Consider the following 283,913-nt stretch of genomic DNA (forward strand, 5'->3'; position numbering starts at 1 on the left):
GGTAAGAGGGGCGATTTCTCTGAGGGCTTGCGGGCGAAACTAGGGCGAAGCTGGGCGATAGAGGAGAAAAAGGGAATTTTGCAGTCCTTCTTTTGAGGGGGGAAAATATTCGCAGATCTAAAACTTTGCGGCGCGAGATATTTGGGCGTTGGCGGGGAATTTTACCGCTCGATGAGATTAAATTTTGGCTACAGTAGGTAATAATAATAAAAAATAGTAGGCCCTACTAGTAGTACTGTAAGTCTGTTCAGGAATCCAAGGGGGTCGAGGTAGAGGAATCCATTATGTGAATCCACATTTCAAAGTGTCAAAAAATTCTAAACTAAAATTTTCCTGTAAAAAAGACAAATTTTGATGCTGTAACACGACTACGTACAGCACATTTTTTGCCTTTTCTGTACACACCACACAAAATGTTGTTTTTCCACAAAAACTTATGAACGAACATAGGATGTCACAATGTATACCAAAAAAATTATGTCAGATTTTTTTAACATTTATATAATTGTTTTTTTATTATTTTCAATAATGGGTGCATATGCACGCGTGTGCCAAAACGCCACCTCCAGGGGCTAGGAGTTTCTAAACTTCTTATGGCACATCAAATAAAATGTTGTTCAATCAATAATAATAATGTGCTTATAATTGTTACTCCCTTCCACCATTAATAAAGTCCACATCGGTTTCGTGTCAAACTTTGACTCGAGATTTAGGTACCCACATGATAGTGCTAGTATCATAGCTAGTATCATACACATTGGTCCCACAAAACTGCTGATGTGGCAGTTAATTAAGCAGGAGAGAGGAGATTAGTGTAACATAGGTAGATATTGTATCATAGCGCAAACAACGAGATACATGCTTAGGGTTAGGGGTAGATACATGATTTTTTTGGTTTGAATATGTCTAGACCTTATTTATCAACTTAATTGAATGCTTACTATATAACATAAGAAGACCTTGTTTTTTATTTTATTTTTTCATTTTTATACGGATTTGAATCTTGGTCAAATCCTAGGTTTCACCAAGATTTGAATAAGTTTAAAACATGAATATGAAAAAGTAAGCATGCATGTATGCTTCTTAATTAATCACTTCAAAATGAAGCTCTTGGGAGGGTTTTTGAAATTTCCATGTTTGAAACCAAAAACCACATATCATCATGCTTGACTTCATGAGACAGAGTTTAGGGTTAGGGGTAGATACATGATTTCTCTGGTTTGAATATGTCTAGACCTGGTTTATCAACTTAATTGAATGCTTACTATATAACATAAGAAGACTATGTGCCTTGGTTTTTCATTTTTTGTTTTTTTTAAATTATGCCCATTTGAATCTTGGTCAAATCCGAGGTTTGACCATGATTTAAACAAGTTTAAAACCTGAATATGAAAAAGTAAGCATGTATCCTTCGTAGTCACTCCAAAATGAAGCTCGATCTTGAGAGGGTTTTTGAAATTTCCATGTTTGAAACCAAAAAACCACGTACTTATCTTCATGCTTGACTTCATAAGACAGAGTTAGGGGTTAGGGGTAGCTTGATACATGATTTTTCTGGTTTGAATATGTCTAGACCTTGTTTATCAACTTAATTGAATGCTTACTATATGACATAAGAAGACCTTGGTTTTCATTTTTTATACCCATTTGAATCTTGGTCAAATCATAGGTTTAACCAAGATTTGAACAAGTTTAAAACATGAATATGAAAAAGTAAGCACGTAAGTATGCTTCTTAGTCACTCCAAAATGAAGCTCTTGGGAGGGTTTTTGAAATTTCCATGCTTGAAACCAAAAACCACTTCTCTTCATGCATGCTTGACTTCATATATAAGACAGAGTTTAGGGTTAGGGGGTAGATACATGATTTTCCTGGTTTGAATATGTGTAGACCTTGTTTATCAACTTAATTGAATGCTTACTATATAAGATAAGAATACCTTGTTTTTTTGAATTTTTATACCCATTTGAATCTTGGTCAAATCCTTGGTTCCACCAAGATTTGAATAAGTTAAAAACATGAATATGAAAAAGTAAGCATGTATGCTTCTTAGTCACTTCAAAATGAAGCTCTTGGGAGGGTTTTTGAATTTCCATATTCGAAACCAAAAACCACATATCTTCATGCTTGACTTCATGAAACAGAGTTTAGGGTTAGGGGGTAGATACATGCATGATTTTTCTTGTTTGAATATGTCTAGACCTTGTTTATCAACTTAATTGAATGCCTACTATATAACATAAGAAGACCTTTTTGTTTTTTTTTTTGAATTTTTATACCCATTTGAATCTTGGTCAAATCCTAGCTTTCACCAAGATTTGAATATGTTTAAAACATGAATATGAAAAAGTAAGCATGCATGTATGCTTCTTAATTAATCACTTCGAAATGAAGCTCTTGGGAGGGTTTTTGAAATTTCAATGTTTGAAACCAAAAACGACATATCTTCATGCATGCGCTTGACTTCATGAGATAGAGTTTAGGGTTAGGGGGTAGATACATGATTTCTCTGGTTTGAATATGTCTAGACCTTGTTTATCAACTTAATTGAATGCTTACTATATGACATAAGAAGACTATGTGGCTTGATTTTTCATTTTTTTCAATTTTTCCCATTTGAATCTTGGCCAAATCCTAGGTTTGACCATGATTTAAACAAGTTTAAAACATGAATATGAAAAATTAAGCATGTATCCTTCGTAGTCACTCCAAAATGAAGCTCTTGAGAGGGTTTTTTGAAATTTCCATGTTTGAAACCAAAAAACTGCGTACTTCTCTCCATGCTTGACTTCATAAGACAGAGTTTGGGGATAGGGGTAGCTTGATACATGAATTTTCTGGTTTGAATATGTCTAGACCTTGTTTATCAACTTAATTGAATGCTTACTAGATGACATAAGATGACTATGTGCATTGGTTTTTCATTTTATTGTTTTTTTTTATTTTTATGCCCATTTGAATCTTGGTCAAATCCTAGGTTTTACCATGATTTAAACAAGTTTAAAAAATGAATATGAAAAATTAAGCATGTATCCTTCGTAGTCACTCCAAAATGAAGCTCGATCTTGTGAGGGTTTTTGAAATTTCCATGTTTGAACCAAAAAAACCACGTACTTCTCTTCATGCTAGACTTCATAAGATAGAGTTTGGGGTTAGGGGTAGCTTGATACATAAATTTTCTGGTTTGAATATGTCTAGACATTGGTTTATCAACTTAATTGAATGCTTAATTACTAGATGACATAAGATGACTATGTGCATTGGTTTTTCTTTTTTTTTGAATTTTTATGCCCATTTGAATCTTGGTCAAATCCTAGGTTTGACCATGATTTAATCAAGTTTAAAACATGAATATGAAAAATTAAGCATCTATCCTTCTTAGTCACTCCAATATGTAGCTCTTGGGAGGGTTTTTGAAATTTCCATGTTTGAAACCAAAAAACACTTCTCTTCATGCTTGTCTTCATAAGACAGAGTTTGGGGTTAGGGGTAGCTTGTTGATACATGATTTTTCTGGTTTGAATATGTCTAGACCTTGTTTATCAACTTAATTGAATGCTTACTAGATGACATAAGATGACTATGTGCATTGGTTTTTCATTTTATTGTTTTTTCTGAATTTTTATGCCCATTTGAATCTCGGTCAAATCCTATGTTTGACCAAGATTTGAACAAGTTTAAATCATGAATATGAAAAATTAAGCATTTATCCTTCTTAGTCACTCCAAAATGTAGCTCTGGGGAGGGTTTTTGAAATTTCCATGTTTGAAACTCAAAACAACTTCTCTTCATGCTTGACTTCATAAGACAGAGTTTAGGGTTAGGGGTAGATACATGATTTGTCTGGTTTGAATACGTCTAGACCTTGTTTATCAACTTTAATGCTTACTATATGACATAAGAAGACGGTGTGCTTTGGTTTTTCATTTTTCTTATATAAATTGTTTTAAGTGCTAATTTGTGTAGGTTGCACTCGGTTAATAGCCGACCGATTAAATCAGTTAATCGTCTGAATTCCGATTAATCGCTACTCCCAAGCCGGCCGAGCAGTTAACGATTACCGATTTCGTTAACATGTCTGGATGTATACTATCGTACATGGCATGCATTTGCCTAAGGCTAGTCATAGTGCTAGTATCATAACTAGTATCATGCAGATTAGTCCCACAAAAATGCTGATGTGGCAGCTAATTAAAGAGGAGAGAGAAGATTAGAGTAACATAGGTAGATACCATATCATAGCGCAAATAACGAGAAAAGTTAATGCTAAACAAATCTTGTACACAAATTTGCATTGAGATTCTAAAAAACAATAAATATAACATGACTATGATACTACTCCATGATAGTACCCACTATAGAGATAGTATCATGTAGTAGTATCATATGCATGATACTTACCACTATGGCTAGCCTAATGAGCAGCATTGTATTGCTATTCTAGCCAACCTGATCGATCTGTCAAGCTTCATGCACGAGATGCCATGTTTAATTTACTCCCTCGCTCTGAACTTTAAACAGGACCAGGAGCATGAGGGCCACATTAACCCACGATCCTAAAAAACTGTTGGTCTATCCCGAGAAACGAGGAGGTTTAAGGAAACGAGGAGTCCAGCGCGTGCGGAAGGTGCTTTAATCGTGCGAGCATGCATGGGAAAAATGAGGAAACTAGCGATTACTTTCTCTCTGCCGGTCTTATACCTTAATAAATGGGCAACCGAGCACGTTGTAGCTAATCCTTTTATTAATTAAGCAGCTATATTAGTCAATAGGATTGCCTTATGTTTTTCCTCAGTTATCGCAAGCCCTTATTTGTAACCCGCAGAAGGAGCTCAGACGGGAGGATTCCCGTTTAGTTGACCGTTCCGTGCTGACGTGTGGGGCTAGTAGAAAGGGACCGCGTGGGACAGGACGAGACCGCGTTTGGTTGTACGTGAGCAGGAGCTGGGTTCTGTCTCTCTCGGCGCGAATTGGCATTTTTAAGAGCACCTTTTCCCCTCTCTCTCAAAAAAAGAGCACCTTTTCCCCCTATGTCTCTTTGTCTTTTTCAACCAAATTAGTATCAAATCTAGAGAAGCTTGCATTTCTGTCTTTCTTCAATTATTTGTGCCTTTTGGCCCTCGTTGTTTGCCCAATATGGCAGCAAATCTAGTACTCCCTCTGGTCCATATGTATGTAGTTAAATCTAGAAGCAAATCTCCAGGGTAATGTACGCCAAATTCACAGTCATAGTAAATCTAGAAAACATAGTAGGGCCAACAAAATATAGTAGGATAGGGATCCCTCCCTAGATAATAAGCCGCATACACAGCAGCCAACATAGTAACAGGTTCGAGGTTCTTCACAACACCATCATACTAACAACATAACAACAAGGGATCCCTAGCTAACAACAAAATAGAAGCTGCTTTGCAGCAGCAGCACACGTCCAGGACTCCGCCTACCCCATCTGCCTCTGCCTCCACTTGTTGCTCCCCTTGGGAGCCTTGGGCTTGAGTGGAGGCATGCGCCCGGCGGAGATCTCCACCCGCTGGACGCTGCGGAGGTGCATGCCGAGCGCCTTGTGCTTGGCGCGGAAGGAGTAGGGGTTCACCGACGCGCCGACCTTGGGGAAGATGTTGCCGATGTTCTCGGCATGCGTGAGGAGGCAGTTGAAGTCAGTGCCGCTGAGTCTCCTAGTGCAGAAGGGGCACCTGTAGACACCCTTGGCGACATCGAGGTAGGAGACGTACTGGCCGACCTGCAGCCTCCGCAGCACCTGGCGAGTCTTGGTGTGATGGTCCTCGTCGTCGCTGCCAGACACCTGATCCATATCAAACTGGAACTTGAGTGAAGGAGTTGCAACGATGTCTAACGTGCATGATAACAAAGTAAGGAAAAACAGAGCCAGCCTCAGTTAGAGTGGAGACGATTATATGTCTACAGGGATGGTGTTAGCGAACCAAAGCTCATGCACAACAGATTTGTACACAGCAATGGTTCGCTGAACCCACTCTGTAAAAATTTGTGCCCAACGATTCATCATAGGCAAAGAAACAGATTCCAGATTATTTGCAAAATTAAACGGTTGATATCTTTTGATTCGTGCATAAAATAACTGATTGAGATCCCATGATTACTTGCATAAATTAACTGATTGAGATCTCATTATTACTTGCATAAATTAACCGAACGGCCGAACTCCAAATCTTCGACGAAATCAAGAAGGGGTCAAAGCAAAATGGAATAAAATCGGCGAAAATATTAACCCAATACTCATCCATCTACAGATCGGCACTAATAGTTACTAGGGAACCAGCAAAAATAGGGTTCAAAGAGGAATGGGGAACAAAAAAAGGGAGCAAACCATAGTTACCTCGTTCCATGGGTCGTCCATGCAGGTGTCGTAGGGGTTCGGAGGTGGGATGTACGGCACCTCCTCATAGGGGTCCCATCCCGGCGGGATCCGACCGCCACCGGCGGCGGCGACGGCCGTTGAGGGGACGGCATCGAAGAGGGAGGCATCGAGCTTGGAGCCGACGGCGTCATGGACGATGGGATTCGCATTCTCCTTGCACATCATCTCGCCAGCAGAGAGGGAGAGGGTTTTTCTCTTTGGAGAAGATGATGATGGGACGTGAGAGGAGGCGTTGCATGAGCTAGTGAGAGAGACAGAGAGAGTGCGAGGAGGCGTCTATAAAGGCGAGGTGTGGTTAATGCAACCCGCGTCCTACGCGTCCACCATTGATCGTCTGCACGTCTTGGGCTTCTGCAACGCGACACGAGTCCACGATTGCACGTCTTCGACTTCTGCACCGCGACCCGCATCTACGCGTCAACAATTGCACGTCTTCCCCTTCTGCACCGCAACACGCATACTCGAGTCTAACCCTGGAAATTTAGCATTTTTTGTGTGCTCAGTTTTCCCCTTGAGTACTAATACTGGCTAGTGCAATATACTCCGTACTCAGTTTCACCTCAAGTGGATGGTCAACAGATAGTCAACAAATGGGATTAACTAGTTAAATGAGTCAACAAATGGGATTATCAAGCTTACTTATTCGTTTTCACGTGTTAAACTTGTCTAAATCTTGGTCAAACCTAGGATTTGATCAAGATTCAAATGGGCAGAAAATTCAAAAAAAAAACAGAAAAAATGAAAAACCAAAGCACATAGTCTTGTTATGTCATATAGTAAGCATTACAGTTGATAAACAAGGTCTAGACATATTCAAACCATACAAATAATGTATCTACCCTCTAACCCCTAAACTATGTCTTATGAAGTCAAGCATGAAGAGAAGTGGTTTTGGGTTTCAAACATGGAAATTTCAAAAACCTCCCAAAAACTTCATTTTAGAGTGACAAAGAAGGATACATGCTCCCCTTTTCATTTTCATGTTTTAAACTTGTACGTTTAAATCTTGGTCAATCCTAGGATTTGACCAAGATTCAAATGGGCATCAAAATTTAAAAAAATTAGAAAAATGAAAAACCAAGGCACATAATTTTCTTATGTCATATAGTAAGCATTCAAGTTGATAAACAAGGTCTATAAATATTCAACTAGACAAATCATGTATCTATACCCCTAACCCCTAAACTCTGTCTTATGAAGTCAAGCATGAAGAGAAGTGGTTTTGGGTTTCAAACATGGAAATATAAAAAAGCTTCATTTTAGAGTGACTAAGAAGGATCCATGCTTACCTTTGCATTTTCATATTTTAAACTTGTTTAAATCATTGTCAACCCTAGGATTTGTCCAAGATACAAATGGGCACAAATTTAAAAAAAATCAGAAAAATGAAAAACAAAAGCACATAGTCTTCTTGTGTCATATCGTAAGCATTCAAGTTGATAAACAAGGTCTAGATATATCCAAACCAGACAAATTATGTATCTACCCCCTGTCGATCTTATGAAGTCTAGCATGAAGAGAAGTCGTTTTCGGTTTCAAACATGGAAATTTCAAGAACATCCCAAAAGCTTCATTTTAGAGTGACTAAGAAGGATCAAGGCTTACGTTTTCATTTTCATGTTTTAAACTTGTTTAAATCCTGGTCAAATCTAGGATTTGACCAAGATTCAAATGGGCATAAAATAAAATAAACAGAAAAATAAAAAACCAAAGCACATAGTCTTCTTATGTCATATAGTAAACATTAACATTGATAAACAAGGTCTAGACATATTCAAACTAGACAAATCATGTATCTACCCCCTAACCCCTAAACTTTGTCTTATGAAGTCAAGCATGAAGAGAAGTGCATGGTTTTGGGTTTCAAACATGGAAATTTCAAAAAACTCCCAAAAACATCATTTTAGAGTGACTAAGAAGGATACATTCTTCCCTTTTCATTTTCATGTTTATACTTGTTTAAATCTTAGTCAAACCTAGGATTTTACAAGATTCAAATTTGCATCAAAATTCCAAAAAAATCAGAAAATTGAAAAACCAAAGCACATAGTTTTCTTATGTCATATAGTAAGCATTTAAGTTGATAAACAAGGCCTGGACATATTCAAACAAGAAAAATCATGTATCTACCCTTACCCCTAAACTCTGTCTTGTGTAGTTAAGCATGAAGAGAAGTGGTTTTGGGTTTCAAACATGGAAATTTCAAAAACCTCCCAAAAGTTCATAAACAAGGTCTAGACATATTTTTTATTTTATGCCCATTTGAATCTTGGTCAAATCCTAGGTTTGACCATGATTTAAACAAGTTTAAAACCTGAATATGAAAAAGTAAGCATGTATCCTTCGTAGTCACTCCAAAATGAAGCTCGATCTTGAGAGGGTTTTTGAAATTTCCATGTTTGAAACCAAAAAACCACGTACTTATCTTCATGCTTGACTTCATAAGACAGAGTTAGGGGTTAGGGGTAGCTTGATACATGATTTTTCTGGTTTGAATATGTCTAGACCTTGTTTATCAAGTTAATTGAATGCTTACTATATGACATAAGAAGACCTTGGTTTTCATTTTTTATACCCATTTGAATCTTGGTCAAATCATAGGTTTAACCAAGATTTGAACAAGTTTAAAACATGAATATGAAAAAGTAAGCACGTAAGTATGCTTCTTAGTCACTCCAAAATGAAGCTCTTGGGAGGGTTTTTGAAATTTCCATGCTTCAAACCAAAAACCACTTCTCTTCATCCATGCTTGACTTCATAAGACATAGTTTAGGGTTAGGGGGTAGATACATGATTTTCCTATTTTGAATATGTGTAGACCTTGTTTATCAACTTAATTGAATGCTTACTATATAAGATAAGAATACCTTGTTTTTTTTGAATTTTTATACCCATTTGAATCTTGGTCAAATCCTTGGTTCCACCAAGATTTGAATAAGTTAAAAACATGAATATGAAAAAGTAAGCATGTATCCTTCATAGTCACTCCAAAATGAAGCTCTTGAGAGGGTTTTTGAAATTTCCATGTTTGAAACCAAAAAACCACGTACTTCTCTTCATGCTTGACTTCATAAGACAGAGTTTGGGGTTAGGGGTAGCTTGATACATGATTTTTCTCGTTTGAATATGTCTAGACCTTGTTATCAACTTAATTGAATGCTTACTATATATATGACATAAGAAGACTATGTGCATTGGTTTTTCATTTTATATTTTTTTTTAATTTCATGCCCATTTGAATCTTGGTCAAATCCTAAGTTTGACCATGATTTAAACAAGTTGAAAACATGAATATGAAAAATTAAGCATATATCCTTCTTAGTCACTCCAAAATGAAGCTCTTGGGAGGGTTTTTGAAATTTCCATGTTTGAAACCGGCCAAAAACCACATATCTTCATGCTTGAATTCATGAGACAGAGTTTAGGGTTCGGGGGTGGATACATGATTTCTCTAGTTTGAATATGTCTAGACCTTGTTTATCAACTTAATTGAATGCTTACTATATGACATAAGAAGACCTTGGTTTTCATTTTTTATACCCATTTGAATCTTGGTCAAATCATAGGTTTAACCAAGATTTGAACAAGTTTAAAACATGACTATGAAAAAGTAAGCATGTATGCTTCTTAGTCACTTCAAAATGAAGCTCTTGGGAGGGTTTTTGAATTTCCATATTCGAAACCAAAAACCACATATCTTCATGCTTGACTTCATGAAACAGAGTTTAGGGTTAGGGGGTAGATACATGCATGATTTTTCTTGTTTGAATATGTCTAGACCTTGTTTATCAACTTAATTGAATGCCTACTATATAACATAAGAAGACCTTTTTTTTTGAATTTTTATACCCATTTGAATCTTGGTCAAATCCTAGGTTTCACCAAGATTTGAATATGTTTAAAACATGAATATGAAAAAGTAAGCATGCATGTATGCTTCTTAATTAATCACATCGAAATGAAGCTCTTGGGAGGGTTTTTGAAATTTCAATGTTTGAAACCAAAAACGACATATCTTCATGCATGCGCTTGACTTCATGAGATAGAGTTTAGGGTTAGGGGGTAGATACATGATTTCTCTGGTTTGAATATGTCTAGACCTTGTTTATCAACTTAATTGAATGCTTACTATATGACATAAGAAGAATATGTGCCTTGATTTTTCATTTTTTTTTCAATTTTCCCATTTGAATCTTGGCCAAATCCTAGGTTTGACCATGATTTAAACAAGTTCAAAACATGAATATGAAAAATTAAGCATGTATCCTTCGTAGTCACTCCAAAATGAAGCTCTTGAGAGGGTTTTTTAAATTTCCATGTTTGAAACCAAAAAACTGCGTACTTCTCTCCATGCTTGACTTCATAAGACAGAGTTTGGGGATAGGGGTAGCTTGATACATGAATTTTCTGGTTTAAATATGTCTAGACCTTGTTTATCAACTTCATTGAATGCTTACTAGATGACATAAGATGACTATGTGCATTGGTTTTTCATTTTATTGTTTTTTTTATTTTTATGCCCATTTGAATCTTGGTCAAATCCTAGGTTTGACCATGATTTAAACAAGTTTAAAAAATGAATATGAAAAATTAAGCATGTATCCTTCATAGTCACTCCAAAATGAAGCTCGATCTTGAGAGGGTTTTTGAAATTTCCATGTTTGAACCAAAAAAACACGTACTTCCCTTCATGCTAGACTTCATAAGATAGAGTTTGGGGTTAGGGGTAGCTTGATACATGAATTTTCTGGTTTGAATATGTCTAGACCTTGTTTATCAACTTAATTGAATGCTTACTAGATGACATAAGATGACTATGTGCATTGGTTTTTCATTTTATTGTTTTTTTTTAATTTTTAAGCCCATTTGAATCTTGGTCAAATCCTAGGTTTGACCATGATTTAAACAAGTTGAAAACATGAATATGAAAATTAAGCATATATCCTTCTTAGTCACTCCAAAATGAAGCTCTTGGGAGGGTTTTTGAAATTTCCATGTTTGAAACTGGCCAAAAACCACATATCTTAATGCTTGACTTCATGAGACAAAGTTTAGGGTTAGGGGGTAGACACATGATTTCTCTGGTTTGAATATATCTAGACCTTGTCTATCAACTTAATTGAATGCTTACTATGTGACATAAGAATACTATGTGCCTTGATTTTCCATTTTTTGTTTTTTCTGAATTTTTATGCCTATTTGAATCTTGGTCAAATCCTAGGTTTGGCCATGATTTAAACAAGTTTAAAACATGAATATGAAAAAATAAGCATATATCCTTCTTAGTCACTCCAAAATGTAGATCTTGGTAGGGTTTTTGAAATTTCCATGTTTGAAACCAAAAACCACTTCTCTTCATGCATGCTTGACTTCATAAGACAGAGTTTAGGGTTAGGGGTAGCTAGATACTTGATTTTTCTGGTTTGAATATGTCTAGACATTGTTTATCAACTTAATTGAATGCTTACTATATGACATAAGAAGACTATGTGCCTTGGTTTTTCATTTATTTTGATTTATTTTAAATTTTTATGCCCATTTGAATCTTGGTCAAATCCTAGGTTTGACCAAGATTTGAACAAGTTTAAAACATGAATATGAAAAATTAAGCATGTATCTTTCGTAGTCACTCCAAAATGAAGCTCGATCTTGAGAGGGTTTTTGAAATTTCCATGTTTGAAACCAAAAAACCGCGTACTTCTCTTCATGCTTCACTTCATAAGACAGAGTTTGGGGACAGGGGTAGCTTGATACATGAATTTTCTGGTTTGAATATGTCTAGACCTTGTTTATCAACTTAATTGAATGCTTTCTAGATGACATAAGATGACTATGTGCATTGGTTTTTCATTTTATTGTTTTTTCTCAATTTTTATGCCCATTTGAATCTTGGTCAAATCCTATGTTTGACCAAGATTTGAACAAGTTTAAATCATGAATATGAAAAATTAAGTATTTATCCTTCTTAGTCACTCCAAAATGTAGCTCTGGGGAGGGTTTTTGAAATTTCCATGTTTGAAACCAAAAAAACACTTCTCTTCATGCTTGTCTTCATAAGACAGAGTTTGGGGTTATGGGTAGCTTGTTGATACATGATTTTTCTGGTTTGAATATGTCTAGACCTTGTTTATCAACTTAATTGAATGCTTACTAGATGACATAAGATGACTATGTGCATTGGTTTTTCATTTTATTGTTTTTTCTGATTTTTTATGCCCATTTGAATCTTGGTCAAATCCTATGTTTGACCAAGATTTGAACAAGTTTAAATCATGAATATGAAAAATTAAGCATTTATCCTTCTTAGTCACTCCAAAATGTAGCTCTGGGGAGGGTTTTTGAAATTTCCATGTTTGAAACCCAAAACAACTTCTCTTCATGCTTGACTTCATAAGATAGAGTTTAGGGTTAGGGGTAGATACATGATTTGTCTGGTTTGAATAAATCTAGACCTTGTTTATCAACTTTAATGCTTACTATATGACATAAGAAGACTGTGTGCTTTGGTTTTTCATTTTTCTGATTTTTTTTTATTTTTGATGCCCATTTGAATCTTGGTCAGATCCTAGGTTTGACCAAGATTTAAACAAGTTTAAAACATGAAAATGAAAAGGGAAGCATTTATCCTTCTTAGTCACTCTTAATGAAGTTTTTGGGAGGTTTTTGAAATTTCCATGTTTGAAACCCAAAACCACTTCTCTTCATGCTTGACTTCATAAGACAGAGTTTAGGGTTAGGGGTAGATACATGATTTGTATGGTTTGAATATGTGTAGACCTTGTTTATCAACTTGAATGCTTACTATATGACATAAGAAAACTACGTATGTGCTTTGGTTTTTCATTTTTCTGTTTTTATTTTTGAATTTTTCGCCCATTTGAATCTCTGTCAAATCCTAGGTTTGACCAAGATTTAAACAAGTTTAACACGTGAAAACGAAAAGGTAAGCATGGATCCTTCTTAGTCACTCCAAAATGTACCAATTGATAGATGGGTTAACTTTTCTTCATGGAAAAAATAATGTCATGTAAATGAGTTAACTTGGATTTCCTACCCTTGAATCCATAGGAAACTTTGTTCTAATGCACTATAATAATCAACCGAGGTTTTTACACCAACAGGTATGTCACTTACGTGTGGTGCCCATGCGTGAGGTCCCACACTTCAGTGAGCACAAGTCACGTGCAATAGGTACGCAAACTCCCAGCCATTTTCTTTGTCAAGAGAAGACGCATCAGGATGCGTATTGGAAGTCTCTGGGTCCTTCAGGATCCTTCGGTTGTCCCTCTCACAAAAAAAAATCTCTCATTCTCGGCCTCGCTCGACTCGCTCGCTCGCTCGCACCTCCTGCTCACTGACAAACCCTGCACAACAGTCAACATCATCACCCGAAAAAGGGGAGACACCATAATGCTCTCCCTCCTTCTTCTCTCCTTCCGAGTTTCACTCGATGGGCAAACACATGTGTGCTGCATAGTAGAGTAATAATAAAAAGGTACGTAGAAAAATCGACCTACGAATCTATAATTAAATAGGTTAAACTAGGGTTTTGCCCAGTACTACAGATCAAGGTTCAAAAAAATCCAACTACGGGGTTCGAACAACCCCATTTCTAATCAAAGAATTTTTTCGACGTCATCCAAATGGCCTCAAACTATAGCATGGGCGGATCCAGACTATAGCCAAGGGGGGCAGCCGCCCCCACTCAATTTTTCTGAAACCTTGTTGACAAGGTATCAACTTGTCAATGCCTATGGATTGTAGGCTAGGGTTTAGTTAGAAGTAGAGGGCAAGTAGATCTCGAAGGTTTCAGCCGAAAAGTACTCGACGATTATGAAAACTAGGGTTTGTAACAATGATTCGATTGCCTCTTCGTCCCTCGACTCCCCCTTTATATAGGAGGCGGAGCCGAGGGTTTCGTTTTGTACAAGTTACAGAGTCCGGGACGGTTTCTAACTCATCCCGCCAGATTTACAAATAACACTTCCTATTACAACTCTAACTTTCCTTAATATATCTTGGGCTCCCGAATCTTCTTTATTCTTCGGGTATTGGGCCTTCAGTAAACCCCGGGTACTATCTTCGGCAGGCCCATTTGGGATGCCTATGTCAGTAGCCCCCGAGATTTTGCTTGAATCGTAGAGTCAGGGAAAATCTCCACTGTTTATTTTTACTCGAGAGCTTTAACTTTTTTATATTTCTTCACATAAAATTCTATATTGTACAGGGATACTGGTAGTTGGGGCTAGTTCATCTGACGGATCAGGTACTAGTTAACTGCTCTAGTGGCAATCCGCAAAAACCTACTTCGAGATCACGTCCCTGGACATGATTCCGGGATACTGGTGTAAACTTCGACAGGTGCCGCTTAAGGTCTTACCATTCTGTCGAGTCCCAGTCAAATTTATCGAGTACCTAACGCGTCCGTTAGGATTTTTCTTCGTATCTGTTGATACGGATAAAAGTAGCAGAGCGCAGTCTTCGGCGATGCCACGCCGGCAGAACGGATCTGGGGTCTTACCTTCGCAATTTTGCGGCATTCAGAAATTGATCGCAACTTTGGCGTTCTGAGAATATATTGTCGAGTGCTTTTCCGGCTGTTGGAATGGCACATTTTATCGAGTCAAATATGACTTATATTGCTCTCCCGATGGGAGTATATGTAGAGTTAATTATAACTCGAAATATACTCTCTTGCTTTTCTATCTTTTCTTTGTTAATTTCATCGGGCACGCGAACAGCGTTCCCGATGGGAGTAGCTTAGAGGCTACAACCAAAAACTTGTGCTTGGTTGTAGGCTCAACATTTTAGTCCACCTTGTCGCTATATTGTCATTATTTCCCAATATGATCTCTCTTCTTCTTTTTTTATCTCTCGGGTGCGCGAACAGTTGCTCCCAATGGGAGTAGCCCCGAGGCTACAGCCAAGGACTTGTGCTTGGTTGTAGGCTCCCGCAATTTCTATATTGCCATACTCGAAATTTTACTTTTTATCGAAGTAGCCCCCGAGCATTTGGGCAAAAACTTGTATTTGATCAAAGGCTCCCGAAGTATTTAATAACTTCTCCTGTCGCCAATCCTCTTTTATTTTTCTTGTCGGCATGCTTCCCTTAACCAAATTTACTTCATCTCTGTTAATAGTCGTGATTTTTCTGCCTTGTGGGTCCATTGTTTCCACCACGTTGACACGTCGTGCAAGTGGGGGACACACGTCCTCCGCTTTTTCTGGCGCACGTACAGTAACGCCTATCTCAGTAAAAATACCTTTTTACCCTTTTATCTAGAAGATCTTTTTTCACCACACGATTTCTTCATCCAACGGTGCATTGCTTCGCCCGATTCTTATATAAACCTTTCTTCAACCTCCGTTCACTCCTTCGCTTGCGCCGCACATCTGTTCCCCTTTGCAAAAACTTCCCCTGCGCCCAACTCTCTCTGATCTTCCGCACTCACGAACATTGCCTTTTCCATTGCCGTTGATGCCACCGCGCACGCGACTCACTCGCCACAAAGACTCCAGCAGTCCAAGATGGCCGCCGAAGATCTTGAGTGGGAGAGATCTAAAATCTCCAACCAGGACGTCAACACGCTGAAGAGGCTTGGCCTGATGAAGAAAGAAGACGCCATCCGCTTTCCCCGGCGAAGAAAGCTACCCCAACCCTCCAATGGAGTACCGGGTTAGTTTCGTTGATCACCTCATCCGCGGCCTTTCGGCCCCAATTCACGATTTCCTCCGCGGCCTTCTTTTTGTTTACGGGATTCAACTGCACCAGTTGACCCCTAATTCCATCCTCCACATTTCCATTTTTATCACACTGTGCGAATGCTTCCTTGGAATCCCTCCTAATTGGGCTCTGTGGAAACGCATTTTCTGCCTCCGCCGCAATGGCTCCCACAACGCCACCTATAACATAGGCGGCGTTGTTATCTGTGTCCGAACTGACGTTGATTATTTCGACGTCAAGTTTCCTGATTCTGTCCAAGGATGGCGCAAAAGATGGCTCTACATTCACGAAGAAAGTGCCAACTCTGTGGAACACAACATAATCCCTTTCGACGGAAGTGCCAAAATTCAGCGCCGCCGTTCCTGGGACGCTGAAGCTTCCGAAGAAGAGAAAAAGGCGACAGAAGCACTTATGTCTCGTATTCATCAGCTTCAAAATACTCGAGGCAAAGAACTATCTGGTGTTCAAATCACTGCCTACTTCCTTAGGATTAGAGTGCAGCCTCTTCAGGCTCGCAAAAATCCCCTTTGGACGTATTCCGGAGAAAACGACGCCAATAGAGTCTCCAGTGATCTTTCTGCAAAGGACTTGGAGAAGTTGATTCGAAGAGTTTCCCGCTTGGCCAAGAAGGATCCTATTCCCTCCTCTTGTCGCGTGGAACCATACAGCTCCGCCAATCCTCTCCCCGAGGTATTTTGTCTTCTCGAGTTTCTGTCTTGTTCCGAACTTTCCTTGCATCTCATTGTATTGATATCTCTCTAATTTTTTCTTTTGACGCTATTTTCTTGCAGAACCATCCTACTATGGCTTCCCTTCCTCCTCTTCCTGAGGATGGAGAAGTCGAAGAACAGGCTATCGTTGCCGAAGATACCCAAGGTTATTCTATTCCTGAAAGTGAAGTCGCGGGTTCTCACAAATCTGCGGCTTCCCATGAAAAAGAAGTTGAATCTGAAGCCAGCGAGTCGACGCAATCCCTTCCTCCTGCTGTTTCCCCAAGGAACAAAAGGAAAAGGAATGATGCCGAGGATTCTGGCACTTCTAAGGCTGAAAAAGTTGTTCCTTCTATTCGATTTGGTGGATCTCTCTGTCAATGATAGCATGATGGCATACAAGGAGGTGTACAACGAGCTCGAGAAGTTGTTCGATGGATGCGAAGTAAATCATATTAGTAGATTGAGCAACGACGAAGCCGACGTTCTTGCAAACATCGGGTCGCAATGCCTTGCAGTCCCGCCAGGTGTATTCTGGGAAGAGATAACAGAGAGATCCACCAAATCGACAAAATCAAAAAAGAAGGAGAAGAAACCCTCGGGGGCTATCAAGGAAAAGCAAGAGGAAGAAGAAGAAGATCAGGACCTGGTCATGGTGATACAGATACCATGGATGCAGACGTACATATCGTACATCCTCAGGAAAGAAATACCCGATGATCCAGTTGAGGCAAGGCGAGTAATTCTGAACAAGTAATCCAAGAGTTGATGTATGCTTCAGGTGGACATGCGGTGTTCTTGGGTGGCAATCTTGTCGCGTGGAACTCCAGGAAGCAACCCACCGTTTCGCACTCCAGTACGGAAGCCGAGTACAAATCAGTCGCTAATGCCACTGCAGAGGTCATATGGATCCAAGGTCTACTTCAAGAATTAGGCGTCTTCCTCAGCCGAGCGCCGACTCTATGGTGCGACAACTTGGGTGTGACGTACCTGTCCATCAACCCAGTTTTCCACGCTCGCACAAAGCATATTGAGGTCGATTACCACTTTGTTCGCGAGCGCGTCGCCCAGAAGGCTCTCGACATTCGATTCATCTCCACACATGATCAACTTGCTGATATTCTTACCAAGCCTCTCTCCACGCAGTTGTTTGTCAGATTTAGACACAACCTGAACATGGCATTGCCCTGTGCAGATTGAGGGGGGCTGTTAAGCGCATAGTTGTTAGTATCCTACCTGTGTATATGAGGATAGGTAGATAAGCTAAGGTTGTTAGCATCCGTAGCACATATGTAACAACCTGTATCTTTATCTCTGTACTTCTTGTACCGTACGGCAAGTCATGGCACTGCCTATATAAGGAGATGATCGGTGAACCTGTTGTTCACCGCAGCCTAAACCAATCTCTCCTATATTAGAGTTCTCACATGGTATCAGAGCAGCGATCTGTTTACCTCGATCCATAGCGTTGCTTGCGGTTGATGATGTCGAAGATATTGAACGTGCCATCGAGATCAGATCCTTACGCCTCTAGTTCCCACAGACGGCGCCAATTGACAAGGTATCAACTTGTCAATGCCTATGGATTGTAGGCTAGGGTTTAGTTAGAAGTAGAGGGCAAGTAGATCTCGAAGGTTTCAGCCGAAAAGTACTCGACGATTATGAAAACTAGGGTTTGTAACAATGATTCGATTGCCTCTTCGTCCCTCGACTCCCCCTTTATATAGGAGGCGGAGCCGAGGGTTTCGTTTTGTACAAGTTACAGAGTCCGGGACGGTTTCTAACTCATCCCGCCAGATTTACAAATAACACTTCCTATTACAACTCTAACTTTCCTTAATATATCTTGGGCTCCCGAATCTTCTTTATTCTTCGGGTATTGGGCCTTCAGTAAACCCCGGGTACTATCTTCGGCAGGCCCATTTGGGATGCCTATGTCACTTGTACTGTACTTAGAAATATGTTAAGCTAAAGGCTGGTTTGCCCGCAATTAGAAATGAAATTTCCATGTTTGAAACCAAAAACCACATCTCTTGATGCTTGACTTCATAAGTCAGAGTTTAGGGGTAGGGGGTAGATACATGATTTTTCTGGTTGAATATGTCTAAACCTTGTTTATCAACTTGAATGCTTACTATATGACATACGAAGACTATTTGCTAACGGAGGGAGTAAGCACTCTAGCTATGAAAAGTACCAAACGATGCATACCAAAATGATTTTTGCATCACTTATCATATGTTTGCCCATTTGAATCTTGTCAAATCCTAGATTTGGCCAAGATAATTTAAACAAGTTTAAAACATGAAAATGAAAAAAGGGAAGCCTGTATTCTTAGTCACTTTAAAATGAAGTTTGGGGAGGTTTTTGAAATTTCCATGTTTGAAACCCAAAACCACTTCTCTTCATGCTTGACTTCATAAGACAGAGTTTAGGGTTAGGGGGTAGATACATGATTTTTCTGGTTTGAATATGTCTAGACCTTATTTATCAACTTAATTGAATGCCTACTATATAACATAAGAAGACCTTTTTTTTGAATTTTTATAAACCATTTGAATCTTGGTCAAATCCTAGGTTTCACCAAGATTTGAATAAGTTTAAAACATGAATATGAAAAACTAAGCATGCATGTATGGTTCTTAATTAATCACTTTGAAATGAAGCTCTTGGGAGGGTTTTTGAAATTTCCATGTTTGAAACCAAAAACCACATATCTTCATGCGCTTGACTTCATGAGACAGAGTTTAGGGTTAGGGGGTAGATACATGATTTCTCTGGTTTGAATATGTCTAGACCTTGTTTATCAACTTAATTGAATGCTTACTATATGACATAAGAAGACTACGTGCCTTGATTTTTCATTTTTTTTAAATTTTGCCATTTGAATCTTGGTCAAATCCTAGGTTTGACCATGATTTAAACAAGTTTAAAACATGAATATGAAAAATTAAACATGTATCCTTCGTAGTCACTCCAAAATGAAGCTCTTGAGAGGGTTTTTGAAATTTCCATGTTTGAAACCAAAAAACCGCGTGCTTCTCTTCATGCTTGACTTCATAAGACAGAGTTTCGGGATAAGGGTAGCTTGATACATGAATTTTCTGGTTTGAATATGTCTAGACCTTGTTTATCAACTTAATTGAATGCTTACTAGATGACATAAGATGACTATGTGCATTGGTTTTTCATTTTATTGTTTTTTTTTAATTTTTAAGCCCATTTGAATCTTGGTCAAATCCTAGGTTTGACCATGATTTAAACAAGTTGAAAACATGAATATGAAAATTAAGCATATATCCTTCTTAGTCACTCCAAAATGAAGCTCTTGGGAGGGTTTTTGAAATTTCCATGTTTCAAACTGGCCAAAAACCACATATCTTAATGCTTGACTTCATGAGACAAAGTTTAGGGTTAGGGGGTAGACACATAATTTCTCTGGTTTGAATATATCTAGACCTTGTCTATCAACTTAATTGAATGCTAACTATGTGACATAAGAATACTATGTGCCTTGATTTTCCATTTTTTGTTTTTTCTGAATTTTTATGCCCATTTGAATCTTGGTCAAATCCTAGGTTTAGCCATGATTTAAACAAGTTTAAAACATGAATATGAAAAAATAAGCATATATCCGTCTTAGTCACTCCAAAATGTAGATCTTGGTAGGGTTTTTGAAATTTCCATGTTTGAAACCAAAAACCACTTCTCTTCATGCATGCATTGACTTCATAAGACCGAGTTTAGGGTTAGGGGTAGCTATATACTTGATTTTTCTGGTTTGAATATGTCTAGACATTGTTTATCAACTTAATTGAATGCTTACTATATGACATAAGAAGACTATGTGCCTTGGTTTTCATTTATTTTGATTTATTTTGAATTTTTATGCCCATTTGAATCTTGGTCAAATCCTAGGTTTGACCATGATTTAAACAAGTTTAAAACATGAATATGAAAAATTAAGCATGTATCATTCTTAGTCACTCCAAAATGTAGCTTTTGGGAGGGTTTTTGAAATTTCCATGTTTGAAACCAAAAAAACCGCGTACTTCTCTTCATGCTTGACTTCATAAGACAGAGTTTGGGGATAGGGGTAGCTTGATACATGAATTTTCTGGTTTAAATATGTCTAGACCTTGTTTATCAACTTAATTGAATGCTTACTAGATGACATAAGATGACTATGTGCATTGGTTTTTCATTTTATTGTTTTTTTTAATTTTTATGCCCATTTGAATCTTGGTCAAATCCTAGGTTTGACCATGATTTAAACAAGTTTAAAACATCAATATGAAAAATTAAGCATGTATCCTTCGTAGTCACTCCAAAATGAAGCTCGATCTTGAGAGGGTTTTTGAAATTTCCATGTTTGAAACCAAAAAACCACGTACTTCTCTTCATGCTAGACTTCATAAGATAGAGTTTGGGGTTAGGGGTAGCTTGATACATAAATTTTCTGGTTTGAATATGTCTAGACATTGTTTATCAACTTAATTGAATACTTAATTACTAGATGACATAAGATGACTATATGCATTGGTTTTTCATTTTTTTTTTGAATTTTTATGCCCATTTGAATCTTGGTCAAATCCTAGGCTTGACCATGATTTAATCAAGTTTAAAACATGAATATGAAAAATTAAGCATATATCCTTCTTAGTCACTCCAATATGTAGCTCTTGGGAGGGGTTTTGAAATTTCCATGCTTGAAAACCAAAAATCACTTCTCTTCATGCATGCTTGACTTCATAAGACATAGTTTAGGGTTAGGGGGTAGATACATGATTTTCCTGCTAGTTTGAATATGTCTAGACCTTGTTTATCAATCTAATTGAATGCTTACTATATATGACATGAGCAGACCTTGGTTTTAATTTTTTTATACCCATTTGATTCTTCGTCAAATCCTAGGTTTGTTGACCTAGATTTGAACAAGTTTAAAACATGAATATGAAAAAAAGTAAGCAGGTACGCTTCTTAATTAGTCACTCCAAAATGAAGCTCTTGGGAGGGTTTTTGAAATTTCCATGTTTGAAACCAAAAACCACTTCTTCTCTTCATGCTTGACTTCATAAGTCAGGGTTTACGGATATGTAGGGGGTAGATACATGATTTTTCTGGTTTGATATGTCTAGACCTTGTTTATCAACTTAATTGAATGCTTACTATATGACATAAAAGACTATGTGTCTTGATTTTTCATTTTTTTTAAATTATGCCCATTTGAATCTTGGTCAATTCCTAGGTTTGACCATGATTTAAACAAGTTTAAAACATGAATATGAAAATTAAGCATGTATCCTTCATAGTCACTCCAAAATGAAGCTCTTGAGAGGGTTTTTGAAATTTCCATGTTTGAAACCAAAAAACCACGTACTTCTCTTCATGCTTGACTTCATAAGACAGAGTTTGGGGTTAGGGGTAGCTTGATACATGATTTTTCTCGTTTGAATATGTCTAGACCTTGTTATCAACTTAATTGAATGCTTACTATATATATGACATAAGAAGACTATGTGCATTGGTTTTTCATTTTATTGTTTTTTTTTAATTTCATGCCCATTTGAATCTTGGTCAAATCCTAAGTTTGACCATGATTTAAACAAGTTGAAAACATGAATATGAAATATTAAGCATATATCCTTCTTAGTCACTCCAAAATGAAGCTCTTGGGAGGGTTTTTGAAATTTCCATGTTTGAAACCGGCCAAAAACCACATACTTCATGCTTGACTTCATGAGACAGAGTTTAGGGTTAGGGGGTAGATACATGATTTCTCTGGTTTGAATATGTCTAGACCTTGTTTATCAACTTAATTGAATGCTTACTATATGACATAAGAAGACCATGTGCCTTGATTTTTCATTTTTTTTAAATTATGCCCATTTGAATCTTGGTCAAATCCTAGGTTTGACCATGATTTAAACAAGTTTAAAACATGAATATGAAAATTAAGCGTGTATCCTTCGTAGTCACTACAAAATGAAGCTCTTGAGAGGGTTTTTGAAATTTCCATGTTTGAAACCAAAAAACCACGTACTTCTCTTCATGCTTGACTTCATAAGACAGAGTTTGGGGTTAGGGGTAGCTTGATACATGACTTTTCTCGTTTGAATATGTCTAGACCTTGTTATCAACTTAATTGAATGCTTACTATATATATGACATAAGAAGACTATGTGCATTGGTTTTTCATTTTATTGTTTTTTTAATTTTATGCCCATTTGAATCTTGGTCAAATCCTAGGCTTGACCATGATTTAAACAAGTTTAAAACATAAATATGAAAAATTAAGCATCTATCCTTCTTAGCCACTCCAAATTGTAGCTCTTGGGAGGGTTTTTGAAATTTCCATGTTTGAAACCAAAAACCACATCTCTTGATGCTTGACTTCATAAGTCTGAGTTTAGGGATAGGGGGTAGATACTTGATTTTTCTGGTTGAATATGTCTAAACCTTGTTTATCAACTTGAATGCTTACTATATGACATACGAAGACTATTTGCTAACGGAGGGAGTAAACACTCTAGCTATGAAAAGTACCAAACGATGCATACCAAAATGATTTTTTAGAGGAATACTAGTTCGGATTATATAATTTTATATTAGCAGGCTAAATCGAACCCCGTAGTTGGTTTTTCAGAAATTGATCCGTAGTACTGGGCAAAACCCTAGTTTAGCTTATTTAATAATAGATTCGTAGGTCGATTTTTTTACGTTATTATTATTATTACTAGGCAGCACATGTGTTTGCCCGTCCAGTGAAACTCTTTCATTTCATTTTTCTTTTCCGCAAGGTCGGGAGTCGGAGGAAGAGGGATCACACGGGAGGAGACGAAGGGAGAGCAGTCACGGGGCCCCACTTATTTATGGTGTCTATCCTTTTTCTGGTGATATTGACTGTTGTGCAGGGTTGTCAGTGCGCAGGGGGGTGCGACTCGTGCGAGCGAGCGAGAAAGGCCGAGAATGAGAGAGATTTTTTTTTAGAGGGACAACCGAACGATCCTGAAGGACCCAGATTTCCAATACGCATCAGAGCGCAGTTCTGACGGGACACAAAATTAACAGGAAATTACGTCTAAATCCCTAAGATTTACATGGTAGACCCCATGCTGAAAGCAAGAAATGCGATCGGGTCCTTAACAGCCACCGTTCGGATTGATCCTTGTCCCAGCCGGGGACGAACCACTTGGCGCGACCAAATCGCCATGGCTACAGAGCCTGCACACCATGGCCTACGAGCTGAGCTAGAAACGACCTGCCAAAACCGGCAGCCAACGGAGGTGGATAATTGGAGAGAGAGAGAGAGAGAGTGTGTGTGTTGATGCCTCTCTCTTGACAAAGAAGATGGCTGGGAGTTTGCCTACCTAGCGTACGTGACTTGTGCTCACTGAAGTGTGGGACCTTACGCACGTGACAGACTTGTTGCTCTAATAACTCGGGTGATCATTATACTGTATTAGTACATAGTTTCCTATGGATCCTTCTTAGTCACTCCAAAATGAAGCTCTTTGGGAGGGTTTTTGAAATTTCCATGTTTGAAACCAAAAACCACATATCTTCATGCGCTTGGCTTCATGAGACAGAGTTTAGGGTTAGGGGGTAGATACATGATTTCTCTGGTTTGAATATGTCTAGACCTTGTTTATCAACTTAATTGAATGCTTACTATATGACATAAGAAGACTATGTGCCTTGATTTTTCATTTTTTTAAATTTTGCCATTTGAATCTTGGTCAAATCCTAGGTTTGACCATGAATATGAAAAATTAAACATGTATCCTTCGAGTCACTCCAAAATGAAGCTCTTGAGAGGGTTTTTGAAATTTCCATGTTTGAAACCAAAAAACCGCGTACTTCTCTTCATGCTTGACTTCATAAGACAGAGTTTCGGGATAAGGGTAGCTTGATACATGAATTTTCTGGTTTGAATATGTCTAGACCTTGTTTATCAACTTAATTGAATGCTTACTAGATGACATAAGATGACTATGTGCATTGGTTTTTCATTTTATTGTTTTTTTTAATTTTTAAGCCCATTTGAATCTTGGTCAAATCCTAGGTTTGACCATGATTTAAACAAGTTGAAAACATGAATATGAAAATTAAGCATATATCCTTCTTAGTCACTCCAAAATGAAGCTCTTGGGAGGGTTTTTGAAATTTCCATGTTTGAAACCGGCCAAAAACCACATATCTTCATGCTTGACTTCATGAGACAGAGTTTAGGGTTAGGGGGTAGACACATGATTTCTCTGGTTTGAATATATCTAGACCTTGTCTATCAACTTAATTGAATGCTTACTATGTGACATAAGAATACTATGTGCCTTGATTTTCCATTTTTTGTTTTTTCTGAATTTTTATGCCCATTTGAATCTTGGTCAAATCCTAGGTTTGGCCATGATTTAAACAAGTTTAAAACATGAATATGAAAAAATAAGCATATATCCTTCTTAGTCACTCCAAAATGTAGATCTTGGTAGGGTTTTTGAAATTTCCATGTTTGAAACCAAAAACCACTTCTCTTCATGCATGCTTGACTTCATAAGACAGAGTTTAGGGTTAAGGGTAGCTAGATACTTGATTTTTCTGGTTTGAATATGTCTAGACATTGTTTATCAACTTAATTGAATGCTTACTATATGACCAAAGAAGACTATGTGCCTTGGTTTTTCATTTATTTTGATTTATTTTGAATTTTTATGCCCATTTGAATCTTGGTCAAATCCTAGGTTTGACCATGATTTAAACAAGTTTAAAACATGAATATGAAAAATTAAGCATGTATCATTCTTAGTCCCTCCAAAATGTAGCTTTTGGGAGGGTTTTTGAAATTTCCATGTTTGAAACCAAAAAACCGCGTACTTCTCTTCATGCTTGACTTCATAAGACAGAGTTTGGGGATAGGGGTAGCTTGATACATGAATTTTCTGGTTTGAATATGTCTAGACCTTGTTTATCAACTTAATTGAATGCTTACTAGATGACATAAGATGACTATGTGCATTGGTTTTTCATTTTATTGTTTTTTTAATTTTTATGCCCATTTGAATCTTGGTCAAATCCTAGGTTTGACCATGATTTAAACAAGTTTAAAACATGAATATGAAAAATTAAGCATGTATCCTTCGTAGTCACTCCAAAATGAAGCTCGATCTTGAGAGGGTTTTTGAAATTTCCATGTTTGAAACCAAAAAACCACGTACTTCTCTTCATGCTAGACTTCATAAGATAGAGTTTGGGGTTAGGGGTAGCTTGATACATAAATTTTCTGGTTTGAATATGTCTAGACATTGTTTATCAACTTAATTGAATACTTAATTACTAGATGACATAAGATGACTATGTGCATTGGTTTTTCATTTTTTTTGAATTTTTATGCCCATTTGAATCTTGGTCAAATTCTAGGTTTGACCATGATTTAATCAAGTTTAAAACATGAATATGAAAAATTAAGCATCTATCCTTCTTAGTCACTCCAATATGTAGCTTTTGGGAGGGGTTTTGAAATTTCCATGCTCTTGAAAACCAAAAACCACTTCTCTTCATGCATGCTTGACTTCATAATACATAGTTTAGGGTTAGGGGGTATGTAGATACATGATTTTCCTGCTAGTTTTAATATGTCTAGACCTTGTTTATCAATTTAATTGAATGCTCACTATATGACATGAGCAGACCTTGGTTTTAATTTTTTTATACCCATTTGATTCTTCGTCAACAAATCCTAGGTTTGTTGATCTAGATTTGAACAAGTTTAAAACATGAATATGAAAAGGTAAGCATGTATGCTTCTTAATTAGTCACTCCAAAATGAAGCTCTTGGGAGGGTTTTTGAAATTTCCATGATTGAAACCAAAAACCACTTCTCTTCATGCTTGACTTCATAAGTCAGGGTTTAGGGATATATAGGGGGTAGATACATGATTTTTCTGGTTTGAATATGTCTAGAGCTTGTTTATCAACTTAATTGAATGCTTACTATATGACATAAGAAGACTATGTGCCTTGATTTTCCATTTTTTTAAATTATGCCCATTTGAATCTTGGTCAAATCCTAGGTTTGACCAAGATTTAAACAAGATTAAAACATGAAAATGAAAAATTAAGTCTTGATCCTTCTTATTCACTCCAAAATGAAGCTTTTGGGAGGGTTTTTGAAATATCCAGGTTTGAAACCCAAAACCACTTCTCTTCGTGCATAGTTTAGGGTTAGGGGTAGATACATGAATTTTTGGTTTATAGTAAGCATTCAAGTTGATAAACAAGATCTAGACATATTCAAACCAGAAAAATCATGTATCTACCCCCTAAGGCTAAACTCTGTCATATGAAGTCAAGCATATAAGAGGAATGGTTTTGGGTTTCAAACATGGAAAATTCAAAAACCCTCCCAAAAGCTTCATTTTTGGAGACAAGAAGGATCCAGGCTTACTTTTTCATTTTCATGTTACTGATTTGTTTAATTCTTGGTTAAACCTAGGATTTGACCAAGATTCAAATGGGCATAAAAATTCAATAAAGAATTCAAAAAATGAAAAACCAAAACACATAAGCTTCTTAAGTTATAGTAAGCATTCTTGTTGATCAACGGAGTCTAGACATATTTAAACAATAAAAATCATGTATATACCCCAAACCCTAAACTCTGTCTAATGAAGTCAAGCACGAAGAGAAGTGGTTTTCGGTTTAATTTTTTATTTTTTTTTAAATTTTTATTCCCATTTGAATCTTGGTCAAATCCTAGCAGGTTTGACCAATATTTAAACAAGTTTAAAACATGAAAATGAAAAGTAAGTATGGATCCTTCTTATTCACTCCAAAAAGAAGCTTTTGGGAGGGTTTTTTAATTTTCCATGTCCGAAACCCAAAATGACATCTCTTCGTGCTTTACTTCATAAGACAAAGTTTAGGGGTAGGTGGTAGATACATGATTTTTCTGGTTTGAATATGTCTAGACCTTGTTTATCAACTTGAACGCTTATTATATGACATCAAAAGACTATGTTTTTTTTGAATTTGTTATGCCCATCTGAATCTTGGTCAAATCCTAGGTTTGACCAAGATTTAAACCAGTTTAAAACATGAAAATGAAAAGTAAGCCTGGATTCTTCTTAGTCACTCCAAAATGAAGCTTTTGGGAGGTTTTTTAAATTTCCATGTTTGAAACCCAAAACCACTTCTCTTAATGCTTGACTTCATAAGACAGAGTTTAGGGTTAGGGGCCAAGTATATACATGATTTTTCTTGTTTAAATATGTCTAGACTTTGTTTATCAACTTGAATGCTTACTATATGACATCAAAAGACTATGTGTTTTGGTTTTGATTTTTTTGAATTTGTTATGTCCATTTGAATCTTGGTCAAATCCTAGGTTTGACCAAGATTTAAACCAGTTTAAAACATGAAAATGAAAAGGTAAGCCTGGATTCTTCTTAGTCACTCCAAAATGAAGCTTTTGGGAGTTTTTTAATTTCCAATGTTTGAAACCCAAAACCACTTTTCTTCATGCTTGACTTCATAAGACAGAGTTTAGGGTTAGGGGGTATATACATGATTTTTCTGGTTTGAATATGTCTAGACTTCGTTGATCAACTGTAATGCTTACTAGATGACATAAGAAGCTTATGTGATTTTTTTTTATTTTTTTTTTGAATTTTTATGCCCATTTGAATCCTGGTCAAATCCTTTGTTTGACTGAGATTTAAACAAGTTAAAACATGAAAATGAAAAAGTAAGCCTGGCTCCTTCTTAGTCATGAAAATGAGTTAACTTGGCTTTCCAACCCTTGAATCCATAGGAAACTTTGTACTAATGCAGTATAATAATCACCCGAGTTTTTACACCAACAGGTCTGTCACTTACGTGTGGTGCCCATGCATGAGGTCCCAAACTTCAGTGAGCACAAGTCACATGCGGTAGGCAGGCAAAATCCCCGATCAATCCGGGCGGTGGCTGTTAAGGACCCGATCGCATTTCTTGCTTTCAGACTGGGGTCTACCATGTAAAAGTTTGTTCCTTTTGGATGCATCACTCGTATTTGCAAGTTTTTTGGGGGTCCCGCAAATTCAGGGTAGCATCATGCCCCCTTCCCACGCCAACACAAACAGAGTTCAACACAACCTAATTAAGCAAGGTTCAACACAGACATATATAGTTCAACAACCCCTAATTAAGCTAATAGGTTCACCACAAACGCTGCCGAGCAAAGAACATAAACAGAGTTCAACAAAAGATCTTGCTTTTGAAGCAAAGAGGAGAGACAAACATGCACAGCAGTTACGGAGTATATTTACCATCTTCTTCCTATCGCCTCCTCCCGGTCCCGCTTCTTCTGCTTCTTGCTGCCCATACCTTTAATCTTTGGTGGCTTGGGCTTGGGAGGAGGCACACGACCGGTCTCGATAGCTTGGTTCAATTTCTTCCTTAGGAATAGCCCATAGGCCATGTGGTTGGCTATGAAGCCGGATCGGTTAACCGTTTCCCCAACTTTGAGACAGCCGGACCCACCAGCTTCGGCATGCTGCAGGACGCTTTGAAAGTCAACCTTTATGCTCTTTGTGCAGATGGGGCAGCTGTTCCTGGCACCAGTCCAGGGTTCACTCCAATACTTGTCGAACTTCCCCGCCTTAAGCTTGTTGAGAGTGGCCCTGGCCTTCCTATGACGCGACTCGACATCGCTGTCAACCTCATCAGTAGCAACCTGATACATGCCAAATAAGCAGGTGAAGCAAATATGTAGCAGTTGCAACTAATAATGAATATGAATCTAAAAAGATTCTGACGCTAATTCAAAACCCTATAGCGCAAAAAAGAGAGGGAGAGACCATAGAGCAAATCGATACAGGGCTATGTTGAATAAGGGAGAGAGGTGAATCGGATGTGAAGCAAATATGTAGCAGTTGCAACTACTGAATATGAATCTAAAAAGATTCTGACGCTAATTCAAAACGCTATAGCGCAAAAAAAGAGGGAGAGACCATAGCGCAAATCGATACAGGGCTATGTTGAATAAGGGAGAGAGGTGAATCGGAACATACTTCCTCCCCCTCGTCAATGATATTCTCGTCGAAGGTCGGCGGCGGTGGTTCAAAGATGAGTTCAACCTCGTCCTCGTCATCTAGGGGATGCTTCCCAAGAGAGTGGACCCATCTACCAACAGCATCAGATGCCGATGAGCGACCGATGGCCCGACCTTCGGCAATGGCCTCCGCTTCGTCTTTCGCATCCGCTGCGGCGATGATCGCCGCCGTTGCGGCCATGCGTGCTGCGGTCGCGGCTCTGGACGCCTCCTCTGCGGCTAAGGCCAGCCGCGCGGCTTTCGCTTTCGCTGCGTTGACGGCGTCGGTTGGGCTCTCCATCGGTGGAATGGGAAGGGGAAGCGAAGAGAGGGTTTTTTCCTAGTCCGTGGAGAGAGGGAGAAGTGTGGACGTGAAATGGATAACTGACGATATTTAAAGATTTGGGAGACATAGCACGAACGGGCAGATGACAGCGCGTGGGTGCATTACCTCATACTGCCTCTGTCCTAGAAAGAGCGTACGTGTGGGTTTTCAAGGCATATTAAGGATTTTATTATTACATTGGGAAACTGTCATCGACCATCACTTTCCTCTTCAACTTTTTCACCTCCAATGAGCTAAATGCATGTAGTAAATAAGAAAACCATATTATGCTAAATACTACTACCTCCATCCCAAAGCGTAAGACTTATATTATTTTTAGAAGCTCAAACTATGTCAAGGTAAACTAAGATTTTACCAAAAATCATTATCATGCAAAATACAAAATTAATATCAATACATAGACAATGAATTTTTTTTGGTATGGCATCTACAAAATATTATATTAGTTGATAGATTGTTCTAAATTTTCGTCAACCTTTACTTGCTTTGACTCTTAAAAAAAGACTTAGGGCTCCTTTGATTTAAAGGATAGGAAAAGCATAGGAATAGGAAAGGTTTAGGATTGGAATGGCATGTCTAATTGAATCCTATAGGAAGATGAAGTTTGTTTGATTGTAGCAAAGGAATTTTTCCATGAGGCATGAGCTAATGCTTTTTTCCTATAGGAATTACACTACAAGATTCCTATAGGATTTTTCCTATAGGATATGTTCCTATGAATCAAACAACATGTATAGGAAATTTTCCCATAGGAACCAAATCCTACACAATTCCTATGCAAATCATTTGAATCAAAGGAACCCTTAAGCTTTGTGATGGAGGTAGTACGTACTAGTCGTGAAGAAACTATATCCCTCGTGATGAGAAAGAAATATTGTTTACTAGGAGTACCACTCTTTTGTGGACAAATTTTGAAGTGCATTGCAAAACGAGAAGTACACTCTTTTATGGACAAATTTTAACTCTACACCCATTATTTCAGGATGGAGGGAGTATAGCCCAACTTGTTTTTTTTCTTCTGGGCACTACACCGCTTTTTCCCCTGTGCAATGCTTGGTTCTACCCTTTTTCTCATTGTAATGGTCACTTTAAGTCAATTTTTCCCACACATATTTATTTTGTACTTCTCTACAGTGTTGACCGTGCTACTACTATTTGTGTTAGTGCGCCAAAAACAAAATGTTATTTTCTAAGTGCCAAATTAATCTAGGGCGTTGGTTGTGAACCGGTGAACAAAAAAGATAGCCCAAAAGAGGAACACACCAAGGTACAAAAACTAGCATATATGCATGTTTCTATGTACATATATATGACCCTGGGTTTGTAGATAAAAAAACATTCATATATGCGCTTACTATTAATATACATAAGTTTATGCTGATTCTCTTGGTTTAGGTATATATATGGTTAGGCATCACTACTAATTCAGAAAAACAAAAATGTAACCCTTCAAGTGAAGTCATTTTAAGTGACCTAACAACTAAAATTCATATATAGGATTTGTATAGGAATTATGTAGGATTTAGATCACATGTGAATTTTCCCCACACTAGTTGTTTGATTCATAGGAACATATCCTACAGGAATCTTGTAGTGCAAATCCTATAAGAATAAAACATTAGGTCATACCTCATGGAAAATTTCCTTTGGCACAATCAAACACAACTCATCTTCCTATATGATTCAACTAGCCATTAAATCTCAATCCTATGTTTTTCATATTTCTATGGTTTTCCCATCCTATGAATCAAAGGAGCCTTAGGGCTTATATCTTTTTTTAGAAAGGCAAACTATGTTAAGATTGGCCAAGTTTTACGAAAAACCTTTAACATGCAAAATACAAAGTTGAGTCATTTCGTTTGAATCGGAGGGAGTACATTTGACGTTATGGTACTATTTGACAGCTGCTTGGCACTGTATTTTTTTTCGAACCAAACTTCCCCCTTCATGAAGCTTTTATTTTGGGATAGAGCTTCAGTGACTTGATACATCCATATATATCTAGACAAAGTTGAGTCAATTCATTTGAATCAGAGGGAGTACATTTGACTATATGGGTACTGTTTGACAACTGCTTGGCATTGTCTTCTTTTTTGAACCAAACTGCCCCCTTCACGAAGCTTTTATTTTGGGATAGAGCTTCACTGACTTGATACTTCCAAGTCTCACAGTGACTTGGTGCCACCATCCAGCATCCTCAGATCCAATGTATGCGATCGACTTAGAATTTAAACTAAATAATTATTATAATTGCTCAGAAATATTTCAAGAACTTCCAGTTAATCGTGCATATTTCGATTTATATTTTGGTGAAGTTTTATTCGATTTGAATCAAAGGTTTGTGAGCAAATATATACTCCCTCCGGTTCATATTAATTGACTCTAATATGGATGTACTAGACACATTTTAGTTCTAGATACATCCATATTGAAGTCAATTAATATGAATCAGAGGGAGTATTTAGTTTAAACTAGTGCTCGTATACGTAAAAAGCTCTTTAATCACAAGCTAGTCGTCCGAGTGGGATGAAATATTCACAGATTTTATAACAAGGCATCCACATTTTACTGGATTTTTTTTCATAATTTTCTGAATAATTTTTGTTTTTAGGTTCGAAATAAGAGATAGTTTGGAACGTTGGATCTCAAATGGTTGGTAGATGGTGGCACCAAGTCACAATGAGATTTGGAGACTTCAAGTCACTGCAGCTCTATCCTTTTATTTTGACAAACTGTAGAGCCGCTGGTGCATCTATGGTTGCGTACGGCCGACGCCGATTCTTAGCAAGGAAGTTCTTCCTATAAGTAGTAGTATCCATACTCCACTCCAAGGCATGTATAAAAAAAAGAACCCATCTCGTTCTCGTTTTCCCGATCACTCTTCTCTGAAGATGGAGGAGGACCTCTTCTTGTGGCCCCTCTGCCTGCTGCCCTTCAAACCCCCCATATCCAAGGTCGCTCCCTTCCGATTTCATTCTTAGGTTCACCTGTGAGAAATTTTAATGACAACTAATGCCACGTACGTTGTTCCGTGCAGTGCAAGGGCGGTCATATAGGCTGTCGGCGCTGCGTCGGTGAGCTTGCGCCGAACCCGTGCAAGAAGTGCGAGCAGCCAGCGAGGTTGCCGCCGTCGAATCGATCTGGGGCAAGATTGCCGCCGTCGAATCGATCAGGGGCAATGGTCAAGTGCGTCGGCTGCCAGAGCTTGGTCACCTCCACGGAGTCCTACAAGCACTATATCGCGTGCCCGCATGGTCCGTGCGGCTGCACAGAGGCTATCAATACCGGCTGCAGCTTCACCGGCCCGCCGCGGGAGCTCCTGGTACACCTCCAAGCATCCCACTCCATCCCAGTGTTTACGTTCCAGTATGGCATACCCGCCTGGTGCATAGTTTGTGTTCCGGTACAACCGCAGGGACACCTGTTCATCGGCAGTGGGGAAGAAGACGGTAGCGTGTTCGCCATCACCGTTGGCGCGCTCGGCCCGACCACCATTGTGTCTGTGTGTGCATCAGGTCGGCCGCGTGCTTGTTTCCGATGTACAAGGCGCATTGCTGGTGATTGGTCCATTGGCGCCGGCGCCGGCTGGGACCGATGACCTCTCGACGGACACCTTGATGGCGGTAATCGAGCCGACGAGCTCCCCGACGCCTAGCTCGATCATGTTGCAGCAGCTCACTTCTTTCTGGCGGTGCCGCCCGTTCTGTGGCAGAATGGAGGGCAGCGTGTGTTGCCTATCTGCGTTTGCATCAACAAGAAGGTTATATAATAATCTTCGTTTAGTTACTCGAAGATCGGAGGGAGTAGTTTAGTTCGAAATAGGGTTCGTTCGGATGTATTTTGGACTTGTATAGTAGTACTACTACTCCAGAACTATTAGCTAGCTAGTTGGAGTGGTAGAATGCAGCTCGGATTATTAGTATTTTGGTAGTACTATATATATGTGACTGCAAGTTCAAACTAAAATGGAGTATTTCTTGCTAATGTTGTTCTCTTGGAGTCATCATTTTTTTCTGAACGTGTTAACTATGCTATTGTCTAAGGATTCGTTTAGATTTCTTTGGTTGAATTCATATTTCGTCTCTTCCTAATTTGGCAAAACTGCACTGTCATGGGCATTCTTACAAGGTCGTTGAAGTTTCGATGTTTCTTAATGTATATTGCGTAGGGTGTACCCCCTTAACATGGATCTGTTGCATTTTTTGGTTGTATTTTTTTTGGCAATTTTCAGGACCATAAAATAGCACGCCTTCAGTTGAAATTTGAATTACTTTTCGAAAAGTGGCCGATACTAGCATGGAGTAGTAAAGTTTTTTTGTACTCCCTCGGTCCCACCAAAAGTGTCTCACCTTTGTTAAAATTTAGATGGATAGATGTATTTTTTTTTACAAAGTTGAGACAACTTTGGTGGGACGGAGCCACGGAGTCCTAGTTGATGGCGAGAAGGTTGATGCCTTGCTAGGTTGGCGTACTCCATGTTGCAAAAAGAACAAGGTTGGTGTGTATTTGTTTTATTTGTTCACCATAATACTGACATGGCCATCGATTTGATTAGACAACACAAGCCTGAGACGTTTCACTTATTTATTGTAGGGAGCACGATTAATGGACTGTAATGACGGGGCTACTCCTATAGTCCGTCTGCTCCTACTCGGGTGTCAGGTCACAGTCACACTCTCCTCTTTTTTTTGAACACATTCACACTCTCCTCTTTTTTTGAACACATTCACACTCTCCTCTTTTTTTGAACACATTCACACTCTCCTCGAAACTGCAGTAGGCAGTATATATGCATAAGAGGAGGAGCGTCTCGGTTCACCTCCACCGTCTATCCCCACTCCGCCCAGCTTCCATAGCACGCGCCTGCGTCTCCGCCATGGCGCTTTCGCATCCTATCCAGCAGTGCCCAGTTTGAGAGCCTCTGTTCTCCAACTCAAACCCCCACCTGCCGCCATTGATCGCCATCTCTCTCCCAAAGTTCGAATCAGTAAATCTCCCAAGAAAATACCAACCCCATTGTACCACCTGCCTCATTGCGATGGTGAAATCGAGCAGGGTCTGTGGATCTGGGCTGTTTCACAAGGTGTTTACGGAAGGCCCCCTTGAAGTGCTCATCATCCAGTGCGACGCCATCACCGCCGCGTCCCTAGTCGGTTCCTCCAAAAGTATTCTTCAGTCAGCCAAATACAGTACCACTCTGCCTGCTTCTCAGCCATTTGGCCTTCCATGTGTTCTCTGTTGTGACCCGGCGGATAAACCATGGGAGTTCAAGGAGGATTTGCCGGTGCACAGCAAGTGCAAACTAGTGCCGCTGGACAGGTTCTCCTATGATTGCCTAATGCCACACGGTAAGGATGAGGAGCGGGCAGGCGCCAATGGAGATTGGATCGCCATGGTTGGCCCCAAAGGCAAGTGGAACCTCCTCAATGTCTACACTCATCGCAAGATTAAGCTTCCATCTTTGACGAAGAAGTTTGAAACCACACGCAATCCACTTATATTGGAGTATCAAGGTGATGCTATTCAACTGCAGAAGATAGCTATTTGCCAAGTTCCTACAGCTGCTAGGGGGTATAAAGATTTCTCCCTTGTCGCAATCTTCGACTTTGCAATTGCCTACCTCCATGGCGAATATCCTCGTACATGGATATTTCTTGAAAACCAGTTTCAGTACGGCGCCATATACTGCGATGCAATTATACATAACGGACATGTGTTCGCCGTTACTGGGCTTGGAAATGTTTATGCATGGGATCCTAATCAATTTGGTAACATTTCCTCCCTATCTTTTTTTATACGTAACTTATATAGTATTTCACCTCTTATTTGTTGAACTGTCTTGGCATCTTTTGGCTTAAAGGAATTCCATAGGCGCACACCATAACCCTCTTGTGGTATGGACATATATAGAATTTAACATCTATAGTAATTTTAGTATGGTCTAATGTGCATGTTGTTCCGTAGGAAAAAGGCCCCCTAGTAATTAAGTTTCTTTATTATTACTCCCTGGAAAATTTAAGGTAGAGTAGAAATAGAATCAATAAAGGTGCCATGCAATATTGATAAAGACTTTCATTTGTTTATATTCCCCCGGTTCTAGAGAATAAGGAGTACTATATTCAAACCATCTAAAATTTGGACCAATATTTTGGGGAACATGTTTTAAATCCATATGAAGTTTTACCAAGATGTTCGAAATATATTTCAAACCATCTTATGTTCGACCATGATTTTATAAAGTACTAGTATTGGCATCTACAATATCAAATCAATATCACTAGTAGATAAATCATGAAATATATTTTCATGTGACGTGTTCTTTCCTTTTTCAAGGTCCTATAGTGCTCCCTGCTATTCATTCCGTCGATGGCTGGATTTGATGACGATGATGATTTTGACTCTAATAGTCTTACGTGGTGGCTGGCAAGATCTCAAGATCATTCTAGACTTCTCCTGGTCTATGCACGTGGCGTAATGGATTTTGACGCTGACGGTGCTCCAACTTATTATGATAGTACCCCTTCTGTCCATTGCGGTCGCGCTGTTCACAGCTATTCGGGGTATACCTGCTTTGTATTCTCGAATGACACTAGTCGGTTACTTCCAGCCAACCCGTGGGAAAGGGTTACTAATCTTGGAGACTATTCTATGTTCCTTGGGTTGAACTATCCGATTTTCATGCCAGTGGGTGGTGCAACATTTCCCCCAGGATATTTGACAAGAAGAAACTGCATCTACACCACGCCTCAGGCCATTGGCTCTAAGTTTGACACATCACATCAAGAAATTTTTCGCTTCAGTCTAAATGGCGAAGACCACCAAAGCATCTCTTTCTCAAGCAGCGGTCCAGCGGCCAACTGGCATACGGGGTTTTGGTTCATCCCAAGCTACACCAACGCGCTGGACTGGAACAAAGACAATCAGAGTTTTGGTTCATCCCAAGCTACACCAACGCTCAGTTGGTCTTGACTCCTATTTAACTATTTATAGCTAATGTACTTAGGTGATAAATTGATGCTATTTGCATGAACCCAGGTGCTTCTTGTAATTTGATCAAATACGGTCTATACACATGCATGGTTGTTTGGCTGTTTCAGTGTCCCTAGAGGCATACATATATACTGTTATTTAGCAATCTTTATTACAGTACAAAGGTCTTAACCACATGGTTCACAGAAAGTATAAACGTAGATCAGCCATCTAAACATAGAAGACATTCTAGTGTATGATTATTACATATACACATCAACATCCTATCAGAAAATCTTAATGTGAATTGTACTGGCTGTACAAACCCGTGCATCATTCTCTAGCCGGTTGCACCCAAAAACCAAATCGTGGTACTTCATAGTTGACTGTATGTAGGACAACATACGGATTTAATGCGAAACCATGGGTATCACCTGCATGACAGAACAATATTTCACATGGTTGGAGGTACTCCATATGGCATTTAAAATCATTCCTTGTCCTTCATATGGCCCTAAAAATAGTACAGTTGGATTTGTGGGTTTTAATTTTTTATTAACACACTCAATTAATTGCCCAAACATTGATTAATAATATTATTAAGGGGTGTGATGTTGAAAGCCATAAGAACAATGTGCCAAACAATCTTTGCTAGCGGATGGTAAATGTATACCCATCAGAAATATTAGTACTACTAGTAGTACTATCAAAATAATCAGCAGACGTGCATGTTTCTTTGGTCAGAATAACTGCTGCACCATCTTAAAAGTAAATGGCATGACCATTTATTTGATTTGATAGCGTGCAACTAGATGGCATACATTACTATCTCTACTTCCTTGGGTCGCCCAAATCTGGAGTACTAAAAGCAAATCCTGGTGATTCATTTGACAAGACAACACAGATGCGTCCAAATTTCTCCGCCCATATTATATTATAGTAATATACGAAATCTGGAGTGCGTTGCCTCGTTGCTTTCCAAGAGAAGCTGCATTCCTTGCCAAAAAAGAGAGAGAGAGGCTGTATTTATAACTACCTCACCGGCCGCCACTAGTACAAACCATCACTCCATCTCCACATCCACCTCCACCTCTTCCCTAGTAGCTCCACCTCCATATCGGCGACGGACCACAATCTCGCGGCTTCGACTTCCTCTTCGACGGCGGCGGCGACAGAGGCGTGAGGCACCTTCTCCGCGGCGCATCACTCATCCTCGTCCCGCGGCAACAATGGCTGTATGTGAAATCACCATACCCTTGTGTATGGTAGAGATGATGATGTGCGGATAAAATTTTATTGGCGGTTGCTCATCCTTGTTTGAATATTTGGTGTAGATTCACAACTATGGCAGGGTGTCAAGCAGGGTGGGTAGCGGGCTAGCTAGTTTCGGTGCGAGTGCTTTAAATCTGCTCTAATCTCAACCACTATTTGCTCTAATTTTCTGCTCTGTGGGACGATTCGCGGACGCCGCTTGCAACCCTAATCTAGGGTATTGATCCTAGTTTAGTAGACTACTAGGATTTACATGCCAATTTGTTTTTAGACTAGATCCAGATATTTGTCAATACTACTACGTACTTCTTCCGTTCGTATTTAATTGACTCTAGTTGAAAGCATCGACAGTTCATTTTCTTCTCTCCCTCGCGTCGACTAATTAAAACCGAACAGAGGGAGTATTAGGAATCCATGTGCATTCGTACTACCAGTAAGGTATTGCGTTGTTGCAGAGGCCCAGTGTAATCAATATCTTTCGATATTAATATACTCACTTTATCAGAAAATAAATTAGTAATCCATGTTCAAACTTGCTAGTTTGATCGACGTTTGATGATGATTTGTGAGGCCATGTATGGGCCTAGTTTGTTTTGTCTGGTGGTCAGTAGGCTGATGATTTTTTTTTTGCTTGGTCGATCTGTGGTCGTTCCATGGCCACTGCTGATTAAGCATTACTAGAATCAACAATTTTTTGCTTGTCTGGTGATTGGAAGTGTATGCGCTCTTCTGAAGAGCACCACCGCATGATGATTAGTCTTAATGGAGATGCAGATGTCGATCAAGAGGGAGAAACATATCTTGATCATGCATTTCTCACGAGATTACTTGGTGATTGGAAGTAGAATCCACAATTTGTTGTGCAAACTTCTCAACATATGCATATATTCAATGAATTAGCTTTATGTGATCAATAGTACTTCTTACTGCAGATGGATGGAGGGGAAAGAGCGAAAAAACCGATACTTAGTGAGATGACTTCTCATTACGTGACTTCGATATCCCAGGATGACAAGGTAAATATATAGAACGACGATTCGTAGGTGATAAAAGCAGAATCCACAATTTGCCGTGCAAACTTCTCAACATATGCATATATTTGATTAATTAGTTTTATGTGATCAATAGTATTACTTATTCCAGATGGACGTAGGGGAAGGAACGAAAAAGCGGATGCTATGTGAAATGACTTCTAAATCTGTGTGTTACGATATCCCAGATGACAAGGTAAACATATGGACCGACGCTTGTTTTGCCGCTGCCTGTTAGATGGCTAGATGCTCTGGTCTAATTTCTGTTCATGTGCTTATTATTGCAGAAACATAGAGTTGAAGAAAACTCTATATTGTCGATGACAAAGGTGAAATGGCATGCCGATCTTTTAAACCTCCGATGCCACCTTGTTTCTTGTCTATGGAGACGATGCGGCTGGACACAGTGCGATGATCCTATACCTGGCATCATCGTGCCACATGAAGAAGGTTGTGGATTGGGTTTACCCCCTGCTGTAGAAAGCGGTGGTGCGGTGGAGCTGCTAGTGTAGAGCCTCTAGTGAACGGTGTCGTGCCACGGGAATTCTACGAATCGGAGCAAGACGGTTTACCTATTGTCAAGACCGATGTAGCGGTGCTGATGCTGGAGTTGCTGCGATGATCCTGCACCCGAAGTTGCCACGCCACCCGAAGGAGGTTTTGTTGTGGTCGAACCCGTCATGGCTATGCCCACGATCTTGGCGGTGGTGGACCTGGAGCTGGTAGGGTAGAGCCTCTAGCGAAAGGTGTCGTGCCACGAGAATCCTCTGAAGTGGATATTGGTGGTTTACCCTCTCTAGAGACTGGTGGTCTACCTGGAGCTGGTATTGTAGAGATTTCAGCAAACGGTGCTGTCCCACCCAACTCCTATGAACTGGAGTATGTACACGATGTGCCTTCGTAGAACCCGATGCACATGTAAGTAGTGGTGATGATTCCGCTGAATCTGATCAAGAAGGATCTGCATCTCGAGGACAAGATGTCATTGTCATTCACAGAACCCGAGCTGGAGTCGACAACGGTAGCTTATATGGCACGGACAGTCCTTCAAGCTCTAAAGATCCGATTGGGTGGTTCACGGGACCAGCTACTCCAAGCCATTGTCACTACAAAAGACCAGCCAGCATGCTTCGTCATCTCCTGCATACTGTTTGACAAGCTGAAGCACTGCAACTGGCGCATTGTTCAATCCCATCAGCATGGAGAGAGGAGATATGTTTATGTCAAGATGATTCATGCTGATTTGGTAAGGTTCCATGATAAGATGAATGGGTGGGGTGAGGCAAGAGCCACATTTTGCAGCATTCACACAGTCTTTGCTCTTGAGCGGACCCCATGGATGCTTACCCGGTGGTGCAAATGTCCCGACTTGATATATGTTTTATGATCGGTATCTTTATTGTCGTGGAACTGTGATGTGGAGCTACCTTTCTTATGGTTTCTAGGCTTTTGGTTTCAACATGTATTATGGAGCTTACCTTAGGACTTTCGCATGTGTTTGGCTGTTGACCTGTAATGTTTGTGGTTGGTTGTCTAATCTACTTGGCACAATCACATTGCAAAGGCAAATGTTCCTTTTCTCTTTAATTGTTATTATGATTTATGTGTTATAACCAGGCAAGAATATGCAATCTTGGTTCTCTGACCGATATATATTTACATACAACTTTTGTTCACATAATAACACTTACACGGGAAAAGAGTAGCTTTCTCTGTTGGACAAACACCAAACCACAAAAGGGTAACAACACAATATCCAAACTAGGTACGGCACCTGTTGAGCATACATGACTTTTGGCGTAAAATCACGTTAACCAACACTAGCATCATCTTGTTCTTTGCAAGGTGCTATGCTTATCAGTCTAATCCCAATACACCACCTACTTCAGGTGGCACGATGATGTCAAGTGCAGGCTCACCAGTACCAACTCTCTTGCATCAGTCTCCATTGAAGGTACGCCACTGCTGCAGTAGACACCATTAGCAATGCAAGCTGAAGGTGTTCTTATCCTCATATTAGGATCACATAATACAGGTGTCAAGCTACATGCACTAGCCAACACAATCAAAAGTCCGAACTAGGATCGCTAGGAAAAAAATCATGAAGATCTTTTTTTCGAATCCCACGCTGAACATCTTTTTCACTAATTTGGTAAGCTCCTGCTGACAAAAATATTACAGCAACTCCAGCAGTGGCTCTATATTTTGGTGCTGTGGGCTGATGCTGCGCATGGAGCCGGCAATAGCTTCACCGGAAGCTGCAAACTGTGGCGGCCAAATGCAGGGCTGAAACAGCGTATTTTCAGAGGCGCTATAAATGCAGTGCCAAAAACAGAATATAATGAAAAATAGAGTGCAGTAAAACAGAAGATCAAACAAAGACTAGAAATAGACATAAAATAGGATAAAATTAGCTTGATAGATACTCCGTAGTTCATATTTTTACAAAGTAGTGCGATAAAACTAAACTAAAACTCGACATCTGACGAGTCCGGTGTCGTGCCCGACACCGGATCCGACGAGAAGAGGTCAATCCAACGGGGGTCGTCCTCGCCAATGGTGGTCGGCCCGGCGAGCTGCGCTTCGATGAAGGCCCGCTTCGTCGCCTTCTCCGCCCTCCGTCGTGCGCGGTCCTCCTTCTTCGCAGCCCGCCTCGTCGCCTTCTCCGCCCTCCGTATGCGGAAGTGCTCGTTCTCGGCGGCAACGTCCTCGGGGAAGCGGGCCGCCCACTCGCGCGCCGCGCGCTCGTCCCGCTCGGCGATGCGCAAACGGCGCTCCGTCTCGCGGTGGCGGCGCTGTTCCTCCTGTCTAACGATGTATGGCGGCGGCGCGAGATCCTCGGCCTGCTGGCGCGTCCACACGTCATGGAAATTCATCGACGATCGCGGGCGCCCGAGCCGCCACGCCACGGCGTCGTACGCGCGCGCGGCCTCGTGCGCAGTCTCGTAGGTGCCGAGGCCGATGCGCTCGCCGCCGTCACGTATCTCCACGTAATACGTACCTTTGGGGCGCGCACGGACGCCGCGGTACCCCGTGCCCGAGACGCGGCAGTACCGCGAGCTCGACGCGAGACGAGGCATGGCTGCGGCGGCGGAAGCGGAGCCGCGGCGGCGATATTAGGCGCAGATGGGCAAATTTCAGTAACCCGTGTCCATCTTTGTTTTGGCAGGATTACGCCATGTACCACCATCCAATTAGAAAATAGTATTGTTCAGTCTTCCCCTGTTGGGCCTAATATTTCACTTTGGGTTGCCAACGGCCATCTACATGGTAATTGCTATCGGCCTACTTGCTCCGGCTGTCGAAGCCCAATAACTACAAATGGGCCTTTCTGCTCATGCAATTTCGGCCCTTTTCTAATGAAACACAGATCCTATGAATGGCAAAAAAAAAACCGCAGAGATTATACATAAAAGTTGTTTTTATTTATTTTGAATTATTGGGTTCCAATTTTTGAAACTGCTCATGCCCAATATGAAAATCCTTGATCGCTCCATACCCACATGGATAACGGTATTTTTAATAATTCATAAAGTGGATTTGAAATTTAAAACATATCCTAATAATTCTATGATTTAATCTATCAACTTGCAAGATCTTGGAGAGAAAAAGCTTGTATTAGTCTGCAGAATCCTCAACGTTTCAAAGAAGGCAGTGGATCAAAAGAAAAAAGGAAGTAGCCAGAAATTAGGGGTAAAAAATAACTCCAAGAAATGAAACTTTTATTGTTCGTAGAGGATGACATGCGGGACCCATGAGCCAGTAGCTTACTCAACGTTTCAAAGGCGGCATGAGATCGAAAGAAAAAGGCAAGTGGCTAAATATCAGGAGCCAAAAATAATCCAAGAAATGAAACTTATTGTACATAGAGGATGACATGCGGGTCCCATTTTGCAGCAGCGGTTTCAGCGTTTCAAATGCGGTTTGAGATCAAAAGAAAAAGAAAGTAGCCAGAAATTAGGGGGTAAAAAAACTCCAAAAAAAGAAAGTTGATTGTACATAGAGGATGACATGCGGGTCCCATGAGTCAGCAGCTTACTCAATGTTTCTAAGGCGGCAGGGGATCAAAAGAAAAAGGAAATAGCCAAAAATCAGAGGGTGAAAAAAAACCAAGAAAAGAAATTTTATAGTACATAGAGGATGACATGCGGGTCCCATGAGCCAGCAGGTTCCTCAATGTTTTCAAAGGTCATTGGGATCAAAAGAAAAAGGCAAATAGCCAGAAATTAGGGGTAAACAATAAATCCAACAAAGGAAAGGTTTATTGTTCATAGATCTTGACATGTGGGACCCATGAGCCGGCGGCGTCAAGGCAAGTGACCAAAAATCAGGTGTAAAAATCCAAGAAAAGAAACTTTATTGTACATAAAGGATGACATGTGGGTCCCATGAGCCAGCACCTTACTCAACGTTTCAGAGGCGGCTTGAGATCGAAAGAAAAAGGAAAGTGACCAAATATCAGGAGCTAAAAATAATCCAAGAAATAAAACTTTTATTGTACATAGAGGTTGACATATGGGTCCCACTAATACAAGCTCTTTCGCTCGAAGATCTTGCAAGTTGATTGTACATAGAGGATGACATGCGGGCCCCATGTGTCAGCAGCTAACTCAATGTTTCCAAGGCGGCAGTGGATCAAAATAAAAGGAAATAGCCAAAATCAGAGGGTGAAAAATAAATCCAACAAAGGAGAGGTTTATTGTCCATGGAGGCTGACATCTGGGACCCACGAGCCAGCAGCCTCCTCTACGTTTAGAAGGCGACTGGGGATCGAAAGAAAAAAAGGCAAATAGCCAGAAATTAGGGGTACAAAATAACTCCAAGAAAGGAAATGTTTATTGTTCATAGAGGCTGACATGTGGGACCCATGATCCAGCAAAGTCTTCAACATTTCAAAGGCGGCAGGGGATCAAAAGAAAAAGGAAGTAGCCAGAAATTAGGGGTAAAAAATAACTCCAAGAAAGGAAACTTTTATTGTTCATAGAGGATGACATGCGGGACCCATGCTCCAGCAGCTTCCTCAACGTTTCAAAGGCGGCATGAGATCGAAAGAAAAAGGCAAGTGACCAAATATCAGGACCCGAAAATAATCGAAGAAAGAAATTTTATTGTACATAGAGGATGACATGCGGGACCCATTTAGCAGCAGCGGCCTCAACGTTTCCAAGGCAGCAAGGGATCAAAAGAAAAAGGAAGTAGCCAGAAATCAGGGGGTCAAACCAAAATCCAAGAAAAGATATTTTTCAATTGGGCTGCATCTTGCCATCTGGGCCTTCGAACTATCGTGCTGGACGCCTTTTGACTCGTACAATTTCAGCCCACTACAAAACATGAAAGTCCTATGTTTCACAAAAACAAAAAACAAGGAGATTCAACATATAAGTTTGTTTATGTAAAAATAAAGATTTAATTTATCCGTTTGCAAAGCTCAGAGCAAAATAATCAAGATATCACATGTTTCTTGTACGGGGAGGCTGACATCGGAGACCCATGAGCCAGCAGCGTCGTCAACGTTTTAAAGGCGGCAGGGGATGGAAAGAAAAAATAAACCAAAAATCAGTTGGTCAAAAATCCAAGAAAATAAACATTTATCGTTCTGAGAGGATGACATGCGGGACCCATGAGGCAGGCGGCATCCTCAACGATTCCAAGGCGACGAGGGGATCAAAAGAAAAAAAGGAAATATCCAGAAATTAATTAGGGGTTCAAAATAAATCCATCAAAGGAAAGTTTTATTGTTCATAGAGGATGACATGTGGGACCGACCTACCAACAGCGTTCTCATCGTTTCAAAGGGGGCAGGAGATCAAAAGAAAAAGGCAAGTAGCCAGAAATTAGGGGTAAAAAATAACTCCAAGAAAGGAAACTTTTATTGTTCGTAGAGGATGACATGCGGGACCCATGAGCCAGCAGCTTACTTAAAGTTTCAAAGGCGGCATGAGATCGAAAGAAAAAGGCAAGTGACAAAATATCAGGAGCCAAAGATAATCCAAGAAAAGAAACTTTATTTACATAGAGGATGACATGCGGGTCCCATTTTGCGGCGGTCCCAACGTTTCAAATGCGGCTTGAGATCAAAACAAAAAGAAAGTAGCCAGAAATTAGGGGGTCAAAAAAATCCAAGAAAATAAAGTTGATGGACATAGAGGATGACATGCGGGTCCCATGAGCTAGCAGCTTACTCAACGTTTCCAAGGCGGCAGGGGATCAAAAGAAAAAGAAAATAGCCAAAAATCAGAGGGTGAAAAAAAACAAAGAAAATGAACTTTTATAGTACATAGAGGATGACATACGGGTCCCATGAGCCAGCAGGTTCCTCAACGTTTCAAACGTGGCATGAGATCGAAAGAAAAAGGCAAGTGACCAAATATGAGGAGCCAAAAATAATTCAAGAAAAGAAAGTTTTATAGTACATAGAGGATGCCATGCGGGTCCCATGATCCTGCAGGTTCCTCAATGTTTCAAACGTGGCATGAGATCGAAAGAAAAAGGCAAGTGACCAAATATCAGGAGCCAAAAATAATTCAAGAAAAGAAACTTGATTGTACATAGAGGATGACATGCGGGTCCCATTTAGCAGCAGCGGTCTCACCGTTTGAGAGGCTGCGCGGGATCGAAAGAAAAAGGCAAGTGACCAAATATCAGGAGCCAAAAATAATCCAAGAAAAGAAATTTTATTGTACGTAGAGGATGACATGCGGGTCCCATTTTGCAGTAGCGGTCTCAACGTTTCCAAGGCGGCACAGAACCAAAAGAAAAATGAAGTAGCCAGAAATTAGGGGGTGAAAAAAATCCAAGAAGAAAGATTTCAATTGGGCTACATCTGGACATCTGGGCCTTCGAACTATCCTGCTTGGTCTTTTGACTCGTACAATTTCAGCCCACTCCAAAACAGGAAAGTTTCGAATTTTCTAAAAAAAACAGGAAAGTCATATGCTTCGCAAAGACAAAAAAACAAGGAGATTCAACATACAAGTTTTTTTATGTAAAAATAAAGATTTAATTATCCGTTTGATATAGCTCAGAGCGCAATACACTATTTATTGTCTGCAAAATAATCAAGATATCATATGTTTCTTGTACGGGGAGGCTGACATCGGGGACCCATGAGCCAGCAGCGTCGTCAACGTTTTAAAGGCGGCAGGGGATGGAAAGAAAAAATAAACCAAAAATATGTTGGTACAAAATCCAAGAAAATAAACATTTTCGTTCTAAGAGGATGACATGCGGGACCCATGAGGCAGCAGCATCCTCAGCGTTTATTGTTCATAGAGGCTGACATGTGGGACCCGTGAGCCAGCAGCGTCCTCAACGTTTTAAAGGCGGCAGGAGATCGAAAGAAAAAATTAGCCAAAAATCATTTGGTAAACAAAATCCAAGAAAAGAAACATTTACCGTTCTGAGAGGATGATATGCGGGACCCATGAGGCAGCAGCATCCTCAACGATTCCAAGGCGGCAGGGGATCAAAGGAAAAAAAAGGAAATATCCCGAAATTAATTAGGGGTTCAAAATAAATCCATCAAAGGAAACTTTTATTGTTCACAGAGGATGACATGTGGGACCGACCTGCCAACAGCGTCCTCATCGTTTCAAAGGGGGCAGGAGATCAAAAGAAAAAGGCAAATAGCCAGAAATTAGGGGTCAAAAATAACTCCAAGAAAGGAAACTTTTATTGTTCGTAGAGGATGACATGCGGGACCCATGAGCCAGCAGCTTACTCGACGTTTCAAAGGCGGCATGAGATCGAAAGAAAAAGGCAAAATATCAGGAGCCAAAGATAATCCAAGAAAAGAAACTTTATTGTACATAGAGGATGACATGCGGGTCCCAATTAGCAGCAGCGGTCTCAACGTTTCAAATGCGGCTTGAGATCAAAAGAAAAAGAAAGTTGATTGTACATAGAGGATGACATGCGGGTCCCATGAGTCAAGACTTACTCAATGTTTCCAAGGCGGCAGGGGATCAAAAGAAAAAGGAAATAGCCAAAAATCAGAGGGTGAAAAAAAACCCAAGAAAATAAACTTTTATAGCACATAGAGGATGACATGCGGGTCCCATGAGCCAGCAGGTTCCTCAACGTTTCAAACGTGGCATGAGATCGAAAGAAAAAGGCAAGTGACCAAATATCTGCAGCCTAAAATTAAATAAAAGAAACTTGAGTGTACATAGAGGATGACATGCGGGTCCCATTTAGCAGCAGCGGTATCACCGTTTGAGAGGCTGCACGGGATCGAAAGAAAAATGCAAGTGACCAAATATCAGGAGCCAAAAATAATTCAAGAAAAGAAATTTTATTGTACATAGAGGATGACATGCGGGTCCCATTTAGCAGCAGCGGTATCACCGTTTGAGAGGCTGCAGGGGATCGAAAGAAAAAGGTAAGTGACCAAATATGAGGTTCCAAAAAAAATCCAAGAAAAGAAAGTTTTATAGTACATAGAGGATGACATGCGGGTCCCATTTAGCAGCAGCGGTCTCACCGTTTTAGAGGCGGCAGGGGATCGAAAGAAAAAGGTAAGTGACCAAATATGAGGTGCCAAAAAAAAAATCCAAGAAAAGAAAGTTTTATAGTACATAGAGGATGACATGCGGGTCCCATTTAGCAGCAGCGGTATCACCGTTTGAGAGGCGGCAGGGGATCGAAAGAAAAAGGCAAGTGACCAAATTTGAGGTGCCAAAAAAATCCAAGAAAAGAAAGTTGATTGCACATAGAGGATGACATGCGGGTCCCATTTAGCAGCAGCGGTCTCAACGTTTCCAAGGCGGCAAGGGATCAAAAGAAAAAGGAAGTAGCCAGAAATCAGGGTGTCAAAAAAAATCCAAGAATAGAAAGAATTTTGGTTCATAGAGGATGACATGCGGGACCCATGATCCTGCATCGTAAACGGCTCGATCGGAGAGCGTTGAACGAGATGGCGCGATCGAGAAAAAAAACAATGCCAGAGAGGCTGCCATCTGGGCCCTACATCCCTCGGCGGTGCGGATTTGCGTTGACTCGGCCGGCGAACCCGAGAATTCGAGATGCACCACGTCCCGGGCCACCATACGCAACGTTTTGGCCGGTTTCGTCGGGCTAGGTGGCCTCAAAAACGAGAAAAAAAACGTTTTGACATACACAACGGACAGACCCAAAATCGTCGGCCATGGTACACCAGCAACCACGACGCGACTTCAACTTCGTCGGCCATGGCAACTTTTCTTGTAGTGGGTAGGGATTGGATGAGATTGGTCATGTAATAGCATAAGATTGTTAGGGCATAGTGTCTAGTGTCCGTAATAGGTACTTTGATGATATTGTTGCAACTTGTTATGCTTAATGCTTTTCACTAGGGCCCGAGTGCCATGATCTCAGATCTGAACATGTTATTGTTTCATGATGATATGCATTGTTTTATGATCTTACCTGCAAGTTATATACACATGTCGCTGTCCGGAACCCGAGGCCCCAAAGTGACAGAAATTGGGACAACCGGAGGGGAAGGAAGTGATGTGAGGATCACATGTGTTCACGGAGTGTTAATGCTTTGCTCCGGTGCTCTATTAAAAGGAGTACCTTAATTTCCAGTAGATTCCCTAGAGGCCCGGCTGCCACCGGCTAGTAGGACAAAAGATGTTGTGCAAGTTTCTCATTGCGAGCACGTACGACTATATACGGAACACATGCCTATGGATTGCTTAGTACTTGGACACCGTTTTATTATTATCTGCAAATGCCCTGCTTTAATTGTTACATGAGTTTCTCTCATCCATGCAACGCCCGTTCATCCATCCCTGTGCCTAGAGTATTTTAATCCTGCTATTTACTATAATCACTACTGCTGTCTTTATTCCACTACTGATGTTATTTCACTACTGCTACTGCTATAAAACTATAACTACTGATAAACTCTTGCGAGCAAGTCTGTTTCCAGGTGCAGCTGAATTGATAACTCCGCTGTTAAGGCTTTAAAGTATTCTTTGTCTCCCCTTGTGTCGAATCAATAAATTGGGTTTTACTTCCCGCGAAGACTGTTGCGATCCCCTATACTTGTGGGTTATCACTCCACAAGAGGACCACTACATGTTCATAATAGTAGGTACAAAGACCCAAGAGTGTAGAGCAATGAACAAAGAGTACATATGTAAGAGTCTTGACAAGGTAGGACTTGATCACCACCTTGTCAAGGCTCCAATACCTTTAAGCTTGCTTGTGTCGTCGTCATGAGAGAGATAGATATAAGGACTTGATGACGACAACGAATTCCTTGCTTCCGGACATAATACTTGTGGCTTCAAGACTAACCACCCAATAAGCATCTCCGAAAGCAAGGCCCTTCATAGATCAAGAGTTGGAAATAGGAGCCCATTTTTCAATGGGCCCTATCTTCATATTCTTTGCTTCATTGATCCTTCTTCCTCTCTCAATCTTCTTTGGCATAATTGCCACTTCTCCTTCATTGCATAAGTCCTCGTGGGCTTCAATGACTCCTTCCAATAATTGGATTTGGATTTGGAGACTCTCAATCTCGGACCTCAAGTTGTTAGCTTCATCTTCTCGATCCACTAGAGCTTCCTCAATAAGGGAATTCCTTCTCAAGAGTGAATGCATGTGTCTCTCTAAAGTGGCAATGTCGTCCTCATGATTACGACAAATGTAATCCTTGCTTGAGCGTTTATATTCTTCTATGGCTTCATCTTGCATAAGCTTGATCACCATAAGTTTGTCCTTGCTTCTCTTAAGATAAGCAATTTCATCCTCATGGTTACAACAAGTGACTTTTTCTTTGCTCAAACGGATCCACTCCAACAAGGATTCATTTTGCCTCTCATTCACTTCGACTAGCTTGGCCTTGTGTTTCTTTAGAGTGGCAATCTCTTCTTCATGATCACAACATTGCACCTTCTCTTTACTCAAACGATAGTATTCATCTAAGGCCTCCTCTTGAGTTGAGATGACATCCAAGAGTTTTGCATTGTGTTTTCTCAAGAAGCATACTTCGTCAAGGAGCTTGTCACAACATGAATTAGGACCTTCATCTTCTTTATTCTTGGCAAAGGTTGCAACATCCTCAATTGACCATTCATGATCTTCTTCAAGATAATCCTTCTTTGTCTTGAGCTTGTCCAACCAACCAAGAGCATAATCTCGGTCCTTGATGAGTTGGGAGATGAGAGAATTGTTGAAGTCTTCAAGAATAAGAACACTAGCTTCAAGAGTCATACGCATGCACACTTCTTCCTCATAAACTTGGGTGAGAGAGATAAGCTCCAATTCCTTCTTCTTTTCAAGCCCTTCATTTTCCACCATATGGTCTTCATCTCCAAGCATGTTAGTTCTAGGCTTCTCGGTGGAGGAGATCTTGGTGACGTCGTTGTTGGGGGGTAGCTTGGAGAGCCCTTTGGGAAGAGGTCTAAACTTGCTCTTACGAATGAGGTATCCACCATTTAAGTCCCTTCTCTTGTAGAGACAATCCGCAACGAAGTGACTTTTGTCGCGACAATTGTAGCAAGAGTTTCGTTTCTTGTTTCCACTCAAAGGAAGGAGAGCATTGTAGAACTTTTTCTCGATCCAAAGGTCATCCACAAAAGTCGCTCCAAGATCTTGCATTTGTATGGTGAGAGCAATACGGCGCTGGTACATCTCTTCGGGCGATTCTCCCTCTATCGTGACAAAGTCGTTGGCCATCACTTCACTAAAATGAGAGCCTTGGATACTCCCATTTCCAAGGAAGAGCTTGTCAAGTTCGTCCCAAGCTTCCTTGGCGGTCTTGAGCGAGTGAATATGAGCGCGGTCCTTGGGAGTAATGGCCAAGTGAATCATGTCGATGGCGATGGCGTTGAGTTGATGGTCCACCACTTCCCTTCTTGTCAAGTTCATTGGGTCTTGTGGTGAATATCCTTCTTCAATGATACGCCAAAGCTCGGTAGAGGTGCTGCGCACATGAGAACGCATTAAGAGTTTCCAATCACCAAAGCTATTAGATTCAAGTAATGGTGGTGGACCATGAGTCAAGATGCAAGGCATGGGTATTGGAACATTTACGGCATAATCACTTGGTGGAGATACATCCTTCCCTTTTGATGAGGTGTCAACATCCTCAAGATCCTTTTCCCGATGTGAATTTGTTGATTGCTCAACAATCTCAACACAAGGAAAAGGGTTAACTTGTGATGGGGAAACATTGACACCTCTCTTAGTATCTATGATGGGGTTTGGTTTTGGAGTAATCAACTCCATCATCATAGCCTTCAATTGAGATACAATGGATGACTCCAATTTCTTGAGGTCATTCAAAGTAGCCGGAGTATTATCGGCACTTGATGATGGAGATGATTGCTCACGGGGAAGGACTCCATTCACAACCACCTCTTGTTCGGCCATTTCTTAGGCGGTAAAGCCCGAGCAAGAAAACCTTGCTCTGATACCACTTGAATGGATCGTAGCGAACAAGAGGGGGGGTGAATGGCGCTACGACAAGTTTTAAGCTTTTTCAATTTTAGCGCAACGGAAGGTAAAGGTGATAACTTTAGCAATAGTGGTGTTCCTACAATGATGCTAGGACATGTGCAACAAGTAAAAGAATCAACAAGATAGTAAGAGTAAGGAGCGAGACAACCGGAGGGCGCGGAGGCGAGGCGAGGTTTGTTTACCGCAGTTCCTTCCACAATAGGAAGTACGTCTGCGTTGAGGAGGTGCTAGTCTCACACAAGAGACTACACGAAGGAAGGCCTCACCTTCTTCCTCGAGAGAGCTCCACGGAGGTGCTCTCCCTCTTCCACTAAGGCACCGGTCGAGGCGGTGATTCCTTCACAAGGTTGGGGCGAGCTCCACACACAAGGATGCTCCCAACACCCTATGGAGTTAGTACATCACCAAGCTAGACTCCATAGCTGCACATCTCCAATGCTCCACCATAGGAACCCTTCTCCAATGCTTCACCAAAGGAACCCTTCCAATGCTCCACCAAAGGAACCCTTCCAATGCTCCACCAAAGGAACCCTACCACCAAGATCCACTAAGGAGTACCACGAATTGGTGAACTTTCTCTCGGTAGAATGATAGATCGGGGTGTCCTCCACCACCTCTCAAAGTATGAGCAAGATTGGTTGGGTGGATGAGGAGATCCCCTCAATTTTGAGCTCAGCAACAATGGAGGAGAGAGAGAGAGAAGAGCTAAGTCGGGCTGGAGAAGAAGGGGCCTTTATATAGGTCCCTCCAAATCCAACCGTTGGATGTTGTTTTTGCCTAAGCGGTACTACCGCTTCTGGGAAGCGGTACTACCGCTCTGAGTTCAAATCCCCACTGAACTTGTCCACGTGGACACATCGCGGTACTACCGCTTGCGGTACCGCTCGAGGTACCGCAACAGGGTCCAGACCTTACTGGACTCGAAGCGGTACCGAAGCGGTACCACACCGGTACGACCGTAACGTCCGTAATGCGTTACGGTACTTGAGCGGTACCGTGGGTGGTACTACCGCTCTCAAGCGGTACTACCGCTCAAGGTACCGTAAAGGTACCGTAACCTGTTCTGTGGGACATTTTCGCGTGCAATCCTCAGAGCGGTATCTCGGGCGGTACCAGTAGGGGTAGCGGTACTACCGCTCCTGGTACCGGTAGTACCGCTATGGCTAAAACAGTTTTTTCCTCTTTTCCTCTCCTACCATGTTACCTCGCGACACACACACAAAACCAGAAAGCCTAAGAACTACGCTTCGGTCTTCTGATCATAATGTGTTCGGCGAGGGTACCGTGCATCTTGCAAACCTATCAATGACAAACTTTGTGCACGGTTAGAATTGTTCGAGTGTTGTTATCAAACACACAAAACACGGGATATGGATCTTGCTCTTACACGGTGGAGTAAGATGGACGATGTTTCGGCGAGACACAGGTTTCTCCAAGGGTGAACTTGTAGTTTTACTTCTTGTGAGTTTTCTTGTGCAAAGTTGCTTGATGCAAATGTTTGTCTTGTGTGGTGACCATAATCTCTATAAACAGATTGTCTAATGATATATATGGTTACATAAAAAAAAAAGCATCATCACGGTCTATAAAAAACTTTAGGTCGTACCACTAGAAGAAAAAAGACCACCAGCCCGTTTAGAGAGACTTTGGGGGCCGAATGGAGATGCTCCTAGCTGCGCACGAGAAAAATGCGCCCAATTCCCCACTCCAAGAGGAGCCATCAGCCACGGGCTGGATAAACCAACGGCTCCTGAGGCCGCCTCCCCAATCCCGACGGCCCCGCCGCTTCATCATCAGTCCTCTCCCCTCCCTCGAGCCAAATGCAACGTGCCAGCAGCGGCGCCAGTACGGTGGTGGTGCCCCGCCCCGTTTGTCGCCGTGCGGGCCGGTGATGGTGGATCGCACCGTGTGGCACTCGCACCACCGCCGCGCGCGGATATTTCCTGCCGCCTACTTCTACTCTACTTGAGGCTGCTCTGCTCTCTCTGCGCTCCCAGCCACTACGCTTGCTCTGCCTGGCGGCTGCCATCAACGCCTAGCTGAAAGGTACGCCGATTTCCTCCCGCGGTCTTCGGACCAAAACGCAATTAGTTTGGGCAGTTTGATTTTGAATCTCTGGCGTGCCATTGTCGTAGAGGTAGCGGGCCATTCCATGGGGGCAGGGCAGGGGATTTTTCTGTCAAGGGGCTGTGATCTGTGTGCATAGGGACTCAACCCGACAGTTCGTTTCTGAATTTCCCTCGCTCTTTGAAAACCTAACTGGCATGTGTTCCAATCTCTTTCGGCCGACATTCTCACGGCCTCAGTTTCTGATAGTGCTCTGAAAATGCACTAGGTGTTATTGTTAGGGTGTTTATTTAGTAGACTCCATTTCACCTCAGCTTCACCCCACTTCGTTGTACCATTGTTTGGGTGTTCTACAAGGGAAGGCACTGGCGTTATTGTTAGGGTGTTTATTTAGGAGACCCCATTTCACCTCAGCTTCACCCCACCTATGGACTCGTTTTTATTTTGCTCTTCACGTGATCCTTCTTGGTCCTTGGCTATTACTAGTACGGTACATTACATGCCAGGATGTATGCCTGCGATGATATGGAAAAACTCAGGTGTAGGAACATTTTTCATTTACCAAGATTTTTTATGTATATGCATGCATACAAATGACCAATTTCTGAAATGGAGCTAGTGCATGACAACCTCTTCCTAAGTAAATAGTGTTGATGAGCATGAAATAATCACAAATGTTTGGTATATCTGGAATTATGGACAACTAGATGTGTTTTCCAGTGATATATTGATTTGGAGGTCTTTTTTTCCATAGCACGGGGGTACAGCTCCATGAATTTATTGACAATTGCTTTTGCTGAAACGATTAAAATGCAAATAACTAATGCCTGTATTATTTCCACAAACCTTGTTATATCCCTCTGAAGCTTTATACCATAATAGACACGCTTGAATTAATGATAATAGACCTGTTCAGCGTATGCTAGCAGTTAGCACAATCATTGTACCAACTCGTACTGGTTTCTTATTTGAGACGATGCGATGTATATTTTGCGGCAATGTAAATATTTATTACCACCATATTAGTTTTAGTTATCGTTAAGAATATTGGTTTAAATGTGTATTTCCATGTTTCTCTGAAGCAGAATAACTCCATTGTGACTCTTTTCCCATCATATAACATTCTGATAGGTCGCTGTTGAGTCGCCGCAACAATGGGTTCAGTTTCTACTTACTGTGCTTACCAAATAAACAGTGTTGGTGCATTGAAGCTATCACGTCACATGCAATTCCAACAATCTAGTAACAATGGAGTTATGTTTCTGAATAACGAACACCCATCGGTGAGGAATAAGACACAGCTGGCCAAAAGAAAATCCACAATTAATGGAAGTCAGCCTAACCCTATTAGGTCTCGAGCACCTATCTTATGTTCAACTGGAATGCCCATAATTTTTGTCGCAACTGAAGTGCACCCATGGTGCAAAACTGGAGGCCTTGGTGATGTTGTAGGAGGATTACCCCCAGCTCTGGCTGTAAGTATTCTTCTGCACGTAGTGTTAATTTAAAATCACTCATTTTTAACTGAAACCGCACTGCAATTCTCTATTGTATTATCTTTGGTGTGATGCACAACTTATTTCTTCATAGGCAATGGGGCACCGGGTTATGACGGTAGTTCCACGCTATGATCAGTACAAGGACACATGGGATACAAATGTTCTTGTTAAGGTATATTTTTTAATTGATTTTTCGCTCTTTGCATATTATCTTGCAGTTGACTTATACACGTTATCGCCATTATAGATGCTAAAAACAGTTTTGCTTTTAAGGTAAATGTTGGCGACAGGACAGAAACAGTGCGCTTTTTCCACTGCTACAAAAGGGGAGTTGATCGTGTTTTTGTTGATCATCCTATGTTTCTTGAGAAGGTTTTGTTGTACTTATAACCGCCTGCCGTTCAACAATCTACACATTTACTGTAACCTTCCAATATTCCATTTGAACCATAATATGTAATTCTTTTAGGTATGGGGCAAAACTGGATCAAAATTGTATGGTCCTACCACTGGAACTGACTTCCAAGATAACCAGTTACGGTTCTGCCTTTTGTGCCTTGTAAGTATGCAATCTAGATAAAACTTCATATGACTAACATACTCACATATTTAATTTATGAACCATTCCAATGCTGTGGCCTGTGGCATAAGCTATCTTTATCCCTTCGAATCAGAAACGTAATAGCCCTAGTTTTAGCTGAATTGCCATTATTTGTTCTTCACAGGATAAACTGTTTCTTTATATTAGGGGGGGCATATATATTGATTTAATTTACACCCACACATTAGTAGCAATATTTTTGGAAAATGTTTGAATTATGTATGTTGCTAATGATATAGATGGTATTGTGAACGTTTGCTATCCAATAAATTGGGGCCTTATGTACCATTACATGTAATGCTATTCAAAAGATGTAAATTAGTTATATTTTCCAGTTTTCATTCTACCGACCATGTTGCCCTTCTCTTATTACCTCCAGCAAGCTATCAACAACATAAATTAGAGAATTACAATCCCTATCCCTGAATTATGTGAAGTTTTTTTTTTTTTTTGAGCTTTACTTAGTATTTTCATTTGCTGCTAAACTAGCATGGGGGTTGCTTATTGCAACCACCGCCTGCAGGGATATGACTACTTTGGCTTACTTGTGGTTTACCTTTTATATTTCTATGATGCATCCATGCTGACGGGCTTAATTTGTTGTTAAGTGGCTAGTTCTTTCTGTTGGAATAGCAACTAGTATTCACAGAGGGCCATAGGCCAGTACATGTACATGTGTGATAATGTGCAGATAAGCCCCTCATACACCGGGGAATAACAGAAAAGGGACTATACAACTCTAACACCCCCCCCCCCCCCCCCTCAAACTCATGGTGGGTCAACAACACTGAGTTTGGAGAGAAAGAAACCATGCTGTGCTCTAGTCTGGGCCTTCGTGAAGAAGTCAGCAAGCTGCTGAAGGCACATAATGAAGAGCCATAACCTGATGCTGCACAGCATGACGCACATAGAAGGCATCAACACCGATGTGTTTGGTGAGCTCGTGCTTCACCGGATCACGCGCAATGCTGATGGCACCAGTACTGTTCGATAAGAGCGGAGTCGGAGCGTCAGCAGAAACACCAAAGTCCGCAAGTAACCAGCGTAACCAAGTCACCTCAGCCGTCAAGAGAGCCATCGCTCTCAACTCAGCCTCAACACTCGAATGAGAGACTGCAACCTGCTTCTTGGTCTTCCAAGCAATGAGAGAGCCACCAAGAAAGACACAGTAGGCAGAGAGAGACTTGCGATCCTCTGGATCACTAGCCCAGGTAGCATCTGAGTAGGTCTGGAGCTGTAAGGAGCTGGAGCGAGGAAAGAAAAGCCGACGGGAGATAGTGCCACGAAGATAGCGAAGGACACGAAGAAGATGACTATAGTGGAAACTAGTGGGAGCAGACATGAACTGACTCAGAATGTGGACTGGGTAGGAGATGTCAGGACGTGTGACAGCAAGGTAGACAAGACTCCCAACCAAGTGACGATAGCGAGTCGGGTCCGGAAGAGGATCACCATCAGTGGAACGGAGGCGGACATTGAGCTCCATAGGAGTCTCGACAATGCGCTCATCACCAAGAGCGGCACGAGTGAGAAGGTCCTGAATATACTTCTCCTGGGAGATATAGAAGCCATCGGCGGTAGAGGAAACCTCAAGCCCAAGAAAGTAGCGGAGAGGACCAAGATCAGTCATGAGAAACTGATCGCGAAGACGGGCCTTGACAAAGGCAATGTACTCAGGGTCGTCGCCTGTGATGATCATATCATCAACATAAAGAAGAAGCAGAGACCGACCACGAGAGGATGTGTGGACAAAGAGCGCATGGTCATGTGCGCTAGGAACGAAACCAGCAGCGGTGACCACAGAGGCACGCTGAAACCAGGCGCGAGGGGCTTGCTTAAGGCCATAGAGAGAGCGCCGGAGACGACAGACCATGTCATCGGGAACAGAGTAGCCAGGAGGTGGCTGCATGTATACCTCCTCGATCAACTCACCGTTAAGAAATGCATTCTGCACATCAAGCTGACAGACGGACCAGTGACGAACAGAAGCAACGACAAGAAGAGTACGAACAGTGGTCATGTGAGCCACTGGAGCAAAGGTCTCGTCATAGTCACGGCCATGCTCCTGCTGAAAGCCGCGAGCGACAAGTCGAGCCTTGTAGCGCTCAAGAGAACCATCGGAGCGAGTCTTGATCTTGTAGACCCACTTGCAGGTGATGGGACGAACAGAGGAAGGAGGAGTGACAACATCCCAAGTACCAGTACGCTCAAGAGCAGCAATCTCCTGAGCCATCGCTAGCTGCCATTCGGGATGAGCAAGGGCATCCCGATAAGAGGCCGGCTCAAGGGCAACAGAAAGACCGTAGTGAGTGGGAGAATAGCGATCAGGAGGAGGACGAGGACGAGCACGAAGATGATGAGTCGGCTCGGACGGAGAGGGCATCGCATCAGAGGTAGAGGGCATGTCAGGAGAAGCAGCATCATCCTCACAGGGACGACGGGAGTAGTGAAAAGGGTAGGGAGGGACGACCGTAGTCGAGGAAGGTGACATGGGAGAGGAAGGTGTGGAGGGTGGGGACGGTGGTGAGGGAGGAGAGGGAGGTCTGGCGGGTGGAGAAGGTGGTGAGAGACTCGGCGGAGCAGGGACCGGAGGCACAGGAGGAGGTGAGTCAGGGAACACGAGAAAAGAGATATCATCCACCGAGAAGGAAGAGGAGGAGGGACGCGGGTAGAAAGGACGGGACTCATCAAAGGTGACATCCCGAGATATGCGCATACGATGAGCAACCGGATCCCAACACTTATATCCCTTATGCTCAGGGATGTAGCCAAGGAAGACACACTCAACAGATTGAGCAGTCAGCTTGGTATGTTCGCGTGGAGCAAGAAGAATATAGCAAACGCAACAAAAAAGACGAAGGGTCAAGTAATCAGGAGTGTGACCAGTAAGACGCTCAAGAGGAATACCACCCTGCAAGGCTGTGGAGGGCTGAAGGTTGATGAGATAGGTGGAAATAGACATAGCCTGAGCCCAGAAGTGAGGAGGAAGAGAGGCAGCGATCATCATCGCACGGACCGTCTCAAGCAGGTGGCGATGCTTGCGCTCAGCCACGCCATTTTGGGCATGGGCGCCAGGGCAGGAAAACTGGGCAAGAGTACCCTTCTCAGCAAGAAAACCACGCAACAGCTGTGAGATATACTCACCGGCAAAATCAGCCCGAAAGACACGTATAGGTGTGGAAAACTGAGTATGGACCATGGCAGCAAAACGCTTATATATCGAGAGAACCTCGCCGCGAGAAGTCATAAAATAAATCCAAGTCTGGCGAGAGAAGACATCGATAAAAAGAACATAGTAGCGGTGGCCCCCATTGGAAGCAAAAGGAGCCGGACCCCATACATCAGAATGGACCAAATCAAACGGACGCTGAGATACAGACGCACTAGTAGGATAAGGTAATTGATTCTGTTTACCAAGTCTACAACCCTGACAACCCTGAAGCGAGACATCTCCTGAGACAGGCCACAGAAGACCTCGACGAAGTAAAGATGACAAGCGAGAACCACAAAGATGAAAAAGACGATGGTGCCACTGCTGAAAGGAGGCGGTGGTGGAAGCAGCAAGCACACATGGAGCGGTCGATGAAGTGGGGGAAGAAGGAACATGAAGCCAGTCAAGCTCCCAAAGTCCCTGGGAGTCACGGCACCGAGGGCCAGCCCCAACCAGGGCCCGAGTGTGAGTGTCCTAAACAGAACAAGAATCTACATCAAGAATGACCCGACAACCAGAATCAGTGAGTTGAGCAGCGGAAACCAAATTCATGGTAAGACGGGGAACATGAGAAACATCAGGAACGGAGAAGGAGGAGGTAGAAAGAGTGCCACGACTAGCAACAGGGAGAGAAGCACCATCGGCAGTAAGAACACTAACAGGAAGAGGAAGAGGTCGAAGAGAAGAAAGAGAGGAAGAATCAGGAGACATGTGAAAAGAAGCTCCAGAATCCAGAACCCATGAAGATGTACTCGATCAGGAGAGGGAACAGCGTGAGGCGCAGCTTCCGTTAAAGCAGAGTCGGAGGAGGCAAGGAGACGCTGAAGTCTCACTATATCCTGCTCAGTGAAGCCGGTGGTGACAGACGCTGAAGGTGGAGCACGAGGAGGCACACCCCGTTGTTTCTGGTAGCAGTCAGACTCAAGGTGACCAGACCTCCGACAGTGAGTGCAGAACCGAGGAGGGCGAGAGCGACCCCCACCGCGAGAAGAGCGGGCTCCTCCAGAAGCAGCAAGCACTGGTGTAGGAAGAAGTGGCGGTGCAGGAGCAGTGGGAACTCGAGCAGCAAGAACAGAGGGTGTCCCAAGCAGTCCAGCACCACGCAGACGAGTCTCCTCAGCACGAAGCTCAGTCAGCACTTCTGAGATAGGAACACGGCCTCGAGCAAACAACTGAGCACGACGAGGCTCAAACTCTGGGCGAAGTCTAGACAAAAACTCATGGATCCTCTGGAAGTCCATATCTGAACGCACTGTCCGGCAACACTGGCAAGTACCACAGACAGTGTGCGAAGTGAGGCAAGCTGGTGCCAGATCGCCGCACTCTGGGTGTAGAACTCATCAATAGTAGAGTCACCCTGCTGAAGATCATGCTCCTGACGCAACACAGACAAGTACAGAGAATCCCCAGAAGGTTGATAGCACTGGTGAAGGTGAGACCACATCTCGGCAACAGTGGCGAGGCCCATAAACTCAGAAGCAAACTGTGGCTGAACACTCTGAGAAAGAACGGCAGCAGCCCTGGCATCCCATCACACCACTGAGTAAAGGTAGCCAAACTGTCACGGTAAGATCCAAGAGCCTTTGAATAAGTAAGTACCTGCTCCTCATATGCCTCATCAGCAGCAGCCTCGGCAGACTTGGCTGCATCCCGATCAGCCTGAGTAGCATCCTCAGCAAGGGCCGGCGGCACGGACGGCGGAGTAGGAGGCACAGGAGCAGTGGGGTGCGGCGGACAAGAGACCTCGCCAGTAAGAACACCCCACAACCGAAGACCACGCATATGAATGCGCATAAAGGCTGCAAACTCTCCATAGTTGGTACAATCAAAGATCACTGGGCACCGAGGAATATATCCACAGGAGGACGACGCCATTTTTTTTAAAGATCTAGATCTCAGCCGGATCAGAACCAGCCCTGGCCGAGCTGGCCAAGAGCAGGGCAGGGCCGACCGGGGGAAGGCCGGCCGGAGGTTGAGGCGGCCTGGGCGTCGCCGGCCGGACTCGGGCAGGATCGGGCCGGGCTACACGCGGGAGCAGCCTCGCGAGGCCAGCCGGGGAAGGATCGGCTGGCTGCAGGGGCAACCTGCGGCGGGGCCGGCCGGGACGGAGCTGGCCGGCGGCGGGGGCGGCCGGAGCAGGGCTGGCCGGCGGCGGGAGCGGCCGGAGCAGGGCTGGCCGGCGGCGGGAGCGGCCAGAACCCCGCAGATTTGAGCTTGATTGGAAGACGAAAAAGGCCAAATTTCTTGGAAAAACAAGCTCAATCCCGACGAGAACGGGAGAGAAGAAAGAGTGGAGCAGCAGCGGCCGGAAGAATCATCGGCGGCGGCGCGGATCGAGCACGGAGTTGCAACGTGCAAAGAGCTAAACCTAGTATTCACAGAGGGCCATAGGCCAGTACATGTACATGTGTGACAATGTGCAGATAAGCCCCTCATACTAACAGAAAAGGGACTATACAACTCTAACACTTTCCACATAGAATATCGATTCTTCACTAAGTTGTGTCATTTTTTATAACCCTGTTGGGGCAGCCTTACCGCACTGGAAAGGTGGCTCCCATAGTGCATGGCATTTGCTCTTTAAAAAAATCATTTTATCTAATGGCTATTTTTGTAAGGCATTTATGGTGGCAAGTTTCCTGCTGCTGTAATTTACTGCACCATTTTGGGCCTTAACTAAACTAGGTTCCAACTTATAATGCTCGATCACATAGCTTCCGTGGAACTTCTTCTAATTTTAGGCTGCACTGGAGGCTCCAAGGGTTCTTCATCTCAACAATTCTGTGTATTTCTCAGGACCATATGGTAGGTTTCTGTATTAGATCAACTATTATGGTTAATAATTGTTATCTCTAACTAACTAACATTCACATTCTTTGAACAGGAGAAAATGTTGTCTTTGTTGCAAATGACTGGCACACTGCAGTTTTGCCATGCTATTTGAAGAGCATCTATAAGCAAAATGGAATTTATGAGAATGCCAAGGTACACCATTTCCTTCCATTTGTTGGGAAGTGTGTTCATTTTAGTTTGTATGCTTCACAGATTTTCTATTCTTGTTTTGATTGGTAAGTAGTTGTCCTGTAGGTTGCTTTCTGCATTCACAACATTGCCTATCAAGGAAGATTTCCCAGAGCAGATTTCGAACTTCTTAATTTACCTGAAAGTTTCATGCCTTCATTTGATTTTGTTGATGGGTATGGGCCTCATGTCCTGTTGCCTCATTACTGATTTAGTTTGGTCTACTAGTTTATTAAAATTGGATGTGTACAGGCATGTTCGGCCAGTAGTAGGGAGAAAGATCAACTGGATGAAGGCAGGAATTACTGAGTGTGATGTGGCCCTTACAGTGAGTCCTCATTATGTCAAAGAACTGACATCTGGCCCAGATAAAGGTGTCGAGTTGGATGTTGTCCTTCGTGCAAAGCCCCTTGAGGTTGGAATTGTAAATGGAATGGATGTTTATGATTGGAATCCAGCAACAGATAGTTATGTCAGTGTCAAATATAATGCAACAACGGTAAGGTTTCGCGTCTTTTACTACTTATCACATATGGATAAGTCAGTACTTAAAGAGGACCTTTTTCAGGTAGCAGAAGCAAGGGCTCTCAATAAAGAAATGCTGCAAGCTGAAGTTGGATTGCCTGTTGACTCTAGCATACCTGTTATAATTTTCATTGGACGTCTTGAAGAACAAAAAGGGTCAGACATACTAATTGCAGCCATTCCAGAGTTCGTTGAAGAGAATGTTCAGATAATTGTTCTTGTATGTTTATTTGGGAGAGAATTCTAATGCACTGATATGATATGAGAGAAGATGATTGTTGCTTATCCGAAAAAGATTGTATTCTTCAGGGTACGGGGAAGAAGAAAATGGAGGAGGAACTGATGCTGCTAGAAGTGAAGTACCCACAGAATGCTAGAGGTGTAGCAAAATTCAATGTTCCACTGGCACACATGATGTTCGCCGGGGCAGATTTCATAATTGTTCCAAGTAGGTTCGAGCCATGTGGGCTCATTCAATTGCAAGGGATGAGATATGGAGTGGTAAGTGTTCAGACTTGATCATTGTTTTTTACAAGGTTCTGACTTGATAAATTACACGCTAAATTTGATAACACAAGTAGTGCCAGACTGCCAGTTGACATGGTCTTATGAGAGAGAGATTAAGTCAGTTAAATTTGATTACACGCTAAATTTGATTATACAAGTTTATTTTACAGATTCCTATCTGTTCATCTACTGGAGGACTCGTTGACACAGTGAAGGAGGGTGTCACCGGATTCCACATGGGTTCATTCAGCGCTGAGGTAAAGAACAATAGGCTTAGTCTGAGTGATTGCTTGCAGATGTCGACATATTGATGACAGCCTTGATGTGTCCTCTTGTAGTTTGAAACAGTCGATCCAGCAGATGTCACAGCAGTTGCTTCAAATGTAACACGAGCTTTGAAACTGTACAAAACACCCACGTTCCATGCAATGGTTCAGAATTGCATGGCGCAAGACCTATCTTGGAAGGTGGGCCGAACTGTGAATTAAGTGTTCATTTAACCGCAACATGAAATTCTTGTATGTGATGATGACACTGATAACATAAAAAACTTTCTTCTGATCCAGGGACCGGCGAAGAAGTGGGAGGAGGCCCTTCTTGGCCTGGGAGTTCAGGGTAGTCAGCCAGGCACTGAGGGCGAGGAGATTGCACCACTTGCAAAACAAAATGTGGCCACCCCCTGAAACCTCCGAATGTTTCCGTGGCATGCTAGCAGGATAAAATAAATGTATTAGCGTTCGAGGACATAGGTCGATATAAAGCTAATATTTGTTTTCCTCTAGGCCTTTTCATGCGACCCTACTACTCTGTGTGTAATATAATTCCTCAATTTTAGTGTGGTGTCTTGCTTGATGTACACATTGGTCGCATGCTATGAAAACATATATTCTCTGAACAGATTTTGCCCTGCATTGTATCCGGTGCTACAATGAAGTGCCGTATTCCTGTCAAAAAAAAAAAAAATCCATGGTGCTATCATATACAAACAGCGCAGAAAGCTTTGCTGTAAATCAGGCTTGTGAACTCAACGTCTCGGATCTCTCATGTCATCGGCTTAGGTAAAAAACGAAAGTTGGAGATGCGGGGTATCGATCCCCGTGCCTCTCGCATGCTAAGCGAGCGCTCTACCATCTGAGCTACATCCCCGTTCTGTTTATTTCCTTGTGTGGGACTAGTAATAGTCAGTAACAATGCGTTACGTTAGGCCTTTTTATATGTGTTACTTCAATCAGCCACATCTGCAATTTGTTCCGACTATGGCAGCCTGTTGCCACTACTGATGAAAAACGACATTGCTCAACGAAGCTAAGCTTTTGAGTCGTCTAGTTGCCTTCCAATCGTAGTTCACAGGGTCGCCAGAAAGCCAAAAAAAAAAAAAAAAAAAAGAACTTGGCTATTAAAAATGATGAGACAATGGAACTTAGAACTGGTATATATACTTGACGATGACCATACTAATCACTTCGGAAGTAGAAGCATTTGTTCAGTTGCAGATCTTTTGTCAAATAGATCAACAGGGTAGGTCTCGGTCGTTTACAGCAAAAGTTTTCTCCCTTCAATGCAAAGTTAATCAAAAGAAGTACAGGGAGGATCACATTAAGTAATTATCGGAACCTAATATTTCTGCCTGAACTAAACATGGCCTCTCTCACAGAAAAACCCATGCGACAACTGCCTCCTGAAAGTGACAAGGGCCAGGGTCAGCTATAAACAAGAGGAACTAGGGACTCGAATTAAAGCTCCGAAGCCATCCTCCTGCGCACTATTAGTCACTGGAATTCAGCACTGTTTTGCCTCAGTATGTCCTATGATGTATAAACTTCTACCTGTGGGTAAAGGTTAGCCCCCTTGTTTGTCAAAACCCACCACCAGACTGCTAGAACCATCTGCGAAGTCTGCTGTACCTTTTCCTAGTTAATCCACTGTCACTAAAACTACCACCCGAAACCTGGTCATGAGCTTCTGAAAATTCCTCGGACCGTGATTCCAGGGGTATGAGATGGCTATCGTCCTTCGCCTTCCTCTTCTGCTTTTCATGCTTGACATTCTCAGATATTTGGTGGAGTGTCTTGTTTATCTTTGTGAACCTGCGCTCCATAGGTTCCACGACGTGGGAGACGGTGTATTTGACATCATCAACCATCTGAAAGGTACAATAAAACAAGTAAGACGAATAGTTGACAAAAATGATATGGGTGGTACTGACAACTGACAAGTATCGGGAGCTTACAATTTCACTACTTCCTAACACTACATCACGAACACTCTGAGGAAAACTCAGCCGCCTCTCTCTGGAATCAGGACGAGCAGTCTCCATGATTGTTAACTTGTCAATGTCTCTTTCTTCTTCAGGGTCTGGTGCGCCCAGGGACGCATAATCAGACATGACAGCAGCATTGGGAACACTTCTCTCCCCACGTCTGTATGGCTTAGCTGGAAATACTTTCAAATGAACCACTGCCGCTACCCCCATCTGTCATGCAAGGGATACAAAATGTCATGGGAATCAACTTAAAGGAAATTATGTTTCGAAAACAAATAGATAATAAAGCAGCATTGCTGTCTGCAGTAAATCCAATGGCTAGTCATGTACAACACAAAATATCCTCATCAATTTTGAAAAGGCGTTGACAGTATATGTGCACAAGCAAAACAAAAAGTAATTGGTGCAACAAGCACACTCTATACATTTGCAACAGAAGATAATTGAAAGTATGAGTGTAACCGCATTGAAAAGCAGATATAACAAAGGAGGCAAAGGGGAAAGACCCCCTTGACTTCTTATAGAGTGTGGAGAATGCTCAAACCCAGGTATGTGTGGCACACCATTGCAATCTGGGAGACTTCTCAATATTATAAAACTCATACAGTCATAACCTCCACAATGTGAACATGCATCATGAAGAAAAGTGATGGAGGAACAATTTACAGTAGAAGCATTCATCAATATGCAAATGCAGAGTACGGCGGAACAAACCCTTCACTACTACAGAACGCACACTATCAGAGATGACTCTTTTCTAGAGTAACTATATCGTGGATGGACAAACAAAGGTTAAGCATGTAACAACTGAAAGATGCTTTAATCATGCTAATTATGCATAAAACGACTTGAATATGAAGTAATTTCCTGGGAAAACCACCCATGACATGACCTAAAACAAGGTGAAGTAGTAACTAAATACTACCTGATGCATCATCTGGATATGAAGTAAAAACAAGTGAAACCAACCAAAACTAGAAACTTAAAAACATAATGGATAAAGCAATACCTCAAGACATATTATATAATCCTGAATACGTGTTTGCAAACTCTGTGCCAAATGTCCTTTAAAAAGCCCAGTTGAAAACAGGAATGCAACAGCAATACCTTGCCACCATGTCAAAAATACAATAGACTTGAAAGTTAGAAACTTAGACAGGGGCTTAATAGGTTCCAGCTTCTCCTTGGTAGCAGTATAGAACTGTACAAGACAGTATAATGCCCATGTCTGGCTGAAATTAAGGACAACAGCCAAATATGGGTACCTGCAAAGGGATTGACAACACTATGAGAACGCCGCAACTTGGAATACTTTGCTTATTCTCCAATGCAAATTCATGCTAATTATGCATAAAATGACTTAAGTCTTGGATTTTATAACAGATGTTCAAAAGAACAGGGAAAAACACCAGCAGAGAACATGACTCCTACCCATATTTCCACCCAAATTTCCCTTCTCCATAGATTCCAAGAAGTTGCATAAAAATTGCTAAGACAGCACAAATAGGCTTCAGTATCATCTGCAGAATACCATATACTCCATCAGTGCAGTTACAGTTTAAGCTAAAGAGTAAAAGGGAAATAACTTGGCGTCAGAAGTACGTACATATTGCACAATCCCAATCTTCACAGCATAGTAAAAGTCAGGACCGAGGTACCAATTTCTCATAAACCAGTTCAGTGGGAAAGGATGTTTCACAATACCATAATCATAATCAACATCTAGCAGAGGAGAACTGTCACTTGGTTGAAACTGATCCTCCATGAATCTGATGGTACTTTCCTCCCCACCTTAAATAATAAAAATACAACATATAAAAATTAAGGAAAGCTGAAATCACTGCGGCTAAAGAACTAGGGTATTCAGAAACCATCATCGATTTTACAAGCCCTATGCACTGACGAAAATAAAGCAGCAAACAGAATAAGGCACTTCATAACATTCTTGTGATTGATGACTCCAACATCCAAAAGGCATAAAAATAGTATCAATCTCCAATGTTTTTTTTTTATATAAAATTTACTGTCGGGGCCTCCCCTACAGTTTCCAGTTCAAAGAAGTTAGAACTTATTTCAACTGAATTGGTCTCTGCATTACCAAACATTCTTTTTTGAACCCGTATATAACCATTCATTAAACAAGTTATGATTAAGATGACTAACAGCTAAAAAATCACAACCATGCATGGTTTCACATAGGAGGAACAACAATAAAAAAAAAATTACGAACCTAAGCATGCTATCAAATATCTCTCAAAGCAATACATTGCTAATGCTTCATAACAGTCCCGCATCAGCTCACAGACGAATGCAACCTTTGAATTCAGTAACGAGAAGAACTGCAAGAAAATAAGAAGATTATCCTGTTGAAATTGAAGGGAACGAAATCATAGTCACTATACACGAAAAAAAAATATCAAGGTGGTGAAAACTGATAGGAGGAATAAAAGCATTACGAGTGGTAGCAATTATCCTCAACAAGCATATGTTCAAAGAGAAACAGAATTACGGCTGGTTATTCAAATATGTAGTGTTATTCTAAACTCACTACACTTCAAACACTCTCACGGGCATATTTAAAACATTATAAGTAGTCAACAATGTGATCAGATATATGATTCAAAATGTATATACAGAGTACATGAATTATGATCACACAAGAATAGTAAAGTAAATCATTAGAAAACGTTCACAAACATAGTAAGATAATGAGCATAAATCTTATGCTGTCCATTTCCCAAAAAGAAAATTTTCAGATGCTCATTCTGATCATCAGTACTTCTACACAAACTAATAAGTGCAATAACAGCTCATTGTGAAGAAAACTGGAACAAAAAAATAAAAAGCTGGGTCTACTTACTGATTGAACAGCATACACTGGAACCATCAGAATGAGACCAACCAAGAACTTCTGCTCCTGCAGTGCAAAAAGTAATCAACTGAATAAAAAAAGTAGCAAGGTTGAAAAGAATATAGCTGAAAACGTATCAGAAATGCAACTCATTCCAGAATGAAATCTTTCATATCAAAAAAATATATTCCGCTCATAAACAAAATGATTTTCGGGAAGAAAATTACCTCCGGTTGATGATATGCACAGAGATGCTCCAAAGTTAGAAACAAGGACAGAACAAGTGCAACAGTTACAGATATTCCTGCACTGAAAATCGGCCAGCTTGGTAATGACTTTGCCGCTGAAATGAAGCCAGGAGAAAACATTTTCCCTGATCTACCGAAACAACTGCTCACATGGATCAGCACCAAAATGAAGCGGATCATGTTTTTCGGTGCCATGATGCCAAAGACCATAATTTAGGGAAAGAATCTTGTGGTCTGTCCTCTTCAGCTAAAATCCAGGCTATGTTCTTCTACAATCTAGAGAATTCCAGGATTCAGAAACTGAGGAGTGGATCTTCTTTCGTGCTTCCTTAAAATGATCAAACTCTCTTTAGTATTCTGCAACACTTCGCTGCGGAGCATACTGGTCCTTCCCTAGAAATTAAGAACAACTGTCAGATGCATAAAATAAATTTGCTCTCAAGATATAGTGACAGGACTTGTGTTAAACAAAGGAATGAAAGAACATCGATAACGTGTAAGTATCCAATGGTATGATTTCTCGTGAAATTAAAGAACCTGAACCACGCGACCAAAGAAATCGTGAACAGCACCTATGACATCGCCAGAGGCCAATCCTTTCTATGATAATTACACAATAAGAGGCGGCTTAGCCGTACATTTTAGATGCACGTCTCCATTATACTAAACAAAACGGCAATGCTAGATTAAAAAAAAACTCCAGCATCTTGCTCCTTTGATTCAGTAAAGTAACAAATATGGCAAGGAAAAATAATATTTGGACCCCTTACACAGATAGGATCCTTCAAGAACCAACAAATCCCTCAAACTCGTGGACAAGATGTATCTGCAAAAGGGTGTTCCTATTCCATTGTAGGAGAGCAATAGTGCAAGCTAGCAAAGACAATGCTGGCTGCCCAAGTATTGCCTCCTCGGCTTCTCAATGTTCTGAGTGTCAAAAACCTAGAGAATACACTGTCCATTACACGAAAGCCACGGATGTATATCACAAGATCCAACCACTCTTCCCAACAACCAATCCAGAGCAGGACCACCAACCGATTCAGGCACGTCGCGATTTAGAAAGCTGCAGATCGGCCGAATATAACCGGAAAGCTGCCCAGGTCCAACCGACTATAAATCTACTAGGAAATTTCTAAATCTAGCGACCGACCCACTAATAATAATAACAACAGTGGGCAATAGAACAGTCCAAACATTAACGGGAACTAGTTACTAATTCAGTGGCCACAAGCAATAAATACCTAGCAAACAAAATTAGTCCCAAAACTAAACCGCCGAGTAGAAGTCTAGTCTATCTAGAAGATAAGTCGAGCAATCGGAACCCCCGAAAAGTACACGGCCGCCGCGCCTCGCGACTTACCCCCGCGCAGACCAGACCAGCATTGAGGAAAAAACTAGCGATTAGCGCGCAACCCCTCTCCCCGCGGCCCAAATCGTCCTACCGTGGAGTTCAAAACGCACTGATAAAACACCGATTTCTCCCACAGTAGAAAGGACTAGCGCATCTATGGAATCAACCACCTCCCCGAATTGGATCGGGGTCGAGGGATGCGGCAGGCGGGCACCTTTGGAGTCGGCGGGGGGCGGGCAGATCGCGGCTAGGCCCTCCTGGTGGGTAGGCCTCGGGTGCAGGGAGGGAGAGGAGGCCTCGGGTGCAGGGAGGCTTCCGAAGGAGACGACGAGCGAGCCGAGACGGGAAGATACGAGACGTTTATTTTTGTTGGAGGAAATCTGGGTTGGCTTCGGACGGACTATGCTATGGGGAGAGCGACGGAGGGAGGTTTTGCACTTGCACGCTTCCAACCGTGTTTTTATCTGCCGGGTGGGGTCAGGGGCCCGCGTGTCAGTGGACGCGGCAGGTATCCGACGTGGAAGAAGCCGGTGGTGGCCGCCGTGGCCGTGTGGTCGTGGATATGCCGTATTCTGTTCAAGCGGTGGCGTGAGTATGCGGCCAGGTCCTGGGGCCACTGGGCAGCCGCGGCCCGCCGGAGACATGGACCAGGATCGGCTCGTCGATAAAAACATTTTTTCCTTTTCTGAAAACTAGTAAAATGCCTGTACGTTGCCACGGGTGACAAAACAGATTATGATGCAGAACAATGGTTAAAATTCAAATAAATCATTATTGTAATTGTTCATGCCAGTTATATCTACTTAGCAAAAATAAATCACAATCTGCCAACAAAGATTGGTACTTCCTCCATCCTAAAATAAACAACTTAGTTTTGTCAAGATAGGTACTCCCTCCATTCTAAAGTAAATAACTTAGTTTTATCTATATTGAAAAATATGTATACATATTTTAGTTATACATTTGTATATCTATATAAGTTGAGTTACTTATTTTAGGACAGAGGGAGTACATAATATTTCCAAACCCATTGTGTCAAGTTAGATGGTGAAAACCAGTTAGATCATATATATCGTAGGAAAAGTGACCTCACATAAATAGAATGAATGGAACTACAACATTGTGCTTAGACTTCAACACTCTATTCAAAATATTCATATTTATATAGTATTATACATATATCATACACGTTAAAGGACATGTAAATATCTTGTCCAAGCAGAGAAGCATTCCCCCATCACCACCGGACCCTCCTCCCTTAAGATTAAAGCTTCAAGCCTTCGAAGCCCCTTCAGCCAGCATCTCGCCTGCCTCGGGAATGCAGTTCTAAAGATGCGTAGAGGCTGAGTTGCTTGCATTCCTTTTAGAAAATGAATATATATTGTAACTGGATAAAAACATTGGCCACAAGTTCATAAATAAAACACCGCTTGAAAGCATACACATTATTCCTAAGACGCACTATCAAAAAACTTGCGAACTATAGCAAATCCAGTACCTTGTGAAAGAAGACTCTAGTATTCTATACAGAATTAAATTCGTTTCAGCAAGGAACAATCTAAATGGTTGGAATAGAGAAATCTGATAGGTATACTGTAAAAATTATCAACAATGTCATCCAAGCGCCTCATCACTTCCGGGTACATCTCTAGCTTGTCACGGGAAAACAAGGCATGTAAAAAATCATTTGACTTTGATGCACATTGCATGTACAACAGTCCTAAAATGACCAGCATCGCTTTATTTTCTTTTTCACCCCATTCTACGTCCCCTATAGCCTGCAATGTAGCAACTTTCTGGCCTGCAATCCACTGTGGCATATTGAGACACCTTCAGTAGCCCGCAATGTGACAATACGGAGATAAGACGCTGCTTTGCAGCCAGTGTTCCTCAACAATTACTTAGACACTAATCCGAAATTATCTACTATCCAGAGAAAAATACTAAGCCACTACTACAAAATTATCTACTATACGGTGAAAAAATAATTGAAATCGGATAGAGCACATACATGATACCTCAGAAACCAAACGACAGCAGGGAGCTCATGACTCCTTATCGACCTTGGATGCAGCATACATGCATACACATGGGGAAAATGGCATGCGCGCGGGCGTCCAGACCAGGGCTCGTTGCAGTCCACGTCGTCACAGCAGTCTGGAGGAGTCCGAGAGGGCGGAGGGGCGACCCTCGATCCTCCCCAAACGCCGGAAGGGCAGGGTTGCAACCCTCTTGTTGGAACCGGCGCTGGACCATGGGGGAGGACTGCATTAGGAAAGAGATCTGGGGAGGGGCACCGGTGGGGCAAGAGATCCGGAAAGTATTAGCATTAGGAAAGCCATCTGATAGTTAGCCACTCAAAATTTTCAAGTAAATCATTCTACATTAAGAAGCATCAACATGCATGCATGGTCTCATGTACCATCTTAGGTAGTGAAAGCAAGAGGCATAAAGTGGCACAATCAACATATTCCACGAAAAATATCCATAAAATCTCTATAGTAAATACGAAAACTGTTATTAGCATACTAAAGTCAAAGTGACATGTTCATGCTTCTAGAGAGAATGAAGAGGGTAATGAGTTGGTTTTGAAAAAATGCCAGAAGCGGATAATGCATCTGTAATGGGTACATCAATCCATGATATACCTTGATGGGTCGAATCCTGATGATCGTGAGTAAGAAAAAATAAAATTCCCTCCCCGAATCACATCCATGCCACGAACCTAGCAACATTGACCAGCATCGAGCATTGGTGTTTCCGATATCACAAAAGGTTGCAATAGGTAGACCAAGTATAAACACAACACGCAGTGCATAGAAGAAATAAGCTGAAAAGGAGACTTTTGCGATGTGGAAATAAGTATATTTTCAGTGTTGTGATTTTAATACCATGGCTGATATATCTAATTGGTTAGTGCCCAAAAGTTTCAAGAGAAAACAAGTGAAGCTTTGCTATTTCATCAAGACACCAGCTTATGTCTTCGGATCTACTGGATAGTCAAACCTATATCGACGGAAACTCAACAAAAACAGTTTCTTTTTTGTATCTTGCAAAGCAAATAAGGGTGACCCAAGCAGAAATGATAGCTAAAAAGACATATGAATGGAACAAAAATCAAATGCAAAGAAACCTGACCTACTGAACCAGGTGTAGTTCTGTTTGGATCCAGGATAATCAAATTTCAGACAATACATCGACACCCGATGCCAAATAGTCAATGTTTTAAAAAGATTGCCTGCAACAACCTACATAGATTCATCTTTCTCCATCTCTTGTTGAACATAAAGTACAAGGTCAACCATGCAGTAAATATGACATGACTGTATATGAGAGATCTACTACGGTATGGCACTTCAGTAATAGTTATCTGAGAATATTTGAATAAGTGCGATGCACATGGAGAATTTGAGTTGTTTTGGAAACTATATAGTCATACACTACAGCAACATGAGGACCTATGCATCAACTAAATATACTACATTACTTCCTGTGGACTCCAAATTAGAACGATAGATAAGAAAAAGTATGTAAGAGGATACAAATCAGCTTGTATTTTACCTTGCTACGTTGCAAAGCAATATAGTGTGTTTCCACATCACAGACTAAAGCCCAGGTCAATGAAATTCCTGGAGGTATATCTTCATGGTCATGGTTGTCGTGATCAATTTTCAGTAGAACCTGGCAAATTAAGCGGAATCAGTGGCGGGGTGTGGTGACCCGGCATACCACTGCATGGTGTAGTATGCAAGTCTGATATAACACCAATGAAACACCGTTCCACTAGTATTATATCGCTCAGAGTGGTACAACAGAAACATATGCGGGTCCAAGGCATGTCTATAGAATTACACACAGACTCTGTTACATAAGATCATCACAGCCTCCTACTTAATTAATGAGGTAAAACTGCAAATAAACTCCAGAAGAACGACTCGTAGTCTAGTCCTAACACGAACTCTATTTGAAGAGTATTTACCTAGCTACAGAGGCTAAGAATAGATTCTAGCTAAATAGGAGCTAGGTTTAGGAAGCTAGTTCCTTTCTATTGCTAATCTAGGTTTTCTCCTTGTTGGATGTGGTATCTGACTCTTCTGACAAGGTCCTGACCCTTGAAGTAGTTGTTGACTCCTCGACCTTCGAGTGGCACTGTAGATCCTCCTTTGATGCCTCCATATCTAAGCAGGGGATTTAAGAGTGGGATGAGTACGAGCGTACTCAACACGTTCATTATAGGAAAGAGGTGTTTAATGCACTAGCTACGGCATTAGACCAGAAAGTCTAATACCAATGCAGGTTTTCATAATCATTTCTTCAAAAGGTTGATTTTATTCAGAAGAACTATGTCCGTCAGCCTTCACCGGTTTACTAGAACTTCATGGAGTTCCTTTCCGGCAGCGTTCGCAGTTCCAAAACCCGGAACAGGGAGTGACTGGTCACGATTCATTACACTCTGCAGAGGTGTGTTGCTTTACCCATAAGAGATCTTAACCTTGGTGCCAACCGGGAATGACCCGTCCACACTTCCTTTGGTGCGAGGCCCGGTATAAGGTCATAGCCAATCATATTCCTCCGCTACCTCATACACCCACCCTTTGTTGCATCCCCGACCCTGGGTCCTCGCCGGTCCCATTATTCCCATTATAGGGTGGACCCCGACCACGACGACAGTCTGGGATCGAACCAAACTCCTTCGCCGGTAGATGCAACCCCTCATAGACCACAATACCGTGGGGACTTTAGGCTTCCCCAGCCAACAAATGATCCTCGGGCTACAAGTGTTCTACGGACAATGCCGTGGGGACTTTAGGCTTCCCCAGCCACCAACTGCACCCTTGGAATTCAAGTGTTCTACGGTAAAGCGCGTTCGTTGATGTACAAGAGGTGGAAATACAATTGACTATTCCGTCCCACTCCAGATCTTATGGTTAACACGGGTATTACGGCACAAGAATCACTGGACGACATTTGTTGTTTAATCCTAGATGGATATAAACCCTTGCAATGGAACCTCCACCATATCAACACATACCATGGTTCCATTGCCCACCACATAGTCATATTCATAGTTATGAAAATAGTATTTTTGATTTTTATGCAAGAGTGATAAGTATAGTATTTTGCAAGTAATTTGGTAAAAATACTCAAATGACATGAGCAAGCGATGAACTTGCCTTTCTTGACTGCAAGATTATGCAGGCAAGGTCTTCGATACGCAATAACTCCAAATTCTGAAATAGCATCATCGTCCGGTAAGGACGATGTTTAAAAGATTGGCAAGTATGCAATAATGCATAAGTATGAGATGCAATCGCTCTAAGCGTGACCTAACCCCGATGATTTAGGATCAGTGAGTTATAATGATTGGTTCAGGGTGTGTCGCACTTTTAGAGTGATTCACAAACAAGGTTCTTATTCAGGGTGGTGTTGTTTTAGAATCATAGGCAGGTGGTAAAATGCATAGTAATAATCATACACACCAGGAGATAATAGTTGTATAATAAGTAAAGAGCAGTTGTCAAGTTTAAGTCCTATAGTGCATGGTTGATGATTACTTATTATATAATTTCAAAAGAATAACTTTTGAAGAATATGTTCTTTAATAAAGAACAAGTATGATAATTGGTTTTGCGGGGTTCTATGGTTTTCTATGGTTCCAATTGGTTTCTGGAGTAAGGATTAGATTGATCTCAACCATGTTGGTTTCATCATAAGCTAGGACTTGTAGGGTTGAGTTAAGCCTAAGTATCCTAAGCAATTAATTATACATGGTTGCTATCAAGCTTGATTCATCTTGCTGGTAATTGCTAGCTAGGGTTTATAGATTTTTATAAGCAGAGTTGATGATGATTCTCTGTTTACTTCAAAAGAATAACTTTTGAAGAACATACTTCTTAAAGAATAAGAAGTATTACAATTAGGGTTGAGGTTGTCTAGGGTTTTCTATTGGATCCACTAGGTAGAGGATGGTTGGTTCCTAAATAGGATGGTTCATAAGTATCTCACACTAGTAGGGTTTAGTGTGTATGTAATATGATGCACAATATTGGCATGGTTGCTATTAGGGTTCATCACAATGGTGTGATGTTAAGCATGGTCCATTAAGGTTGGTATCTCTAAGGATAGGATCTAGGGTTTGCACTTGGTTAACCCTATTTGATCATCTAGGTGTAATGAAGATGAACATATGGGATACCATTTTATTGGTGGCAGGTCTCTATTATTTTATGAAGACATGACAAGTATTTAGTTGCTGCTATGGATCTATGGAGGCAAAGTAAGTGTTATGATCATATGTTCTAACCTAGGGTTAGGGTTTGGAAGCAATTTAGGGTTCACATGTAATATTGGAGCTAGGGTCCCTAGTAGAGTTAGGGTTTTAGGGTTTCTCATGAAATGATAGGTTTCTGTTTTCTCCCATATAGAACTAGGGTTTACTATTTACCATATAGTTCTATGACTAATAACTTTGTTTTAAATTTGAAGTTATTAATAGCTTCAAAATAATATTGAATATGGCATTTATTATTTTTAAACAATTAATAATTAGGGTAATTATTAATCAGGGTTTAAATCTCTCTAATAATGATTTAACAAAGTAACAAATAAAGAAAATTAGTTTTAATGTTTTATTTATTTATTTCCTGGTTTTTATTTAATTTTGGAATTTTTTACTATTTATTGAATTTTAATTGAATTTAGAATTAAAATTAAAGGCTTAAATAACAAGTAATAAATAATTGAATTTTTATTAAAAAAATAAAATCTCATATTATATTTTTATTGGATAGGTTTTATTTTTATAAGAATCTTGATATCTTATTTATATTTTTCTGAACTATATTGAATTTTCTACAATTTGGCAAAGTTGCAAGTATTTTCTGGAATTAAGTTTAACTAAGAAATACTAGAGCTACCCAGTTAAACTACCCATATAGACACTGACTAGTGGGCCATTAGGCCACGTCAGCGGCCACGTCGGCTTGACCGAGTCAAAATTAATGACTGGGCATGGCTCACGGTGGCCGGCGGGCAGACGTCACCGGCGGCGATGATTCCGGCCACGCGCGGATGAGCCACTGGTTCCATTTGAACCAGTGCATCACGAGGGACCTAAAGGTGGCGGCGCCGCTCCGGTTAGGTCACCGGAGCATGACCGACGGCGAGGTACCACGGCGGTGTTCGCCGGTGATCAAACGCGGCGACGATACAGGACACTATCGGCATTTCGAGCACACGAGGAGGAAGAGGAGCTCACCCTGAGCATGCAGGGCTTGATGGCGAGGCAAGGGGAGGTCGGGTTCACCGGAATTTGCAGTTGCCGGCGTCGCAGAAGACGAGGTCGACGGCAGCGCTACGGCTTGATGGAGGTCGATTCCTCTAGCAGACAGAGCAAGTCGAGGCCGCTGATCACGATGGTGTCCACGGCAAGGTCTGGGGATGCTCTGAACGATGGCGATGTTCGAGGTCTGTGCGTGCTAGGGTTTCGGGATTTTGGGGAAATCGAACAGAGGGAGAAGAAAGCGAGCTAGGGTTCGTCCTGGGCTTTTATAGAGCTCCATGGCCTGCCTCGTCACGTCTACGGTCGCGGAGGAGCTGCCAGCGGCGAGGGAAAGACGGCCACGGCGTCGCGCTGTCCTCCATGCGTGCTGGAGAGGATGAGAACGACCCTCTCCAGGATATTTTTGGACGTAGGGGTATGGTGGGCTAGCCAGGCTGCTTGTGGGCTGCGTTGCTGGGCTCAACTGATGGGCTGCTGCTGGGCTGCGTCGGCTGGTAAGGTCCAGGTAAGTATTCCTCCTCTCTTTTCTTTTTCTGTTTTTATTTTCTGTTTTCTATTTTCTATTTTGAATTCAATTTTGAATGCTTTTCTATTTTGCAGGTGTTGCTTGTTTGAATTAGACAAGGATTAGCCCCAAGATTCTTCAAACACTTTAGTGGTGTATTATTATGTTAATATGGGTATTATAACATTGGTTTAGTTATTATTATTGGAACTTGAATTTAAATACCCCTATGAACATGAATTTGAATATTATCTTTGTAAATATTCAAATTGTTTCCAAATGATAATTTTTCTTACTTAGTGATATATAGAATTTTACTTGGTATTACTTAGCAAGAAACAATTTCAAAGTAATATTTACTTATGAATTTCTATTAAGAAGTGATTTAATGACATGATTTCATGTATTAAATTATTTCTAAGGACTTGATCTCATAAATGAGAATTCTGGTTATTTGCATATGATTTTATGTGAATACTGATTTTTTAGAGTCTTGTAGGTATTATTATAATCCTATTTCAAGGTTGATACTAGTATCATATTTTAATAACACCTTGAAATACCTAAAGTAGATACTACTCTCAGCATGGTTTGGTCTTAATTATAAAGGTAAGTGGTGGTTCACCACACATGGTTTGAATTCTCATATATGGCTTAGGTTTTACTTGTGATCACCCAAGTGATGCACAAACTAGGATTGAGATATGGTTTAGGGTTTGACTTGTGATTATCAAATAATTCACAAGTTAGTTGGAAATATAGGCCTAGGTTCTATATGTGACTTAACATCATATTACTCTGGCTAGGGTTGCTTTTCCTCACCACACATAGGATGATTCAATCCAAGATCATTTGGATTGATATAGGGACTAAACTATACCAAGGGTTGTTATAATTTAGTTGTTTCTCTAGTTAACATATTAGAAATAATTTAGGGTTGCTAGTAGTTCCCCTATGATTTTTATGTACTGGGTTATATCTGCTTAACCCACTAAGGTTTAATTGGTGATTATATATTTCCAAAGTATGATCATGGATTAGACATGATCAACTTGGTCTTAATATCTCTACCTCAAGTTCTTAGGGTTCATGATCATCACTCAATTTATAATGATCAAGGTTTGGCTTCCTAAGGTATCTCTCATTAAATTGGTTTCTCACTTCCATGATCAAGCATTATCTTGACCAACTAGGGTATAATCCTTCTATTATATTTTCTTGGGTGGACATGGCTATGGTTGCCTCTATAGTTAATATCCCAGGAGAATTCTTGAGATATCCACTTAGAGTTCTTCTCAAGGAATGATGATTTACTCATCTGGATATATGGATAGTTCTCTCCCTCAAGTACAAGTGTTGCCTCAACTAACTTGAGTGTAACACCATAGCTTGAGTTCTCTCATATAGGAATAGTTATTCTAGGGTTTAGGGTGTGCTCTTAATATCTCCTTAGGTATCTAGGCTAAGATTTCATTTGTCTAACTTAATTGGATTGGTTTCCTCATTACTCTATCACTTCATGGATATAGTCTTATTCCATGTGATATTAGGTTATCTCACCACTCCAAATGGAAATGGTTTACAACCTAATACTTTAGTTCAATGGTTGTCCTTTATTCATAAATAGGTAAAGCTAGGATTGATATGGATGGTCTCTCTCATTTGGGAAGGACTTCAATGCTAACCTAAGGTTAGGCTCCATAGAGGTTGATGTGATCATCAATATCTATGTTTAACATACTTAGGTCCTCTCTCTTGGGAATGTCTTGAATAATATCTTAGGGCTTCTCTCAAAGATGATTATTTGAATACATGGATGCATATCCAAGGTTTAGCTCAAGGTTTGTTATTGCTTCTCTAATAATTATAATAGAACTCTCACCTCTCTAGGTTTGATGCATAATAATTTGGAATGGAGAAGAATTATATATTCCTGAATTGATCTCCTTGTCTTGTTTCCAAGAATGAAGTAAATGAATACCATGAGGTTCATGGTAGGATCATGGATTTGTTTAAGACATGGAAAAGATAAGTCAAGGATGGTTTCTTAATTTGTAGTTGAATAGATGTTCATATGTTATGGCATGGATTACCATATTATGATCTTTTATAAGATCAAACAATTGATCCTTGATTAATGTGTTATTGTTCTGGTTTTAGTTCCATTTGATCTAACTCCTTAGATCAAATCATCTCTACCCAAAACAAGGTTTTAACAAAGTCACATTGAGGTTTATAACGCTTGACTTGTTGAGCTACTTCAATTCCACCAAGGTCAAGTGAAACTTCAGTTACTGTGACTGTTTTACTTTAAAGCGCGAAAATTCCCCGGATTTTCTATGCATGAATGCAATGCACACATCTGTTTCCTCTATTTTTGTAACCCCAAATACTGGGATATTACAGTCTCTACCCCTTAAACTAAACTTCGTCCTCGAAGTTTGATCTCTCTCACGTTTCCGGAGTGTGGATCTGACTTGTGCAGACTACTTCTTTTCTCGAAATCCATGGTGATCTCACTGGATATAATTGAGTATATCCCTTGTCCAGATTCTTCATGGAATCCATTAGTGTATGTCTCTGAACCATGGTTCTTACTTTGATTCTTTGATTTCTTCCAACTCTATAAACTTGTTTCCTTTCTCATTGAAGATTCAATGATCGAGACTTCTTCTGGTGCTGCTGGTCTTATCTGAAGACAAGTTGGATAACATACTCCTAATTGGTAAATTAGGTCTTTGTTTTCCCTTACTACCAAAACTGCAATAATGGTACTTAGTAAGGTACTTACCATGGAAATGGTCTTGATAGTTTATTTTCACTATGAATGGATTAGACTCATTTAGTCTGTCCAATCATGGATTATGATTTATACCTATAACTATTTTGGGTTCTTTAGGTTCCATGAAAGGAATCTTTCGAATAGTCTTTGATTCTGGTATGGTCAAACTCCTTCGGTCTTTGGCCTATTTGAGCTGTATTTGGTCTATGGTATTTCCTTCATCCAACTTCATTAGACTTAACTTGCTTGAGCTTTCGTACTTCTGGGTAAATATTACTCACTTGCTCAAGTTATAATCCACTTCTTACTTCCTCGAGGTATAAACCTCGGCTTCTGGTCTGACATCCTTCTGAAAGTAATGTTCAACAACCTTATGAAAATAAGATTGAACTTCCTCTCAGTTCAGACCTTCTCCTTCTATTTTGCTTAAAGTATTGAGTCATTGTACATCCAACTCAATCTTTGCTCTACCCCTTAGAGTTTTCTTATTGTCTTCAACTCCTTTTTTTCCAACCGTTGGACTTATGGTTAGAATATTGGTCTGGGTCTAGCTTGTGGTTTATACTTCTTCTAAGGTCTCGCGAAGAATGTTTGTGGTGTACCCACTCAATTGTGGACTTCCAATGTGAATCCTTCGACAAAATAATTATAGGTCATTGTTATTTGGCTAACAAAATTTTATTTGTTCACAACTTCTTGGTACAAATAATCCAATGGTGGACTACTTGATACCAATTGTGGTGATTTGTTATCCAAAAATGGATTCTATTATAGGTTCTGATTAACTGGACGAGACATCCTCTACTTTATCTCGCAGTATTGATCCTATACCAATTGTGGTCTTCTGATATCAACTATGGTCTTCTTATATCTGCTATGATTTCATAAGTCATCTTTATTTTTCGAGGGTTTATTGTTGCAATAAAACCACTATGACACTATGAATATAGTATCCTAAGTGAATTCCTATGCATTCCCTCTTCTATATTGACTATGGATCTGCTGGAGCTTTTCCATAATCACCAGATTTCTCACCTTCATGCTTTTTATGTACTAAAGTACTCCTCTGTTGAGGCTAAGCATGAATCTGGATTGATACTTCCTTCAGAGTATTGTGGTTGCTTCCCACAATTTTGCTTCCATTTACTGATGATCCTTCTTCTTGTCTTCAGAATCTTCACCATTCGTCACTTCCTCACACGAATACCATTACCCTCTAGATCTATAACATCAAGTAAGAACTTGATATTGCAACATGCATTTGCATATCAAAGTCAACCTTCATGTATGGATCTAGTCAAAGAATTAAAATCCAATAAAATCCAAGAAGATTCAGCTTTGTGTTTATAATACACACCATGATAAGCCTGAATATAATAGTTGAGTAAGACATCTCTAAACATCAGGCTCTGATGTGTAGTATATAACACCACATAAGATAGGTTTATATCGTGATACTTAGCACGAATATGTGGATTTCTACTATTTGTCTCAACATTTATCTTAATTGCACATTTGCAAGGAGACAAACTTGAAACAAAGTGGTCTAGGATAGTTAAGGTTAACCTAGTTTTCTTTGGAAGTTCTAACAAAGTAGTATACCATATATAAGTGCTATTGAGGACTACTTCCTATGATACATTGAGTTCTAACATGGCTACTCTGAATACATATCTATTAAGATATAACTCCTATACTTCCAAGTGTTTCTATCATAAGACTATGGTCATAATGTGCTTGGCACACTTCCCATTGTTTTGGAACACATTTCTTGCACTATTGTTTAGCACTTGACTTCTTATTGTACTTCTCCTAAATATTTATGATGTTCTAATCCATCACATAATGATTCTCAGGTGAATCATATATGATTTCTATTTCTACCATGTAAGTAGGCATATTTTATTCCTATCTCTCTTCCTTACCTCCCATGATTGACTCATCATGGTCTATACTACCTCATATAACTTATATTCATCCCTTACTATCAGTTGTTTTACAAGTTTGGATAATTTACTTACCCATTACTTGTATTAGTTTACACCTTCTAGTAAAATATCTTACTTATCTTTATCACTTGATATTACTTCTATTACAGGTTTGGGTAATTCTACTTAATCATAACATATGTTGGTACACATCTTCCAATAGGATATCTTCCTTATGGTTGTATCCTTTATTTGGACTACCATGTATTGTATACCAACTATGGTCTACTCATTTATTGTTATAAGGACTTAATGGTGTTCTACATGTTTGGAATTAGCTAACTAATTTCACTTAGGAAAGTAGGTAAGAAGGTTGACTCAAGTGTGTCAGGATTATTCACAAGTGAATATCCATCTCAAGTCATAAGAAGTATTTGGTTTAGCTAAAACAACTTCCTATAGACACTACCAATCCTATAGGTCTCCTTTAAAGGGTTTTAATCCTAAGGTCAAAGCATTTGCTCTGATACCAACTGTGGTGACCCGGCATACCACTGCATGGTGTAGTATGCAAGTCTGATATAACACCAATGAAACACCGTTCCACTAGTATTATATCGCTCAGAGTGGTACAACAGAAACATATGCGGGTCCAAGGCATGTCTATAGAATTACACACAGACTCTGTTACATAAGATCATCACAGCCTCCTACTTAATCAATGAGGTAAAACTGCAAATAAACTCCAGAAGAACGACTCGTAGTCTAGTCCTAACACGAACTCTATTTGAAGAGTATTTACCTAGCTACAGAGGCTAAGAATAGATTCTAGCTAAATAGGAGCTAGGTTTAGGAAGCTAGTTCCTTTCTATTGCTAAACTAGGTTTTCTCCTTGTTGGATGTGGTATCTGACTCTTCTGACAAGGTCCTGACCCTTGAAGTAGTTGTTGACTCCTCGGCCTTCGAGTGGCACTGTAGATCCTCCTTTGATGCCTCCATATCTAAGCAGGGGATTTAAGACTGGGATGAGTACGAGCGTACTCAACAAGTTCATTATAGGAAAGAGGTGTTTAATGCACTAGCTACGGCATTAGACCAGAAAGTCTAATACCAATGCAGGTTTTCATAATCATTTCTTCAAAAGGTTGATTTTATTCAGAAGAACTATGTCCGTCAGCCTTCACCGGTTTACTAGAACTTCATGGAGTTCCTTTAGAGCAGCGTTCAGCGATTCCAAAACCCGAACAGGAGTGGCGGTCACGATTCATTACACTCTGCAGAGGTGTGTTGCTTTACCCATAAGAGATCTTAACCTTGGTGCCAACCGGGAATGACCCGTCCACACTTCCTTTGGTGTGAGGCCCGGTATAAGGTCATAGCCAATCATATTCCTCCGCTACCTCATACACCCACCCTTTGTTGCATCCCCGACCCTGGGTCCTCGCCGGTCCCATTATTCCCATTATAGGGTGGACCCCGACCACGACGACAGTCTGGGATCGAACCAAACTCCTTCGCCGGTAGATGCAACCCCTCATAGACCGCAATACCGTGGGGACTTTAGGCTTCCCCAGCCACCAAATGATCCTCGGGCTACAAGTGTTCTACGGACAATGCCGTGGGGACTTTAGGCTTCCCCAGCCACCAACTGCACCCTTGGAATTCAAGTGTTCTACGGTAAAGCGCGTTCGTTGATGTACAAGAGGTGGAAATACAATTGACTATTCCGTCCCACTCCAGATCTTATGGTTAACACGGGTATTACGGCACAAGAATCACTGGACGGCATTTTTTGTTTAATCCTAGATGGATATAAACCCTTGCAATGGAACCTCCACCATATCAACACATACCATGGTTCCATTGCCCACCACATAGTCATATTCATAGTTATGAAAATAGTATTTTTGATTTTTATGCAAGAGTGATAAGTATAGTATTTTGCAAGTAATTTGGTAAAAATACTCAAATGACATGAGCAAGCGATGAACTTGCCTTTCTTGACTGCAAGATTATGCAGGCAAGGTCTTCGATACGCAATAACTCCAAATTCTGAAATAGCATCATCGTTCGGTAAGGACGATGTTTAAAAGATTGGCAAGTATGCAATAATGCATAAGTATGAGATGCAATCGCTCTAAGCGTGACCTAACCCCGATAATTTAGGATCAGTGAGTTATAATGATTGGTTCAGGGTGTGTTGCACTTTTAGAGTGATTCACAAACAAGGTTCTTATTCAGGGTGGTGTTGCTTTAGAATCATAGGCAGGTGGTAAAATGCATAGTAATAATCATACACACCAGGGGATAATAGTTGTATAATAAGTAAAGAGCAGTTGTCAAGTTTAAGTCCTATAGTGCATGGTTGATGATTACTTATTATATAATTTCAAAAGAATAACTTTTGAAGAATATGTTCTTTAATAAAGAACAAGTATGATAATTGGTTTTGCGGGGTTCTATGGTTTTCTATGGTTCCAATTGGTTTCTGGAGTAAGGATTAGATTGATCTCAACCATGTTGGTTTCATCATAAGCTAGGACTTGTAGGGTTGAGTTAAGCCTAAGTATCCTAAGCAATTAATTATACATGGTTGCTATCAAGGTTGATTCATCTTGCTGGTAATTGCTAGCTAGGGTTTATAGATTTTTATAAGCAGAGTTGATGATGATTCTCTGTTTACTTCAAAAGAATAACTTTTGAAGAACATACTTCTTAAAGAATAAGAAGTATTACAATTAGGGTTGAGGTTGTCTAGGGTTTGCTATTGGATCCACTAGGTAGAGGATGGTTGGTTCCTAAATAGGATGGTTCATAAGTATCTCACACTAGTAGGGTTTAGTGTGTATGTAATATGATACACAATATTGGCATGGTTGCTATTAGGGTTCATCACAATGGTGTGATGTTAAGCATGGTCCATTAAGGTTGGTATCTCTAAGGATAGGATCTAGGGTTTGCACTTGGTTAACCCTATTTGATCATCTAGGTGTAATGAAGATGAACATATGGGATACCATTTTATTGGTGGCAGGTCTCTATTATTTTATGAAGACATGACAAGTATTTAGTTGCTGCTATGGATCTATTGAGGCAAAGTAAGTGTTATGATCATATGTTCTAACCTAGGGTTAGGGTTTGGAAGAAATTTAGGGTTCACATGTAATATTGGAGCTAGGGTCCCTAATAGAGTTAGGGTTTTAGGGTTTCTCATGAAATGATAGGTTTCTAGTTTTCTCCCATATAGAACTAGGGTTTACTATTTACCATATAGTTCTATGATTAATAACTTTGTTTTAAATTTGAAGTTATTAATAGCTTCAAAATAATATTGAATATGGCATTTATTATTTTTAAACAATTAATAATTAGGGTAATTATTAATCAGGGTTTAAATCTCTCTAATAATGATTTAACAAAGTAACAAATAAAGAAAATTAGTTTTAATGTTTTATTTATCTATTTCCTGGTTTTTATTTAATTTTGGAATTTTTTACTATTTATTGAATTTTAATTGAATTTAGAATTAAAATTAAAGGCTTAAATAACAAGTAATAAATAATTGAATTTTTATTAAAAAAATAAAATCTCATATTATATTTTTATTGGATAGGTTTTATTTTTATAAGAATCTTGATATCTTATTTATATTTTTCTGAACTATATTGAATTTTCTACAATTTGGCAAAGTTGCAAGTATTTTCTGGAATTAAGTTTAACTAAGAAATACTAGAGCTACCCAGTTAAACTACCCATATAGACACTGACTAGTGGGCCATTAGGCCACGCCGGCGCCACGTCGGCTTGACCGAGTCAAAATTAATGACTGGGCATGGCTCACGGTGGCCGGCGTGCAGACGTCACCGGCGGCGATGATTCCGGCCACGCGCGGATGAGCCACTGGTTCCATTTGAACCAGTGCATCACGAGGGACCTAAAGGTGGCGGCGCCGCTCCGGTTAGGTCACCGGAGCATGACCGACGGCGAGGTACCGCGGCGGTGTTCGCCGGTGATCAAACGCGGCGACGATACAGGACACTATCGGCATGCCGAGCACATGAGGAGGAAGAGGAGCTCACCCTGAGCATGCAGGGCTTGATGGCGAGGCAAGGGGAGGTCGGGTTCGCCGGAATTTGCAGTTGCCGGCGTCGGAGAAGACGAGGTCGACGGCGGCGCTACGGCTTGATGGAGGTCGATTCCTCTAGCAGACAGAGCAAGTCGAGGCCGCTGATCACGATGGTGTCCACGGCAAGGTCTGGGGATGCTCTGAACGACGGCGATGTTCGAGGTCTGTGTGTGCTAGGGTTTCGGGATTTTGGGGAAATCGAACAGAGGGAGAAGAAAGCGAGCTAGGGTTCGTCCTGGGGCTTTTATAGAGCTCCATGGCCTGCCTCGTCACGTCTACGGTCGCGGAGGAGCTGCCAGCAGCGAGGGAAAGACGGCCACGGCGTCGCGCTGTCCTCCATGCGTGCTGGAGAGGATGAGGACGACCCTCTCCAGGATATTTTTGGACGTAGGGGTATGGTTGGCTAGCCAGGCTGCTTGTGGGCTGCGTTGCTGGGCTCAACTGATGAGCTGCTGCTGGGCTGCGTCGGCTGGTAAGGTCCAGGTAAGTATTCCTCCTCTCTTTTCTTTTTCTGTTTTTATTTTCTGTTTTCTATTTTCTATTTTGAATTCAATTTTGAATGCTTTTCTATTTTGCAGGTGTTGCTTGTTTGAATTAGACAAGGATTAGCCCCAAGATTCTTCAAACACTTTAGTGGTGTATTATTATGTTAATATGGGTATTATAACATTGGTTTAGTTATTATTATTGGAACTTGAATTTAAATACCCCTATGAACATGAATTTGAATATTATCTTTGTAAATATTCAAATTGTTTCCAAATGATAATTTTTCTTACTTAGTGATATATAGAATTTTACTTGGTATTACTTAGCAAGAAACAATTTCAAAGTAATATTTACTTATGAATTTCTATTAAGAAGTGATTTAATGACATGATTTCATGTATTAAATTATTTCTAAGGACTTGATCTCATAAATGAGAATTCTGGTTATTTGCATATGATTTTATGTGAATACTGATTTGTTAGAGTCTTGTAGGTATTATTATAATCCTATTTCAAGGTTGATACTAGTATCATATTTTAATAACACCTTGAAATACCTAAAGTAGATACTACTCTCATCATGGTTTGGTCTTAATTATAAAGGTAAGTGGTGGTTCACCACACATGGTTTGAATTCTCATATATGGCTTAGGTTTTACTTGTGATCACCCAAGTGATGCACAAAATAGGATTGAGATATGGTTTAGGGTTTGACTTGTGATTATCAAATAATTCACAAGTTAGTTGGAAATATAGGCCTAGGTTCTATATGTGACTTAACATCATATTACTCTGGCTAGGGTTGCTTTTCCTCACCACACATAGGATGATTCAATCCAAGATCATTTGGATTGATATAGGGACTGAACTATACCAAGGGTTGTTATAATTTAGTTGTTTCTCTAGTTAACATATTAGAAATGATTTAGGGTTGCTAGTAGTTCCCCTATGATTTTTATGTACTGGGTTATATTTGCTTAACCCACTAAGGTTTAATTGGTGATTATATATTTCCAAAGTATGATCATGGATTAGACATGATCAACTTGGTCTTAATATCTCTACCTCAAGTTCTTAGGGTTCATGATCATCACTCAATTTATAATGATCAAGGTTTGGCTTCCTAAGGTATCTCTCATTAAATTGGTTTCTCACTTCCATGATCAAGCATTATCTTTACCAACTAGGGTATAATCCATCTATTATATTTTCTTGGGTGGACATGGCTATGGTTGCCTCTATAGTTAATATCTGATGACCCACAAGTATAGGGGATCGCAACAGTCTTCGAGGGAAGTAAAACCCAATTTATTGATTCGACACAAGGGGAGACAAAGAATACTTGAAAGCCTTAACAGCGGAGTTGTCAATTCAGCTGCACCTGGAAACAGACTAGCTCGCAAGAGTTTATCAGTAGTAACAGTTTTATAGCAGTAGCAATAGTGAAATAACAGCAGCAGAGTAACAAAGACAGCAGTAGTGATTTTAGTAAACAGCAGGATTAAAATACTGTAGGCACGGGGACGGATGAACGGGCGTTGCATGGATGAGAGAAACTCATGTAACAGTCAAGCAGGGCATTTGCAGATAATAATAAAACGGTATCCAAGTACTAATCAATCAATAGGCATGTTGTAGCGACCTCACCTTTTAAGGTGCCGATCTCTGTGCGTATCTGTGCTAGTCCCTGGATCAATCGCTAGCACACACAGTACAAGATGTAATACCAAGAAACAAAGGTCTTTATTACATCGTATGATCCAGAATTTACATAAAGGATTACAAATTGCATAGCACAAGGCTAGCATCTCATCAGAGTTTCACAACGAACAAACATAGACAGCATGGAGTTCTTCATCTTCATGTGCCACAGGCGAGCATGTCGAGGATAGACTCGTAACCCTAAACATCGTAACTCACTCGTCTTTCAAAAGATCTGCAACATGAAAAGTTACAGCCACGAATGGTCAATACTTTGAATGTATTGGCAAGATGACACTATAGTGGACTCAAATGGCAACCTAACACTTAAGTGTATATTTGGCTGGTAGAGCTGAGGCATATTTGCATAAAGCCAGTTTTCTCCTATGATTTGTGAAATCATTTTCTTTCATACTAATTAAGCGGTACCATTGATAGAAATCAATGAACCTGGAAACCACCGGTAAATCCCCGGTGAATCCTCCTACCCTTGTTCACCCATCAAATTTTATTTAAGAAATTGGGATGAGGAGATCTTCGAACAAAGACTTGTCAGTTCGCTCAAGTTGTCCATAACCGGGGACACGGCTAAGTACTTAGATTTACACTCTGCAGAGGTTGTACAATTTACCCACATGACCTAGTCTGTTCTTCTTCCATGATGCACATTTTGCTCAAATAGACAGATGTTGACTAGGACGAGATTTTTCTGAAGTGATCCCCCAGACCATCCTCTACGGACCCGTACCGACCTACATTCCCCTACATCATCTGTCACGTAGGGCCCGGGTTCTCACAACATACTCCGTCAAGCCAGAGCCCATATAGCATGTGGTTGTACGGTAAGCTAATGAGCAAGGTTGTCTACAATCTCTTTAATCCTGGGTGACTTTCCGCAAATGTGCACTCACACCAGGGTATCGCCGTTGACAGGGCCCCCTGATGCAGCCACCCGCTCCAAAGCTCCACCATTCACCCAGGTAGTTCATTAAACTTAGTTGTTTTTCCTTAACTCACTAACAAAATCATTTCATAGCATAGCTGAGCAACAACTAAATTTAATGGCGACAAAGTAGTCAAGTAGGGGTAGCTAGACTACTGGGATTGCATAGCAAAGCATATACCCTACACATGTATACTACAGAAATCTCTACTGGGCATAGATAAAACTGGGACATTTGTGAGGGTGTGTCACTTGCCTTGGTGAGAGGACGAGTTGGTACACTCTTCGCAGAAACACTCGTTGCAATCAGCACAACCACAATCTACAAACAAACATTTTCACTCCATAAACACATAGCAACACATATACAATCGCAAATAAAAATATGAATGCAATATGTGGATTAAACATGAACAACACACTTAATATGTTCTCTGGTTTCAACTATATGCATGATGCCATGGTACAATTTTAATGTTGCATTAATAATTAAAAACATTTCCTATCATTAGAAAGGATCTACAACACTAAACAAATACTACAAAGGAAAAGTATAGGTCACATTTTTATTTTCTAATGCTACTGTACAGAGGGTTCAATTCTCTGTTAATAGCAAAACGAATTACTCCAAAATATTTTGTAGAACTATTTATATAACCAAAATACTCTATTTGAGTATCTGCAAAAACTGAGTAAAAATATGATGCAAAAGTACAATATTATGTGTCTACTGTATTCTACACGTTTTTATGAATCCAGGGACACGAAGTTTGCTAAATTTGGACGAACGAAACTAAAGATATGATTTTTACAAAATTGGTGTAAATCCTGTCCAGAAAATTCGAAAATTATAACACATATGACATGTGGCAGGTTTCTATTCGAGGATACCCCTTCGTTTAAGTGATCAGATTCTGGTCTTAGGATCAACATCCTGTGGTTGCAAGTGAATTGAACAAAGGTGAGGAAAAAAAAAAGAACAAGAACGTAGCTAGCTACAGAACTGGTTCCTGGAACATTTTCGTGCGACATAGTATTAGCAATACTGACTCTATAGAAAATATTTGATCGCGGTGGTTATACCAGATGAAGTGCGTCGTCGAGAATAGCTGGCGAAGAAGTCATGAACGTCTAGACGCACTGTTTCGCTGGAAATCGCTCGCCGGTATACTGTCCCGCGGACGTGCTCACAGATGAAGATGGCGTCGTCGCTGTGGTGCACCAAAATTCACGAAACAAAGTCTAAGAGATGCGCAAGGAAGAAATAGGAAGTTTGGAAGAAACTAGAGATCAAACCGTGGACCGTGCTCACCAAATTCGACGAACTCGTGCGGCAGTGCTGCGGAGCTCCGAGCTCGAATTCGAGCAGCCTGGGGGCTCTCAGGATGTGCCAATTGGGGGGAAATGAAGAGGAGGGTGTGGATCTTAAGTAGGAAGAAACGGTGCATCAAATGGTGGCTTAAATCACCGGAAATCAATTCGGGATGGGAAACTGAAAACGTACGCAGTCCTGCGGTGTGTCCGTTCGTTGCTGAAGCTTGATGACGATGATGTGGCAGTGGGACCCACATAACAAGAAAGGAGAAAAAGAAAACGCGACCTGTTCGCTTGGACGTGGGCGTGGGCGTGCGTGTGCAGCGCCGGGCTGCACGCTCGGAGTTGCCTGGCTGGATCGCTCATTTGAGCTTGCCTTGGCCATTTGCCCACACGTTGTTTTTTTTATTTTACCAAAACTCTTTTCTCTTTCCTATATTTAGTATTTGGATATAATTTGACAAATGGCATTTGATCAAAAGTAAGTCAAAATAAGTCAAAAAAAATCTAAATAAAATATCAGTGGATTCCATATTTAATGAAGAATATTTTGGAAACATGTTTAGAACATTTTGATAAATTTCGAAACTGGCGCATAGGTCTATATGGCTTTATTTGCATTACTTCGGGTTTAAAGTTTCTTTATAGATTTAAAGTTCAATTAAAATTTCCTAGTGAATGCAAGGATGCCATGATGCTTATGGATGCAATGCATGTATTTGAAAACTCCATTTTTGGAAAAACTTTTTAGAAAGTTTTAGTTTCTTGTCAATTTTTCAACCAAGACAAACAAACAAGTTTGGATTTTATTTTTATTTCACATTCCAAAATTTGGAGAATTTTGGGATGTGACAGACTACCACCCTTAAAAGGAATCTCGTCCTCGAGATTTGAGAAAGGCTAGAAAGAATGTTGGGTTTGGAATATGTTGGGGTGGGCTACCACCCTTAAAAGAAAGAAAGAATGTAGGTAGTCTTTGGTCTTGAGTTTAGGATAATCTCATATTTGGTATGGCTTGGCACGTCCGAGGATATGACTTGACCTCTAGTCATATTTTGAAATATCTATGGCTTCTGAGTTAATATCCAATAGGCGAATGTTTATTCACATATAGTGAACACCATATCTCTCGAAGGTCGAATAGGTTTCCTTCATAGTAGGACTTCTAATCCAAATGATTGGTTGTTGAACTACTTCTGATACTGATGGGTCACTCTTTGGGTCAACCAGGACATCAAGACGAGAGGACTTCACGACTTTTCTCATCTTTGTTTATTGGTATCTTCGACAGCAACCTTCCACCACTCTTCACTTAGTGGCTAGATCTTCAATCTCGTTGTAGTCCTACGCTTGGCAACACTTGCCTACTATAAGGGTATAATATTTCTCCACCCTAAGGTTTAGGCTTGTTCGCCGACATCTCTTTTGTAGGTATGTCTTTCTAGATTCGCAAAATCAATATTACGAAAGCGAATAATAAGAGTAGTAGGAATGGTGATCAATCCATCCTGCACCCAAATCATTACTCCATCTTTGATTTATTGAATCTCGTATTCTAACACTTGGTCAACCTCACCAGTTTGATAAAAAAAATCCATGAGAATTGAATCAATATTTCAATCCCCATTATTGAACTGTTTTGAAAACATTTCTATCGATCCTTAACTAGGGTTTTGTGTATCTCACACTCTGTGCTTCTTCATCTTGACATTAACCATCGAGGTTAGTTTCACTGCTGTTGTCTTCATGGCGAGCTACCGAGAAAACACTCCCTGGGTTGAGCATAGATGAGAATAGATAGAAAGATTCTAAAGATGATTCCTATCCAAACACCGCAAATCAAGGAAATTCAGCAAACAACAAACATCTAACAAGCATCAAGCAACATAACACAAACACAACCAAACTAGTATGGTCATACCTCAATTTGGTAAGATCAGTACTTTCTTACGATATCGCTGGTTCAATAAAAGAAAATTAATGGTGGTCCGGTCTATTTCTGTTTTGGGTGTTTCAAGTTTCTATTCTACGCCATCGGTGTATCTTCATGTGTTGTGTAGTCTGCATCGAAGTCTTTATTCAAGTCTTTCGTTTGTCTTCCCTGAAACCTTTCTTGTTGAGTCGAAAAATATCACATGAAGCATTAGTCCCTCACTTCAGGTACAAGGTCATCCTCTCCACTTCCTTGATGGTTTTCACAAGGTAGGTCATCTAAGGCGAGAGAAAAACATTTTTGAAGATGGAATAGATGAGATGTACTACAAGTTCACAAAGCATTTTTTTTTGAAATAGGATTAGATAGATTTTTCATCCTAGGGTCTTCCTATTCTAATCCAAACCTAGGGTCACGAACCTATAGTCAACACAATGCTCTGATACCATCTGTAGCGACCTCACCTTTTAAGGTGACGATCTCTGTGCGTATCTGTGCTAGTCCCTGGATCAATCGCTAGCACACACAGTACAAGATGTAATACCAAGAAACAAAGGTCTTTATTACATCGTATGATCCAGAATTTACATAAAGGATTACAAATTGCATAGCACAAGGCTAGCATATCATCAGAGTTTCACAACGAACAAACATAGACAGCATGGAGTTCTTCATCTTCATGTGCCACAGGCGAGCATGTCGAGGATAGACTCGTAACCCTAAACATCGTAACTCACTCATCTTTCAAAAGATCTGCAACATGAAAAGTTACAGCCACGAATGGTCAATACTTTGAATGTATTGGCAAGATGACACTATAGTGGACTCAAATGGCAACCTAACACTTAAGTGTACATTTGGCTGGTAGAGCTGAGGCATATTTGCATAAAGCCAGTTTTCTCCTATGATTTGTGAAATCATTTTCTTTCATACTAATTAAGCGGTACCATTGATAGAAATCAATGAACCTGGAAACCACCGGTAAATCCCCGGTGAATCCTCCTACCCTTGTTCACCCATCAAATTTTATTTAAGAAATTGGGATGAGGAGATCTTCGAACAAAGACTTGTCAGTTCGCTCAAGTTGTCCATAACCGGGGACACGGCTAAGTACTTAGATTTACACTCTGCAGAGGTTGTACAATTTACCCACATGACCTAGTCTGTTCTTCTTCCATGATGCACATTTTGCTCAAATAGACAGATGTTGACTAGGACGAGATTTTTCTGAAGTGATCCCCCAGACCATCCTCTACGGACCGTGCAGACCTACATTCCCCTACATCATCTGTCACGTAGGGCCCGGGTTCTCACAACATACTCCGTCAAGCCAGAGCCCATATAGCATGTGGTTGTACGGTAAGCTAATGAGCAAGGTTGTCTACAATCTCTTTAATCCTGGGTGACTTTCCGCAAATGTGCACTCACACCAGGGTATCGCCGTTGACAGGGCCCCCTGATGCAGCCACCCGCTCCAAAGCTCCACCATTCACCCAGGTAGTTCATTAAACTTATTTGTTTTTCCTTAACTCACTAACAAAATCATTTCATAGCATAGCTGAGCAACAACTAAATTTAATGGCGACAAAGTAGTCAAGTAGGGGTAGCTAGACTACTGGGATTGCATAGCAAAGCATATACCCTACACATGTATACTACAGAAATCTCTACTGGGCATAGATAAAACTGGGACATTTGTGAGGGTGTGTCACTTGCCTTGGTGAGAGGACGAGTTGGTACACTCTTCGCAGAAACACTCGTTGCAATCAGCACAACCACAGTCTACAAACAAACATTTTCACTCCATAAACACATAGCAACACATATACAATCGCAAATAAAAATATGAATGCAATATGTGGATTAAACATGAACAACACACTTAATATGTTCTCTGGTTTCAACTATATGCATGATGCCATGGTACAATTTTAATGTTGCATTAATAATTAAAAACATTTCCTATCATTAGAAAGGATCTACAACACTAAACAAATACTACAAAGGAAAAGTATAGGTCATATTTTTATTTTCTAATGCTACTGTACAGAGGGTTCAATTCTCTGTTAATAGCAAAAGGAATTACTCCAAAATATTTTGTAGAACTATTTATATAACCAAAATACTTTATTTGAGTATCTGCAAAAACTGAGTAAAAATATGATGCAAAAGTACAATATTATGTGTCTACTGTATTCTACACGTTTTTATGAATCCAGGGACACGAAGTTTGCTAAATTTGGACGAACGAAACTAAAGATATGATTTTTACAAAATTGGTGTAAATCCTGTCCAGAAAATTCGAAAATTATAACACATATGACATGTGGCAGGTTTCTATTCGAGGATACCCCTTCGTTTAAGTGATCAGATTCTGGTCTTAGGATCAACATCCTGTGGTTGCAAGTGAATTGAACAAAGGTGAGGAAAAAAAAAAGAACAAGAACGTAGCTAGCTACAGAACTGGTTCCTGGAACATTTTCGTGCGACATAGTATTAGCAATACTGACTCTATAGAAAATATTTGATCGCGGTGGTTATACCAGATGAAGTGCGTCGTCGAGAATAGCTGGCGAAGAAGTCGTGAACGTCTAGACGCACTGTTTCGCTGGAAATCGCTCGCCGGTATACTGTCCCGCGGACGTGCTCACAGATGAAGATGGCGTCGTCGCTGTGGTGCACCAAAATTCACGAAACAAAGTCTGAGAGATGCGCAAGGAAGAAATAGGAAGTTTGGAAGAAACTAGAGATCAAACCGTGGACCGTGCTCACCAAATTCGACGAACTCGTGCGGCAGTGCTGCGGAGCTCCGAGCTCGAATTCGAGCAGCCTGGGGGCTCTCAGGATGTGCCAATTGGGGGGAAATGAAGAGGAGGGTGTGGATCTTAAGTAGGAAGAAACGGTGCATCAAATGGTGGCTTAAATCACCGGAAATCAATTCGGGATGGGAAACTGAAAACGTACGCAGTCCTGCGGTGTGTCCGTTCGTTGCTGAAGCTTGATGACGATGATGTGGCAGTGGGACCCACATAACAAGAAAGGAGAAAAAGAAAACGCGACCTGTTCGCTTGGACGTGGGCGTGGGCGTGCGTGTGCAGCGCCGGGCTGCACGCTCGGAGTTGCCTGGCTGGATCGCTCATTTGAGCTTGCCTTGGCCATTTGCCCACACGTTGTTTTTTTTATTTTACCAAAACTCTTTTCTCTTTCCTATATTTAGTATTTGGATATAATTTGACAAATGGCATTTGATCAAAAGTAAGTCAAAATAAGTCAAAAAAAATCTAAATAAAATATCAGTGGATTCCATATTTAATGAAGAATATTTTGGAAACATGTTTAGAACATTTTGATAAATTTCGAAACTGGCGCATAGGTCTATATGGCTTTATTTGCATTACTTCGGGTTTAAAGTTTCTTTATAGATTTAAAGTTCAATTAAAATTTCCTAGTGAATGCAAGGATGCCATGATGCTTATGGATGCAATGCATGTATTTGAAAACTCCATTTTTGGAAAAACTTTTTAGAAAGTTTTAGTTTCTTGTCAATTTTTCAACCAAGACAAACAAACAAGTTTGGATTTTATTTTTATTTCACATTCCAAAATTTGGAGAATTTTGGGATGTGACACATGTGTTCCATATATAGTCGTACGTGCTCGCAATGAGAAACTTGCACAACATCTTTTGTCCTACCAGCCGGTGGCAGCCGGGCCTCTAGGGAAACTACTGGATATTAAGGTACTCCTTTTAATAGAGTACCGGAGCAAAGCATTAACACTCCGTGAACACATGTGATCCTCACATCACTACCATCCCCTCCAGTTGTCCCGATTTCTGTCACTTCGGGGCCATTGGTTCCGGACAGCGACATGTGTATACAACTTGCAGGTAAGATCATAAACAACGAATATCTTCATGAATCAATAACATGTTCAGATCTGAGATCATGGCACTCGGGCCGTAGTGACAAGCATTAAGCATAACAAGTTGCAACAATATCATAAAAGTAACATCTACGGATACTAGGCACTATGCCCTAACAATCTTATGACTATTACATGACCAATCTCATCCAATCCCTACCATCCCCTTCGGCCTACAAATGGCGGGGAATTACTCACACATGGATGGGGGAAACATGGCTGGTTGATGTAGAGGCGTTGGCGGTGATGATGGCGATGATCTCCTCCAATTCCCCGTCCCGGCGGAGTGCCAGAACGGAGACTTCTGGCTCCCGAGACGGAGTTTCGCGATGTGGCGGCGTTCTGGAGGGTTTCTGGCGGCTTCGACTTTCTGCTCGCGATTTTTAGATCGAAACCCCTTAAGTAGTCCAGAGGAGGGCGTCGGAGGCCGGCCGAGGGGGCCACACCATAGGGCCGCGCGGGCCCCCCCTAGGCCGCGCCGCCATATGGTGTGGGGCCCTCGGGCCTCCACTTGATGTGTCCTTCTCCGTCGATGTGCAGGAAAATAGGGCCTTCTATCAAAATCCCGAGGTTTTTCTGAAAGTTGGATTTATGCACAAAAACGAGACACCGAACGGTTACGCTAAAAACAGCGTTAGTCCGTGTTAGTTGCATCCAAAATACACAAATTAGAGGCAAAACAACAGCAAAAGTGTTCGGGAAAGTAGATACGTTTTGGACGTATCAACTCCCCCCAAGCTTAGCTTATTGCTTGTCCTCAAGCAATTCAGTTAACAACTGAGCGATAAAAGAACTTTCACGAACACATTTGTTCATATGATGTAAATATTCTCATGCTATGGCTAACACTTAGGCAGTTCATAATAAGGTACATGCAAATAAGATCATCCATAGCTATGTCAATCATGGAAAGGTACCAACAATTAATAATAAGCATCATGAACCATGTATATAAGCAGGATTGCAATGTTCATAAAAGGATATGATAGAGTGGTATCTCGCTTGCCCATATTTGATCAGCAAAACATAAATGCTCAGGCACCTCTGAAGTTCATAGAAAGACTAGAAATAGTGATTGTCAAAGATAAAAGCATCAAAGTTATACCACAATCAAACATATTTTGAGACAAGCATATTACACTAAGAATGACAGTTGTGCTCTCAAGAAAGTGCTCAAAGAAAGGATGGAGACACAATCATAAAAGTAAAAGATTGACCCTTCGCAGAGTGAAGCAGGGATTAACATGCGCTAGAGCTTTTCATTTTTGAAATCAGGAGTAAAATTGTTTTGAGAGGTGTTTGTTGTTGTCAACGAATGGTAATGGGTACACTAACTACCTCGCCAACCAGACTCCCAAGAGCGGCTCCCATGAATTATTGCATATTTATATGGCACTCCTTCCAACCTTTCTTACACAAACCATGGCTAACCGAATCCTCGGGTGCCTGCCAACAATCACATACCATGAAGGAGTGCCTTTTTATTTTAGTTTTATTATGATGATGACACTCCCCCCAACCTTTGCTTACACAAGCCATGGCTAACCGAATCCTTCGGGTGCCGTCCATCAATCACAAACCATGGAGGAGTGTCTATTTAAGTTAATTAATTCGGAACTGGGAATCCCATTGCCAGCTGTTTTTGCAAAATTATTGGATAAGCGGATGTGCCACTAGTCCATATGAAGGTCCGTCAAGAGTAAATGACAAGGTTGAAAGTTAAACACCACATACTTCCTCATGAGCTATGAAACATTAACACAAATTGAGAAGCATTTCGAAGGTTTAAAGGTAGCACATGAGAATTTACTTGGAATGGTTTGAAATGCCATGCATAGGTATTTATGGTGGACACTCTGGAATAACTTGGTTTTCATGTGCTTGGAAGCACGAGCAACGTTCCCGCTCAGTACAAGTGAAGGCTAGCAAAAGACTAGGGAGCGACAAATCAAGAGAGCAATAACTGTCATAATCATGCTTGCGGCAAAATAAATTAACTGAGGCATAAAAGTGATACAAGAACTCTGAAGCAATGTAAATCATTGAGGCTTAATTGACTCTTGTTCAGTCATATGCATGCGTGAGCATGTGCCAAGTTAATTCAAACGAATTATTCAGAGGAGGATACCACAATATCATACCTATCTATGAATAAAATGCTACTCATATTAATAAATTGGAGCTAAACATGAGAGATCATGAACTACTAGACTTTCTTAAATGACATATACCTCACATGAATCAACTAAGCATGCTCACATGGATGAGTATATGTACAAAAATGAAAACAAATAGAGTTCATACCAGCCTCTCACCACAATCAGATTGTCGTAGATCGTCATTATTGCCTTTTCACTTGTGTAGCTTGGATAATATGAAATGAAAACCACGCTCCAGCCACCGAAGACCATTGAACTCATAATGAACTTTACAAACCAAAGAAGAACAGCAAATATTTTTGGTGTTTTCGAATTTGGAAACAAGAACAAAGAAACAAGCAAACAAAGCAAAATCTTTTTGGGTTTTCTTGTAGCAAACTAGCAATAGCAAATAAAACGAAACAAATGCAAGAAACCAAAGCAAACAAATGGTGAAGAGAAACAACAGAAATATTTTTGGTCTTTTTGTGTTTTGGGAAAGAAACAAAGCAAAAACAAGAAATAGCAAGCTAGAAAACTCATATAAACACAAAGCAGCAGAAATTCGTCAAACTTGACAGCAGTACAGTACCCGATTTGTAATAAATTCTTCCACTGCTCAAATCGAAAAGTGTTCAACTAATGAAAGTTAGATAACAACCTGGGGAACATGCACAAAAATTGGCTTCGCAAAATACTGTTCTGGCTATTTTTGAGAATTTTTTCGGTAACAGTCCAGAATCTGTTTTCAGGCAGCACTTCCCCAAATATCATCTTCCTCTCATTAGAAAACTACTCAAACAAACAAAACAAGTATATACAAGTATCCAGCAATCATAATATGCAAAGAATGAGTGATGCCGGTATACCTCCCCCCAAGCTTAGGCTTTTGGCCTAAGTGGAGTTCAATCCCATCGAGACCATGAGGTAGTATCTCCGTAGTGCGACGAAGATGGATCATCTTCCGGGTATGTGCTAGAAGAAGCACCCGGATACGTGACGGTGTAGTCATAGGAGGGCTCGGCGTCCTCGGAGTCATGCTGCTGGTGGAAATCTTGTATCTTCATATGTTCATCCACCTCCTCCTTAGTGCGCGACCATGGTTGCCTGTCAATACAGAACAAACCTAGCTGGGGAAGAGGGATTTCTTTCTCATCCCCGTCAGCAAACAACATTTTATAGACCATATTATCTAAAGTGGAATCAGTGGTAACAAAATGATGGCTTTTCATAGCAGCGATATCAAGCCTCCTAGGGGTTAATGGCACATCATTAGGATCAATAGGAAGTCTTAAATGTGTTAAAACGCGCAATGCAATAGTTCCTCCAAAAATAGGCCCCCTGTTAGACAGGCGGCGAGCAATAAGAGAACCAAGATGATAAGATGTCCGTCCAGTAAGTGCAATATTCAAGAAAGCAAGATGGTAACTAGAAATATTGCTAGTGTTCTCCCTACCAAGAATGCTAGTAGCAATGTAATATGCAAAATACTTAATGGCGGGGAGTTGAATGTTCCTTATCTTGCCACGTTGAATGGTGCGACAATCATCATCGGTGATCCCTCGATAGAGCTCCAACAAGTCCCGGGGGTTGTCATCAATCCTCCTTTGCTGTACCTACAGGGGCAATATCCAATGCACGACAAAAATCTTCCAATTCCATAGTAACAGGATTACCATAGATCTTGAATGCAACTGTCGGCTCGTATTGCGTGTTGTTGAACCTGAAGCTCTCGACGAAAATTTTGGTGAGCATATAGTATTGCTCCCTTTCGTCTCCCACGTAGGTGGTTAAGCCCGCCCTATTGACAAGGGTGAAGAAATCATCCAGTATCCCTGCATTTGTCAGAAAATCATAACATGGGAAGGATGAAGCATTAGGAGCCCCATTGTCCTCTTCGGGCGCGAAGCTAGGTGCGATGATATCCTCATTGTACGATCGCCTAAGTTGGGTGGCGGTCCTAGAAGGCCTCCCGGTGCTGGTTGTTCCTCTCTTGAACAATTCTCCAAAGTTGAACTTCTTCATCTTTCTTTTCTGAAATTTTTCAACAAACAATATAAAATTTGATTTGGTGACATATAATTGAGGGAAACTATCATAGGAACTTGCTAGAGTACTAATCATGCATCAAAACTAGTTTCTACCACTTAGAACAAGCATGCAAGCTCACTAAACATGTTACCTACAGCAGCAAAATATTCAAGATATACTCCACCAAACAAAATTCTACTTGGATAATCGGAGGAGTCACATACCGAAGAGCAAATGTGCCAAATCTCAGACAGAAATCTGGGCTGAGCAAAGAGATCGAGAAATCTGGAGTTCTTGAGCAAAAACGCGAGTGAGAGGAACCTGGTATGAGTTTTTTCAGGAGAGAGAAGATGCTGGGAGAAAGAGATGAAATAGTGGGGCAAAGATGGGCCCACACCACAGGGTGGCGCGCCCACCTCCTTGGCCGCGCCGGCTGGTGGTGTGGCACCCTGTGGTGCCCCACAGGTCATCCTCTGGTGCTCCCAGGTGCCTCGTCGAAAAATAGGACCAACGGTATAATTTTTGTGAATTTTTGAAAACTTTGAAAAATGCACATTTCTGGGTATTAAGTTTATTATTACTGGCCAGGAAAATTTTTGAAATCTCCAATTAACTAAGGAACTTTGCAAATTAAAAATGCTACATCAACTAGAGCAAGTGGAGGAAGAAAGAGATGTTGTTTACCTCCTCTATGCATATAAAAAGTATTTGTTAACAAGGTTGATCAAGTCTTGCCACCAAATAAATTTTACATAGCATAAGAAGAAATAAACCTCAAATCAATCATGTTACCTTGAATTGTATTGATATGGATCCAATCACGAGAGTTTGATAACCTTCTTTAGGCTCATATATAGGACAATCGATAGTTCCAATTTTGATAGTTCTCACATTAGAAATAGTATTAACTCCACACGCTTTCTCAATCCTCTTGGGAAAATAAACGGTATGCTCCCTATCATCAACATTGAAAGTAACCTTTCCTTTATTGCAATCAATAACAGCCCCTGCGGTGTTAAGAAAAGGTCTCCCAAGAATAATAGACATATTATCATCTTCAGGCATTTCCAACACAACAAAATCAGTTAATATCAAGCAGTTATTAGTAATTTGAACAGGAACATCCTCACATATACCAACAGGAATAGCAGTAGATTTATCAGCCATTTGCAAAGATATATCAGTAGGTATCAACTTATCTAGATAAAGTCTCTTATAAAGAGAAAAAGGAATAACACTAACACCGGCTCCCAAATCACATAGAGCAGTTTTAACATAATTATTCTTAATAGAACAGGGAATAGTAGGTATACCTGGGTCACCCAACTTCTTCGGAACTTTGCCATTGAAAGAGTAATTAGCAAGCATAATGGAAATTTCCTCATTGGGGATTTTCCTTTTGTTAGTAACAATATCTTTCATATACTTTGAATAAGGAGGCAATTTAATAGCATCAGTCAAAGGGATTTGCAAGAATAAAGGTTTCATCCTATCACAAAATTTATTATAGTGTTCTTCTTCCTTTGATTTTAGTTTCTTAGCAGGAAAGGGCATTTGCTTTTGAACCCAAGGTTCTCTTTCATTACCATGTTTCTCAGCAATAAAATCTTCTTTAGTATACTTTTTGTTTTTAACATGCTTTTCAGGTTCTTCTTCAACCTCTTCTTTATCAGGAGTATCATTCTTATCATTATCTTTATCATGTTCATTACCACTTTCAGTTTCAGCATCAGAAATAGAAATGCTATTAGGATCATTAACAGGTTCAGAGGATTCTACAGCATTCTTATGTTTCTTTTTCTTTTTCTTAGATGGAGCACTAGTTTTAGTTTGTTGAGAATCTTGTTCAACTCTTTTGGGATGTCCCTCAGGATATAAAGGATCCTGAGTAGAAACACCGCCTCTAGTTGTTACTTCATAAGCATGTTTTTCTTTAGAATTATTTCCCAACAAGTCATTTTGCACTTTAGTGAGTTGATCAATTTGAGTTTGAACCATATGAAAATGTTTAACAAGCATCTTAACATCATTGGAGGTTCTCTCCACAATATCATGCAATTCACTAATAGCTTGAGAATTTTCCATTAGATGATTCTCTACTCTCATATTAAAATTTTCTTGCTTAACAATATAATTATCAAACTCATCTAAGCATTGCGCAGGAGGTTTTGAATACGGAATATCTTCCCTAGTAAAGTGCTGAAGGGAATTTACCTCAATCATGGATGAAGGGGGAATTATCTCACATATATCTTCTATAGGAGGAAGATTCTTCACATCTTCAGATTTAATACCTTTCTCCTTGAGAGACTTCTTGGCTTCCCTCATATCTTCATCATTCAATTTAATTAAACCCCTCTTCTTTAATATTGGCGTTGGAGTTGGTTCAGGCGTAGTCCAATCATCATGATTCCGGCCTATTTTAGCCAATAATTCTTCAGCGTCGTGGAGTTCTTTTCACGAAAACACAACCAGCACAACTATCCAGGTATGCCCTAGACTCAATGGTTAGTCCACTATAAAATATATCAAGTAAATCATGCTTTTCCAAATCATGGTCAGGCCGAGCTCTAATAAGAGAGCAAAATCTCGCCCAAGCCTCAGGCAATTTCTCTCCATCTCCCTGGTCAAAATTATAGATTCTCTGCAAAGCAATATGTTGAGCACTAGCAGGAAAGTATTTACGGAAGAAAACATCAAGCAATTCTTTTGGACTTTTAATAGAATTAGGTGGCAAACTATTATACCAAGTTTTAGCGTCATCCTTTAATGAGAATGGAAAGATTTTAGCAACAAAGTAAGTACGCTTCTTAACATCATCAGAAAACAAGCTACTCAGAGTAGATAGCTCAATCATGTGTTCAACAGCACTTTCTTTTTCGGTACCACAAAAGGGTGTTTTCTCAACAATAGCTATATGAGATAGATCAAGAGAAAAATCATAATCCTTATCCTTAATGTTTATAGGAGATGTGGCAAATTTAGGATCGGAGACGGTTTATATCTAACGGCATGTTACGCAAGCAACTTTTTAATTTTTCTTGCATCAGTAGTAGCATTGCATTTTTCAATAAAATCATCATCAAGTTCCACATAATCTTCATCAAGATCATCACTAGAATATTCAACAGACTCAGGTGAATTAACAGGTGTAGCAGCATTTTCATTAGGAGTTTCAGTATTTTCAATTTGTCTAGACCTAGCAATTGTAGCGTCTAGAAAAGATCCCAATGAACCACTATCATCAAGCACAGCAGAAATATTATCAATATTATGAGAGTTTTCAGATTCGGCAGAAGTACCCGCATGTGAAGCATGTGGCGGTGAAACAAGTTTATCAATCACAGATGGTGAATCAAGAGCAGCAGAGGTACTCAGAGTTGTACCTTTTCTTGTAGTGGATGGTAATATGGCGACCTTAGTATCGCGAGGTTTACCCATGATGGAGAATTTGCAGCGAACAATATCAATCCAAGTGAACTTCCAAATAAAGCTATGCTCCCCGGCAACGGCGCCAGAAAATAGTCTTGATGACCCACAAGTATAGGGGATCGCAACAGTCTTCGAGGGAAGTAAAACCCAATTTATTGATTCGACACAAGGGGAGACAAAGAATACTTGAAAGCCTTAACAGCGGAGTTGTCAATTCAGCTGCACCTGGAAACAGACTAGCTCGCAAGAGTTTATCGAGTAATGAGTTTTATAGCGAGTAGCAGTAGTGAAATAACGACAGAGTAACAAAGACAGCAGTAGTGATTTTAGTAAACAGCAGGATTAAAATACCGTAGGCACGGGGACGGATGAACGGGCGTTGCATGGATGAGAGAAACTCATGTAACGATCAAGCGGGGCATTTGCAGAGATAATAATAAAATGGTATCCAAGTACTAATCAATCAATAGGCATGTGTTCCATATATAGTCGTACGTGCTCGCAATGAGAAACTTGCACAACATCTTTTGTCCTACCAGCCGGTGGCAGCCGGGCCTCTAGGGAAACTACTGGATATTAAGGTACTCCTTTTAATAGAGTACCGGAGCAAAGCATTAACACTCCGTGAACACATGTGATCCTCACATCACTACCATCTCCTCCGGTTGTCCCGATTTCTGTCACTTCGGGGCCATTGGTTCCGGACAGCGACATGTGTATACAACTTGCAGGTAAGATCATAAACAACGAATATCTTCATGAATCAATAACATGTTCAGATCTGAGATCATGGCACTCGGGCCCTAGTGACAAGCATTAAGCATAACAAGTTGCAACAATATCATAAAAGTAACATCTACGGATACTAGGCACTATGCCCTAACAATCTTATGACTATTACATGACCAATCTCATCCAATCCCTACCATCCCCTTCGGCCTACAGCGGGGGAATTACTCACACATGGATGGGGGAAACATGGCTGGTTGATGTAGAGGCGTTGGCGGTGATGATGGCGATGATCTCCTCCAATTCCCCGTCCCGGCGGAGTGCCAGAACGGAGACTTCTGGCTCCCGAGACGGAGTTTCGCGATGTGGCGGCGTTCTGGAGGGTTTCTGGCGGCTTCGACTTTCTGCTCGCGATTTTTAGATCAAAACCCCTTAAGTAGTCCAGAGGAGGGCGTCGGAGGCCGGCCGAGGGGGCCACACCATAGGGCCGCGCGGGCCCCCCTAGGCCGCGCTGCCATATGGTGTGGGGCCCTCGGGCCTCCACTTGATTTGTCCTTCTGGCTCCGTCAGTATTCTGGGAAAATAGGGCCTTCTGTCAAAATCCCGAGGTTTTTCCTGAAAGTTGGATTTCTGCACAAAAACGAGATACCAGAATAGTTCTGCTAAAAACAGTGTTAGTCCGTGTTAGTTGCATCCAAAATACACAAATTAGAGGCAAAACAACAGCAAAAGTGTTCGGGAAAGTAGATACGTTTTGGACGTATCAATATCCCAGGAGAATTCCTGAGATATCCACTTAGAGTTCTTCTCAAGGAATGATGATTTACTCATCTGGATATATGGATAGTTTTCTCCCTCAAGTACAAGTGTTGCCTCAACTAACTTGAGTGTAACACCATAGCTTGAGTTCTCTCATATAGGAATAGTTATTCTAGGGTTTAGGGTGTGCTCTTAATATCTCCTTAGGTATCTAGGCTAAGATTTCATTTGTCTAACTTAATTGGATTGGTTTCCTCATTACTCTATCACTTCATGGATATAGTCTTATTCCATGTGATATTAGGTTATCTCACCACTCCAAATGGAAATGGTTTACAACCTAATACTTTAGTTCAATGGTTGTCCTTTATTCATAAATAGGTAAAGCTAGGATTGATATGGATGGTCTCTCTCATTTGGGAAGGACTTCAATGCTAACCTAAGGTTAGGCTCCATAGAGGTTGATGTGATCATCAATATCTATGTTTAACATACTTAGGTCCTCTCTCTTGGGAATGTCTTGAATAATATCTTAGGGCTTCTCTCAAAGATGATTATTTGAATACATGGATGCATATCCAAGGTTTAGCTCAAGGTTTGTTATTGCTTCTCTAATAATTATAATAGAACTCTCACCTCTCTAGGTTTGATGCATAATAATTTGGAATGGAGAAGAATTATATATTCCTGAATTGATCTCCTTGTCTTGTTTCCAAGAATGAAGTAAATGAATACCATGAGGTTCATGGTAGGATCATGGATTTGTTTAAGACATGGAAAAGATAAGTCAAGGATGGTTTCTTAATTTGTAGTTGAATAGATGTTCATATGTTATGGCATGGATTACCATATTATGATCTTTTATAAGATCAAACAATTGATCCTTGATTAATGTGTTATTGTTCTGGTTTTAGTTCCATTTGATCTAACTCCTTAGATCAAATCATCTCTACCCAAAACAAGGTTTTAACAAAGTCACATTGAGGTTTATAACGCTTGACTTGATGAGCTACTTCAATTCCACCAAGGTCAAGTGAAACTTTAGTTACTGTGACTGTTTTACTTTAAAGCGCGAAAATTCCCCGGATTTTCTATGCATGAATGCAATGCACACATCTGTTTCCTCTATTTTTGTAACCCCAAATACTGGGATATTACACGGGGGATGCTGGATGTTTAAAAGACTGCATCCTCCAGAACAATATATGGAAGCACATCAGATTGCTTAGGCATCATAAGTTGCTAAGCCAGTCAATTGTCGTTATCAGGAGCCCGTAAGAAAGGACTACACCTAGACTTTTCTTGAATTAAAACTTAGGATTTCATAAAACCTACCCAAACCATGACTATATTCTCCCAAATAATAGCCACGCAGTTCTATCCTTAAGTTTCAGGATGATGTATATTTGACATTAGATTTTTAATAACTGGATAATGCAAACTTGAATATTATCAAAGAGAGAAATGGGAGATAAAGGAACTGATCATCGATTTTCTATACGGAGAAAAGATTCATGTTGTTGTTTAAATTACTTGAGAGGATCTGTGTGCATATCTCTTCCTGTGCCTGGCAACAAATGACACTATTAATTAGATTCTTAGACAATTCTTCAGCCTAAACATGTACGCAGTTTCTTAAACAACTATGCGAAAGCGTTCAATCTTTGGAGGGTGTTTAGTTCAGAATGTATTGAGCACCAAAGGTGGGCATGTGCTGACTTACCCTGAGAGTGCATGCCAGCTTATGGTTCCTGCAGATGCAGCTGCTCTTGCAGTAGTGTGACTGATAAATTTCTCCACGAGAACATTGCTCTAAAACCTGTGAAAGAGACGGCACATGCAAATCTGATTAAATTAACCTTCAGGATGAGTCATTATCTTCATGGCTAAGGGAGAGATCATGATACACGTCGAAGCCCAAGATATTTGTGACCATGTCGATACTGGACACGTCGACCGACACACATGGCCGGAACCTGAAATCATTTAAACAGTGAGATACTATGCTCCCTACTTGTCAAAATTAGGAGAATCTGAATTTTGATAAATTATTTCTTAGATGGATACTTATGCGCGTGTAGTATATTGATGTCATTTATCATATCTGAGAGTTCCTGACAAACTTGTCATCTACTTTGACGATTCAAAGGACGTATATGACAAAGTTTGTCTGATCTTTGGTCCACTACTCAATGTTATTTGTTCGCTTTAGCTACCATTGTCATCTACTCTGTTATGACCATTCAAAGGACGTATATGACAAAGCAAACCAATCAACTTATGCCCAGCCTGTCAAGACTGCCATCTAGTCATAACATTGGAGTGTGAAAGTTTCAGAATGAATCATATGGCTTTATCCAACAATTCTTAAATAAAATAAAAATTAAACAACACGACACTTGTAGCTACACCCCAAAATGAATGCCATCGTTGCAAAACTTCAACCCTGAACCTCATCTGCTGCATTTCTTTTTCTGGACATTTAAGCTGCTGATGCTAAATAAAATTGAGTATAATAGAGTTGAAAGCCTTAAACCTGCTACTTTCAAGGGTTGGAGTATACCTAGCTTATAGGATTCTGGAGAAAGCCTACCAGTTCTCCATGAGCGTCCACTTATCCTCTGTGCCGGAGGTGTAGTAGTCATACACCATCTTCGACAGCTTCTCGAACTCGGACACATTCTTGAGCATCTCCGTTCCCCTGCTCGAATATATCATTGTTAGTTCACAATACCTATTTGATACAGAACTAAAAATGAAAACTTGGTGATGAACCACAAGACAAGCATGTAGGATTAGATAGTATTAAATATTGTACCACTGTAAATAAAAAATTGAACATTGGATTGTACAGAGAATAGTGCTGAAACAGAAAATCTACTTATCATTGGGTATTAATGGCATAAGAGTAGAGTGACCATATCAATGACTAATGACCACACTTTACCACCATATATCTTGCTTACAAAATACATGGATGTCCTCACCAACAACTTAGTGCAGCAGTAGCCGATGATTGGTTACCCCTGTGGCTGGGACATGGGGTGTTTAAGGCTGAGAATTATGCAAGAAAAGTAACAGCAAGAAAAATTGCATCTATTGTTGCTAATGACAATACTGAAGCAATTTTCACCTTCCAAACTTGTTGTCTCATTTAAAATTGTTGACATCTTCATCATTCCAGGACTGCAACAAATGAAAAGCAGTATGCATATACACTGGTATAAATATTAATCAAATGCTTGCTCGAGCTAAATCTAAACATGAAACTGGTTAACTGTGTGTCAAGCTAAGCTTTTGAGTGCATCTGTTGGATATGGCTCAAGCTAAACTGGTGATATATGCTGGAGTGCAAAAGCAAAGATATGGGACATATATGCTGTAGTGCAAAAGCAAAGATATGGGACATTAGGATCACGCTAAAACATGTCTTGGCCAAGTTACAAATACAACTAATTGGCATAACTGATAAGCAGAAATAAAATATTGTCAACCACAACCCAAAAAATTAAGAAGGCATCAATTGGTAGTCACCAGGCATCTAGGTGGACATAGAAACATACTCCCTCCGTCCCAAAATGTAAGGCGCTTAAGGATTAGTCAAAAGTCAACGTTTTTTAAGTTTGACCAAGTTTATACACAAAAATATGAACATTTACAATACTGAACCAACATCAATAGATTCACCATCAAATATATTTTCTTAATATGTCCATTCGATATTGTAGATATAAATATATTTTCCTAAATATTTGGTCAAAGTTTGTAATGTTTGACTTTTGACCATTCCTTAGACGCCTTACATTTTGGGATGGAGGGAGTAGATTATAATGAAACATCATGAATGTTTCGAAGCTAATATTTCAATCGAGTGGTAAAATAGATGAATGCTTTTGTATAAGTGTTCTTATTTGGAAATCCCTGAATTAACAAAGAATGTCTCAGATCGACGACCATCTCAATTTTTCTTCTTCCAAATTCCAAATTAGATCCTCCTGGATATTGAATACCGCCATCTTGTATAAGCTACATAAAGGTAACATCAACTTAACATAAAGAACATGACATGTAGGAACGTTTCACATTTGGAAAACTGAGATGACATGCATTTCTTTTTCTCGCCAATCTGCGGTGAGTAAAGGAAACTACTGGATATTTGAGAGGAAGGTATACATACTGAAAGTATAGAGATGGTAAACCTAGAGGGGGGGGTGAATAGGTTTCTACAGATTTTAATTCTTTCTTTGCAATATTAGGCTTTGTGGAATATAAAGGTGAGCCTAATGCAAACTAGGTGAGGCAACCTATATGAGGATACAACTAACTCAAGCACGAAGGCTCTCACAGGCAGTTAAATCACAAGTAAGGAGTTCGGTTTAGAGATAACCGATAGCACGCGGAGACGAGGATGTATTCCCGTGTTCCCTTGCTTTGCAACAAGGTACGTCACGTTTGGAGGAGTGGAGGTCCCACGAAGGATTCCCCGCGCCACGAAGGCTCACCCTATTCTCCGGAGCCTATCCCACGAAGGAATAGCTCACTCACTTGTGGTAGACTTTGAGGTAGCCTCCAAACCTTCACAATCTTGCCCGGAGCAAATCCACAGCCCGGATGCTTCCGGACTCCTCTTGCCCACCTAGGGTTTCCAAGGAACCCTAGGAAGCAAGCTTCTCAATGAATACAAGGGGGAATGAGATTTGGCTTGGTAGAACGATAGATCGGGTCCTCCTCTAACGATTCCCCGGAGGGATTTGAGTTTGGGGGGAGGAGAAGGGAGATCTGAGGCTTTTGGTGTTTCTAGCAATGGAGTAAGAGAGAGAGAGCTCAAGAACAGCTTGTAGTGTAGTGCCTAACTATTCAGAGGTAGGAGAAGGGCTACTTATAGTGTCACTTGAAATATGGCCGTTGCTCACTTGACACATCAGCTTTCTCCCGAGAAACCCGGTCAACCGGACCACAGACCGGACAGCCCAGCGCAGGGGCCGGTCCGACCGGACCAGGGACCGGACCCGCCGGTCCAAACCGGACGACAGACCGGATCATGACCGGACCCTCGAAGTGACGCGCAGTACTCCCTCCGGTTGCGATCAGCGTGAGCTCGGTTGGCGCGGGCGCCCGGTCGAAACCCGGTCGGACCGGGCCGAGGGCCGGACCCGCCGGTCCAAACCGGGCGGCAGACCGGACCTTGACCGGGGACTTCTTCGTGTCTTCCAGATCGTCGCCCGGTTGCCGTCAGCGCAGGAGCAGTTGGCGCCGGTGCGCCCGGCCCAGCGCCCGGTCGACCGGACGGCAAACCGGAAGCTGCCGGCGCACGGGCCGGTCCAACCGGACCTATGACCGGCGGCCTGCTGGAGAACCCCTTTTGATTGTTGTCGAAGTGGGGGGGGGGGGGTCTCCTTTAGCCTTCTTGTTCCTTGATACACCATTTATGCCTCTTTGGCTAATACCTGGGATTATCTTTATAAACATGTATTAGGCCAAATACTCTAGCACGGTGTCATTGTAACCAAAACAATGGATAAGGGTAAAATACCCTTACAATCTCCCCCTTTTTGGTATACGATGACAAACCGAGCTAGAGTCACATATAGATATTATGATAAGCTCTAAACCTTGATTCCATATAAGATATTACGACAGCTCCCCCATAATGTGTGCACTTGGAGAAATTGTGTTTGAATACAAAGTGCACCATTTGTGGAATATGAGAAGCTCCCCCAATATCTTTAGGAAACAAGCATGATATGGACAAGTATATCAAGATATATAGGCATAATGCATGATCATCCTAATAGAGTGATTAAGCATACAAATAGTCGTCCATACACGAATTATTCGAAGTAGCAAATGGTTCTTGAGAAATCAAAGCAAATAAGCACAAGCCATATAAGAATCAAATAAAGCAACACCCATGGCTTGTGACAACCAAAGAACCCCGTGGTCCTAGACTCTACTCTCTTCTCCCCCTTTGGCATCGGAACACCAAAAAGGCGAAGAAAAGAGAAGACATGCTATCGCACCCATCAGTAGAACTCATGCCCAGCGGAATGTGAGCTCTCGCCATCGCGCTCGGCATCATCATCCTCATCACCTTCATCCTCTTCCTCGTCATCATCAGCAGCATCAGTAGGGGCACGAGCAGTCCTAGGAGGAAGACCACCATGAGCATACATGGAGAAGTCGAAGTTCTGGATCATCTCATCGGTTAGGTGAGGCATCTCCCACTGAGGTGCTACCACAGGCTCCATCTCAGGTCCAGAAGGAGGAACAGAGGCATTCCTTGAAGCCATGAACTCATTCTGTCGCCTCCTTGTCTCCTGGTTCAAAGCAAGACTCTGATGTGCAACATCATTGGTGTTCTTGCACATTTGCCACATGCTGGAGAAGAAGCGAGCGGCACCGCGCTTGGGGCGCCGAGAGTAGCTGGAACTAGCATCATGATCATGGCGTTCCTTGGAACGGCGCTCAGAAGGCATCATGCAGGGACTTCTGGACGTGTGTCCTGAAGGGGGAACTTGAAAGCTTCCATGATGATCCGTTCGTCTAGCGTGTTGAGAGGAGGAGGAACAGTGCCACGGTCTTCACCACTCCAACTATCTGTGATTGAGAAAATAAAGCGAGGATAGCAGTGGGGTAAGTGTACATGTCATCAGTAAGTAGGGAAGCCAAAAAGCATAGCATATATTCAAGTGTTTTGATGAGATCATGCGAAGAACTGGGCGATCCGGCGCACAGGCCGGTCCAACCGGACGGCAGACCGGACGAGCCGGTTACCAATCCGGTTGACCGGGCGGCACGCCGGGCCGGCCGGTTGAGAGGCCGGTCGACCGGGCGGATGGCCGGGTCTGTCGAATTGTGAGATGTTGCCCAGAAATTCTACCACAAAATCATGCAAAAACTCATAAACTTGAACATAGACTATAGCAATAGATTGGAGTAAGTGCATTGTGTTGTGAGACACTCTAAAGGCATGAGGACTTACAAACCCTAACCCTAACCCTAAAATTTTCCAAAATTTGTCCAAAATTTGCAAGGTGTGAGTGGAACTAGAGGATAGGGAGGAAGATAGACCATATTACCCGAAGACATGGTCCTCCTTGATCAAGAGAGCAAGGAGAAGACGAGGTAGGTCTTGAAACCCAAGAACTCCAAGATTTCCCAAAGTAGGTTGAGAGGGACCAAATCCTTTGGTGGAGTTGCTCCAAGGGGCCCGATCTATGATTTGGTGGAGTTTGAGAGGTTGCTTGTGGTGGGAAGACCCTAGAGCATGTGGGAGGTGATGGGGGCGGCGGCCATGGAGGTTTGGGAGGTGGGGGATAATGAGGAAGAAGATCCCCAAGGGGTATCCTCTCCAAAACATAACAGCCCGCACGGCCGGTTGGGCGCCGATCGGCCGAGGACCTGGCGCCGGCTGGTCCGGTCCAGAGGCCGGTCCAACCGGGCCAGGAACCGGCCACCCAGTTTTGTCTCATTTTTGCCTCGTTTTGCCCCTATGCTTTGTGTAAAAGTGTATGAATGCTCAGATGATGACTTGTACATATAGATAGATAGATGATGATGAGATGAGCATAGACGTGGGGTTGGAAAACACAAGGTTCTCTAGGCATACCCATTGGAGAAAAAAAATCCAAAGAAGATGTAAATAGCAACAATGGGTATGAGTCGAAATATATATATCAAGAATCATAAGTCATTTTTGAAATGATTTTTGCAATAAGATCATTTGGCCTTATATAGTCAAATCAAGTTGTAATGAAGGCTCAATGAGGGGCGGGGGATTACTCCCCCTATGTGAAAGCGCAAATGTCATGTGACCGCGAAGAGACATGCTTGGGTCCATATAATGACATTGGGTCTATTTATGTTGCACACATAGGTATGCATCATACCAAGACATGGTAAGATGACTATCCCCATATGTGCTATGCCTCTAAGCTAGATAGCAAGATAAATGCAAGAATATAGTGCAAGAAGTTAATCAATCCAAGTTTTTAGGATCAAGAATACCAAGTTCTCCTCTCAAGTTAACAAAGCGGGCTTCATCCAAAGGCTTAGTGAAAATATCCGCCAATTGGTAGGTTGTTCCCACATGAGTGAGATCAATATCCTTATTGGCAACATGATCACGTAGGAAGTGATGGCGAATGTCAATATGTTTGGTGCGACAATGTTGAACCGGGTTATTGGCGATCTTTATTGCACTTTCATTGTCACAAAGAAGAGGCACCGTACCAAGAGACACACCATAGTCTTTCAAGGTTTGCTTCATCCATAACAATTGAGTGCAACAAGATGCCGCGGATATGTATTCGGCTTCGGCGGTGGATAGGGCGGTGGAGTTTTGTTTCTTGGATGACCAACTCACCAATGACCGGCCAATAAATTGGCAAGCCCCGGAGGTAGACTTCTGATCAACCTTATCACCGGCCCAATCGGAATCCGAATAGCCAATGAGTTCAAAGGTTGACCCCTTTGGATACCATAGCCCGAGAGTAGGAGTGAGAACAAGGTATCTTAGTATCCGTTTGACCGCCACTAAATGGCTCTCCTTGGGAGCGGATTGAAAACGAGCACACATCCCTACACTTAGCATGATATCCGGCCTAGAGGCACAAAGGTAGAGCAAGGATCCTATCATGGAGCGGTATACCTTTATGTCCACATCCTTCTCACCGTCACATGAACCAAGTTGCCCCTTTACGGGCATGGGTGTCTTCATTGGACTTGCATTGGTCATGTTGAATTTCTTGAGCATGTCCTTCACATACTTTTCTTGAGAGATGAAGGTGCCTTTTGCAAGTTGCCTCACTTGGAAGCCTAGAAAGAACTTCAACTCTCCCATCATGGACATCTCAAATTTCCTAGTCATCAATAGCTCAAAAGCTTTGTTATGATTGGGGTTAGTTCCACCAAAGATAATATCATCAACATATATTTGACATATAAAGAGGCCACCCCCTTTAACCCGCTTGGTGAAAAGGGTGGAATCGACCGTACCCATGCAAAACCCATCATGTAGTAAGAAATCCCTAAGGAACTCATACCAAGCACGTGGAGCTTGCTTGAGACCGTAGAGTGCCTTATGGAGTAAATACACGTGGTTGGGTCGGCATGGGTCTTCGAAACCCGGGGGTTGAGCCACATATGCGGTTTCTTTTAGGGGACCATTCAAAAATGCACTTTTCACATCCATTTGATATAATTTGAAATTGTGGAAAGATGCAAATGCAAGCAAAAGACGAATAGCTTCAAGACGGGCTACCGGCGCAAAGGTATCCTCAAAATCCATACCTTCTATTTGGGCAAACCCTTGCGCCACTAACCTTGCTTTGTTTCGTATAACAATGCCATTCTCATCTTGCTTGTTCTTGAATACCCATTTGGTCCCAATGATATTGATGCGATGATCCTTGGGTCTCTCAACTAGAGACCATACTTCATTACGAGTGAAACACTCCAATTCTTCTTGCATGGCAATTACCCAATCCGGATCGACCAAGGCTTCATGTACCTTAAGTGGTTCAAAACTAGACACAAAAGCATGATGTTGACAATAAGTGATAAGTAATGCATGGTGTCTACAAGTTACCACTCCTCTTGAGATGCTCCCAAGGACTTGATCCACTTTCATGTCACTTGCCCTTGTAGCGGCATTGATCTTCCGAACGGTTCCTTCATGATCAATGAATTCATCTCTTGCTAGTACTTGATCATGAGGGACCACTTGAGCTTGATCATGAGTTGAGGATGTTTCGTGATCGTCATCATGATCTTGCTCCATGGAATGAGGATCTTCTTCTTGTTCTTCGGATTGAGACTCATCTTGAGTAGAGGATGGTTCTTGAGTTGCACTTGATGGTTCGGCTTGAGTTGAGCTAGGCTCCACTTGTGGCGTGCTTGAAACATCTACTCCATCATCTTGATCATCATTATGAACCTCCATGGGCCGAATGTGTCCAATTCCCATATGGTTGATGGCACTAGATGGATCATCATCATTACCTGCAACACATGGAACAACTTGCTCCACTTGGGAGCCATTATCCTCCAAGAACACCACGTCACAAGATACTTCAATAGTCCCGGAGGACCGGTTGTAGTATCTATAGGCGTGAGAGTTCTCCGCATATCCAACAAATATACCCTCTATGGTTCTAGTTTCAAATTTACCGAGCTTTCCTTTGTTGTTCTTAACAAGGCATTTGCATCCAAAGACACGAATATACATGACATTAGGCTTGTTACCGGTAAGGAGCTCGTATGGGGTTTTGTTGTGGAGGGGACGGAGGAAGAGCCGGTTGGAGTAGTGGACGGCCGTAGAGATGGCTTCTCCCCAAAAGTTGTGGGGTGAGTTGAATTCACTCAACATGGTTCTTGCCATCTCAATGATAGTCCGGTTCTTCCTTTCAACAACACCGTTTTGTTGAGGAGTGTATGGTGCCGAAAACTCATGCTTGATGCCCTCATCATCAACAAACTCTTGCATAGTGTAGTTCTTGAACTCGGTGCCATTGTCGGTCCTAATTGCCTTGATCTCGGATTCATACATACGTTGAGCTTTCTTGGCGAAGGTGATGAACTCTCTATGGGTCTCGTCCTTAGACTTAAGGAGAAAGACCCAAGAGTATCTTGAGTAATCATCAACAATGACAAGTCCATACTTGCTCCCACCAAGAGTATCATAATGTGATGGCCCAAAGAGGTCCAAATGAAGGAGCTCCAAAGGCCTAGATGTGGTAACAATACTCTTGATGGGATGCTTCTTCTTGAGTTGCTTTCCGGCTACACATGCACTACAAACACGATCTTTCTCAAAAGAAACGCCGGTTAGTCCCATAATATGCTCACCCTTTAGGAGTTGTTTAAGATTCCTCATGTTAACATGACCAAGGCGGCGATGCCACAACCATCCTTCGTCATGCTTGGCCGCCATTAGACATGTGGAGAAGGAGGGGCTCTCTTTCGAGAGGTCAACCACGTAAAGGTTGTTCTCCACATATCCAACAAGGACCAATTTGAGATTGTCACTCCTAAAGACTTGCACATAATATTTAGTGAAATATGAATTGTAACCGGCATCGGCAAGATGATATATAGAAAGTAAGTTATAGCCAAGGTGTTCAACAAGCATAACCGTCTCAAGGCACAAGTCCTTAGAGATTGCTACCTTCACTACAAGAAAAGTTCTGATAGACAACGTCTCAAAATCGTCCGCTAAGGGGTATTTTTCGTCGCCTATGGGCCTAACCCGACGATATGGGTTCTGTTGTGGAAACTGCGTCAGGCAAAGTCCTACGACGATTTTTTCGGTCCGTCGCGCTTGGGCGCCCTTCCGCCACGGAAAATCGGACCGTTGCCCAAGTGTTTCCGGGAGCCTGTTGACTGCGACGTCATGCAACCGACACGTGGCGACGCCGTTAATCGGCGATTAACGGCGTTAACGGTGAAACCCCGTGGTAGATGGTAGGCCCACACGAGGCCTGCCACGTCTTAAGCGGGCCGGCCCATTAAGTTTGCGGGCCGGGCCAGCTGACTTAGTTTGACCGGTCAACTATATAGCTGGGCTGGTCCATTAGTTACGTGGGCCGGGCCTAACCTCTAAGGTTGACTGGTCAAAACTTTAATGGGCCGGCCCACTAAGCATGTGGGCCGGGCCGAATGCACTCGTTGACCGGTCAACAGGCAAAAGGGCCGGCCCACAAGACATGTGGGACCCACTTTCCTGCTATCGGGCCGGCCCATTTACAAAGTGGGGTCCACATTAAAGCAACTGGGCCGGCCCAAGAAGTTATTGGGTCGGCCCAATAAGCATGTGGGTCCCACTTTCCTGCTATCAGCCGGCCCATTTAGTACGTGGGGTCCACATTTGATCAAATGGTGGCCCAACAAGCCGATGGGCGGGCCAAAAGCACCGGTGGGTCCCACTTTCTCGTTAAAGGGCCACCCATTGAGTATGTGGGGTCCACCATATAGCAAGTGGGCCGGCCCAACAAGATAGTGGGCCGGGCCAAAAAAAGGTGGGTCCCACTTTCCAGTTAAAGGGAGGCCCATTTAGTATGTGGGGTCCACCATATAGCAAGTGGGCGGCCCAACAAGATAGTGGGCCGGGCCAAAACACCAGTGGGTCCCACTTTCCAGGTTAAAAGGTGGCCCATTTAGTATGTGGGGTCCACCATATAGCAAGTGGGCCGGCTCAACAAGATAGTGGGCCGGGCCAAAACACCGGTGGGTCCCACTTTCTGTTAAAGGGCCGGCCCATTTAGTATGTGGGGTCCACCATATAGCCGGTGGGCCGGCCCAACATGCTAGTGGGCGGGCCAAAAACACAGTGGGTCCCACTTTCTGTTAAAGGGCTGGCCCATTTAGTATGTGGGGTCCACCATATAGCAAGTGGTCGGCCCAACAAGATAGTGGGCCGGGCCAAAAACACAGTGGGTCCCACTTTCGTCTTAAAGGGCCGACCCATTTAGTATGTGGGGGCCACCACAAAAGCAATTGGGCTGGCCCAACTAGTTAGTGGGCCGGCCCGGTGGGGTGGGGTCCACCTTAAAGCAAGTGGGCCGGCCCAATAAAAGTGTGGGGTCCACAAGAAATCAAGTGGGCTGGCCCAATAAGTAAGTGGGCCAGCCCGTTTAGTTCTTGTTTATATGCAGCGTAATAGGCGCTTTAGGATTTTGCGGGCGGCACATATGTGATTTCGCTTAATTGGGCCGTTTAAGGGATGGGAATTCGTGATTTAGCTATCGAGAATATTTACGCAGCATTGATTTACGTCCGATAGCCTCACTTACCACAAGCACCAAAGAAAAATGCGCGAAAGAACTATAAAAACTAACTAAATATTACATCAGCTGCAAGGCATTGAAAAAATATTACAGAACCCGAGAGAAATTGAATGGTAATTAAACCTAGCAATACAATGAAGGGATCCTACAAATCTTTTAAGTTGTCCATGCGGCACCTATATCTGAAACAAAGACATTACAAGTTAAGACAAAGAACAATGGAAAGGCAAAGACACTACAATATTGTTTGCCAAAGAATTTGGAACTCATCATTTTGTCGTTATAACAAGAGCATTGTAATGCGCACAATAAGCAAACAAAGAGTGCATGCCGCATACCTGACCAATATAACGAGCATGTTAGAATGAAACAGAGACTTACTCTTGTCGAGTCCCATGCAAACCAACATGTTCGGGAGTACAAAATTGGCATGAACAACATAGTAGCAGGCTATAAATTTTGTAACAACGATCGAGCAAGATGAAGTTATGATGGCTACATCTACAGAGCAGGGAATGTAAACCAAAAATAGAAGTTACGATGGCAAAAGCTAAAGAGGAGGGAATGTGAACCAACATGTGCCAAGTGCAATTACTTCATTTTGGCCGTGAACTAAATAATACTCCTGAACTTATAGTGAAGGGGATGCAAATCAAGATGTTTCGGGATATAAACTTGTAATGAGCAACACATAGAGGATAGTTAATGTTGGAGCTTAGGATGGACCAGCTACAGAATATAGTGGGATCACCTATGAACTTGTATAAGAGGGAATGCAAACCAATATGTTCAGCTTTCCATATGTGAGCGTCATGCCAAGTCAGAGAAACAAGTCAATAATGCAGCTTTTGAAGAACAAGATGGCACGCAAAATTATTATCTAGTAGTATGATAAGTTTATTTGTACTACAGGCTAGATAGCAGAGTGATAGCATGCCAAACTAAGTCCTTACTTTGTTAGCTTACAATGAACTAGATACAAAACAATGGCATCACCTGTAGTACAGGGAATGCAAGCCAACATGTTCATGGAGTAAAAAATTGGCACAAACAACATAGTAGCAGGCCATAATTTTTGTAACAACGACTGAGCAAGATAAAGTTATGATGGCTAGATCTACAGAGCAGGGAATGTAAACCAAATATAGAAGTTACGATGCCAAAATCTATAGTTCAGGGAATGCGAACCAACATGTGCAATTACTTAAAATTGGCCATGAACTAAATAATAGCAGGATGTTACTATAATACCTATAATTTTTGTAACAACGACTGCGCAAGATAGAAATTATGATGGCTACATCTACAGAGCAGGGAATGCAAACCAAAATGTTCAATCGCTTAAAGTTAGCAATGAAGTAGAAAATAGCAACGTGTTACGGTCATAGCTAGGAATGAACTAAAAGAGCTTCAGACAAACAAGCATCTGAACCCAGAACATGGCGCTAAAACAAGGGACTTACATTAGGAGAAGCACTCTGTGGGAGTCACAACAGATCTTCCTGGGGTTGATAGATCCGGTGATGAAGTACGCTACATGTGCTACTTGGGGTTGGAGAGACGGCCATTACGCTTCATGATTACTCATCTCATCTGCAAAAACGTAACGGCGCGTCGTTAGCACAAACAGGTTCCCCCAAGATTAAACAAGAACTTGCAGTTAAGCAATAGAAAAGTGACAGTAGAAGAGTTTAGATCATGCACAGCGCCGGTGAAGCAGATCCGGTTCATGCACAGTGGTGTCGGTGAGCAAGATCCGATGCGGTGGACGACGGATCCGGCGAAGCGGCTCAGCTGAAGCGACTGCGGTAGACTGCTGGATGAGCATATGGTTTCGAGGTACGGCGGGGATGATCCGGTCCGGTTGATGACGGCGTCGATGAAGCGGCTCCGGCAGGCAGCCGGCTGACGAGGATCGCGAGGGCTCGGGTAGACCAGGGAAGTCCGGCGGGGATGTTCCGGTGCGGTGGTCGTGGAGGTGGGAGAGAGGGACTTGGGAAGTTCCGGTGGGTGGTCTCAGAGGAGAGAGTGAGGGAAATGAATTTTTTTTGGGAGGGTCTCCGGGCTAGGGAGGTGGTGATCCAAAAAATGACGGGCATACCCCCCCACCAACCGACTTTGCTGCCATCTCCACAGGGGTAGAATGGGAATTTGGAAGCGTGTGAAATTTTTGTATTTTGTGGGCGGGAAGTTTTGCCGCTATGAGATTTTGAATTTGGCTACCGTCCAAGTATAATGATAAAAAATTGTGACACCGTACTAGTACCTCTGTTCAAGGCCGAGTGCAAAATCAAATCATCATCACATTAAATACCGGTTACTATCATCGTGATCTATCTTGTTATCCCATTCAAAAACCCGTCTCGAAATATTTCAGGGATTGGCGGGAGATTTTGCCGCCCGACCGAGATTTGATTTTGAATATGGCTATGGTCAAGTAATATAATATAATACTAATATAAAGAAGGTACACCTGGTTAAGTACTAATTGCTTTCTGCTCGGCAGTCAAGGCCAGCTGACCACATCAAGCCATCATCATTACAAACAAAATCAGTCAAATCTAGAAGCTAGTATACGAAAAATCACAGCAGCATAATAAATCCAGAAAACTAAGTATGGAGTATAATACATCAACTGCATACAACAGCCAAAAGCAGCCAATAACAATGTTAATGTTCACGACAAACTAATCTGAAAATAATACAAGACGCAATGTATGGCCAACATGAAGATTAGGATACCCCAAGATGAATGAATCTGATCTTCATTCAGCATATATTTCTTCGTCACTCCATTCTCTGATCTAAAGGAAATATTCATTGAACTCCTTCCGTCTGCAGTGTGCAGCCAATACATCCTCCAAACGGTATGGCCTTTGTTCATTTCTCATACCATAGTTTCCTAATCTATCCACACGTATTGGCCACTCATCCCAGGCCTTTATATCATCAAAGTACTCTCTGATATAACCCAAATCTGTGTAGTAGATGCAGCCAGGTCGAAGTGTCGGGTGCACTCTGGTGTCGACGGAGATACACCGGATATAATGGACGAAGAAGGCACGACTGCCAATGTTATTAACGGCATGGAGAGAGCGGCTCTCAGTGTCCACACGGTACACCAATGGTTGACCTTCCTCCAAATGCTTGTTGTCCAACAACACAAGCAGCAGAGCACCATCCGACTTCACAAGGTAGAACTTGTTATTTCCAAGTTCTGGAAATGAAAATAGTGTATCCATGTTGACACTGCTCGCGCGCTGCTCCAACTGGACATTGTTGGTGCACACTAATTTTCCGAACTCAAAATTGTTCACAGCTATTGCATACAGTTCACCATTGAACGGGGTAATGCAACGCAGAGAATGGTGCTCGGTCGAAAATCTTCCTTCTCCCTAGTCTTCATCTATACCCTTAGTTGGAGTGCTCTCATCGACCCAAGCAATTTCCGCCGGGTAATCTTTGGAAACGAAGACCATAGTCGGGGACTTCATTACAGCGACTGACTTCAGAATAACATATGGCATATGCGCCTCAAACCTAGTATTCAATGTCTTTGTGAGTGGGTTCAAAAGCCGTATCTTGTGCGGCTGGTTCTTCTGGGCAAGGACGATGACGCCACGGTAAAAGCCGACGAAGTAGTATCTAAAATATATTGATGAAGATAACATTCAGCACTAAGATGTTTACGATTGAAAATAAAAATAGATTAACTCTATAGATATGGAGGAATTTGAACCTTGCATGAACTTCATTTAGATCGATGGTGACGTAGCGGGATGTGCGGAGGTGGAGGAAGGTGAAATCAGCAGCGCGTGGAAGGACGTGTTCTACCATGATCCATTCATGCAGGTGCACGTCGGGCTCAGGTAAACCTGAGCGCCAATTTCTACAAACTTGCCTCAAAGCAGAGTAGGTGTCCATGTACTCCTCGTTCGCCAGTAAGCAGTCCCCGATCTTGTGAAGTGGTCCGTCAGCCCTGAGAGAGGCCCAGTCCACGGAGGCGCCGCGCTTGGATGCGCCGCCCTCGGAGGCGACGGTCTCGGGGGCGACGGCCGCCGGCGCATTCTTCTTGTCCATCGCCGGCAGGGAACGCGCGTAGGGCGGTTGGTGTTTTTTCATTCGATTTGGAGAAGTTGATGGGACGTGAGAGGCGTGGTTGCGTGCGTGAGTGAGAATGAGAGCGTGTGCGAGAGGAGGGACAGAGGGGCTCTATACAGCAACGTGACGGTTGGTCTCGGCGGTTTCTCAAAAAAGCTAGACGTTTGGTCTCAACACGCGCACCGCCTAACCGCTGCGCACCACGACAGCAGCGTCCGTGGTACTGCACGTCTGCACCGTTACGTGTACTCAGTTCTACCGTCGAGCCTTACACTGGAAAAATATATGTACTCCGTACTCAGTTTTCCCCTCGAGTATAGTGGCTAGTGCAATATACTCCGTTTTACCCTCAAGTGGCTGGTCAACAGAGAGTCAACAAATGGGATTAAGTTGTCTAATTGAGTAATTTCATGCGCAAAAAAAAATAAAATCATAGTGCCTCCTACTCATGGAGTCTTGTTAAGAAGAGGAGGTCTAACACGTGGAAAAGAGAATAGCACACCACAGGTCCGAAATGATGGAAAGGGCTAGGCAATCCACTTATTATAGATCTCAACAAAAACCACATGGAACTAGTATATTAAACTTATGCAAAGAGCCAACGCAACCAAAAGTCGAAGTGCGGCTGAGTCCCAAAGGCACAACACAATACGGAAACTTGCAAACTTATATAAAAGGGGCTATGCAACCCACTTATACACACATTAACAGCCATCCTCCTGTGTGACAAGAGAAATTCAACACTGGATTCGGAGGTAGGCACATGAAGCTTTACAAGGGCCAATGGGGCACCAACAAATTAAGGATGAATTGAACCACACCATCAACAATTCAAACTCGAGACCTTGGCTCTAATACCATTTAAGTTCAAACTGATTGAAAAGGCTAGGCAACCAATTTATAAAACATCCACAGAGTTGATCCCAGCCGCAGAGATAAATGCATCCACCAACAAAATAGGAACATTGCCTCAGTCTCGGAAAATTTCACAATACCAAGGTACTCACATGTCAATGTCGGTGTTCATCTCCAATTATCTATGGCATTTTATTAGTCTTTGAGAGATTATAACGAACTTGATTGGCCTCCTCCAAGAGGGCATCACATGCTTCGATCTCGATCTCAACATATCAACTTGGTTTCTTAACACATCTGCTGCAGCTCGTTCTATTTGGAGTTGTTCCTCCGAACTTGTGCAGAGAAAGACTTGGACTTGGACTTGGACTTGACTGCAAAAACCCAAAGCATTTCGCGGAAAGTGTTTTTGGTGATATCTTTATTTTTAAGTACCATGGTAAATGTCTCCATACATTCTTCTAGAGTTTTTTCCATACCGTCTTTCCCGGGTTTTGCCATCTCCAATTTCATATTTGCCTGAAAAAATTTCAGTCGTGTAAAAATTAAAGTTATTAGAGAGAAACATGCAGACGGTAGATTTAATGTGTATGAACTACTTTTAATCCTACAAGTTGGTATGCCTGATTACACATCAAATGCATTTTCACAAAAATGCCTAAAAGATCATATTGACATGCCCATTATTGCTCCTACAAATTGGCAAGTGTGTCGTTAAAAAAATTAAATCATAAAGAAGACTTACAATAACACTTTCTGCGAGTTCTCCTATCACATTATGTTTGTTCTTACGGCATGCCTCGAATCGCTTTCTGCCAGAGTCATCTCTTTGTCTGGTTGCATGTTGTTTCCATGATCTACTTTCTGCATTTTTGTACAATCATATAGAAATCAAATAACGTGGTTAAAATGGAGGATGGAAATATAACATGCACATGGAGTTCTACACAATTTACGAGTAACATATGTAGCAGTACAGACCAGCGGGGCATTACTTTTTGCCAGAGATGCCCAACCAAGTGACGAGATCCTGTACGGCTTGGTAAACGTTGTTTCAAGCGGTTAGCCTGGTTCCTTTTAGACAACGTCTACAAAAAGAGACTAGTGAGACACTGGCGCAAAATAAGTATTCGGAATTTAATCTGGTTTCACGGTCCTCATAAGCCATACCACATTCATTGGATCGGACAGTGCTTGACAAGATCTCCCCACTGCTCGTCGATCATACAGAGTGCAGGAGACTTTGTTCGAACATTGGCGTAATCGCCGATGAAGTATGTCGCCTTAAGCTTATAGCGGTGCCGGCGCAACAATTCTTTGAATATGGAAGCGATGACAAACTTTACATCCTCATTATCCTCATCGAATTCAAACCTTAACGCCGAACGGTGGAATGATTGGTGAGTTATATAGCATAGAAACAACAGTAAGCTACAAGAAATGGGACAGATCAATGTGGAATAATTTATCATTACCAGGAGAAGCATGACTTACATGTAAATTATGCACTAAACTCTCGAACTGTGAAGGGGTGTCAACGTGCTGCTTCCACAATGGGAAGGTAGGAAGTTCATTCCTGATAAAATAGCCAATATGTGATACAAGATATGAAGATTCATGCGGATGAAGTGGCCTTCTGCCACCTACAATAGATGTGATGCGAAATCTTGAACCCATTCCGGAAATCTTAGCTGCAAGTTTTCTTCCTACCGTTGGCCCCCTCGTTTTTATTGATCGTGGCGAACCTACCAAGTTAATCATTACATCAAGCTATCATGGTATATAGATACATAAGGGAGCATTAAACTACAAGTCTTGAAAAAAGTATTACCTTTTTTGGCGTGGGTCTCGTCATCGGGAGAGGAGTTGTCTTTCGCAGGACTAAGGGTCGGAGGGAGATCATCACCGGTTCGTTGGTGTTGTGGCAGCACTTGTTTGGACATTTGAGGTTGTATCATCCGGGACTAGCATCATGTGTCCTTGGCCATTATTACCTACCACCACTCCCGATGATGCCAATTGTTGGCTCGAATTTGCTGTGGAACCGGTTCTGTTGGCAATTGTTGCCGAGAAACAGATTGGCAACCGGTGGTTGTGGAATGTGTGGGCTGGTACATGTCGGGGCTACTCATACGATTCGATGGTTTGTGGTTTTACGAGACCTTTTCTTGTTATCATTCTCGGCCTGTTCGCCACCTCGTGTCGAGTCTTTTGTTAGACCTTGTAATAGGAGGAGCAAAGACGAGCATCGGGCTTAACCTTTTTTTATTACGCACTTGTCACCCATCCTCCAAGATCAGCCCGAGGTTCTGTTGAGTGTTCTTCCTCCTGTTCGTTCTTGAAAAGTTCTTGCCCGAATCTGCAGATGCTGTCACACATAAATGATATTTCAATGTACAATATTATATGATGATGATATGCGAGATGGAATGGAAAAACAGATAAGGCAACATATGCAAAAACATATATGATGCGTTAACTAAGCGGGAAAAATGTAGTAATGAGATTGAACATGGCATGGGTAACATATTTGGTAGGACCGGGATACAACAAATGGAAGTTGGGACAAATAATTCGATGACGGGACAGAGAAAACTCACCTTGTTGTGTTGCAGAGGATAGTCGACCAGGGCATCTTCTCGAGTCAGCTCGCCATCACAATCAGCAGGATCAAATTACGAATCGAGGAATGTTCCGTATCCTTTGTGAGGGACGTGGGTGGCGTTTTTGCACTAGACCTTGTAGAAGGATGTAGTGTTAGGCCCAACGAGGCTGCAACTCGGCTATTATGCAGGATAGTTTGCCTCCGTTGCTCTTCGTACTCATTCTCGAGTGGACGACCTAACATGCATTGGCGAGAAATGCGAGATGAGATTTATCATGGAACTGTGCATGTAAGAACAAATTAATAGTAGCAGTGAGACTGCTCAAAAGGTGTAATGAAAAACAAACTATGGCTCAAAAATAATTGATGTTCATATTGTCAAGCTTCATGCACTAGCCAACGCAACCGGAAGTCCGGACTGATGGAAAGGGCAAACAAATTATGGCTCAAAAATAATTTACATTGGGCAACAGAGGGCAGCAGACAACAATTTTTAGGATAAGTATGAATGTCAAGCTTCATGCAGTAGCCAACGCAACCAAAAGTCCGAACTGATGGAAAGGGCTAAGCAATCCACATATACACTCAAACACATATAAGTGTCATTTCATGCCAATGGTTAACCATATGGAATGGCGTGTGCTTAATATAATTGCCTAGGGTCTTCCAAGTTCCAACAGATCGGTCTATTGGATGAACTGGCTAGAGCATGCAATTCGAAATGGTATCAGACCTACAAGGTCCTGAGTTCAAATCCTAGCAAGTAGCAACGCAGTATTCAAAATAAATATTTCCAGCCTTCCTAAAAAAATATCTAATGATACATGCCTAAGGCTCGGTCTATTGAATGAGCGGTTTATCACTTAGCACCACAAGTTGGGGATTTTTTATCACAAAACACCAACATTTGGGGAAATTATTTCACATAACACATTATTTGTCATTAGTTGGCTTGACAAGAGCATCACCCTACAGCGTGACACCAATTTACAGTACGTGAGCATGTTTGCTACAAACAAATGAATTTTGGTGTGAAATTTTGTAGACACTCTGTGGAAATGAGAATATGAGTCACACTTGTTACATATGCTACACACAAAATGAATTACCATATGACAAATATTCATTGAAATTATAACCACACAAGAACATGAGATTTGGGTAATATATTCGTACATCAAAGATAAGGTTTTGATAATGTGTACCAATACAACTACCCTGGACATAAGATTTTTGAACCTGTCTGGACATAAGATTAAACTACTAGTGTTGACAAACAGCTTTGTATTTAGCGTTTAACAGAAAATACCACAAAATAAAGTCTAATTGTCTTTCACCTGCTGTCACTCTAAAACTGATGGTGGCCTGAAGTCACTAATGGGCTATCAAACAGAGATCATGTATTCTGCGAAACAATTACCCCAAATGTTGGTGTTTTGTGATACAAATTTATAGGGTTGTGGTTCTGTGATAAAATAAAATCTCGAACTTCTGGTGTTAAGTGATAAAACCTCATTGGATGAACTGGCTAGAGCATGCAATTCCACATGGCGCACAAAGAGTTGCAAATAGAAAAAATACGAGCGATTTAATACTATCAATAAATTGCTCTGCTAGCTTGACTGCTATCATAACCTTTGTAAAACGTACTACCACCATCCCGAAGTTTTTACCAAAAATCATTATTAACATGCAAAATACAAATTTAATATCATTAAATAGATAACGAATATATTTTCGTACGGTATCTACGAAATATTATATTTCTTGATAGATTGTTCTGAAAGTTTGGTCAAACTTTACTTGGTTTGACTTTTATAAATAAGCCTTCAGGTTTGGGGTGGAGGTAGTATACTTCAAACCCCAAAAAGTACATACAGATGTGATATTTGGAAAAGAAAAGCGTAACGAAAGCGGACATAAGCTCTGCCTCTTCATCAGCAGATGTAAGGTTACGATCAGCAGAGTTCCGAGATAAAAAAAAATACAGGCAGTTTAATACTATCAATAAATTGCTCTGCTAGCTTGACTGCTATCATAACCTTTGTAAAATGCATACTTCAAACCCCCAAAACATATCACACAGAAGTGATTCTCGGAAAAGAAATGCATAGCGAAAGCGGACATAACCTCGATCTTCCTCTCGATCAGCAGATGTAAGGTTGAGATCTCATATAGCTACGCGGCAAACAACTATCTACACTGATCTAATATCAGCAAGAATGCATTGCAAGAAAGCAACGAAAACTAGTGTCAGAAATCAAATGCATATAACAAAAGCGGACATGTAAAGTATTCATCAACCTTCGTCTGAGGCCAGGGCGGATTTACTCTTTGGTTGGGGGTGGTCGACTTTGGGGCCGCGTTTTTTGCCCATCTCGATCTCCGGTGAGGTGGACTACGAGAGTCGGGAAGCAGATCCGGAGCAGATATGGCGCGGTCAACGTCGGCGTCGAGGAAGCAAATCCGGCTTGCTAGACAGCAAGGGAGGTCCGCGGTAAACGTGGTCGGTCACTACGGTGGCCGGTGAGGAGGCAGTGATGGTGAGGAGGGGCGGTAGGCACGGCCGTCGTCGTGGGAGTGTGCCTGGTAGAAGCATGAGAAAGATGTGGTGTTCGAATTGTGCTCTGCAGGGAAATATCCTCTGTTGACCGAAGTTTTATAGGCCGACGGGCAAACCGCAGGTTTTGGGGTAGCTTGAAAATGGGACGCGCCAACAATTTCGGCGCGTGTTTTGCGGCAGAGACGAAAGTCACCCATAAGAAACTTTCCTCATGGAATACCTTTTGCTTGTTGGTTGGTCGTGTGGACAACATATATAGTGGGAGATGCCCATAGCTTGCTAGGCCATTCATATCAAACTCGAGTGATTATCACTAAGTTTACAATGAATATATTTCATGACACTCGCTATTGGCCGGATAGTAGAAAATATATTTCATGAATATCCCATATTAGTTAATTTATATTATTTCAATTGCTAAAATATTTTCATATTCTTTTAGAGTTCTAAAAACACACTACACAATGACAATGGATATTACCACTACCTTCTAGGTCCCGGCCATCAGATTTAGGGCTCCTTTGATTCATAGGATTTGCATAGGAATTGTGTAGGATTTGGTTCCTATGGAAAATTTTCCTATACATGTTGTTTGATTCATACGAATATATCCTATAGGAAAAATTCCTATGGAAATCTTGTAGTGTAATTTCTATAGGAAAAAAAACATTAGCTCATACCTCATGAAAAATTCCTTTTTGCTTCAATCAAACATACTTCATCTTCCTATGGGATTCAAATAGACATGCCATTTAATCCTATGACTTTCCTATTCCTATGCTTTTTCTATCCTTTGAATCAAAGGAGCCCTTAGAGAAAAGTAGCTTAGCCAGAGATTTAGACCTTTGTGCAACAAATACATGAGTTGGTGATATGTGCAAAAGAACAGGTTAAGCGAGTGTTACGTGCAACAATGACAACAATAAGTGGAGTTTCGTGCAAAGGATAAAAGGTGCAAAAGGGATCACACGGAAGGAGAAAGAGAAAGGGAGAGCGATTGCCTCACGGGGCCGCTGTTATTTATGGTGAAAAGAAATGCTTCACTTTTTCGGTGAGTGATGTTGATCGGCACACGGGGGTTTCGATTCAGTAGACTGCGGTGCAGCTACGCGCCCGTCTAATATTCTTTTTTTTTCAGCGACAAATGGGAGAGAGAGAGAGAGTCTTGACGATGCGTCTTTACTTGACAAAGAAGATTGCTGGGAGTTTAACTACCTACCGCACTTGACTTGTGCTCACTGATGTGTGGGACCTACACGCATGGGAACCACATGTAAGTGACCGGCCTACTTTATTCTAGGGGTGCCCGTCAAGCTAATACATAGTCTGCAACATGAAACTCTATTCGCTTATAAAATCTGAACTTTGAAATCCAATTTAATTTAAGTCTATTATTGGTCATATCAAGTATAAAATTACATTATGAAACTTGTTCAACGCTTTCTCATAAATTATTATGGTAGTTTTTTAAAATCAAATGCTAATTGATTTGAGATAAAAACATATATTATTGCACAACAATGGGATATTAAAATATCTATTTGTAAATAAAATTAAGAAGTCAATGTTGTGGTAAGTTAGGAGGTTCAAAGGGTAAACCAAATATAACGTTTTGTTCAATCTCATAGTTAATATTACCAAGTTTGATTCTCCCTGGACAGCTTTGTTATAGTGTTCCCTAATTGGGCATGGTGGTGCATCTTGCCATTTCTAACACTGTTGATGACTAGACTTTTCAAGTTTTCGGTATAAAAAATCGTTTTTCATTTTCTAGATGATAAAATATGTTTATTTTGTGCATGGGGTAGATAAAATATGGGTCAAAATTGCGCATCTACATTTTTAAAATAAATTAGGCCATATTTTAATGTCAATTCCCAAATTTACGGTTTTTAGTGCTTTCTAGCTAGTTTCGCACATTTAAATGACTGTATGCTGATTTATTGAAAGTAAATCAAATTTGAATTGTAGGTGTGTTATAACTTGGTCCTACAAGTCCCCACAAATCATTTTTAGATACATATTACTTACTATATATAGAAACCAGTGATAGTACTAAAATATTCAACCCCTTTGCAAGGATAATCATGTCGACCATTTTGACCTGGTTTAGAAATAAATAAATGAAAATGAAGAAAACCTCAAAAATGAAACCCTTCCGCATGGAGTGTGCTTGTATGTGTTAGTTGACAGGGAAAATAATAAACACGTGATAGGGTAGTGAAAAACAAAATGTCTTCACACAAAGCAGACTATCGTGTATGAAGATTCCTGGTTTGCAAGCCAAATGATATAGTTATGGCCATATTTGTGGCATAGTTTGTTACAATGTGCCCAAATTGGGCATGGTGGTGCATCTTGCCATTCCCAACAATGTTGCTGACAATACTTTTCAACTTTTCGGTATATAAAACTCATTTATCAATTTCTAGATGACAAAATAGGTTTATTTTGTGAATGGGGTACATAAGATATGGCTCAAAATGGTGCATCTGCATTTTTAAGATAAATAAGGCCACATATTAGTGGAAATTCCCAATGCTTTACGTTTTTTAGTGCTTTCTAGCTAGTTTCACACATTTAAATGACTTTATGCTGATTTATTGAAAGTAATTCCAATTTGAAATGTAGGTGTGTTATAACTTCGTCCTATAAATCCCCAAAAATCATTTTTGGATACATATTGCTTACTATATACAGAAACATGTGATAGGGTAGTAAAAACAAAATGTCTTCACAAGACGGACTATAGTGTGTATGAAGATTCATGTGCTTTGGTTTTCAATTTTTTATTTTTTTCTGAATGTTTATGCCCATTTGAATCTTGGTCAAATCCTAGGTTTGACCAAGATTTAAGCAAGTTTAAAACACATGAAAATGAAAAGGTAAGCCTGGATCCTTCTTAGTCATTCTAAAATGAAGCTTTTGGGGGGTTTTTGAAATCTCAATGTTTGAAACCCAAAACCACTTCTCTTCATATGGTTGGCTTCATAAGAAAGAGTTTAGGGTTAGGGGTAGATACATGATTTGTCGGGTTTGAATATATCTAGTACTTGTTTATCAATTTGAATGATTACTATATATATGACTTAAGAATACTATGTGCTTTGGTTTTTCTTTTCTTTTTTTTTTATTTTTTCTGAATTTTTATGCTCATTTGAATCTTGTTGGTCAAATCCTAGGTTTGACCAAGATTTAAACACGCACAAACATGAAAATGAAAAGGTAAGCTTCGATCCTTTTTAGTCACTCTAAAATTAAGCTTTTGGGATGTTTTTGAAATTTCCATGTTTGAAACCCAAAACCACTTCTCTTCATGGTTGACTTCATAAGACTGAGTTTAGGGTGTTAGGGGTAGATACATGATTTGTCGGGTTAATTTGAATATGTCTAGACATGCATGCTTATTTATCAACTTGAATGCTTACTATATGACATAAGAAGACTATATGTGTGTTGTATTTTCATTTTTTTGTTTTTTTCTGAATTAATGTTTATGCCCATTTGAATCTTGTCAAATCCTAGGTTTGACCAAAATTTAAACAAGTTTAAAACATAAAATGAAAAGGTAAGCCTGGATCCTTCTTAGTCATTCTAGAATGAAGCTTTTGGGGGGTTCTTGAAATCTCAATGTTTGAAACCCAAAACCACTTCTCTTCATGGTTGACTTCATAAGACAGAGTTTAGGGTGTTAGGGCTAGATACATGATTTGTCGGGTTAATTTGAATATGTCTAGACATGCATGCTTATTGATCAACTTGAATGCTTACTATATGACATAAGAAGACTATATGTGTGTTGGTCAAATCCTATGTTTGACCAAGATTTAAACAAGCATAAATCCTGAAAATGAAAAGGTAATTAAGCTTGGATCCTTCTTATTCACTCTAAAATTAAGCTTTTGGCGGGAAGTTTTTGAAATTTCCATATTTGAAACCCAAAACCACTTCTCTTCATGCTTGACTTCATAAGACATATATAGTTAAGGGCCAGGGGTTGATACATGATTTGACTGGTTTGAATATGTCTAGACCTTGTTTATCAACTTCAATTCTTACTATATGACATAAGAAGACTATGTGCTTTGGTTTTTCATTTTTTTTATTTTTTTCTGAATGTTTATGCCCATTTGAATCTAACAAAGGTCATGCTTGGAATCTTACCTATGTATTATTGTACATCACAAATGTGAAATGAAAATATGTGCATCGATCTCTATAAACCATAAACCCTAACCCTAACTATATAGAAAAAGGTGAATGTTTATCGGGTTTGAGTTTTTATGCCCATTTGAGTCTTGGTCAAATCCTAGGTTTGACCAAGACTTAAGCAAGTTTAAAACACATGAAAATGAAAAGGGTAAACCTGGATCCTTCTTAGGGTTAGGGCCAGCAGGGTAGATACATGATTTTTCTAGTTTGAATATGTCTAGACCATGTTTATCAACTTGAGTGCTCATGCATTATATGACATAAAAAGGCTATGTGCGTTTTTTTTATCTTTTATACCCATTTGAATCACGTTCAAATCCTAGTTTTGATCAGGATTTAAACAAGTTTCAAGTAAAATTTCGAATATAACCAGAATGTACCAATTGATAGATGCGTTAACTTGGCTTCATGGAAAAAATAATGTCATGTAAATGAGTTAACTTGGCTTTCCTACCCTTGAATCCATAGGAAACTTTGTACTAATACAGTATAATGATCACCCGAGTTATTACACCAACAGGTCTGTCACTTACGTGTGGTTCCCATGCGTGAGGTCCCACACTTCAGTGAGCACAAGTCATGTGCGGTCGGTAGGCAAACTCCCATCTTCTTTGTCAAGAGAAGACGCATCAAAACTCCCCCCCTCTCTCTCTCTCCAGTTATCCACCTCCGCTGGCTGCTGGTTTTGGCATTGCGTTTCTACCTCAGCTCGGAGGCCATGGTGTGCACGCACAGTAGGCCATGGCGATTTGGTCGCGCTAAGTGGTTCGTCCCCGGCTGCGACGAGGATCAATCTGGGCGGTGGCTGTTAAGGACCCGATCGCATTTCTTGCTTTCAGCGTGGGGTCTTCCATGTAAAAGTTAGGGATTTAGATGAAATTTCCTGTTTATTCTGTGTCTTGTTGTAAACTGTACCAATTGATAGATGTGTTAACTTTACTTCATGGAAAAATTAATGTCATGTAAATGAGTTAACTTGGATTTCCTACCCTTTAGTCCATAGGTAACTTTGTTCTAATACACTATAATAATCAACTGAGTTTTTACACAACAGGTCTGTCACTTACGTGTGGTGCCCATGCGTGAGGTCCCACACTTCAGTGAGCACAAGTCACGTGCAGTAGGTACGCAAACTCCCAGCCATCTTCTTTGTCAAGAGAAGACGCATCAGGATGCGTATTGGAAGTCTCTGGGTCCTTCAGGATCCTTCGGTTGTCCCTCTCACAAAAAAAAAACCTCTCTCTCATTCTTGGCCTCGCTCGACTCGCTCGCTCGCACCTCCTGCTCACTGACAAAACCTGCACAACAGTCAACATCATCACCCGAAAAAGGGGAGACACCATAATGCACTCCCTTCTTCACTCCTTCCGAGTGATCCCTCTTTTTCCTTCGAGTTTCACTCGACGGGCAAACACACATGTGCTGCATAGTAATAATAAAAAAGTAGAAAAATCGACCTACGAATCTATGATTAAATAGGTTAATCTAGGGTTTTTCCCACTACTACAGATCAAGTTCAAAAATATCCAACTACTGGTTCGATTTTGGGCTACTAATGTGCGTTGGTTTTTTATTTTTTATTTTTTTCTGAATGTTTATGCCCATTTGAATCTTGGTCAAATCATATGTTTGACCAAGATTTAAACACGCATAAACATGAAAATGAAAAGGTAAGCTTCGATCCTTTTTAGTCACTCTAAAATTAAGCTTTTGGGATGTTTTTGAAATTTCCATGTTTGAAACCCAAAACCACTTATCTTCATGCCTGACTTCATAAGACAGAGTTAAGGGTTAGGGGGTAGATACATGCTTTTTCTATTTTGAATATGTCTACACCTTGTTCATCAACTTGAAGGCTTACTATATATATGACATAAGAAGGCTATGTGCTTTAGTTTTTCATTTTTTTATGTTTTTTGAATTTTTATGCCCATTTGAATCTTGGTCAAATCCTAGGTTTGACCAAGATTTAAACAAGATTAAAACATGAAAATGAAAAGGTAAGCCTGAATCCTTCTTAATTAGTCACTCTAAAATGAAGCTTTGGGGGAGGGGGTCTAGAAATTTCCATGTTTGAAACCCAAAACCATTTCTCTTCATGCTTGACTTCATAAGACAAATCTAGTTTAGGGTTAGGGGTACATACATGATTTGTCGGGTTTGAATATGTCTACACATGCTTGTTTATCAACTTGAATGCTTACTATATGACATAAGAAGACTATATGTGCGTTCGTTTCTTATTTTTAAATTTTTACGAATGTTTATGCCCATTTGAATCTTGGTCAATCCTATGTTTGACCAAGATTTAAACAAGTTAATTTAAAACATGAAAATGAAAAGGTAAGCATTGAACCTTCTTAGTCACTCTAAGATGAAATTTTTGGGAGGTTATTGAAATTGCCATGTTTGAAACCCAAAACCACTTCTCTTCATGTTTGACTTCATAAGACAGATCGAGTTTAGGGTTAGGGACATATGGTAGATACATGATTTTTCTTGTTTTAATATGTCTAGACCATGTTTATCAACTTGAATGCTCATTATATGACATAAAAGGCTATGTGCTTTGGTTTTACATTTTCTGGTTTTTTGAATTTTTATGCCCATTGAATCTTGGTTAAATCCTAGGTTTGACCAAGATTTAAACAAGTTTAAAACATGAAAATGAAAAGGTAAGTCTGGATCCTTCTTAGTCATTCAAAAGTGAAGCTTTTGGGGGGTTCTTGAAATCTCAATGTTTGAAACCCAAAACCACTTCTATTCATGGTTGACTTCATAAGACAGAGTGTTTAGGGTTAGGGGGTAGATCGATACATGATTTGTCGGGTTTGAATATGTCTAGACATGCTTGTTTATCAACTTGAATGCTTACTATATGACATAAGAAGACTATATGTGCGTTGTATTTTCATTTTTTTGGTTTTTTCTGAATTAATGTTTATGCCCATTTGAATCTTGTCAAATCCTAGGTTTGACCAAGATTTAAACAAGTTTAAAACATAAAATGAAAAGGTAAGCCTGGATCCTTCTTAGTCATTCTAGAATGAAGCTTTTGGGGGTTCTTGAAATCTCAATGTTTGAAACCCAAAACCACTTCTCTTCATGGTTGACTTCATAAGACAGAGTTTAGGGTGTTAGGGGTAGATACATGATTTGTCGGGTTAATTTGAATATGTCTAGACATGCATGCTTATTTATCAACTTGAATGCTTACTATATGACATAAGAAGACTATATGTGTGTTGGTCAAATCCTATGTTTGACCAAGATTTAAACAAGCATGTAAATCCTGAAAATGAAAAGGTAATTAAGCTTGGATCCTTCTTATTCACTCTAAAATTAAGCTTTTGGCGGGAAGTTTTTGAAATTTCCATGTTTGAAACCCAAAACCACTTCTCTTCATGCTTGACTTCATAAGACATATATAGTTAAGGGCCAGGGGTAGATACATGCTTTTTCTGTTTTGAATATGTCTAGACCTTGTTCATATCGATCAACTTGAATGCTTACTATATATATATGACATAAGAAGGCTATGTGCTTTGGTTTTCATTTTTTGATTTTTTCTGAATGTTTATGCCCATTTGAATCTTGGTCAAGTCCTAGGTTTCACCAAGATTTTAGCAAGTTTAAAACACATGAAAATGAAAAGGCAAGCCTGGATCCTTCTTAGTCATTCTAAAATGAAGCTTTTGGGGGGGTCGATCTTGAAATCTCAATATAATGTTTGTAACCCAAAACCACTTCTCTTCATGCTTGACTTCATATATAAGACAAAGTTAAGGGTTAGGGGTAGATCGATACATGCATTTTTCTGTTTTGAATATGTCTAGACCTTGTTGATCAAATTGAATTCTTACTATATATATATGACATAAGAAGGCTATGTGCTTTGGTTTTCATTTTCTGATTTTTTTTATTTTATGCCCATTTGAATCTTGGTTGAATACTAGCTAGGTTTGATCGACCAAGATTTAAACAATTTTAAAACATGAAAATGAAAAGGCAAGCATGGATCTTTTTTAGTCACTCTAAAATGAAGCTTTTGGGAGGTTCTTGAAATTTCCATGTTTGAAACCAATAGACTTCGTAAGATCGACCGACTTTATGCTTAATTAGGGGGTAGATACATGCTTTTTCTATTTTGAATATGCCTAGAACTTGTTCATCAATTTGAAATTTCCATGTTTGAAACCCAAAACCCCACTTCTCTTCATGCTTGACTCCATAATACAAAGTTTAAGGTTAGGGCCAGGGTAGATACATGATTTTTCTAGTTTGAATATGTCTAGACCATGTTTATCAACTTGAGTGCTCATGCATTATATGACATAAAAAGGCTATGTGCGTTTTTTATTTATATTATAACCATTTGAATCTCGTTCAAATCCTAGTTTTGACCAGGATTTAAACAAGTTTAAAACATGAAAATGAAAAGGTAAGCCTGTATCCTTCTTAGTCACTCTAAAATGAAGCTTTTGGGAGGTTTTTGAAATTTCCATGTTTGAAACCCAAAACCATTTCTCTTCATGCTTGACTTCATAAGATAAAGTTTAGGGTTAGGTGTAGATACATGATTTGACTGGTTTGAATATGTCTAAACCTTGTTTATCAACTTCAATTCTTACTATATGACATAAGAAGACTATGTGCTTTGGTTTTTCATTTTTTTGATTTTTTCTGAATGTTTATGCCCATTTGAATCTAAAGGTGAGAGAACACGTTAAAGGTTATTCTAACAAAGGTCATGCTTGGAATCTTACCTATGTATTATTGTACATCACAAATGTGAAATGAAAATATGTGCATCTCTATAAACCATAAACCCTAACCCTAACTATATAGAAAAAGATGAACAATCCACGCTTTTCGATTGCCTTTTTTGATCCACCTTTGGCTGGATTTCAAATTGGGGGGGGGAGGTAGGGGACGAGTGTGTTTCTTTGGATGCCTCTCTCGTATTTGCTAGTTTTTGGGGGTCACAAAAATTCAGGGTAGCATCATGCCCACCCCCTCCCTTCACGCGCGGAAAAAGTGTTAGGCGAGTAGTAAAATGGCATATATGACCAACAAGTTTCAAGTAAAATTTCAAATATAACCAGAATTTACCAATTGATAGATGAGTTAACTTGGCTTCATGGAAAAAATAATGTCATGTAAATGAGTTAACTTGGCTTTCCTACCCTTGAATCCAAAGGAAACTTTGTACTAATACAGTATAATGATCACCTGAGTTATTACACCAACAGGTCTGTCACTTACGTGTGGTTCCCATGCGTGAGGTCCCACACTTCAGTGAGCACAAGTCATGTGCGGTAGGTAGGCAAACTCCCATCTTCTTTGTCAAGAGAAGACGCATCAAGACTCTCTCTCTCTCTCTCTCTCTCTAAAATCGATGCATATGAAGCTACATATATATTCTTGGTCATAATCCCCTTATCTAAAGAGGATGGATGCATGGCTTCATGTCGTCGTCGCTTTCATCGTCAGTATCATCGTCGTCCGAGTAGTAGTACTTCACACATTGTTCCGTCGAACACCTTCACTGTGAGCACATCATCGCCTTCATATTTGAAGTGTACGAAGCAGCCGAAATCCACACCGTGCGCGATGGCGAAATTCTCCCAGCCCTTGTCGAGGTACATCCGGCCTTGTCCGTCAAATAGGACCTCCACGGTCCAGAGACGAGGACCGCGATCAGTGCTTTGCAGAGATACACCTTAGCTGGCTCCTGGCCGTCAAGATAGTCCGCAAACTTTTTTGGGAGAGCCTGCAAAGAGATCGAGCGCCGATCGTTTGAAATTAAATTCTTTTTAGAACATGCCCATAATTAATCACATGCATCATATATGTGGGAACGCGTACGTACCTTCTTGACCAAAGGGTCTTCATAGACGACGATGAAGAACTCCTCTATGATCAAAGGCAGTGTTGACGGTGGTGGTGGCAATGATGATGATCCATCACCCCGGCCGCTCCTTCCCCTTCCCTTTCCCCTTCCCCTTCCCCTTCTGGTCGGTGTCCGAGACGTGGACGCCATGGCAATGGATGTATGTGAACGAAGAAGAGAGAGGCAGAACCTATTGACACAAGGGATGGCCATTGTGGTTGTTTATAAGGAAGAGATGACCGTTGTAGGGGTTTACACAATAAATTAAGGAGGAGGTTACCGTTGTGGGGGTTTTACACAATAAATTAAGGAGGAGATGGCCGTTGTGGGAGAGATCAGGTGACATGCACCTTTTGCATGTCCCGTGGGACATGCGGCCTAAATCCAAATTTAAATATTGCGAAAAAATCTGAAAAAAATCATGCATGTTCAAAACACATATTAAGACAACCCCTAAAAATTTCAGATCAAAATTCGAAACATACATCGAGAAACGGAAAAGAGAAATCTAAGTTTCTCTGTACACTATTCACATCTGAGTTTCTCTTTTTTGTTTCTCGATGTATGTTTCGAATTTTGATATGAAATTTGTAGGGGTTATCTTAATATGTGCTGTGAACATGCATGATTTTTCCAGATTTTTTCGCAATGTTTAAATTTGAATTTAGACTGACATGCAAAAGGTGCATGTCACATGATCTGTGTCCGCCGTTGTGGGGGTTTATATCTCAACAAAAAAGTAATGCAGACTATCTTGACGGAAATGGAACTTCGTGATATAGTTTATCATTTTACCGTGAAAAGTAATGCCTACAATAAATGGTAATTTGTGATAGTTTATCATTTTCGAGTGGGGTACATAAGATACGGGTCAAAATGGCGCCTCTACATTTTTAAGATAAACTAGGCCATATTTTAGTGCCAATTCCCAACTCTTTACGATTTTTAGTGTTTTTAGCCAGTTTCACACATTTAAATGACTATATGCTGATTTATTGGAAGTAATTCAAATTTGAAATATAGGTGTGTTATAATTTGGTCATAGAAATCCCCCAAAATCATTTTTAGATTCATATTACTTACACTATATACATAAACCAGTGATAGTACTGAAATATTCAACCCCTTTGAATGGATAATCATGTCGACCATTTTGATCTGGTTTTGAAATAAAAAAATGAAACCCTTCCGCATTGAGTGCTCATATATAGGTGTACTAGTGGACAGGGAAAATAAGAAACCCGTGATAGGGTAATAAAAAACATTTTTTCTTCACAAAATGGACTATCGTGTATGAAGATTCATGGGTTTCAAGCCGAATAATATATATAGTTATATATGGCCATATTTGTGACATATTTTATTATAATGTGCCCAAATTGGGCATGGTGGTGCATCTAGCCAGTCCCAACAATGATTTAAAAGTTTGCCTTGGTTCTCGTAGTAACATGTGCACGTGGGAAATTGAAGAAGCAAGGCAAACTCCAACATATATGAATGGTGAGAGAACATGTTAAATGTTATTCTAACAAAGGTCATGCTTGTTTAATTAATTTCTTACTTATGTAGTATTGTACATCACAAGCGTGAAATGAAAATATGTGCATCATCTCTATAAACCCTAACCCCCTAACCCTAAACACTTATAAATCTATATATCACTACAACAAAAAATCAGTCATGGGATTCAAAGGTTTGCCATTGTTTTCTTGTAGTACTTAATACAATGCTCACACACTTTTGGGAAGTGAGTGGAACTTGTACTCAAACACACATGTGGTGCCGAAAACTGTGCAGGGTTGCTCTAAAAGAGGATATACAAGTGTGTATATATATGCCACACGTTCATTTGGTATTGTCATATATATATATAGAGGTAGTATGTAAACCACAAATGATATGACTCAATATGCATGCTTTGTTTCGAGCTTTTTTATATCGAGCCCCACAATAACTTTGGCATGTTCTGAAATTGACGTCGATCAATCTCATGACGCTCACCCTTGTTTTGTGCTAGCTAGTTGGACGAAGGGGCTCGTGTGGTTAGCCATTATATCTCTTGTACCATGGCTCCAGACATTCGGGTCACACACCTCTGTATTTTTTTCAGTTATTTGTTTGATATGTACTTCATCTATGCACTGTTCAAATTTGCATTTAAGCAATTTAGCCCCCAAAAATGGTACATATATGGATTCACATTGAGATAATTCATGAAACTTTGGAAATGGCCATCTAGTGTCATGTTTCCCCACAAATGAGAATTGGATTAATTGGTGGCAGACAAGTAAAAGCACATTTATGCGCGACAACCCAAAATGCACAAGTAAAAGCTCTCTTTTCTAAAACATTGGTATGGCATGCCTGCTATTTTCCCTAGCTATATAGAAAAAAGACGCACAATCCATGCTTTCCGATTGCCGGTTTTGAACCACCTTTGGCTTGATTTCAAATTTAGGTCAAAATCATGGGGTGGTGGTGGTGGTAGGGGACACGAGTGTGTTTCTTTTGGATGAAGCGCTCGTATTTGCAAGTTTTTTGGGGTCCCACAAATTTAGCTCGTATTTGCAAGTTTTTTGGGGTCCCACCATCCCTTCACGCACGGAAAAGTGTTAGGCGAGTAGTAAAATGGCATAACCAACAAGTTTCAAGTAAAATTTCGAATATATAACCAAAATGTACCAAGTGTTAGATGAGTTAACTTGGGTTCATGGAAAAAATAATGTCATGTAAATGAGTTAACTTGGCTTTCCTACCCTTGAATCCATACGAAAATTTGTACGGAGTTCTAATACAGTATAATGATCACCCGAATTATTACACCAACAGGTCTGTCACTTACGTGTGGTTCCCATGCGTGAGGTCCCACACTTCAGTGAGCACAAGTCACAGACAATTTTTTGCAAATGTTGCAAAGGATAAAAGGTGGAAGAGGGTCACACGGAAGGAGAAGAGGAAGGGAGAGCAGTCACGGCCTCGAAATGCTTCAACCTTTCCGGGAAGTGATGTTGATCGGCACGCAAGGTTTTTCGATCTTGCAAACTGCGGTGCGGCGATTTTGACAGAAATAACCCTTTTGGCAAAGAAAAACACAGATCGAGCGTCCGACCAATCTATTTCACTTTGGACTAACCTTTTTGTGTGGCTCATTACGTGTTTTTCTTCGCCAAAAGGGTTACTTTGTCAAAATCGCCCCCTGCGGTGCAGGCTACGCGCCCGTCTAATATCCTTTTTTTTTCAATGACAAAAGGGGGGAGAGAGAGAGAGTCTTGACGACGTGTTTTCACTTGAGTACTTGACAAAGAAGATTGTTGGAAGTTTGCCTACCTACCGCACATGACTTGTGCTCACTAAAGTGTGGGACCCTGCAGCCCTCTTAGGGCAGACGTGTGAGACGCAAAATATGTTTTTTAGTTTAGTAAGGCAAAAAAAAGGCCTTGGAGGGCCGAGGCGGGGCGGCCGTCCGCCATTTTTATACCTTACGCCCCTCACACCTCGTTTCATTTGTCATGTCTACCAAGGAAGAGCTCGGAGGAGAAGATGCAGTCCTAGCTTCTCGACCCCCTGGCGCCCCACGCATAAATACTACTACCAGAAGTACACTGTCTCTAACAATCCTGCCTCCGAAGGGAGATCTCGGAGGAGAAGATGCGGGCTCAGCGTCCCCGCCGTTGATGAGCCAGGACACAAGGGTTACTACGCCTCTTTTAATTACCTTCGTTTTGCTGCTAATACTCGGACTTATATCTGTTATCTTCCGCAGGAGAGTGTCGATATCGCCGGAGAAGATGATGTGAGGCAGATGATCAAGCTCGCAGTAGAAGATGATGTAAAGGAGATGGTCAAGCTCGAAGCAGAAGATGATGTAAAGGAGATAGTCAATGTCGGAGAAGATGATGTAAAGGAGTTAGTCAATCTCGGAGAAGATGTGGTGGCATTGGACCAACCGCGGTCGTTGGGCGAGATCCCGGAGATTCACTTACCTCGTTTGCACTGGTAATGATATGCCTGATCTGTAACATTTTGAACTTTTTCGTCGGCTTACACAGGAGCTATCTCGGCTTAGGGTCAACAAGGCCCCGGGAGCGGAACTTCCGCATCTCGGCGCCGAGAACTCCGAGTTACGCCAGAAGCGCCCTGGTGAATCGCACGCGCAGGCGCAGCACATCCGTTCGCAGGATCTCTCATCCTTCGACGTCAGGTTCCAGCGAGAGGTCGTAGAAGAAGATAAGTTGCCAGCTTCCCCGCCGTTCAAGAGGATGAAGGAGCTGAAGACGGAGGTTAATATTAGCTGACTTTGGGTTGCTGGTTTTTGGGTACTTCGAGTCACTGACATGTAGACACCACTTAAGTCTGTCCTACATGTTTGTGACCACATTCGTTAATCAGCCAATTTGTGCCCTTCGTTTGCCGGTAACGCTCGATATGTTTGTTGTTACCTTTGGCAGGATCACTCCCCTTGCTTATCTGTCGAAGGATGAAGTTGGATCTTGCCCGGCATGCGGGAGGAGAACAGAGAGTTAGGGATCAAGATATTTCGGTACAGGCGGCGGTGTCTTTCCTAGAAGTGGATGAGATCACGGCACGTGCTCGTAGGAGTTGTGACGAGGCCATTCATCCGGGAGAACGGATCAAAGCTCAGCTTGTCTCTTTGATGGAAGTCGCGAACGCGTGATTTTCAATGCTAGAGAGGCGCGGGAACGACTTGGTGGTGAAGATCTCGCATAGCAGTTTAATCATGTGCGCTTATTAGTTGCCTACTACTTTTGTAATTATTCACAATTAAGTATGTATCAATGGCTTGCCTTTTGTGTGACGGAGGAAATTGCACATACCACCACTTGTTGGTGCGGTTTTGCACATAACACAATTTGAGATTCTTTTACACAAATAACCAGATTTTGACGTAAATTTTTGCACAAAAAACAACCTTACTCCATGTTTTCTTTTGTCTTCTAAAGACATGTAGGTGCTTCGAAAAATACCTCCGTTCCAATGCTTAAAGCTTAGTATATTTATCTTGAAAAGTCAAACCAAGTAAAGTTCGACAAAACTCTTAAAAGAATCTATCAGCACATATAATATTTTGTAGACACCATATGAAAATATAATTTATTTTCTATCTAATAATATTGATTTTGTATCTTGCATATTAATGCTTTTGGTAAAAACTTAGTCAAACTTAACTTAGTTTGACTTTCGAAAAATCAATTTAATCCTTAAGCTTTGGGACGGTGGTTCTAGACGTGGTCTAGACGTGTTTCAACATATTACCTTCGCATTTTCTAAACGCATGGAGTTTCTTACAAAGTTTATTTTTCGAAATATTTTCGACTTTGTATTATTTTTATTCATTTCCCCCCTGGTTGTCATGTTTTCTGTCCGGCTTCCCCAGCCCATCCATCCGTAACCCACATGCGCGCGTGACACGAGTAGTGGGAGACATGGTGCCCAAAGGGATAGCTTTTATTAATGGTGGCGACGGTTCCCTAGGCCAATGTCGGCGATACGTCTCATCGTCGCTAGTTGTGCCTTCCCCATGCGGCCGTATTAATGCACACCACTTGCTCCTTTAGTCCTTTGCGCCTCCGCGGCTGATCAAGTAAGTTTGATCATAAAATATGATCACATAAGCTCGATGATTACCTATAACCTAAAAATTATCTTAATTTGTAAACGAAGACATAAAATAACTAGTTGTTTGATTAGGAAAGACAAAGGACATTTCTATTGAGATTGAGTTCATTTCATAGTTGTTATAGACACATAGCAATATTACCAAGAGATAGGATTGTAGAGAAAGCAATCCATAGGTATTTTGGAGGGTTCTCAATCCTTTGAATCAAGCAAGCTTTATAGGAAAAAGCCCTATGTGTAAAAATCCTACTCCGTACAAGATACCTTTAGAAATCCTTTGAACCAAACAAACTCCGATTCATATTAGTAGACTATAATATGGATATATTTAGACACATTTTAGTTCAAGATTCATCCATATCATTTGACAAGTAATATGAATCGGAGTGAGTATATTAAATGGATTAGTATATATTGTTCGAAAAAATTAAGTTATACTGTACTAATAAAGAAACCATTTCGTGGTCAAACTGTTTTGACGGACAAGAATCGCACCAGGACATAGTGGCGTGCTATCCTAGCCGAAGTTTTACTCGGCGCATCGATGCAGCTATTGAAGAATAAAAAAAGTCATATCCACTCCTACTCTTCACCTCCATCGTTTCCATCCTTGGCTCTCCACTTCCATCATCGTTCTCCACTCGCCAAGCGCTGCTAGCAAATTTTTTCATCCTCTAGATCTCCCATTTGCATAGCTTTCTCTCCTCACCCCTCCGCAGAACCGCAGCACTCCTCCTTCCCGCTCGACTCTCCTACAAATCTCCAATCACACATACTTGCTTCCGCCCTCTTAAATCCATCTCGTCTCCATGGCGGCATCGAACGACGACCAGCTGTATGGCGGCGGGGAAGCTCCCGCCGAGCTGTTCAATCTCATTGCCCAGTCCGGACGTTACGGTCGACGTCCGGCTGGCCGCATGCTCCAAAACGCTGTGCCGCCATGTCGCCGACAACATGAATCTACACCATTGGGATGGACCCCGCTTGCGATGCCCGATTCTGCCCATTGGCACTATGATGATAGTAGTGCGCACCACACGGTGTACCACGTTGTGCCCCTCGACCATCCTCGGCGCACGGCCATCCCGCCGTTCATGGACAATAGATTACGGGTTGGCATGAACGGCGACCGGATCGCCGGCGTGGACGATGGTGGGAACTGGTTCCTCGCGAACATCTACACGCACCAAGAAATCTCCCTACCATCGTCGGAAACTTGCAACATTTTTCGGGAGGAATGGATTGGCTTCCCGACTTGCCTCTGAAAGGTACATGACGTATGGGCGTGCCATGTTTTTGTTGAAGATTGTAATTTGCGAAGTGCCCACAAAAGCTGGACATTACTCAGATTACAAGCTCATCGCTCTATTCAATTCTGGACTCGCTTACCTGGCTAATGGTAGCCAGGAGTGGAGGTTATTCTCTCTTGCTAGTTGGGGTGTAGATTACAGTGACGCCATCGAGCACAACGGCTTCATTGTTGCGGTGGATGGGTGGACCGGCACCACATATTGCTGGGATCAATCACAGGCCGGTAATTCTTCAATCCATATGATATACTTCGCAATAAATTTTAATATCAAGCGAATTCATGATATATTGTAACTGAATTAACTAATTGCTCAATAAGATTTTTTTCACCTTTCAAATGACTGTGCACCATTTAATTATCCAAACCTGTTGAACCATTGCTACAAACGAATTACAGTACTATATGCAGTGCACTAATCTGTCAACCCAAACCAGATTATTGCAGTATATGAATGCATTCCTGAATTAGTTACTGCATGCTCTTGTTAGAATATGAATAAGGAGCTTAGCCCTGGCCTCTTCATCAATTGATGCATGCAAACTTTCAATTTATTTGAATATTCGATGTACTCAAAGCTTTACAATCATGGATCAGATAAGGTTGAGACATGTATCTACCATCAATGAATATGAGTGTAATTAACATACATCTCAAATGGGAACAATTTTATTTCTTCGAGTTTTTATACAAGTATAATGTTGCATCTTCCATTTGATCCTACAAATGTGAAGTTGCAGCTATCGGTATTATTTTCTTCTGAGCCATTCAAACACTAATTTTTTGGTCTCCGTTTACAATGCAGATGCACACCTTGCCCTGCCATTCGTGATCCCATCACCGATGGAGGATCCATTTGGCGATGGTTTTTAGCTCGATCAGCCGATGGCAAGCGCTTGATGATCATCCATGAAGATCGGTATATACGTAGCAATGATCACCTTGAGCTGCGAAGTTCTGCATGATGGTAATGGCCTTATCTGCGGGAGTGTCCTGCCCACTGTCATACATATTTTTGAGAAAGATCTATCCCTGATTGGACCCAATTGGAGTCGAGTTGACAGCCTTGGCACACACTCTCTGTTCATTGGACTGAATTATCCAATGAACACGAAGATAAATGATGGCAATGCTCTGATGGAACATTGACTCCATTCATGAGGTCAAATTGTGTTTACATCGCGTACTATGCATTTCGGGAACCAGCATTTAGTTGTATTTGTCGTTGTAACCTGCAGCAAGGGGAAAATGAGCTCATGGGAGTTATCACCCTTCCAAAAGAAGGTTGGGGATTTCCCCAACAGGCGACAATGTGGTTTAAGCCTAGTCTGAAAAATATCCGCATGTTGATGCAACCCTAAACTGAGCCATGAATCTTTACGGAGAAAATAATCTTTTTTGTACGATATATTTGAACAATTCGGTAACTTTGTTCCGTATCTTAATATGCTCTTCCTTTTTCTGAATCTTATATACCTTGACCCATTTCAGTGTGTCTGTTTACTCATTTTAGTGTGTATGTAGCCCACATTGAAGTAATCTAATCTTATTTAAACGGATGGTGATGAACTCTGTATTTCCATCCTTCGTAAACCGTGCATGTCTGTTTATTTTTAGTTTCATTTCAGCAACTATTATTAGTATATGCACACCTTTTTTTTAATGTTGAGAGGAGTATAAGGGCATTACAATGCTATATACTATATGGCGCTCATTGAGTACAAATGATTGTGAAAGGATTGTAAAATCCTCCGGTACTCTCCTTACAGCGCTAATTGCGATGGCGCATCGACTTCTGTTGGTTCCGGTCTTTGTAGCTAGGACTGGTGAAAAGAGTTTCATGCCCCTTGCGTAGCGCTGTGTTGGACGTGCCCTAATGTTTTCCTGCTAAAAGTTGCAATCTTTTAAGCACTTGGGTACGGTATTTCCCCACCAGCTCGGATGCGAGGCCGCCAAACGCGTCTTAACCAATGTTTAAAATAACGTGTTAAATGAATTAGCGGCAGCCTCCTTCAAACGATATGAACGCTATATCGTGGTAATAGTGTGGTATATTTTAAATAGCATTTTCAAAATAATACTAAATATAGCCTAAAAATAAATAATTTTACTAGAGCGAATAGATATATATAGTCCAAAAGTGACTGAATCATACATACATAACCACATATAGAAATAGATCTCAAGTACTTTAGAAGGCTAACATCAACATTTCACAAGGCAACAACATAGTATAAATTATTTATTAAAACATATTAGCATGAGCGATATTATCTTCTGACTTAGAAGTGGAACCAACAGATTGTAGTTCATCACCACGAAAAAGTGAAAGCAACTTGCTGAAAAAAATAGCGCGCTAACACTATGAAGTAGGGCGATATAGCATGTTGTTTCGCAAATAGCGCCACAGCGTGCAAAATTACTAAGCGTGGACCCTCTAGATATGCTATAGTGCGCTTTTAGCGGAGAAATAGTTAACTGGGCTTCATTGAGGCCCTGGTTTGACAAAGCAGCTGAGTACGCATCTAAAAAAAATGCCCGAGGACGCATGCTTGTAAAAATGAGAGAGCAGACTACAATTACTTCAGTCCCGAACCCTCTATCTCTCCCACCCACTTCACCTCTTTTACACTAATGACTGCCATGAACGGCTCGCCTTCTCCCTCCACCGGCAGCTGCCTGGCGGTAACGGCCGCCGACACAGATGAACATCGCCGATATTTCCTGAACTCAGCCGATTTGATCCACCGCATCCTCCAGCAGCTTGATGGACGTCCGAGTCTCTTCTATCCAGATCGTGATTAGAGAAGGATCTACGAGTACATCCGTTTCTTACCCTTTGGCAGCGTCGGTTCCATCTCTCGCGGTACTTTCTTCTTGGAAGCACCATCGGCTCGGCACTGATTTCCCTGGCGGCGGCACCAGCTTCTCGGCTGCGCCGACCCCAACCCCGCTGACACGGTCTTCTCCGGTGGCGGCACCACCAAAAGTGGCATGTAAGTTGTCTGAACTCACTAGGATGCAGGTGTAAGTAGTCAATGATAGTTGGGGTTTTAAACAAGTTCTTTTTTCTTTAATGATGGGAAACTAGTATTCTTCTCGCAAATGTTTTTTTAATGACGGGAAACAGTAGATGTTAAGTACTAGTTACGGCAAAAAAAGATGTTAAGTAATAGTATCCATCACGGAAGCGGGGGTTTGGCGATCTGAACATACAAATATATGCTCCATGTTACTTGTTTGAGAAAGTCTGAAAGCTTGCTCGATACTGTAAAATCAAATTGTCTTGCTGCTGCTAGATTTTGTGCAAACTAATTAAAGAGATAGCTAGATGCATTTTCTCCATGTATGTTACGTTCGATTTATATGTTGTTGATTGATATATACCGTGCTTAACTAGATGCGAAGCAAACTCGTTCCAACGTCAATGAGCAACTACGTCTTAGAATTTGTCGATTGTACATGTCCTCTGCACCCCCGAGTTCAGAATTCAAAGAAACTCACTAGCCAAAAAGCCAAAGGTGACGGGCAAGCGTGATGCAGCAATTCAACGTTTTATATTAAAAGGGCGAGGGAAAGGCCGCCTAAACGGGTTGGTCACTCGGCGGACCCTCCTCAGCCCTCGCGCTTCTATGTGCAAGCTGGATGGCAACGATGAAATGTATATGTTGTTCATCCCCAGAGAATTCAATCAATTTCTGAAAGGTATTCTTACCAGGCCTATCAAGCTCAAGACGATCGTAGGCAGCGCCCGGTATGTGCACATCGATGAGTACCGGGGTGAACTGGTCTTGAAGGATGGTTGGTTCGGGTTTGCAGAGGCGCATGAGCTGCAGCTCGATGACATTCTCGTCTTCGAGGTGAAAGACACTTCCTTGATGAATGTGTTGATCTACGATCGTAACACCTCCACCAGAGGGTAATATTTTGTGCTGATCACCCTTAGTTGCATGCATGATCTGCGGTGCTTTTAGGAAGAGGGGATCGAAACACCTCAATATTTTATTGAATTAACTAGATCTTGCTTTTGGACCTAGGGTAGTGCCACTGATGTTCATCTTGAACTTGGTTTTTGTATTAAGCTGAACTGGGGATCAGATACACTGTGATGAGACTTTGTTAATTAGCTAATATAGTATATGTTAGACATGTTTTATTTTACTTTAATTTACTATGATATGCTGCGGTAGTTTCAATGTGCGGTCTGATGATTTGTATTATAACTAGCTACATGGAGCTCAACATTTTGAAATATTCATAGATTTGTAAGTGTAAATGTGATATATCCCATATGTAGTCAATGCTTTCTTGTACGAGCTTGTAAAATCTCAGGGAAAAATACATTTTATTTTAGGAAGTGTAAAAGTGACCAATTTTTTGATCCGATTGTAGCGAACGATTGTAGCGAACACAAGTGCAGATGGTCAAACCCCCAAAACTTCTCATATTCATTGTTACATGGTCGAGATATAAAGGTATTTTAATACATCGCTATGCTTACATCCATGTTTGTTTGCAGTTTTTTTTTACACCTCTTAATGCTCCCTCCGATCCATTTTTTTTTGAGATACACAGTACAAACATAGACGCTCTCATGTAGATGTATCTAGACACATATTAGTTGTAGAGACATCCATTTTATCATCAAGTAATGAGGATCAGATGGAGTATCGTTTTCATTTTACCAAAAGAAACGGATATCTTGTATAGTACAACGTAGTCCGAGGCGCTTAGCTACTGAATGCAATTCTGTGTGCACACTGATCGGATCATAACCCACACGACTGTCTCACCGGTATGTAGGTCCGGGCCCCACCGGATGCGATAAGGCCCGGTGACCCGCCGGGTGAAGTTTTACGTGTGGATTCCTGCGTGCACAGCTTCGTTCCTCCAAGAAACGCGCATTTTTTGACCGGGGGACACGCGCATTTATTCCCTTGCTGATGTATCATTCTCAGTTTCTCACAGCCCCCTCATGTTCAGATCTCCCCAGATCCCTCGCCGTCCATCTCCCCTGAGTCCTCTCCCTACACCACCGGCGTCCACCACCGCTCGGACTACGCGGCTTGGACTCCGTCCTCTACGGATGCGGCGACGTCGCACCTAAAAACTCGACTAAGGCGGCGCGGCATCCCTGATTCTCTCGGTCCATGGCTGCAATGGCGGTATGTTTCCCCCGAATCACTAGGGTTGCCGGTCACATCTTTATTATATCTAAGCTGTATTGCCGGTTGCTTAGCATTGTTTGATATAGACTATTTCTCTCATCCAGTGTATATATTAATCCTCTGGTAAAGACTCGGGCTACACATGCACGCATGCTAGCTAGGTTGGGACTGGATCTAATGTGTGCAATAATAATCGTTCAAATATGATATTGGTCAATCCACGGCCGATAATCACATAAGAGGACACCGAGCATGCATGTCTGGCTTATGGACTCTTTAGGCCGACGCTGATTTTTTTTTGTTTGCTTGGTCGATCTGTACTGGCGGATGATGAGCTGAGATGCATTACTACGATGCTAGACCTAGCCGACAAGCATGCATGGCTCATGCTAGCTTGATTTCTATTCTCATAGCTACTATTTATATCGATTTGGCTTCTGCGATACAATGATACACTATGCTGAATAATTTGATGATACAAGGTTGTACATATCAGCCTAGCTAGATTCGAAGCTTATTGTTCAGGTGTGTGTTCGAAAAGAACAACGATCCGCTGACTTAGCCAGGTGCCTTGGATTATGCATTTGCTTGGAATTACGATCGAAGCTAGAGGCATTATCTAATTGAGGCCTCTTTTTTGCAAAGGTGTTCAAACAAGAAGCTCAAGCTTGGAGAGAGCTTATCATGGAAGGAGACATCTGTAGAGCCAGCCCCGGTGTGCAAGGTGTTTAGGCGCATCGATGAGGAGAATACCGTGACGGCTTACGCAAGGTACTATGTACATCGGAGTTAGAGGTGATTACCATCCCCGGTCGTGTTCTACCCTGGTTTTACGGTGGGTGTCCGAGTCCATCAACTTGAAGATGTCCACTTGCATGCACCTGGATTGTGGACTGAAGCAACAAGATGGCAATGTTTTAATGGACGCAGGATGGCCGAGTTTGTCAAAGCACATGACTTGAAGGTAGGATACCTCTGACCTTCAAGAAGATTGACACCAAATCATTGCAGGTGCTCATATTTGGTTACAATTGCTGTGAGAAGGTTATATGGTGTTCAGGTTATCACCCATCATTGGGGCAACAAAATGAATCACAGCTGTATTAAGTTGTCTTACAAATGTTACGTAGTATAATGATGATGTATTGTGGTGAACATGATGGTACCATTCTTTGGATTGTGGTCACATGTGAGGGGGATGTTGATATGTAGAAGTGGATTGCCTAGCCCTTTCCATTAGTTCGGACTTTTGGTTGTGTTGGCTTGTGTATGAAGCTTGGCATGGTATCGAGCCCGGGTCTCGAGTTCGAGACCTGGCTTTCGTAATTTATCCTAAAAATTGGTGCTGCCCTCCGTTGCCCTCCTCGGAGTCCACGTATATGCCTCTTGAGAGTCTCCTTGTGTTGACCTCTTCCCTTCTTCCGGTCACACGTGAGGAGGGGTGTTCGGATGTATAAGTGGATTGCCTAGCCCTTTCCATCGATTCGGACTTTTGGTTGCGTTGGCTAGTGCATGAAGCTTGACAAACCTTATTTATATGTACAGCTCTCTAGTTGTACTATTAATTATTATGTGCTTATGTTGGCTGGATTGTGATGAACATGAGATATTCTCGTTGTTTCGTAAAGAAAAAAAACGTGTCGTTTTTCGAATCTGAGCTGGATATGTTTTGCACAAACTAGTGAAGTGCCGTGACAAAACATATTGTGCGCAAATAGGCAACCCTCGGTAACGATCATGGGTTCAAGCATCCGGGATCCGGTGCCTTGACATCGGCAAGCACGGATGAACAGTTGGTTGACTTGTAGATTTGGACGTTGGATCGAAAATAGATAGCTAAGAACTAAATCTTTGTAGCATGTAGCATATGTCTTGTTCATGGTCTCATTCGGGTTCAAGTGCTACCCCATGTAGCACCACTTTTTTTTTGGGTTAGCCTGGACAACCTTCCCAATAAAAAAGTACTACCTTCCCTTCATGGGCCAATTGTTTGTACTTTTGGGCTGCCGCCGCCATGTACATGGTGATTCTTTGTCGGCTGCTTGCTTCGGCGATAACAATCCAAAAACATTTAATGGGCCTCGACTCATGCCATTGGGGCCCTTCCTAATTTAAACACGGAGATCCTATGATTGGCCCTCAAGAAACCGAGATTCTAAATATAAAGTTATTTTTATTTCGTATCAATTATGATTATGATTCTTTTTAAATGCGCATAGCCGGTATGCGCATCTACATGGGCTCTATATTTTGATATATTCATATAGTTGATTTCAAAATTTTCATAAATTATTTAAAGTTCCAAGATTTATTCTATCGGTTTGCAAGATCTTAGAGTGTATTTGTAGTTTAAAAAAATGACAAACCTCTTCATCAGATTGTTGTTAACAAGTGTAGTGTTGTGAACCCAAAATATATTACATACTTCCTCGTAGATCAAATTTGAACTAATTAAGTTGAACTAAAACCCGGATCAACAGTTAGTATGGATTATGTGCATGGAATACGAAAAACAAATGAATAGGCAATATTTCAGTTTTCCTTCAGTTGAGAATGCTAGAGCAGGACCCATTTGCCGTGGCGTCCCTCAACATTTGAAGGTAAAGACAAACAAAAGGGATCGAAAAAGCAAGTATCCTACATATCTCGGGTTAAAACATATAGAGAAATCACATATTGCTTGTACATAGAGGCGACATCGTGGACCCATCGGCCAGCCGTGGAAAAAAATCCAAGAAAGGAAACAATTATCGTACGAGAGAAGGCGACATGTGGGACGCATTTTGCGGCAGCGTCCTCAACTTTAACAAAGGCGGCGAGGATCGAAAGAAAAAGCAAAGTTCCCGAAATCAGCGGTCAAAAATAAATCCAAGAAATGAAATGTTTATTGTTCATAGAGGTGACATGTGGGACCCACGAGCCAGCAGCGTCCTCAACGTTTCAAAGGCGGCGGGGATCGAAAAAAAGGCAAGTGACCATATATCGGTGCCAAAAATAATCCAAGGAAAGAAACTTTTATTGTACATAGAGGATGACATATGGGTCCCGTTTTGCGGGGAGCGGTCTCACATTTTCCAAGGCGGCACGGGATCGAAAAAAAGAAAGGAAAGGTTTATCGTTCGAGAGAGGATGAGATGTGGGACCCATGGGCTAGCGGCGTCCTCTTAGTTTCAAAGGCGGCGGGGGATAAAAAAGGCAAATAGCCGGTAATTAGGGTCAAAAATAAATCAAACAAAGGAAACTTTTCTTGTTCATAGAGGTGACGGGGACCCATGAGCCGATGGCGTCTCAACGTTTCGAGGCGGCATGAGATCGAAAGAAAAAGGCAAATACCAAGAAATTATGGGTCAATAATAAATCAAACAAAAGGTTTATTGTTCATAGAGGTGACATGTGGGACCCCCGAGCCGGCAGCGTCCCAAACGTGTTAAAGGCGGCAGGAGATAGAAAGACAAAGGCCAAAAATCAGTTGGTAAAAAAATCCAAGAAAAGAAACATTTACCGTTCTGAGAGGATCACATGCGGGACCCATGAGGCAGCATCATCCTCAATGATTCCAAGGCGGCGGGGGATCAAAAGGGGTCAAAAATAAATCCATCATAGGAAACTTTTATTGTTCATAGAGGATGTGGGACCGACCTGCCGATGGCGTCCTCATCGTTTCAAAGGCGGGGATCAAAAGAAAATGGTAAATAGCCAGAAATTAGGGGTAAAAATAAATCCAATGAAGGACACTTTATTGTTCATAGAGTATGACATGCGGGACCCATGAGGCTGACTTCCTCAACGTTTCAAAGGCGGCATGAGATCGAAAGGAAAAGGAAAGTGACCAAATATCAGAGCCAAAAATAATCTAAGAAAAGAAACTTTATTGTGCATAGAGAATGACATGCGGGTCCCATTTTGCACACCGGTGCGAAGGTTTCAAAGTCGGCATTAGATCGAAAGAAAAAGACAAGTGCCAAATATCGGGAGCCAAAAATAATCCAAGAAAAGTAACTTCTATTTTACATAGAGGATGACATGCGGGTCCCATTTTGCGGCAGCGGTCTCAATGTTTCCAAGGCGGCACATGACCAAAAGAAAAAGGAAGTAGCGAGAAATAAGGGTGTCAAAAAATCCAAGAAAAGGAATATTTCAATTGGGCTGCTTGGCCATCTGGGCCTTCAAACTATCATTGGACGCCTTTTGATTCGTACAATTTCAGCCCATTCCAAAACAGGAAAGTCCTATGCCTCGCAAAGACAAAAAAAACAAGGAGATTCAGCATATAAGTTTGTTTATGTAAAAATAAAGATTTAATTTATCCCTTTGCAATAGCTCGAGCAAAATACACTTGTTTATTGTGCAAAATAATCAAGATATCACATGTTTCTTATACTGGGAGGCTGACATCGGGGACCCATGCGCGGCGACGTCGTCAACATTTTAAAGGCGGCAGGGATGGAAAGAAAAAATAAACCAAAAATCTGTTGGTACAAAATCCAAGAAAAGAAACATTTTCGTTCTGAGAGGATAACATGCGGGACCCATGAGGCAGCATCATCCTCAGCGTTTAATGTTAGACGCTGACATGTGGGACCCGTGAGCCAGCAGCGTCCTCAACGTTTTAAAGGCGGCAGGAGATCGAAAGAAAAAATAAGCCAAAAATCATTTGGGATTCAAAATGCAAGTAGATAAACAGTTTCCGTTCTGAGAGGATGACATGCGGGACCCATGAGGCAGCGGCATCCTCAACGATTCCAAGGCGACGAGGGGATCAAAAGAAAAAAAGGAAATATCCAGAAATTAATTAGGGGTTCAAAATAAATCCATCAAAGGAAAGTTTTATTGTTCATAGAGGATGACATGTGGGACCGACCTGCCAACAGCGTCCTCATCGTTTCAAAGGGGCAGGAGATCAAAAGAAAAGGCAAATAGCTAGAAATTAGGGGTAAAAAATAACTCCAAGAAAGGAAACTTTTATTGTTCGTAGAGGATGACATGCGGGACCCATGAGCCAGCAGCTTACTTAACGTTTCAAAGGCGGCATGAGATCGAAAGAAAAAGGAAAGGGACAAAATATCAGGAGCCCAAGATAATCCAAGAAAAGAAACTTTATTTACATAGAGGATGACATGCGGGTCCCATTTTGCGACGGTCCCAACGTTTCAAATGCGGCTTGAGATCAAAAGAAAAAGAAAGTAGCCAGAAATTAGGGGGTCAAAAAAAATCCAAGAAAATAAAGTTGATGGACATAGAGGATGACATGCGGGTCCCATGAGCTAGCAGCTTACTCAACGTTTCCAAGGCGGCAGGAGATCAAAAGAAAAAGGAAATAGCCAAAAATCAGAGGGTGAAAAAAACAAAGAAAATGAACTTTTATAGTACATAGAGGATGACATGCGGGTCCCATGAGCCAGCAGGTTCCTCAACGTTTCAAACGTGGCATGAGATCGAAAGAAAAAGGCAAGTGACCAAATATCAGGAGCCAAAAATAATTCAAGAAAAGAAACTTGATTGTACATAGAGGATGACATGCGGGTCCCAATTAGCAGCAGCGGTATCACCGTTTGAGAGGCTGCACGGGATCGAAAGAAAAAGGCAAGTGACCAAATATCAGGAGCCAAAAATAATCCAAGAAAAGAAATTTTATTGTACGTAGAGGATGACATGCGGGTCCCATTTTGCGGCAGCGGTCTCAACGTTTCCAAGGCGGCACGAGAACCAAAAGAAAAATGAAGTAGCGAGAAATCGGGGGTGAAAAAATCCAAGAAGAAAGATTTCAATTGGGCTGCATACGGACATACGGGCCTTCGAACTATCCCGCTTGGCCTTTTGACTCGTACAATTTCAGCCCACTCCAAAACAGGAAAGTTCCGAATTTTCTAAAAAACAGGAAAGTCCTATGCTTCGCGAAGACAAAAAAACAAGGAGATTCAACATATAAGTTTGTTTATGTAAAAATAAAGATTTAATTATCCGTTTGAAATAGCTCGGAGCGCAATACATTGTTTATTGCGCAAAATAATCAAGATATCATATGTTTCTTGTACGGGGAGGCTGACATCGGGGACCCATGAGCCAACAGCGTCGTCAACGTTTTAAAGGCGGCAGGGGATGGAAAGAAAAAATAAACCAAAAATCTGTTGGTAAAAAATCCAAGAAAATAAACATTTTCGTTCATAGAGGATGACATGCGGGACCCATGAGGCAGCTACATCCTCAGCGTTTATTGTTCATAGAGGTTGACATGTGGGACCCGTGAGCCGGCGGCGTCCTCAACGTTTTAAAGGCTGCGAGGTGATCGAAAGAAAAAATAAGCCAAAAATCGTTTGGTCAACAAAATCCAAGAAAATAAACATTTACCGTTACGAGAGGAAGACATGCGGGACCCATGAGGCAGCAAAGCATCCTCAACGATTCCAAGGCGGCGGGGGAAATATCCAAAAATTAATTAGGGGTTCAAAATAAATCCATCAAAGGAAACATTTATTGTTCATAGAGGATGACATGTGGGACCGACCTGCCAATGACGTCCTCATCGTTTCAAAGGGGCGGAGATCAAAAGAAAAAGGCAAATAGCCGAAATTAGGGGTAAAAAATAACTCCAAGAAAGGAAACTTTTATTGTTCGTAGAGGATGACATGCGGGTCCCATGAGCCTGCAGCTTACTCAACGTTTCAAACGAGGAATGAGAACGAAAGAAAAAGCCAAGTGCCAAAATATCGGGGAGCAAAAGATAATCCAAGAAAAGAAACTTTATTGTACATAGAGGATGACATGTGGGTCCCATTTAGCAGCAGCGGTCTCAATGTTTGTAATGCGGCTTGAGATCAAAAGAAAAAGAAAGTAGCTAGTAATTAGGGGGTGAAAAAAATCCAAGAAAAGAAAGTTGATGGACATAGAGGATGACATGCGGGTCCCTTGAGCCAACGACTTACTCAACGTTTCAAAGGGGGCGAGGGGATCAAAAGAAAAAGGCAAGCCAAAAATCAGAGGGTGAAAAAAAATCCAACAAAGGAAACTTTTATAGCACATAGAGGATGACATGCGGGTCCCATGAGCCAGCAGGTTCCTCAACGTTTCAAACGTGGCATGAGATCGAAAGAAAAAGGCAAGTGCCCAAATATGAGGTGCCAAAAAAACTCCAAGAAAAGAAAGTTGATTGCTCATAGAGGATGACATGCGGGTCCCATTTAGCTGCAGCGGTCTCACTGTTTGAGAGGCGGCAGGGGATCGAAAGAAAAAGGCAAGTGAACTAATATGAGGAGCCAAAAATAATACAAGAAAAGAAAGTTTTATAGTACATAGAGGATGACATGCGGGTCCCATTTAGCGAGCGGTATCACCGTTTGAGAGGCGGCGGGATCAAAAGAAAAAGAAATTGCCAAAAATCAGAGGGTGAAAAAAAACCAAGAAAATGAACTTTTATAGTACATAGAGGATGACATGCGGGTCCCATGAGCCTGCAGGTTCCTCAACGTTTCAAACGTGGCATGAGATCGAAAGAAAAAGGCAAGTGAAAAAATATCAGGAGCCAAAAATAATTCAAGAAAATAAAGTTTTATAGTACATAGAGGATGACATGCGGGTCCCATTTAGCAGCAGCGGTATCACCGTTTGAGAGGCGGCAGGGGATCGAAAGAAAAAGGCAAGTGAAAAAATATGAGGAGCCAAAAATAATTCAAGAAAAGAAAGTTTTATAGTACATAGAGGATGACATGCGGGTCCCATTTAGCAGCAGCGGTATCACCGTTTGAGAGGCGGCAGGGGATCGAAAAAAAAAGGCAAGTGACCAAATATGAGGTGCCAAAAAAAACTCCAAGAAAAGAAAGTTGATTGCACATAGAGTATGACATGCGGGTCCCATTTAGCAGCAGCGGTATCACCGTTTGAGAGGCGGCAGGGATCGAAAGAAAAAGGCAAGTGACCAAATATGAGGTGCCAAAAAAAATCCAAGAAAAGAAAGTTTTATAGTACATAGAGGATGACATGTGGGTCCCATTTAGCAGCAGCGGTATCACCGTTTGAGAGGCGGCAGGGGATCGAAAGAAAAAGGCAAGTGACCAAATATGAGGTGCCAAAAAAAATCCAAGAAAAGAAAGTTTTATAGTACATAGAGGATGACATGCGGGTCCCATTTAGCAGCAGCGGTATCACCGTTTGAGAGGCGGCAGGGGATAGAAAAAAAAAGGCAAGTGACCAAATATGAGGTGCCAAAAAAAACTCCAAGAAAAGAAAGTTGATTGCACATAGAGGATGACATGCGGGTCCCATTTAGCAGCAGCGGTCTCAACGTTTCCAAGGCGGCAAGGGATCAAAAGAAAAAGGAAGTAGCCAGAAATCAGGGGGTCAAAAAAAATCCAAGAATAGAAAGAATTTTGGTTCATAGAGGATGACATGCGGGACCCATGATCCTGCATCGTAAACGGCTCGATCGGAGAACGTTGAACGAGATGGCGCGATCGAGAAAAAAAACAATGCCAGAGAGGCTGCCATCTGGGCCCTACATCCCTCGGCGGTGCGGATTTGCGTTGACTTGGCCGGCGAACCCGAGATTTCGAGATGCACCACGTCCCGGGCCACCATACGCGACGTTTTGGCCGCTTTCGTCGGGCTAGGTGGCCTCAAAAACAAGAAAAAAAAGTTTTGACATGCACCACGGAGGGACCCAAAATCGTCGGCCATGGTACACCAGCAACCACGGCGCGACTTCAACTTCGTCGGCCATGGCAACTTTTCTTGTAGTGCTTGCCATACCCAAGTACCTTTCCCTTTGAGTTGTCACCAAAGGTAATGCTTGACTTCTTGTTGATATCTTCAATGAATTGATCAAGCACACCTTTTCCTCCGGTCATATGATTGGTGCATCCACTATCAAACACCCATTTTGGACCACCGGAGGAATACCCCTACAAAATCAAGTAGAGGATTTAGGAATCCATCGATTAATGGGTTCCTTTGCAATGGCAACAATATCTTTTGGTACCCAAATTGAGTACTCTCTATAAGCATAGCCATTAGGAGGGCCAACATAGTTAGCATAGACATCACCATAATAATCAACAAATAATGCATAGTGACCGTTTGGCCCCGTGCGGTCACCACTAGTGGCTTTGCCCTTTGAGGCTTTGCCATTGTTAGTGACCTTCTTGTTCTTATCTTGAGCGGGTTTCTCCTTCTTGTAGTTGTTCTTCTTGTGGGACTTGGGAACATATCCAAGTCCATACTTTTGATTGTTTGACCTTTGCTTACTCAAGAGGTCATCCAATCCCATCTTGTTCTTGGCGGTGGTGAACTTTGCAAGTTCCTTTGTTAGCCTAACATTTTCCTCAAGAATAGATGCTTGCTCACAAGAAGATTCATTAGGATGATAGTCAAGACCATATTTGGTCACCAAGGACTCAAGATATGCATTGGTCTCAACATGCAAAGAAAGTTCCTCTTGTAAACGAATATGTTCCTCAACAAGTTTAGCATGTTCACTAGTAAAGGAAATGGAGGAACAAGCAAGCTTTTCAACATCAATGGGATCCTTCATTGATCCAAGAGCCCTTTTGTAGGATTCTTGAAGTAGATCATGGTTCTCTCCAAGTTTCTTGAGCTCATCCTTGACAAGCTTGTTAGCTCTTTCAAGGTGGTCAAGATCCCTAGTGAGAGAAGCATGAGCAACTTCAAGTTCCTCCTTTGAGGCATTGAGCTCTTGGGTCAATAATTGAGCCCTATCAATAGTTTCTAGGTCCTTAACTTTATCAAGTTCATAAGTTTCAATTTGTTGCTTAAGGCCTTGAGATATGCACCTTTCGGTTTTTAGCTCTTGCCTTAGGAGATTGAATCTCCGTTCCTTCTCATTCAATTGATATTCTAATTCCTCAATGGACTCATCCTTTTCTTTGAGTGAGTCCATCAAGAAATCAAACTTGACAAGAGCTTCACCACGAAGGGTGCATCTAACATCATAGAGTTCCTTAAGCACAATTAATTCTTCTTGATCTTCGTTTTCATCATCAAGAACACTAGATAGGGAAGGTGGGGGTTCCATTACCTTGGTTTCCCTTGCCATAAGACAAGAGCCAATGATTGGAGAGGAGGGAGAGTCATCGGAGTCATCATCTTGAGTTGTTCTTGCCATGAAGGAAGAGCCAACATCATTCTCCGTGGAATAATCTTTGGAGTAGTCATATGTGAAGAGTGACCCGGGCTTAGAGAAAGCTAAACCGGCCACTCCGGCCTCCTTCTCCTCATCTTCCTCTTCTTCATCGGACAAGTACTCGGCCCCAACAAAAGCTCTTTCCTTGTTCTTCTTGTACCTATCGTTGATTGGATTCGGCTTCAATCTTGGCTTGACCCCTTTGATGAACTTTGGCTTGTCTACCCTTTTCTCATAAGGGCACTCATTTGCAAAGTGGTTATCTTCATCACAATTGTAGCAAGTTCTCTTCTTCTTCTTGTCATTGAGGAGCATTGGGAACTTTGCCTTGTACTTCTTGGCAAAGAAAGCAAAGTCGGTAGCAATGTCACTAGTTGAAGTCATCTCTTCATCTTCTTCAATTTCATAGTCTTCTTTGCTTTCATGGTCGGCTCTAGCTTTGAGAGCAAGGTTGTGTGACGCTTCATGGTTGTGTGAGGCTTCATCAACATGGTTCATTGCCTTGAGCCTCTTTCCGGCTTTTGCCATGCTTTCATTGGCGGCCACATAGGAGACTAGATCATCGGAGTTGAGATCGGCACTCTTGGTCATGATTTGCAAGTTGAGTGCAAGGTTGGTGTCTTCTTGTTTGACGGAAATCATAGCAATGACCTTGGATTTTATGAAGGCTTCGTTCATCTCGAAGCCGTCATTGTACTTCTCAGCACCAAGTCCCTTGACCCTTACTTTCAGAGCACCAAGCCTAGCATAGGCATCGGATACGGATTCTCCATCTCGAATCATGAACTGGTGGGCTTCTTGCTTTGCGGTCTCATAAAGAGCTGATTGGATCAAATCGGTTCCCTCTTGGAGTACTACGATCCGATCCCACAACTCTTTAGCGGAGACAATGTCATCGACTTGATCAAGAAGCTTGCGGTTGATGCCACTTCTAATCTTGTCACGTGCGGATGCATTGAGTTGACGGTTGTAGAACTCGGTGGAGGTCAACCGAGTAGGATCTTGTGGCTCCCGATGTCCATGAACAATGAGCTCCCATAGCTCCACACTGCAGCTGCGAATATGAGATTCCATAGCAGATTTCCAATGTGGAAAGTGAGTTCCATCGTAATGGGGAACGGTCCCACTATGGTTTATATGAGGCATGGGTGAAGTGTTTCTGGGATAGTCATGGTTAACATCATGGTAGGTTTCCTTAGAGGCCGAAGCCCCACTAGGAGTTCCACCCGCAGTTAGGTTCTTAAGCATGGCAGTCATTTCTGTCATTTGGTTTTGTAGCTCATCCTCCTTTTTCTTCTTCTCGGCATCATATGCCAAGAATCTAGATTTCATCTCTTTAACCGAAAGGTTAGAGTCGTCATCTAGACCCTCGAAGAGTTTATCCATCTCACTCTTAAGGCGGTGAAGCCCTTAATAAGAGTCCGAGCTACGATACCAATTGAAAGTATAGAGATGGTAAACCTAGAGGGGGGTGAATAGGTTTCTACAGATTTTAATTCTTTCTTTGCAATATTAGGCTTTGCGGAATATAAAGGTGAGCCTAATGCAAACTAGGTGAGGCAACCTATATGAGGATACAACTAACTCAAGCACGAAGGCTCTCACAGGCAGTTAAATCACAAGTAAGGAGTTCGGTTTAGAGATAACCGATAGCACGCGGAGACGAGGATGTATTCCCGTGTTCCCTTGCTTTGCAACAAGGTATGTCACGTTTGGAGGAGTGGAGGTCCCACGAAGGATTCCCCGCGCCACGAAGGCTCACCCTATTCTCCGGAGCCTATCCCACGAAGGAATAGCTCACTCACTTGTGGTAGACTTTGAGGTAGCCTCCAAACCTTCACAATCTTGCCCGGAGCAAATCCACAGCCCGGATGCTTCCGGACTCCTCTTGCCCACCTAAGGTTTCCAAGGAACCCTAGGAAGCAAGCTTCTCAATGAATACAAGGTGGAATGAGATTTGGCTTGGTAGAACGGTAGATCGGGTCCTCCTCTAACGATTCCCCGGAGGGATTTGAGTTTGGGTGGAGGAGAAGAGAGATCTGAGGCTTTTGGTGTTTCTAGCAATGGAGTAAGAGAGAGAGAGCTCAAGAACAGCTTGTAGTGTAGTGCCTAACTATTCAGAGGTAGGAGAAGGGCTACTTATAGTGTCACTTGAAATATGGCCGTTGCTCACTTGACACATCAGCTTTCTCCCGAGAAACCCGGTCAACCGGACCACGAGCCGACAGCCCAATGAGGCCGGTCCGATCGGGCCGAGGACCGGACCCGCCGGTCCAAACCGGACGACAGACCGGATCATGATCGGACCCTCGAAGTGACGCGCAGTACTCCCTCCGGTTACGATCAATATGAGCTCGGTTGGCGCCGAGGCGCCGGTCGGAAACCGGTCGGACCGGGCCGAGGGACCGGACCCGCCGGTCCAAACCGGGCGGCAGACCGGACCTTGACCGAGGACTTCTTCGTGTCTTCCAAGACGTCGCCCGATTGCCGTCGGCGCAGGAGCCGGTTGGCGCCGGAGCGCCGGCCAGCGCCCGGTCGACCGGACGGCAAACCGGAAGCTGCCGGCGCACGGGCCGGTCCAACCGGACCTATGACCGGCGGCCTGCTGGAGAACCCCTTTTGATTGTTGTCGAAGTGGGGGGGTCTCCTTTAGCCTTCTTGTTCCTTGATACACCATTTATGCCTCTTTGGCTAATACCTGGGATTATCTTTATAAACATGTATTAGGCCAAATACTCTAGCACGGTGTCATTGTAACCAAAACAATGGATAAGGGTAAAATACCCTTACACATACATGACCATTCTACATCTTGAGGCCTCTCTCCTTGACCTTGCAGTTGCCATTGATGTAGAGAGGCTTGATGAGGAGCTTCGGCATTTTGTGCTGAAGGTTGTTGAGATTAAAGTACGACAGCAGCCGGCACGAAGTAAGGCCTGTGGATCAAGGAGCGCCCAATCTTGCGGCGACCGAGCAGGAGCTGGCGTTGGGCCATGGTGGAGGAAGCGGCCGGTGGTGCAGGGACATGGGGAGGGGCACTGGTTGTACGTGCTACGGTCGCTGGTGGGGCGCTGAGGGAGGGACGTCGGTGAGGGAAGGTGGAGATCCGGTGGCGGCTGCGTCAATGGAGGATGATGCGCGTGAGGAGGACCAGGTGCGCATCCTTCCAATGCGTGGCGTGGATCTGCGACATGGAAGTGGCCTTCCCGGCCGGCGCGAAGGGTAGGCCGCGGCGGCGGCGATCCATTCGTGGGGATGAACTGGGCGGAGAAGAGAACTCGCACTCGTGGGGAGGGACTAGGCAGAGAAGAAAAAAACGATTCAGTATTGGGCTAATGGGCTTTAGCGTGAGGTTGCGATCGAAGGAGTTTCCGAGCGACAGACGCTGGACGACCAAAGTTTGACGTATTGCTCTAGGCAGAATAAGGAACCTGTTCGTTCTTTTTAAGTAGTGTAGATAGTACTCCCTCGGTCCGTTAATAAATGGGGGAAATATCTATGCACTAAAGAGTGTCTAGATACATTTGAATTTAGACAAACTTTGGACATTTAAAAATAGTCAGAGGTAGTAATAACCACGGACCAATATGTCGAGTGTAGTTTCAGCAAAAGTTTTAGACCTGGGCGTCCCAGGGGCGATCTAGGGTTTATCGACCGTGACATCGGAATTTGCTCTGGTGAGGGGATTCTCACCGTCTCCAGGTAGGTTTCCTTTGGGGATCGAACCCGTCTCCGTCTCCCGTTGTTTGGAACCAGCCATTTTCCTCGCAGCCCGTAGGTCCGAGCGAAAGTCTAGGGTTTCGACTAGTTTTTATGTTTGTGTTGTTCTCGCATCATGGTGAGCCCTCGAATTTGACAAATCAACCCATTGGAAATCTGGGTATTGATGAGGATGAACTAGACGATCTGATCTTTGAGCTCCAAAACAAGGTGTCAAGTGGATGGCCTTAGCAAAAGTTACATACAATGAATTTGTTTGGCCATGTAACCTTTGAGCACCGCATGAAGAACGCATGGTCACCGGCGAAACGGATTGAATTCCATAACCTAGAGGGCAAACTCCTTGCGGTCCAGTGCTTTTGCTTGGAGATTGGTTAAAGGTAAAGGAAGGGGGATCTTGGCTATTTCGTCAAAATGTCGTTTGCATAGAGGAATATGATGGATTAGTGGACCCTCGGCCTATTGATCTAAACTTCTTTGATACGTGGATCCAAATCCATAAGTTGCCGGTGGGGTATCGCAATGACGCTCTGATTAAGAATCTTAGAAGAAAGTTGGAATGGTTTTAACAGTTGAAACTTATGTGAACGGCACGGGACACTTTGTTCACGTCAGAGTCGGGTTGGATGTGAGGAAGATAATTATACGTCTTTGATACTATCTTCAGGGGTGATCAGTGTGAGTTTTACCAGGTGCAGTATGAAAATGTTCCTAGATTTTGCGGAGCTTGTGGTTTCTTTGGTCACAGTCATCTTGAGTGTGGCTCAGGAGAATACGAGGAAGATAAACTCAAATGGGGAGATTTCGGAGTGGGAAACATGGCATGGTCGAAATATTGACCTAGGTCGTGGAGGAGGTCGTGGTAGTGGCCGGACTAGGCGTGCATGGGATGGGGTTGACGCATGAAGGGCAAGAGATCCAAGCGGTCGGAGTAGGTCTATAACACCTTGGAGACATAATGCTTAAGGCTTCCTTGGAACAAAGCCGGCAGATGTTGATCCTGCTGACACAACTTCTAGCCCTATGAAGACGCTAGATACAGACCTAGATAAGCGTGATCTAACTAATACGATTGCAAAGAGGACACTGGATATGGGAGAAGAGGAACAAAATGTTACTGATTTAGCAAATGAGAATGGCAAAGTTAATAAACCGGCTGCTATTATATAGGATGGGAAATCTCTTGCAGATTTCCCAAATGGAGATGATGAGAAGGATCGTAAGAAACGCACCAACAAGAATGGAGCTAACTCCCCTTCACTAGGATTGGCGGGTCCTGAGAGGACTCCGTCTGGTCGCAATGAGGATCTTAGGCCTGAACTGTGAGATTTTGGGTAATGCCCCGACAGTTTATGCGCTTTCGGATGTTCGAAGGTGATGTAGTCTCGATGTTGTTTTCTTGTCAAAGACACACCTGGATGAATACCCAACACAATGATTGAGAAGAAGGTTAAATATAGATGTCAAGATAGTAGACCTTGGTGATTGCAGAAGTGGTGGTCTAATCCTCTTATGGAGAAGAGATATTGTTGTTGAACAAATATATTCAGCTTCAAAGTATATTGATGTACCGGTTATTGAAGGACCTGAGAAAGTGTGGAGGCTCACTAGGTGCTATGGAGCCAAAGTGGGAGGACAAATATAAAACATGGGATAAATGGACAATATGATTTGCCATGGTTTATTATTGGTGACTTTAGTGCGATACTATTTTCCCATGAGAAAGAGGGGGGGCCGCCAACGCCCTCTTTACATGCAAGCCTTCCTTGATGCTCTTTCAGACTTCAGATTGGAGGATTTGGGTTTTATTGACCAATTTTACTTGGAAACGTGGAAGCAGAGTGGTGGCTACCGTGCTACTCCCTCTGTCTCGGTTTAACAGGCGCACATAATTTAAAAAATTGTTTTAACCATTATTTTGGTCAATAAAATATGAAATATATATCACAAAAATTATATCATTGGAAAGCTTTTTTGCATACGAATCTAATGATATAGATTTTGTAGACATAAAATTTATATTTTATTAACTAAATCAATGGTCAAAGTTTATCTTAAATTGCGTGAGTACCTATTAAACCGAGATGGAGGAAGTACTCTACAACACTTACAGTATACCAAATCATACCATCGTCCGATTTTACTAGATATTGAATACCAGACGAAGGCGTTACAACAACATACTGGACCTCGGCGTTTTGAAGCGAAGTGGCTTCAGGAAAAAGGTTTTCACCAAATGGTCCAGCAGGCTAGGAAACCGACGGCGGCAACCAGCTCTGGTGGCGTTCTGAGCAAGCTAAGCCACATGCACGAGGCATTGCATGCATGGGATAAGGCGATTCTGAAGAAGTCGAAGTGTCGTCTCGGTAGGGCGCAACGACGGCTCGAGAAAGCCATGAATGGGCTGTTAACGGAGGAGAATGAAAATCTAGCGAAAGAAATGTCAAGCATGGTCGAGTTGCTCTTAGAACAATAAGAAATCCATTGGCTTCAATGGTCGAGAGAGAACTGGCTCCAATTCGGTGATAGAAATACTGCATTTTTCCATCATTTTGCATCGGCAAGGCGAAAGATAAACTATATCAAGAAATTGTTGCATGATGACAATGCAAGGTAGAAGGTACGGAAGCTTTAAAACCTCTCGTTTTGGATTACTTTTCTAACTTATTCTCATCGGAAGTTCAAGCTACTGACCCGATCATGCTAGAAAAATTCCAACCAAGAGTGGCTGATTTTATGAATGAAAGACTCCCAAGATTTCAAAGCCCCAAGGCCGGATGGACTCCATGTCGTATTTTATGAACAGTTTTGGGATGTTTGTGGAGCTGAAATTACACATGTACATGAAGTGTTGCTTGCTCTAAACTCGGGGGTGATACCGAGGGTTGGAATGATACACCTGCCCTAAGGTGGATGACCCAGAGAGGATCACCCAGTTTAGATCGATAAATCTTTGTAATGTTATATATACAATTATTTCTGAGATGTTGGCCCTTCGTCTATAGGAAATTCTCTCTAACCTGTTGTTTGCTCCAGTTGATTTGGCTCTCCCAGTTGGATGTCATTTTCCTCAATTCTAATAAGTAGCTGACCCTGAAAAGCTATTATGATATTTTCGCAGTACCAAACTGGTAGCTGGTAGCCTATCCTATCCTAGCCTGGTAACGTGATTTTCTATCAAGATAATTTGTTGTATACTTTATACTGTAAACATAAAAAGATAAACACACAATAAAAAACGCAGGGCTGCTGGTGCTGCCAAACAATGCAAACACAGCACACAACAGAAACGATGTGCAGCGTAACTGGAACATAAATCCACAATCACCTTTCATGGGATTTGATAAACAGAATCCACAAGGTAACATTGAGCAGACGAAATAACAGTCATCAAAGCAATAAAGACTAGTTTGATGTCTTCAGCAATACAAGTTCATACTGTTGATACAATGAAGGGACTCATTGCACAGTTTGCTAACGTTCATGTAGTTCTCAAGAAGCATAGAGGATAACTAATATCCAGGCATCTGCAGCAGTGCTTCTATTCAGATTTCGCCTGAAAACAAAGATAGATAAGTGTCAGAGCCACCATGATGTGATCGAACTCAATGAAATGTGGACAAGGAAGATATTTTACATCAGGAGACCGTGAGCGAGATGGGCTCTTGCTTGGAGTGCGTTTCTTGGGACTTGCCACCACTGCACCATTTGCCGGCTGGGAACAAACATTCAGGTAGCAACAGCATAATAAGCACAAAACAGAAGTAAAAGAGATCTGTAATCACTATGATAAAGGAACTTACAGAAGCAATCGGGGATTTGGATCTTGCTGGTGATCTGCAAAAGTTCCACAAACAGCTGAATTAAATATCCAAAATGCACCTTTATCAGCTTGACTCCAAAAGCCTTCATGCTTCTCCCAACTTTGGACTAACCAAAGGTAAGCGGAAGGAGCTCAAGGAAAACAAAAGCACTCAGTTACAGAAGTTCAAAACATGCAGAAATGCAAACATCTGCTGTTGAATGCTATTAGTGCATGCAAGACACAACCATGTTATCCATGTTATGCGTGCCCAAGGTAGGAAACAAACTCATTCCTCAAGCATTGGACTCCAAGCACATTCCTATCCACTGAACCATCATAATCCATCCTTAGTGCTCTTATGTCCCGAATTCCAAACAATGCGCTATGCCCAAGCTCTGATGGTAATCAGTTACAGTACATTAGGTAAGAAATTGGATGATTTTAGTTTTCCATAGAAGCTCTCAATAAATGAGCATACCTCATACAACGAACACAACTGTAGCAAATTGAGCAAATTCCATCCTCAATATCCTAATGCACAATCCCTAGATCGCCGCACAATCCCAGATAAAATGAAGAGATAATCGAGTCTTCAAAAAACACAAGAGGCTAAGCAGTTCATATCATACATAACATAAACTAAGTGCTTGAGAAGGAAATCCAAATGGCAGACACCACAGTTTCTACATGATAAGACACCAGACATATATTTTGCAACTGCAACAGTCAGCAATCCTATCAGGCCAATGGAGATCGCAGAGCAGAGATACATTCTTTAAAAGTGGAAAATTGTTTACAAATTAATAAGCTTATTTGCAAATGTATCACAAACAGAAATAAGTAATTATGAGATGCAGATTAGATTATGATGTACCCATGAAAACATAACTTAGTACTATTTGAGGTTGAGGTTGGAAGCCTAGTGGATTAATGTATATCACCTTGATGGGGAACGTCCTTTAGATGCCGACCGAGAACGGGAAGAAACAGACCTTGATCTGGACCTAGATGCTGAGCGGCCCCTGGGAGATTTGCTGTGTATCACGATTAAAATACAGGTAAGATACTTAACAATACAATTAACAAGGACATCATAATACAATAAATGAACCTTGCACTCCTGCTGCGGCTGCGACTTGGGCTTCGGCTGCGCGAGTAGGAGCGCGCTTGTTTGCCATCATATTCCTTCACCTGCAGAGAAGAAGGCGCATGGTTAACCACATAAACCAGTTTCCAAGAACTGAACTGGATAGATGCAAAGGTGCTTACCCTTATATAACCTTTAGAAAAGGCATTCTTAAATTCAGTGTCATCCAGTTTCTTTATCTGCAAATGGTGGTCAACAGCCAAGATGATGTATTAAAACATCAAAAACATACAAAGTGAACTACACAACCTAATAATTTTCTATACAATGCAAAATTTATGTATTATTATAGGTAAGTATCAGAAAAGGTCTTGAATAAAATTCTCCAGACAAACAGATAAAACAAATGTAGAAACATGCAATAAATAGATTAATATGGACTTACAGCATATTTCATATCATCATAGTTTGTGTAGTCAACAATCCCTATTGTGCCTGTAACAAAATAAAAACACAGGTCATGACATTGAATAATAATAATTTACAAGGAATGATTATTGCGTCGGAGTAATATACCCATGAAGGAAAAAAAAACATTGTCATGGTAATCAAGTAATTAAAGAAAATTTTCACAGCATAAACTATGAAATATGACACAGGCACATAAAAAGCCCCATAGCACAGTAGAAAAGCTGCAGCCTCAACAGAAGCCCAAGGGGAACAAATTATCTGTACTGGGAAAGAAATCCAACTTCTAAGAAAACGAAGTATGAAGAATGCTCTTTTTTGGAACTTTCACGTAAAAGGAGTGCTTACTTTTGTAGGACCACCAAATAGATTTTGTTCAGAATTTGGACAAACAGAAAAAAAAAAGATGTGTTGAGTGACTTAATTGAATCTACTTGCTGGTATTAGGAATTTCAGTTGGAAGTTGTCTTAGCTATTAAGATTTTCACTACCTTGAAGTGATATTCTTATAGGTACTGGTAAATGATTGAATGTAAGTAATAGGAATTCCGCTTGGAATTTCTATGCATTCAGGCTAGCTTGAGGTGCTATTCTTATATGTACTGGTAAAATGGGCGGATGTAAGTTGAGGGGTAGAGAATTGGAGCTGGGACTTTGAAAAAAGGATCTCAGAAGGAGTTTTTTTTTAAAGAAAATTATCAGCAGAACTATAACACTATGTACAAGCTTCGCTGGCTTACTAACAGTTATGATAAAGCCAACTAATAACAATTAAAGATGAGTTCCAAATCCAGCTTACCGCCGCCTTCACGATAGACTTCTGCGAAACAAACATCACCAGCTCTTCGCATATGATCCTGGACAAATAATTGCTCAGGCTAGATTAGTTGCTCAGATGAAAGAATGATATTTAATGCTAAAACCGAGTAAGAAAAGGTGGTTAAAAAACCTTTAAATCTTGCCAGGACGCAGAAGAAGGCAGACCAGAAACCAGAACTGTGTACAACAATATTGCAGATAATTAAGCTTGCTGACAAAAGTCCAGGTATTAAACATCATTCTCACTATTGATAAAAGCCATACCACGGTAATCCGTGTGCCTGGACACACCACGGCGTCCACCGCCACCACCGCCACCAAAACCACCGCCGCCGCCAAAGCTTGGACGGTCATGAGAGGGTCCACCACTACCTCTTCCACCATGAGCAGGCTCCACCTGCACAAACCATACAGGATTGGCTATTACACCGACAACTCAAAGACCTTAAAGGAGTTAAGTTATCAAAGGTACACTGTGGTTACTCTTAGACGGTTTCCATCAAAGTTGTAGCCATCCCGTCCAGCACAAGCATCTTCAGCGTCACGAGGATCTTCAAACTACAAAGCAATATAGAAGCTTACTGTGTAAGTTTTTGCTCCCATGGCACTCAGCAACATGTCTCATCTCAACAGGAGGACCAAAAAGATTAAGCGTTATCCAAAAAGCATTCAGTAGGATATTACCTCCACAAAAGCATAGCCAGGCGGCCTTGGAGGAACCTTCAAGTCAATATCAACAATACGGCCATACTGCATGAACAAGGCAGATAAATATTAGACCCTCACACAGAATCCTGCTCACAAATAGTACAGCAGTAGCAACTGTTACATCAAGGAGTTGAATCTAACGAACGCGAAGCAAAAGAAAGCTCTGAGTTTTAGACTCGTATTTGAGGATAATATAAGGAATAAATCCTCCGACCTTGTAGAAGAGGTCCTCCACCTCCCTCTCCCGGATGTCGCCGGGGAGGTTGCCAACATAGATCGTCCTGCTCCAACGCCTGCTCATCCTTCCCCGCTGCACCCAAAGAAGGGAAGTCGGTCAGATCCTACGAACTACACAGCCGATCCAAAAAAAAAATCGCAAGAATCGCTCGCGCATACCCCCAGTCAAACAGAAACAAGAAAAGGTAAATCATCCGAAAATTCCGAGCAAAACCGTGTGGTTAGGTCTCCCCATTCCAAATGGAACCCCGAACAACCCTCCCAAGAGAACCTAGCGAAACAGAGCGATTCGTGGCACGGAGCACGGGGGAGATCCGGAGGGGGGGGGGGGGGGCGGGGGGGGAGGGGGAATCGTACCTGAACACGCCGGGGTTGGAAGGGGAATGGGGGCTAGGGTTTGGCTTCGCGGCCGCGCAGTCTAGTGGGGGGAAGAGGAGGTCGGGGAGGGAGAAGGGTTTATGACCACTCGGACCCCAAAATGGACAGAGGACCGGAAAGCCTGGTTGGTTGGGGAACCGCGTCTACATTCTGGGCCTAGTTTTGACACGGTATGGGCTATTTGGTTGCTGGGGAATGCCTTTCTGGCATGAGTTGGGCCCAAAAAAAAAGATGTTTGTTAGGCCACAATGGAAAAAAAAATCGTGTGCAACACGGGTCTCAAAGCAGCCTAGATGCAGGCAAAATATGGTTCAAGAAAAAACGCTCGGTTCAGCCGTTTCTTCGCGGCCATGCGCTGGCGAGCGCGAGGGAGGTAAATGGTGGATCTGTCGGGAAGAGCGGGAGACGCTGAGACGCCTCGAGAAAGCCCGCCATAAATCCCGATATCGCCCCCTCTCCCCTCTCACTCTCGCCTATTCTCACTCACCCTCTCCTCTCCCTTCTCTCCTCTCGCCAACAGCGGTTGTACTGCGCTGGTAGATCGAAGACCACCGCGAGCAGGACTGAAGAGCCGGCATTCGGGGACGCCATCAACCAAATCTTTCGGGCTCGCGTGCACGGTCCCCCTCTTCTCCGATTCAAGCTCTGCTCGACAAGTACATCCATGGCAATAAGACTCTAATCCAAGCTTTTAGGCTTCAAGGTTTATAGATATGTGGTTCTGCGATGTTCGATTTAGGCTTATTTCGTGCATGCATTCTAGATCTGTGTAATTAGCGGTTATATTGGGTTGTTCTTCCTTGTCTAGCATGAATAGTGTCTTCCAATCAGTAGATCGGTGTTCATGTACTTGGATTTCGCAACAATGATCCTTCCTTAAAGGCCAGATCTTGTTTTTAGGTCCATTTGTAGTTAGATTGGGAGTTTACTGTTCAAGTTGATGATTAGACGCTAGTGTTAGCAACCGGAGAGATGTTTATTCATAACCTAGTGCCATGATCAAAGTCCATTGTTTGATCATGTCATAGATTCTGATCAAACATCCCGTCCACTTGCTCGTGCTATGTTTTATGAGGCCGGCCTGACTATCCATGTTCACGTTGATGATTATATGAGATTGTAGTACTAAACCGTAGTTTGTTCATAACTTAACCCAAGATGAGTTGAATGATTTGAATAATCAGGTATATATGTTGAAGAATGTGCAGATAACGCAAGCACAAGTCATGAGGGATAGGAAGGAGGAGTGGGAGGGGGAAAGACAGGACTTGAGGTAAGAAAACTTGGCTCTTAAGGAAGAAAAGAAAAAGTTAGAGTATACCGTGTATGATCTCCTAAAAATAGGTCACTAAACAATGAGAAGTTGAAGAGGATTTAGGGCAATTTATGATGAGTGATGGAAGAAATGCTGGCATGTAATGTAGGATAATTAGGCTATGTTTGAACTATGAATATTGTTTTGATGTACTCATTTGTGTGTGATCTGTTATATTTCTAGGGCATGTCTTGGCTAGTGATATGATGTGTCAACCAAATGACACCACAATTGATGCTATTCAACCAACTACAATATGGTGTTGAAATGATTTGAGGCCTTATATCTTTTCTTCCATCATGCTTGGTCTCTTGTTTCCGCTATGGCTGATACGTCTCAAACGTATCTATAATTTCTTATGTTCCATGATTATTATATGACAATACTCACATGTTTTATATACACTTTACATCATTTTGATGCATTTTCCGGCACTAACCTATTAACAAGATGCCGAAGCGCCAGTTCCTGTTTTCTGCTGTTTTTGGTTTCAGAAATCCTACACAGGAAATATTCTCGGAATTGGACGAAACAAAAGCCCACGGTCTTATTTTCCACGGAGCCTTCCAGAAGTCCGAAGAGGAGACGAAGAGGGGACGCGAGGCGGCCACACCCTAGGGGGGCGCGGCCCCACCCCTGGGCGCGCCGCCCTATGGGGTGGGCCCCTCGAGCGTCCCCCGACTCTGCCCCTTCGCCTATATATTCTCTCCGTCGCGAAAACCCTAGTACCGAGAGCCACGATACGAGAAAAGTTACTGTGACGCCGCCGCCGCCAATCCCATCTCGGGGGATTCAGGAGATCGCCTCCGGCACCCTGCCGGAGAGGGGAATCATCACCGGAGGGCTCTACATCATCATGCCCGCCTCCAGACTGATGCGTGAGTAGTTCATCCTTGGACTATGGGTCCATAGCAGTAGCTAGATGGTTGTCTTCTCCTCTTGTGCTATCATGTTTAGATCTTGTGAGCTGCATATCATGATCAAGATCGTCTATTTGTAATGCTACATGTTGTGTTTGTTGGGATCCGATGAATATGGAATACTATGTCAAGTTGATTAATTGATCTATCATGTATGTGTTGTTTATGTTCTTGCATGCTCTCTGTTGCTAGTAGAGGCTCTGGCCAAGTTGATACTTGTAACTCCAAGAGGGAGTATTTATGCTCGATAGTGGGTTCATGCCTCCATTGAATCTGGGACAGTGACAGAAAGTTCTAAGGCTATGGATGTGCTGTTGCCACTTGGGATAAAACATCGATCCTTTGTCTAAGGATATTTGTGTTGATTACATTACGCACAGTACTTAATACAATTGTCTGTTGTTTGCAACTTAATACTGGAAGGGGTGCGGATGCTAACCCGAAGGTGGACTTTTTAGGCATAGATGCATGCTGGATAGCGGTCTATGTTCTTTGTCGTAATGCCCTAAGTAAATCTCATAGTAGTCATCATGATATGTATGTGCATTGTTATGCCCTCTCTATTTGTCAATTGCCCAACTGTAATTTGTTCATCCAACATGCTATTTATCTTATTGGAGAGACACCACTAGTGAACTGTGGACCCTGGTCCATTCTTTTACATCTGAAATACAATCTACTGCAATCTCTGTTCTCTGTTGTTCTTCGCAAACAAACATCATTCTCCACACCGTACGTTTAATCCTTTGTTTACAACAAGTCGGTGAGATTGACAACCTCACTGTTAAGTTGGGGCAAAGTATTGTGATTGTGGTTTGCAGGTTCCACGTTGGCGCCGGAATCCCTCGTGTTGCGTCGCACTACACTCCTCCACCAACAACCTTCACGTGGCCTTCATCTCCTACTGGTTCGATAACCTTGGTTTCTTTCTGAGGGAAAAATTACTGTTGTGCGCATCACACCTTCCTCTTGGGGTTCCCAACGGACGTGTGCGTCACGCGCCATCAAGACTGTTTTCTGGCGCCGTTGCCGGGGAGATCAAGATACACTGCAAGGGGAGTCTCTCACATCCAATCTCTTTACTTTGTTTACTATCTTGCTTTATTTTATTTTCTGTTTTGTTTGCTTTCTTTATATCAAAAACAACAAAAAAATAGAGATCTTTATAGTATTTATCTTGAGTTAGGACATGAGGTGTTTGAAGAGAAAATTAAAAAACCTATGGAACTTTATATGCATGCTAATGGCAATGTTATTAGTATGAATGCTTTGAACACCATTGTTGTTAATGCTATGGAAAATTCTAAGCTTGGGGAAGCTGGTTTTGAGGAGCATGATATTTTTAGTTCCCCAAGCATGGAGGAGAAAATTAATTATGATTACAATATGCCTCCTATATATGATGATTATGGTGATGAGAATAATAATGATAGCTATCTTATTGAATTTGCTCCCACTACAATTAATAGTAATGACTATGCTTATGTGGAGAGTAATAATTTTATGCATGTAGCTCATGATAAGAATGTTTCATGTGATAGTTATATTGTTGAGTTTTTTCATGATGCTACTGAAAATCTTTATGAGAGAGGATAATATGGTTGTAGGGATTTTCATGTTACTAAAACACCTCTCTTTCTGTTTAAAATCTTGAAGTTGCGCTTGTCTTGTTTTCCTATGCTTATTGCATTATGCTTATATGACTTGTTTATTTACAAGATTCCTTTTCATAGGAAGTGGGTTAGACTTAAAAGTGTTTCTTATTTGCTTTTGATGCTCTCTTTTGCTTCAACTCTTATTTCTTGCGAGAGCATCATTAAAATTACTGAGCCCATCTTAATGGCTATAAAGAAAGCACTTCTTGGGAGATAACCCATGTTTTTATTTTGCTACTGTTTTGTTGTGTCTTGGAAGTTGTTACTACTGTAGCAACCTCTCCTTATCATGTTTATTTCGTTTTTGTGCCAAGTAAAGTCTTTGATAGAAAAGTTGATACTATATTTGGATTTCTGCGCAGAAACAGATTTTTAGCTGTCACGAATTTGAGTAGATCTCTCTGTAGGAAACTCGTAAAATGCTGAAAAAATTCATGCGTAATCCTCAGATATGTACGCAACTTTCATTCAATTTGAGCTTTTTCATCTGAGCCTATTAAGTGCCTCGAACAAATTCGTCTTTTTGGACTGTTCTGTTTTGACAGATTCTGCCTTTTATTTCACATTGCCTCCTTTACTGTGTTGAGTGGATTTTTTTGTCCCATTAACTTTCAGTAGCTTTGGGTAATGTCCAGAAGTGTTAAGAATGATTGTGTCCTCTCTGAACATGTGAATTTTTTATTATGCACTAACCCTCTAATGAGTTTGTTTTGAGTTTGGTGTGGAGGAAGTTTTCAAGGGTCAAGAGAGGAGGATGATATAATATGATCAAGAAGAGTGAAAAGTCTAAGCTTGGGGATGCTCGCGTGGTTCATCCCTGCATATTTCAAGAAGACTCAAGCATCTAAGCTTGGGGATGCCCAAGGCATCCCCTTCTTCATCGACAACTTATCAGGTCACCTCTAGTGAAACTATATTTTTATTCCGTCACATCTTATGTTCTTTACTTGGAGCGTCTGTTTGTTTTTGTTTTTGTTTTTGTTTGAATAAAATTGGATCCTAGCATTCCTTGTGTTGGAGAAAGACACGCTCCGCTTTTTCATATGAACACTGGTGTTCTTAGTTTTACTTTTAATGTTCATGGCGAAGGTTGAAAACCGCTTCGTTCATTGCTATTTGGTTGGAAACAAAAAATGCTTCATGTGGTAATTGGTATATGGTCTTGAATAATTTGATACTTGGCAATTGTTTTGAGCTCTCAAATAGATCATGTTTAAGCTCTTGAATCATGTAGTTTAAACCTATTAGTGGAGAACTACCGTAGAGCTTGTTGAAATTTGGATTGCATGATTGATCTCTCTACAGTCTAGATATTTTCTGGTAAAAGTGTTTGAGCAACAAGGAGACAGTGTAGAGTCTTATAATGCTTGCAATATGTTCTTATGTAAGTTTTGTTGTACATGTTCATACTTGTGTTTGCTTCAAACAACCTTGCTAGCCTAAGCCTTGTACTGAGAGGAAATGTTTCTCGTGCATCCAAAACCTTGAGCCAAAACTCATGCCATTTGTGTCCACCATAACTACCTACTATGTGGTATTTTTCTGCCATTCCAAAGTAAATTGCTTGTGTGCTACCTTTAAAATTTCATTCCTTGTCTTTGCAATACATAGCTACTGGGAGAATAGCTTAAAAACTATTGTGGTATTGAATATGTTGCTTATGTATCTTATTTATTATAAGTTGCTTGTTGAGCGGTAACCATGTTTCTGGGGACGCCATCAACTTTTTACACCTTTGTTGAATATCATGTGAGTTGCTATGCATGTTCGTCTTGTCTGAAGTAAGGGTGATTTATCATGATTAAATGGTTTGAGTATGCATATTGTTAGAGAAGAACATTGGGCCGCCAACCAAAGCCATGTATCATGGTGGAAGTTTCAGCTTGGACATTAATCCTCAATCTCTTATGAGAATATTATCTGTTGTTGAATGCTTAAGCATTAAAAAGAGGAGTCCATTATCTGTTTTCTATGTTGTCCCGGTATGGATGTCCTCAAGTTGAGATCTATCAAAACTGAGAAATCAAATGCGATCTATCTCCTTGGACCTTTGTACAGGTGGCATAGAGGTACCCCTTTGTGACACTTGGTTGAAAGTTGAAACATATATAATGCAATGATAATCCATGGAAATCCGAGCTAATTAGGACAAGGTGCGGGCACTATTGGTATTCGATGCATGAGGCTTGCAACTTATAGGAGGTTTTATGCATAACACATTTGAATTATTACTACCGTTGACAAAATTGTTTCCATGTTTTCAAAATAAAAAGCTCTAGCACATGAGTAATCCATGTTTCCCTCTGCGAAGGGCCTTTCTTTTACTTTATGTTGAGTCAGTTTACCTACTTATTTCTATCTTAGAAGCAAACACTTGTGTCAACTGTGTGCACTGATTCTTACATGTTTACTTATTGCACTTGTTATATTGCTTTATGTTGACAACTATCCATGAGATATACATGTTACAAGTTGAAAGCAATTGGTGAAACTTAATCATCCTTTGTGTTGCTTCAAAACCTTCTATTAAGAATCTATTGCTTTATGAGTTAACTCTTATGCAAGACTTATTGATGCTTGTCTTGAAAGTACTATTCATGAAAAGTCTTTGCTATATGATTCAGTTGTTTAGTCATTATCTTTACCATTGCTTTGAATCACTTCATTCACTTCCTATGCTTTACAATAGTATTGATCAAGATTATGATAGTAGCATGTCACTTCAGAAATTATCCTTGTTATCGTTTACCTACTCGAGGGCGAGTAGGAACTAAGCTTGGGGATGCTTGATACGTCTCAAACGTATCTATAATTTCTTATGTTCCATGCTTGTTATATGACAATACTCACATGTTTTATATACACTTTACATCATTTTGATGCATTTTCCGGCACTAACCTATTAACAAGATGTCGAAGCGTCAGTTCCTGTTTTCTGCTGTTTTTGGTTTCAGAAATCCTACACAGGAAATATTCTCGGAATTGGACGAAACAAAAGCCCACGGTCTTATTTTCCACGGAGCCTTCCAGAAGTCCGAAGAGGAGACGAAGAGGGGACACGAGGCGGCCACACCCTAGGGGGGCGCGACCCCACCCCTGGGCGCGCCGCCCTATGGGGTGGGCCCCTCGAGCGTCCCCCGACTCTGCCCCTTCGCCTATATATTCTCTCCGTCGCGAAAACCCTAGTACCGAGAGCCACGATACGAGAAAAGTTACTATGACGCCGCCGTCGCCAATCCCATCTCGGGGGATTCAGGAGATCGCCTCCGGCACGCTGCCGGAGAGGGGAATCATCACCGGAGGGCTCTACATCATCATGCCCGCCTCCGGACTGATGCGTGAGTAGTTCATCCTTGGACTATGGGTCCATAGCAGTAGCTAGATGGTTGTCTTCTCCTCTTTTGCTATCATGTTTAGATCTTGTGAGCTGCCTATCATGATCAAGATCATCTATTTGTAATGCTACATGTTGTGTTTGTTGGGATCCGGTGAATATGGAATACTATGTAAAGTTGATTAATTGATCTATCATATATGTGTTGTTTATGTTCTTGCATGCTCTCCGTTGCTAGTACATGCTCTGGCCAAGTTGATACTTGTAACTCCAAGAGGGAGTATTTATGCTCGATAGTGGGTTCATGCCTCCATTGAATGCAGGACGGTGTGAGAAAGTTCTAAGGTTATGGATGTGCTGTTGCCACTAGGGATAAAACATCGATGCTTTGTCTAAGGATATTTGTGTTGATTACATTACGCACAGTACTTAATGCAATTGTCTGTTGTTTGCAACTTAATACTAGAAGGGGTGCGGATGCTAACCCGAAGGTGGACTTTTTAGGCATAGATGCATGCTGGATAGCGGTCTATGTTCTTTGTCGTAATGCCCTAAGTAAATCTCATAGTAGTCATCATGATATGTATGTGCATTGTTATGCCCTCTCTATTTGTCAATTCCCCAACTGTAATTTGTTCACCCAACATGCTATTTATCTTATTGGAGAGACACCACTAGTGAACTGTGGACCCCGGTCCATTCTTTTACATCTGAAATACAATCTACTGCAATCTCTGTTCTCTGTTGTTCTTCGCAAACAAACATCATTCTCCACACCATACGTTTAATCCTTTGTTTACACCAAGCCGGTGAGATTGACAACCTCACTGTTAAGTTGGGGCAAAGTATTGTGATTGTGTTGTGCAGGTTCCACGTTGGCGCCGGAATCCCTGGTGTTGCGCCGCACTACACTACTCAACCAACAACCTTCACGTGGCCTTCATCTCCTACTGGTTCGATAACCTTGGTTTCTTTCTGAGGGAAAACTTACTGCTGTGCGCATCACACCTTCCTCTTGGGGTTCCCAACGGACGTGTGCATCACGCGCCATCAATGGCCAATAATTGTTATGTGGCACAATCCAAGGCAATGGGTTGGCCGTAAACATAGTCATATGTGCAATAAGATTGCTTGTACACTAGACTTAGTTTGCGGTCAATTCCTTTTCCATTGTTGATCAATGATATGATGCCGTCTCTGTCCTGTTTTTGCCGATGATTGAAATGTCACCACACAGTGGTGGCAGAATGTTTCTTTATGACCTTCAACGGTCTACAAATTTTCAGGCCTGTGCACATTTCTTGGTTAGATAATATCATACGTGCCGCAAAGTAGTTTCTATGAGGCGTAAGCATATGTTTCATTTGGGCTCACAAGCATATTATCATATGAGACTAGACCTGCATCCTTTCTCATTTTATCAATGCTAAAATTTTATTTGCTCATTCAAATTGCGTTTTATTTCTGTAGTGCTCGAAGATGATGATGGGGGGATCGGCCAGTCTCTTTGGCAAGGGTTGTTCCAACGACGTTGGAGAAGGAAGCGATGCCAGGCTTAGGGGGGACTGCGAAGGTTGGGCATTTCCATAACGACGTCGGACCAACCCACTTTGCTAAGTGGTGTTATCTCCGGGGTTGTAAATGCTCCCAAGCCCAACATGCTTCCATATATGTACCTTGGCACCGTCCCAGGACGATCATCCACAAGACGAACACATGTTGCTCTTGGATGGTCAAGCTGAAGGATATGAAAGGCATTGTCTACTTCGATCAAGGGTGGCCCAGATTTTCCATTGCTCTCGTTAGGTGAAGATCATCTAGCTCATGATGCCCCGGGGCAACGTCTTCAAGGTCACCATCTTCGACTATACCATGACGAAGGTGGTCCAGAGGTATCTACATCATGATCCAACCCTTGCCATGATCGATGAGTGACGAGTGTGCATGTTATATGTCTGTTACTATGTTTAACTCCGTGTTGAACTATGTCTTCTATGTGTTGAACAATGCCTGCTATGTGGTACTGAGCAATGCCTGCTATATTGATGCTCAAAGGGGTGGTAACCTCACCATTTGGGGAGCATGTTATCACATTCCTCGTTCCGCACATAACCAAACACGGTGTTAAGTTTCTTCCAAGCGCAAAACAGCCTACCAGTCAAATTGCCTATCGTTTCTCAAGCCGAGCCCAAGTGAAATTGCTAGCATCCAAACGTAGTGATAATGTTGGCCGAAGCCACTTTTCTACTCATACGGTAGCTACTAGGCCAATTTGCACGTGACGGCATAAAAGGGGGGAACCCGCTGCGAGCAACCAATACCACCTCCACCGTCCAACGAAGGTGGTGAGCCATGAGCCCATGGGTTTCCTTCCATACGCCTTGAGGCTGGCTTGTAGATAGGTTAGTTTAACATTTTCTCACCGGTGGTGGCTTGGGCTCTCATAAAAAAAGGTGTTGTGACTTCCCTGAAGCCTGAAGGTCCCTTCATCTTAACAGCTGATGTTTGTCCATGGCGTGTTTCTGATGAGGACATCCCTACCTCACTACCACCTCCATCATTACCAACTGAAGATGAACCTGTTGTGAAGCTCAAGTCCAATGAAGTCAGGATTGAACCAATGACACGCGCTCATGCGAAGCTACTTAAATAACAGGTGAACTTGTTCCTAAACGATACCTTGATTGATGAGAACTTTATACTACCTAAGTCCTATTATTTATGTATCATCAGGTATGAAGAGGAGACAAGCATCGCACGAGGAGGAGAGGAGCAGCTGGACGTGAAGATGGACGTGGAGCTGGACAAGGAGCTGGACATGAAGATATCTCATGGACGCGCGAGGAGGAGCGGGAGGCATGCCCGAGAGGAGAAGACGAAGTCCAGGCCGGCCCAGCACCCGGTCAGACCGGCCGCCACGCCGGCGCGCCCGGTCCCTGGCCCGGTCCGACCGGGCGGCAGACCGGATCCACCCCGGCGCCAACCGGGCGCCACGCTGACTGCAACCGGGAGGGCTACTGCGCCACAATTCCGAAGCCCGGTTGTCACCCGGTCCCTGGCCCAGTTTGAACCGGCCGGCCCTGTCCCAGGCCCGGTCGACCGGCCCCCAGACCGGCCGTGTCCGAGTCTGTCTCGACCAGATCTATTTTGGGTCGGTTATTCTCGTAGTTTTTCGACCAGAAGTCATCCTGGACGCCTATATAAGTCCATAGGACGCCCCTCTAGCTGCTTTAGACCACGTTTAAGATAAACCCTAGTTCTTAGTTGTTTGCTCTGCAAAACTATTGAATTCCCTACACCATATTGCTTGATATTGTGTAGATCCTGTTAAAGTCTTGTGTGATCTGCTGTTCCATTGGGAATTAGACGGTTGCAACTTACCGCTTCGTGGTCGGCGGCTACGTGCGCAAGTGTGTGGAGTTGCGAATATCTTGCAGGGTTGAGAGCTGCTGCGTTGGCGACAGGGACCAATCGAGAGATCTCGTTGCGTCATACAAGTTATCATCCACTACATCGTCGTGTTCCTCCGTTGCTATCACCCCGTGATCATCACCACCTCCGTTGCTTACTGAGAAGATCGGGCTTCCCCATATCAGTTTACCTTGCTAGTCGCTAGGGTCAACATTTCCTGGTGTTGTGAGGGGTCATTGCATACACGATTGCGGCTGCCTGGGCAGAAAGATAGTGGCTTGATGCTGGGTGGTGAATGGAGGTTTTATGTCCCATTGCTCATTTATTACTCTCTCTTGTACTAAGTCAGCCAAAACTGTTAAGCAAGTTTGGCGGGCCCTTGATTGCGAGGATCTACGCCTGTCGCTGTGCGAATGCGCCAATGCAAGACAGGTGACGGACCATATTCTGTCGCTGCCTACGGAAAAAAGATCGACTGTGATCATCCTACTATGGAATTGGTGGACGGCGAGAAACAAAGCGAATGTCGGAGAGAAGCTTCTCTCGTGCGATGAGGTCTGCTCGAAAGTCCGCAAACACCTTGTGGAGTTCTGCCACAAGGAGGAGCATGTCCAGGAGGCGCACGCCACGGAGGACAGATGGGAACCGCCTGAAGCGAACTTCATCAAAGTGAACGTCGATGCCGCTTTCTGCCAGGAATCACGCATGGGTGCATGGGGCTTCATTGCACGAGGAAGCGATGGAAGCTTCATAGCGGCTGGCACGGGCGCCATGAACCATCTGTCGAGTGCCCTTCACGCGGAGGCCTTGGCGTGCGTGGCAGCTATCGAGAGCATGAGCAACAGAGGTTCTTTTCGGGTGATTTTCGAATCTGACTCACTCAGCCTGGTGAACGCCGTGAAGTCTGGAGATGCTGACCTGTCCGACAGTGGTGTGCTATACCGTGAAGCTAGAAGCCTTTGTGTCTTAGCTTTCGATGCTTTTGAGTTCAGGTTTTGCCGTAGATCATGTAATAAGGCTGCCCATGCAATAGCTCAGCATGGCGGAGCCCTAGGCGTGCAAAACTTGCTATGGCTGGATGATGAGCCAGACTTTGTAACTGGTTTGGTTGCTAGCGATCTTGCTACGCACCAAGCTTAGTGGAATATATTTTCACGTTTCAAAAAAAAAAGTCAGCAAAAACTAATATGAAGCAGAGGGTGTACTATGTATGGTGAAGGCGATGAGGGCAAGATTTCGGTGGATCGCACTTTAGTTGTCATTATGCTCACGCGAGCTGATATCTTGGAGTTTATGTAAGAATGCCGATCATATTTTTAGTACAGTGTCTATATCAGGTCTAGTACAGAGTGTTTGATATCTTAAATATGGAGATTTAAGCCTTTCGAAAATTGATTAGTTTGAGCAGTGGTGGAAATTTGAAGTAAAATAAGGGATTTTGACTCTCGGGGCATCCTAACTTGTTGGAGTTAGTGGAAGCAAAGGAACGTGTGGGATTTTGGCAAGACACAAAAGCAACGGAATGGAATCAAACTTTGTAGTAACACTGTAGAGGAGGTCAAGCAATGGTGCTTGGCAGGAGCATTGCCAGTAGCTAATTTAATTAGTCACAATTTTGTTGTGGTGTCACTAGTGATAAATTAAGGAACTAAAACAAAGTAAAAAAAAAACATGAATCTGCTGCAATGAGATGATTAGGCGTGAGAGAAGATGGGTCGTAACTTCTCAAGGTAGGCGAGTCATCCTTGAATAGCCAATGCTCTTCCATTATTGGTCTCGCTTAGAGCATCTCCAGTCGCGTCCCCCAAAGCGTCCCCCAAAGGGATTTGGGGCGCGCCGGACAAAAAAAGCGTTCCAGCCGCGTCCCCCAAAGTCCTTTTTTGTCCGGCGCGCCCCTATACGGTGTCCGGCGCTCCGAGCCCGTCCCCGTCCCACAGGGGACGCTCCGGGGACGCCGGACACAACGAAAAGCGAGGCGGGCTCCCACATGTCGGCGACTATTTGCATAAACCGTTGGTTCGCGCCTCTTTTCTCGTCGCTCCTTCCTTCCCGCGCCTCCCACCCCACCGCCGCCGCTGGATTTCCCGGCCGTTTGGGCGTCTGATCTGTGCTGCGAGTCAGCACCGTTGTCGCGGCTGGGGCTCCCGCCGGTCGTGCCGCCGCCGCCGCGTCGCCAGCGCCTCCCAGAACGCGCCGTCAAATCCGCCCCACCTCCGCGCACAGAAGGTGCTCGACGACTTGCCAGGTAGGCGCGATTGGTCGCTGTTTGTTGCGTCGTCTGCCTCGGCGCAATTTTAACCATTGATTTTGCTTTAGCCATGGACAGCGACGATGAGATGGTTGCCCTGCTGCTGGAGGACGAGCAAGCGTTCGACGACGACCTGCGGGAGCATTTGCTGATCATCGCGTCCCTCCAGGACATGCTTGACGCTGAGGCGGAGAAGAGGAAGAGGCCGCGCCGCGGAGGATCAAGGCCGGGAAGAAGGAAGTCGAAGCCCCGGCAGAGGATGGAGGGGCATGCCATGCTGCACAATGACTACTTCGCCGACGGGGCAACACATGCCGACAATTTTCGGCGCCGGTACAGGATGAGCAAGGGCCTGTTCATGAATATCCTCCACGGCGTTCGAGAGTTCGACCCCTACTTCAAGCTCAAGGTCGACGCTGTAGGCGTTCTCGGGTTCTCATCCATTCAGAAGTGCACCGCCGCCATGAGGATGCTTGCATACGGAGCACCTGCCGATACACAGGACGACTACCTTCGCATGAGTGAGTCTACTGCCATTGAGTGCATGTACAAGTTCTGCCGAGCTGTGGTGGGAAAGTTTGGCAAATACTACTTGAGAGGGCCAACTGAGGAAGAGACTGCAAGGATCATGGTACAAAATGCTGCCAGAGGATTTCCTGGAATGCTTGGAAGCATCGATTGCATGCACTGGGCATGGAAGAACTGCCCGTTTGCTTGGCAAGGTATATACAAAGGGCGTCATGGATATTGCAGTGTGGTGCTTGAAGCTGTGGCAGATTATGACCTGTGGATTTGGCATTCTTTCTTTGGCATGGCGGGATCACACAATGACATCAACGTGTTGCAGCGGTCTCCGGTGTTCAGCAGACTAGTGGAAGGGCATGCTCCACCATGCAACTATGAGATCAATGGCCACCAATATACCAAAGGCTATTATCTAGCCGATGGTATATATCCAAAATGGGCCACTTTTGTCAAAACAATCTCGAATCCATCAGGTCTGAAGAATTCTCACTTTGCTACACGACAGGAGGCTTGCAGGAAGGATGTCGAGCGGGCATTTGGTGTGCTTCAAGCACAATTTGCCATTGTCCGGTACCCTGCTTTAAGCTGGTCTCACGACCAAATGTGGGAGGTGATGCAGGCTTGTGTGATCATGCACAACATGATCATCGAGGATGACCGCAAGAATCATGTTAGGTCACATGTTGGTCCCTATGAGTGTCAAGGCCCTCTCGCGGAGGTTGATCATGAGTTGCCTGCAGATTTTGCTGATTTTCTCGCCATGCACGCAGAGATCCGTGACAGCAATGTGCATGAGCAACTTCAAGCTGATCTCGTTGGGCATTTGTGGAGGATCAAAGGAAATACCGTGGCACCTTGATGTATCATCTAGCCCTTTTATTATATTTGATTACTTGTTTTATTGTTTGTTGTAATTTAATTTGAAAACAATCCTCGAAAACATTTTTTTTCATATGCTACATTTGATATAAATGGTTTATGTGTTAAAAAAAATATTTTAAATGTTTGGGGGCGGCGTTTGGGGGACGCGGCTGGGGAGCGACGTCCCCCAAACGCGGCACGAACAAAACACGTCCCCCAAACGCTCGATCCGGCGCGGTTTGGGGGACGGTTTGGGGGACGCGACTGGAGATGCTCTTAACTCTATCGTCCTCCTCCCTCTCACCTTATTTCAAGGTCTGCTCAGTGAGTAAGATCATTTTTGATAGTCCTTGGTTTCTCCTGCTCATCATACCATCTTTGGTAGTCCTTGGATCCAACACTTGTCACGTGAAGGTCATGATTTAGCTGAACAAATGTGCTTACCATGTCATTGGATAATGTTGCCTTGGTCTTTAAATTGGACAACACGTATCATACGGTCACCATGGTATGACAACAGAACATCCGGTGATTACATAAGCATTGGCCACAACTCAATCTTTCCAGTCCCCTACTTCTCCGATTAGCGAGCGCAATCTTAATTTGTTGTATGTTCCACGAGCGTCCTATGGACCTGCTGAATCTCGTGGACAGATACAGGGTCTGAAAGCATCACGGATACAAATTCGGATTCAGCTATCAAGTTTGAACTTACATGCAGGAGGTCTACATGCCCTATCAAGAGTAAACTAAGTTGGAACAAGCTCAGGTGTTTGAGCCGTGAATTAAGCAAAGGAAAACTAACTGATGAACTGAAAACAGTGTCACCTAATTTACTAGGACCAACGGATGAATCAATCAGGCAACGATTGCCTTGGGAGACAACTCCTTGCCGGACAGGAAGTGTGCGAAGAGCTGCCTGGCCGGCACTGGCGTGATCATGGGCACCATGTGGCCGGCGCCGCGGACGGTGACGAAGGTGAGCCCGCCGTCGTAGGCCAAGGTGTAGCCTCCCACCTGGTCACTGGTGAACCATTCCCTCCAAGGCTTCGAGGTCGCCAGCCCGAGCTTCCGCAGCGCGAGCCGCGTGGAGGTCACCGGCACGCGGTCGTCGGTGTCGCCACTGAACACCCACACCCGAAGCCCGGCCTTAACGAGCCCGCCGATGGCCGGCAGCGTCGACGCCGGCGCGTCCGTCCAGTTGGTCAGCGCGTCGCTGCACGGCTCCCACCGGTACGGGATCGCGCCGGAGACGTTCGCGTGCAGCGCCGTCTGCACGTCGGGCCGGTTCAGGTAGTCGATGACGTGGTAGTCGCCGCACGGGTCGTACGCATTGTAGTAGGGCACGCTGAGGCGCGCCTTCTTCCCCAGCGCCGGCATGAAGCCGCGGCGGTGATGACGGGTGGAAGTGGACGTGGAGTTGATCATGGCGTTGGTGCAGGCCGGGGTGTAGAGGCTGTAGAGGTCGATGTCGTCCATGGCGTTGAAGAAGTCGTTCCAGGCGCTGTTGCAGGGGTCGCTCTCCTCGCCGTCGTCGGGGAACTTGCAGTTGGACTTGATGGAGCCGTAGACCTCGTCGGAGATGACGGCGTGGTCCCAGGCGTAGTCCGCGAGGCCGCGGTCGTCGGAGCTGGAGTCAATGGCAGGGTTGCCGATCAGGATGCCCTTGATGTTGATCTTGTGCGCCGCCTTCTTGTTCATGTGGACGATCTTCTCGGCGAGCTGGGGAACGTAGTGGCCGGCGTAGCTCTCTCCGGCGATGTACAGGTCGTGGCCCTTGAACTGCGGGAACTTGTCCAACCAGTTCACCACGAAAGAGTACGCGTCGTGGGCTTTATGCATCAGAAACAGAGAGAGTTTTAGAAAGAAATGATCCATGATTAAATCTGTAACTAACTGACCGAGTAATTTGGATTTTGGAGGACGATTAATGTGTACCGGTGAGGTTGTCGCCGAACTGGCCGAGATCGGCGGTGGTGTTGGTGTAAGAAAACCCAACGCCGGCAGGGGACTCCAAGAACAACATGTTTGCCTCTGTTAATTAATAATCAGACAGAACAATAGATGATCAATCAATCAGTATGAAACTATGAACAACACCAAAACAGTATAATAGCATGAGTAAGGTTATCGCACTACGTACCTTTGTTCCATGAGTGAGGATTCAAGGCAAGCTCAGGCTTTCCCTTCTGGATCAAGAAAGGTCCAAGCTCCATCATTGCTCCATATCCCACCGACGAGCATCCAGGTCCTGATTAAAAACGATCAATCACTCAATTGTTAGATCAGTGTCATCTCTCATGCATGCACTGGAAATGATAGATCGATCTACTAAAATGATATTAATGTAGTACCTCCGTTGAGCCATAGGACGAGGGGTTTCTTGGCTACGTCGTGGGTGGCCTCGAAGAGCCAGTAGAAGAGAGCCCGGCCGTGGGTCTCGTTCACCGTCACGTAGCCGGAGAAGTGCCGGAAACCCACGTCCGCCGGCTGCCCCGGCAGCTTATCCACCCGGTCCGCCTCCTGCGCGTCGAAGATCGTCTCGAATCCGTGGTGGTGCCTCGCCACCGCCGTTGTTGTCCACGCCGAAACGACGACCGCGGCGAGGAGCAGCCAGCTCGACGATGTGGACATGGCGGCTGTTTTGGCTAAGTGGTTCGTGGGTGTGCCTGTATGTGGGTGTGTGAGCGTATATATAGAGGCACGGGTACGTCGAGGTAGAAGTAGAACATTAGCGACTATGCGGAGAATTTGTTGTAGTTTGTTGATGTAGGCGCGCGGGTAGGATGGGGTTTGTTTCTTCTTTGACGTGGATAGGGTTTGCTGGAGATGTTCAGTTTGTTTGTTCCGAAACAATGGAGATTGTTTTCGTGAATTCAAAGCTGGGTACTTTTGGCGGGACGCAGGGATTGCGGAAGTCTGATCTTTTCCAGCGAAATTATCTGCAAAATTGGGACCGTGGAAGGGGTATGTACAAGCTACGGACTCATGATCTGGAAACTCCGGCCGAATCAATGTCACCCGCATCCAGATACGACCAAGGTTTTCATTATCGAGATACTAGGTGGTATCGTTTTCGTTAACAGTATCATATCACAGGATCATAGCATAATATCACGATACTATGAGATTTCTATTTTTTAAAAAAACATAATTGATTTATGTATCAAATAAAATAGTTACCTAGCATATTTTTCTAGGAAAACATGGTGGTATGTTATATTGTTCTCGCAAAGGAGTGGTATATCATATTCTATACTTTGAGCATGCAGTTAGCACCACAAGATGGTAGCAAATAGTATGTTTAGTCCATAACAAGAAACCGGTGAAACAGTTACGTGCTTATAAAGTTCATTAATGTCAGCTTGTTAACTATTTTTTTGATTAGTTTTAAATGATATGTGCTATCGCTTGTCGTAGAAGTATCGGGAGACTACCTATTCAAGTCATGGTATCGCACTCTAACAACGATACGTATCGTTTCAGTCTGATAAGATCTTAGTATCGTAAATACTAGGATATGTATCACGATAGTGACAATCATGGATACAATCGGGCGCCATGCTCGCTGCCTCCGAGAATGGCCCGGCCATCCAAAGTGTCGCAAAGGGATTAGTCCAAAACGACACATTGAACACAGGCAGAAAACTTCATCGGTAAAGGAGAATGGGGAAACAAGTGTAAACGTTCATCGCTAACAGAGAATGGCCACAATTATGTTTTTTTTAGGTAAACACAATATATATATATATATATATATAAGCAAACAAGCCGTCTCATTAAAAACCTTCCAGTCCTCCTAGGTACCCTGGTAACGAAAAGAGTGTGTCTGAAACTTGCTGCTCCAAAATCAAAGTTTGGTTACATCGTTTATGAGACAAGAAGAAATCTAGGAGGATCACTATCCCAATTACAAGAAACAATGTGGAGGCACACCTAGCAACGGAGTCACAACCGCCTTTTGGATTTGTGCCTCACCGGTAACGGGCGCGGACCCATTTCTACGTCAATGTGCATCTATTCTTGAGTCGGCTGTATAGTTTCCCGTCAAATCACAATGAACGCGCTTGGTAGCCCACAGAGGTCTTTTTTGCATGGGCTGAGAAGTGGAACGAGCCCTTTGGTTGCCTGCAGGCTACAACGTTCTTGCACAAACTGAGTTTTAAATCACCCCCGGGACAGGTCTTGGAGGAACGCTCGAAAGGCAGTTTCTATGGAGCCAGACCCGTTGTCGCGAGATGGTTGCACGCGTGGGGAAGGGAGACGGAAACGCCGCGTCCCTTCGGAAACACGCGCCAGAACTAGCCTCACAGCCCCCTCTACTTCATCTCACTTGCGACCTCACTCTCACCCCCCCCCCCCAAACTATCACATCACCAGGCGGTTCCCCTCCCGCCGACAAATCCGCCGCACCACCGCAAGGAGGAGCACATGTAACGGAGGAGGAGACGACGGCGAGCAGCACCGCGACATCGGCCGCAACCTCCACCGCGGTCTTCATCGGCATCTCGAGTTCGGCCGTGAACTAGGCCTCATCCTCGACCGGAACAATGGCAGAACTATTGTGTAGGATCTGTGATTTTTCCAGATCTAAGGCGGAATCTTCCTTGGAAAGTTCCTGCGTCTCAGATCGGATCTTCGCGACGGCGTCCCGCTCTGCGGCGGTCGCGTCAGCGTTACTTACCAGGGCGTTTCCGTCGGAATCGACGGTCTCGCCGATGAAGAGGTGTATCCCGCCGATCGGGATGATGGAGAGCTTGACGGGGTTTGTCTTAGCCGGAATCCAGCACTCATCCTCAGGGACGATCAGAAAGTTTCCGGCGTACTTGACGCGCCCCACGGCGATGGTGTCGCCGATGCCTCCGAAGGTAGAACCCTCCCGGTTCCGGCCTCAAGACGCCGCAGGCCCCACGGTGGGCGCCAACTGTCATTGCCTATTCGACGGTACTCCAGAGGAGGGATCCTCATGGAGGGAAGAAGAAGTAAGGACCATAGGGCGGAGAGTCCTCGGGACGATGGTACACGATTTACCCAGCTTCGGACCACCTGCACGATGGCAAGGCCTACTGCTGCTTGTCTGGAATTATCTGGGCGCTTTCGCGTTGTTACAATGAGTTGTGGTTGTGCCTCTAGGGCTCCCGGGATCCGGCTTATAAAGGCGCACGGATCTAGGGTTTACATGGAGAATCCTAGCCGGAATACAAGTTGCGTAACTAAGGTACAATGTCTTGCCGCGTACGTCAAGGATCCGCCTTCCATTAGGGTCGTGCAGGATCCGGATACTTCATGGACCTTCACGGATCCGGCCTCCTTCGTAGGTCGGTTGGGATCCGGCTTCCTGTTCCTGGGCTGGACTTCATCCTTCAGGATCTACAACAACTGGGCCGCCCGATGGGCCACACGCCACATCACCGTCTGTGGGCTACCCGGGCTTGCCGGATCCAGGCACTGCCGTTGATACACCCATAAAGTATACCCACAACACCATGCTTGAGTATTTGCGACGACATGCATATAAGATCTGCTAGGGTTTCCATTAGGATAGGGTTCGGATAGATGCTTGCAAGGTGTTCGTCGGCATTGCTTGCTGTTCTTTTCGAGTTCTTGGTGTTCACATTCTCGATTTGCTTAGATCTGTTATGGTAATCTTCAGTCGCGGTAGATCCTTCGTAGATCGGAGTGAGGATTGGTCAAACTGTTAGATTTTATTGTGCATGCAAAGAGAGGAAGCACTACAAGAAAAGTTCTGATAGACAACGTCCCAAAATCGTCCGCTAAGGGGTATTTTTCGTCGCCTATGGGCCTAACCCGACGATATGGGTTATGTTGTCGAAACTGCGTCAGGCAAAGTCCTACGACGATTTTTTCGGTCCGTCGCGCTTGGGCGCCCTTCCGCCACGGAAAATCGAACCGTTGCAGAAGTGTTTCCGGGAGCCCGTTGACTGCTGACGTCATGCAAACTGACACATGGCAGATGCCGTTAACTGGCAGTTAACGGCGTTAACCAGCTGAAACCCCGTGGTAGATGGTAGGCCCACACGAGGCCTGCCACGTCTTAAGCGGGCCGACCCATTAAGTTTGCGGGCCGGGCCAGCTGACTTAGTTTGACCGGTCAACTATATAGCTGGGTTGGTCCATTAATTACATGGGCCGGGCCTAACCTCTAATGTTGACTGGTCAAAACTTTAATGGGCCGGCCCACTAAGCATGTGGGCCGGGCCGAATGCACTCGTTTGACCGGTCAACAGGCAAAAGGGCCGGCCCACAAGACATGTGGGGCCCACTTTCCTGTTATCGGGCAGGCCCATTTAACAAGTGCGGTCACCTTAAAGCAACTGGGCTGGCCCAAGAAGTTATTGGGCCGGCCCAATTAGCCTTTGGGTCCCACTTTCCTCCTATCGGGCCGGCCCATTTAGTACATGGGGTCCACAATAGATTAAATGGGCTGGCCCAACAAGCCATTGGGCCGAGCCAAAAACACAGGTGGGTCCCACTTTCCTGTTAAAAGGGTCGGCCCATTTAGTATGTGGGGACCACCATATAGCAAGTGGGCCGGCCCAACAAGATAGTGGGCCGGGCCAAAACACAGGTGGGTCCCACTTTCCTGTTAAAGGGCCGACCCATTTAGTATGTGGGGTCCACCACATAGCAAGTGGGCCGGTCCAACAAGATAGTGGGCCGGGCCAAAAACACAAGTGGGTCCCACATTCCTGTTAAAGGGCCGGCCCAGTTAGTAAGTGGGGTTCACCATAACGTAATTGGGCTGGCCTAACAAGAAAGTGGGCCGGGCCAAAAACACAGGTGGGTCCCACATTCCTGTTAAAGGGCCGGCCCATTCAGCATGTGGGGTCCACCATATAGCAAGTGGGCCGGCCCAATAAGATAGTTGGCCGGGCCAAGAACACTGGTGGGTCCCACATTCCTGTTAAAGGGCCGGCCCAGTTAGTAAGTGGGGTCCACCATAACGTAATTGGGCTGGCCCAACAAGATAGTGGGCCGGGCCAAAAACACAGGTGGGTCCCACTTTCCTGTTACCGGGCCGGCCCAGTTAGTAAGTGGGGTCCACCACAGAAGCAATTGGGCTGGCCCAACAAGCTAGTGGGCCGGCCCAATAAGCTTGTGGGGCCCACTTTTCTGTTACGGGGCCGGCCCAGTAGTGGGTGGGGTCCACCATAAAGCAAGTGGGCCGACCCAATTAGAGTGCGGGGTCCACAATAAATCAAGTGGGCTGGCCCAATAAGTAAGTGGGCCAGCCCATTTAGTTGGTGTTTATATGCCGGCATAATAGGCGCTTTAGGATTTTGCGGGCCGGCACATTTGTGATTTCGCTTAATTGGGCCGTTTAAGGGATGGGAATTTGTGATTTAGATACTGAGAATATTTACGCAACATATGATTTCTGTCGGATAGCCTCACTTACCACGAGCACCATAGAAAAAATGCACGAAAGAACTATAAAAACTAACTAAATATTACATCAGCTGCAAGGCTTTGAAAAAATATTACTGAACCCAGAGAAATTGAATGGTAATTAAACCTAGCAATACAATGAAGCCATTCGGCAATCTTTTAAGTTGTCCATGCACCACCTATATCTGAAACAAAGACATTACAAGTTAAGACAGCAACAATGGAAAGGCAAAGACACTACAATATTGTTTGCCAAAGAATTTGAAACTCATCATTTCGTCGTTATAACAAGATCATTGTAATGCGGGTCCCATGAGCCTGCAGGTTCCTCAACGTTTCAAACGTGGTATAAGATCGCAAGAAAAAGGCAAGTGACCAAATATCAGGAGCCAAAAATAATTCAAGAAAAGAAACTTGATTGTACATAGAGGATGACATGCGGTTCCCATTTTGCAGCAGCGGTATCACCGTTTGAGAGGCTGCACGGGATCGAAAGAAAAAGGCAAGTGACCAAATATCATGAGCCAAAAATAATCCAAGAAAAGAAATTTTACTGTACATAGAGGATGACATGCTGGTCCCATTTTGCAGCAGCGGTCTCAACGTTTCCAAGGCGGCATAGGACCAAAAGAAAAATGAAGTAGCTAGAAATCAGGGGGTGAAAAAAAACCAAGAAAAGAAAGATTTCAATTGGGCTGCATCTGGACATCTGGGCCTTCAAACTATCCTGTTGGGCCTTTTGACTCGTATAATTTCAGCCCACTCCAAAGCAGGAAAGTTCGGATTTTTCTAAAAAAAAAAGGAAAGTCCTATGCTTCGCAAAAACAAAAAACAAGGAGATTCAACATATAAGTCTTTTTATGTAAAAATAAAGATTTAATTTATCCATTTGCAATAGCTCAGAGCGCAATACACTGTTTATTGTCTGCAAAATAATCAAGATATCACATGTTTCTTGTACGGGGAGGCTGACATCATGGACCCATGAGCCAGCAGCGTCGTCAACGTTTTAAAGGCGGCAGGGGATGAAAAGAAAAAATAAACCAAAAATCTGTTGGTAAAAAATCCAAGAAAAGAAACATTTTCGTTCTGAGAGGATGACATGCGGGACCCATGAGGCAGCAGCATCCTCAACGATTCCAAGGCGGCAGGGGATCAAAAGAAAAAAAAGAAATATCCAGAAATTAATTAGGGGTTCAAAATAAATCCATCAAAGGAAACTTTTAATGTTCATAGAAGATGACATGTGGGACCAACCTGCCAATAGCGTCCTCATCGTTTCAAAGGGGGCAGGAGATCAAAAGAAAAAGGCAAATAGCTAGAAATTAGGGGTCAAAAATAACTCCAAGAAAGGAAACTTTTATTGTTCGTAGAGGATGACATGCGGGACCCATGAGCCAGCAGCTTACTCAACGTTTCAAAGGCGGCATGAGATCGAAAGAAAAAGGCAAGTGACAAAATATCATGAGCCAAAGATAATCCAAGAAAGGAAACTTTATTGTACATAGAGGATGACATGCGGGTCCCATTTAGCAGCAGCGATCTCAACGTTTCAAATGCGGCTTGAGATCAAAAAAAAGAAAGTTGATTGTACATAGAGGATGACATGCGGGTCCCATGAGTCAGCAGCTTACTCAACGTTTCCAAGGCGGCAGGGGATCAAAAGAAAAAAATCCAAGAATAAAACTTTTATAGTACATACAGGATGACATGCGGGTCCCATGAGCCAGCAGGTTCCTCAACGTTTTCAAAGGCGGCATGAGATCGAAAGAAAAAGGCAAGTGACCAAAAATGAGAGGGTGGAAAATAATCCAAGAAAAGAAACTTTTATTGTACATACAGGATGACATGCGGGTCCCATTTTGCAGCAGCGGTCCCAACGTTTCAAATGCGACTTGAGATCAAAAGAAAAAGAAAGTAGCCAGAAATTAGGGGGTCAAAAAATCCAAGAAAAGAAAGTTGATGGACATAGAGGATGACATGCGGGTCCCATGAGCCAGCAGGTTCCTCAACGTTTCAAACGTGGCATGAGATCGAAAGAAAAAAGGCAAGTGACCAAATATCAAGATCCAAAAATAATTCAAGAAAAGAAACTTGATTGTACATAGAGGCTGACATGTGGGACCTATGAGCCAGCAGAGTCCTCAACGTTTCAAAGGCGGCAGGGGATCAAAAGAAAAAGGAAATAGCCAAAAATCAGAGGGTGAAAAAAAACCAAGAAAATGAACTTGTATAGTACATAGAGGATGACATGCGGGTCCCAAGAGCCTGCAGGTTCCTCAACGTTTCAAACGTGGCATGAGATCGAAAGAAAAAGGCAAGTGACCAAATATCAGGAGCCAAAAATAATTCAAGAAAAGAAACTTGATTGTACATAGAGGATGACATGCGGGTCCCATTTAGCAGCAGCGGTCTCACCGTTTGAGAGGTTGCACGGGATCGAAAGAAAAAGGCAAGTGACCAAATATCAGGAGCCAAAAATAATTCAAGAAAAGAAAGTTTTATAGTACATAGAGGATGACATGCGGGTCCCATTTAGCAGCAGCGGTATCACCGTTTGAGAGGCGGCAGGGGATCGAAAGAAAAAGGCAAGTGACCAAATATCAGGAGCCAAAAATAATTCAAGAAAAGAAAGTTTTATAGTACATAGAGGATGACATGCGGGTCCCATTTAGCAGCAGCGGTCTCACCGTTTGAGAGGCGGCAGGGGATCGAAAGAAAAAGTTAAGTGACCAAATATGAGGTGCCAAAAAAATCCAAGAAAAGAAAGTTTTATAGTACATAGAGGATGACATGCGGGTCCCATTTAGCAGCAGCGGTATCACCGTTTGAGAGGCTGCACGGGATCGAAAGAAAAAGGCAAGTGACCAAATATGAGGTGCCAAAAAAATCCAAGAAAAGAAAGTTTTATAGTACATAGAGGATGACATGCGGGTCCCATTTAGCAGCAGCGGTATCACCGTTTGAGAGGCGGCAGGGGATCGAAAGAAAAAGGCACGTGACCAAATTTGAGGTGCCAAAAAAAACTCCAAGAAAAGAAAGTTGATTGCTCATAGAGGATGACATGCGGGTCCCAATTAGCAGCAGCGGTCTCAACGTTTCCAAGGCGGCAAGGGATCAAAAGAAAAAGGAAGTAGCCAGAAATCAGGGGGTCAAAAAAATCCAAGAATAGAAAGAATTTTGGTTCATAGAGGATGACATGCGGGACCCATGATCCTGCATCGTAAACGGCTCGATCGGAGAGCGTTGAACGAGATGGCGCGATCGAGAAAAAAACAATGCCAGAGAGGCTGCCATCTGGGCCCTACATCCCTGGGCGGTGCGGATTTGCGTTGACTCGGCCGGCGAACCCGAGATTTCGAGATGCACCACGTCCCGGGCCACCATACGCGACGTTTTGGCCGTTTTTGTCGGGCTAGGTGGCCTCAAAAACGAGAAAAAAAATGTTTTGACATGCACAACGGAGAGACCAAAAATCGTCGGCCATGGTACACCATCAACCACGGCGCAACTTCAACTTCGTCGTCCATGGCAACTTTTCTTGTAGTGAAGGTTTTTTGTGTTCTGGGGTTTAGCATGTTGTGATTGATGTCTAAAGATTAAGACGAGTCGTGCTGGTTTGTTCAGAGGGAAGAGGAGTGGGAGGACTTGAAGAATAAAGTTGCTCTGCTCAAGAATCTGCACAGAATACAAACACAAGTGATGAGGGCTAAGAAACATGAATGGGAGACCGAAAAAACTATTTTGAAGGCTGAAAAGATAAAGCTAGAGTATGACATATACGATCTGCTCCAAGTGAACTTTGCAATCAAGGAAAAGCTCAAGAGGATCAGGGCTATTTGTGATGAGTGATGAATGTGTTGTAGATGTAATGTAGGAGACCCTGCGGATGGTTGAACTAGGGAGAATTTGTAATGTACCCTAAGTATAATTTGTAATGTACCCTAAGTACCACTCGTAATGTACTCAATTTGAACTGCTACTTGTGTTGTTTCTGATTGAACTAGGCCGATGATTATAACCTGAGATAATAGTATGAGGAGATGATTGATTAGAACCTATGACATGAGTGAACATGACCATGCCATTAATTGGTTCTGATCAAACATCTCTTCCATATGTCCTCATATTATGAGGCCTATGGTAACTTGCTTTGCATGTTTCTGCTTCTTCAGTTCTGCATTGGCCAATGATTGAACAATGGCACAACGGAAGGCAGGGTGCTGCCCAAAAACTAAGTCATGTGTGCCATATTCGATACACGCTACACTTAGTTTTTGGACAATCTCTCTGCCTACCATGTGATCCAATATATGTGGTCTCCTTTTAGTTTGTCTAGTGCATTGGCCAATGATTCAACAATGTCACAACGAAAGGCAGGGTGCTGCCCTCAAACTTAGTCATGTGTGTCATATTACTTGCACACTAGACTTAGTTTGCGGACAATCCCTTTGCTTGCCTTGTGATCCTATATATGAGGCCTCTTTTTGTTTGTCTAGTGCATTGGCCAATGATTGAACAATGGCACAATGGAAGGCAATGTGTTGCCTTCAAACTTAGTCGTGTGTGCCAGTTTCCCTGAACATTAGACTTAGTTTGGGGACAGTCCCTTCGCCTTTCGTGTGACCAAATGTATGAGGCCTCTCTTGCGTTGGCCAATGATTCAAATATGGCACCATGGAAGGCTAGGTGGTGGCCTCAAACTTAGTCATGTAGTGTGCCACAGTCATTGCACACTACACTTAGTTCGTGGCCACTCCCTATGCCTACCGTGTGAGCCACTGTATGAGGCCTTGTGTGTTTCTTGACATCTGCATTGGCATGTGATTCAACAAAGGCACAATGGAAGGCAATGTGCTACCCTCAAACTTAGTCTTGTGTGCCACATTACTTGCACACTAGACTTTGTTTGAGGGCAGTCCCTTGAGCTGCCGTGTGAGCCAATGTATGAGGCGTCACTAGTGTTTTCAATGTCCGTTTTCATTTATACTTGTGAGCAGGCACACCTTTAACGGCATGTGTTCTTGTGGTAGACTGAGAAGCTCATTCTTGGGTCACTAGGGACCGCTGAAGAAGCGAAGGGCGGCTAACATCGGCCACTTCCAAGATGAGGTAGGTCCGGACCAGTTCCCGCGCATCGTCTTCGGGCCTACCTTCGGCTGGCTCCTAATCCCTCAAGATTTCGTCAAGTGGTTCGAAAAAATCCCTTCCAACATCATCGTCCGCAGCAAGACTAGCTGCAACTGGAGGATGACTACGGTGAGACAAGGGGATGACACATACATCAACTAGGGGTAGGCGGGCTTCGCCATCGCCCATCAGCTCAAGGTAGGCCAGTTCCTCACCTTCAAGAAGGTGTCCTCCTTTGAGTATAGTATGGTCATCTTTGACCACACCTGCACTGAGGTGATGAGCAGGTGCCAGTACCATGGCGATGCCACCAGGTGTGTTGTCTTCCAAAATCATGCCTGAAGCTTACCTGGTACTATGCGCTGCTACCAAGTCGTGTCTAGTTGATGTTCGTGTCATGTCCTGAACTATCATCGTGTCTGGTGTGTCGTGAACTATGATCGTGTCTGTTGTGTCCTGAACTATGATCGTGTCTGATGTGTCTGAACAATGGTGTGTCGTGAACTAGTGTCGTCTATGATCACTGCCAAGTTTGCTTCTGCTTGCATTGTGTTCTTGCTTGTGCGGTTAATCACTGGTAACCTCACCATTAAAGGGAAGAGGTAATCAAAAGCGGATTTTGGGTTGTAACCAAACAACAGGGAGCCGTTCTGGGCTGCTACTAGGCCTGAAAACCGACCTACCAAATGGGCAGAGCCCAAATCTCTATGGGGCCGGAAAAACTCTGCGTAGACCACCAAACAACATGACTTTTCTAGCCCATGGCCCATTTCACACGTGCAGGGGGCTTCTTCCCACTGCGCCAGGTGTGTCGTTTGCTTCAAACAAACTTTCACAACAATAATATTCACACAATATTTCAAAGACAATACTACATTCACAACAAACATAAAGATTAATTCATCACATTCATGTCACGTTGACTACACTATTTATATCTTTACACCAGGATATATGGTTTTAGTTCATTATCCATGTAAATTTACATGCCTAGGTCAGCATTCAACCACCATGCATCTAAATGACAGTTCTAAAAATATAAGTAGAAGAAAATCTGAATTCCATGATTAGTCGTAGGATGCCCCTATTTTTAGAGCGATGTCCTTTATCGTCTGCAGATCAATGTAGCATATTTTTCAGTCCAAATACCTCAGTCTATAGTAGAGTGGAAGTATGTAAAATTATAGATATTTATAAATAATTTCTGAATGATAGATACCTAAGTTTGCCTGCATTGATGGGGGTTGATGAGAGTTCGGGCTATTTTAAGTGGGTGGAACGAGAAAACGTTATCAACGGGAGGAAAATAATTGTTAATAAAAGCGGTTGGCCAAGCTATACCCGTGTTTGTGATGATAGTACTCAATATCTCAAAGAAAATTATGAAAGGAACTACTGATGCTATTTCAAACCTATGGTGTGGCCATGATCATGATCAGAAGAAAATGCATTGATTAGCATGGTCAAAATTGTGTATCCGAAAAGAGAAAGGAGGTATGGGCTTACAATATTTTCATGCGTTTAATATATAACACACCATGGATGGCTTCTTCACAAGTTGGTGTTGGGAACCATGAGGTTGCCAATAGATCAAAGGGATTTCTATTTTCGTGCCCCTGGTTCGTTAGTTGTACTCAGTTTTCCCCAGCCGCTTAACTTTTCCTCAGTTTTCCCCTCCCTCTAGTTTGAAACCCCTCGCAGACGCTCAGACGGGAGGGTTGCCGTCTAGTCAGAGGCCTTGACCGTTACCGGTGATGGCTAGGGAGCCGCGTTGGTATTGAATTGATCGTTTCTTTCGAACCGTGTTGACTGTTGACTGGAGGAGCTCACCCAAAGCTTTCCACTCCGCCCGAGACTGGAGGAGCTCACACACCGCCCCTCCGCCGCCACGCCGTCCTGCCCTCCTACCTTATGGCATCATCCATCGCTGAGCCGCCCCCGCCCCCCCACCACCCCCGGGAGGCGGAGAGGGCTCCGCCTCCACCAGATCTAGATCTACCCCTATCGCGGAGTTTGTATATCCATCTGGTGTGCGCCTCTTCCCGTCAGCCGCGGAGAAGATTGGGAATCAGAGGGATCTAACGCATGGATTCCATCTGGGTAAGCATTGTCTGCCTATGTGAATTAACAGTATGCAGTTTTTGAGCGCCAATCGTTGTTGCTCAACTAACTGCGTTGCTTTTCGAATAGGATTGATCCAGCGCTGGCTTTTCGGCTGGTGGTTAGGCTGGATTCTAGCTTTACGCGTGATTCTAAACGCTATAAGAATGAGTTTTACTTCCTTGCGGTGGTTGCAACCACCATCTCGTTGATGGATTTGAAAGCTAACATCTACGCTAAGTACTGCTGGAGCTCTGGTGACGCAGTTCATTTCGAATATTTCCACAACACGGAGGGAAGATTTGTTCCACTAATTTCTGACGACGATCTGGGAATTCTTTTTTGCTTTTAATGCTTCTTGCCGGTTCGGTAAAACTGGTATCCATGTGGATAGGGGCCGGGCATCATCTCTCTCTGGTGTTGGGGCATCATCAGGTGGTCGGGCATCATGTCTCTCTACTACTGCTGCCTCTGCTAATAGTGTGCACCGCGGCGCTCCTTGTAGGTCCACAGCAGCACCATCTGTTCCCAGTGCTAGTGGTAGCCAGATCGTTCGTACGGTCGATGTGGAGGACGATGCAGACATTGAGGATCAGTCTCCTCAAGATGATGAGGATGAGTTGATGTTTCCTGAATTGGTAGATCGATGCAGTAAGCAGGCAATGGAGGATCAATACATGGAAGATATTGCTTTTGGTGCCAGATTTGATGACACTGATGATGAAGAGAAGAATGAGAACAATGACAACCCCGTTTTAGCCGATTACGAAGGTGATGACTTGCCAACAATTGAGTGGAACAGGGAGGATCCTCAGCTTGCAGAAGGCACCGTGTTTCAAACGATGATGGACTGTCGTAATGCAATTACTACATATTGCATTCTCTCTAAGAATAATTATGGGGTTATTAAAAGTGAGCCAGGTAGGTTCACAGTTAAATGCCCATACAGGAGGTGTAAGTGGAGGCTGCATGCATGCACAATGCGCAAAAGCAGCTTGGTTTAGGTACTACGCCAACCAGTTGTGTATTTTAGATCACGGTGTAATTTTTTTATCTATTACTGACATCCCTTATCATTATGTTTCAGATAAAGAAGAATAAGGAGGTCCATAGGTTTCCACCTCTAGGGGGAGAGCCAGAGCTGAAAACAAAGCTAGCAAAGACTAGGTGGTTGGCAGATATAATCCTAGATTGGCTGAGAGAAAATCCTTCACTTGGTCCAACAGCACTCCAGAAAAAGGTGGTTGAGAAGTTTAAAATGAAAGTACCTTACATGAGGATGTTCTATGCAAAGGAAATGACTCTTGACAAGATCAATGTCCATGGAATGAAAGCTTTCAGTTGCTTTACACTTTCAAAGCTGAAGTGGAGATGGCTAGTCCAGGCAGTGTTGTAGCGATAGACAAGCATACAGTTCCCTACAAATTAAAAAGCGGGAAGGTAATGCACAAGGAATGTTTTAGAAGGGCTTTTGTTTGTTTCAAAGCTTGCTGGAAAGGCTTTTTGGACGGTTGCAGGCCTTATTTGGCCGTGGATGCAACAGCTCTTCATGGCAGGTTTAAAGGACAGCTAGTTGTCACTCTGCAGTTGATGGACATAATTGGATGTTCCCTGTTGCTTATGGAGTTTTGGAGGTTGAGTCAGAGGAAAGTTGGACTTGGTTTCTGCAGAATTTGCGCGACCTTATAGGTCATCCACCAGGACTTGTTATCCACACAGACGCTTGCAAAGGTTTGGAGAGTGCGGTAGAAGCAGTATTCCCTGGAGTGGAGCATAGGGAATGTATGCGACACTTGGTACATAATTTTACAAAGAAATTCAAGGGTAAAGTTTTTACTGACAACCTATGGCCATCTTCATACACATGCAGCTCTAGGAAGCATCTGTTTCATTTGGATGTGTTGTATAAACAAAAACCTGGGGTGAAGGAGTACTTGGATGGACATCATGGTAGGGTGTGGTCAAGAAGCCAATTCAATGAAATTTGCAAGGTAGACTATGTAACAAGTAAGCTTGCGGAGAGTTTCAATTCAAAGGTCAAGTCATTGAAAGGGTTTATGCTGTGGCAAATATTTGATAAGATTAGGCAGATGATCATGATAAAGATCGATCTGCGTCAAAGAATTGCATCCACAAAATATGTTGGTCATCTCATGCTCCCATCTTTGATTAAGTCTTTGCATGACAGGGCAAAACAATTGAGGATGCAATGCGTCAGAAAAGGAATGAAGGCTGAGGTAACCTACACTGACAGTAAAAACAGGTAGTGGAGGTATCTAGTGAGTTTGGTTGATAGGACATGCCATTGTAGGGGATGGCAGATCCGTGGGATACCCCGCATACACGCATTGTTTTTCATGAGTGTTATAGGGGGTGAAGATGGTGAAGTTGATCAGTATGTGTCAGAGTATTTCTCTGTTGCCAAATTTAGGGCTGCATATGCTATGAATGTTCCTACCTTGTTGGGAAAAGACCAATGGATGAAAGTCGATCCATGCTTCAAACTGTACTCTCCACTATTGACTAGACCGGCAGGTAGGCCGAGGAAGAATAGGATCAGAGCTAGTGCAGAGGGTGGTGCACCGATTCGAAAACGTAAGTGCAAGCGTTGTTGAATCCCTGGACACATTGCTAGGCTTTGTAAAAATGGAGTTGACCCAGCTTTTGGAATGGAAGATCAGACGGGAGCAGCAAATGCAGAGGAGAATGAAGCAGCAATTCAACTTGAGATTGAAGCAGCAGTTCAACATGAGGAGATTGAAGCAGCAAATGCAGAGGAGATTGAAGCAGCAATTGAACATGAGGAGATTGAACCGATGGATCGAGAGCAAAGGGAACAGATGGATGTAGAGCTGCTTGAACCGATGGATCGAGAGCAGAGGGAACAAATGGATGTAGAGCTGCTTCAACCGATGAGTCCAGAGGAGAGAGAACAGTATAATCGAGATTGCTTCGAAAGTGGTATGGCCCAGACTAGTGCTAACTTCGAAGAGCTGATGACAGAAGAAAAAGCACAAGCTTCGCAGAAGAAGAAGAACAAGAAAGAGGGCAAAAGGAAGGTAAAAACCGGCAATATCCATGGTAGGGTTACCCGGAGTAAGGTGGTGGCCCCAGCGAGTCACATCAGGAGCAAGAGAAATATTTTATTCTGAACAACTAATTTGAATTTGTATGAACAATTTGTATTGGGGTTCCCTTTGTATTGGGGATCCCTTTGTGTTGAACAATTTGTATTGAGGTTCCCTTTGTATTGGGGATGCCTTTGTGTTGAACAATTTGAATTTGTATGAACAATTTGTATTGGGGTTCCCTTTGTATTGGGGATCCCTTTGTGTTGAACAATTTGTATTGGGGTTCCCTTTGTATTGGGGATGCCTGACAAGGTATTAACTTATCAATGCCTACGTATTGTAGACTAGGTTTCGTTGGAAGTAGAGGGCAAGTAGATCTCGAAGGTTTCAGCCGAAAAGTACTCGACGATTAAGAAACTAGGGTTGTGTTGACAATTGATTCGATCCTCTCTTTGTCCCTCGACTCCCCCTTATATAGGAGGCGGAGCCGAGGGATTCATAATACACAAGTTATAGAGTCCGGGAGGGTTTCCAACCCGTCCCGCAAGATTACAAGTAGTACTTCCTAATACAACTCTAGCTTTCCTTAATAATAACTTGGGCTTCCGATTCTTCTTATTCTTCGAGTCGTGGGCCTTCAGTAAACCCCAGGTACCATCTTCGGCAGGCCCATTGGGGATGCCTATGTCAGTAGCCCCCGAGATTTTGCTTGAATCGCAGAATCAGGGAAAATCTCCAACTTTAATCATTTAATAACTCTGCCAAACTTATCACATATCTTTGGATATGCAATCATATATTGTAGAGGGATAATGGTAGTTGGGGCTAGCTCATCTGACGGATCAGGTACTAGTTAACTACTCTAGTGGCAATCCGCAAAAACCTACTTCAAGATCACGTCCCTGGACATGATCTCGGGATACTGGTGTAAACTTCGACATGTGCCGCTTAAGGTCTTACCATTCTGTCGAGTCCCAGTCATATTTTATCGGGTACCTAACGCGTCCGTTAGGATTTTTCTTCGTATCTGTTGATACGGAAAAGAGTAGAAAACCGACGTCAGAGACGGCGCCACGCCGCTCAGAACGGATCTGGGGTCTTACCTTCGCAAAGTTTTGCGGCATTCAGAGATTATTCGCTACTTTGGCGCTCTGAGAATATATTGTCGAGTGCTTTTTCGGCTGTTGAAATAGCACATTTTATTGAGTCAACGGATGACTTATTTTGCCTTCCCCATGGGAGTATATGTAGAGTTATTTGTATAACTCAAAATATGCTCACTTCTTCTTTTTTCTTCTCTCTTTTTCTTTCTTTCTTCTTCTTCTCTTTTTTTTATAATTTCATCGGGCACGCGAACAACGTTCCCGATGGGAGTAGCCCCCGAGGCTACAGCCAAGGACTTGTGCTTGGTTGTAGGCTCAACACTTTAATGCCTCATGTAACTATATTTTCATTTTTTCTCGAACTTCTCATATCTATCGGGTGCGCGGCCAGAGCTCCCGATGGGAGTAGCCCCCGAGGCTATGAACAAATGTTTGCATTTGGTCATAGGCTCTCGCCATTTCTATTTTGTCATACTTGAATTTTTTCTTTTTTCCAAAGTAGCCCCCGAGCATTTGAGCAAAAACTTGTATTTGATCAAAGGCTCTCAAAATAATCAATAATCTTCAGATGTCGCCATTCTTATAAAGCTTCATAGTCGAGATTTTTTCTTGCCAAGGTGACATCATTACTTACGATAGCCACGATCAAAGTATCGGGAAAACACGAGAACTGCTCTCTCTCTGTCTTGCGGGCCCAAATTTCTTATCAGGTTTACACGTCCTCCACTTTTCCTGGCCCACGTACTGTAGCGCCTGTTCCTTCCCATCTTAGTGAAATTGCGTTTTTACCCCTTGTCCACGTGTACACCATCTATCTCACAATTTCTCCATCCAACGGTGCGTCGATTCACCGCACATCTATTTAAGGTCATCGTCTTCCTCCTTCCACACTTTCGCTCGCGCCGCTCCTCTGCTCTCCTCTCCCAAAATCCTCCCTTGCACCCCACAGTTCTTGAGCTCAACCACGCTCGCGCTTTGCTCCTACGCCATTGTTGATGCCACCGCGCAGACTCACCAGGCACAACACTCCCGAGTCCAAGATGGCATCCACGGATCTGGGGAGCACTGAGTGGGAGAGATCCAAAATCTCCCCCCAAGACATCAACTTGCTGAAGAAACTTGGGATCAGCAAGAAACAGATGCGCTGTGCTTCCCCAGCGAAGAAAGCTATCCAACCCCTCCTATGGAGTATCGGGTCAGTTTCGTTGACCACCTCATCCGCGGCCTTTCTGCCCCCATTCACAATTTTCTACGGGGGTTGCTTTTTATGTACGGATTGCAACCTCACCATCTTACTCCCAACTCCATCCTCCACATCTCGATCTTCATCACTCTTTGCGAATCTTCCCTTGGAGTCCAGCCTAACTGGTCTTTATGGAAACGCATTTTTCTCTGTCGCCGTAATGGCTCTGCCAACGTTGCCTATAACATAGGCGGCGTTGTTATCTGCGTTCGCCCTGATGTCGAGTACTTTGACGTCAAATTCCCTGACTCAGTTCAAGGGTGGCGCAAAAAATGGTTATATATCCACGAGGAGAACCATGGCTCAGTTGAAGACAACATTCCTCCTTTTGATGGTGCCGAAAAAATCTGTCGCCGTCGGTCTTGGGATGCAGAGGCTACCGACGAAGAAAAAGCGTCGACAGAGGCGCTAATGACACGCATCCATCAGCTTCAAAATACCTGTGGACAAGAATTGTCGGGTATCCAAATCACAGCGTATTTCCTTAGAATTAGGGTGCAACCACTACAAGCTCGCAAAAACCCCCTTTGGATGTATGCTGGCGATGAAGATGTGGATCGCCTGTCGACAGATTTATCGGTCAAGGACTTAGAAAAACTTGTCCGAAAAATCTCGTCGCTTAGCAAGAAAGACACCGTCCCGTCATCTTGTCGTGTGACGCCATATAGCGCCACCAACGTGCTCCCGCAGGTAATATGTTTTTATCATCTATTTATTCATGCAATCTTTTCTTTTTTCCTTTGGTATTATTATTTCTTTGACTGCTGTTACTGATATAAATCCATGTCGATACTTTGTCTATCTTGTCCAGAACCATAAAACTGCGTCGCCTCTTCCTCCCCTTCCCGAAGGTGGGGAAGTCGAAGAACGGGCTGTTGTCACCGACGACAACCAGGGTACTTCTTGCCCCGAGAGTGAAATCGCGGGTTCTCGAAAATCCGCGGCATCCTCTAAAAAGGAAGTTGAAACCGAGGCTACCGCATCGACACACTCTCCTCCCCCAGCTGCTTCTCCAAAGAACAAGAGAAAAAGGGACGAAGTTGTCGATTCCGGCACCTCCAAAGCCGGCGCTTCGCGCGCCGAAGAAGTTGTTACTGATGCTGGAAGGAAAACTTTCAATCCTTATGAAGATGCTCTTGTCAGCTCGTAAGTTCTTGCTGCTCTATATTGTTTGTTCTCGATACTTTGTCTATATTGTTTCTTATCTTGTCGCTTTATTTGCTGTAGTGGCGACGAGGATGAAAATACACCTATTGACGTGACTGCTCGAACGAGCACGTCTCGTACTTTAGTTGTCTCTGAAGCTCAACCTGATGGGGACGAAACTTCGCCTCCTCATCAAGACACAAAGCATCCAACTCCAGCTGCGAGCCCCCGAGCCTCTTCACCAAAGAGAGCTAGGGTAGAACCAGCCAAGGAGCCTCTCCTGTTGGCTGGTAGTTCCACGACTCCTTCATTGGATGATGTAAGTTTTTCACTCTTCTTTTTCCGAGCATTTCAGTACTTTCAACCCCCCTTTGTTTCTTGCTAGGTGCTGTCGAACTTTCTCTTCCTATATTGACTTCTCTTTTTCTTTTGGTCTTCTCTTCAGCCTTTGATGAAGGAGTTTATTCGCCTCGGTACCCAATTCGTCGGGTACCGTGACCATGCCAAGAAGCTTGAAGGTACTTTTTTATCTGCCTCCTTTGCTAAATATACTCCACTATTTTGTCATAACTTTTTACTGTCGTTGATTATGCCAGAAAATCTTGCGGAATCCAACAAACGTGCTGATGCTCTTGCTATCAAGTTAGAGCAAAGCGAAAAAGCTCGCCAGAAAGCTGAAGCAGATGCTGCCGCCGTCGAAGATCTTCGAAAAAGACTTCACGACGCGGAAACTTCTTTGAGCGAAAATATAGCTCAGCAATCTGCTCGTGAGACAGAAATTGTTGCTCGCTTGGAGTCGCAGAGTCGACGTTTTGTTAGTAAGTACTCATATCTCTTCTATTTTTTCGGATCATCAAATTCTTCTTGTCTCGCTTCTGACAAACTTTTTTGTGACTCACTTAGGGAGGACGCAGCAAGATTATGAACTGGATAACCCTGAAGGTGATTGCCTTCTCGACGCTCTTTCCCTCCTGGAAATCCACGGAGATGAGGCGCGTGAAGGTCTTGCCGATGCCAGAGCAGGTCTGTCACAGCTATTTCCTTACTTCTTCCCGAAGAAGGAAGAACCCACGCCTTTTGCTGCTCTCGCCAAATGCTTCAAGTCCCAAGAAGATCTTGGGCTCAAGCTTCGCCAGGAAGGCTTGAAAGTTGGCGTTGAAGGCACTATCGCCTTGATCGCCGATAGCCAACAAGATGTCGACTGGGCAAGAGTTGGCGATGCAAAGGAGATGGAGACGAAGAGGTGGCAGTCGCTGATTAAGGCTGCCAAGCCAAATTCAAAGAAAATCCTCGCCTACCTCGGATGCAAACCAACTCCTGCTCCAAGCTCTTCCAAGCCAGAGGTCAAGTAGACCGTCTTGCCTGCCTTTTCTTTCTTTTATCTTTTGACGTCTGTCGCCATAGATGTAGTTTGCGGCAAGACCGTTGGTTTACTAGGATCCCAACTCTTGCGAGAGCTATGTAAATACTTTGAAGATCAATGGAAATCTATTTTGCTTGATGATTGATGTCGCACTTTTATTTCCAGTTGGTATTTGATAACTACACTTCAACTCCTCGTCCTTCCGATGCTTTTCCTTCTTCATCCTGTTTGAAGAAAACACCTGTTGCTGATGAAATTAATGAGGATTCCTCGAGTAAGGGTTCGGCACAAGATTTGGAAGAACTTCGCCAACAACTCCAGTCGATTAAGAAGCAGGTGCTTATGACAATGGAGCAGTCTCGAAAATCGATGGAGAGGGAAAAAATTGCGCTTCAGCAAGCTCAGGATGCTCTAGCTGTAAAACAGGCCGCGATTAAGGAGGCTGCCGAAGCTTCTTCTCGAGAGAATTACATGCTCCAACTGATGAATGATTCCAGCTTGGATATGACAGGTATACTCCATTCACTCGAACGTGCTTGATGTTGTTCTTGTTGTTCTTCCTTCCTTACTAATTTTTCCACTGAAACAGGTTCATTTTTGGATACCGCTGCCGAGGATCAACGTGTTGAAGCCCGATCCAATGTGCTTCTCAGACTTGCCGAAGAACATGGCTCCAATTTTTGTGTTACGCCTGAACGTACCTGCCAAATCGTCAGATTTCAAGATCGTGCGGGTCAGGTCCGTGATTTCCTCGACTTCTGTACAAGGACATTGTCCTTGGTTTACAGCACCATGTTCCCGCGCAATAAGATGCCGGAAACCCTTCCTGATCTGATGGATAAATTTCGGGATGCACCTCGAATCCATGGATTTGTGCGGGCCCAACTATCTGTCGGCGCCAGATTTGCTATGATGATGATACAAATCTGCTATCCCAAGTTAGACATGAGTCGAATTGTTGCAAAGTGCCTGGCCAAGATGGCGAAAAGGAAGAGGAACATTGGCAAAATTGATGACATTGTGACCCCTGTCGCAGAAGAGATGATGGATGAACTTCTTCGGATGGACGCTGAGTTCTTCGTGAAGGGCAGCTATGCTGAACATAGTACTCGTACTGCAAATAATGAACGGATGACCATAGATGATATACTAGGCAGCAATTGAGAGTCTCTTTTTTTTAACTTGTCGACTTTTCTCATGAGTTGCATATTTTATGTTGTAAACATAATCTATATTGTAAAGCCACGAAATATTTTTATTTTTCCTCATCAAGCCCCCGAGCATTTTTGGTGGCGGTTTTCTCTATTGTGTATGCGAGGTTGAACCAAGGCAAGATAAATTATATTGAGTGTACTATTTTTGCGGGTATTAGCCCTCGAGCTTTTTTGTTGATCACTATTTTGTACCGTCTTTTTATTTGGCGAGGTGCTTTGCACCAAGGCGAAATATTATTTGCATGTTGTATTTCGTCGGCATTGTATATATATATTGTGACTTCTGGGCGCAAGCCCCCGAGCATGTCGAAGGAAAAGATGTATATCTCCACTATCTTTATTATATTGCAGCACCCCGAGTCCGCCTCATTAAAAACCTTTTCCAGCCCCACTCGGTGCCCTGAAAAATGAAAAGAGTGCGTCTGAAAACTCGCGGGCGTTTCCGTACGTTGTAGTTTTACAAGGAGAACTATATTTCGACTCTAGGCGTAGAAACGCCTGAGGTGTGCCACGTTCCAAGGATTTGGCTCGACAGCTCCTGAATTCTTGTCCTTTATCCTGTATGCTCCTCCCTCGATTACTTCTATGATGATGTAAGGTCCAAGCCACGGCGACTCGAGTTTTTCATGGCTTTTTTTGATTGAGCCGCAGAACTAAGTCTCCAACCTGAAAAGATCTTGGTCGCAAACGTCGACTGTGGTAGTTTTTCAGATCTTGCTGGTACTTCGCGACCCGTGATAACACTTCGTCTCGAGCCTCATCAAGTGCATCGACATCGTCTTCCAATGCTTTTCTGGAAGCTTCTTCATCGTATTCCGTGACTCTTGGAGAATCATGCTCTATTTCTATCGGCAATACTGCCTCAGCTCCATGGACCAGAAAAAACGGAGTCTCCTGTGTCGCTGTATTTGGTGTTGTTTGGATGCTCCATAACACACTTGGCAACTCCTTTGGCCAGGTATGTCGAGCTTTCTCCAATGGTCCTAACAAGCGCTTCTTAATGCCATTGCAGATGATACCATTGGCTTTCTCGACTTGGCTGTTGGTCTGCGGGTGCGCAACTGACGCGAAGTGCAATTTGATGCCCACCTCTGCACAGTATGCCTTGAATTCCTTGGATGTGAAATTACTGCCATTGTCCGTGACGATGCTATGAGGTACTCCAAATCGAAAGACAATGCTTTTCACGAACTTGATTGCCGACGCTCCGTCTGGTGAATTTATCGGCTTTGCTTCTATCCACTTGGTGAATTTGTCGACAGCGACGAGCATATACTCGTATCCTCCTGGCGAGGCCTTGTGTAGTTTTCCCACCATATCGAGACCCCATTGAGCAAAGGGCCAAGACAGCGGTATTGGCATCAACTCTGCTGCCGGAGAATGAGGCTCTGCGGCAAATATCTGGCACGCGTCGCAAGTTCGTACTATCTCCTTCGCATCCTCAATTGCTGTCAACCAATAAAATCCTGCTCTGAAAACCTTGGCCGCGATAGCTCGACTGCTTGCATGATGACCACATATTCCCTAGTGGACGTCCTTCAGAATTATCCTTCCTTCTTCGGGTGTCACGCACCTTTGTAGCACACCCGAAATACTTCGTTTGTACAACTCCCCTTTAACTACAGTGAAAGCTTTGGATCGTCTAATAACTCGTCTTGCTTCAACTGGATCGTCGGGTATTGTTTTTCTTAAAATGTATGATATGTACGCCTGCATCCATGGAATTTGCACCATCATTACTACATCCTGTTCCTCTTCTTCTTCTAGTGCTTCTTTCGTAGCCCCCGATGGTTTCTCGTCCTTCTCCTTCTTCCTTGGGTTTTTCGGCTTTGTAGATCTCTCTGTTATCTCCTCCCAGAACACGCCTGGTGGAATCGCGAGACACTGCGACCCAATGTTTGCAAGAACATCGGCTTCATCATTACTTAGCCCGCTGATGTGGTTTACCTCACATCCATCAAACAGTTTCTCCAGCTCGTTATACACTTCCTTGTATGCTATCATACTTTCGTTGACTGCATCGCACTGATTCATGACCTGCTGGGCCACCAATTGTGAGTCGCCAAAGATTTTTAGTCGGGTTGCACCACAAGCCTTCTCCATCTTCATCCCGTGTATGAGAGCTTCATATTCTGCCTCATTGTTAGATGCGTTTGGGAACGTCATCCGTAAGACATACTTTAATTTGTCGCCTTCAGGTGATATCAGTATCACGCCTGCTCCAGCTCCCTCTAATCTCTTGGACCCGTCAAAGTTCATAGTCCAGGTTCTCGATAGATCTGGTGGTCCCGTATTTTGTAGCTCCATCCACTCTGCGATGAAGTCTGGTAGAATTTGCGACTTTATTGCTTTTCTTTTTTCGTACGTGATATCCCGAGGGGAAAGCTCTATTCCCCAAAGGGAGACACGACCCGTAGCTTCTGGATTGTTTAATATATTGGATAAAGGCGCCTCATTGACCACTATTATCGGATGTGCCGAAAAATAGTGTCGCAACTTTCTTGCTGTTGTAAACACTCCATATGCTAGCTTCTGGTACTGCGGGTACCGCTGTTTTGAAGGCGATAATACTTCACTGATGAAATATACTGGCCTCTGTACTCCATGGAGTTTTCCTTCTTCCTCCCTTTCAACTACGAGAGCTGGGCTGACCACCTGCGGTGTGGCTGCAATGTACAACAAGAGGGGTTCCTTCTCCTTGGGCACCACCAAGATTGGTGGTGTCGAGATTGTGCACTTGAGGTCCTCGAAAGCCTTGTCCGCTTCTTCGTTCCATTGAAACTTCTCTCCTTGTTTGATCAACGCGTAGAACGGTAATGCCTTATCTCCTATCCTAGCGACGAATCTACTTAAAGCTGCGACTCGCCCAGTCAACTGTTGTATTTCTTTCAACTTTGTTGGCTTCCTCATCGTTACGATGGCTTGGATTTTCTCTGGATTGGCCTCGATCCCTCTTGCTGATACTAGGAACCCGAGAAGTTCTCCTGCATGGACGCCGAAAGAGCACTTTGTCGGGTTGAGTTTGAGGCAAAACTTGTCAAGGTTGTCGAAAGTTTCCTTTAAATCCTCGATCAATGTTGTCCCCTTTTTTGGTGTTATGACGACATCGTCAATATACACTTGTACGTTTTTCCCAATCTGTGTTGCCAAGCATTTCTGCATCATCCGCTGATATGTTGCTCCCGCGTTTTTCAGACCAAAAGGCATTGTTCTGTAGCAGAACACGCCATAAGGTGTTATGAACGCTGTCTTGATTTCGTCGTCTTCTTTTAATCTGATATGGTTATAACCAGAGTATGCGTCCAGGAAGGAAAGACGTTCACATCCTGCCGTGGAGTCGATGATTTGATCGATCCTTGGGAGGGGAAAGTGATCCTTTGGACAGTGTTTATTGAGACACGTAAAGTCGACACACATACGAAGGACTTTCGTGTTTTTCTTCGGGACCAGCACTGGGTTAGCTACCCACGTGGCCTCTGTATGTAGTTCTTTGATAAAACCAGCTTCTCTGAGTCGATCAATCTCTGACAGCATGGCTTTGCGGTTTGGTTCCGAAAAACGCCGCAAAGGTTGTTTGATTGGTCTCGCTATTGGATCCAAGTTTAGGTGGTGCTCGGCAAGTTCTCTGGGTACTCCTGGCATGTCAGCTGGACACCATGCGAAGATTTTCCAGTGCTCACGGAGGAACTCGACGAGCGCGCTTTCCTATGCGAGGTCCATGTCTGTTGCAATGGACGTCGTTTTCTTTGGATCTGTCGGGTGAATCTGCACCTCCTTGGAGTCCTTAGTAGTGTTGAAGGTTGGCTCCCTGAGTGGCCTTCCTGCATCTGGCAACACATCATAGTCAGTTGTGAGCCTTGACGCCATATATTCTGCTTGCATCCCGAAAGTTTCTGACAGTCGATGAAAATCCTTGTCGCATTTATCAGCTAACGCGAAACTTCCTTTGACCGTGATTGGTCCCTTAGGTCTAGGTAACCTCCACAACAGATACGTGTAGTGTGGTACCGCCATAAACCTGGCATATGCTGGTTGTCCCAACAAAGCGTGATATTGCGACGGGAAATCCACAACTTTGAACTCTAGCCTTTCCATCCTGTAGTTTTCTCGGGTCACAAACTGAACGTCGAGATTGATCCTCCCCAACGGATAACTCGGCTTCTCTGGTGTGATTCCATGGAAACGTGTGTCAGTTGGTTTTAGATTTGCCAGGGATATGCTCATCTTCCTTAGTGTATCCGCATACATAAGGTTTAAACTGCTGCCTCCATCTATGAATACTCGAGATACGTCGAATCCTGCGATCACTGCTGGTAAGATAAGTGCTGACTGCCCTGGTCGAGGAACTTGCTGCGGGTGATCCGCGATTGTGAAGCCAATGTCCTGTCCCGACCAATTTAAGTACTCAATCGTTGGTGGAGGCATCTTCTCTGCCATGAACACTTGTCGCGAGATTACTTTCTGAGCCCTATTAGATGGCCTAGCTTTCTGAATCATCGAGACCGCGCCGTTGGAGTTAGGATCAACATATGGGGGTGGGTGTGGTGCTGCCGCTATTCTGAGCTGATGCCGATTTTCGTCCATTATTGCGGGAGGAGGTGGCAGGTGGATTTCACTCATGGGCCCTTGGGGGTTTCTATTTATTGCCTGAGCATTGGCTAGCCCTGCGACCCTCAACATTGCTTGAAAGTTGCGACAGTCCTTCTGCAGGTGTCCTGACTGCCTCTTCCCATTATTGCCGAGATAGAAATGCATCTGACATGGTCTGTTCATCATATCCTCGGGAGTTACAAAAGGTCTCTAAAATCTTGACCCACTATTTTGCCTGCTATTCCGAGAGTCATCTCTATTGTCGCCTCGCTGCTCATTACTCCTTTGGTATTCATCTCTATTGTTTCCTCCTGTGTTTCCCCGAAACCCAGCCGATATTTGGCCGGGAGCATCGTAACTCGAGAATTGTCGAGGAAATCGTCGTCTATTTTGAAAATTTCGACTACGATCTTCCTCTGGTGACCTGTGTCGTTTATTGTGAACAACATCTTCTCCATCTGTCCATTTGTTTGCTATCTCCAACAACGCTGATACTGTCCTTGGGTTGGTTCTCCCCAAGTCTTCGACAAAATCTCCTCGTCGAATTCCTGCTACAAACGCATCTATTGCTCTCTCGTCAGATATATTCTCTGCCGAGTTTTTAATGATGTTCCACCTTTGGATGTATTTTCTCATTGATTCGTCATGCTTTTGTCGACACAATCTCAACTCCTCTAGAGATGCAGGTTTTTTGCAGGTTGATCAGAAGTTCTTGACGAACACATCCTCAAAACTATCCCAGCTGTCGATGGAACCTGGGGGGAAGCTTTTTTATCCAAGATCTTGCGGCTCCACTCAGGTGTATTTGAATGCTCTGCATGGCTGTTGCTCTAGTGCCACCTATCAGTTTCACCGTCTCAAGGTAATCGACTAGCCAATCCTCGGGATATTGCAGGCCATCGAATTTCTTGAAACTAACGGGTAACTTAAATCCTGACGGGACTCGAGTTTTTCGAAGTCGTCTCATAAAACATGGGAGTCCACCCATATCTTCTTCAGCAACTTCTGGTGAATGCGATGTTCTCTTCTATCCTGTCGCGCTCTATCCACTCTGGCCTGAGTCGCTGTATCTCTGACTCCACTTGCTCTCGGTGGATCTTGCACTGTTGCGGTAGGTCTCGGACTATTTTGCCTTGCAGTTCCTTCGGGAGGTGTGGCTGCGAAAGCCGCTCCCATGGCTCCACATCCTGCCATGGCCATGTTATAGAACGCTTCTCTTGGATCTCCGGGAGGTGGCCTGGATGCTAGGATGAAAGCTTGCGTTGCCATGTATCCCGCTTCCGGTGTTTTGGGAATAATATTCCCCCTCGTATCGATTGACATAAAAGACATATCGATGTTTTGAATTAAAGTCTCTCTTTCTGCTTCTGGTATATTTTGCAGCCGAGATCTTGCTCTCCTTCGAACTTCTCTATGGCTATCTCCCGAATTTCCTGACTGTCGACTTAGATCTGCCCTTCGCCTGCTTGACGCGGAAGCTGCCTCCCTTCTTCTATTTAATTCAGCTGTCTGTTTTTCTAGCTCTCTGCCAACACGAGCGAGTCTATATTGGTAAGCTTGCAATTCTTCTGCCGTAGCAGTCGTGGTCATTGGTTCCGTACCATCCATGGCTCTTGCGGCTTTGTCCCATGCTTCTTGCGGGAGTTGAACCCTTAAACGCGGTGTAGGCTCGACATATTTGGTGCCTAAACCTCGCCTAAGATCAGCGGGATCGACATATGGGTTTCCCGCATCGTCGAAAGCCTCTGACGTCTCCGGCTCTGCTCAGTTTGTTTCTTCAATCACATAGATCTGATGATATTTTGAATTTTGATTTTTGTCAGGATTGGTGACACCATCGTACATATTGGTGAAGACCTTTCCAACAGCAATAGATCTGTCGATGAAATTGAAGCTGTCGATGCTGTCTGAATCGCTGCTTATATCAGAGTCCGCAGACGACTCGAAGGACATGTCGCCGAAGGTCTTGGCGAGCTTTATGCTTGCCATAGTGTTGATGAAGCGTGGCGATGAAATCTCCTCTTGGTCTGACGAAAAGTCAGAATCGACCGCTGATAATCCTGACGAGATCGGAACTTCGAGACGATACGATCCTTCTTTCTCGACACAGAATCGGAACTTTCCGAACGTCATCTCTATGGGCTCCTCCAGATACGCATATGCATCCAAACGGGAGGGCGGGTGAGGAACAAAATCAACTAGATCAGTTTCGACCTGTTTACCTCGATCCAATGCGTTGCTTGCTACCGACGAAGTCGACAATATTGAACGTGCCATCGAGATCAGCTCCTTGTCTCCTCTAATCCCCACGGTCGGCGCCAATTGACAAGGTATTAACTTATCAATGCCTACGTATTGTAGACTAGGGTTTCGTTGGAAGTAGAGGGCAAGTAGATCTCGAAGGTTTCAGCTGAAAAGTACTCGACGATTAAGAAACTAGGGTTGTGTTGACAATTGATTCGATCCTCTCTTTGTCCCTCGACTCCCCCTTATATAGGAGGCGGAGCCGAGGGATTCGTAATACACAAGTTACAGAGTCCGGGAGGGTTTCCAACCCGTCCCGCAAGATTACAAGTAGTACTTCCTAATACAACTCTAGCTTTCCTTAATAATAACTTGGGCTTCCGATTCTTCTTATTCTTCGAGTCGTGGGCCTTGATGTCTACGGGTGCTTCTATTCTTGTAGACAGTGTTGGGCCTCCAAGAGCAGAGGTTTGTAGAACAGCAGCAAGTTTCCCTTAAGTGGATCACCCAAGGTTTATCGAACTCAGGGAGGAAGAGGTCAAAGATATCCCTCTCATGCAACCCTGCAACCACAAAGCAAGAAGTCTCTTGTGTCCCCAACACACCTAATAGGTGCACTAGTTCAGCGAAGAGATAGTGAAATACAAGTGGTATGAATGAATGTGAGCAGTAGTACGGCGCCAGAAAAGTGCTTGCTGGCGTGCAGTTGATGGTAGTAATATTGCAGGAAGTAAACATGTAACAGAACAGTAAACAAGCAGCGATAGCAGTATTTAGGAACAAGGCCTAGGGATCATACTTTCACTAGTGGACACTCTCAACATTGATCACATAACAGAATAAATAAATAGATGCTAGACTCTACACCCTCTTGTTGGATGATGAATACCACTAACTGTGTAGGATTACACGAACCCTCAATGCCGGAGTTAACAAGCTCCACAATATTCAATGTTCATGTTTAAATAACCTTAGAGTGCATAACAGATCAACATAACCAAACCAAGTACTAACATAGCATGCACACTGTCACCTTCACACTACGAAAGGAGGAATAGATCACATCAATACTATCATAGCAATAGTTAACTTCATAATCTACAAGAGATCACAATCATAGCCTACGCCAAGTACTACACGATGCACACACTGTCACCATTACACCGTGCAGGAGGAATAAACTACTTTAATAACATCACTAGAGTAGCACACAGATAAATTGTGATACAAAACACATTGCAATCATAAAGAGATATAAATAAGCACTTCACTATGCCATCCATAACAGTGAATAAGTATTCTGTGAAATATAGCCTAAGAGACCCACACGGTGCACACACTGTCACCTTTACACACGTGGGACAAGGAGTCTCCGGAGATCACATAAGTAAAACCCACTTGACTAGCATAATGACATCTAGATTACAAGCATCATCATATAAATCTCAATCATGTAAGGCAGCTCATGAGATTATTGTATTGAAGCACATAGGAGAGAGATGAACCACATAGCTACCGGTACAGCCCCGAGCCTCGATGGAGAACTACTCCCTCCTCATGGGAGACAACAACGTTGATGAAGATGGCGGTGGTGTCGATGGAGAAGCCTTCCGGGGGCACTTCCCCGTCCCGGCGGCGTGCCGGAACAGAGACTCCTGTCCCCCAGATCTTGGCTTCGCGATGGCGGCGGCTCTGGAAGGTTTCTCGTACCGTGGCTTTTTCGTATCGAGGTTTTAGGTCAGGGACCTTTAAATAGGCGAAGAGGCGGAGTCGGAAGGTCGACGAGGCGACGACACAACAGGGGGGCGCGGCCCAGGCCCTGGCCGCGCCGCCCTATCATCTGGGCCCACCAGGGCTCCCCTCTGGTGGCTCTCGGGTGTTCTGGAAGCTTCGTGGAAAAATAGGATGCTGGGCATTGATTTCGTCCGATTCCGAGAATATTTCCTTACTAGGATTTCTGGAACCAAAAACAGCAGAAAACAACAACTGGCCCTTCGGCATCTCGTCAATAGGTTAGTTCCGGAAAACACATAATAATGACATAAAGTATGCATAAAACATGTAGATATCATCAATAATGTGGCATGGAACATAATAAATTATCGATACGTCGGAGACGTATCAGCATCCCCAAGCTTAGTTCCTGCTCGTCCCGAGCAGGTAAACGATAACAAAGATAATTTCTGGAGTGACATGCCATCATAACCTTGATCATACTATTGTAAGCATATGTAATGAATGCAGCGCTCAAAACAATGGTAATGACATGAGTAAACAAATGAATCATAAAGCAAAGACTTTTCATGAATAGTACTTCAAGACAAGCATCAATAAGTCTTGCATAAGAGTTAACTCATAAAGCAATAAATCAAAGTAAAGGTATTGAAGCAACACAAAGGAAGATTAAGTTTCAGCGGTTGCTTTCAACTTATAACATGTATATCTCATGGATAGTGTCAATGTAAAGTAATATAACAAGTGCAATATGCAAGTATGTAGGAATCAATGCACAGTTCACACAAGTGTTTGCTTCTTGAGGTGGAGAGAAATAGGTGAACTGACTCAACATAAAAGTAAAAGAAAGGTCCTTCAAAGAGGAAAGCATCGATTGCTATATTTGTGCTAGAGCTTTTATTTTGAAAACATGAAACAATTTTGTCAACGGTAGTAATAAAGCATATGTATCATGTAAATTATATCTTACAAGTTGCAAGCCTCATGCATAGTATACTAATAGTGCCGCACCTTGTCCTAATTAGCTTGGGTTAACACGGATTATCATTGCATAACATATGTTTCAACCAAGTGTCACAAAGGGGTACCTCTATGCCGCCTGTACAAGGGTCTAAGGAGAAAGTTCGCATTGGATTTCTCGCTTTTGATCATTCTTCAACTTAGACACCCATACCGGGACAACATAGACAACAGATAATGGACTCCTCTTTTAATGCTTAAGCATTCAACAGTTAATATTCTCATAAGAGATTGAGGTTTTATGTCCAAACTGAAACTTCCACCATGATTCAAGGCTTTAGTTAGCGGCCCAATGTTCTTCTCTAACAGTATGCATACTCAAACCATTTGATTGTGAAAACCGCCCTTACTTCAGACAAGACGAACATGCATAGCAACTCACATGATATTCAACAAAGAGTTGATGGCGTCCCCAGGAGCTTGGTTACTGCACAACAGGCAACTTGATAAGAGATAAAGTGCATAAGTACATATTCAATACCACAATAGTTTTTAAGGCTATTTTGTCCCATGAGCTATATATTGCAAAGGCGAATAATGGAAATTTAAAGGTAGCACTCAAGTAATTTACTTTGGAATGGCGGAGAAATACCATATAGTAGGTAGGTATGGTGGACACAAATGGCATAGTGGTTGGCTCAAGGATTTTGGATGCATGAGAAGTATTCCCTCTCGATACAAGGCTTAGGCTAGCAAGGTTATTTGAAACAAACACAAGGATGAACCGGTGCAGCAAAACTCACATAAAAGACATATTGTAAACATTATAAGATTCTACACCGTCTTCCTTGTTGTTCAAACTCTTTACTAGAAATTATCTAGACCTTAGGGAGACCAATTATGCAAACCAAATTTTAGCAAGCTCTATGTATTTCTTCATTAATAGGTGCAAAGTATATGATGCAAGAGCTTAAACATGAGCACAACAATTGCCAAGTATCAAGTTATCCAAGATATTTTAGAATTACTACATGTAGCATTTCCCGTTTCCAACCATATAACAATGAACGAAGCAGTTTCAACCTTCGCCATGAACATTAGAAGCTAAGAACACATGTGTTCATATGAACCAGCGGAGCGTGTCTCTCTCCCACACAAGGATGAACTTATTCAAACATAAACAAAAACAAACAGACGCTCCAAGTAAAGTACATAAAATGTGACTGAATAAAAATATAGTTTCAAGAGAAGAAACCTGATAAGTTATCGATGAAGAAGGGGATGCCTTGGGCATCCCCAAGCTTAGATGCTTGAGTCTTCTTGAAATATGAAGGGATGAACCACGGGGGCATCCCCAAGCTTAGACTTTTCACTCTTCTTGATCATAGTATATCATCCTCCTCTCTTGACCCTTGAAAACTTCCTCCACACCAAACTCGAAACAAACTCATTAGAGGGTTAGTGCATAATCAAAAATTCATATGTTCAGAGGTGACATAATCATTCTTAACACTTCTGGACATTTGCCAAAGCTACTGGAAGGTAATGGAACAAAGAAATCCATCCAACACAGCAAAAGAGGCAATGCGAAATAAAAGGCAGAATCTGTCAAAACAGAACAGTCCGTAAAGACGAATTTTAAAATGGCACCAGACTTGCTCAGATGAAAATGCCCAAATTGAATGAAAGTTGCGTACATATCTGAGGATCACGCACGTAAATTGGCATATTTTTCTGAGTTACCTACAGAGAATTCTGCCCAGATTCGTGACAGACAGAAATCTGTTTCTGCGCAGAAATCCAAATCTAGTATCAACCTTGCTATCAAAGACTTTACTTGGCACAACAATGCAATAAAATAAGATAAGGAGAGGTTGCTACAGTAGTAACAACTTCCAAGACTCAAATATAAAAAAAGTACTGTAGCAAAATAAACACATGGGTTATCTGCCAAGAAGTGCTTTCTTTATAGCCATTAAGATGGGCTCAGCAGTTTTAATGATGCACTCGCAAGAAATAGTAGTTGAAGCAAAAGAGAGCATCAAGAGGCAAATTCAAAACAAATTTAAGTCTAACATGCTTCCTATGCATAGGAGTTTTGTAAATAAACAAGTTCATGAAGAAAAAAGTAACAAGCATAGGAAGATAGAACAAGTGTAGCTTCAAAAATTTCAGCACATAGAGAGGTGTTTTAGTAACATGAAAATTTCTACAACCATATTTTCCTCTCTCATAATAACTTTCAGAGGCATCATGAACAAACTCAACAATATAACTATCACATAAAGCATTCTTATCATGAGTCTCATGCATAAAATTATTACTCTCCACATAGGCATAATCAATTTTATTAGTTGTAGTGGGAGCAAATTCAACAAAGTAGCTATCATTATTATTCTCATCATCAAATATAGGAGGCATATTGTAATCATAATCAAATTTATCCTCCATAACAAAGTGTACTAAAAGACCAATATCATTATAATCATCATAAATAGGAGGCAAAGTATCATCAAAGTAAATTTTCTCCTCAATGCTTGGGGGACTAAAAATATCATGCTCATCAAAGCCAACTTCCCCAAGCTTAGAATTTTCCATATCATTAGCAACAATGGTGTTCAAAGCGTTCATACTAATATGTTCCATAGGTTTTTTAATTTTCGCATCAAACCATCCATGTCTTAAATCAGGAAATAGAATAAGAAGCTCATTGTTGTCCATTATGCCTAACTAGTGTAAACAAGAAACAAAAAGATGCAATTGCAGGATCTAAAGGAAATAGCTTCGAGCACACACACAACGGCAACAGAAAAGTACTTAGTTACCTGGGACCGGAGTATGAATGCCTTTTACCTTTCCTCCCCGGCAACGGCGCCAGAAAATAGCTTGATGTCTACGGGTGCTTCTATTCTTGTAGACAGTGTTGGGCCTCCAAGAGCAGAGGTTTGTAGAACAGCAGCAAGTTTCCCTTAAGTGGATCACCCAAGGTTTATCAAACTCAGGGAGGAAGAGGTCAAAGATATCCCTCTCATGCAACCCTGCAACCACAAAGCAAGAAGTCTCTTGTGTCCCCAACACACCTAATAGGTGCACTAGTTCAGCGAAGAGATAGTGAAATACAAGTGGTATGAATGAATGTGAGCAGTAGTACGGCGCCAGAAAAGTGCTTACTGGCGTGCAGTTGATGGTAGTAATATTGCAGGAAGTAAACATGTAACAGAACAGTAAACAAGCAGCGATAGCAGTATTTAGGAACAAGGCCTAGGGATCATACTTTCACTAGTGGACACTCTCAACATTGATCACATAACAGAATAAATAAATATATGCTAGACTCTACACCCTCTTGTTGGATGATGAACACCACTAACTGTGTAGGATTACACGAACCCTAAATGCCGGAGTTAACAAGCTCCAAAATATTCAATGTTCATGTTTAAATAACCTTAGAGTGCATAACAGATCAACATAACCAAACCAAGTACTAACATAGCATGCACACTGTCACCTTCACACTACGAAAGGAGGAATAGATCACATCAATACTATCATAGCAATAGTTAACCTCATAATTGATACGTCTCCAACGTATCGATAATTTCTTATGTTCCATGCCACATTATTGATGTTATCTACATGTTTTATGCACACTTTATGTCATATTCGTGCATTTTCTGGAACTAACCTATTAACAAGATGCTTTGAAGTGCCGATTCTTTGTTTTCTGCTGTTTTTGGTTTCAGAAATCCTAGTAACGAAATATTCTCGGAATTGGACGAAATCAACGCCCAGGGTCCTATTTTGCCACGAAGCTTCCAGAAGACCGAAGAGGAGACGAAGTGGGGCCACGAGGCGCCCAAACCCTAGGGCGGCGCGGCCCAGGCCTTGGCCGCGCCGACCTGTGGTGTGGGGCCCTCGTGCCCCTTCCTGACCTGCCCTTCCGCCTACTTAAAGCCTCCGTCGCGAAACCCCCAGTACCGAGAGCCACGATACGGAAAACCTTACTGAGACGCCGCCGCCGCCAATCCTATCTCGGGGATTCAGGAGATCGCCTCCGGCACCCTGCCGGAGAGGGGATTCATCTCCCGGAGGACTCTACGCCGCCATGGTCGCCTCCGGAGTGATGTGTGAGTAGTCTACCCCTGGACTATGGGTCCATAGCTGTAGCTAGATGGTTGTCTTCTCCCCATTGTGCTTCATTGTCGGATCTTGTGAGCTGCCTAACATGATCAAGATCATCTATCTGTAATTCTATATGTTGCGTTTGTTGGGATCCGATGAATAGAGAATACTTGTTATGTTGATTATCAAAGTTATGTCTATGTGTTGTTTATGATCTTGCATGCTCTCCGTTATTAGTAGATGCTCTGGCCAAGTTGATGCTAGTAACTCCAAGAGGGAGTATTTATGCTCGATAGTGGGTTCATGTCTCCGTGAATCTGGAGGGGTGACAAGAACCTCTAAGGTTATGGATGTGCTGTTGCCACTAGGGATAAAACATTGGTGCTATGTTCAAGGATGTAGTCACTGATTACATTACGCGCAATACTTAATGCAATTGTCTGTTGTTAGCAACTTAATACTGGAGGGGGTTCGGATGATAACCTGAAGGTGGACTTTTTAGGTATAGATGCATGCTGGATAGCGGTCTATGTACTTTGTCGTAATGCCCAATTAAATCTCACAATACTCATCATAATATGTATGTGCATGGTCATGCCCTCTTTATTTGTCAATTGCCCAACTGTAATTTGTTCACCCAACATGCTGTTTATCTTATGGGAGAGACACCTCTAGTGAACTGTGGACCCCGGTCCAATTCTCTATACTGAAATACAATCTACTGCAATACTGTTCTACTATTTTCTGCAAACAATCATCATCCACACTATACATCTAATCCTTTGTTACAGCAAGCCGGTGAGATTGACAACCTCACTGTTTCGTTGGGGCAAAGTACTTTGGTTTTGTTGTGCAGGTTCCACGTTGGCGCCGGAATCTCTGGTGTTGCGCCGCACTACATCCCGCCGCCATCAACCTTCAACGTGCTTCTTGACTCCTACTGGTTCGATTAAACCTTGGTTTCTTACTGAGGGAAACTTGCCGCTGTGCGCATCACACCTTCCTCTTGGGGTTCCCAACGGACGTGTCAACTACACGCATCAAGCAAATTTCTGGCGCCGTTGCCGGGGAGATCAAGACACGCTGCAAGGGGAGTCTCCACTTTCCAATCTCTTTACTTTGTTTTTGTCTTGCTTTATTTTATTTACTACTTTGTTTGCTGCACTAAATCAAAATACAAAAAAATTAGTTGCTAGTTTTACTTTATTTGCTATCTTGTTTGCTATATCAAAAACACAAAAAAATTAGTTACTTGCATTTACTTTACTTGATTCATCATGTTTCCTTTTAATTTTACCACAAAAGACATACCGGTAGGACGTGGGTCTATAGTTGGGAGAAATAATATAGAAGAATTTTTCAATCATGTTGGTACCATTGAAGATTTTGAAGATAGACACTTGGCAGACCTTGCGCCTACTTATGAAACTGCTGCTGCTTCTTTAGTTCACATGTTGGAAACTAAATTTGTTAATCTTAATCCTATAATCCAACACATGTTTCTCACACTTGGTGATATGGAAGAAGGGGAAAAGAAAGATTTTGTTTTAGAAACCCTTCTATGAGAATTTGGTGGTATAGCAAGAGAGGCTAGAAAGGTCTTTGCTAAATATAATATGCTTGGTTCTTATACCAATTTTGTTAGTCTCCTTGAACAGATGGATATGGATAGAATAAAGTACACTAATAATATTAATTATGGTGGGGAGATCAAAGCACCAATACCATGTAAACTCCTAGCTATGAATGATGCACTAGAAAATAACTATGCTTGGCTTGTTCCTGAAAATTTGTTTGATGAGAGTAGCAAGTCTAAGACTAATGAAAAGGGAGCCTCTGAAACTTACATAGATAAGATAACATGCATTGTTGAGGCAACTCCTAAAGCCCAAGGTAAGGATGATGCACCACCCTCCGATAATACTTGATACACACTTTCTGCGCCTAGCTGAAAGGCGTTAAAGAAAAGCGCTTATGGGAGACAACCCATGTTTTTACCTACAGTACTTTGTTTTTATTTTGTGTCTTGGAAATTGTTTACTACTGTAGCAACCTCTCCTTATCTTAGTTTAGTGTTTTGTTGTGCCAAGTAAAGTCTTTGATAGTAAAGTTCATACTAGATTTGGATTACTGCGCAGTTTCAGATTTCTTTGCTGTCACGAATTCCGACCTGCCTCCCTATAGGTAGCTCAGAAAAATATGCCAATTTACGTGCGTGATCCTCAGATATGTACGCAACTTTAATCCAATTTGGGCATTTTCATTTGAGCAAGTCTGGTGCCATTTTAAAATTCGTCAATACGAACTGTTCTGTTTTGACAGATTCTGCCTTTTATTTCGCATTGCCTCTTTTGCTATGTTGGATGAATTTCTTTGATCCATTAATGTCCAGTAGATCTATGCAATGTCCAGAAGTGTTAAGAATGATTGTGTCACCTCTGAACATGTTAATTTTTATTGTGCACTAACCCTCTAATGAGTTGTTTCGAGTTTGGTGTGGAGGAAGTTTTCAAGGATCAAGAGAGGAGTATGATGCAATATGATCAAGGAGAGTGAAATCTCTAAGCTTGGGGATGCCCCGGTGGTTCACCCCTGCATATTCTAAGAAGACTCAAGCGTCTAAACTTGGGGATGCCCAAGGCATCCCCTTCTTCATCGACAACATTATCAGGTTCCTCCCCTGAAACTATATTTTTATTCCATCACATCTTATGTGCTTTGCTTGGAGCGTCGGTTGTTTTTGTTTTTTGTTTTGTTTGAATAAAATGGATCCTAGCATTCACTTTATGGGAGAGAGACACGCTCCGCTGTAGCATATGGATAAGTATGTCCTTAGGCTCTACTCATAGTATTCATGGTGAAGTTTCTTCTTCGTTAAATTGTTATATGGTTGGAATTGGAAAATGATACATGTAGTAATTGCTATAAATGTCTTGGGTAATGTGATACTTGGCAATTGTTGTGCTCATGTTTAAGCTCTTGCATCATATACTTTGGACCCATTAATGAAGAAATACATAGAGCATGCTAAATTTGGTTTGCATATTTGGTCTCTCTAAGGTCTAGATAATTTCTAGTATTGAGTTTTGAACAACAAGGAAGACGATGTAGATTCTTATAATGTTTACAATGTGTCTTTTATGTGAGTTTTGCTGCACCGGTTCATCCTTGTGTTTGTTTCAAATAACCTTGCTAGCCTAAGCCTTGTATCGAGAGGGAATACTTCTCATGCATCCAAAATACTTGAGCCAACCACTATGCCATTTGTGTCCACCATACCTACCTACTACATGGTATTTCTCCGCCATTCCAAAGTAAATTGCTTGAGTGCTACCTTTAAAATTCCATCATTCACCTTTGCAATATATAGCTCATGGGACAAATAGCTTAAAAACTATTGTGGTATTGAATATGTACTTATGCACTTTATCTCTTATTAAGTTGCTTGTTGTGCGATAACCATGTTTCTGGGGACGCCATCAACTATTCTTTGTTGAATATCATGTGAGTTGCTATGCATGTTCGTCTTGTCTGAAGTAAGAGAGATCTACCACCTTATGGTTAAGCATGCATATTGTTAGAGAAGAACATTGGGCCGCTAACTAAAGCCATGATCCATGGTGGAAGTTTCAGTTTTGGACATATATCCTCAATCTCATATGAGAAAATTATTAATTGTTGTTACATGCTCATGCATAAAAGAGGAGTCCATTATCTATTGTCTATGTTGTCCCGGTATGGATGTCTAAGTTGAGAATAATCAATAGCGAGAAATCCAATGCGAGCTTTCTCCTTAGACCTTTGTACAAAGTGCATAGAGGTACCCCTTTGTGACACTTGGTTAAAACATGTGCATTGTGATGATCCGTAGTCCAAGCTAATTAGGACAAGGTGCGGGCACTATTAGTATACTATGCATGAGGCTTGCAACTTGTAAGATATAATTTACATGATACATATGCTTTATTACTACCGTTGACAAAATTGTTTCATGTTTTCAAAATCAAAGCTCTAGCACAAATATAGCAATCGATGCTTTTCCTCTATGGAGGACCATTCTTTTACTTTCATTGTTGAGTCAGTTCACCTATTTCTCTCCACCTCAAGAAGCAAACACTTGTGTGAACTGTGCATTGATTCCTACATATTTGCATATTGCACTTATTATATTACTCTATGTTGACAATATCCATGAGATATACATGTTACAAGTTGAAAGCAACCGCTAAAACTTAATCTTCCTTTGTGTTGCTTCAATACCTTTACTTTGAATTATTGCTTTATGAGTTAACTCTTATGCAAGACTTATTGATGCTTGTCTTGAAGTACTATTCATGAAAAGTCTTTGCTATATGATTCACTTGTTTACTCATGTCATATACATTGTTTTGATCGCTGCATTCGCTACATATGCTTTACAAATAGTATGATCAAGGTTATGATGGCATGTCACTCCGTAAATTATCTTTGTTATCGTTTTACCCGTCAGGACGAGCAGAACTAAGCTTGGGGATGCTGATACGTCTCCAACGTATCGATAATTTCTTATGTTCCATGCCACATTATTGATGTTATCTACATGTTTTATGCACACTTTATGTCATATTCGTGCATTTTCTGGAACTAACCTATTAACAAGATGCCGAAGTGCCGATTCTTGTCGTTTTCTGCTTGTTTTTGGTTTCAGAAATCCTAGTAACGAAATATTCTCGAATTGGACGAAATCAACGCCCAGGGTCCTATTTTGCCACGAAGCTTCCAGAAGACCGAAGAGGAGACGAAGTGGGGCCACGAGGCGCCCAAACCCTAGGGCGGCGCGGCCTGTGCCTTGGCCGCGCCGACTGTGGTGTGGGGCCCTCGTGCCCCTTCCCGACCTGCCCTTCCGCCTACTTAAAGCCTCCGTCGCGAAACCCCCAAGCATCGAGAGCCACGATACGGAAAACCTTATCGAGACGCCGCCGCCGCCAATCCCATCTCGGGGATTCAGGAGATCGCCTCTGGCACCCTGCCGGAGAGGGGATTCATCTCCCGGAGGACTCTACGCCGCCATGGTCGCCTCCGGAGTGATGTGTGAGTAGTCTACCCCTGGACTATGGGTCCATAGCTGTAGCTAGATGGTTGTCTTCTCCCCATTGTGCTTCATTGTCGGATCTTGTGAGCTGCCTAACATGATCAAGATCATCTATCTCGTAATTCTTTATGTTGCGTTTGTTGGGATCCGATGAATAGAGAATACTTGTTATGTTGATTATCAAAGTTATGTCTATGTGTTGTTTATGATCTTGCATGCTCTCCATTATTAGTAGATGCTCTGGCCAAGTTGATGCTAGTAACTCCAAGAGGGAGTATTTATGCTCGATAGTGGGTTCATGTCTCCGTGAATCTGAGGGGTGACAAGAACCTCTAAGGTTATGGATGTCTGTTGCCACTAGGGATAAAACATTGGTGCTATGTTCAAGGATGTAGTCACCGATTACATTACGCGCAATACTTAATGCAATTGTCCTGTTGTTAGCAACTTAATACCGGAGGGGGTTCGGATGATAACTTTGAAGGTGGACTTTTTAGGCATAGATGCATGCTGGATAGCGGTCTATGTACTTTGTCGTAATGCCCAATTAAATCTCACAATACTCATCATAATATGTATGTGCATGGTCATGCCCTCTTTATTTGTCAATTGCCCAACTGTAATTTGTTCACCCAACATGCTGTTTATCTTATGGGAGAGACACCTCTAGTGAACTGTGGACCCCGGTCCAATTCTCTATACTGAAATACAATCTACTTCAATACTGTTTCTACCTGCTTTCGTAAACAATCATCATCCACACTATACATCTAATCCTTTGTTACAGCAAGAAGCTGAGATTGACAACCTCACTGTTTCGTTGGGGCAAAGTACTTTGGTTGTGTTGTGCAGGTTCCACGTTGGCGCCGGAATCTCTGGTGTTGCGCCGCACTACATCCCGCCGCCATCAACCTTCAACATGCTTCTTGACTCCTACTGGTTCGATTAAACCTTGGTTTCTTACTGAGGGAAACTTGCCGCTGTGCGCATCACACCTTCCTCTTGGGGTTCCCAACGGACGTGTCAACTACACGCATCAATAATCTACAAGAGATCACAATCATAGCCTACGCCAAGTACTACACGATGCACACACTGTCACCATTACACCGTGCAGGAGGAATAAACTACTTTAATAACATCACTAGAGTAGCACACAGATAAATTGTGATACAAAACACATTGCAATCATAAAGAGATATAAATAAGCACTTCACTATGCCATCCATAACAGTCAATAAGTATTCTGTGAAATATAGCCTAAGAGACCCACACGGTGCACACACTGTCACCTTTACACACGTGGGACAAGGAGTCTCCGGAGATCACATAAGTAAAACCCACTTGACTAGCATAATGACATCTAGATTACAAGCATCATCATATGAATCTCAATCATGTAAGGCAGCTCATGAGATTATTGTATTGAAGCACATAGGAGAGAGATGAACCACATAGCTACCGGTACAGCCCCGAGCCTCGATGGAGAACTACTCCCTCCTCATGGGAGACAGCAGCGTTGATGAAGATGGCGGTGGTGTCGATGGAGAAGCCTTCCGGGGGCACTTTTCCGTCCCGGCGGCGTGCCGGAACAGAGACTCCTGTCCCCCAGATCTTGGCTTCGCGATGGCGGCGGCTCTGGAAGGTTTCTCGTACCGTGGCTTTTTCGTATCGAGGTTTTAGGTCAGGGACCTTTAAATAGGCGAAGAGGCGGAGTCGGAAGGTCGACGAGGCGACGACACAACAGGGGGGCGCGGCCCAGTGCCCCGGCCGCGCCGCCTATCATCCTGGGCCCACTGTGGCTCCTCTGGTGGCTCTCGGGTGTTCTGGAAGCTTCGTGGAAAAATAGGATGCTGGGCATTGATTTTGTCCGATTCCGAGAATATTTCCTTACTAGGATTTCTGGAACCAAAAACAGCAGAAAACAGCAACTGGCCCTTCGGCATCTCGTCAATAGGTTAGTTCCGGAAAACGCATAATAATGACATAAAGTATGCATAAAACATGTAGATATCATCAATAATGTGGCATGGAACATAAGAAATTATCGATACGTCGGAGACGTATTAGGCATTCAGTAAACCCTGGGTACCATCTTCGGCAGGCCCATTGGGGATGCCTATGTCAATGCCTTTGTGTTGAACAATTTGAATTTGTATGAACAATTTGAATTTGTATGAACAATTTGAATTTGTATGAACAATTTGTATTAGGGTTTCCTTTGTATTGGGTATCCCTTTGTGTTCAACAATTTGAATTTGTATGAACAATTTGTATGCCACATTTAAGCCACATTTATCATTTTCTCTAGGGTTTAGGGTTTTAGGGTTTAAGGGTTTTAGGGTTTAAGGGTTTAGGGTTTAATTCAAAATAATTCAAAACATGGTGGAACCTTCCCATGGAGTCTTGTTATGTTACCTACAACCTAGAGAAATAATAATGGAAAAGGAAATATAGTGATATGAAGTTTTTATGCCAAAAGCTTCAAAATCACTTCCTAGTCCATGACAGGGCTTTCTGCTCAATACACCTCCCAAATACCCACTATACTTACAAACTTTGTCCAAATGAGTCCAAATTCGTCACACTTGTGTATCTTTGAATTGCAAACAATATCACGTCGGCCAAAATGTAATATATTGTTCAAATAACACAATTTTACAATTTTTATGCCAAAAGCTTCAATTTCCCTTAGTCCCTTTATTATTTGGGTGCCCCTGTTTTACTTAGTGTTACTCAGTTTTCCCTCTCCGGGCCCACTTGTTTTACTCAGTCCTACTCAGTTTTGCCCTTTCGATAAACATTTCCTCACTTTTCCCCCTCTTAGTTCTACTCAGTTTTCCTAACTTGTACTCACTGGCTGATCTCTGATTGGTCGAGATGTATGTCGCACGGATCTTGGTTGGTTGAAAGCTCAACGAACGCTTGCACCGTTCGATCATTTATGATCGGACGGCCTGTATATCTCTCTCTACCACGATGGATGCATACGGAGAGAAGAGCAGAGCACATACCAACCAACCCTGGCAGTCGCATATTCCAGTCGCATCTTCCCCTCTCCTATTTCCTCTCTTACTCCGGCGGTCGCGGCGGCGCGGATCTAACCGTCCGTGCGGCGGCGTGCGGCGGCGCGGATCTAACCGTGCGTGCGGCGGCAAGGATCTAACCGTGCGTGCGGCGTGGATCTAAGAGTGCCGGTGAGGATCTAACCGTCAGAAATAGTTGAAATGTCTCTCTCTGTCTCACTTTCGTTTCTCTTCTCAGATCTGTTGAATGATGAAGAACACCAAGACGGCGGCCATGCCGACAGTGGTCATCGATGTCACGAACATTGAAGCCATCGCCTACAACATCGCTTCGATGGCGCAGATCCAGCATTCAATGTCGGAGCCTGTTGATGTCTCACTTCCGTTGCCCTCCTCAGATCCGTTGCTGATGAAGGACAACAAGACGGTGGCCGTGCCGACAGTGGTCATCGATGCCACGAATATTGAAGCCATCGCCTACAACATCGCTTCGACGGCGCAGATCCAGCCTTCAATGTCGGAGCCTGTTGATGTCTCACTTCCGGTGCCGAGAGTGCGAATCGATGCCAAGACGATTGAAGCCATCGTCTACAATCGCGCCGCAAAGCCGCCGATCCAGCCCTCCGCAGATCCGTCGCTGATGAAGTACACCAAGACAGCGGCGGCTCCGACAGTGGTCATCGATGCCACGAACATTGAAGCCATCGCCGACAACATCGCTTCAACGGCGGATGGCGCAGATGACCACCCCTCAGCCGCCCGTCGTCCCGGCCTTTCTTGCCCATCGCTGCGCGGCCGTGTTCGACGCCGCAAATTGGGATAAATTATGATAAATTTGTATTTTTCAATTTTCAATCGGGATAAAATTGTTCGAACTACTACCTCCATCTCAAAAAAGCTTCTCCACGTTCTTGATGTGTCCATGTACATCCGTATGTATGATTTGAATTCTATCCCAACTTGATTGGGAAGATATTGATATGTATTTGATCCGGGAGGCTGGTACATGCTTTCACTTTTGGGATCCCTTCACTTTTATAAAATGTTCATGCATGCTAAAATTATCGTGCGCATTACTTAGCACAACTAGAAAATTGTACGTCAAAATACAGTGCTTAGAGCCACAACAAAATACAGTGGTTAGAGCCATCTACTGAATAACAATTCTATACTAAATCGTCTACCAGAACCACATAACTGCTAGGACAGGGATGACACCTAATAAAACTGCCCAGATGAATCTACTTTTCTCCTCTCCCATCACTTGAAGTTCATGTTCTAGATTTTCTACCACTTGATCAAATACAGCAAGATCTGTCTCAACTCTCAACTTCTCCTTGCGAATAGGCTCTGAATTCTTCTTTTCTTCCTCCACAGTACGCTTTAGCTCGAATATCATCAGGTTTTTACGGGCCAATTCATCACCTAAATTGGCCACCTTCTCCTCCAAATCCATCATCTGGCTACACCACTGGGTTGATTCATCTTGGTATGCAATGTACCATGGATCATCGGCTTGCCTGGCTAACTGTAACAATAATGGAAAAAAGAACAACTGAAATCACTCCAACAGGCCATGTCGACACTTAAAATTCAACGGTACTACAGAGAGCTGAAGCTAGATACCTGCACTTCCGACGAGGTAGGAGAAGTAGAACGTGGCCACGACATGATCGAATCCCCACCCTCGCCGGTGTACCCGCTACGACCAGACATTGAGGACTATTTCGTACCTGCAAACTCCAATAAATTACGGGAACCGAATCGATTAGGGGGCGGGGGAGGCAGAAGCGGAGGTCTTACCAAGCTATACTACCAATTGGTGCGCGGAACAAATCCCGGTCGTCGTGGGCGGTGGATCTGCTTGCGGCGGACTTTCCTGCGGTGGGTACAATGCATGCAGACGAAACAAGTGCTGGAGCCGTGGTTGACGTGCAGCGCCGTAGTCCGTCCGACGCCGCCGGGGGATAGAGCCGGCGGCGCAACGAGGCGCCGACGATGGCTGCTCTGTCCGACGGTGGGGAACGAGCTGCCAGCGGTTCTCCGGTTGACAAGGTATTAACTTGTCAATGCCTACGGATTGTAGACTAGGGTTTAGTTGGATGTAGAGGGCAAGTAGATCTCGAAGGTTTCAGCCGAAAAGTACTCGACGAATATGAAACTAGGGTTGTGTTGACAGTAAATTCGATCCTTTCTTTGTCCCTCGACTCCCCCTTATATAGGAGGTGGAGCCGAGGGTTTCGTAATACACAAGTTTACAGAGTCCGGGAGGGTTTCTGACTCGTCCCGCAAGATTACAAGTAACGCTTCCTATTACAACTCTAGCTTTCCTTAATAACATCTTGGGCTTCCGAACCTTCTTGCTCTTCGGGTTATGGGCCTTCAGTAAACCCCGGGTACCATCTTCGGCAGGCCCATTGGGGATGCCTATGTCACCGGTCACTAATGATCGGTCTAGCTTAAGAATAATTAATTAGCGAACTTGTTGCTTCTCTCTATGATATTCTCTAAACAAATAGACGACCCCACTGGTCATTGGCTGCGGCAGCCCCACAGAGCGGCAATATATGTCTTTTCCTGAAAAATAGACGACCCCACTGGTCATTGGATGCGGAGGCCCCACAGAGCGGCAATATATAATTTTCTCTAAATAAATAGACGACCCCACTGGTCATTGGCTGCGGCAGCCCCACAGAGCGGCAATATATGTCTTTTCCTGAAAAATAGACGACCACACTGGTCATTGGCTGCGTAGGCCCCACAGAGCGGCAATATATGATTTTCTCTTAATAAATAGACGACCCCACTGGTCATTGGCTGCGGCAGCCCCACAGAGTGGCAATATATGTCTTTTCCTGAAAAATATAAGACCCCACTGGTCATTAGCTGCGGCAGCCCTATAGAGCGGCCCCATTTGTCATTGGCAGCACCTCGTATAAAATCATGAAATAAAACGGCCCACACGTCAGCGATAGATGGATGGCTGCTACGACGTGTCTCCTGACCCTAACCGTCAGCACGAGACGGTCAGGGAGGAGCTGCCCCTGTGCAGCCCCACCCGGTCAGACTAACGATCAATGCCTCTGACCTGACGGCTACCGGCCGTTCCAGCACTTGTGCCTGTTTCAAACTAGAGGAGGGGAAAACTGAGAAAAAACTAAGGGGCTGGAGAAAACTGAGTACAACTAACGAACCAGGGGCACGAAAATAGAAATCCCTAGATCAAAAGAACGGAAGTAATAATTCCCACTAGTATCATTCATCCCCCCACCCCTTCACTGTATCCTACATGAACGTGTACATTGATGTAGGGTCAGTTCCTGATCATGATTGGGTCCATCGCTCTCTGGCATTCTATACATCATGCCATCACATACGATGAAAGAGGATGCTTTGAGCTTTCTCTTCGGTACTTACTGGCAATGGTAACTATTCGGCTACCTAGGCCTACACCTTCTTTGATGGAAGAACCAACGCCAAATATCCCCCTATGGTCTGGAAGAACTAGGCACCCCTTAAAGAGAAGATAGTTTGCTTTGCTGATCATGCAAAATCGGTGTTGAACTTCACACATATTGCAGTAGGAATTTTGCTTCGGTGCCACCTCGCCCCCCCTCCCTCCCCCCCCCCCCCCCCCCGCTGCCCCCGCACACTCAGGTCCACAGTTCTAAGAAGTGAGGCTCCCAGTCACGGCGTCCCGATACGATCCAACCTCTGTTCGATTTGTCTGACGAAACAAAGGCAAACCCAACCAAGCCTTTTTCAGCCTAGCAAAACTCACATTTGTACCGCACTCCATCCGAAATAAATGGGCTTGCAACTCACGTTTCTACCACACGTAGCTGGCCGAACAAGTTCGTCGACAGAGCCAGAGCCGAGTGGAATTAATGGAACCAATTCCGTGTTTTTATACTAAATGCTGGAGCAGCTCCGAGTTTTCAGAACCGCGGAGCCAAGGGGTACACCGGAGCACACCTCAACAGAGGGGTTTGCTAATTGAGAACAAGCAAGTGCATGGGTACTTGCCCTATCTGAGAGCGTCCCACGATAGCGCAGAGGCGGGCACAAGCTGGTTGAGGCGCGCGTATCGACTGTGTGTTGGGCTACCACGTGTCAGCGTTGGATGGGCCAAGAAAAGAAACCGCGTCGGGTGAGAAAAGAAAAGGTCGCGATAAGGAGAAAAAGAAGTCACGAACCCTCTCCAGGTCCATCCACATCCAGGTTCCTTCCCCTGCTTCCGCCGCCACTCGCCTCCATGAGAGTCCTCCTCTGCCGCCGCTACCGCTCTCTCCTCCTCACCCCCAACCTCATGGCTCCTTCCCCTCACAGCAGCGGCGGCCTCTCCCTGCAACAAGGTTGCAGCGCTCTCGCGAGTGCGAGTCTCACAGCTGCGGTGCTTGCGATGACTTCTATGGAGGAAGCCAAGAAGAGCTGGGGACGCGGCGACTCGCTGGTGGTGGATCTTTAGAAGAGGGAGACTAGGGAGGCCCTGGCTAGGGCCACTCAGCAGGCACCACTGCAGGGGTAGCTCTCCATCTGCGGAGACGCTCCTTCTCCTCCTCGACTTTTCAGTTGCTTCAGTGGGATCCCAAGAATGAATAGAATATGAACAACAACTCAAGCCAGGTAGCTTACCCTCTTCCGATCCCCAAATCCTAGCAACTATTACTCTTATTTTCTTGCTCAATCAATTGCTTACCTTGTTTACTCTCGCATGTTGCCTTGCAAGCAATTCTAATCGAACATGAGAAGATGACATTTATGTTTATCTGCTTACCTTGTTTACTCACTTCTAGATCTCTAGGCCAGTCATGGTTTTGGGAGTTGGCTATTACTGTCAAAATCTTTGTTGTTTGTGAAGTGTCCTGAAGTAGGATTATTATGGTATAGATGTCCCGGGCTTTTCATTGCAATTCTTCGAGTAGATTGAAACTGTAGCCCTCTTTTCTTTTATCTTGATATGGTTAGTGTTTAATTTCTGAAATCTGCATTTGGATTTGCAGTTCTTAAGTAGGTAATCGGATTTATTTCATATCAAAATTTAAATTGTTATACTTTATGTTTTCTCTTATTTCTCGTCTGCCTTTTAGTATTCGTCATTACTGGTAAATAATTGCTACCTTTTCATATTATAATCTAATATCTCATTCAGTTTGTGCATTAACATAAAATTTTCCTTTCAGCAGCAGCGATGGAAGCAAGAACTCAGGTCCCCAGATGTAGCTTTATCTCCCCTGTGGATACCCTATTATATATTTAATAAATATATCAGTTTCGATTGAGAATTTTTCTCGTATACGTTTGCTCTTTATTTGTGGACCAATATTACCATATGCTGCATGAGACACCAGATCAGATGAATAAGTTTTATCAAGATACCAACGGGATTGGCCGGCCAGTTCGATGGAGTCATGGAATATGTTGCAATATTGCCTGTAAGTTTTATCATACCAACAGGATGGGTCAACCAGGTTCTGTTGGAGTCATGGAATATGTAGCAATATTGCCTGTAAGCTCTACTATGTGAATTTATTGCTACAACTGGTTCAACTTTAACCTTAACTAACTCTCCGTATTTCCATCTCTTATGTGTTTGAACAGCAGATTCTGTATCAGCTGTATATGAGTTTTCTCAAGTCTAGGCTATGTTTCTCAATGTAGGCCTATTATATGTGTGGTCTCCTTGATTTGGTGAACTAATTTTTACTTGATTATTTGTAGTTCGATGGTCTGGAAGATACTTATATATACTCTGAACCTTCCTCACACCTGTTTTTCAGAAATTCTATCAACAGCTTTGCGGGAAGCTATGGAAGTATCCTATCATATTCAACTCATTTTCTTAAGAGGACTTCTCAAGTGTTTAAAGCTGAATTACTTCCGCTTGTATTGTATTTAAGCACTTGAAGGTATTTTTGCTGCATGAACCTTTCCCAAAAGCCGATTCCTCATTATCTTCATTTCAATTCAATGCTATCTAGGATTCTAAGAAAACTAGAGCGAGGTATGTATGAGTGCATAATTACACGAGAACTAACCAGTCATAACCTTATGGATTCTTAGAGGAAACTCCAGAGTTGATCTTCCATGTAAAGGCTAAAAAATTCTAAATGATAAGAGTTATATTTGTTCAGATGCCCTGTTCTTAAAGTTACCCTCCACATGTCGTAGTGTCATCTCTGCCGATAATCAGGTGGTGTTTTGTTGCTTGACAACCATGTAATTTACTTAGTTGGTACGCTCTCTTGGTACATGGTATACCTCAAAGTGAATATCACCATATAAATCTTGTTTTCTGGAGTTGTAAAAAATAGATCATTGATGCTGGTTTCAGGCTTGTTAGCTCCTGTATTAATTGATTTCCTATGATGTCAATTGTTATGGTGATAAATTTATTTGTTGTGATGCGATATCCGAATAATCTTTTATCTTTCACAAGTAGAAACTATTACGCCACTTTATTTGGCTTTTTTCTCAGTGTAGATATTTGTTTGCACCGAAACTTTGTTTTTCATAGGATTAAATGAGTATGAAACAATTGAGGTTATGGTGATCCCTATCCTAATATATTTTTTGGTTTCTTGTGAGCTTACTTCCACGTTAAAAATCAGGTAGTATAACTATTGTATTTTGTTTCTTATTTCTTATGCTGAAAGTGATTGAAACATATGATTTAGTCTATTGCTGATTCACCATGTTGTGTGAGGCAGTTCCTTCCCATTGCCCATAATGATCTTTAGTTCCCACGTAAGCAGCTAATAACTATTTTGTATATTTGGTAGGACGTAAAAGCTATTCTAATATTTTAGCCATGCTTATTGAAAAATGTAATTATTCAAGCCGTGATTTTTATTGTTAGCCTGCTACCTTCCATTTTAGTTATGGATTATCGTAGGTGCAAAGTATGGCTTCCATAGTGACTATACTCTTTCCCTGTCTGTTAACCTAAGGTTGCATTTACTGTTTACAATGGAAACTATTTATTGTAAATCCAGTATAGTTGTTGATCTTTGAATATTTTTGTCAATTGACCACTTAATTATGTTTTATTTCCTCTTTTATCCATTAAATAGATGTGCCCCAAATATGATTTCTTTGTTCTCGTTTATTCTTGTTAGAGATTGATGCAAATATTTTTGTCCATTGCCCACGTAATCATGTTTTATTTCCCCTTTTATCCATTAAATAGATATACCCCAATTATGATAATTTCTTCGTGCTCGTTGATTCTTGTTTGACATTGACTCAAATATTGTTGGTTGTGACTGTCTGTGAAACATTGGATTTTTCTTTAGCAAGATGTGGTTCTGGTTGTGGGGCTTGAGATAATTTTTTATATCAAAAAGCACAAGAGAGCAATCAGCTTAGTTCCTGCTTGCTGGATTTGCTCCAGTGATGCTCTGCACTCCCATCATCACCATGTCAGCATATTATTTATTTCTGTTTGTGATAGCTTATCCTATTGATGTTAATTAAGTACATATTTGAACCTGTACCAACTAACAAAATTGTGAAGAAAATATATTGTCGTGTCCTCACTCCCTACTATGTAGTCTATAACGATGAACAAAATGTCTGTATAACATAGAAATTGTTCAGATAATAAATTAGTAACATATTTTCAAGCTACCGAAATGACAGATCTTATGCATACCAGATGGAATCCAAATTAGTGAGGGACACCTAATGTTTGAACCTGACCAAGATCATGGCTCTATTTGCGAACAATTTCAGTGGCAGATGTGATGTTATTTTGATCTAAGATTTCATCCAACTGCAAAATCTGTCTTAGCATGTAAAAGGCATAGTTTTAAAAACCGGACCGGACCGCCGGTTGAACCGGAAAAAACCGGAACCAAGCCCTCAACCGGTCTTTTAGGCGCACTAGACCGCTCACGCACCTGACCCAGTGAAAACCGGATGAACCGCGGCTCAATAGGCGGTTTTGGAAGAAAACCGGGACTACTGAATCGCCGGTCCAACCGGTAGAAGGATCACTTCGCGTGAAAAATGAAATGCATGAGGTAGAATTTGAACCTGAAACCTCCTGCAGACCTGACCCGACCAATTGAGCTACAACTGTTTGACAACTATAGAGGACATCAGTTTATTTTATACATAGGTCACACGATAGGGGCTTTACTTTTTTACGCCGCATGGCATACGTGCATGTTCTATACGCTGGATTTGCTGCCGTTTAGCATTGCTGAATGCAAAATGAAATACACGAGCGTGTGTTAGGTGCTTGGCTAACATGGCAAAGTTGGTAAGTTGTTGACTACTTTATGGATTATTATAAAAATTTGCAAGTCTAAAATATATTTGTATACATGATTATTTATTTACTGCAGTTTTTGTAAGCAAAATATACTACCCTATATCTTAAAAAACCAGTCAATGAACCGATGAACCAGTGGTCCGACCGGTAAAAACCTGAACCGATAGCCTTACTGGTTCGGTCACCGGTCCGGTTTTTAAAACTATGGTAAAAGGTATGTATGCTGACCAATAATTCTTACATGTATTCCTTTATTTGTTAGGAATGGTGATGAAGCACATAGGGAAAAGATAGACCATAATGGCCTGCTTCAGCTGAAGGTCATATTAACCAGTCAATAGAGCAGCAGTTATGGAAATCTCTGTGGGCACATTCTGTGGTAAAAAATACTATTTTTCCTCTCTAAAAAATGGCATGTAAAATCTGAAATTTTGAATTTTATGATATGCCAAAATGTGTGGATAAATATGAATGCATGCTAATGCCTCTTAATAATAATCCATGTCGTGAATATCTATCTAATAGTGTACTTACTTGGTCCTCTAATTTCTCCGGGGCTATCTCTAACCGATGAACACATGTTACAGCTAATGGATATTGATTCGGTGCAGAGTTTCTTGTTTCAGGTTGGAGGAGGAGTAGCTGGAACCTTGATGCATGAATATAAGTGGGTTTTATTTTTCTCTTAAGATTTGCCCATTGAGTGTAACCATATGGTATGCCATAATAAGAAGGATTAGCTTTTACTTGGATTTTGTAAAATGACCAAATGTTTGTATTATTGTGTTTACTAGCTGTTAAGATCTGTTCACATACAAAGAAGTATGGATCAAGGATCATGCATGACTGGGACGTTGATTAGGATGCACCTGACCGGCTAGGAGGCGCCCCAACCACTAGTTTCATTTAAATGTGTGCTTTGTGACCAGGTGGAGAACATTGTTCATCTACCAGTGCAATGCCCGTCGATAGGAAGATTTGGTTCAGGTTATGTCAGTCAACTCAAAAACCTGAGGCAACTGACGAGGGTTAGCGCTGTGGGAAGCAAGCAAGCAGAGATGGTGGGAGCAACTGACCCGTCCAACAAACTTGACACGGCAAAAGTTCCATGCAGTCATAACCATTATTAACTGTTACCGTGTAGAAGTCGCGTTGGTACAAACTACAGATCACACAGCGATCAGTCACGCTTGACAGGGTCGAAGTTGGAGACGGCGACGACGGCGCCGATGATGCCGAGGAGCACGATCCCGCCGGAGCCGATGCTGAGCAGGAAGTTCTTGAGCGACGGCGAGAGGCCAGGCCCCGCGGCCTCCGCGACCTCCGGCAGCACCATCGCTGCCGCCATGGCCGCCGCCGTCAGTCCGGCCGACACCTTCTTCGCGGACTGCTCCACCGACGCCCGGACAACGCAGGCCCTTGCCCGTCGCGAGCAGGGCCGCAGCGACGCGCCGACGCCGACCGGCCTCCCGAGGCCACCCGCGACCGACAGAGAAGAAGCAACGGTGGTCGCGGACGTGGTGGCCATGGATGTTTAGCTCTAGGCTCTAGGTGTGCCGTGTGCGTGTGCTTGCAGGAGCTTGTGTAGTGTACGTTCTCGGGCAGGAGCTACCAACAGCTCGAAAGAAAGATAGTGGGCAGGGTGAGTGGGAGTGGGCCAGCACACTAGTCTGACGTGGGAGGTCCTGGTGGCACCAAATGGCGTGGAGGGATAACCCTATCTTCTTCTTCTGAAGTGAGCTCGCTGGACGTCGTGGGCTGTCATTCGGCCCAAGGGAGTGCTGGAAGAGGTTGGGCTAGTTTGGGCCTCAGCAATATTTTGTGGGTCCTGTGCGTATCCTAGCTAGCAGCTTCTTCTATAAAAAGAGAGCGCGTGATTGTCTAAAAAAAACGAAGAGAGCGTGTGCTTTGACTGACAGGCGGCTTTATATTTTGTTACGATGCGACCATGGAGTAAGGGCATCTCCAGCGGGGCGCATTTCGGACGCTCAAAAGTGGTCGCGAGCGTCCGTTTGCGTCGCCCCGCGGACGCCAAAATGACCGCAAGGGCGAAATGTTCGTTTGCGTCGGGGGCTACCTCCAGCGGTCCGACGCATTTTGGACATGCAACTGTTTTTTTTGTGCTACTTTACAGTTTATAGTTGAATGATCAAGTTTTAAACGCGAAAAAGATGTACTCATGATGTCATGTTGGTCCAATCGAATAGATTATAGCCTAAACAATTAACCGGATACGTCAATCGACTAGATTCAAACATATTTAACATACAAATAAGAAGAAATTAAAAAACATATAAACTAAAACTATTTTTTGGCCTTCTTGTTCGAAGGCCCTGCGTCGTCATCGTCGTGGAAACTCCTCCGCCTCTTGCTTGTCACCTCGTCGTCGGAACTGGAGGACGACGCAGGACTTGAAACTGGAAGAAATGGCATCTTCGTCGTCGTCGTCGGTGAACGGACGACGACGCGCCGCCCGCGCCAGCGCCCTGGACTTCTTCCTTGCCGCCGCCTTGTCGTCCGCCGCCTCCTGCGCCTCCAATCGGGCGAACTTGCTGTCAGAGTCCTCCTCCTCCTCCTTGCCCTCCTCCTCATCGTCGGCGTCGCTGGCAGCGCCGCCTCCGTCCTCCTCCTGGCCTTCGCTGCCATTGCCGCCTCCCTCCTCCTCGTCACTCGGTGTGGAGGTAGGGTAGCTGGGCGTGGAGCCCGGATCGCTTGGCATCGCCGGCGATTCCCACCAATGCAGGAATCCGGGCGACTTGCCCTCGCTCTCCGAGTCGGACGGCAGCATGTAGTCGCTCATGACGTGCCGGTGTTGGAGAAGAAGAAAAGATGATGAAGAAGGAGGCGGTTGAACTTGAATTACCGTAGACGCGAGGGTTATAATGTGCGCGGATTAACGGCGGCGCGTAAAACGAAGAGGCCGGCGGTTGCTCTTCCGCGGCGGTTGGGCGTTCCATTGCGGCGGTTGGTCGCCGGCGGTTGTGAATTCGAGGCCGATCGAACCTAGGTCGCTGCCATGAGGGTCCGTGGGGACGCGAGCGGACGCTCCGTGCGACCGCCGAGCGTCCGCAGAGACGCAAACATGGTGCATATTTGGGCCAGGTTTGCGTCTCCGCGGACAGCCCGATCACTTTGCGTCGCCCCACTGGAACAGGCCCCAGACGCATTTCCGATCACGGCGGACGAAAACGGACGCTCAGCCAGGGGCGGAGCTACATGAGCGCACCATGATGCACAGGCATCAGGGTAAACTATATTTTTCTTTGTAACAATGCTGAAAATTCAGCATATGCATCACCCAATATCATGTAAGATGCACTTAGGTGCATCAGGGTAGATGTCACTCGGGCTCCGCCCCTGCGCTCAGCAACCGTTTGCGTCGCGCCGCTGGAGATGCCCTAACGACGAAACTTAGGGTGTGTTTGGCAGGTCGGCTCTACTCAGAATTTCGCTCCTCACCCGACTATTGGTTGTTTGTTAGGTCGGCTCACGTGCCTCCACCCTGCCCAGGAGATACGAAAAAGGGCGCTCCGCCCTGCCGAGCAGCGAAGTGGAAATCGAGCTTCGCTCGTGAACTCGGTCGAGCGCGCCCCGAAAACAGAGACCCGAGCCTCCCGAAAATATCTCCGCGCATCCAGCTCCAGAGGGGTAGACCTCTTCCCGTCACCCCAACCCCTTCCCCACGACCAGACCATCTTTCTCCTGCGAGTCGCCAAAAATCGCCGCCGCCGTTCGCCGCCAAGGACGCCGCCTCCCCCGCCTCCCCGAGACACCAGCCTAGGTCCTCGAGATCTCGCGCTCGTCTCTGCCTCCCGTGAGACCCCGCCGCTCCTCCCAGGGCACCCTCGAGATCCAGATCGAGCTGCCATGGAGCAGGCGAAGCTCGACCGTGGCAGCCGTCCTTGATGGTTGAGGCGGCCCTCCTGGAGCTCGCACGGGCCTCCTCCTCCAACGCCTGGTCTTGAGCAGCAGCAGTACAACACGAGTCCAGCCCTAGCAGCTCCATCGATCTGCACTTCTCCGATCGTCTCCGGCCGGATCTGCACAAGCTGTGAAGGTAGTATCATATCCTGCTTATTACAGAAAAAGTGATGTCATTCCTTGCATTTTTTTCCCCAATAATATTGCAGCAGTAAGGAACATTTGTGTGGGCAATGAACTATTATGATAATTGCAGCAATATAATGGTAGTTGCAGCACTACAAACTTGTTCTGCTTGTGGGCAGTAAGATGAATTGTTGTTTTTATTTGTGATAGATGGATGATTTGGCAAGAAAGCGGCGCCAACTTATCGTGCAAGCAGCCGGCATCGCAGCTGTATTGGGTGCATACATGATCTTTATCTCAAGGAGAGCTAGGAAACAAACTCCATTGTTAACAATGAGTCGTAGGATTGATATGGATACTGCTAGGGATTCAAACCTGAGATATATATATCATTCTACTGACATAAATTGCTCAAATCAGCTAAGGATGAAAAGAGCTCCTTTTTTTCGTTTGTGCAATTTGTTTAGAGAGAGAAATCTATTGCAAGATAGTATTCATACCTCTATAGAGGAACAAGTAGCCATGTTTCTCCTAGTAGTTGGCCACAACACAAGGTTTAGAGCTTTACAACCAATTTTTAGGAGATCTACTGAAGTAATCAGTAGGTACTTTAAGGCAGTGCTATATGCTGTTGGAGAGTTGCGGGCTGAGATGATCCGTCCTCCCTCCACTCATATCCACCCTAAAATTGAGGAAAACAGCGGAACCTGTCCATGAGGAGCACAACGATGTTGCCTATGATAATCACACTTGGAAACAAAAGAGAGATGAATTTGCACATGCGATGTGGGCAAATAGGGGGCCAGCTCTCATTTGATGTATTAGTTGTTGTAATAATTGCATTCTATGAATTGTGACTTTCTTATGTTGTTGGAATCTGCTATGAATTGTGCCATTTTGGTGTTGTAATATTCCTGGAATATGTCATATAATTCTGGACTGTCTGTTATCTTCCTGTTATCTTCCTGGAATATGTCATGCACTTGCTGGAATAAATATTGCACTGCTGGGATATGTCATTTTCGTCCTAGAATATGTCCTATAATTACTGGACTGTGTGTTATATTGCTAGAATTTACTGATTGAATTTGTTTGTTGTAGATGGCTGAGGTTGTGGAGGAAGTTCCGGAAGTAGGTGCTAAAATCAAGAAGACCGCCAAGATGATGACTTGGACCCCTCCAATGTCAGCGTGCATGATGCGCTGTCTCGCCGGCATAGCAGCAAAAGGTGTGAAGACGGATAAAGGATTCAAAGAAGTCCATATTACCAAGGCTGCAAAAGAGGTATCAGAACTCGTTGGATATGAAGTGACTACGACACAAGTGACCAATCATCTCCGTAAGTGGAAGACAAGGTATCAAAGAATTGAAAAATTGAGATTACTAAGTGGGGCGCTTTGGGATGATGAACAAAAGATGATTGTTCTAGAAGAGCAACATTATGTGGGCCACACCACGGTATGTACATACATGTTGAACTTGGATGATAATTACCATTGTTTTACTGCTGTCACATGTTACTATAGTGCTGGAATTTATTTCTTTTCATGCTATGTGTAGGATACTCCTAAGGATGCTGAAATTCTGAACTCACCACTTGTCAACTTTGAATATATGGAAACTTGCTTTGCTGATAAGCTAGCCACGGGTAGGTTTGCAATGGGTTCTAATGAGCCTTTGGGTCAACCCATTGAAGTGGAGTGTCCAGGAAAGCCTATTGATTTAGAGAGCGGTGAAACAACTGGAGAAGGGTTTGTTGAAGCTCAAGCCCCATTTGACTTTGGTGTTCAAGGTACGGATGCAACTACTCCTTCCCCTTCTTCTGGCTCCAACAAGAAGAGAAAGAGGGCTTCTATGATGAGTGATGAAGATACAATTCAGGTTAACAACATGTCTGATGCATTGCGGGTTGTGGCTGGTGCTATCAATAACACATGCCATGCTGAAACACACCCAGATTTGTGCAAAACTATTATGGACCTTCCTGGTTTTGAAATGGATCAAAAGCTGGCTGTTTTAGATTATCTGACAGAGCATAAGGGTAAAGGTCTAAATTTTATGAAAATGGAAGATAATGTTCGTGAAGCAGCATTCAAGCGCATCATAGCCAAGAATCCTGATCTTGTTTGACTTCTTAAACGTGGATGCAATATCTATTTTGTAATGCTAATGAGAACATGTATTATGCAATATTATGGACAAAGACTTTGTAATATTGGTCTGCATGCTGAATCATCTTTTATGTACTATGGATGTTGCACGTATGTACCTTGGAGTGTGTATGTCGTATTTACTAAAATGTATTCATTTTGGTGCCAGTCTCACTAACTTAGAGAGAAGGTAACCACATCTAACTCAAACAGTCTACCAAACAACATCTCAGTCCAACACATCTCAACAGACCCAGGCTAACAAACAACATCTCTGCTCAACATGTCTCTGCTGACCCGGGCTACCAAACATATAAGAGAATCTCAGCTCAACTCAGCTAAGAACAGCTTGTATAAGGAGAGATGGAAAATCTAACTAGCCCCGGGCTACCAAACACACCCTTAGCTTCGTTGCCATGTTACACTGTGGACCATCGGTAAAATATACAAGACCTGTACGCCGTGCTGACGATCTGGAGGTCCAGATCGGCACCGAACGCCACAGATTAAACAACTGAATTGGTTCAGGGAATCAGGGATCGTCTCGATCGACGGGGAAGACGCTTCGTAATTCTTCTTCAAGCGTTTCCATCCAGAAAGATGGCTCCTTCTGACCTTCTCCATGCATACTACGCGCTCACGACGCATGGCAGAAGGCAGAAGAAGGTTCGAGGAAACGTGGATGCCTTCAGTGTTCAAACTGAAGATTGTAGTACTACTGCACATGTCGGCCATTGGTGAGAGGATGGGATCTCTCCATCACATATTCGCTTCCAGAAGATCCAGTAAGCCAAGAAAGAAGCTAGCCGCCTGGGCCCCGTATGATCGACTGAGTAATGAGTAGTATCACTATAATACAATAGTGCGGTTACAACGTTGATATCGTGTCTCCGATCCATCAAACAGAAACACAGAAGCGTGTAATTTTACATTAGCATCTCACTTTTTTTTTTCCATTTGGTGATTCAGACAGAGTTATGTTCATCTCAGCAAAGTAGTATTCAGCAAAACACGATGAGCTGCCACTATCACACTGCACGGCACGAGGGCAGTTGCGGGGCGTGTCACGATCCGTTCAAAAGGCACCGACCAGATCAAATTCAGTTTCAAATTCCCGATCGCTTTTATGCGGTGCGAGATGGATGACAGTATGCAACAGTCGGAAAAAGAAACGTCATCACTTTTACTGCCCGCCTGCTGGCTGCTGGTGGAGGTCATGAGTCATGAGCGACGATGACGAGAGAATCGCAAGAGTACAAAGCACATGGCCCGATGTGGCGCAGAAGCTTCAGCCTTTAAACGCGGAGCAAACCAAACGGAGTAATTTACAGAGCACTTTTACACCCAGGTCCATCCACTAACCCGAAACTACCAAAACACACCCCCCGCAAGCCTGAACAACCCACCAGCCAGCCCCGAGAAGAGATCGATCGATCGACTCTACCTACCCACCGGCACCGGCATCCGGCGGCCGCCTAGCAAGTAGCAGCACTACTCGTCGTCGTCCCCGCCGCCTCCGAAGAGCGCGGAGCGGTAGTAGAGGAGTGCGAGGATGAGTAGCAGCATGAGCGCGACGCCGATGGGGGAGCCGCCGACGCGGTGCACGGCGTCGGGCGAGCCGCCGAAGGCGAAGGCGTCGGAGAGGGCGGCGGCGCCGCGGTCGGAGGAGAGGAGGCGGATGAGGAGGAGCAGGGAGACGGGGAGGAGGAGCAGGCCGACGGGGCTGAGCAGCTCCGCGATGGCCTCCGTGACGGCCTCGCCGCCGTCGCCCAGGAACAGCGGGCCCGCCACCACCAGCCCCACCACCACCGCCAGCAGCAGCCCGTGCGGCGCCCCGCGCGGGCCCCCGTAGTACTGCTCCTCCGCCACGCCCGCCATCGACATCTCGCTCGGTGAGGCCTTGCGCTCTTGCCTTGTAACGATAATGGCGGTAGTGTGCTAGCTAGTGCTCGAGCTTTTAGAGCGAGGGTGGGAGTGTGAAATGATGAAGTAGCGAGATAGGGCATGTGATGGGGAAGGGTGGATCACATGAAGGAAAGCGGTGGGATGGTCGTCAGTAATCGGGGAGTCACTGCCCAGTGGGGCCCACCGGCGGTGCGTTTTATTAGGGTGGGCCCAGCCACAGCGGCATGGTCTGCGTGCCGGGGTTTGTGGGGACGGCCAGATCGGAGCGTAGCCGTTCGGGGCCAAACAGGCGCGGTGGGCGGGCCAAAGCTTCGCGTCAAATATCTCCTTTTCTCCCGTGGAAGATACTGCCGTGGTTCCATCTACTCACGCAGGAGTACATTGTACTCCATAATCGTGTGCAGTAGAAATCGATCTTGCTGTGGCATGTTTATCGTCAGCTATCGTGGGATATTCACTTTGGCCATTTTCTCTCACTATGTGAATCTACATTTTGAAGTGTTAAAAAATTCTAAAGTAAAATTTTTCATGTACATCTACACATTTTTTGTTCGTGCACAAGTTTTCAAAAGAAACTAAAAAGAAATTGTGGCTCTTGTAAAAAGACAAATTTTGATGCTATAACGCGATTATGTACAGGACATTTTTTTTTGTCTTTTTGTACACACCACATAAAATATTGTTTCTCCATAAAAACTTGTGCACTAACAAATAATGCCACGATGTACACCAAAAAATTTATGTCATAATTTTTTGACATTTTTAAAATTATTTTTTAATTATTTTGTATAATGGGAGCATTTGCTTCTATGAGCCAAAACGCCACCTCCCAGCTATCGTGTGCTATTTTCCTATTTTCAGCACAAGAAAATTCATCTGTGTCCGGCGAACACATTGGATATCCAGGTAAAAAAAAACACATTGGATAGTTCGAATGAGTGGTGCCGGCCCTCGCGCGGGTTGCCTCCATGTATGCTAATATGCTATACAGATTATTTTGCAGTTGTCATGAGCATCTATATCGATTTTCGAATGCATGACCAGAAAATCATCAAATTTGGCAAGCATCTGGTGATCAACGACAATAAGAGATCCCTAGTAATCATGCATATGATCATCCATTGTTGGAGACTTGTTCACTCTTGATGATTCTTTTATGCATGATTACGCAAGCATTCAACATCTCCCGCATCTTCTCTTGACCAAGTAAAAGTAGGTACCTCATATAGCAAATTAAGATTGTAGCACACCAAATGCCCGCTCGACGAAGAAAAGTGAGACTTCTTCTAACCTAGAGGGTCGCTGATTACCTTCACAAATATCGACCGTCTTGGATAGATGCCATCGCCCTTTGGTATATAGGTAGCCGGTGATCTCTGCTACGCGTAGTTGACGTGTGTCTTTCCGTTTAGCACGCGACCGTTGGGAACCCCAAGAGGAAGGTGTGATGCGTACAGCAGTAAGTTTCCCTCAGTAAGAAATCAATGTTTATCGAACCAGTAGGAGCCAAGAAGCACGTTGAAGGTTGATGGCGGCGGAGTGTAGTGCAGCGCAACACCAGAGATTCCGGCGCCAACGTGGAACCTGCACAACACAACCAAATTACTTTGCCCCAACGTGACAGTGAGGTTGTCAATCTCACCGGCTTGCTGTAACAAAGGATTAGATGTATAGTGTGGATGATGATGTTTGCAGAGAACAGTAGAACGAGTATTGCAGTAGATTGTATTCGATGTAAAAGAATGGATCGGGGTCCACAGTTCACTAGAGGTGTCTCTCCGTAAGATAAATAGCATGTTGGGTGAACAAATTACAGTTGGGCAATTGACAAATAAAGAGGGCATGACCATGCACATACATGTTATGATGAGTAGTGTGAGATTCAATTGGGCATTACGACAAAGTACATAGACCGCTATCCAGCATGCATCTATGCCTAAAAAGTCCACCTTCAAAGTTATCATCCGAACCCCTCCGCATTAAGTTGCAAACAACAGACAATTGCATTAAGTATGGTGCGTAATGTAATCAACAAATACATCCTTAGACATAGCATTGATGTTTTATCCCTAGTGGCAACAGCACATCCACAACCTTAGAACTTTTTGTCACTGTCCCAGATTTAATGGAGGCATGAACTCACTATCGAGCATAAATACTTCCTCTTGGAGTTACAAGTAAAAACTTGGCCAGAGCCTCTACTATCAACGGAGAGCATGCAAGATCATAAACAACACATAGATAATAGATTGATAATCAACATAACATAGCATTCACTATTCATCGGATCCCAACAAACGCAACATGTAGCATTACAAATAGATGATCTTGATCATGTTAGGCAGCTCACAAGATCTAACAATGATAGCACAATTAGGAGAAGACGACCATCTAGCTACTGCTATGGACCCATAGTCCAGGGGTGAACTACTCACACATCACTCCGGAGGCGACCATGGCGGTGAAGAGTCCTCCGGGAGATGATTCCCCTCTCCGGCAGGGTGCCGGAGGCGATCTCCTGAATCCCCCGAGATGGGATTGGCGGCGGCGGCGTCTCTGGAAGGTTTTCCGTATCGTGGCTCTCGGTACTGGAACTATTCTCGACGAAGGCTTATGTAGGCGGAAGGGTAGGTCAGGGGGCGCCACGAGGGACCCACACAGTAGGGCCGCGCGGCCAGGGCCTGGGCCGCGCCGCCCTAGTGTGGCGTCGCCTCGTCGCCCCACTTCGTTTCCCTTTCGGACTTCTGGAAACTTCGTGGAAAAATAAGATCCTTGGCGTTGATTTCGTCCAATTCTGAGAATATTTCCTTACTAGGATTTCTGAAACCAAAAACAACAGAAAACAGCAACTGGCTCTTCGGCATCTCGTTAATAGGTTAGTGCCGGAAAATGCATAAATATGACATAAAGTATGTATAAAACATGTAGGTATCATCAATAAAGTAGCATGGAACATAAGAAATTATAGATACGTTTGAGACGTATCAAGCATCCCCAAGCTTAGTTTCTACTCGTCCCGAGTAGGTAAACGATAACAAAGATAATTTCTGAAGTGACATACCATCATAATCTTGATCATACTATTGTAAGCACATGTAATGAATGCAGCGATTCGAAGCAATGGTAAATATAATGAGTAAACAATTGAATCATATAGCAAAGACTTTTCATGATAGTACTTGATACGCGTACAGCACGCGTCCGTTGGGAACCCCAAGAGGAAGGTGTGATGCGTACAGCGGCAAGTTTTCCCTCAGTAAGAAACCAAGGTTTATCGAACCAGTAGGAGCCAAGAAGCATGTTGAAGGTTGATGGCGAAGTAGATGTAGCAAGGCGCAACACCAGGGATTCCGGCGCCAACGTGGAACCTGCACAACACAACCCAAGTACTTTGCCCCAACGAAACAGTGAGGTTGTCAATCTCACCGGTTTGCTGTAACAAAGGATTAGATGTATAGTGTGGATGATGATTGTTTGCAGAGAACAGTAGAATAAGTATTGCAGTAGATTGTATTCGATGTTAAAGAATGGACCGGGGTCCACAGTTCACTAGAGGTGTCTCTCCCATAAGATAAATAACATGTTGGGTGAACAAATTACAATTGGGCAATTGACAAATAGAGAGGGCATGACCATGCACATACATGATATAATGAGTATTGTGAGATTTAATTGGGCATTACGACAAAGTACATAGACCGCTATCCAGCATGCATCTATGCCTAAAAAGTCCACCTTCAGGTTATCATCCGAACCCCTTCCAGTATTAAGTTGCAAACAACAGACAATTGCATTAAGTATGGTGCGTAATGTAATCAATAACTACATCCTCGGACATAGCATCAATGTTTTATCCCTAGTGGCAACAAGACATCCATAACCTTAGAGGTTTCTCACACTCCCTGCATTCACGGAGGCATGAACCCACTATCGAGCATAAATACTCCCTCTTGGAGTTACTAGCAAAAACTTGGCCAGAGCCTCTACTAATAACGGAGAGCATGCAAGATCATAAACAACACATAAATTGATAATCAACATAACATAGTATTCTCTATCCATTGGATCCCAACAAACACAACATATAGCATTACAGATAGATGATCTTGATCATGTTAGGCAGCTCACAAGATCCGACAATGAAGCACATAAGGAGAAGACAACCATCTAGCTACTGCTATGGACCCATAGTCCAGGGGTGAACTACTCACTCATCACTCCGGAGGCGACCATGGCGGTGTAGAGTCCTCCGGGAGATGAATCCCCTCTCCGGCAGGGTGCCGAGGCGATCTCTGAATCACCCGAGATGGGATTGGCGGCGGCGGCGTCTCTCGGAAGGTTTTCCGTATCGTGGCTCTCGTGACCGGGGTTTCGCGACGAAGGCTATAAGTAGGCGGAAGGGCAGGTCGGGGCCACACGAGGCCCAGACGCCGTGGCCGCGCGGCCAAGACCTGGGCCGCGCCGCCCTGTTGTCTGGCCACCTCGTGGCCCCACTTCGTCTCCTCTTCGGTCTTCTGGAAGCTTCGTGGCAAAATAGGCCCCTGGGCGTTGATTTCGTCCAATTCCGAGAATATTTCCTTACTAGGATTTCTGAAACCAAAAACAGCAGAAACAAAGAATCGGCTCTTCGGCATCTCGTTAATAGGTTAGTGCCAGAAAATGCATAAGTATGACATAAAGTATGCATAAAACATGTAGATATCATCAATAATGTGGCATGGAACATAAGAAATTATCGATACGTCGGAGATGTATCAGCATCCCCAAGCTTAGTTTCTCGTCATTCCAGCAGGTAAACGATAACAAAGATAATTTCTGGAGTGACATGCCATCATAACCTTGATCATACTATTGTAAGCATATGTAATGAATGCAGCGATCAAAACAATGTAAATGACATGAGTAAACAAATGAATCATATAGCAAAGACTTTTCATGAATAGTACTTCAAGACAAGCATCAATAAGTCTTGCATAAGAGTTAACTCATAAAGCAATAATTCATAGTAGAGGTATTGAAGCAACACAAAGGAAGATGAAGTTTCAGCGGTTGCTTTCAACTTATAACATGTATATCTCATGGATATTGTCAATGCAAAGTAATATAACAAGTGCAATATGCAAGTATGTAGGAATCAATGCACAGTTCACACAAGTGTTTGCTTCTTGAGGTGGAGAGAGATAGGTGAACTGACTCAACAAATAAAAGTAAAAGAAAGGTCCTTCAAAGAGGGAAGCATTGATTGCTATATTTGTGCTAGAGCTTTGGTTTTGAAAACAAGAAACAATTTTGTCAATGGTAGTAATAAAGCATATGTGTTATGTAAATTATATCCTACAAGTTGCAAGCCTCATGCATAGTATACTAATAGTGCCCGCACCTTGTCCTAATTAGCTCGGATTACCTGGATTATCATTGCAATGCATATGTTTTAACCAAGTGTCACAAAGGGGTACCTCTATGCCGCATGTACAAAGGTCTAAGGAGAAAGCTCGCATCGGATTTCTCGCTATTGATTATTCTCAACTTAGACATCCATACCGGGACAACATAGACAACAGATAATGGACTCCTCTTTTATGCATAAGCATTCAACAACAGTTAATTTTCTCATATGAGATTGAGGATATTTGTCCAAAACTGAAACTTCCACCATGGATCATGGCTTTAGTTAGCGGCCCAATGTTCTTCTCTAACATTATGCAATGCTCTAATCATTTTAGTGGTAAATCTCCCTTACTTCAGACAAGACGAACATGCATAGCAACTCACATGATATTCAACAAAGAGTAGTTGATGGCGTCCCCAGGAACATGGTTATCGCACAACAAGCAACTTAATAAGAGATAAAGTGCATAAGTACATATTCAATACCACAATAGTTTTTAGGCTATTTGTCCCATGAGCTATATATTGTAAAGGTAGAGGATAGAAATTTAAAGGTAGCACTCAAGCAATTTACTTTGGAATGGCGGAGAAATACCATGTAGTAGGTAGGTATGGTGGACACAAATGGCATAGTGGTTGGCTCAAGGATTTGGATGCATGAGAAGTATTCCCTCTCGATACAAGGTTTAGGCTAGCAAGGTTTATTTGAAACAAACACAAGGATGAACCGGTGCAGCAAAACTCACATAAAAGACATATTGTAAACATTATAAGACTCTACACCGTCTTCCTTGTTGTTCAAACTCAATACTAGAAATTATCTAGACCTTAGAGAGACCAATTATGCAAACCAAATTTTAGCATGCTCTATGTATTTCTTCATTAATGGGTGCAAAGTATATGATGCAAGAGCTTAAACATGAGCACAACAATTTCCAAGTATCACATTATCCAAGACATTATAGCAATTACTACATGTATCATTTTCCAATTCCAACCATATAACAATTTAACGAAGAAGAAACATTGCCATGAATATTATGAGTAAAGCTTAAGGACATATTTGTCCATATGCAACAGCGGAGCGTGTCTCTCTCCCACACAATGAATGCTAGGATCCATTTTATTCAAACAAAACAAAAACGAAAACAAACAGACGCTCCAATCAAAGCACATAAGATGTGATGGAATAAAAATATAGTTTCAGGGGAGGAACCTGATAATGTTGTCGATGAAGAAGGGGATGCCTTAGGCATCCCCAAGCTTAGATGCTTGAGTCTTCTTGATATATGCAGGGGTGAACCACCGGGGCATCCCCAAGCTTAGAGCTTTCACTCTCCTTAATCATGTTGTATCATCTCCCTCTCTTGATCCTTGAAAACTTCCTCCACACCAAACTCAAAACAATTCATTAGAGGGTTAGTGCACAATTAAAATTTACATGTTCAGAGGTGACATAATCATTCTTAATACTTCTGGACATTGCACAAAGCTACTGAAAGTTAATGGAATCGAAAAATCCATCAAGCATATCAAAACAGGCAATGCGAAATAAAAGGCAGAATCTGTCAAAACAGAACAGTTCGTAAAGATGAATTTTATTGAGGCACCATACTTGCTCAAATGAAAATGCTCAAATTGAATGAAAGTTGCGTACATATCTGAGGATCACTCACGTAAATTGGCATAATTTTCTGAGTTACCTACAGAGAATTAGACCCAGATTCGTGACAGCAAAGAAATCTGTTTCTGCGCAGTAATCCAAATCTAGTATGAACCTTACTATCAACGACTTTACTTGGCACAACAATGCACAAAACTAAGATAAGGAGAGGTTGCTACAGTAGTAAACAACTTCCAAGACTCAAATATAAAATAAAAGTACTGTAATAAAAACATGGGTTGTCTCACATAAGCGCTTTTCTTTAACGCCTTTCAGCTAGGCGCAGAAAGTGTGTATCAAGTATTATCGAAAGATGGAGCATCTACAGCGGGGTGTGGAGTTTTCTCAACCATGCATAGTATATTGGATACATAAGTTTCAGCGGCTCCCTTTTCATTGGTCTTGGGCTTGCTACTCTCATCAAACAAATTTTCAGGAACAAGCCAAGCATAGTTATTTTCTAGTGCCTCATGCATTGCTAGGAGCTTACATGATATTGGTGCTTTAATCTCCCCACCATTATTAACATTATTAGTATACTTAATTCTATCCATATCCATCTTTTCAAGTGTCCTTTTAAAATCGGTGATCATGCCAAGCCTATCATGCTTACTAAAAACTTTTCTAGCTTCTTTAGCTATATCTGCAAATTCTCGCACTAAGACTTTTAGAACAAAATCTCTCTTCTCTCCCCTCTCCATATCAGGAAGTGTAAGAAACATGTGTTGTATCATGGGGTTGAGACTAATAAATCTAGCTTCCATCATGTGTACCAAACAAATAGAGGCATCTTCATAAGTAGGGAGAGCTTTTGCAAGAGGTATATCTTTAAGATCTTCATGCATACTAACATGGGTGAAAAATTCTTCTATATTATCTCTCCCAATTATAGACCCTTGTCCCACAGGTATATCTTTTACAGTAAAATTAAAAGGAAACATGTTGAAATAAGTAAAGTAAATGCAAGTAACTAATTTTTTGTGTTTTTAATATGGAGTGCAAACAAGATAGCAAGTAAAGTAAAACTAGCAACTAATTTTTTTGTGTTTTGATTTAGTGCAGCAAACAAAGTAGTAAATAAAATAAAGCAAGACAAAAACAAAGTAAAGAGATTGGGGTGTGGAGACTCCCCTTGCAGCGTGTCTTGATCTCCCCGGCAACGGCGCCAGAAAACAGTCTTGATACGCGTACAGCACGCGTCCATTGGGAACCCCAAGAGGAAGGTGTGATGCGTACAGCGGCAAGTTTTCCCTCAGTAAGAAACCAAGGTTTGTCGAACCAGTAGGAGCCAAGAAGCACGTTGAAGGTTGATGGCGGCGAGATGTAGTGCGGCGCAACACCAGGGATTCCGGCGCCAACGTGGAACCTGCACAACACAACCCAAGTACTTTGCCCCAACGAAACAGTGAGGTTGTCAATCTCACCGGCTTGCTGTAACAAAGGATTAGTTGTATAGTGTGGATGATGATTGTTTGCAGAGAACAGTAGAACAAGTATTGCAGTAGATTATATTCGATGTTAAAGAATGGACCGGGGTCCACAGTTCACTAGAGGTGTCTCTCCCATAAGATAAATAGCATGTTGGGTGAACAAATTACAGTTGGGCAATTGACAAATAGAGAGGGCATGACCATGCACATACATGATATGATGTGTATTGTGAGATTTAATTGGGCATTACGACAAAGTACATAGATCGCTATCCAGCATGCATCTATGCCTAAAAAGTCCACCTTCAGGTTATCATCCGAACCCCTTCCAGTATTAAGTTGCAAACAACAGACAATTGCATTAAGTATGGTGCGTAATGTAATCAATAACTACATTCTCGGACATAGCATCAATGTTTTATCCCTAGTGGCAACAACACATCCATAACCTTAGAGGTTTCTGTCACTCCCCCAGATTCACGGAGGCATGAACCCACTATCGAGCATAAATACTCCCTCTTGGAGTTACTAGCAAAAACTTGGCCAGAGCCTCTACTAATAACGGAGAGCATGCAAGATCATAAACAACACATAAATTGATAATCAACATAACATAGTATTCTCTATCCATCGGATCCCAACAAACACAACATATAGCATTACAAATAGATGATCTTGATCATGTTAGGCAGCTGACAAGATCCGACAATGAAGCACATAAGGAGAAGACAACCATCTAGCTACTGCTATGGACCCATAGTCCAGGGGTGAACTACTCACTCATCACTCCGGAGGCGACCATGGCGGTGTAGAGTCCTCCGGGAGATGAATCCCCTCTCCGGCAGGGTGCCGGAGGCGATCTCCTGAATCACCCGAGATGGGATTGGCGGCGGCGGCGTCTCTGGAAGGTTTTCCGTATCGTGGCTCTCGGTACTGGGGGTTTCACGACGAAGGCTATAAGTAGGCGGAAGGGTAGGTCAGGGGGCCACACGAGGGGCCCAGATGCCAGGGCCGCGCGGCCAAGACCTGGGCCGCGCCGCCCTGTTGTCTGGCCACCTCGTGGCCCCACTTCGTCTCCTCTTCGGTCTTCTGGAAGCTTCGTTGCAAAATAGGCCCCTGGGCGTTGATTTCGTCCAATTCCGAGAATATTTCCTTACTAGGATTTCTGAAACAAAAACAGCAGAAAACAGCAACTGCATCTTCGGCATCTCGTTAATAGGTTAGTGCCGGAAAATGCATAAATATGACATAAAGTATGCATAAAACATGTAGATATCATCAATAATGTGGCATGGAACATAAGAAATTATCGATACGTCGGAGACGTATCAGTACTTTCAAGACAAGCATCAGTAAGTCTTGCATAAGAGTTAACTCATAAAGCAATAAATTCAAAGTAAAGGCATTGAAGCAACACAAAGGAAGATTAAGTTTCAGCGGTTGCTTTCAACTTGTAATATGTATATCTCATGGATATTGTCAACATAAAGTAATATAATAAGTGCAATATGCAAGTATGTAGGAATCAATGCACAGTTAACATAAGTGTTTGCTTCTTAAGATGGAGACAAATGGGTAAACTGACTCAACATAAAAGTAGAAGAATGGCCCTTCGTAGAGGGGAGCATTGATTGCTATATTTGTGCTAGAGCTTTTATTTTGAAAACAAGAAACAATTTTGTCAACGGTGGTAATAAAGCATATGCATTATGTAAATTATATCCTACAAGTTGCAAGCCTCATGCATAGATTACCAATAGTGCCCGCACCTTGTCCTAATTAGCTCGGATTACCTGGATTATCATCGCAATACATATGTTTTAACCAAGTGTCGCAAAGGGGTACCTCTATGCCGCCTATACAAAGGTCTAAGGAGAAAGCTCGCATTGGATTTCTCGCTTTTGATTATTCTCAACTTAGACATCCATACCGGGACAACATAGACAACAGACAATGGACTCCTCTTTAATGCATAAGCAATCAACAACAAATAATATTCTCATAAGATATTGAGGATAGTTGTCCAAAACTGAAACTTCCACCATGGATCATGGCTTTAGTTAGCGGCCCAATGCTCTTCTCTAACAATATGCATACTCAAACCATTCAACTCATGGTAAATCGCCCTTACTTCAGACAAGACGAACATGCATAGCAACTCACATGATATTCAACAAAGGGTAGTTGATGGCGTCCCCAGGAACATGGTTATCGCTCCACAAGCAACTTATAAGAGATAAGATGCATAAGTACATATTCAATACCACAATAGTTTTTAGGCTATTTGTCCCATGAGCTATATATTGCAAAGGCGAAGAATGGAAATTTAAAGGTAGCACTCAAGCAATTTACTTTGGAATGGCGGAGAAATACCATGTAGTAGGTAGTTATAGTGGACACAAGTGGCATAGTGTTTGGCTCAAGGATTTTGGATGCATGAGAAGTATTCCCTCTCAATACAAGGCTTAGGCTAGCAAGGTTATTTCAAACAAACACAAGTATGAACCGGTACAGCAAAACTCACATAAAAGACATATTGTAAGCATTATAAGACTCTACACTGTCTTCCTTGTTGTTCGACCCTTACTAGAAAATATCTAGACCTTAGAGAGACCAATCATGCAAACCAAATTTTAGCAAGCTCTATGTATTTCTTCATTAATAGGTGAAAAGTATATGATGCAAGAGCTTAATCATGAGCACAACAATTGCCAAGTATCACATTATTCAAGATATTATACCAATTACCACATATAGCATTTCCCGTTTCCAACCATATAACAATTTAACGAAGCAGTTTCAACCTTCGCCATGAACATTATGAGTAAAGCTAAGGACATATTTGTCCATATGCAACAGCGGAGCGTGTCTCTCTCCCACACAATGAATTCTAGGATCCAACTTTATTCAAACAAAAAAAAAACATACAGACGCTCCAAGTAAAGCGCATAAGATGTGATGGAATAAAAATATAGTTTCACTAGAGGAACCTGATAATGTTGTCGATGAAGAAGGGGATGCCTTGGGCATTCCCAAGCTTAGATGCTTGAGTCTTCTTGAAATATGCAGGGATGAACCACCGGGGCATCCCCAAGCTTAGAGCTTTCACTCTCCTTGATCATATTGTATCATCCTCCTCTCTTGATCCTTGAAAACTTCCTCCACACCAAACTCGAAACAACTCATTATAGGGTTAGTGCATAATCAAAATTCACATGTTCAGAGGTGACATAATCATTCTTAACACTTCTGGACATTGCACAAAGCTACTGAAAGTTAATGGAATAAAGAAATCCATCAAGCATAGCAAAACAGACAATGTGAAATAAAAGGCAGAATCTGTCAAAACAGAACAGTACGTAAAGACGAATTTTCTAGGTGCACCAGACTTGCTCAAATGAAAATGCTCAAATTGAATGAAAGTTGAGTACATATCTGAGGATCACTCACGTAAATTGGCAGAATTTTCTGAGTTACCTACAGAGCCTACTGCTCAAATTCGTGACAGCAAGAAATCTGTTTCTGCGCAGCAATCCAAATCTAGTATGAACCTTACTATCAAAGACTTTACTTGGCACAACAATGCAACAAAATTAAGATAAGAATAGGTTGCTACAGTAGTAAAAACTTCCAAGACTCAAATATAAAACAAAAGTGCTGTAGTAAAATCATGGGTTGTCTCCCATAAGCGATTTTCTTTAACGCCTTTCAGCTAGGCGCAGAAAGTGTGTATCAAGTATTATCAAGAGATGAAGCATCAACATCATAATTTGTTCTAATGATAGAATCAAAAGGTAACTTCATTCTCTTTCTAGGGAAGTGTTCCATACCTTTCTTGAGAGGAAATTGATATTTAATATTACCTTCCTTCATATCAATAATAGCACCAACAGTTCAAAGAAAAGGTCTTCCCAATATAATGGGACAACATGCATTACATTCAATATCCAAGACAACAAAATCAACGGGGACAAGGTTGTTGTTAACCGTAATGCGAACATTATCAACTCTCCCCAAAGGTTTCTTTGTAGAATTATCAGCAAGATTAACATCCAAATAACAATTTTTCAATGGTGGCAAGTCAAGCATGTTATAGATTTTCCTAGGCATAACGGAAATACTTGCACCAAGATCACATAAAGCATTACAATCAAAGTAATTGACCTTCATCTTAATGATGGGCTCCCAACCATCCTCTAACTTCCTAGGAATAGAAGCTTCACGATTTAATTTCTCTTCTCTAGCTTTTATGAGAGCATTTGTAATATGTTTTGTAAAGACCAAATTTATAGCACTAGCATTAGGACTCTTAGCAAGTTTTTGTAAGAACTTTATAACTTTAGAGATGTGACAATCATCAAAATCCAAACCATTATAATCTAAAGCAATGGGATCATTGTCCCCAATGTTGGAAAAAATTTCAGCAGTTTTATCACAAGCAGTTTTAGCAGGTTCCGGCAGTTTTGCAGGCTTTGCATTAGAAGTAGAAACATTGCCAACACCAATTATTTTACCATTGATAGTAGGAGGTGCAGAAACATGTGGAGCATTAGCATTACTAGTGGTGGTAATAGTCCAATGTTGTGGGTATACTTCATGGGTGTACCATCGACAGTGCCTTGATCCGGCAAGCCCGGGTGGCCCACAGAAGGTGATGTGGCATGTGGCCCATCGGGCGGCCCAGTTGCTGTTGATCCTGACGGATGAAGTCCGGCCCAGGCAAATGGAGCCGGATCCGACCGACCTTGAGGAGGAACCCGGATCCATGAAGGCCCATTAAGGAACCCGGATCCGGTACGACATAGATGGGAAGGCGGATCCTTAACGTGCACGGCAAGATATTGTATCGTAGTTAGGCAACCTGTATCCGGCTAGGACTCTCCATGTAAACCCTAGATCCGTGCGCCTTTATAAGCCGGATCCCGGGAGCCCTAGAGGCACAACCACAACTCATTGTAACATCGCGAAAGCGCCCAGATAATTCCAGACAAGCAGCAGTAGGCCCTGTCATCGTGCAGGTGTTCCGAAGCTGGGTAAATCGCGTACCACCGTCCCATGTGCACTCCGCCCTATGGCCCCTACTTCTTCTTCCCCTCGTGAGGATCCCTCCTCCGAGGCACCGTCGATTAGGCAACGACATCCAAACTTTAGCTATATTGTCTTCTTTAGCATTTTCTTCTTTTTCCCACCTAGCACGCAATTCGGCCATTAATCTTATATTCTCATTAATTCTAACTTGGATGGAGTTTGCTGTAGCAAATGACTTAATATCATTATTTTCATTAGGCATAACTTTCGATTTCAAAAGATCAACATCAGCAGCAAGACTATCGACTTTAGAAGCAAGTATATCAATTTTCCCAAGCTTTTCTTCAACAGATTTGTTAAAAGCAGTTTGTGTACTAATAAATTCTTTAAGCATGGCTTCAAGTCCAGGGGGTGTATTCCTATTATTGTTGTAAGAATTCCCATAAGAATTACCATAACCATTACCATTATTATAAGGATATGGCCTATAGTTGTTACTAGAATTGTTCCGATAAGCATTGTTGTTGAAATTATTATTTTTAATGAAGTTCACATCAACATGTTCTTCTTGAGCAACTAATGAAGCTAACGGAACATTATTAGGATCAACATTAGTCCTACCAATCACAAGCATAGAAATAATAGCATCAATCTTATCACTCAAGGAGGAGGTTTCTTCAACAGAATTTACCTTCTTACCTTGTGGAGCTCTTTTCGTGTGCCATTCAGAGTAATTAACCATCATATTATCAAGAAGCTTTGTTGCGGCGCCTAGAGTGATGGACATAAAGGTACCTCCAGTAGCTGAATCCAATAGGTTCCGTGAAGAAAAATTCAGTCCTGCATAAAAGGTTTGGATGATCATCCAAGTAGTCAGTCCATGGGTTGGGCAATTTTTAACCAAAGATTTCATTCTTTCCCAAGCTTGGGCAACATGCTCAGTATCCAATTGCTTAAAATTCGTTATACTAATTGACACGCGTACAGCACGCGACCGTTGGGAACCCCAAGTGGAAGGTGTGATGCGTACAGCAGTAAGTTTCCCTCAGTTAGAAACCAAGGTTTATCGAACCAGTAGGAGTCAAGAAGCACGTTGAAGGTTGATGGCGGCGAGATGTAGTGCGGCGCAACACCAGGGATTCCGGCGCCAACGTGGAACCTGCACAACACAAACCAAGTACTTTGCCCCAACGAAACAAATGAGGTTGTCAATCTCACCGGCTTGCTGTAACAAAGGATTAGATGTATAGTGTGGATGATGATTGTTTGCAGAAAACATGAGAACGAGTATTGCAAAGAGATTGTATTTCAGTATAGAGAATTGGACCGGGGTCCACAGTTCACTAGAGGTGTCTCTCCCATAAGATAAACAGCATGTTGGGTGAACAAATTACAGTTGGGCAATTGACAAATAAAGAGGGCATGACCATGCACATACATATTATGATGAGTATAGTGAGATTTAATTGGGCATTACGACAAAGTACATAGACCGCTATCCAGCATGCATCTATGCCTAAAAAGTCCACCTTCAGTTATCATCCGAACCCCTCCGCATTAAGTTGCTAACAACAGACAATTGCATTAAGTATTGCGCGTAATGTAATCAGTAACTACATCCTCGAACATAGCACCAATGTTTTATCCCTAGTGGCAACAAAGACATCCATAATCTTAGAGATTTCTGTCACTTCCTGCATTCACGGAGACATGAACCCACTATCGAGCATAAATACTCCCTCTTGGAGTTACAAGCATCTACTTGGCCAGCGCATCTACTAGTAACGGAGAGCATGCAAGATCATAAACAACACATAGACATAACTTTGATAATCAACATAACAAGTATTCTCTATTCATCGGATCCCAACAAACGCAACATATAGAATTACAGATAGATGATCTTGATCATGTTCGGCAGCTCACAAGACCCGACAATTAAGCACAATGGGGAGAAGACAACCATCTAGCTACTGCTATGGACCCATAGTCCAGGGGTAGACTACTCACACATCACTCCGGAGGCGACCATGGCGGCGTAGAGTCCTCCGGGAGATGATTCCCCTCTCCGGCAGGGTGCCGGAGGCGATCTCCTGAATCTCCCGAGATGGGATTGGCAGCGGCGGCGTCTCTGGAAGGTTTTCCGTATCGTGGCTCTCGGTACTGGGGGTTTCGCGACGAAGGCTATTTGTAGGCGGAAGGGCAGGTCAAGGGGCATCACGAGGGGCCCACACCATAGGTCGGCGCGGCCAGGGCTTGGGCCGCGCCGCCCTATGCTCTGGCTGCCTCGTGGCCCCACTTCGTCTCCTCTTCGGTCTTCTGGAAGCTTCGTGGCAAAATAGGACCCTGGGCGTTGATTTCGTCCAATTCCGAGAATATTTCTTTACTAGGATTTCTGAAACCAAAAACAGCAAAACAAAGAATCGGCACTTCGGCATCTTGTTAATAGGTTAGTTCCAGAAAATGCACGAATATGACATAAAGTGTGCATAAAACATGTAGATATCATCAATAATGTGGCATGGAACATAAGAAATTATCGATACGTCAGAGACGTATCAGCATCCCCAAGATTAGTTCTCGTCGTCCCGAGCAGGTAAACGATAAACAAAGATAATTTCTGGAGTGACATGCCATCATAACCTTGATCATACTATTTGTAAAGCATATGTAGTGAATGCAGCGATCAAAACAATGTATATGACATGAGTAAACAAGTGAATCATATAGCAAAGACTTTTCATGAATAGTACTTCAAGACAAGCATCAATAAGTCTTGCATAAGAGTTAACTCATAAAGCAATAATTCAAAGTAGAGGCATTGAAGCAACACATAGGAAGATTAAGTTTCAGCGGTTGCTTTCAACTTGTAACATGTATATCTCATGGATATTGTCAACATAGAGTAATATAACAAGTGCAATATGCAAGTATGTAGGAATCAATGCACAGTTCACACAAGTGTTTGCTTCTTGAGGTGGAGAGAAATAGGTGAACTGACTCAACATAAAAGTAAAAGAAAGGTCCTTCAAAGAGGAAAAGCATCGATTGCTATATTTGTGCTAGAGCTTTGATTTTGAAAACATATAGAGAGCAATAAAAGTAAAATTTTGAGAGGTGTTTGTTGTTGTCAACGAATGGTAGTGGGCACTCTAACCCCCTTGCCAGACAAACCTTCAAAGAGCGGCTCCCATTTTATTTTATTTTTGTGTGGCACTCCTTCCAACCTTTCTTTCACAAACCATGGCTAACCGAATCCTTCGGTGCTCGCCAACAATCTCATACCATGAAGGAGTGCCTTTTTATTTTAGTTTTATTATGATGACACTCCTCCCAACCTTTGCTTACACAAGCCATGGCTAACCGAATCCTTCGGGTGCCGTCCAACAATCACATACCATGGAGGAGTGTCTATTTTTATTAATTAATTTGGGACTGGGAATCCCATTGCCAGCTCTTTTTGCAAAATTATTGGATAAGCGGATGAAGCCACTAGTCCATTGGTGAAAGTTGCCCAACAAGATTGAAAGATAAACACCACATACTTCCTCATGAGCTATAAAACATTGACACAAATCAGAGGTAATAAATTTTGAATTGTTTAAATGTAGCACTCAAGCAATTTACTTTGGAATGGCGGAGAAATACCATGTAGTAGGTAGGTATGGTGGACACAAATGGTATAGTAGTTGGCTCAAGTATTTGGATGCATGAGAAGTATTCCCTCTCGATACAAGGTTTAGGCTAGCAAGGCTATTTGAAACAAACACAAGGATGAAGCGGTGCAGCAAAACTCACATAAAAGACATATTGTAAACATTATAAGACTCTACACCGTCTTCCTTGTTGTTCAAACTCAATACTAGAAATTATCTAGACCTTAGAGAGACCAAATATGCAAACCAAATTTTAGCATGCTCTATGTATTTCTTCGTTAATGGGTGCAAAGTATATGATGCAAGAGCTTAAACATGAGCACAACAATTTCCAAGTATCACATTATCCAAGACATTTTAGCAATTTACTACATGTATCATTTTCCAATTCCAACCATATAACAATTTAACGAAGAAGAAACTTCGCCATGAATATTATGAGTAGAGCCTAAGGACATACTTGTCCATATGCTACAGCGGAGCGTGTCTCTCTCCCACAAAGTGAATGCTAGGATCCATTTTATTCAAACAAAACAAAAACAAAAACAAACCGACGCTCCAAGCAAAGTACATAAGATGTGATGGAATAAAAATATAGTTTCAGGGGAGGAACCTGATAATGTTGTCGATGAAGAAGGGGATGCCTTGGGCATCCCCAAGCTTAGACGCTTGAGTCTTCTTGATATATGCAGGGATGAACCACCGGGGCATCCCCAAGCTTAGAGCTTTCACTCTCCTTGATCATGTTGTATCATCTCCCTCTCTTGATCCTTGAAAACTTCCTCCACACCAAACTTAGAACAACTCATTAGAGGGTTAGTGCGCAATCAAAATATACATGTTCAGAGGTGACATAATCATTCTTAACACTTCTGGACATTGCACAAAGCTACTGAAAGTCAACGGAATCGAAATATCCATCGAACATAACAAAACTGGCAATACGAAATAAAAGGCAGAATCTGTCAAAAACAGAACAGTTCGTATTGACAAATTTTATCGAGGCACCAGACTTGCTCAAATGAAAATGCTCAAATTGAATGAAAGTTGCGTACATATCTGAGGATCACTCACGTAAATTGGCATAATTTTCTGAGTTACCTACAGAGAATTTTTCCCAGATTCGTGACAGTAAAGAAATCTGTTTCTGCGCAGTAATCCAAATCTAGTATGAACTTTACTATCAACGACTTTACTTGGCACAATAAAACACTAAACTATGATAAGGAGAGGTTGCTACAGTAGTAAACAACTTCCAAGACATAAAATAAAAACAAAGTACTGTAGTAAAAACATGGGTTGTCTCCCATAAGCGCTTTTCTTTAACGCCTTTCAGCTAGGCGCAGAAAGTGTGTATCAAGTATTATCGGAGGGTGGTGCATCGACCTTACCTTGGGCTTTACCCTTACCTTTCCTGTTGTTTTTCTTTCTCTTTGATTTAGGAAATATATGATTCCCCCCCGGTGTAGAGGTGAATTCCAGGGTGCCTTCTCCCACATCTATGACTGCTCCCAATAGTTTCAGCAGGGATCTTCCGAGTGTGATTTTTCCTGTCCCTACACATTCAATAACGAGATAATCAATGGATATTGTTCTTCCAAGAATGGTTGTATGCACACCTGCGGCTATTCCCTTAGGAATTATAACAGAATTATCAATGAGAGTTATTTCTTCTCCTCCTTCATCAACTCCCCAAAGTTTCAAAGATTTATAAATGCTCTCAGGTATAAGGCAAAATTCAGACATAATATCACAGTTGGCACGAAGAGTTTGATCACCGATAACAATTTTAACAGTAGGATCCCATAATGAAGGTTCAGAGTTCACTAAAACTTGTTCAAGATGATTACGAACATAGCGATAGTTGTCATCCAAGCGAGATGTACTTATCTCGAGATTGTTTAATCTATTATAAATGCTAATAAGGGCTGAATCAAAGTTATTAGCTGAATCATGTGATGCAACCAACTTCTTTATGGCATTAAAAGCTTGATCCCCATTGCAATGAAGGAAATCTCCTCCCACTAAAGCATCCAAAGCATATCTATAGCGAATCATTAGACCAAAATAAAAATTACTAAGGAGCAAACTTAGAGTCATTTGAGGTTCAGTTTTACAATAAGAAGTAAAAATTCTAGACCAAGCATCCTTAAAACTCTCCTCATCCCCTTGTTTAAAAGTGAAGACTAACTCTTCAGGCGAAGAAGTAACAGGTTCAGAGCTAGACATGGTAACAAAAGTAACTATTTTTTTTTGGTATTTTTAATATAGAGTGCAAGACAGTAAATAAAGCAAACTAGATAAAGTAAACGCAAGTAACTAATTTTTTTTTTGTGTTTTTGATATAGCAAACAAGATAGCAAATAAAGTAAAACTAGCAACTAATTTTTTTGTATTTTGATATAGTGCAGCAAACAAAGTAGTAAATAAAACTAAGCAAGACAAAAACAAAGTAAAGAGATTGGGATGTGGAGACTCCCCTTACAGCGTGTCTTGATCTCCCCGGCAACGGCGCCAGAAATTTAGCTTGACACGCGTACAGCACGCGACCGTTGGGAACCCCAAGTGGAAGGTGTGATGCGTACAGCAAGAAAGTTTCCTCGCTTAGAAACCAAGGTTTATCGAACCAGTAGGAGTCAAGAAGCACGCTGAAGGTTGATGGCGGCGAGATGTAGTGCGGCGCAACACCAGGGATTCCGGCGCCAACGTGGAACCTGCACAACACAAACCAAGTACTTTGCCCCAACGAAACATCGAGGTTGTCAATCTCACCGGCTTGCTGTAACAAAGGATTAGATGTATAGTGTGGATGATGATTGTTTGCAGAAAACAGTAGAACGAGTATTGCAGTAGATTGTATTTCAGTATAGAGAATTGGACCGGGGTCCACAGTTCACTAGAGGTGTCTCTCCCATAAGATAAACAGCATGTTGGGTGAACAAATTACAGTTGGGCAATTGACAAATAAAGAGGGCATGACCATGCACATACATATTATGATGAGTATAGTGAGATTTAATTGGGCATTACGACAAAGTACATAGACCGCTATCCAGCATGCATCTATACCTAAAAAGTCCACCTTCAGGTTATCATCCGAACCCCCTCCAGTATTAAGTTGCTAACAACAGACAATTGCATTAAGTATTGCGCGTAATGTAATCAGTAACTACATCCTCGAACATAGCACCAATGTTTTATCCCTAGTGGCAACAACACATCCATAATCTTAGAGATTTGTCACTTCCCTGCATTCACGGAGACATGAACCCACTATCGAGCATAAATACTCCCTCTTGGAGTTACAAGCATCTACTTGGCCAGAGCATCTACTAGTAACGGAGAGCATGCAAGATCATAAACAACACATAGACATAACTTTGATAATCAACATAACAAGTATTCTCTATTCATCGGATCCCAACAAACGCAACATATAGAATTACAGATAGATGATCTTGATCATGTTCGGCAGCTCACAAGACCCGACAATTAAGCACAATGGGGAGAAGACAACCATCTAGCTACTGCTATGGACCCATAGTCCAGGGGTAGACTACTCACACATCACTCCGGAGGCGACCATGGCGACGTAGAGTCCTCCGGGAGATGATTCCCCTCTCCGGCAGGGTGCCGGAGGCGATCTCCTGAATCCCCCGAGATGGGATTGGCGGCGGCGGCGTCTCTGGAAGGTTTTCCGTATCGTGGCTCTCGGTACTGGGGGTTTCGCGACGAAGGCTATTTGTAGGCGGAAGGGCAGGTCAAGGGGCATCACGAAGGGCCCACACCATAGGTCGGCGCGGCCAGGGCTTGGGCCGCGCCGCCCTATGCTCTGGCTGCCTCGTGGCCCCACTTCGTCTCCTCTTTGGTCTTCTGGAAGCTTCGTGGCAAAATAGGACCCTGGGCGTTGATTTCGCCCAATTCCGAGAATATTTCTTTACTAGGATTTCTGAAACCAAAAACAGCAGAAAACAGCAACTGGCACTTCGGCATCTTGTTAATAGGTTAGTTCCAGAAAATGCACGAATATGACATAAAGTGTGCATAAAACATGTAGATATCATCAATAATGTGGCATGGAACATAAGAAATTATCGATACGTCGGAGACGTATCACTACTTCTCAAAGATATAATTTTAGCAGGAGGATAATATCTACCAATAAAAACATCCTTACATTTAGTCCATGAATCAATACTATTCTTAGGCAGAGATAGCAACCAATCTTTAGCTCTTCCTCTTAATGAGAAAGGAAACAATTTTAATTTTATAATGTCACCATCTACATCCTTATACTTTTGCATTTCACATAGTTCAACAAAATTATTAAGATGGGCAGCAGCATCATCAGAACTAACACCAGAAAATTGCTCTCTCATAACAAGATTCAGTAAAGCAGGTTTAATTTCAAAGAATTCTGCTGTAGTAGCAGGTGGAGCAATAGGTGTGCATAAGAAATCATTATTATTTGTGTTTGTGAAGTCACACAACTTAGTATTTTTAGGAGTACCCATTTTAGCAATAGTAAATAAAGCAAACTAGATAAAGTAAATGCAAGTAACTAATTTTTTGTGTTTTTAATATGGCAAACAAGATAGCAAATAAAGTAAAGCTAGCAACTAATTTTTGTGTGTTTTGTTTTAGTGCAGCAAACAAAGTAGTAAATAAAATAAAGCAAGACAAAAACAAAGTAAAGAGAATGGAAGTGGAAGACTCCCCTTGCAGCGTGTCTTGATCTCCCCGGCAACGGCGCCAAAAATTTACTTGCTGCGCGTAGTTGACGTGTGTCTTTCCATTCAACAATGATAGCACAATTAGGAGAAGACGACCATCTAGCTACTGCTATGGACCCATAGTCCAGGGGTGAACTACTCACACATCACTCCGGAGGCGACCATGGCGGTGAAGAGTCCTCCGGGAGATGATTCCCCTCTCTGGCAGGGTGCCGGAGGCGATCTCCTGAATCCCCCGAGATGGGATTGGCGGCGGCGTCTCTGGAAGGTTTTCCGTATCGTGGCTCTCGGTACTGGAACTATTCTCGACGAAGGCTTATGTAGGCGGAAGGGTAGGTCATGGGGCGTCACGAGGGACCCACACAGTAGGGCCGTGCGGCCAGGGCCTAGGCCGCACCGCCCTAGTGTGGCGTCGCCTCGTCACCCCACTTCGTTTCCCTTTCGGACTTCTGGAAGCTTCGTGGAAAAATAAGATCCTGGGCGTTGATTTCGTCCAATTCCGAGAATATTTCCTTACTAGGATTTCTGAAACCAAAAACAGCAGAAAACAGCAACTGGCTCTTCGGCATCTCGTTAATAGGTTAGTGCCGGAAAATGCATAAATATGACATAAAGTATGTATAAAACATGTAGGTATCATCAATAAAGTAGCATGGAACATAAGAAATTATAGATACGTTTGAGACGTATCAATCTCATAGTTGCAAGTTGGTTCTTCTGGATTCTCACGCGTGGATCTGTCGTGGTCGATGTGGGCTGCTGCTGCCTTGTAGGGGGAGGTTAGTGCCCATGTGTTGTGGGTATACTTCATGGGTGTACCATCGACAGTGCCTAGATCCGGCAAGCCCGGGTGGCCCACAGATGGTGATGAGGCATGTGGCCCATCGGGCGGCCCAGTTGCTGTTGATCCTGATGGAAGATGTCCGGCCCAGGAGCAGGGAGTCAGATCCAACCGACATTGAGGAAGAACCCGGATCCACGGAGGCCCATTAAGGGAACCCGGATCCGGTACGATGTAGATGGAAGGGCGGATCCTTGGCGTACACGGCAAGACATTGTACCGTAATTAGGAAACCTATATCCGAGTAGGACTCTCCATGTAAACCCTAGATCCGTGCGCCTTTATAAGCCGGATCCCGGGAGCCCTAGAGGCAGAACCTCAACTCATTGTAACATCGCGAAAGCGCCCAGATAATTCCAGACAAGCAGCAGTAGGCCCTGTCATCGTGCAGGTGTTCCGAAGCTGGGTAAATCGCGTACCACCGTCCCGTGTGCACTCCGCCCTATGGCCCCTACTTCTTCTCCCCCTCGTGAGGATCCCTCTTCCGGGGTACCGTCGATTAGGCAACGACAGTTGGCGCCCACCGTGGGGCCTGCGGCGTCTGGAGGCCGGAACCGGGAGGGTTCCGCCATGGGAAGCTACGACGACACCATCGCTGTGGGGCGCGTCCTCTATGCCGGAAATCTGCCGATCGTCCCTCCGGATGAGTGTTGGATTCCGGCTAGGACAAACCCTGTCAAGCTCTCCATCATCCCAGTTGGCGGCATACACATCTTCATCGGGGAAACCGTCGATTCCGACGAAAACCCACTGGTAAGTAACGCAGACGCGACCGCCGCAGAGCTGGACGCAGTCGCGAAGATCCGATCTGAGATGCAGGAGCTTCCCAAGGAAGATTCCGCCTCGGATCTGGAAATTTCAAAGCCCACCCAATCCGCCCCTGAGCAGGAAATAACGGTGGAAGACCAATGCAGATCCGCCTGGGTCTCCCAGGTGTTAGAAAAGCAGAGGTGCCACTTCGTACACTTCTTGGCCCATACCGCCGGAACCGCCCCTCAAGAAGACGGAACTGGTCCTGAGCAGGTAGAGGCACCGAAAAACGACGCTGATCCGGATCAGGCTGAGCCTGTCGGAGAAAGCAAAACTCCGGTTGAAGAGTCGATTTTGGGCAATCTGAGCCCAATTTCCGGAGATACCCCCTCCATGGATACTGACGAGTTCAACCGCAAGCTAGGGGAGTACGGTTTCGGTGATCAGCCTGAAGTTGATTCCGCCCAGCCTAAGCAGGTACTTGCGACCGTAGCGGCGCTGGGAGAACCCGGATCAGAAGGAGCAGTGATACGTCTCCGACGTATCGATAATTTCTTATGTTCCATGCCACATTATTGATGATATCTACATGTTTTATGCACACTTTATATCATATTCGTGCATTTTCTGGAACTAACCTATTAACAAGATGCCAAAGTGCCAGTTGCTGTTTTCTGCTGTTTTTGGTTTCAGAAATCCTAGTAAAGAAATATTCTCGGAATCGGACGAAATCAACGCCGAAGATCTTAGAATCCCCGGAAGCATCCAGAACACCCGAGAGTCACCAGAGGGGGGGCACAGGCCCACCAGACCATAGGCCGGCGCGGCCAAGGGAGGGCCCGCGCCCCCCTATGGTGTCGTCGCCTCGTTGACCTTCTGACGCCGCCTCTTCGCCTATTTAAGCCCCCTCGACCTAAAACCTCGAGACGGAAAAGCCACGGTACGAGAAACCATCCAGAGCCGCCGCCATCACGAAGCCAAGATCTGGGGGACAGGAGTCTCTGTTCCGGCACGCCGCCGGGACGGGGAAGTGCCCCCGGAAGGCTTCTCCATCGACACCGCTGCCATCTCCACCGCCATCTTCATCAACGCTGCTGTCTCCCATGAGGAGGGAGTAGTTCTCCATCGAGGCTCGGGGCTGTACCGGTAGCTATGTGGTTCATCTCTCTCCTATGTACTTCAATACAATAATCTCATGAGCTGCCTTACATGATTGAGATTCATATGATGATGCTTGTAATCTAGATGTCGTTATGCTAGTCAAGTGAATTTTACTTATGTGATCTCCGGAGACTCCTTGTCCCACGTGTGTAAAGGTGACAGTGTGTGCACCGTGTGGGTCTCTTAGGCTATATTTCACAGAATACTTATTCACTGTTATGAATGGCATAGTGAAGTGCTTATTTATATCTCTTTATGATTGCAATGTGTTTTGTATCACAATTTATCTATGTGCTACTCTAGTGATGTTATTAAAGTAGTTTATTCCTCCTGCACGGTGTAATGGTGACAGTGTGTGCATCCGTGTTAGTACTTGGCGTAGGCTATGATTATGATCTCTTGTAGATTATGAAGTTAACTATTGCTATGATAGTATTGATGTGATCTATGCCTCCTTTCGTAGTGTGAAGGTGACAGTGTGCATGCTACGTTAGTACTTGGTTTAGTTGTGTTGATCTGTCGTGCACTCTAAGGTTATTTAAATATGAACATCGACTCTAGTGGAGCTTGTTAACTCCGGCATGGCGTGTTCGTGTAATCCGACACCGTTTGTGGTGTTCATCATCCAACCAGAGGGTGTAGAGTATCCATTTATCTATTCTCGTTATGTGATCAAAGTTGAGAGTGTCCACCAGTGACAGTCTAATCCCTAGGCCTTGTTCCTAAATACTGCTATCGCTGCTTGTTTACTGTTTTACTGCGTTACTACTGCTGCGTTACTACTGCTTGTTTACAGTCCCGGGCAAAGCACTTTTCTGGTGTTGTTGCTACTGCTCATATATATTCATACCACCTGTATTTCACTATCTCTTCGCCGAACTAGTGCACCTATTAGGTGTGTTGGGGACACAAGAGACTTCTTGCTTTGTGGTTGCAGGGTTGCATGAGAGGGATATCTTTGACCTCTTCCTCCCTGAGATCGATAAACCTTGGGTGATCCACTTAAGGGAAACTTGCTGCTGTTCTACAAACCTCTGCTCTTGGAGGCCCAACACTGTCTACAAGAATAGAAGCACCCGTAGACATCAAGCACTTTTCTCGGCGCTGCTGTCGGGGAGGAAAGGTAAAAGGCACTCATACTCCGGTTCCGTGTAACAGCATTTTCTGGCGCCATTGTGTTTGTGCTCGAAGCTATTTCCTTTAGATCCTGCAATTGCATCTTTTTGTTTCTTGTTTACACTAGTTAGGCATAATGGAAAACAACAAAAATATGAGAGATCTTTATGAACTTTATCTTGAATTAGGACATGATGTGTTTGAAGAGAGAATTAAAAAACCCATGGCACTTTATATGCACGCTAATGGGAATGTTATTAATATGAATGCTTTGAACACTATTGTTGCTAATGCTATGGAAAATTCTAAGCTTGGGGAAGCTGGTTTTGATGAGCATGATCTTTTTAGTCCCCCAAGCATTGAGGAGAAAATTTACTTTGATGATACTTTGCCTCCTATTTATGATGATTATAATGATAGTAGTCTTTTGTTACCACCTACTATGGAGAGTAAATTTGATTATGAATACAATATGCCTCCTATATTTGATGATAGCTACTTTGTTGAATTTGCTCACACTACAACTAATAAAATTGATTATGCTTATGTGGGTAGTAATAATTTTATGCATGAGACTCATGATAAGAATGCTTTATGTGATAGTTATATTGTTGAGTTTGCTCATGATGCTACTGGACATTATTATGAGAGAGGAAAATATGGTTGTAGAAATTTTCATGTTACTAAAACATCTCTCTTTTTGCTGAAAATCTTGAAGCTGCACTTGTTTTATCTTTCTATGCTTGTTGCATTATGCTTCTTGAACTTGTTTATTTACAAGATTCCTTTTCATAGGAAGCATGTTAGGCTTAAATTTGTTTTGAATTTGCCTCTTGATGGTCTCTTTTGCTTCAAATACTATTTCTTGCGAGTGCATCATTAAAATTGCTGAGCCCATCTTAATGGCTATAAAGAAAGAACTTCTTGGGAGATAACCCATGTGTTATTTTGCTACAGTACTTTGTTTTATATTTGTGTCTTGGAAGTTGTTTACTACTGTAGCAACCTCTCCTTATCTTAGTTTTGTGTTTTGTTGTGCCAAGTAAAGTCGTTGATAGTAAGGTTCATACTAGATTTGGATTACTGCGCAGAAACAGATTTCTTTGCTGTCACGAATCTGGGCAAAATTCTCTGTAGGTAACTCAGAAAATTATGCCAATTTACTTGAGTGATCCTCAGATATGTACGCAACTTTCATTCAATTTGAGCATTTTCATTTGAGCAAGTCTGGTGCCTCAATAAAATTCGTCTTTACGGACTGTTCTGTTTTGATAGATTCTGCCTTTTATTTCGCATTGCCTCTTTTGCTATGTGGGATGGATTTCTTTGTTCCATTGACTTCCAGTAGCTTTGAGCAATATCCAGAAGTGTTAAGAATGATTGTGTCACCTCTGAACATGTGAGTTTTTGATTATGCACTAACCCTCTAATGAGTTTGTTTCAAGTTTGGTGTGGAGGAAGTTTTCAAGGGTCAAGAGAGGAGGATGATATACTATGATCAAGGAGAGTGAAAGCTCTAAGCTTGGGGATGCCCCGGTGGTTCACCCCTGCATATATCAAGAAGACTCAAGCGTCTAAGCTTGGGGATGCCCAAGGCATCCCCTTCTTCATCGACAACATTATCAGGTTCCTCCCCTGAAACTATATTTTTATTCCATCACATCTTATGTACTTTGCTTGGAGCGTCGGTTTGTTTTTGTTTTTGTTTTGTTTGAATAAAATGGATCCTAGCATTCTTTGTGTGGGAGAGAGACACGCTCCGCTGTTGCATATGGACAAATATGTCCTTAGGCTTTACTCATAATATTCATGGCGAAGTTTCTTCTTCGTTAAATTGTTATATGGTTGGAATTGGAAAATGATACATGTAGTAATTTGCTAAAATGTCTTGGATAATGTGATACTTGGCAATTGTTGTGCTCATGATTAAGCTCTTGCATCATATACTTTGCACCCATTAATGAAGAAATACATAGAGCGAGCTAAAATTTGGTTTGCATATTTGGTCTCTCTAAGGTCTAGATAATTTCTAGTATTGAGTTTGAACAACAAGGAAGACGGTGTAGAGTCTTATAATGTTTTCAATATGTCTTTTATGTGAGTTTTGCTGCACCGGTTCATTCTTGTGTTTGTTTCAAATTGCCTTGCTAGCCTAAACCTTGTATCGAGAGGGAATACTTCTCATGCATCCAAATACTTGAGCCAACCACTATGCCATTTGTGTCCACCATACCTACCTACTACATGGTATTTCTCCGCCATTCCAAAGTAAATTGCTTGAGTGCTACCTTTAAACAATTCAAAATTTATCACCTCTGATTTGTGTCAATGTTTTATAGCTCATGAGGAAGTATGTGGTGTTTATCTTTCAATCTTGTTGGGCAACTTTCACCAATGGACTAGTGGCTTCATCCGCTTATCCAATAATTTTGCAAAAAAAGAGCTGGCAATGGGATTCCCAGTCCCAAATTAATTAATAAAAATAGACACTCCTCCATGGTATGTGATTGTTGGACGGCACCCGAAGGATTCGGTTAGCCATGGCTTGAGAAAGCAAAGGTGGGGAGGAGTGTCATCATAATAAAACTAAAATAAAAAGGCACTCCTTCATGGTATGAGATTGTTGGCAGGCACCCGAGGATTCGGTTAGCCATGGTTTGTGAAAGAAAGGTTGGAAGGAGTGCCACCCAAAAATAAAATAAAATGGGAGCCGCTCTTTGAAGGTTTGTCTGGCAAGGGGGTTAGAGTACCCGCTACCATTCGTTGACAACAACAAACACCTCTCAAAATTTTACTTTTATTGCTCTCTATATGTTTTCAAAATCAAAGCTCTAGCACAAATATAGCAATCGATGCTTTCCCTCTGCGAAGGGCCTTTCTTCTACTTTTATGTTGAGTCAGTTTACCTATTTCTCTCTATCTTAGAAGCAAACACTTGTGTGAACTGTGCATTGATTCCTACATACTTGCATATTGCACTTGTTATATTGCTTTGCATTGACAACTATCCATGAGATATACACGTTACAAGTTGAAAGCAACCGCTGAAACTTAATCTTCCATTGTGTTGCTTCAATGCCTTTACTATGAACTATTGCTTTATGAGTTAACTCTTATGCAAGACTTATTGATGCTTGTCTTGAAGTACTATTCATGAAAAGTCTTTGATATATGATTCATTTGTTTACTCATGTCATTTACATTGTTTTGATCGCTGCATTCACTACATATGCTTACAAATAGTATGATCAAGGTTATGATGGCATGTCACTCCAGAAATTATCTTTGTTTATCATTTACCTACTCGGGACGAGCAGAAACTAAGCTTGGGGATGCTGATACGTCTCCGACGTATCGATAATTTCTTATGTTCCATGCCACATTATTGATGATATCTACATGTTTTATGCACACTTTATGTCATATTCGTGCATTTTCTGGAACTAACCTATTAACAAGATGCCGAAGTGCCAGTTGCTGTTTTCTGCTGTTTTTGGTTTCAGAAATCCTAGTAAAGAAATATTCTCAGAATCGGACGAAATCAACGCCGAAGATCTTAGAATCCCCGGAAGCATCCAGAACACCCGAGAGTCGCCAGAGGGGGGGCATAGGCCCACCAGACCATAGGCCGGCGCGGCCAAGGGAGGGCCCGCGCCCCCCTATGGTGTCATCGCCTCGTTGACCTTCTGACGCCGCCTCTTCGCCTATTTAAGCCCCCTCGACCTAAAACCTCGAGACGGAAAAGCCACGGTACGAGAAACCATCCAGAGCCGCCGCCATCGCGAAGCCAAGATCTGGGGGACAGGAGTCTCTGTTCCGGCACGCCGCCGGGACGGGGAAGTGCCCCCGGAAGGCTTCTCCATCGACACCGCTGCCATCTCCACCGCCATCTTCATCAACGCTGCTGTCTCCCATGAGGAGGGAGTAGTTCTCCATCGAGGCTCGGGGCTGTACCGGTAGCTATGTGGTTCATCTCTCTCCTATATACTTCAATACAATAATCTCATGAGCTGCCTTACATGATTGAGATTCATATGATGATGCTTGTAATCTAGATGTCGTTATGCTAGTCAAGTGAATTTTACTTATGTGATCTCCGGAGACTCCTTGTCCCACATGTGTAAAGGTGACAGTGTGTGCACCGTGTGGGTCTCTTAGGCTATATTTCACAGAATACTTATTCACTGTTATGAATGGCATAGTGAAGTGCTTATTTATATCTCTTTATGATTGCAATGTGTTTTGTATCACAATTTATCTATGTGCTACTCTAGTGATGTTATTAAAGTAGTTTATTCCTCCTGCACGGTGTAATGGTGACAGTGTGTGCATCCGTGTTAGTACTTGGCGTAGGCTATGATTATGATCTCTTGTAGATTATGAAGTTAACTATTGCTATGATAGTATTGATGTGATCTATGCCTCCTTTCGTAGTGTGAAGGTGACAGTGTGCATGCTACGTTAGTACTTGGTTTAGTTGTGTTGATCTGTCGTGCACTCTAAGGTTATTTAAATATGAACATCGAATATTGTGGAGCTTGTTAACTCCGGCATTGAGGGTTCGTGTAATCCTACACAGTTAGTGGTGTTCATCATCCAACAAGAGGGTGTAGAGTATGCATTTATCTATTCTGTTATGTGATCAAAGTTGAGAGTGTCCACCAGTGAAAGTCTAATCCCTCGGCCTTGTTCCTAAATACTGCTATCGCGGCTTGTTTACTGTTTTACTGCGTTACTACTGCTGCGTTACTACTGCTTGTTTACAGTCCTGGGCAAAGCACTTTTCTGGTGTTGTTGCTACTGCTCATATATATTCATACCACCTGTATTTCACTATCTCTTCGCCGAACTAGTGCACCTATTAGGTGTGTTGGGGACACAAGAGACTTCTTGCTTTGTGGTTGCAGTGTTGCATGAGAGGGATATCTTTGACCTCTTCCTCCCTGAGATCGATAAACCTTGGGTGATCCACTTAAGGGAAACTTACTGCTGTTCTACAAACCTCTGCTCTTGGAGGCCCAACACTGTCTACAAGAATAGAAGCACCCGTAGACATCAAGCAGCCACCCAATCCGATCCTCAGCCATCCCGTCAAGGATCTCCAATGTCGCGGGAGCGACCCCGCAAGGATTCTTCCTCGGAGGACCTCTTGTCACCTGAAGAGATGGTTGCACAAGCAGGCATGGATGCAGTTTATCGCTCGGATATTCTTAACAAACCCATCAGTCCCGAAGATGTAGAAGCATTAGAAGCTAAGAGACTGGAGATGCTGGCCACAGCCAAGAAGTTTAAGGACACCGCAGCCGCCATGATGGAGGAAAGGAAGCACGCCGCAGTTTTTGTGGAAGACTTCATCCAGCGTGAGCAGGAGGTGGACGAAGGACTGGCAAAAGTCAAGGAACTCCGAAAGCATTGGGAGGACAAGATCGTTGAAGCTCATCATGAGGTCGAAAGGGTCCGGCGGGACTTGATAGCTCCTCGCAGGATCACCTTCGCAACTCCAACAGAGCAGCAGCCGTTCGCAAGCCCAAAGGACAATATGACGAAGGCTGCAGAGATCTTGAAGAAAAAGAACGAGGAGATCGACATCGACTACGTCCGCACGCTCGTCGCTTCAGCAATGAGGCAGCAGAGCAAGGCAGACACTTCGCGCAGATTGGAATCTAACCCGGAGCATTGCGTCTCCACTGCGCACGACGATCGCCATCGAGATGACGAATCGCGAACCGGATCTTCGGAACGCAGAAGGAAAACCAGAGAACACCCAAATCCAATCCCCGTCCCATCAAGGACGCCTACATCAGATCCAAGAAAGGGAAAGGATGCAATGTACTCTGGACGGGACAAGTACCGCAACCCCTCTCCTCCGCCTAATGGTTACCCGCGTCCCCCTCGCCGCCGTAGTCCAGCTGGAAACACCAGGCCCCAAGGGCATGGTGGGATAGTTATCCGCGACAACGTGCTGCCAAGAAATAGAAACAGGGAGCGCACGCCGGAACCTCGCCGGAACCAGAACAACGATCGTGAGCCCGAGCCTAGGAGGAGTCGGAATGAGGAGCGCGACCCGGAGCCTCGCCGGAGCCGGAACGACCAGGGCAGCCAGCGCCACGGCGAAGGCAGCCACAGGAGCCGGAGCCAGCACCGGGAAGGCCGAGGAGAATCTGAAGGCGGAAGCAAGAAGTCGGATCGACCCCCTCGCAGGTCTCCCTCACCACCACCTAGCGGTGGCGGCGGAGGCGGAGGCGGAGACGGCGGCCGGAGATCTCGCTCTCGCTCACAATCTCCTCGCCAAGGCCCGCGCGACGCACGGGAACGCCTAAACGAATACAGAATCGACTACATCGGTCCGAAGTGCTTTGGCAGGATGATTCGAGAGGAACCAAAGCCAAGGATGAACCTCAAGCTACCCAGAAACCTGAAGCATTATGATGGCACCGAAAGGCCGGATACCTGGATTGAGGATTACTATAACGCAGTAACCTTTGCCGGAGGAACCCCTAATATCGCCTGCCGCATGCTCCAGTTGTACCTTGTAGGTCCAGCCCGGATCTGGCTCATTGACCTCGAGAAGAATTCCATCTTTTGCTGGTTTGACCTGAAGACCGCTTTCGAGAAACACTTCAGAGGCACCTACAAAAGACCTGCCACGGCAAGCGACTTGCAAGCCTGTATCCAGAAGAAGGGAGAATCCTCAAGACACTTCCTCACACGATGGTTGGCATGCAGGAACGAGTGCGAAAATGTCGACCACACCACTGCCATGTACGCCTTCATTGGTGGACTGCAGAGGGGAGGATTGCTGAGGCATACGCTCACTCGTTTGGCTAACTCAAATAAACTGACTTTGGATGAAATGATCTCCATTGCCAGTGATCATACTACCGCCGATGATGACGCAGGCGGTGATCTCGCAGCTACAGCAATCCCTCTACATCAACAAAAGAAGAACCGTGACAACGGCAACAGCAGCAGCCATAAACGCAAGAACCCTGATGACCAGAAGAGTGGCGGATCCGAGATGGTCGCCATGGCGTTTCAACGCGGAGGTTCAGGAGGCGGAAGAGGACGCGGCCGTGGAGGCGGAGCCGGCAGGTCGCAGCATGGCACTGAGGTCACAGCTGGCGGATCCCGCGCCCCGCAAACCTATGAGGAGTACAGAGACATGCCCTGCCTGGCCCACTTGGATCCGGTTACAGGGAAGTCCACTCACACCAACCGCAACTGTAAGTGGGTCAATGATCTAAAGAACGACCCGGAGGCAGGATACAAGCGAGCCCGGAAGCACCGCCCACGCGGCAAGGGAGGCAAGGGCAAGAACAAGGACAAAGAGGAAGACAGTTCCGAGGCGATGGATGATAACTCGCCGGATCCCAAGGCAGGGTCCGCAGGTAAATCCAACCCATTCGAGAAAAAGAGCGTGGGGGCTTACCACACTTTCCTCGGAACCCCAACAGTCCGCGCTACCAAGTCAGCTACCCGGATCCTGAACGCCACGCTTCCGGCCGTGCCGCAAGATGTCGTGTGGTCGGAAGTCCCATGCACATTTGATAGGGAGGATCACCCTGCCATTGTGCCAAAAGAATGCTACGCCTTGGTTGTAAGTCCCCGCATAGACGGGTATGACTTCTCCAAGTGCCTCATGGATGGTGGAGCCAGCTTGAACATCTTGTACCTGGAGACTCTGGAGCGGATGAACCTCACCAAGGAACAGCTCAAACACAGCAACACTGAGTTTCATGGCGTGGTTCCGGGTAAGAAGGCGAATTCCCTCGGCAGCATCACACTCCCCGTGGCTTTTGGCGATGTTCACAATTTCCGCGAGGAGAAGATCACGTTTAAAGTTGTGCCCTTCAAGAGCTCCTACCACGTCATCTTCGGCAGGCCCACCTACCACAAGTTCCACGCAAGAGCGTGCTACATCTACAACAAGCTCAAGATTCCGGGTCCTAAGGGTATGATTACCGTATCCGGAGACTACAAAAAGGCTCATGAGTGCGAGTTAGGCGAAGCCGCCTTCGCAGAGTCTGTGATATCTGGAGAAGAGCTGAAAGGCTACAGAGCTGCGGTGGATCCGACTGAAATGCAGACCACCAAGAAGCAGATCTCCGAGCACAAAAACTCCTTCAAGGCCGCGATAGAGACCAAGAAAGTCAACTTCAAGGAAGACGACGATTCCAAGCAGGTCTCAGTCGGAGCCAACATGGACCCCAAATAGGAAGACGCGCTCGTCGAGTTCCTCCGCGCTAACATGGATATCTTCGCATGGCAACCTTCTGACATGTCCGGAGTACCAAGGGAACTCGCCGAGCACTACCTCAACATAAACCCGGGGGCTAAACCGGTGAAGCAAGCTATGCGACGCTTTGGAGACAAGAAGCGTCGCGCCATAGGAATGGAGTTAGCAAAGTTACTAGAGGCAGGTTTTGTAATAGAAGTTATCCACACTGATTGGATCGCAAATCCCGTCCTTGTACCCAAAAAGAACACTGACATACTAAGAATGTGCATCGATTACTCTGGCTTGAACAAACATTGCCCGAAAGATCCGTTTCCCCTGCCGCGCATTGACCAAGTCATTGATTCGACGGCGGGGGCGGAACTTCTGTGTTTTCTTGATGCGTATTCCGGGTATCATCAGATCCGGATGAAGGAGTCTGACCAAAAGGCGACCTCATTCATCACCCCATTTGGCACTTACTGCTATGTTACTATGCCTTTTGGCTTGAAAAACGCAGGTGCCACCTACCAATGTACGATGCAGCGGTGCTTGAAGGACCAAATAGGCCGGAACGTACACGCTTACGTCGACGACATCGCGGTCTTGACCCGGAAAGGATCCGACTTGATCAGCGATCTCACAGAAACCTTTGAGAATCTCCGTCGGTACAAGATGATGTTGAATCCGCTGAAGTGCGTCTTTGGCATACCACCTGGAAAACTCCTTGGCTTCATTGTCTCTAACAGGGGCATTGAAGTGAACCCGGAAAAAATCAAGGCAATTTTGTGCATAAAAAGGCCAACTTGTCTCAAAGACGTGCAACGGCTCACTGGTTGTGTCGCAGCAATCAGTAGGTTTGTTAGCCGTCTTGGCGAGAAGGCACTTCCCTTGTACAAGCTATTGAAGAAAACAGATAAGTTTGTCTGGGACGAGGCAGCAGATGCAGCTCTTCAAGGGTTGAAGGACATACTCACTTCCCCACCTATCCTAGCAGCTCCAGGAGAGTCAGAGCCTATGCTCCTTTACCTGGCAGCCACTAACAGGGTCATCAGCCTCGTCATCGTGGTGGAGCGACAGGAAGAAGGTCACGAGTACGGATTCCAAAGGCCAGTCTACTATATTAGCGAAGTCCTTACGGAGTCCA

The 283,913-nt window shown here is 42.8% G+C and overlaps 9 protein-coding genes, 2 long non-coding RNA genes and 1 other non-coding gene across 14 annotated transcripts; 4 read left to right on the top strand and 8 right to left on the bottom strand.

The window, feature by feature from the left end:
* Positions 1–53,734: 53,734 nt before the first annotated feature.
* Positions 53,735–64,291, top strand: LOC127331600 (granule-bound starch synthase 1b, chloroplastic/amyloplastic). The gene is made up of 14 exons (XM_051357776.2): positions 53,735–54,011; positions 55,164–55,507; positions 55,623–55,703; positions 55,805–55,903; positions 56,001–56,090; positions 62,085–62,148; positions 62,228–62,328; positions 62,431–62,540; positions 62,617–62,863; positions 62,933–63,109; positions 63,199–63,390; positions 63,567–63,653; positions 63,735–63,863; positions 63,963–64,291. The coding sequence occupies exons 2-14, from the start codon at positions 55,187–55,189 to the stop codon at positions 64,077–64,079; spliced, it is 1,815 nt and encodes a 604-aa protein (XP_051213736.1). The 5' UTR covers positions 53,735–54,011; positions 55,164–55,186; the 3' UTR covers positions 64,080–64,291.
* Positions 64,292–64,469: 178 nt separating this feature from the next.
* On the bottom strand, positions 64,470–64,542 carry TRNAA-AGC (transfer RNA alanine (anticodon AGC)). Its single transcript has one exon. It is a non-coding gene; the product is annotated as a tRNA-Ala (tRNA).
* A 257-nt stretch (positions 64,543–64,799) lies between these two features.
* On the bottom strand, positions 64,800–70,502 carry LOC127331599 (protein LAZ1 homolog 1). Its single transcript, XM_051357775.2, has 9 exons — positions 70,327–70,502; positions 68,738–69,151; positions 68,520–68,576; positions 67,890–67,998; positions 67,266–67,450; positions 67,091–67,179; positions 66,669–66,924; positions 65,627–65,869; positions 64,800–65,539 (listed from the first exon to the last, which is right to left on the bottom strand). The coding sequence occupies exons 2-9, from the start codon at positions 68,966–68,968 to the stop codon at positions 65,273–65,275; spliced, it is 1,437 nt and encodes a 478-aa protein (XP_051213735.1). The 5' UTR covers positions 68,969–69,151; positions 70,327–70,502; the 3' UTR covers positions 64,800–65,272.
* A 685-nt stretch (positions 70,503–71,187) lies between these two features.
* Positions 71,188–108,069, bottom strand: LOC127331598 (uncharacterized). The gene is made up of 4 exons (XR_007869897.1): positions 107,851–108,069; positions 73,674–73,793; positions 72,124–72,395; positions 71,188–71,472 (listed from the first exon to the last, which is right to left on the bottom strand). It is a non-coding gene; the product is annotated as an uncharacterized lncRNA (long non-coding RNA).
* Positions 108,070–109,101: 1,032 nt separating this feature from the next.
* LOC139830641 (uncharacterized) lies at positions 109,102–164,352 on the bottom strand. Its single transcript, XR_011743595.1, has 3 exons — positions 164,184–164,352; positions 109,261–109,313; positions 109,102–109,181 (listed from the first exon to the last, which is right to left on the bottom strand). It is a non-coding gene; the product is annotated as an uncharacterized lncRNA (long non-coding RNA).
* Positions 164,353–168,413: 4,061 nt separating this feature from the next.
* On the bottom strand, positions 168,414–172,733 carry LOC127331597 (serine/arginine-rich-splicing factor SR34). 3 transcript variants are annotated; one of them, XM_051357771.1, is made up of 14 exons: positions 172,589–172,733; positions 172,209–172,304; positions 171,971–172,036; positions 171,770–171,844; positions 171,551–171,683; positions 171,417–171,463; positions 171,267–171,324; positions 170,445–170,494; positions 170,182–170,238; positions 170,024–170,103; positions 169,854–169,946; positions 168,911–168,944; positions 168,745–168,822; positions 168,414–168,663 (listed from the first exon to the last, which is right to left on the bottom strand). In XM_051357771.1, exons 2-14 carry the CDS (start codon positions 172,293–172,295, stop codon positions 168,649–168,651), a joined length of 873 nt encoding a protein of 290 aa, XP_051213731.1. In that variant the 5' UTR covers positions 172,296–172,304; positions 172,589–172,733; the 3' UTR covers positions 168,414–168,648. The 3 variants fall into 3 exon arrangements, with proteins under 3 accessions (XP_051213731.1, XP_051213733.1, XP_051213732.1); XM_051357773.1 differs by lacking the exons at positions 168,414–168,663; positions 168,745–168,822; positions 168,911–168,944 and adding exons at positions 168,951–169,307; positions 169,391–169,457; XM_051357772.1 differs by lacking the exons at positions 168,414–168,663; positions 168,745–168,822; positions 168,911–168,944 and adding exons at positions 168,951–169,307; positions 169,391–169,502.
* A 10,817-nt stretch (positions 172,734–183,550) lies between these two features.
* On the top strand, positions 183,551–184,384 carry LOC139839346 (uncharacterized). Its single transcript, XM_071829398.1, has one exon. The coding sequence runs from the start codon at positions 183,551–183,553 to the stop codon at positions 184,382–184,384; it is 834 nt and encodes a 277-aa protein (XP_071685499.1).
* Positions 184,385–185,164: 780 nt separating this feature from the next.
* LOC139839347 (uncharacterized) lies at positions 185,165–187,626 on the top strand. The gene is made up of 3 exons (XM_071829399.1): positions 185,165–185,489; positions 185,561–186,111; positions 187,600–187,626. Exons 2-3 carry the CDS (start codon positions 185,563–185,565, stop codon positions 187,624–187,626), a joined length of 576 nt encoding a protein of 191 aa, XP_071685500.1. The 5' UTR covers positions 185,165–185,489; positions 185,561–185,562.
* Positions 187,627–187,736: 110 nt separating this feature from the next.
* Positions 187,737–189,527, bottom strand: LOC127329833 (serine carboxypeptidase-like 34). Its single transcript, XM_051356262.1, has 4 exons — positions 189,233–189,527; positions 189,022–189,129; positions 188,817–188,912; positions 187,737–188,710 (listed from the first exon to the last, which is right to left on the bottom strand). The coding sequence occupies exons 1-4, from the start codon at positions 189,510–189,512 to the stop codon at positions 187,737–187,739; spliced, it is 1,458 nt and encodes a 485-aa protein (XP_051212222.1). The 5' UTR covers positions 189,513–189,527.
* Positions 189,528–241,772: 52,245 nt separating this feature from the next.
* LOC127331595 (uncharacterized) lies at positions 241,773–242,292 on the bottom strand. Its single transcript, XM_051357770.2, has one exon. The coding sequence runs from the start codon at positions 242,209–242,211 to the stop codon at positions 241,864–241,866; it is 348 nt and encodes a 115-aa protein (XP_051213730.1). The 5' UTR covers positions 242,212–242,292; the 3' UTR covers positions 241,773–241,863.
* A 1,920-nt stretch (positions 242,293–244,212) lies between these two features.
* Positions 244,213–247,107, top strand: LOC127329832 (uncharacterized). The gene is made up of 3 exons (XM_051356261.2): positions 244,213–244,740; positions 245,832–246,188; positions 246,291–247,107. Exons 2-3 carry the CDS (start codon positions 245,832–245,834, stop codon positions 246,858–246,860), a joined length of 927 nt encoding a protein of 308 aa, XP_051212221.1. The 5' UTR covers positions 244,213–244,740; the 3' UTR covers positions 246,861–247,107.
* Positions 247,108–248,155: 1,048 nt separating this feature from the next.
* LOC127331594 (uncharacterized) lies at positions 248,156–248,878 on the bottom strand. Its single transcript, XM_051357769.2, has one exon. It carries the CDS (start codon positions 248,762–248,764, stop codon positions 248,372–248,374), a length of 393 nt encoding a protein of 130 aa, XP_051213729.1. The 5' UTR covers positions 248,765–248,878; the 3' UTR covers positions 248,156–248,371.
* Between the last annotated feature and the right edge of the window lie 35,035 nt (positions 248,879–283,913).

This window comes from Lolium perenne, chromosome 4, assembly GCF_019359855.2.
Source record: "Lolium perenne isolate Kyuss_39 chromosome 4, Kyuss_2.0, whole genome shotgun sequence".
NCBI classification, from domain to species: Eukaryota; Viridiplantae; Streptophyta; class Magnoliopsida; order Poales; family Poaceae; genus Lolium; species Lolium perenne.

Excerpts from the sequence above, each read along its gene's own strand:
- LOC127331600 (XM_051357776.2), top strand. The coding sequence starts at position 55,187 with ATGGGTTCAGTTTCTACTTACTGTGCTTACCAAATAAACAGTGTTGGT. Across the intron at positions 55,508-55,622 it reads GATTACCCCCAGCTCTGGCT|GCAATGGGGCACCGGGTTAT; the intron begins GTAAGTATTCTT and ends ATTTCTTCATAG. Across the intron at positions 63,654-63,734 it reads TGGGTTCATTCAGCGCTGAG|TTTGAAACAGTCGATCCAGC; the intron begins GTAAAGAACAAT and ends GTCCTCTTGTAG.
- LOC127331599 (XM_051357775.2), bottom strand. The coding sequence starts at position 68,968 with ATGGTCTTTGGCATCATGGCACCGAAAAACATGATCCGCTTCATTTTG. Across the intron at positions 67,999-68,519 it reads CAGTGTATGCTGTTCAATCA|TTCTTCTCGTTACTGAATTC; the intron begins GTAAGTAGACCC and ends ATTTTCTTGCAG. Across the intron at positions 65,540-65,626 it reads TGTTAGGAAGTAGTGAAATT|ATGGTTGATGATGTCAAATA; the intron begins GTAAGCTCCCGA and ends TGTACCTTTCAG.
- LOC127331597 (XM_051357771.1), bottom strand. The coding sequence starts at position 172,295 with ATGAGCAGGCGTTGGAGCAGGACGATCTATGTTGGCAACCTCCCCGGC. Across the intron at positions 171,684-171,769 it reads TTGATGGAAACCGTCTAAGA|GTGGAGCCTGCTCATGGTGG; the intron begins GTAACCACAGTG and ends TGGTTTGTGCAG. Across the intron at positions 168,945-169,853 it reads AAAGGACGTTCCCCATCAAG|ATCACCAGCAAGATCCAAAT; the intron begins GTGATATACATT and ends GAACTTTTGCAG.
- LOC139839346 (XM_071829398.1), top strand. The coding sequence starts at position 183,551 with ATGTCCCATTGCTCATTTATTACTCTCTCTTGTACTAAGTCAGCCAAA.
- LOC139839347 (XM_071829399.1), top strand. The coding sequence starts at position 185,563 with ATGGACAGCGACGATGAGATGGTTGCCCTGCTGCTGGAGGACGAGCAA. Across the intron at positions 186,112-187,599 it reads GGCCAACTGAGGAAGAGACT|GAGGTCTACATGCCCTATCA; the intron begins GCAAGGATCATG and ends ACTTACATGCAG.
- LOC127329833 (XM_051356262.1), bottom strand. The coding sequence starts at position 189,512 with ATGTCCACATCGTCGAGCTGGCTGCTCCTCGCCGCGGTCGTCGTTTCG. Across the intron at positions 188,913-189,021 it reads TCCTCACTCATGGAACAAAG|AGGCAAACATGTTGTTCTTG; the intron begins GTACGTAGTGCG and ends ATTAATTAACAG. Across the intron at positions 188,711-188,816 it reads GTTCGGCGACAACCTCACCG|CCCACGACGCGTACTCTTTC; the intron begins GTACACATTAAT and ends TGATGCATAAAG.
- LOC127331595 (XM_051357770.2), bottom strand. The coding sequence starts at position 242,211 with ATGGCCACCACGTCCGCGACCACCGTTGCTTCTTCTCTGTCGGTCGCG.
- LOC127329832 (XM_051356261.2), top strand. The coding sequence starts at position 245,832 with ATGGCTGAGGTTGTGGAGGAAGTTCCGGAAGTAGGTGCTAAAATCAAG. Across the intron at positions 246,189-246,290 it reads ATTATGTGGGCCACACCACG|GATACTCCTAAGGATGCTGA; the intron begins GTATGTACATAC and ends TGCTATGTGTAG.
- LOC127331594 (XM_051357769.2), bottom strand. The coding sequence starts at position 248,764 with ATGTCGATGGCGGGCGTGGCGGAGGAGCAGTACTACGGGGGCCCGCGC.